This window comes from Crocodylus siamensis, chromosome 11 (assembly GCF_052110815.1).
Source record: "Crocodylus siamensis isolate JL-2025a chromosome 11, ASM5211081v1, whole genome shotgun sequence".
Taxonomy (NCBI): Eukaryota; Metazoa; Chordata; order Crocodylia; family Crocodylidae; genus Crocodylus; species Crocodylus siamensis.
Window position 1 is genome coordinate 50,526,880 of NC_143405.1, and position 288,358 is coordinate 50,815,237.

The 288,358-nt window shown below is 44.0% G+C and overlaps 2 protein-coding genes across 8 annotated transcripts; one reads left to right on the forward strand and one right to left on the reverse strand.

Moving 5' to 3' along the window:
• The first annotated feature begins 2,594 nt into the window (after positions 1 to 2,594).
• On the forward strand, positions 2,595 to 73,507 carry SLC6A6 (solute carrier family 6 member 6). 5 transcript variants are annotated; one of them, XM_090021905.1, is made up of 16 exons: positions 2,631 to 2,728; positions 8,934 to 8,969; positions 11,627 to 11,692; positions 32,208 to 32,447; positions 33,153 to 33,287; positions 36,526 to 36,760; positions 42,072 to 42,204; positions 48,707 to 48,841; positions 50,789 to 50,892; positions 51,005 to 51,129; positions 56,012 to 56,124; positions 59,289 to 59,426; positions 61,642 to 61,744; positions 63,108 to 63,208; positions 64,031 to 64,201; positions 66,519 to 73,507. In XM_090021905.1, exons 3-16 carry the CDS (start codon positions 11,638 to 11,640, stop codon positions 66,657 to 66,659), a joined length of 1,929 nt encoding a protein of 642 aa, XP_089878031.1. In that variant the 5' UTR covers positions 2,631 to 2,728; positions 8,934 to 8,969; positions 11,627 to 11,637; the 3' UTR covers positions 66,660 to 73,507. The 5 variants fall into 5 exon arrangements, with proteins under 5 accessions (XP_089878033.1, XP_089878032.1, XP_089878031.1 ...); XM_090021904.1 differs by having other exon boundaries at positions 2,641 to 2,728; positions 10,615 to 11,692; XM_090021906.1 differs by lacking the exon at positions 11,627 to 11,692 and having other exon boundaries at positions 2,625 to 2,728.
• Positions 73,508 to 77,454: 3,947 nt separating this feature from the next.
• On the reverse strand, positions 77,455 to 243,195 carry GRIP2 (glutamate receptor interacting protein 2). Of its 3 annotated transcripts, none has more exons than XM_090021476.1 (25): positions 242,823 to 243,195; positions 159,287 to 159,367; positions 151,823 to 151,958; positions 150,830 to 150,975; positions 149,641 to 149,727; positions 149,237 to 149,312; positions 148,595 to 148,740; positions 140,694 to 140,841; positions 139,999 to 140,168; positions 132,250 to 132,375; positions 130,688 to 130,840; positions 130,045 to 130,231; positions 121,013 to 121,158; positions 120,235 to 120,315; positions 112,638 to 112,704; positions 111,258 to 111,403; positions 110,828 to 110,972; positions 106,410 to 106,549; positions 103,485 to 103,661; positions 97,438 to 97,591; positions 93,737 to 93,857; positions 85,177 to 85,413; positions 83,407 to 83,553; positions 81,376 to 81,459; positions 77,455 to 79,847 (listed from the first exon to the last, which is right to left on the reverse strand). In XM_090021476.1, exons 1-25 carry the CDS (start codon positions 242,899 to 242,901, stop codon positions 79,650 to 79,652), a joined length of 3,378 nt encoding a protein of 1,125 aa, XP_089877602.1. In that variant the 5' UTR covers positions 242,902 to 243,195; the 3' UTR covers positions 77,455 to 79,649. The 3 variants fall into 3 exon arrangements, with proteins under 3 accessions (XP_089877602.1, XP_089877605.1, XP_089877606.1); XM_090021479.1 differs by lacking the exon at positions 242,823 to 243,195 and adding an exon at positions 190,629 to 191,503; XM_090021480.1 differs by lacking the exon at positions 81,376 to 81,459 and having other exon boundaries at positions 242,823 to 243,193.
• Positions 243,196 to 288,358: the final 45,163 nt, after the last annotated feature.

A 288,358-nucleotide genomic window follows, 5' to 3' on the forward strand; every position in this document is an offset into this window, starting at 1 on the left:
TTTGGTTAGTCCCAAATACTGTTTACATATTTGCCTTCAGAACACCTTTGTTTTCTCAAACATAAAGAGCAACCACGTGCTTTGTGTGATTGACTTTTATTTTAGACAGTGAGAAAAGAGGGAAGGTTGATTTGTTTAGGTCTATAGTCTGTCTGGCAGTGACGTTGTTAACAGGTTCTTCTATAGATGCAGATATTATATATCTATTGAAGTAATTGTCCACACTGAAAACCAACTAGATACTGTAAATTGGCAGTGCTGGTTTAGAGACAGACCTTGCATTGGTCTCTATTGCAAGGTACGTTCATGTTCTCTATTGTAATGGATGTTCAAAAGGGATATGATTCACCTATTTCTGCATGAACAAGCCAAGTAAGTAAACCTTCTAGGGAGAATCACTCTCAGAAATGTGGTGGGATGGTGCCTACCACAGAATTATAGAAAATGAGGGTTGGAAGGGACCCCAGAAGGTCACCTAGTCCAACCCCCTGCTCAAAGCAGGACCACCCCCAGCTAGATCATCCCAGCCAAAGTTTTGTCTAGCTGGATATTAAAAACCTCCAAGGATGGTTCCACCACTTCTCTCAATAACACGTTCCAGTGCTTCCCTGCAAGTGAGAAAGTTTTTCCTAACATCCCCAACTTAAACTTCCCTTCCTACAACTTGAGACTATTGCTCTTTGTATTGTTATCTGCTGCCAAGAAGAGCAGTTTAGCTCCTCCTCTTTGGAAACACCCTTCAGGTAGTTAAAAGCTGCTGTCAAATCCCTGCTCCCTTCTCTTCTCCTGATTGTTCTCCAACAACCTTCAAGCGAGAGTTGCAGCTTCCCTATGGCTGCTTTCCATTTTGGGGTTGGAAGAGAAGACAGTGTTTCTCTATATCCCAATATACAAGGGATCTGGAACGCTTGCTCCAGATAAAGTAGGATCCCACACTTTCTATACCAGTCCATTTCTCTCATTGTCCTCTGCACAAGTTTATTCCAGGCCAGCACAAGGGCCACCTCAGCAGGCTATTAGGCAGGCAGAAATGTCTCTGCTCTGCCCACACATACAAGCAAGCCTTTCATGGCACAGACCTCTTTCCACACCCTTTTCAGGGGATGCATTCTTCACTAAGCATCCATTAAAATGCCTCCCTGATTCTCTAAAGGCTTTCTACTCCTCCCTCAATTCAAGGGCCTGGAGATGAGGTTGTGGGACAAATAGCTTGTCCTCACTCTTACACCCTCCCTCTGTAACAAAAGGAGATGGCAAAAAAGTGGAGCTTGTGTAAAAGATTCTGCCATAGCCCCATCCCTTGCTGACTGGGTCCCCCTTCCTGGTGTGCTACACGGGGGGATGTTCCAGATCCCCTTCCTTGTGCCTTAGGCACGTGTGTGCATATCCCCCTTCCCCGTGTTATGCATGTTTGGCACTCCCCTTCCATGTGCCTTACCCCTTATGCACATGTGTTTGTATCCCCTTTCCTCATGTTATGCACATTTGGTATCCCCCATCCTTGTGCATTATGCACACGCGTCTTCAATATCCCCTTCCTCACTATGCATGTTTAATGTATCCCCTTTCCTTGTTATGCACATGCTTGATATCTCCTTTCTTTGTTATGCACATTTGACACCCCCTTCCTCGTGCATTATGGACATGTGTTCAATGCCCCTTCTTCATGTTATGCATGTTCAATACAAGCTTCATGTTACAGGCGTGTTTGTTATGCATGATACCCCCCTTCCTCATGTTACACGTTTGATACCCTTTCCTCATTTGATGCATGTCCAATACCCCGTTCGTGTTAGCATATTCAATACCCCCTCATGTTATGCATGCTCAACACCCCCTTCCTTGTGTTACACAGGTTTGTTTACCCCCTTTCCTTGTGTTAGGCGCATTCGATACTCCCCCCCTGGTTACACGTGCGTGTTCAATCCCCCTTTTCCTCATGGTATACATGGTCAAGACCCCTTTCCTCATGTCAGTGCATTCGATACCCCCCTTTCCTCATGCCATGAACACTGGCTCGTGTTACACGTGCAAGTTCAATACCCCTTTCCTCATGTTGCGCACGTTTAATACCCCCTTTCTTGTGCCAGCGTCCGATACCCCCTTTGCCAGGTTGATACGCCCGGTCGATACCCTCTTCGTTAGGCGTTCAACACCCTTTCCTCCTGTTACGCTCAGTTGATACCCGCTTCTCCGTGCGTTCGACACCTTTTGCTCGCGCTATGCCCATTCAGTGCCCACTTCCTGGTCGGCCCCCTTTCAGTCGCGCCCGCTCCAGAGCCCCTTTCTCCGCGTGGGCGCGTCCGCCACCCCCTCCCCGCGGTGCCCCCGCCCTCGGCGCGCGTTTCTGCCCCGTGCGCGCTCCCCCTTGGCGCGCGCTGCCTAGCGCGCTCCGGCCCGCACGTGTGTCCGCGCCGACCCCAGCGGCGCACGCGGCGGCCGGCGGCGGCAGCTGCGGCGGCCCCCGCCTCCCTCCTCCCCGCCGTCCTGGCCCCTCCTCCCGCACGCCCCCTTCCTCCACCCCCCAGAGCCGGTGTTTTTCCACTGCAGGAGGATGGGGGATGCTGGGCGCTCCCTCAGCCGGCGAGCACGGGAGGTCAGGGGAAAAAAGGGCTTATAAATCACCCCGCGCCGCCCGCCGGCCCCGCTAGTCGCGCCGCCGCCTCCCGCGCCGCCCGCCGGCTCCAGACCCCCGCGCCCGGCCCGGCCCGGCCCGGCCCGCACTCAGGTACCGCCCGCGCCGCGCCGCGCCCCGCGCCCATTGTCCCCGCGCCCGCTCCTCGCGGCGCCCCGCCGGGCCATTGTCCGCTCCGCCGGCGGAGAGGGGCGCGGAGGGGGAAGAGGCGTGCGGAGAAGGGAGAAGGCAGCAGGGGCAGGCGGAGAGAAAAGGGGAGAGAGAGGGGACAGAGAGAAAGAAAGGAAAGGCACAGATAGGAAGAGGGAGCAAGGAAAGGCAGATTAACAGGACGAAAGAGGGACAAGGGAAAAGAGGGGGAGAGAGAAAGGAAAGAGAGGTTAACGCGAAGAAAGACGGAGGGGCGCACACATGGACGGCAAGAAAGAGCCATCTGTCATCAGAGGCAGGCAGGGGCAGAGCGGTGGCTTAGGAAGAGCCCGGGGGGGAGGAGACCCCCGGGCACTACGTTGCTGCCCCAGGTGGATCGGGTTTAGCAGCTGCTGGAGCCCATTTTTCGGTTTTCTTGGGTTTTTTGCAGCCGGGGTTTTGTACATGTCTGGGGTGCAGCCTCCCCCGCCGGGGTGTCAGGCAGTGGTCCTGGTTCTTTTCACACCCTCCCTTTTATAGGGGTAGGTTGTAGCCGTGTTGGTCTAAGGACAGAGGCAGACAGGGTCCCTGGGTAAGTGTGACCTCGTTGATGAGACCAACTGAAAACTACAGTGTTTCCAACTATTTAGTTGGTCTCATCAACGAGGTCACATTTACCCCTCCTTTTCTAATCTCTTTTCCTCCTTCACCTCCATCTCAAGCTGAGCTACCCTGTGGTTTTTCTGGCAGTTATTTCCACCCATCCCCCGCCCCCAACCCTGCATTAACTTTTTGTCTTTTTTTTTTATTGAGATAACAGTTTGCAAAAGGAAATTCATTCCAGCTTCGTGAAGTGCTGTTTTTCTTTTTCTCTCTCCTTTTTTTGGTTCCCCCACCCCGACCCTTTGTAGCTGCTTCCAAAAGGCAGTATTTCTCCCCCACCCCCATTGTCTGACTGCAGTATGCAAACCTCTAGACAGGAGCACCAAAAAGCCCAGTACAAACAGTGTTACTATGGGATGCTACTGGATCTGACTGGAGTGTGTGATATTGCTGTTAATTAATTTTTCCCACCGCCGTCATCTTTTCCCTGGAGAGGGGTGGCAGTAGTAGTCAGGACGCTCACAGCAAAGACGCGTGGGTTAAAATTCGAACCTTGTTAACCTTGGTAAATAGTAATTCAGCAGTCACCTCTGTATAACTGATGTGAGAATTCAGCCCTGTGACTTTCAGATGATTAATATTCATTTGTGCAGGATAATAGAACAGCCTGGAGAGCAGCTTGGGAGTCAGCGCAGTCAAAGTTGCCGTATAAGAACAAAAGGGGGAGTTTATTTGCAATCACGTAGAAGATAAAATATGCATCAAGCAGGCATACTGTCTTCCTTCTACTTTATCTTTCGTGACAGAAGTAGCTCGCCTGTAGATGAACGTTTTCATGCACAGCAGTGACATTCACTAAATTTGGAAAACTCCTCCTTTTCCTTCATTAGACAAGAACAAGTGACAAAGGGTAGTGGGTAAAAAGTTAAGAACTTGAAATCCCATCCAGTCATTCAGTTTGTCAGGGAGCAGATTAAGGAGTTGGGGTTTTTTTTTGGTTAGTTCCCATTTTTTAACTGTATTGTGAAAGGTATTAAGAAAATGTGCGAAGAGGAAACAGTTGTGTTGATAGTGCTGTTTTGGTAGCGACGGTTATTTTTTGCTTGCACGTCAAAATGTTTCAAGTGTTGAAGGAGCAAAAAGCGAAGCAGCTTAGAGATATGTAATTGTCCCTTGTGCTTGGCTGCCAGGTGTTCCTGGAATACATTTTATGGCATTAGGTCTAAGTGAATCATCCCGTTAAAACTCGGTGGTCTGGAAGGTGGAGGAGTAACACTTACTTTCATCAGGAGATTTCGGATTTTTTACTTTGAGGTTTAGATTCAGGGAAAACTGAACAACTTTTTGGCATTCTTCATTTGCACTTAAAGGTGATGGGAACATTTTTTTTTCCTGGAGGCTGTTGGGTGTCCAGTAATGTCTGTATGTGTCTGCTGGGAGGACACCTTTTGTAAGTTAGGGTGCTTAACTTAGGACTTGTGAAAAACTGGGGGCTCTGGGGACAGCTACCCTTAATAGAGCTGGTCACTTTCTTTCCATTTGTGGCAATTGACCAGTGGTCTGTATAGCCCAGGATTCATTTGGGGTGGAGGGCGGCCGGCTGCACATGGAGGCTGAGTGCCCGGGCCACCTGCTTTTATGTGCCTGGGGCCTGGGGGCTCAGTGCGGCTTTTAAGGAGCTGGTCAGTTACTTTCCGCTGGTGGCAACGGAGTCCGTGGGCAGCCCCCTGGAGCCTCCACCTCCTGGTCAGCCTGGGATAAAAGAGTCTGATTAGTTTCCAGGAATTAAAGTAAATTGAGGACTGGCTTGGGGAGAAGCACTCTTCAAAAGCCACAAAAGCTCCGACAGCTCTGCAGTGTCCAGCTCCCTGAAGCCCAGGAGCAAGGGTCCAGACAGCCCCAAATCCTATAGACACACCTCAGCACCCCCACTCAGGGTGTGACCACACAGTAAGGTGTGGGAATGGGTCTTTACTGAATCATAAAATCAATAGAAAATTAGAGTTGAAGGGAGGTCATCTCTCTAGTTCAACCTTCTGCTCAAAGCAGGACCATCCCCCAGCTATATCAGTCCAGCCAAAGCTTTGTCTACCCGGGTCTTAAAAACCTCCAAAGATAAAGATTCCCCCAGCCAAGGCGTTGTCTACCCGGGTCTTAAAAACCTCCAAAGATAAAGGTTCCCCCAGCCAAGGCGTTGTCTACCCGGGTCTTAAAAACCTCCAGGGATAAAGATTCCCCCAGCCAAGGCGTTGTCTACCCGGGTCTTAAAAACCTCCAGGGATAAAGATTCCCCCAGCCAAGGCGTTGTCTACCCGGGTCTTAAAAACCTCCGAAGATAAAGGTTCCCCCAGCCAAGGCGTTGTCTACCCGGGTCTTAAAAACCTCCAAAGATAAAGGTTCCCCCAGCCAAGGCGTTGTCTACCCGGGTCTTAAAAACCTCCAGGGATAAAGATTCCCCCAGCCAAGGCGTTGTCTACCCGGGTCTTAAAAACCTCCAGGGATAAAGATTCCCCCAGCCAAGGCATTGTCTACCCGGGTCTTAAAAACCTCCGAAGATAAAGGTTCCCCCAGCCAAGGCGTTGTCTACCCGGGTCTTAAAAACCTCCAGGGATAAAGATTCCCCCAGCCAAGGCATTGTCTACCCGGGTCTTAAAAACCTCCAAAGATAAAGGTTCCCGTTGTCTACCCGGGTCTTAAAAACCTCCAAGGATGGAGATTCCACCACCTTTCTGGGTAGCCCGTTCCAGTGCTTTACTAACCTCCTCATCAGAAAGTTCTTCCTAATACCTATTCTAAATGTTTCACTTAAGACTGAACCGAATCTTAGGGAGAAGGGGGAGCAGAAAATTGCAGTTGGGCTAGGTATCCACTACCATGCCTTAGTGGTGGTTCAACAGCACTGCAGTGCCTAAAAAGTGATGGTTTTGGTAGCTGGAACTGTTAGCAGTGTGCGTGCGGAGACCTCTGACATGGGACAGTTGTGAACTGGTTTCCAGTCGGTGACATTCTTGGAACAGGTCAAGCACCCTTAGGATATTCTGCACCCTTAGGATAGTTTGCTGGAGCTTCGGGAAGTCTAGTGTGTCAGAATATGATTGTTTTAGTAAGGTTCTACAAAGTGACTTGTTTTATTACCTGAAATTTAGGGAGAAGTCCAAGGATGACTTCCTCAAACAGTCTGAATAGCCAAAACTGAGGTGCATCTTAGAGGTTTGTCCCTAATGCCTCTTTTCCAGTTGAGAGGTATTTTCAAAGAGTCTTGCAGCCTTTAACTGGGCAAGTACCATTGGTTTTAGTTAGAAAGGTCTGCACTTTCTGACCTTTTCTAGGAAAACAGAACTTGCTTTGTTTATTTCTGCTGACTGGGTGAGAGGAGGGAATGGGAGCACAAAATAGATCCAATGATTGCATCTTGTCAAGTGCAAGCTTATTGCCACACTGATCTGCCAGTGCTCCTCAGTTATCACCTGCTGCACCCCTTTATCCCATGCTTCTCTTTTTTCTTCCCATTCCCTGGTCCCTGGGTGTACCTCAGTGACATGAAACATCCCCACCAATCTCAGAGAGAAGCTTTATACAGGTGCTCCCTGCTCTCTCTTGTGTTTTTGGTTGTTAACAAGTGACTCCATAAAGACGAAGCTGTTTTCACTTCCTTAAGAGCGTACCTCCTGTTTTCTTTTAAATTGAAGCGATAGCCTATTATCACGAGTAATGACGAATGTGAAAGTTGGGGGAGTTAAGACTTCTTATGAGCCAGACCTTATCTGATTCATCACTCTAATAAACTGTAAATGCTTTAAAGAGCACAGCTTTTAATAGATTACTAAGTAAGATTAGTGCATTTGTCCTCTTTTCTTCACTGACTGCACTTACACTGTAACGATGGATCAAGGTTCTGCTTTTTAAAAGTAATTCCCGGGGCCCAATCTTGAGATCTTCTTTTAGCTCCAGTGGATCTTCTTTGTTCAACCCACTTCCAGGACTGGGTCCCCGGTGATTTGGAAGGAAAGTCTGAAAATGATGTTATAGTACAGGGATGGGCAATGTTTTTGGGCAGTGCCAAAAACATCTGCAAGCTCAAATAATGCCGGGGTAGATGATGGGGGAGTCATGAGGGGCCTGATAATAGTTGTGGTAGTGCAGCGCTGGCCCTTTCCCCACCATCTGGCCTGCCAGGCAGAATGCCTTTGTGTGCCACACTCTGGCACCTGTGCCGGGGGATGTTCCATTATAGCAATTGCCCACCCCGTTATAGTTGTTGAATTCCCCATAAATGCCTGCCATCCTAGCTTACATCAAGAGCTGTGTCCTCAGATGATGTACTTCTGCTGATATAATTAGTTTATCCCAGCTGAAGATCTCAAATTTACACTCCAAAGTGCAAGTATGCGTGCAGGTATATATAAGCAGGCTAGCATTCTGTGTATTGCTCATCCTAGCTGTGGTTGATGTTGGTATAGGATGCTCCAGTAGAAGTTTGGACATAGAGATGGATTAAAGTTGTCCATTGACATATTTTTTAACCTTACCTCCAGTGGTTGCCTTGCCAGTGGAGAGCCAACGTTTGCTGGGGTTGCCATGCAACAGGATCTGAGATACTAAAGACCAGGAAAGTTTCCTAATGCCTACCCTTGTATTAATCATTTTTTCTGCATGTTTTGTATATATTGCTAATTTTTTCTGAGTAAGTAGGCGTATGCCTGCAAAACAGAGATGAGAAGCTACCTTAATGACCGTGCTCCAATGAACATGCAAGATAGAGATCGACAAACAAGCAGAAAGAGAGCATGTAGCTTTTCATTCACTTGCAGCTGCTAGCATCTAGTACAGAAGCTTTGGCCAGACATAAAAGAGAGGGATGTCACGAGGTAGCAGGCTGCGGGGTGGTTATGTAAGGTCATTCATTGGTATGAAGACTAACAGGTGCACTATAGTTCTTGTTATGGGTTCCTCCCATAACGATCGCAGCCTTGGAGGAATTCAGTAACCTTCTTTGTCTGCAAGGCTTATGCTTCAGTACATCTGTGGTTTGAGCGTTGGGCGAAGGTTACTGATTGACTGTACAGCTCAGATGGAAGACAGTGCATGACTTATTGGGTCCTGCTGTTGAGTGTTGAGGTTTGCATACTAGCACTCAGAAGGGGAGCAACAGAGATCCAGTAGATAGTACAGGCAGCCATTAACGAAGATACTAGGAAGTGGTTAAAAAAAAAATCCTACCTTACTCTAGATTATAGGGCCTTGGTGTTTTATTTTCACTGATGTCTGGTGTAATCTACTTTCTCTTGAGACGCAGGTAGAATTTCTGAGATAATTTACATTTGAAAAATTGTAGTGGGCTGACAGATGAGAAACAATGGCCTATTTTTGCATTTGTTATTATATTCAGTATCCTGATGTACCACAAAAAAAATTAGTTCATGCATTTATTATTGGATTTCATCTGCATGATGATGTTTTGAGTCAAAAGTATCTCATTATGCTGATGGATTCATTTTTCCCTCGCTTTTATTTTATATATTTATTTTATTTTATTTTTTTGCTTTCTCTTTTTTTTCCAAAACAGGAAGAGAAAATCCATTCAGGACAAACTCTTCTTCATGTAAGTGTTATTTATGCTGATTTACAAAGTTACAGAAGGATTAAAAAATTATTAGGATGTTCAAATACTAAACACTTACCATCTGTTCATAGAAACCAAGTAAAGAGCATATAAAAAACAACTGTGATTGCACAATAATACTCTACTGTTATTTACATCTATCTAAGCAGTTCTGTTGTGCACATCAATGCAGTATCCATTACAAAGTACTTTGCAGACATTGAGGGGTTCATTTGCACAACATGCCTGTGAAGCAGGTATGTATTATCATTTCACTTAACAGATGAGGGGAAGCATAGTAATTAAGCGATCTGCCCCAGGCCAAAGATGAGTCAGTGTCAAAGCACACTCTAAAACTCAGGCTCCCTAGTTTCCAGTCCAATGCTTAAGAATAAGCTTCTCTTTCTTGGATTCTTCTACAGAATCCAAGGTCTGTCTGTAAAGTTGTTTGTGTATGTTTGTGTGTGTGTGGCCTCAAATAGCAAAGAGATATTTCAGGCCTTTTCTCCCTATGATGATACCTACTAAAATATGTAAGAGTAAATCCCACCAACCATTGGTGAATATTGTTGCAAATGTTTTGTGAAAACATTTGCCTCCAGACTAAATGCTCAGTCTCAGAGAGGCCAATGAGCCTTATGTAGTACTCTGCGTAGACCAAGTAAAGCTGCATGTCATGGAGTTCTGCAGTTCTGCACATCGCCTAGTGACTTGTTTTGCTTGCAGATTTTTGATTTTAAAACTCTTGGTAATAAAGTAAGCTCTGCTCAGTATCTCTTCCTCGGAAGTAAATGCCTCGATTAAAAATATTACTGCCTTAACAAGGAAAATGACTGCATTGTTCACAATGCAAGGCCCGCTTTGCCTAACTTGGAAGCATGCACTGTTGTCAAGCCGCATGGCAAACCCACGAGCATTGACATCAAGCCAATTACTCATGCATCAACATTTTTCTGAAAATAACAACATATCTCTGAATTACAACGTTACATTATCCTTGCTAGCAACTGCTGGTTAATATATAGCAAAATGCTGTGTGGTAACAAATGGTTTTTGCTATTGTTGGGCTGAAATGTTAGTTCAGCTTTTAGATAAAGAGCAGCTTGCGCATTGAGCCCTTGTAGATCATCATTTCTATGGCTAGTACAGTAGTTGTGTAGACAACTGTGTTCTGCTGTTCATTTTTCCTATGCTACCCTTCATTTTCCATTTTCCATTAGAGGTGGGTTCAGGTATATTCAGCGATGAGGGCCTCTTTGAACCCAGCAGAATATAAGTGCATGGGTTTAGATTATCTCTGTCATTAATCCAAAATTTATGGATTTTATTTTATTCCAGTTGTTTTTCTGTCAGAAATGTCATAATAATTTTATTTTGTGTCTTTGAATTCATTATTGGTTGGTGTTACGGAAATCAGTAGGGCTACCAGTTAGTGATGGGTTGTTGTTTTTTCCAATGGAAAAGATGATATATAAAACTTACTTACAGCAGTTAAAAAGAGTTGCCCCTCCCCATACAGATACGCTAAAAACTTAGACTAGAGTAGAGCTCGTACCTTTCAGGTGGTACATTGCCACTTTTAAAAGACAACAGCGACAGAAAAATTGAAGGTGTCATCTTGTTAGCCCATTTCTCATCATCACAGGCCTCCCTACTGTACAAATTCAGACCTCTTGAAAAGAGGACAAAGAACACGCATCTCCCCAGATTTTTAAAGAGGAAGCACCGTGGTAAGAAAAAATGCCTTTAAATAAAGAGGATTCAAAGAGGGGAGGAGGAAAAAATACATGATGGTGTGATGACCTTGAGTTGCAGCCTAGAATCTGGAGCCCATTGGAATGCAGATTTAAAGCTCTCTTTCTTAATTTTGACGCCATAAATGGATAATTGAAAGCTCCATAACTGCAATGTTTACTTTAAAATGGATCAGGAATATAAATTTATGGCCGGTGGGCCATATATTCATTACAGCCTTCCACCACCTGCCATAGGCAAGCTGCCGAAGGCAAGCTTTAAGCAACAGAGCCTCTTTCCTGGTTCTGTGTGTGAAGTATTCTCTCTCAGATTTGACGTCTACATCTCTGCCTGTCTGTAATTGCTATATGTGTGCCTCGGTGCATTGGCTCCCTTTGGCTTCTTCAACAGTATGAATTTCCAAAAGAGAGAGAAACTCCAGGGATGTGAATAGAAAGACTATTGTCAAGTGCCGGGATGGTGAGACTTGCGGATAGAAACCTCTCCCAGGCATTGTGAACTTTCAGAATGGTGTAAATTCCCATGGATATGAATTCTCAGATCGGGATTAATCCCCATGGATTGTGAATGATCAAAATGAGACTCTTCGGTAAAGTTAAACTTTCAGAACTTAAGACCCCCCCCTCAGAATGTGAACTTTCCAAAGGATATAAAAAGCTCAGGGATTTTGAACCTCAAGTGGTTCATCCCTCAAATATAAGTACATTCTCAGAAGTTCCTTCATCAGAATGGGTCTCCAGACACAGGAAATATATGAAGGGTCACGTGGCAGGAAGTGGCCATTTTGAAAAAGGACTCTTTGTGACAATAACCAGGCATTTGTATTATAATGATAAGAAAGGGACCATCTTATTCTTGTCACTTTGCGACAAATACTACCACGATTCATTACTTTCCATCAGTGCATCATCCTATGGAGGAATCACCACTGCCTATCCACATTGAGGAGGGGACAGAAGTCCCGATTGGTGAGTGCAGTTGGGACGGGTATATGTAAGGGGGGGGTTATGATGGTATATGGATGTATATGACTCACTTTTGTGTGTACCCATTTGTCACTGAATATTCTAGGAAGTATTACCAATGCTTTTTTAAAAATAATAATAATAATAATAAAGATCTAGTGTATTCTAGTGTTTATGTTACATGGCCAGTATTGGTTCTTGACTGATCCACAGAGAAGATGCTGCAGGCACAGTGGTTTAGTAAGCTTCCATCATACATTGTCCAAGTAGTATCTCTTAACACAGACCTGGAACAGCCACCAATAAGTGTTAAAAATAAGGATAGTTAAACTCTATGCCCTTTCAGCGTTTGGCCTCAGTACTGAGCCTCCCAGAACTGTGCCAACTGGAGCTGCCATTTTCTGTGATGTAGACACTGCCCCATCAGGAACCCAACAAACTCATTTTGCATTAGTCGCTGAGCAGCCAGCAGTGTCACAACTTTGTCATTATTATTCTCAGTTGGATTTCAGTTGAGGCCGAATGCTGTATATCCCAAACCCATGAGCTACCATGTTATGGACGTTTTTGGGATGACTAAAGAAAGGATGTGAAACGACCACTTGAGTTGTCTAAAATGACCTCTGTGGGTTTTAGAGGGCTATGTCAACATCCTTTCCCCTAGCCTCTTATTTAACTTATTTTTCAATGTCTTTGGCCACTGTGCCTAGGCTACCTCCTTTAGGAGTATGGCATTGTCTACATGCAGTGCTTTTAAAAACCTTTTCTTATTTTCCAATCTCAATTTTTCCATCCTTAATTTCAAGCCAGTTGCCCCCTGTCCTGCCATCTTTGAGGTGGAATAATAATTTTGCTTCACATGTATTAACTTCAAGGTATTTATAGTGGGATTATAGCCTATAGAGTCTTCTCATTTCCAGATGACATTAATTTAGTTCCCTTCAACACTCCTTGGATCATTTTTACTTCCCTTACTTGCATTTCCTGTAATTTTTCTATATTCATCATAATTCATGGAGACCAGAACAGCACATGATTCTCACTACAGTTGGCCTAGCATGGCATTGTGCTTTAGATTTCTATGAGCCCCTTATACACAGATCCAAAAACAATACTGGCTTTTGTTCCCCCACTCCCATTTCTCTCAGCAGCATCACACTGAGAATCTGTATTTCATGCCTGCAAACACGCCTAGGTCTTTCTCAGATTCACTGCTTTGCAGCTAGACACCCCCCCCCCATTTGTCTATGCTATTTATTTCCTCTCCCTAGAGGTAGAACTTTGCGCTTATTGGTAGCAAACCTCATCTTGTTGCATGCAGCCTTCCCATTTCACTAGGGCGTGATTTAAGATAGCCTGTCTTTGCACTTAACTTTAATGCACTCAGATTTATCCTATCTTTCATAATGCAGTCATTACTGGTTTACTATCCATAGTTCAAAGGACTGAGATACTTAACATTTTATATTTAGATACACCTACAATGCATTTCCTCTGCTTCTTATTTCAAACCCTATTCCTGGCCCCGTCGTTCTTGTCTACATACCTACCCTTAATTTGCTTTGTTAGTTAAAAATATACAAACTGGTAGGTTTAGCATTCTTCTTTTCTTCATGTTGTATTTTTTTTCCTGTATAATTACTATATTGTTGCTATACGCCTTACACCTACATGGTAAGTGGTAGCTCTTCATATGGCGGAGGTAATCATTCCTCAGTTCTATTGAGGGTCTACTCAGTGGAACAACTGAATGATGACAACCCACTCTGATAGAGCCATTTAATCTGAGCATTTCATATATATTTGGTATTTTCATCACATCTCTTCCGTTGCCCTGAGGAAGTATGGACTGCTGGGATGGTGGCATCTGAGCCAAGACTGAAATTTAAAAAGTTTGACACATGACACAAACCAGCCAAACAAAAAAAAACTGTGAGTGCAAGATTTTCATATGATGTTTGCTCAGTGCTGTCATGCGGTGCATTTCCTGGATGGTGCACTGAGTTGCAGTAGTAGCTATGAAACTTTCTGCTGGATCTGGACCTGGACCTGGATCGTGCCAGAACAGAGGTGATCATAAAACATTTTAATATTTGTCTGTATTGTCAACATAACAGCCTGTAGTAAGGAGGAAACAGCGGGAGTGTGAGGAGGATGGGGTGGGGGGGGGACAACAAACATCAATGATATCTGCAGAGTTGTAAAATTGAATATTTGAATACCCAAAGAATTGGATCTGGGGTTTTTGACTCATAACTTATTGTGCAGTGGTGTTACACCTACATCTGAGTCCAGATACTAATCCCACCCTTCTTTCAAAGGTGCTGGAATGATTCAGATTGAGGCTTGCATGTGAGAAAAATAACTTAGTGATTGATCGTATACACATGTATATATGCACATATATACACACTGTAGTCATGTGGTTGATAAAACAATTGATTGCAGTAGTCAGTTATTTTTAAAGTCATTTTGAGAATAATGTTATTTGCTAGTCTGGAATCTTATTTAAATTACACTTTAAAATTACACTGTTTATTGTGTCCCAAACCTGAGTGATGATGCCAAGTCACTTCGCAAGTCACATAATTTGATGCAAAGGAAATGCGAAAGTAATCAGTTGGTTCCTTTTTTCAGAAGCAAAATTTAACAAACTGGTTATTTAAAGTCAATAAAAAGGAACATAAATCTACAACAGTTACAAATAATGCAGCATAATGATACAGAAGTACAGTGGGAGCCAACGTCTTTGGTAGGCATACCAGAAATTAGCCCTGCACCTTTCTGGAGTGCCAGTCAGATCCCCTCTCACTGCCTGATCTGTTGCTCTGTTTTCTGCACCCTAACCTGTGCTCCCTGTCTGATTTTCCACTGTGCTTCATGCTTCCAACCCTGAGCTCCCTGCCCAATCTGCTGCTCTGCTTTCTGCTCCCTGCCTTCTCTGCCATTCTTCTTCCTGTCCCCTTCCTGATCTACTGTATTCCACACACAAAGGCTACCCATCCCTCGTGGTGGCATACGTGCCATGGCCACTTCAGCAGTAATAGCACATTATCAGGACCAAAACTCTGTGTCCTCAGTGGCATGCTATATAGGGCCTCTGAGTTGAGGAAAGGGAGGTTATTAATACAGAGTGTTTTCATCTTGATGAGAGATGTTGGCATTTTTGCATAGCTGAATTAAAAACTTTTGATCAAGAAAATGTCTGGTTCTACTCTTTCTTGATAAGCTTTTGAACTCTTTTTTTTTAATACATTCAAGGGAAAGGCAGCTGAGCTAAGTGTGAACAATCATGTTAAATCAAGGAACTAGATGGAAAGGTAGTAACTAAGAAAAATCAAAGGGAGGTGGTTTTACATAGCAGTACAACAGAAAGTATAGACTAATGGTAAAAGGAGCACATCCTGGCAGCCTTCGTGCAAGCGTACACACCAGCTGACTTCTGTTCTTGCCACGCTTAATCAGTTTAGTAAGCTCGGGGTAAAACAACAGAATTGGTTGTTATTTGTTCTTATTTATAATAAGGCCATGCCCAAATACCTGAGTCTGCATTTGGGGGTCTGTTATGCTAGACAAGCAAATAACAGCCACAGAAGATGGCACAGTCTCCTGAAGTGAGATTGCAATAATTAACTGCCATGATTGCAGTAAGGTTATTGGAGCTGTGCAGGGCTGGGGAACATCACTGGGGCCATCACTCTCCCATGCACTTGAAGAGCCATAGGGCTGTAGGAGAAGGTGTTTAGTTATAGTTCCACACTACATTTATGATGTTAATGCTCTAGAAGTTGTCAGAATTCCCTCCCAGAGAAACTCAAATTGAGCACGCAGCTCCCTGTTCGTGTTCACCTGTGAATCTTGATTTCGGTGGCACTGCTATCGTTTTACCTTTGTGTGAGGGAGATGAGTCAGGTCCTTGGTTTCCATTATAAACACAGGGCCCATCTTATAACCCGGACTTATGGATTACTTCTCCCATTGGTCCACATTCAGATTTCAGTGGCACAATTATAGAGCTGAAGTTACTGCTGTTTTTAGTGGACTCATTCCAAATATTAACTTCTGTCATTTAGGCCCTTCTTACATGGGATAGAAATACTTTTTTAGGTTTTTTTCTGTTTACTTACCTTAAAACGATTGAAGCTTCTGCCCAGACACAAAGTAACACGCTTCAGTTGTGTTAGCTGGTCCTGGTAGAGCTGAAGGCTCAGTTGACCTTCCTTGATTTAATGAAGCACCTTTCCCTCCCACCCAGGTACACAAGATTTTAAAGCAGAATTTTGCCCTAAACACATACATTTGTACCTGTTCTGTCTGACTATGCCAACAGGCATCTCTAGGCTCTTGTTAGCATTCGTTTGTCCCAGAGCTGTCTACCAGTGCTTATCAGGCAGAGCGGGTGTAGAGATATGTCATCTTCCCTCCCAAGTCTGTGCCCTGTATTTCTACACCAGGTTGTTTGGCTTCTGAAGGTAAGAGCACAACTTTTGTCACAAATTCTGAAGGATTAGCTCCTCCATGGTAATGCTGGCACACTGAGGGCTTGATCTTGCCATGTAGTAAAAGCCTTTTGCTAGAGGTGCACTGATTATATCAGCTGCCTATCAGATAGGCACCAATAAAACAGGAAATGACATTATTGGCTACTGGCTATTTTTGGCTGTTGAAACTGATAATATTTATTGATAATTATGCCTTCTGGCCAAGGCACTGGACATCTGGGTTCCCTGTCCCCTACAGGACCACAGCCCCCAGATGCCTGGGTTCCCTTGGGAAATGGTGAGCAGCATTCTAGCCTGCAAGGGGTCCTGCTTGGGGCTGCCCAGAGTGAGACTCGGGGGGCACCATGTGCATGTGCACAGCTGCACGCATGCACATGGCCAGGAGCACAGCCAGGCAGCATGGAGAGCAGCTCCCTGCAGGTAAGTCTATGGAGGAGAAGGGGCATGGGGGTTGCAGATTGAGGCCCCCCCATAGTGAGGGAGGGAGTGGGGTAGGGGCTGGGGGTGGTGCCCACCCAAGACAATTCAGGGGACCCGGGGCCAATGCAGGGTGTGGGACAAGAGCCAGAGGTGGCTCATCCAGAGGGCGTGGTGGGGCAGTTCCCAGCCACAGTGCACATCCCCCGGGGAGGCATAGGAGAGGCATGTGCCCCATAGATTTGTGCATGGGGCAGATGCAGTCTGCTTTCTGAGTTTTGGGGCTCTCTGCTCTACTGCCTTTTCCTTGGGAGCCCTGCACCAGCCGCCCACCCCCCACCCATCTGGCAGCAGTGGGGGCAGCCAGTTGTGCCCCCTGCTGCCAGGCGGGCAGGGGGCATTTGACTGGTGTGGGGCTCCTGGGGCAAAGGAAGCAGAGTGGAGAGCCCCAAGCCCATAGCGGGCAGCCCGCATCTACCTGCTCCCCACTCAGCTCTTCTTTGCTTAAAGCACCCCTGCATTTTAAAATGGTGGAAACAGCGCTTGTACCAAAGCTCATTTGATGAACTTTAGTTCAGGCGCCCCTGCTGCTAGGACTGATGCATGTAACTGCTGGAGTGTGCCAAAAAAAAGGTTTATTTATGTCAGTTAAATTGGTTATCTGACTGGCATCAGTTGATATGGTTGGTTAATAATTGGCTATTGGTATCAGCCAAGAAAATATTTATCCGTGCACCCCTACCTTTTGTAATGCACCCTTGTGCCTGCTAAAGAAAATACTCTTGGCACCAGGCAAGATTGGGCTTGGTAGGCCTGCAGGCATCACTTACAAGTTAGTTATATGTTTTGACAACCCAGAAGTTGCCTTGAGAGATTTCCACACAATGCAATATGTCCTGGGCATTTACAATGTTTCTCTGCCGCTAGAAACAGATCTTCATACACATGATTATTTTCTGATTATCTATCTGGGAAATTAATTGAAAACTTAAAAAAAAAATCTCCAAATAATGGAACCATCCAAAATGGTTCTTTAAAACTATCCAAAATTGTGTAGTGAGTTATATACCTGAACTAGCAATGTATGTCAAGTTAGTGTGGAAAGGGGGGCATAGGGCACGTTACGATCAGCAGTAATGATCATGTAGCATGCTTTGTTATGTTCAGTAGTTTTGGGTTTTTTTTTTAAAGGAACATGTTCCTTTGTTTTGACAGTTAAGTGAATATAATCTGATATGGCACCACCAATGGCAGTTGCTTGTTTTATATTAATCTCGGAGTCCAGTCATTTGCTACATACCAGTTTAACTCCCTCTATAAATTTTGCTTTCCAATTCTTTGTTTGAAATGTATGGAATTTCTGAGCATCAAGATTAGTTTTTCTTACAGTTTTAATTTCTCTTGGTTTTAACCTTCATCCCTCCTTTCCCCAACACCATTCCTCTGATGTTTTAAGAACTGATTCTCCATCCAGTTTTCTACCAATACATATATACTCCAGATGAGATCCCCATCTCATTTACCGCTCAGTAGTAATATCTCTGAGGGCAGCTGTTATACTAATGTAAGATACTTCCTGTTCATAATCTAACTTGTCAGCTCCTTGGGGAAGACCCCTCAGATGAAATTTTGGACCCAATGAAATCAGTAGGAGTTTTGGCTACTGAGGCCACCAATGCCAGAATTTCCATTCAGGTTTCCCTAAATCTCAGTGAAATGCCATGTGAAAAAGCACACAAGTTGTTAATAATTGAGCCATTTCAAACAGAAATACTTCCCTCCCCATTGATTCTAAATCCCCATTTCATATTAGTTAATACTTGAATAGTTTTTAAGAGAGTCACAGGACACTTGACTTTTACTTGCACACTGACTTCCTCGGCCTTTGCAGCTACGCAATGCTTTCCAGGGCAGGGCGTAGGGGCCACCAGAGGTAGTTAATACTGCACAGAACAACTGCTTCTCAGCTCGTCTCCAGTTCAGCAGTCCTACACTAGACAACCTTGTCTATGCAGAAAATCTTTAAGCTTCAAGATGCAGCATGTCACAGGCCAGCCAAGTTGCACCCTAACAGAAAACTGTCTTCATTAGAGTGGCTTTATTTTAATCTGTCCCAAAAGGGATGAAAACTGTTTTCCGTGTTATTCCAGATAGTTTCAAAGGCGTTCAAAGGTAGTTTCACCCCGAAGTAACCTGTAAAAAAAACTTCAATTACAAACAAAACAGGAAGAAGTTGCTTGCTCTTCCCAGCCAAACCTACCCAAAAAATTTGATTCCTTACAGGTCTCTCCTTTATCTGTAAGAAGGGTATGGTTTATATATATGCTCTTTATCTCCCGTCATGCCTTGTCAGAAGCAAAGCTTTCGGATAGGGCTGCCAGAGTAGTCTTCCCCAGATTTTAAAGAACTTGTCCTTTGTGTTTGAAGGAAGGTCCCTAAACCTAGGGTCAGTGGGATGGTCTTTTGGCCATGGACCTTGTACGGTTTCTATGCAGTCACTACTTTCCCCTCAGTGATAGCATCCCCCTTCCCTGTCATACAGAGGTGATGCCTCCCTCTCTCACATAGGAAGATGTGCAAGGTGAATGTGGAAAAGCCTGTTGCTCCCCTGTTTCTGTGAAGTTCAGGATCTCTTCTGCCCCATTTAGTCCCACTTTGCCACTCACTACAGTGCATGGTGAAGGGAGCATTGGTTACCTCAACTACAAATTATAAATGGAGCTAAATATATGGAACAGACGCATGCAAAGGAGGAACAGAAAGTCCTGTAGCTGAACTTGAATCACTTCTAATGTTCTGTCTGCATCAGGCCATCAGAAGATCACCTAGTCCTTGTACATATACCACCATTTTTTTAAACTATAATTTTTACATTTAGCCTGTTAGAAATTATCTTGCATGCTACCATTCGCTTTACATGTACCATATTTCTATGACAATCTCAGCTCAGTTTCACATACACATTTTATATTATGGGACTGCAAGTATTTCCCACCTGTGCATCCCTTTACCCCAAGTCAGTAAAACAACAAAAGCAGCCCAGGATGAAAACAGTATTTGGGTGTTCAGTTCAGGCTTAGTGTAACCCCCCGCCCCAATTTAGGTAAGATTGCACTAGGACTGAATCTGTTCCCAGCTGTTCTGTTTTATGAACTGTATCTTGGTAAAGTGAAAACAGTGGTTGATGGGGACAGGTGAAATTTAGAGAGCTGGGTTAGGACTATAAAAGCAGTATAATAGCTAAAACTATCAGCTGATGTCTGTCAGAAATTATTGAAAAGATAAAAGTTGAGGGAAAATGCTTGTGTTGCTCATGTTTTGTCTAGTTGTACCTGGACACACATTCACCTACAAAAACCAACAGAAGAACCACCAACATGTGCAATAGCTGAGTAGCACCAGTGTGAACAGACTACTGCCGTTCTCCACATCTCAGCCATTTCTGTCCTCCTCACTATTGCAGGCTCCCTCCAAAGTCAATGAAGCCAAGGTGAACTTCAGCGGGGCCTTTGTCTGAGTACAAAGCATAGGATCAGGCTCTTTGTTTGCACATGCGGCATGCGTTCCACTTCACAGTGTGGCATGCTGAAGTGGTTTATCTATTCAGGGTCCCTGGAGAAGTGAAATATTTGTTTTGTGCACTATCTGATTTTCATATCTCTTCACACAAAAAACAACCGTTCAACTTTTGAGAGCTGATGGGAAAGCTTATGTGGCTAAGCAGAACTGAAGATATACTTATGGTTTAAAAATTAACTGAAATCATGTGATATTTAAGAGACCTGGATGGCTCCTGGGATTAGTAATGCGATACGGAGCCTTTCACCTCCAACTTGGGTTTAAATCAGGTCAGTTTTGATCAAAAGTAACATCTGGTAGATAGCTGTTCAGCAGCCAGTATGAGATGTGTTAATGATGTCCCCTTAAAGCTGACCTTCTTGAAGGGAGACTCGGCAGAAAATGCAAGGAGCATTGAGCCAGGAAGACTGAAGCATGCTTGTCCTACTGGAAGCAATCTCTTCTGTATTATGGTGGATGCACAGTGATGGTGGCAGAGAAATGCAGGGGAAGCTGATGCTGAACAAGGCTATTCTTTACCCATTCAGTGCTTAAACAAAGGATTTCAGGAACCAGGCTGTCAAGCCAGCACCTTTCACCAGCTGCATGCAAACAGCAAGAGAGAGAGAACATGATATTATCTCACGGCTTTGTTAAAAGCTGAGCAAATTACACAGAGTGTCGCCATCTCTGCTGGCTTATTTAGCTAATTTATCACTTCTCCTTTTGGCATATCCTCTGTAGAAACTCCCTGGTCTCTATTTTACTTTGCATGTCAGAACGACTGTGAGAATTCATTTCCTGTGTGAAACTTGAGAAATGTATCCAGTTTCTGTCCATTTTTTTTTCTTGAAGCAAATAAAACATGAACAAACATTAACAAAAATCCAAAATCTAAAACACTTAGAAAATCCTTTTTTGTTCAAGGCCTGTGTCCAAAACTTTTCTTATAAAGCAGCCTGGAAACATCAGAGAGACAGGAATCAATTCTTATCGCACCAGCACCGACAGGCATGTGTCATTTTAGAAGTCTATGACCAATTCCTCGCCCTCCTACTTTTCTGGCTCACAGTTCCCTGAACAAGCATGGCTGACAAAAAAGAAAAATCCACATTCAATACCAACATTGCTGTTGGTCATTAGGTTAAAGGACCATAGACTCCACCTGCAGTGCTGTGTTTTCAGTGCCGCAGGGCTCCAGCACGTCCCACCACTAACACAGCTTGGGGCATTCCTACAGCAGCAGTTTCCCGACTGTATGTCAGCAATGCCTTTATCAGTGCAACCTGGGAAAGTCTGGGTGTGCAGATGCTGTGTTGACGGGATTCCCCACCAGGGTCAAAGAAGAATGGCCTATCAGCCGATTGTGCTGGAGCATGATTTTTTAACCTGGACTTCGGGATGTCTTCCTTCACAGAGAGGTTCACAGTTAGCCCCGTTGGTCTGAGGTCAGGCAGAAGGCAGGGCAGATTTGCACTTTCTAGATTTGCCACAGAGGCAAGACCTTCAAGGGAACTAGCTTAGCCAGGTACACAGACAGATTTAAAGGGACCAGCTTCCATATCCGAGGCTCCATGTTAGAAACTGGTTACAGTCTGATGTTTATGTTGCAGTACACAACACTTAAATTATGTCCCCTGTATAACACTGAAAGGGGATGGATAGATAACGTAGAAACCTGGTGACATCTGACTACCCTAAGGTATCCTAACCTTGTTTGAAGATACAAAGTCCGCGTGACATCCCTTTGGTTAAAAAGCTAGGCAAATTTGCAGTGTAGATGGATCCAATGATTTTGTGTATGTGATGCTGAAGCACCTTAATAGCTGCTCTTCTGCTTATTAAAATGTGTATTTATAAGAACTGCTGAATGCTCCTGATCTTTCCTTTTTCATCTTGCATATGGCCACTAGCATCAAATGTCATTGATGTGCAGCAAGAGCAGCCAAAAGATATGAATAGAGTTTAGTGACTGAATGTGTATTTTCCCCCAAACCATTTATTCTGATGCATTTCTTTCATTTGCTTGTTTAGAAGATACTATAAGAAACCTTTTTGACTAAGCTATGAATAAAGAACGTGCATAAATGTAGAACTAAATTTAAGATGTACTGCAAAAGTATTGATGGGCAGAATGACTTATTCCTAAGAAAAATAAAATCAGCTTTAAAAATAATGAATTTGTGCCACTCGTTGTACATCTGCTTTACTAAATGCTTAGCTGATTGTTTAATTCTGCACTCTGAAGCACCACACAGTTTGTAATTCTGGCCCTGCGGTAAATTTTGGCATTTAATGGTAGCACATATTCTATAAGCTATGTGGTTGCAGTACATAGATTCTTAATCATGTACAAAAAATTAAATAGTCACAGCCTAAAACACGGTGAATACTCAGGTTCAGAACCCCTTCCTGTTTTAAGAGGTTATATGGGTGCAGGGTCAATTAACTTTTCTACTTCATCTATGGAAAAAAACATTGCTGGTGGTTTATCAGAGGTTGTAGACATAGCTACTGCTCACTAATGGACTGTAATTTAATTGTACAATAAACCCTTGGAAGTGAAAAAAAGAGCACAAAGAATTCACTGGGTTTAGTAGGAAGCTGGATAATTACAGAGTGCAAACAAATGAGTCAGAGGAGGAACAGAAATAATTTTAAGACACAAGGTTCAAAGAGCCTCACCATTTTGCTATACAAATGACACCCCCCCCCCATACATCTCATGGACCCAGGCAAGGACCCTTTCTCAAAAAGATCAGTACCTACAGAGTTATGCATTGCAGATTAATGTCTTGCATCACAATGGGTGATCCAGTACAGTTGGAGGAGAGTAGCAGGGAAAGCAGGAGGAGGCTGCTGCTCCCCTCAAGCTTTTGATAATCTTTAGGTTTTAGCTAGCACACTTGGGGGGCATCAAATTAGCTGAGCAGCTGGCTTGATACGAACAAAAGCAACCTTTCAGCTGGATGTTCCCTTCCACATTTACCACTAGCACCTTAGGGTTCTTCTTACCTCTGTTCTTCCACAAACACGTACCACCCTTGCTTTGCTGCCTTCCTTTACCTGGAGCCTTGTGTGGAAGCAGCTCAGGGAATCAGCAAGGACAGTGGTGGAACAAGCCCAGCAGCAGGAGAAAACAATGGCTGAGATTTAGGTATAGGAGCATAGCAAATTAGGCCTGGAAGGCACCTCCTGAAGTCATCTAGGCCATCCTCCTGCTCAAGGCAGGGTCATCCCTGACTAAGCCATCCCCGTCAAGTGTCTGTCTAACTTGGTCTTGAAAATTTCCAAGGTTGGAGACTCTGGCTTTCCACAATTGTGGCTTTGTAAGGCAAAGTAACAGCGGTCATCCCCCACCAGGCAGGGAAAGTCTGTGCCCTGCATGTGTGTGCGCCAGTGGGAAGATTTTCCTAGCTCTTGGCTGGGGCTGGAGAGTGAGGTGGGCTAAGCAGTGACTGGTGTGCTGGAACAATACTGCATGCAGGAGACATCCATTACCCTTCCCCAAGGCTTGTACGAATGGCTATGGTGCAACTAAACAGGCCTCTTGGGCTGCACACTCCCTCCTCCTTCCTGGACAATAGTTTTCACAGAAAGCATGACCTTTTGCCTTAGTCCCAGGACTTGGACTTGGATGCTGCTCCCATTAAAATGAACATATTTTGGTGGTGATTTCAATGGGACTTAAATAGGTCTCCCCACATGGGAATCCTTACTGAGCTTTGGTGGTATATCCCTTTGGTGGTATATCAAGACACCTCCCTTCCTTTCCCCAAGTCTTTATCAAAGGATAACCTTTGACTGCAAAGCATTCGGCTTTTTAGGCTTTCTGTTTAATAACAATGCTGCATTAAAATACAATCCATTTTATTCTCTTTTGCAGTATGGAGAGACTTCAAGTTTCTTTCCACACCCTTATCCTCCCATTATAAAAGCCAAACATTTCCCATGTGCAAAGGGTTTTGTTTTTTTTTTAATTTTCTGCTATTCAGCTAATCATAGAGGTTTTAGTTGTGACTGCTTTATTCCTTCAAATAATAGGCACAATGGAACAAGAACATTACGTGATTGCTGTGTTCCTCAACAGCTCTGCGCTGAGACACAGTACCTATTTACAGCCTTTGAAGAATATGAACATACATAAGAAGGGCATCTGGAAAAATAGATGTTTTTTATCCAGTACACAATTGATTGAAGAGAAATAACATCAAGCCTTGGGCTTCTCTTTTGTACTTTATCTCAGTTAAATAAAGGGATATCTGTTGCTCCCAGTGCTTTCTGTAGCAATCCTTCAAGGTGTCAGGCATAGAAGGAAGAGAAAAAGACAGCATATAATACTGAAAATGGTACAAAAGTTGTGAAAGGAGGGTTCACAGAAAAACAAAAGGTGGGGGGATTAAAAGAAGAAAAATTAGGAAAAGAATTGATTGATCGATAATAGAAAGATGGATATTTATTCAGAAAGAAAGGAAATGAAGGGGGAAGATCAAAAGAATCTATAAAACATTAAAAAGGAAAGTAAGGAAGAAGAGATGAATGAGTGCTTAATAATAAGTTTTAATAATATCAAGAGAGACTGTAAGTTAATGAAAAGGTTATTACTTTGGAAAGACATCAGATATAAGTTAAGGACAGTAAATGAAGTCAGGTATACAGTGGACATTTGCATGCGCCTTTAACTCAGAGAAAGAAATGGATCAGGATTATTTTTTCCCACAGATTGGAAAGATCTGTAAGGAAGACAGAACTTTTATCAATGCATTAAATGTTTTACTGCTGTAGTGACTAGGCCAACAACTCTGCTCCATGAAGGAAGGATATCTGTCAAGACTAAGAGTTAAAAGTTTTAGTTTGGAGTGATCCTGGGAAATGAACCAAATGTAATCAGGATTTATCTGACCCTGCTGCTGTTAAAATCAATAGATGCTTTTCCGTTGCACTAAATCAGAGCAAGAACTGACTCTTGGAGAGGAATCACAATACTGTCCATTTTGATTAGAAAGACACGAGGGGGAAAGAGGCACAAGGACAGCTGCTCTCTAGGAAAGGACAGTTTTGAGAGAATAGGAAATTTCACTGGAAATCCTGTTGGTTTCTAAGATGAATAGAGAACAAACAGCAGACAAAGACAAGAAATGGCAACTGTTACACTTGGCCAGGGCACCACGTCTGCATAGGAGCATAAAACGAATTATAATGGAATAAACAGAAGGCTTTCAAAAGGTAACAGACTGTGACAAAGAGGAGCACTGAGATACCTGGAGGCCATAAATGCAGGGAAGTTCATAGGAGAAGAACCTGTAGAATAAAATTAACCACAAAATGTGACCTGCAGAGACGAGTCCAGTCAGCAGGAAAACGAGTGGTGCAGAGTGGTCTTTCTTCAGGCAAAATTCCCATGGAAATCCATGAGAATCTTGAGTCTTGGGTAACTCAACTTTTTTTTTGGACTTAACAGAAGAGTAGGAGAGTATCAAGCAGCTGAGGCAATTTCAGGGTCAGTTCATGTTCAAACATGAAGCTCTCGGGGTCCAAAGCTAGTCCCTATTCAGTTTGTATCCAGTCCTATAATGGATATAACATAAGCTGACTTAGTGCACATACCTTTAGAACAGGGGTTGGCAAAATGCAGCCTGTGGGGCCCCTAAAAATTAAGAAACTTAATATTTATCTGCCCCTGGCTGCCTGTTGTGTGGCCCTTGATGGCTTGCCAAAACTCGGTAAGTGGCCCTCCGCCCAAAATAATTGCCCACCCCACTTTAGAACGAGGTTTCTGCTCTGGGAAGGGAAGGATTAGCCAGTGTGCCGATTGCAAGGTACCATCGTTTCAAAATAGCCATAATCTAGCCACCACTTACATTTCTGCAGATATAATACCCTACATATTATAAAGAGAGGTTTTGCTTACTATGGGTTTTTAGAGTATGTTTTAGTCTTTTTAAAGATCAGTTCCTAACTTTTTAAAGGGATATCTGAGGGAGAGACTTAACATTCAGGAGATCAAGGGGCTTCTGATTGAACTTTTTAGTCTTTAAAGGCACACATAATTATGTGTGGGCTTTAGTATGTACTGTACATGTATGTACGTACTATGGTATGTACACAGCAGCCTATTAGGACAACAAACCTTGACTGGCATATATGCATCAGGCTATTTGCACATACTGGTTTTGAAGATTTGGCTCTTAAAGGTCACTGGACCAGGGATGAATATGACCTTATGGCGCTTACTGAAAACGATATTGTACTGGTCTCCTTTGTCTGGGAGACCAAGAGTTGTGGAACGGGTCATTATTTTTATTAAGAGCAGAAATTAAGTGACTGTCGATGTGTATGGACACCTTTAAACTGTCTGGCATTAGCTATGTGAGTGCTTTGTCAGTGGCCAGTATTTTTTGGCATTCTCCAAGTGTAAAGAGGTACCAGCAGTGGGAGAGCAGCAACTGAGTTTGAGTTAATGGCACAGCAAGAGATTCTGAGGTTGCCATTTTGTGCACCTGATTGAGAGAGAGGATTTGGGAGTCCGGCAGTTCATGGTTCTTCTTGTAGTTCAGAGCTGTGTTGCAGAGGTGAAGCACTCACATTGGGAGCATTACAGACCAATTATTCCCGGAGCCTGAGGGAAGGATGCAAATTGTCACATATTGCTGCTTTGCTATATACTTCTACACCACACCAGGATTAATCCAGATTAATTATGTAGTCTTCAGTTAAATTAATTTGGATTCACACCTATGGGCATGCCTACACATCACCGTACAGTGATGTCGTGATGCACTACATCACTGTGTGGTACGTTACAGTGATGTAGCAATCACATGTCTACACAATTGCCAACTACATCACTGTAGCAGCACACTCCAGTGTAGTGGCAAAAATTAACTATGCGCTGTGTGCACGGCATAGTAACCATCCGTGCTGCACTTCCAAGAAGTGCTAACCATCCGTACTGCACTTCCAAGAAGTACTAACCATCCATACTGCACTTCCAAGAAGAAGTAGTAAAGCACGGCGCCATAGCAGTGTTGCCGTATGGCGACATATAGACATGCCCTATGTGTACCAGAGCAGAATTTGACCCAGCCAAAATGAGATTCTTTCCTTCCTCCCCCATCCCCAACTAAGTTTCTAGCAATTTTGCTGTATGTGGTGAACACCCAGTCTGAAAATAGAAGGTTTGGCTGCTACTCATTGTTTATCCATCTTCATTTCAGCAGAGCAAGCCAGAGCTCCCTGGAACTATCCCAGGCTTCCTGGGGGGGGCTGCCCTTGAAGGCAGACATGTGTCTCCTGGAAAGCAGATTTGTGTCTCCTAGGAGGCAGATGTGTGCCTCTGAACTGGATCACTCATTTTGGACTCCATGATTTTAGGAGTATTTTCTTACAGGCTTTTCCCTCTGGGGGAATTAGCAGGGGCAGTATCCGAGATCTGACTCCCTCTAAGTGATACTATAAAAATAACCTATTATTCTCTTTTTCTGACCTGGGCGGCGACAAAGTATTGTTTTAGTGTCTCCATCAGACCATGAGATTGTTATCCCTCCAGAGTCCTTTTAACCTCACCCAGTGGGACATAACTGAAGGAAACGAAACTTTGACCTATTAATGATAAAGACAATGCCTTTCACTAAACAAACTCGGTTCTCTTGGCTTTTTCCTTCCAAAAAGAATTGCTTCCACACCCACCCTTACAGCCTTTGTACGCTTTTTCTGTACTTGGAAGTGGATGATTGGCCTACAGTGCTTGTTGGTAGCTAAGGGATAAAGTCCCACATTCCTTCAGCGTGACATGGGCTAGGATGACAGTTCCAAGCAAGTACTTAGTGTTGGTTTCTAGGGCGCTGACATGTAGTATATTCCTTCTAGCCATAACCTTCATGGGTAATAAAGACTTTCTCTATAAGAGATTCCAAGTAAACACAAAGCACTAAAATAAGGAACATAATCGAAGATCTAGAACTGCATACTATATAAATCTCAAGCATTTTGTACCGCAACACTGTGAAGCTGGCAAAATGCTGATAATCCTGATGATCCAAGCCCTGAGCTCTTTCTTCGGCAAAGCTCCCATTGGTGGACTAAAAACTGAGCATTGGCCTAGAGAGTTGTCCTTCCTAGAGAGCCGAAAGGTTAAGATGCATCATCATGGTCTAAGCTGAAGACCTAAAACTCAAGACCAAAATTTTCAAAAATATCCACTAGTTATGGATATCTAGACAAATTCGTGTCTGTTAGAAAATGCAGTCCCATTCAGTTACAAAACTTGAATAGGAAAAGACCGCATTTAGGACTTATGCTGTCGATCTGTATTTCCCTACTGGCTTTGTCATCTTTTTGGATTATAATTCTAAACATCTAATAAAATGCAATCTGTTCTAAGCATTGGGTGGTCACCTATCCGATAGGCTGCATTTACAACAAGCAGTGTACTGAATAGACTTGCACGGTTTCAGTGGGATTAAGTTGTGCTTTCACTGATGTAAATCAGAAGCCCTGGAGATTAGATTAGCTATTCAAACTAGTTAAAAAAAAAAAAAGAAAAAAAAAGATAAGAACTTTGCATAGGACCATATAGCTAGAACTAGATGGGATTTAGGTGCCTAAATCCCACCTAAGTTTCAGCTTTGATATCTGAGTTGAAGATTGAGAGTCTGGTAGCCTGTCTCTAAAAGTGGCTAGCATGGCATGCTTCAAAGGACGGTAGGAAAACACTCAAGCTGGACTACTCCTAGCCACCACCATCTTGTTAGTCTTTTTATCCTTCCCTGCACTCCCTCTACTGTTCATTTTTGTGGATTGCAGGTACTCATCTCAGTGCTTTCTCAGCGGCCTGAGCTGTATGCCTACTTTTCTCCTAATGTGGGAGAACGTCACGCTGAATGCCAAATGGAAAGTTGACTGTTCTTTCTTTGATCCTAAACTAGTAAGAAGTTGTTGATGTAGATGGCTGTCTAACAAGAAAGAACATTTGCCTTTTACGGGTCTAAGCCAGTGGGGCTAACACGTCTGTCATGGTTTGTCCCTGATTTGTCTGGCTTAGACGTAGTTATAGGGAAAAGGTTTTTATCTGTAGAAGTACCCTGATGCATATCTGCCTCAGAATCTTGCTCAGATTAAAACTTCCTGCAGCAAATGTCAAACCAGGTTTCAGATCACTGCCACAAGCTAAATCGGTTTACAGATCAGAAAGCAGCAAGTACTGGACTTGCAGCTATCAGCTGGGATGATCTGAAGCACAGCTTTTATGACTGTGCACACATAATGTGCAAGCAGGCAGTGGTTGTGACCAAGAATAAATTTGCTGGTTTGCATGGGTCTGATGAAAAATTTATATGCTTTCAGCATCATGCCACTCTGTCAAATGACAGTCCAGATTGGTTTGAAGTAAGTTAAGTTATATCAAGAAGGAACTTGCCTCAATGTCTGACTCTGGGTTTACTATAACAATACATATCATAAATTGTTGCATTAAAAACTCCTGGTTCTTGTATATAAAAGAATGTAACGCCTTGTTATGTTTAATGTCTTGTGCATTAAAATGAACTGGGCCACTATGGTTTAATTTACTCTTGGTTTTGCATCAGGTGAATTATGCTATCGGATAAGAAGTTAATGGAAATCTGAAGGTTTATTTATTTGCTTTTCTTGATTCCAGGTAAAAGTGGTTTAGTAGCAAAAATAGAATAAACTGAGAAAGTTCCTTGAGATACTACGGTCTGATCTGGAAAAATTATTTTCTAGTCTGGCTTCTGCAGAGTTCTTAGTTTCTCAAAGCTGGAGAGAGACAGATGCTTAGCTGTGTTAGTGAGAAGTCAGGCAGAAGACAGGACAGGGTAGCTGGTACCTTAGGGACTATCAGATGCATCTGATGAAGTAGGCTGTCGCCTATGAAAGCTCATGCCTCTTTGAATCAGTTAATCTCCTAGATACTGTGTAGTACTTTAACTACAGCCACAGTATTGTACGGTGTAAGCTGTGGGAAAGACTAGGGAACTGGGAGAGAAAGAATTGGAAGTTACCTCAATGATTATTGGACATCTCAGCAGAAGACATCATTGCCCTATATATATAATTCTTTTGGACCCAGTTGAAATTGCTCTTTGAAAAGCATGAAAGGGAATTGGACATGGATGTATCACCGAGTGAGCAGAAACAACCTGATGCTCCCTGACCATTGTAGCAGGCATAATCCCTTAATACAGGGTTGGGCAAAATACGGTCCATGGACTGGATACAACCTGCCACTTGATTGTATCTGCCCCATGGCTGCCCCCATGGTACTCTGCGTGGGACCAAGTCCTGCCTGCTCCGGGCCAAGGCAGCCTGAGCCACGCTCCCACCCACATCCGTCCCACACCTACCAGTGGCCCCAGCCTTGGTCCCAGCCAGCATGCAGCTTCCCGGCAGATCTGTTTCCACTGCTGCTGCAGCCATCGGGATACCGCTCAGCTCCCCCTGCCTCCAGTGGCCCCTCCTCCTCTTCCCCCTGCTGTGCTGCTCCAGGCAGCAGGTAGCATGGGGAGGTGGCAGCTGCCTTGGGGATGCCTGCCCAGACAGCTGGGGAGGAAGCTACAGGCAGGCAGTTCTGTGCCAGCTTGCAGGACTCCAGATCCATCTCTTGGCTGACTTCTACCCACTTGGCCAACCTGTGTGGTGAGCAGCTACCTGCAGGTGGCCAAGCTGGAGCCCTGTGCACTGGGGCTGCAGCTTCTTCCCCCACCTGGCTGGGCATGTGGTGCCTGGCATGTGTCATCACAGGCACCACTGCTTCCCTGCGCTACCTGCTGCCTGGGGCAGCACAGCAGGGACAGCAGGAGGAGGAGGCATTGGAGGACAGGAGGAGCCAAGCAATACCTGGGTTGGAGCAGCCCTGCTGGGATGCTGTGTGCTGTCTGGGGCCAGGGCTGGGGCAGTGCCATCAGTGGGCATGGGATGGGTGCAGGTGGAAGCAGGTAGGACTCAGCCCCATGCGAAACGAGGAGGCAGCCGCGGGTCCGATGTGGGGGGTGGATGGCACCTGCACCTAAACCATACCGCCTGGGTGAGCTGTGCTGCTTGTGCCTCCTGCCCCGCTCCCTCCATCCCCCTCCATCCTCCCACCCCTGGCCAGCTCCCAGGACCTAGCGTGCGGGCAACACCCCAACCTACACCCTCCCACCCATGCACACCACACTCCCCAACACCCACCCCACACACATCTCGCCTCCCCATACACACCCTCTGTGCACACACCCTTACCTCCCCCCACACACAATATACAAGAGTAAAACTTTATTTTGCGCTATTATGTAATCACCTCTAAGTACACTACTAAAAAAAAACTTAAATCAGGACAAAAATGATTTTTTGAAATAAAATTAAAACACATTATAGATGTTTGATTTTTAGTATATGATTTGGTTTTATCTATAATTTGTTATAGTGATATCTTCTGAAAGATTTTATATATGCAGCCCTTGACAGCTCACCAAAATTCCTTCAGTGGCCTGCCAGCTGAAATAATTGCCCACCCTTGCTTTAATGAGCACTGAGGCTCAGTGATATCACTTGCTGATGCAACATGTATTCTCTAAACGTAAGAGCCTGAGGCTAGCAGGTGAATAAGAACACCAAGCCTTTGACACCCCCTAAATTTGGCCAGACACACCAGCCAGGAGCAAATGCCCACATATGCAGTCCCTCATTTTTCAGGGGCCCAACCCAGGGCTCAGTGGGAATCTTTGCATTTACTTCACTGGGTGTTGGATCAGGTCTGCAAAGTGTTAGCATTGTATTTGGATTTGCAAAGATACCTGTGCAAGAGAAAAGGTGAAAGGCTTTTTCACATGTTTTAATTACCTGTTGGAGCTGTGCAGGACTGTCCAGAGTTTGGATATAGCTCAGTTAAGAATTTGGGTCTATCCATATCTCTCCTAGTCCAAGAAGCTTGATGAAAGGTGACCTAAGGAATGTAATTTGGTTAAGCAGGTCTTGCACTTCTAGAGTGTTACTGGTAAAAGCTGCTTTCTAAACCCCTGGCATTTTTTTTCTCCTTTTAGAGATCAGAGGTATGGCTACAAAGGAGAAGCTTCAGTGCTTGAAAGATTTCCACAAGGACATCCTCAAACCTTCCCCTGGCAAGAGCCCAGGGACACGTCCTGAGGATGAAGCAGAAGGAAAGCCGCCCCAGCGGGAGAAGTGGGCGAGTAAGATTGACTTTCTGCTCTCTGTCGCTGGTGGATTCATTGGTTTAGGCAACGTCTGGCGGTTTCCGTATCTCTGCTATAAAAATGGCGGAGGTAAGTATCTCTCTAGCTCCTTCGGATTTTATCTCTGTCTGTCTGTCAATCCATCTATCACTATTCCCCATGTCACAGTGAGATGTAAATGCTTCCCCTGTATTTAAAAATAAATAAATAAAATAACCATAAAAAATTCCTTCCTACTTCCCTAACTGTAGGAGAAGCTGCTTGATTAGTTTATATTCAAGGTTTGTTGCAGAAAATAACACTCTTAAATTGTACAACTATTGAATGTTGAACTTATTTTACTGGTACTACACTTGGACCTCATTTGTAACTTGGAAAATACATAAATTACACCACTGATACAGACTCGTGCACTGAGCCATGCCAGTATAAATCCCGAATGAATCAGATTAGGAAAGCAACCAATGTATATTGGGGCAGCTAAAACACAGACTTTGGCTGAATATTTCTGGTGTGTGTTAAAATAAAAATAGTACCGTGGGTTAAATGAAACAAAAGTGCATATGATTCTCATTGCACTTTAGAAAAGCCATGAAAGCATCCTTCTGCTTTCACTTTCTAACCAGTCAATTTTTGAGCATGAGCAATAATACTAGAAAAGTAGAAATGTTATATGCTGATGCAAAGGTGTTGAATTTGTTTCCTTGTTATGTATATTTACTGTTGTGGTGTTTTTCCATTTGAATATCACCATTCTCTTAATCTTTATCATATACCATTGTGTTTTCTCCATAGGTGCATTTCTTATACCTTATTTTATTTTCCTGTTTGGGGGAGGTCTTCCTGTATTTTTCCTGGAAGTGGCACTAGGACAGTATACCTCTGAAGGGGGAATTACGTGCTGGGAGAAGATCTGCCCTATTTTCACTGGTCAGTACTTTTCTCTTGTATCGTGACATGGGCACAGTAACCACATGCTAGAGCGGGGTGGAAAGTTTGTGATTTGCTTTGATAAATGTATTGCTTGGAAATTAATTGCTTAGAAATTAATCAGTAAATTCTGATTTCATGCCCAGTCCTGCAAAATACTAAGTCTTTGTCCATTCCTGTTGCTTAACATTGTGGTCCCATTTCATCAAAGCACTTAAACATAGGCTTAAAATTAACTGCATTGTGACGCAGGGCATGCATTCATCTGCTTTGCTGAATAAGGCTGGGATTACACATGCCCTTAAGGTTAAGCATGTTCTTAACTACTTTGCTGAATCAAGACCTAATACAATAACAAGGAAAGTTACCTCTTTGCAAAGGGCCAGCACAAGGCATATATATCAACTTACATCCTCAGATATTAGAGACTGATCCTAGAGAGTGGTTCCTGTTGACTTTAGTGGGTCAAACCTGCAAAGTGTATAGCTTGTTAGGATTTATTGCTTAAAAACCTGCCAGCAGGAGAAGAACAAGAATATTCCCTTCAAGTTCATCAGTTTGTATGTTGTACTGACTGACCATCCAATATCAGTTCCTGGAAAAGTAGAATTCCGGGAAACCATAGGACAAAAGTTATATTGATTTTGCTTGTATTATCCTGCTGGCAAAAGTTCCAATAAAACAAGGAAGAAATTGGACATTTCTCCCTAAAGAAGTTCACAGGGGGCATGTCTACATATGTGCATTTACTGTTCAGTAACCAAAATTATTGCACAGTATCTACATGTGCATGGCCATACTACATAGTAAATATGGTGACTTAAGTGAACTTGAGCATACATCTGATACCTGCATCATGTAGGTATCAGATTGATACCTGCAGCTTGTAGGTATCAAATTAATACCCGATTAGTGACTGCACAGTAGCTCACATGTGGATGCTTTACTGCATGCACAGTAACACCATGTGTGTGGTCTGACTTGGGACTAACTTTAGTCCCAAGTCAGTCCACACGCACTGTTAATGTGCTGTAATGTCTGCACGTGTAGATGCCAGCCTATTCCCACTTACTGTGCAGTAATGTACTCCGCAGTAAATGTAAACCAGCATAAATGCACATGTAGACATACCCAATAAGAGTCTGGCCAGCCTGTGAGAAAGTTGGAGGTAAATTCTCATTATGTTGACAAGGGTTGGAGAAGTTCAATGTTGTCTTGATCAGAGTCTTTTATTGTCATATCCTTTCGCAAAAATGCTTTTTCAAATATTATCCTGGACTGGAAACCAAATGCTTTTTGCCATGCAAAAGCTTATTGTTGGCATCACATCTGTATTGTCTGCATGGTTAAAACTTGAATGGCCTTCTGTGGAAACACGGAATAAAATTTTTGTAATAATGACACAGATGCTGAAAAACAGCCCTAGTTGTCCTGTATGATTACTAAGGAGAATTTGCCAATGAATAAAGAAAAGCTGTCAACATTCAAAGAATCATAGAAAATGAAGGTTTGAAGGGACCTCAGGGAGGTTATCTCATCCAACCCACTGCTCAAAGTAGGACTATCCCCACAAAATTCACACAAATCTCCACCAATCACATGTCACACATGGACTAATTTTAGACAAACCCTGGAAAATGGCTGATAATGCAGGTAGCCTCTGCTTATGAAGAGTGATTACACAGAAGGGAGATGCACTGCTCTCCTGTTTTAAAATTTAAGTAAGAATGGGTACCTTAAAATTACCTTGGCCTCAGTTCACATTACATTGAACAGAATCTTGTTCCTGGAAATCATGTAAATAAAGGCAATATCACTGAGCGGGCCAGATTCTCTGCCACTGGACTCATTCATAGATCTGTCCAAGTCAGTGGAATTAACCTGTTTTACCTCTGTTTTCTTTCTCGTCTCCCTCTTATTAGGCATTTTGAGTAGAGAGGGGAGAAGGGAATTCTTTTAATATTAAGTAAAAATGTCCAAGGTAACCCTAGAAAGAAAATGTGTGGTTTTCATAATATAACTGTTTGAACTTTCTGAAAGAAGTAGAGCTCTCCAAAATAAATAGTACACTGTGTGGGAGCTGGGAGCCCAGTGCAAAATTTTTTTTCTGGCCACAAAGACTCATGTTGCAATTCATCTTGAAGCTGCGAAATACAAAGCAGGTATTCCAGGTGCTGACACAGTGCACATTGGAGTAGCTTCAAAGTGGAACGTCTGTGACTTTTTCAGGCTATTTTTTGCAGCCTATTGTAAGTCTTTGAAGGGCATACAAAATCTCTCACACCTAGTCTCTTTGAGATCCCAGATTCTGGGAACCAGGAAGGTTTCAGAAGCAGCACTGCTTGGAGCTTCTTCATTTATTTTACAATTAGAGACTGGTTCTCCTTGACATAGTGGAATGAATCAGGCATGATGCCGGCATGGCCAGGTTACGCTGGTGGGAGAGAGGCATCGGGTCCAGAGAATAGCTGCAGTAGTAAAAGCCTTTCCCAGAGCTGCGTTCCATCAGCTTCCTGCACACCATTTTAAGCTGTGGAGGACATGTCCTTATCTGCCCATGACCCTGTGCTTAAAAAACAAACAGAGGAGATTTTTTTTATCTTCATGTATTGATAGCAGAGTTAAACATTGATCTAATGAGTAATAACAAGCACAAAGACTACAGCTTTCATCGCACTACCTTTAGGTTTTTTTCATTTAAATTGTTACACATTTTACTAATTTTTATGCACATTGAACCTTTTATCTGGGGCTGTATTTGCTTTGCACTGCAGCTGAGAGGTGTGACTGTAGTAGGGATGGGCAGATCTAAGGTAGCTGTAGTCTAGCCCACTTTGGTTATGACAGTGAAGATGCCACACTTGGGACATCAGCACATGCTACCTGTTCAAGTGATTACCCAGTGTACTCATGCAACTTGCATTGAAGTCCCTGGTGCTGTGGCTTCCCTGCTTTTGGTACCTGAGCTAACTAGATTAAAGCTAACCCAGGTACGTCTCCCTGTCCTGCAGTCTGACCTCTGATTTCAGTAAGACACAGCCCGAGGCTTCTACTAATACTGCTGTAACCGCGTGCACTGATTAGAGGCAGCAACAAGAGTGGATCTGTGCTTTAGCTGGGTGGTTATTTTTAAGGAGGTTTGGTTTCAAATTACAGTGGGTCTTGTACCAGGTTTTACATCCAGAGACTGAGGAATTTTCTAATGGTAAATGTTTGTGCTTTGCTTTCTTTCAATTAGGAATTGGTTATGCTTCCATAGTGATCGTGTCCCTTCTGAACGTGTACTACATTGTCATCCTGGCTTGGGGCCTGTACTATCTGTTCCAGTCATTTCAGAGCGTCCTACCCTGGGCTCATTGTCATCAGGAATGGAACACACCTACATGTGTAGAAGACACTCTCAGGAAGAACAAAACACTTTGGATGTCGCTGAATGCCACTAACTTCACTTCCCCCGTCACAGAGTTTTGGGAGTAAGAACCTTATTTCTTGGGGGTTTTTTTTTACAATACTTTAGCTAAAGGATAAGATGATGAGTGAGACTCCTGATCCAAACCCTGGGGAGAATTGCGGGTAGGGAGAATATATCTAGGTTGGGTTTCAGCCTGGTTTGGGATATTTGATCATTACAAACAAGTGGTGGCCAGCATTTGGATTAGGTATACTGGCCAAACTCATGGAGACAAAAGTCACAAAAGCAAAGTGCTGATTCAGGTATGGCCAAACACAGGTAAGGCCACAATGTCACCTTCTTAATTCCCTACAATTATGTGCAGTGTGAGCTTTTGAGAGCTTACTGAAAGCGGGTGCAGCTTCAACAATCCAACCTAAAATGGAAACAGAAATTTGGCTCCAGAAAACCGCTGTTAAAGTAATGCTGGCAGCATGACTTAATCCCACAAAAGTAAATGAGAGGTGAAAGTCTTGTTGGACATTATTGTTGGTCTTAATTCTTGTGGTACATGCACAGAACTGTCCAGACAAGCTTATATTGAGACTTTCTGCATGAGTGCACAGCACGGTGGATGTCACTAAATCTGTTGAGATGACACATGAGATGGCTTCTAATTCTCAGCACTGTGCAAAAACCAGGTAAAATGATCAGAGTGGATGCAGAAGGATCAATTTTCAGTCAGTCAGCTCTTGAGGCCTGCTTTGTTTTTGGAGAAAAGTGAACAAAATTCAATCTTAAACACCCTCTGTTTCATGAAAGGCTGTGGGAATAAAAGAGGAAGGTGTTACAAGTGTTGTAGGTAGTGTATACTAATATATAAAATTACCCTAGGGACCATTCTGGTTTGAAAGGATTTGGGTTCTGTTTTCGTATTTTGAAAAACACCCATTCATTTCCCTTAAGCCAAGCATCATTTTGGAACCATTCAGTTAGTTACCAGCACCCCGAGAACAGTTCATAGTGGAAACAATGAAAGACTATTAACTATGCTGCTGTATCTCACCCTCTTCCTTTCTTACAAACACATGTTCTCTATGAATAACAAATCTCTTAACCTGGCCAAGATGCCAGCAATTAAACCTGGCAAAGAAAACTGGAAAAGATATTAGACATTGCCCCATATTGCAGCTTTCAGAGATTTTTTTTCTTTCGCCAGCTTGCTGTACAGTGTCAAAGAAGAGCTTGTTTTTGCCAAAACCTGGAATTCATTAGGCTTATGGCTTCTCATTCCCATTTCTCATCCCCACATTTCATGTTACAAACTGTTTTTTGCACAACCTGGTTTCTGAAGGGACTGGCCTCTCTACCAACTGTGTGCTATGGTTGGACACCAAAAAAGTTCAGAAAAGCAGGCTGCAGAGGAGGTCTGGGGGGATATAAAATCCACAGGCGGGTTCAGAAGAGAGTAATTACTCACTTGGCTTTCACAGATGGTTAATTATTAAGTGTAGCCTTTGGTTCTGTCCCAGCTTGGCTTCTTCAGCCCACTTAAATTCCAGTTTGGCTCCTTGAATCAACTTGTACCTACTTCTGTGTTTTATAAATAAATGTAAGCCAATACCTCCCTCAGGAATGATATCAACACTAAAGATATCTGGCATGTGTTAAGTTTGGAAAAATAATCCTGGGAACAGTGCTGAGACTTGTAACCCAATGTCAATGCAATAACATAGGGCACATCTACATGTCACCCTACAGCGATTTGGTGACACTCTAGATTGCCATATAGCGACATAGCAATCACGTAGGTCTACATGTGATCACCAACGTAGTGGCACCCTCCCCTGAGATAGCCTTTTGGAAGTACTGTGCCATGCTTTTAGTACTCCGAAAGGAAGTACTAAAGCATGGTGCGATAGCAATGTCACTGTATGGTGACATGTAGACATGCCCATGGAGTAGATCTTGGGTGATCCAGTTATCTCAGTCCACTAATGACTGGGGTAACTGGTAGAGTGCTACCAGTGTGTTTTTCAAGTGCCATTTGCACTATTTTTTAAATGCTAAGAAACAGATGCTTTCCCAGTTTGGATTTCTGGGTGGTGAGCTGGCTTCTCCCAAGACAAAAGGGTGATAACGGGATTTGTTAGAAGGTATCTCTGGAAATTTCACATGATGTCAAAGAGATGGGACATCTGATTGGCAAGCCAATCAGACTAGAGCTGTCCTGAATGTGTCTGAAAGCCTCCCGGGGTCCTGACTCTGTGTGCACCTGCATCTTGGGCCTACAAGATGTTATTTTGAAAATCAGGCCCTTGACCTTAGCAAGCATCTGGCTAGGAAACTTCTGGTCTGAGCCACATTCATGTTTGCCTCGCAGTTGTCAAGCAGTTATAGTCAAACAGAAAGTCTGTGGTGCTCCAAGACTAGACTCGGTCCTGTGTTTGAAGGAAGCCATACTGTTTAGTGGCACCGCAGTTAATACCAATTTAATTGAGTTCTTTGTTTCTAAAACTAAATGCCCTTTATAATATGGCAAATGGAAGTGGCTCATCAGCACTGCCTGATAAAGCTGACATGGCACAGAGATAATCAGTCTTATGGGTACATTAACCACTCCAGGCTGAATGACATGTGTCTTTCCCAGTCCTAATGACTATGCAGCACAGCTGGGCATTTTCATTCACTCAAATGAGTGCTCTGTGCAAATCACATGCTTGACTAAGCAGCAGTAAAAGGACTTAAGCAGATCTGGCTCTGTCTGAGGGGAGTTGCCTTTGAGAGTCACATGTTTTACAGCTTATTTCTTAAGATTTTATTTTAAAGGATAACATTATGTAGTTGCTGGAAGACAAAGTGGCAGGATAAAAGACGTCTGACTGTCTGACGCTGACCCAGTGTTTATGAATGTTGGGTAATCAGCAGACCTTGTTCATCTAAATGTAAGAGAACCTGTCACATGCTCTGGCACATGAGCCGGTGGAAAGAAACCCCAAAACTAAACACAATCCAACTTAGTTTTGTCTGCCAAACATAAGTTTTAGAAAACGGCTTGCTCCATAATACTCCCTTTGGTAAGTTTCTTGTACAGCCAACTGCAGCATCGGTTACTATTGCCTATTAGTGTTACATTAAGCAGCACTTCATCTCTTTTGCTATGAAAGATCCTGTCTGCTTTCACATGATTAATTGACCTGGGACACCCGTCAAGGATTGCATAACTGCCCTCGTTTTATTTTTATTTACATTCTGGAGCCAGTTACAACCTCTGTTATGCCAGTTACATGATCTGCTTTACTACTCCATATTGGCTCTATTAATAAGGTCCAAGAGTGCTTGTTTATCACAGAAGCAAATTCCCAATTTGTTGTATTTGCTATCTCATAGTATTTGATATCGGTGGTACCCCACTGAATGCACGTATCAACTACAGTGAGAATAAATCATGCAGGAATGTGATTAAATTAGTTCAATGAGCTAAGTTGTCCTGAGTTTCAGGTGCAAGCAGGCTTAGGGGAAAGAAAAATGGAGATTTGTCCTGATCACCGAACTAAGGATCAGTACAGCACTTACTCCTCCCTCGCCTGGAATGTCAGGCGTGTTACAGATGCAGACGGAGGGGCTTCTGCTGCAGACATGTGGCTTTTGGTTTACAGCATAACATAATTTAACAGTAACAGTGATGAGTACTCAACTGGCTGTTTGAGGCATTCTGCCTTGGTAGAGCAGGATGAACCAGGACAGCAAGGGAGAAAGACAACTAAAAAAATATATCATATAGAGCCCTTCACTGCTACTAAATAAAGAGCAACTTCACTGCCTTAGTCAGGGAAGCATGTACACGTGTGCTTCTGTGGAGTAAAAAAACTCTGCAGCAGGATAGGACTTGTATTTCCAAGTACTACCCTGCTGCAGAGTTTATTAGTTTCCTTCAGCCTAGAAGGGGCGTACATGCAGACGCGTGACGTTTACTGCACAGCTAATCAGTCATCTGCACGGTAAACGTCTCGTGTAGATGTACCCAGCGGTTTCACTTTTTGGTCCATGACTTTATTTTTATTTCCTTTTGAAAAAAAAAATATTATTGGACGCGCAGGATAAAAAGAAAACATAGGGCTTCCTGTTGTGCACACTCCAAGTTTTGCAAATAGTTTGTTGGCAGTGAAGCCTCCCCCTGTGCACTAGCACGTTCTTTGCCCTTCAGCCCAGTCGGGAGAGGATGGCTTCTGACCCTCGTCGTTGGGTGAAGACAAAAACTCAGGAGCAGTCTTTCATGCAGCAAGTCAGTTTATCTTAGACCTTGAGTAACTTCCTACCATTCAAACTCGGTCAAAACTCTCTGTGACTATAGGGAAAGTTTTGCCTGAGTGAGTACAGTTTAGTCTGCCTGTTTTGACAGGAGCTCTGCCTAGGTAAATAGGTAGAAGGGGACTTGGTCTTTTGTGTAGACAATGAGCAGGGTAAATATCAGGTGTGACCGTTTCCAGTCAGTTTAGAAAATATTAACAGCATACCCTTTGAGTGTGTACATTGAAGGGGAAAACAAGAGAAGGAAATAAACTGCAGTTAAATATTTTCACCTACCTGTGGAAACTGCCGAAAGAAATGCAAAAGAAAATATTCCTGTGAACTTGTTATTTTGATGGCTGTGTTCTTACCTCCTTCACATCCACACTAGAGTAGACTTCTGTGTTTGTTTTTTAACCTGAATAACCAAGTAAACTTTACCAACTATCCTTGGGTTAGCAAAACAAGGTCTTACTTGTGATGACTTTGACCTCCCTTGGCAAGCATCACAAATGTTTTTGTGCACGTGAGCCAAGATAAATGGCAAGGGCAACAGAAACTGTAACAAAGCCAGGCTCTGCGCTGCAAATCACACGTCTTAAGGCATTCATTTCTCACCCTGGTGTTTCTGATCCTCACAAGGATAGCCACAGTAAGAAAAAAATAGTATAGCGTGGCCTTTTTCAATGAGTCTGTGTCAGACACTGAAGGTGATATAGACAGTTAAGTACCCAGTGACTTCAAGGCTTTTTTAATAGAGCTGCTGGCTCCCATCTCCATGGACAGCAATTCTAGTACATAACCTTCACATTTGTGACTTGTTTATATGATCATTAGCTTTCAGGAAGATCCCAGGTCAAGACGCTGTATTGTATTGCACATTGGCCAGGCAACAGCTAGGGCAAAATTCTGTACAGCTTTATTTATATGAGCACTGCTGACTTCAGTGCAGTAAATGAGTATTCATAAGATTGGGACATTACAGTGCAATCAGTCCAGCCACTGTAGTAAGTGAGACGCCTGTACTTTCAAAGAGCATGAAAAGAATGGTGACTAACTGGTTTCTTGTCTTTGTCTTCATTGTTTTCTTTGTGTGCATTAAGGCGCAACGTACTGAGCTTGTCCTCAGGAATTGAGGAAGTCGGTGTCGTCAAGTGGGATCTAGCACTGTGTCTCCTTCTTGTTTGGGTGATATGCTTCTTCTGCATTTGGAAAGGAGTCAAGTCGACCGGGAAAGTAAGTGCCCTGTGTCCTCCTATGTAATAATTACCCTAAATTATTGGCAGCGTAATGATTACTAGGCAGCTATTTCTTAAATAATGTGAAGGGCAAGGATTTCTTAGGGTGATAGCTTTTATTGGATGAACTATGTAGTTTGGATAAAATTTGACAATCTTTCACATGCAAGGCATTCTTCCTCAGGTTTCTCCTGCATAAATAACTAATGGCATCACTCCCCTGCAAAAATTGAAGAAGCTATAGATCTGACCAGCATTGGAAAGTAGTGGCTAGTTCCATACTTTGGTTGCCTCTGTGCCAAGTGACTATGTAAAATATGGCATTAAGAATCAGATAAATGCATCTTAAACACCCTTCTAAATGGATGCCAAACACTGCTACACATAGTGGTAGGGGTACCTTAGACCTCACGGGCAGCGTGTCCTACCAAAATCATAATTCTAAACCCCTGTGCTTTTCATGCATGCCCCCCATAAAATCCAAATGTAGTCTTGGTGAAATACTGTTGAAATCGGTGGACTCACATATAGAGATGCATTTAAGTAAATAGAAATTACTGTATGCTAAGCACTTTAAAAAAAAATCTATCCACTTGCTTAGGAGCTTAATAGAAGCCTAACTTCAAGGTCTTGCTATTTTAGCGGTACTTTTTTCTTAGCAAGGATCTCAGTGAAATGTGAGACGTCCTGGTCAACAAAAACTGTATCAATGTCAGTATTTTGGGTACCTGCTCAAGGTCACAGTGATTGAATGTACTCAGAATCTGCAGCTATGCATGCATCCATTTTTTGTAGAGTAAGAATCTCCTTTTGCTCTTCTTGCCCGCACCTGCATCTGTTCACTTTCCAAGATGACACCTTCCCAAATGGTAATAATGATGTGGTACCTTAACCATATGCTACATACAAGAAACAAAGTGCAGGAATTCCCACCTGGTTGCTTATAACCACGATGGATAGCATTTATTGCTTCTTTAAACTCATAGTAATTTTGAACCACCATTTCTGTCTCCCTTTGTGATGGAGCCTCATCACTAAAGTAAAGCTGGTGCATTATTCTTCTGGAGTCCTGCCAGTTTTAGCCTCAAAGAACAGCTTTCACACCTATAAGTCTGTGCTGACAGAAGGTGTTTGTATTCCCTATTCTCATCAATTGCCATGACCTATTGAGTTGTCTTGGCAAGTGCCAAAATGAAAGAGAACACAGTAATCTCTCCAGCAGAAGCAGAATGGAAATGTGCATTTCCTCAGTACATTTCGTGATCACAGTATCTGTTTGATTTACAAGTTAAGGTAGTACGAAAGGATTAACCAAGTTTCTTAATATATAAAAAAAGACAAACCCTTGCCTGTGATGAACGAACACAGTAGAATGAGTAAGGGCATCTGCAACACTTAAGTAGGTGAAAGGGACTCAGTGGGCATGTCTACATGTGCCCTGAAAATTACTGTGGAGTACAGTTGCATGTCTACACGTAGTTACTGTGCAGTAAGGCACATATAGATGCTTTACTGCACAGTAACCCTGTTTGTGTTGACTGACTTGGGAGTAACTTTACCCTCAAGTCGGTACACACACAGTGTTACAGCACTGTAATGCCTACCTGTGTGAATGCTAGTCTAAAAACTGCTTACTGTGCATTACTGCGCAGTAAGTTACTGCATAGTAAATGCATGTGTAGACACACCTAGTGACTTGAGGATTTGCACTGAACTGAGAAACCTCTGGGCTTTACCAGGAACTTACATAGATTTTTCAGGACAGAACTCAGTAGCTGAACATCTCCCTGGCAAGTACATTTTTTCAGCCATGATGGATAAAATGCCAGTGTTCCTTTTGACTTCCAAACTGCCATACACCTTCGGGGTAGAAGAGAGTGCAGGATCTTTCCTACTTCCTCTTATATTCCTCTGCTGTTCCTGTAAGTTAACCCTGAACTTCTTTAATTTAAAAAGACCAAAAAGGGAAATATTAAAGAAAAATCAAGTAACCAATAAGTTCTTTTTTTTCCTGAAAATTAGGTGTGTCTCTTGAAGATAATGATTTACAATCTGCTGCTCTGTCTTATTTGAAATTTCAGGGTGTGGTCCAAGCCCACTGAAGACAATTGAAAGACTCCTATTGTCTTAATTGGCCTTAGAGCAGGTTAAACTGAACTACAGTACTCAAATATATTTAATCAGTCTATTGTTTACTTTTATAGATTGTTGCTAGTAACACCTTTTTGCTCAATTGCCCACAAGAGAGAAAAGATCATTTAAAAAAAAAATTGCAGCACCATATTGAATAAACAGAAAAAACATGAAAAATAGGAGTTCTGTCTATTTTGTGTAGAACAGTGGAGTCTAAATGTTCCTCCAAGAACTGGATGGGATTTCCTGCCCTCTCGAGTGAGGTCCACATTGTACTACCGAATTCCTGTGAAGGCATACATACCCTGCTTGTTGAGCAGCAACAATTCTTATGGATCTATAGATAGATAGATAGATAGATATAGATATATATCAATCAAATATATATACATATATATATATATATATAGATTGTATATATATTTAGATTGATTGTGTATATATTTAATAAACCTTTCATAATATATATAAATAAATCCTGGTCCACGAGAATCACATCTGCTCTACAAGCAGGGTATGTATGCCTTCACAGGAATTCAGCATTACACTGTAGGCCTCTCTTTACAGGGTAGGAAATCCCATGCAGTACTAAAGCATCATACAAAGCAAAAAAAGTAAATGCCTTTTCCAAAGCTTTCATCTGAAACTGGGCTAAAGTTAAATTAGTTTTCTTGTCAGTGCAAAATATAGCCATGTTCCAAGAGGAAAAGGGAAAAACACATAGATGAAAAGGTTTCCTCTAAGTTTTATGAAATCAGACTGGCTGTGAGAGTTATTATGGTGATGCTGGCTTTGATTTCTCCTGGTTACCCTCAGAGGACACACTTAAAAAGCAGATGATGCCTCTCAGGAGCTTTGATGTGGTTAAACAAATTCTGATAAACAAAAATATCTTTCAAACAAAGCAGTGGAGCTGTCATGTAAAAATACCTGGTGGAAACATCTGACTGCATTTAAAGAAGAAAGAGTAAATCCCATTTTGGAAATCAGAGATTGACTGACAGGGTAATGTTAGAGCTCGTCTGCACAGGGGAAATTGGGCAGAGAGCCTACAAGAGTAGAGAAAAGCCTGATCAGCAGAGAAAGCGAAGTCTTAGAGCTCAGGAAGCCTGGGAATAAAGTGAAAATGGGCAGAAATCCATCTGAATTAGACTTTCAGAACCTAAAAAATATTGAAGAACAAAAGGTCTTCAGCCATAGTCATTAAAAGATAGCAAGGAAAGAGAAAGGTAGATCTTCTGTGACAGGAAATACAAGGAGAGGTTAAAGATAATTTAGATATGCCCCCCACCCTCAAATCAATACTTTTCCTCAGTTTTCTTTTACGGATTAGTGTGCTCAATATGGGGCAAAAAAGCAAGATGGCAAATGGCAATGACATTATGGAAATTGCTGTATTCGGGTTGGAAGGGGACTGGGTTGCCTAGCCCCAGTAATTCCTTAGGGATTGGCACATGAAATTTCAGGTCTGGAAGTACGAACTGTTAATAAATCCGTCAAGCCAGTGTTGCTGCTATTTGGCTGAAGAAAAGAAATGCAGTACCTATATTTAAGGGTGAGGGGAAAGTTATCAGGGCAATCAGGGCAGATTGTTAGTCTGACTTCAGGAGTAGCCAAAGCCAAATTTTGAATTAAAGAATAATTAAGGACATGCAGGTAATAATATTAACATGAATTTACTGAAGTATAGATTGTGTCAGAGTAACCAGCTGTCTCACTTGGATGAAGTAGCTGATTTTCCTGAAAAAGGAGATGCCACAGCTCTCATTTATTTGAGTATCAGTAAACTGTTGAATATGTGCTACATGGGAAATTATGTGTTAAGAGGAAGATGGAGGTTGATATAAGAATTACAGGGACACTACTGCAGTTCCTCAAAGATCAGGTATGGAAATAACAGAGGAAGAGAAAGGTGGGGGGAGGCAGTTACCTATGAGCCATCAGTGTGATGCAGCTGTGAAAAAAGTGATGCATTATCCTGTGATGAGTCTCATGAGGTATTTCTAAAAGTGATAGGAGAGTATTATAATCCCATTGCACAAGACCCTGCTGAGATCTCATCTGGAATAGTATGTACAGGTCTGGCCACTCATGTTAAAATAAGATGAATTAAAAATGGAGCAAGTATGGAGATGGCTGGGTTGTGCAAGCAGCCAAGCTCAGCCAGGGACAGCAGCAGGGGGCAAGGTTCCCCCCCAGATGTGCCCGCAGCCCAGGACTGGGCACAGGGACAGGGGAACCCACCTGCTGCTGCTGTCTGTGCTCTCTGTGCATCTGCTCCCTACAGCCCTGGGTCACCCTGGACCCCGAGACATAGGTAGAGAGGGTGAGTGGAGGAATGGGAGGGCAGGGAAGTGGGGGCGGGATTCTTATCTGCTTCAGGCATCTCATAAAAGTCCCTGGTTGCTGTTTTCACAGTGTGATTTGCCCGTCCTGATGGGGAAGGAGTGGCTGGGAGCAGGGATGCACCTAACCCTGCAGCACTTATTGCTGTGCCTGCACCCTCTTTTAAAAATCCTGGATCCACCTATTAACAAATGGGTATAAATTTAGGTTGGAAATTAGAATAAATTGTGATTACTTCATAAAAGCCCTAGCTATTTTTTTGATGGTCAGTCAACGTGCTTCACCTGGGGAGGAAGAACCAGCAGCATACAGGCTGGGGAACTCCCTACTTGTCAGTACAGAGGCAGAAAAGGATCTTGGAGCTGTCATTGATGCCAGGATGAACATGGGCTGGCAGTGTGGGGACGCAATCAGGAAGGCCAACCGTACTTTGTCATGCATCCCCAGATGCATCTCAGGCAGGTCCAAAGAGGTGATCCTCCCGCTCGATGCGGCACTGGTCAGGCCGCAGCTGGAGTACTGCATCCAGTTCTGGGCGCTGCACTTCAGGAGGGATGTGGACAGCATTGAGAGGGTCCAGAGGAGGCCACCCGCATGATCAGGGGGCAGCAGAGGAGGCCCTATGAGGAGAGGCTACGGGACCTGAACCTGTTCAGCCTCCACAAGAGAAGGCTGAGGGGGGATCTAGTGGCTTGTTATAAACTAGTCAGGGGGGACCAGCAGGCACTGGGGGAGTCACTGTTTCCCTGAGCACCGCCAGGAGTGACCAGGAATAACGGTCACAAACTGGCAGAGGGTAGATTCAGATTAAACATCAGGAGGCGCTACTTCACGGTCAGGGCAGCTAGGATCTGGAACCAACTTCCAAGAGAAGTGGTGCAGGCTCCTACCCTGGGGGTCTTTAAGACAAGGCTGGATGAACACCTTGCTGGGGTCGTTTGACCCCAGTACTCTTTCCTGCCATGGCAGGGGGTTGGACTTGATGATCTGCTCAGGTCCCTTCTGACCCTACTAACTATGAAACTATGAATTCATGAAAGGAATTATATGATCTGGTTTCCTGCAGAAGTTGGCGGCTAAAGTCAATGACACAGGAGTCCTGTGTGCCTGTGAGTGGCATAACTATTCTGGAGAAACTGTTCCACAGTTGCAATTTCTAAATAGCTCTCTGTTTGGACACCCTGTTCTGGAATTAACTCAGTTATTTCAGAACGGTGTGTTCACCAGAAAGGGAAGGGATGGGGGAGAGGAGTTTATTTGGGCATAGGTAGATTGTAACACGTGAGTTATTTCAGAGGAGCTATGCCAGTCTGGGTAAAGAAGCCTTTGACATTTGACGTTGTGAACCTCCTACCCTCAGCAGATTAAGTCTTCAGTGCTAAGCAGTTGCATCACACCAGGTGCATGTGGAGTTTGCTAGGTGTCATTCAGTACTTGAAATGGGCATAGATGTACATGGGAAAGGAAGGCATAGGTGTGGGCACCTCTGGTAGGTGTGGCATGGAGGCAGAACATGAGCAGACTCACATCCTCAGATGGAAGATTCAGAAAAGAAAAACAAAGTATATTGCAGGGAAAGCTTTAACTCATCATTGGCAAGGTTATTCTTGTAGTAAAAAGCAGGCAGCAAGAGGCAAAAGCAGGGGTGTGATGGGTAGCATGAATCAGAAGGAAGTCCTTTGTATTCTCCTTGCCTGGATACAAGTAGACACTTGAGGACAGATCAGGAGAGCCCCTTTATTTATCAAGATTTGGGGAAACAAAAACCCCAGTAACATACTGGAAGCTGAGAGAACAGGAGAGTGGGAGATAGCATTAGCTAGAAATGGGGAAAAACCAACCACAACTCTGAATCTGATCAGTTGTGTGGATATCAGTTGGATTTGAATTTGAATCCCAGGACTGCCTGCAGTTTGGGTTCTGGGTTGAAAGGATCCTATCCACCATTTAGCACTAGCGCATATCTTGTGCTTCTAAAGTAATCGGTAAACATTATACACGTTGTTGCTTTGTCTCGGCAGGTCGTGTACATCACCGCCACATTCCCATTTGTTATGCTTCTCGTGCTGTTAATCCGTGGTGTGACCCTGCCTGGCGCTGCAGAAGGCATCAAGTTTTATCTGTATCCCGATATCACACGATTGGCAGACCCACAGGTATGATAAGAATAGCTGGGACTGGGCTGACTCCACAACTCTGAAACAAGACGGGACGCAGGTGGTGGAGGGTGGTGGTGGTGCCAAAAGAGGAGTAGCTTTTTTTTCTCCCCACGATCTTTCTGGGTTCAGATCTGCCATAACCGTCCATGCTGAACTATATTTTTTTCCCATGTATCTGGTTGAGAAAGTTTATTGTTAAATATGTTAATGCCTCTTTCCATGCGTGTGTGTGTGTGTGTGTGTGCGTTTGTGTGTGCATATCTTTTTGTGTCAAAGGACGCTGAGGCTGTAGACTGTATCCAGTAATAGACTCTCAGCTTTCTTGTTAGGCTCTGGATAAGGTAAGGGAGATTTTTTTTTTTTTAAATGAGGATAGTTTTTAGTGTTGAAGGGAGACAAACTTGAGCTTCAGAAATGGAACAACAAGGAGCAACCGTGAGTATCCGTATCACTCAGCTCCCGCAACCTGAGAGGAGGCGAGTGGAGGGAAAAGGGAATAGAGTAATGGAAAAATGAAAACGCTTACGCAAGTAGAAGCCAACAACTTTCTCATGCAAAGACACAGGAGAACAGGTGGGAGACAATTGCTTAGCACTGAGTAATGGGAATTTTACAGGCTCTGACTAGAGAAAGAAGGGAATCTTCCTAGTCGTGCTGCTGCTGTGGCAACCTGTGCAGTTCTGCCCACTAGCTCTTCCCCGCACCGTGATCACATGCAGCCTGCAAAACTCTCCAAATAGAAAGGCAAATGAGGGGAGGAATCTTGGTCTGAGAAATGAGGGAGGTGGGGCTTTCTTTTCTGCTGTTTCTGTTTTAATGACTCTCTGATTTAAAGCACTAAAATGCTGGAGCCACAGAAATAACTAAGCAGACAAAGTGTCATTGAAAGAAAGAGAGTGAAAGTACACTCCAGTCTTGCCTTCTTTCCACCAGCTGTTCAGACATGCATTTATTTCTTTCCCTGGTACCATATAATTACAGTGATTTGTTAGCCCTAAGCCTTGTGCCCAGGGTGACGACTGACAGCACAGGAAGGATTTGGATTCAGATTAGCTCAGTAACTTCCTCTTCCATGGCAGCAGAGCTGGCTTCACGTGTAGGTCATCACGGACTCCCTATCAATAGGATTTCACCTTCTTCCCAAAGAGATCCTTGCGCATGTGTAGGTGGATGATGCTGGCGAGCTTGGGGGGAACAAACGGTAAACATGTTGGGATTGGAGTAGCAAGCAGAGGTATATGGCTCCACGTAGCCAGACAGAGATGGATCCAAACTTGAGATTTTCTTGCTATGATGATACTGAATTTTGTATGCATTTTTGTACCCATGTCATTAGGATGATGCTGAGGTTAGAAACAACATTGCTTATATATATTTTTTATTTTTTAAAAACTTGTCATATTATATTCGCGTCTTCTTAACCTCTGTGGTTTGAGTCTTTGCACTTGCATTGAAAGATGGGGTTGGGATCATTTGAAAAACTGTTCACATTGATCACATTTGCAGCTTAGTGACTCTATAGGCAGGTCCTAAATGAAGAGCATCAAATGGATGCCCATGTACATAGGACTTTTACTGTTGCCTCTACATGATCTTAGCCCTTTGGAAAGTCTTGATCGATTTATGTTGCATGGTGGAGAAAGCATCATTTGAGCAGCAGAAAGACTAGAACTATAAGCTGCCTTTTGGGAAGGGCTGTTTGCACTGTTGATAACATTTTCAGTTTTCTGGTGGGCTCTGTTACTAATATTTTTCTTTCCTTAAAAAATGGTCATTTTTCATGTGAGATGCTCTTTTCTTCCTCTCGTGCCCTATTATCTGTCTCAGTTGAAGCAATTTTTTTTTCTCCTTTTTTTTATGCATTTTTTAAATGACCGATTTCCTGTTTTGAAGGTTGCCATGGGGAAGTGCCTATATTAACAGTTCTTCCATTTTTTCCTTTAGGTCTGGATAGATGCAGGGACACAAATCTTCTTCTCGTATGCAATCTGCTTAGGAGCAATGACTTCCCTGGGAAGCTACAACAAGTACAAATACAACTGCTATAGGCAAGTGTCCATCCAAGGGGGTTTAGTGTCTTAGCTAAATGATGTAAATAAGTAGGGACAATGGGCTAATTTTTTTTTAATTAACTTGCTCCATGACATATGTGTGACTTAGGGACTGTTTGCTGCTGGGATGCCTGAACAGTGGTACCAGTTTTGTGTCTGGCTTCGCAATTTTTTCCGTCCTGGGCTTCATGGCACAAGAGCAAGGGGTGAACATTGCTGATGTGGCAGAGTCAGGTACGATGGTATTGGTGGCAGTGGTGGTGGGCACTGCCACCTAGTGTGTGAGCAAAGTGATGCAGACTAAATCAGCCAAAATCTAAGAAATAAGAACAAAGAGAAAACTATTTCCCGTAATCATCAGAAAAATAAGTACATTCACTTATTAATTTTTGCTTTTGTGTAGAACAGTAATAGCTACCTGGTGATTATATGGCTTTAAACTTTACTGTGATTAGTGTAGCAGTCAAACACAATCCTCCAAAGCGTACTAATAAACTGTAGTTTAGATTAGAGTTAAAATAACTGCACGCGTTGTCGTCTAGAACCAGAAATGTCAGTCAGTTTTGAAAAGCTACATCACTCCTCTTGTTGCTCTACCTTTATTTTGACAAAAATGCTACTAGCCATACGCTCTGTATTTTTCATTTCTTCTTCAGGCAAGCCTTGTAGTAGAAATAATGTCTGGGACTTTCAGAACAACAGAGGGAATTAGTTTTCCAAATTCCATTCAAAGGCAGTGGAAACTGGATAACCAACTCCCTTAGGTTCCTTGGAAAATCTCTGCCATCATGACTCCAGTTGTTGCAGGTCTATGCATTTTAGGGATCTCCAAGGTGAGGTTGATAGGGTTGTGAAAAGTCCCCTCTGAAATTGGTTATATTGCTTCCTCGGTGTCCATTAATATTCCATGTAATGTTCAGCTGAGCATAGCCCGTGACTAGACATGAGGCTAGATAGACTACATTTCATCTCTACAGCATGTGGGCAACTGTGATGCCCTGTATGTTGTCACAGTAATGGCAAACCAATGTGCCAGGTTAGATCAGGATTTCCAACCCCATGTGCTCCAAAATCAAAAGTCAGGCCCTCAAAATCATGTGATTAGCTTGAAAGGCATGAAACGTAAATAATGGTGATGACAATCATTTGCCATGCCTTTTCTTTCCTGTGTGATTTTTGAGCCTCTGGGGTTCGTTTTGATCAGGTTCTCAAATGTTCCTCCAGGCTAAAAGCTTTTTAAGTAAGTCAGCTGAGGTGACTTTCTAGTAATCGCACTGCTTCATCAGGAGTTTGATCTTTCAGAAGAAAACAAAAAAGTCATAAAAACGCATGATAAAATTATGAGGCTTGCTCTTTACTAGGTTCTTGGTGTAAATTACCATGGCTCTTGAAATCAGCTGCCCAGTGTGCAGCCCATAAAGATCATTTTTATTTACATAAAGGAAACAAGCTAAGGCAATAATCTTGAGGAATATGTCCTAACAAGTAGAGCGGTCACTGTATTAACAGGTCACTTCAAAGAATTTTTCAAACATTTGCCTACATGACTTTTTCCATTAGAAACAGTTCTCCAGGTCTCATTTAAAATGTATTCTAGATCACACAAATTCTAGATCACACATCCACTGTTAAACCCAGCACCTTTATCCTGGTGTTTGTCATTTTTAAAACTGCATCATTTCTGAAACAACAACAATAATTATAACAACAACAGGAACAATAATAAAAAAACAGCTAACAGCTAGTTCTTAGATAGTGTTTTTCACCAGTAGCGTCCAGCATCGTTATCCACATTTTATAGATGAGGAAACAACCTCAGCGTTTGATCAGCACTTTATTTTGGAGCGTGTTTCCTTGTGAACACCTTTAGGGTTTTGGTTTGATTGATAGTTTTCAGCCCAAGCCGGTAGAGGTCAGAAGTCATAACTGATGGCTGTTCATTGGACTACACAGCATAATTTTGTAGTTGGAGGCAAGCTTCTAATGAATATGCATCCATATCACAATAACCACTGTCAAAACTGCTTCTGATTATTACATTTGTTACCTTTCCAATCAGAGCAGCTAGGGGCTGAATAAGCCAGGAAGGCTAATCTACCCCTCTCACTCCTCCAAGATGTGATGACAGCAGCTGTCCTGTTCTGTGCCAAAAAGATGACTTCACTTTTCGAGTGAGGCTACCTGACACCAATTACCAGCACACAGAACTTTAATTAGATCTGGATTGTCCTCCTCAGAATAAATGTTGCCCTTATGTTAGCAGTATGCAAATCTAGGCCTATTCTTCCGGGTAGGAAAATGAGAGAGGACCAGTGAGCGTTGCAGTCTGTGAGGTGAGGAGCATCCCTCGATGAGCAACGTTGTGCGTTGACCAGTGAGATTATTCCTCCATTCTCTTTCCTCCTGGACAGTTAAATCCCACATTTGGCTTGCTCACACTTGTGGTTCTGTTGACTTCATTGTTGCTACTTTTGTGAGTAAGGTTAGCCCCAGGTATGTTCTTCGGAGCAAAACCTCATTATCACACTGCTGCATAGCAACTCCATCTGCCAGATTCATCCCTTGTGTAATATTCCTGAAGTGAATACTCTCCAGGTAGGATATGGGTAACTTTCTATATATGGTAGCTACTCCTATCCTTGAATGGGAGAGACACAGTGATTTCACTGAGTTACACTAGGGTTGAATTTAAACCCTTGTTGCAAGTGATGCCCAAGATCCTGCTTCTTTAAAAAAGTCCATTTTTCTCCTTTATTTTTTTCCAACAATGTGCTATTTTAAGAAATGGCTTAAAGCCAAAGAAATGCAATGGGAGAACAAGTGCAGCACAGGGACTGTGCTGGATTTGTCTGCATGTGTGGCTTTACTGCATCTGCAAATACATCCCAGTGATAGAGTAATGTCAAGCCTTCCTTATTTCAACGCCATTTGCAAACTGTTTTGGATTAATCAGGTCTGACTCTTAATGCCTATTAAGCTGACAGAGAAGCCTTGCCCTCCATATTGTATTATAGCAAACTGCCTACTATCCACAGTTGGGTCTGCCCACTGGGTATCTTTCCAGCTGTGATTTGGCATTTAGTCGGCACCCGCCCAACAAAAGGACTATGATTATTGTACTGCCATTCTAATAAGCTTTTAACAATAGCCATGAACGTAGTGCAGTTGATCAAGATAATTATTCAGTGGAACATAGCTCCAAATTAAATACATTTTTAAATGATTTACATTAAATCAAATGGATGCTAGAAATGTGTTATTTCACATGGACATTTCTTTTTATATTTCAATATTTGCTTTCAAAGGAAAATTAAAAATAGCTCAGAGCATAGGATGCTTGTCACTGGAAATTAACACTACACGGAAACACTTTCACTCAGCAATAATACACACGCATTCAGAGAGGGTAGCAGCTTTACATCTGTCTCATCATTTGCGCAACCTGATGACATATGTAATATAGTAGTAATTGTAATTGAGTATTCAGTTTCTACCAAGGGAAGACTGTCTCCTGGAATTGAGGGACACACAAAACCCTGGATATTTTAGAGACTCGGCTATTTTTTAATTTTTTTTTTTTTTGGTGCCTTTTGTCACATAAAACCTTAGATGTGTTTCATTTTAAAAAATTAACGCAATAAAATTAGTTACTCAATTGTTGGCTAATTTGTTTTTATTTCTATTTGAATATTTCAATGACTTAAATTCTTTTAATTAAAAAAAATCACCTCTCTCCTCTCTCTCTTTCTCTCTCTCTCTTTAAATTCTTTTCCTTGCTCCTTTTTCCATCTTCCTTGTTGGAAAGGAAAAGTGGGAGGTAGGAAGAGCATCAATAGAGATTCCCAGTGCAGGCTTGCGGAGAGAATTCTACCCCTGTTTTTCAACAGCTATAAAATGTCTGTTTCTTATTTTAAAAAGATAAAAAATGATGGTTTGAATTCATCCACCAATCCTGCAAGATGGTTGCCTTAAACACATGAACAAAAAAAATCAGACAATTTCCACAGTTCATGAAAGCTAGAAGATGGCAACAAGCCTCATGTTCCCAGTGTCCCTGTCTCCTGCCTGGAGATAGCATGCACTCTTTACAAAAGTTCTCATGAGTGATGGCTCACAGCCACCTGCAACCTGCCTGGCATCACATGGGACCTTCTGTGAAGCAAAACACGGGAGAGCGATGCAATGATGCTCTTGTGTGGATGAGTGAGATGTCAGCTGCTAGTGGCTGGCCAAGAGATGAGAAGGAACATACTCCATCAGTTAGCTATGGAAAGCCTCCTTCAGCTTAAGATAGGAACCTATGTTTTCAAAAGCAGACAGGCCAAGACAGTACTCCCATCTTTGTTGGTGTATGCAGCTTGTGTAGTCTGGCCAGCAATTTTTCCTGATTGGCAGGACACATATTTGTCATGGTTGGACTAGGAAAGACCAGCGGCATAGGGGAGCATGAGTGAAGTGGCTTGGCATTAAGAACTGGAAGTGTTTTTTCCCCCCAGCTCTTCCATTATTAGTAGCAGTATTATTTCCAAACAGTAAGCGACAGGTCCATAGCCGATGTAAACAGAAGTAGTTCTGTGGCATTCAACGCTGTGATGGTTTACAACAGCTCAAGAGCTCAAACCAACCCTCAGGTTGGTGTGTTTGGGTCCTGGTTTTCAGAAGGATAGGCCAAGCTGGCTCCAGTGTTGAAGGTCCCAGAGAATCCTAGAGGCAGCATCCTCTTTCGTTCCCTGCATACAAATGCCGCATGGGTATTGTGCATGCTAGAAATGGGATTCAGCCATTTTATTAGAGCAGTTGCCTCTATTACTGTTACGTTTTGTGACTGACAGTCGCAGGAAATGATCCACGATTGGCATGTTTGAGACAGGTGTTAAAACTGGCAGTCGGTTAGCAATGGTTTTTGGGTTTGCTTTTGGTTTCTGCTGTAGTCATGCGTGCTTCTTTGTCAGATAAAAGAGCCAAACTTTCACTTCTGGTATTTCCAGCTGCGTTTGGATTTATCTGAAGGGAACCAGGCATCCTTGCATTTGAGTGTGCCTACCCCTGTGAACGAGTTGATTACTTACTATGTCTATTCCCTTTTCCCCCATCCTATTTTCTCTTTCTCCTCTAGGTCCAGGCCTGGCCTTCATCGCCTATCCAAAAGCTGTGTCCATGATGCCGCTGCCCACCTTCTGGGCAATCCTTTTTTTTATTATGCTTCTGTTGCTTGGACTGGATAGCCAGGTTGGTAACTGTGACAGAAGATGTTTTTCTTATTGTTTCCTTTGTGCTGGCTGAGAAAGCTCATTAAATATGGGTGGATTAAAAAGAATATCTCTAAGGCTGCTTACACCAGCTTGCTTATATGCTGCAGAACTGCCAGGCATTTTAATGGGAGGCTGTTTTGCTCTGAGCAAAGAGACAGCGAATGAGTCAGCGGTGCTCAGTGTGTTCTTGCTGGGTAAGGTTTTGCTGTCAGGACCTAATGGTATCCAAGAGGTGAAGCAATACTCTGTGGCCCAAGTAACAGCCCGTTCCCTCCTATAACACCATCCTTTATGGTTGGTATGCAAAGTTATCCTTTTTGGGGGGGGGGAAGGAAAAATAATCACCACACTAATAAGAGACAACAGGGACCTGTTCCTCTATGGCACTGAGTGCCAATGAAATCAACTGGAGCTAAGATTTCTGAGTGCCAAAGTCAATACACAGTGCAGTCACTAACAGTTAATAGAAATGCAGGTTTTGGCAGTTGTCTTGTTGCAAGGAAATTCAAAGGTGCTGCCATATGTCTGTAGTAACATAGCCAGGGCAACTCTAACCGTGCAGAGAGAAAAGCAGCCATCCTTTTATGGCCTGTTGGGCAGAGGTGCTGACGTGGATGGTATCAGTGGGAGTTCAGCATCTCTAAGAAGCACGCTGCTCCCTCCTACGTGAAGAGAAACATGCCGATTCTTTCAAGTTTTATTAATTATATAGCACAGGCTGTTAATTATCTAGCAAAGAAGAATCAGATCACTCAAGCTAAGAACAGGGTGCTTCTTGTGGCTGGTCAGAGGACCGTTAGTTTACAGCAGTGGTTCTCAACCAGTTTTGTACATCAATGGCTAGTCCTGACCCAGTGCCCCTCACTCCCGACCCGCTGCCCTCCACCCCCCGGCCCCTACCCCCAGTGTGTGGGGCAGGAGCTGGGCGTGTGGGGCAGTGGGGGGGGGATAGGGCATGGGAGACTCCAAGCAGCCTGGAACTGCCACCCTGCAAGGGAAAATCCAGCTTCCCATGTTTTTATCCTTTAAAGGAGAATCCATCTTTTAAAAATTTGTTGATCCGTTGATCTATTTTTAAAGTTTGCTCGTGACCCTTTCATATATTCTTGCAACCCACTTCTGGGTCGCAACCCAGAGGTTGAGAAATGCTGGTTTAGAGGAACATTAGTGTAAATACCACAAAGGACTCTGTTAGTCATTTTTAAGATAGACTCTTCCAGATGTAACCAAGGATTACGCCGTAACTGAAAAAGCTGTGGTTGCCTGAGTTTCCTGAGCAAGAGGCACCACTTTCTACTCCCACAGGAAAGTAGCTCTGCAATTATCAAAATCCACTTGGTAAAAGCAGACTGTTGAGCTGAAATCCACTCTGCTATGAGGAGAGATTTATAAGTGGATTTTTCCCCCTGAGGTTTCCCACTTGATCTCTTAAAATGTGTAGTGTTGCCATTTGTTGTAAATCACTCTCTACTGCTGAGTCTTTGAGATCCAAGGAGTGACTTTCAGTCATTTCCAGCCTGAAATGACTGGAATGCCCAGTGCTGTGCTTATGCAAATTGAAAACCGTCTACAAATTTTAAAAAAGCTCCTCACTGTGTGGAATGATTAAAACTAATTGGAGCATTTAATTTCCGCCCCCCCTGCTTTTTGGAGTGCAGTCAAGCAGGGTTGTGGAATGGCAGAGCAGCTTAAGATCAAGTCAGACCAAAGGGAAGTGTTACTTTTAAAAAGAAAAACAATTTTAAATAAGGCTTTATACTAAGCTAGGAGTTCAAAAAAGCATTCTAGATTAACCACTGAAAGCTGTATAGTTGCACTATATAATCACTCCACCTGATGGGCGAAGGGTATGCTTTTTAATTTCTTTACAGTGTGCCATTGGATACCATAGGCGTAACAATGGAAAGAACAGGAAAATGTATATACTGTAGAGCATTACAAGTGCATGGCCACTCCATGTTGAAATACTAACTGTGGGACGAGCCGCTTATCCCTGGGCGCAGACTTTGCTCTCCATTCCATCAGAGCGTCTGTAACGGAACCAGCGGATTGCACCATTGCAAGGGCTGATTGAGTGCTCAAGGAGGGCAGGGGGATTTCTCCCACTAACTTTAATGGTGCTGCGATTAGCTGGGCCCAGGTCCTGTACAGCTTGGCTTCGTCCCTGGTTTCCTGCACCCAGTACTTATTAAGCTCAAAAAATTCGACACAGTGAGCATAACCAGAGAGCCTTTCATCACTGTGGGTCAGGCTGAGTGGCAGAGGGGAAGTGGGCAGCCTGGAGCCTGATAGAACAGCTGCATCTTTTGTATACTGGTTAACTATAGAAACCAAGCAGATTCCCAAGGACCACATAAGAAGACCAAGCACGAGTTACCACACAATTATCATTTGGGTGTACTCTATCTAACTACTTTGAGATGTGTAGTAATTACTTGGCTCCCTTCAAACCTCCCTATATCACTTATAATCTGCCAGGTGTGATCTGCAAAGGCCTGGAAATGCCCTGCTAATTACTTTTTTGGCAGTCCTACTGAGCTTGGTGTTGTCTGTGAGGAAAGGAGTGGGAAGGGCACCTGTGTCTTGATACGGGTCACAAGGCTACATACCAAACACCAAAGCCTTCATTCCACAGACTGGATATTCACCAGCAGGACCAGAAGGAGAATTAGGCCCTAACTGTGGGTTTAAACTAAGTGATGTGCAGACGGTTCTCCAGCACGTCAGAAGAAGAACAAATGAGAACTCTTTTCCTAGTCAGAAGATTTAGGCTTTAGGAATATTTTCCTCTTAGCTTTGTTTTTTTCCTAATTTACAGTCCCCATTCATCTGAAACAGCAACAGTAGGAAAGCCACATAAGTACTTTCCTGTCATCACATTTATTTCCTTTATCCTTGCTGGGTACATAGATAAAGAAACCTGCTTGAGTATTTTCATATGGGGAAAGTGGAATAAATGCTGAAGCCTTGTTCGAGGTTAAGCCCACCCACACATTTTAAGCTTGAGGTTACAAGGAAATGAATTGCAATTTGATTATGCAAAGTATTATATTTCCATAGAGTGTTGCTAGGGTGTCTTTATGGGAAGTTTAATTGTGACAGGAAAATGTAATGCATGCTGTGTGTTTCTTTCCCATCTAGTTTGTTGAAGTTGAAGGACAGATCACATCATTAGTTGATCTGTACCCATCCTTCCTAAGGAAGGGTTACCGACGGGAAATCTTCATCGCTATAGTGTGTTTCCTAAGCTATCTTCTGGGACTAACTATGGTGACTGAAGTAAGTAACATTGATAATGGAGAGCTTTTAAAAGCAATATATGTACATATTTGTATTGTGAATCAGCTGAGAAAGGTAAGTTGAACAAAATAACACTCCATAGCTCTTGCATAACTTTTTTACCATAAACTTCAAAATGTATTAAAAGGTACATATTATTATTGTATAGGTGGACTGTACAAGCAGGTAGAAATGAGAGACAGTGACATATCTGGAAAGAGACCCTGGGTCTTTTAACTCCTCATCACCTAGATCAAGGTTGCTCAGATTGTGGTTCAAGAGCAGTTATGTGGATGTACAACCAAGCATCCTTTCTTCGTGGCTACCTAGGATGACCCCAACATTTTTCTCTCTTTTAAAAGTGTGCCCGTGGTAGAGAGCTACTGGATTAAACTGATCTGGACCTTATCACAAGATAAAAACATAAGCACGTAGCATTTCCAAAACCATTCCTTTATTGATGTCATCTGGCAAGAGCAAAACCGTAAAGGAAAAAAATAGAAAATCTGAATGTCACCCTGAGTAACCCAGTTTATAACCTCTTCCTAATCAGATATGTGCAGAACAGTTAAAGCCTTTGGGAATGACAGTCATTTCAAAACAAAAGCCTGAAAATGAATTACAGTGTTCATAGTATGTAAAGATTGCTAGAAATTGGCTTAAACCAAAGATTATTTTAAAGAGCGCTGCAGCTTAGTTCATATTTAAAGACTTCAAAAATTCATGTATAATACTAATCACAGCCCTACTACACCCCTCAATTTATCTGCTGTATCATAACTAGTTCATTATGTAGTGCAGTTTTCTGTTCATGAATTGCAGTTTGGTTGGGCACCCCCACGCTATCCAGGTGTAACTGAATCTGGTGCAGTTCTTTACTTCTTGATCTAATCTATGGGCAGGCAGGTTTGTATTAAGTTAAACAATTCATGTTAAGTCGTTTCTGACTTTCGCCACTGTGGTACTTGAACTGCAGTGGTGACAGTGCATCGTGGGAATTAGCTAAGCACCAGGTTCTGGCCCATGAATTCATACACTCACTGATTTCAGTCCAGGCTTAAAGTACTATATTCAGTGTGGGAGAGATATCAGAGTCTGGCTTCAAATTAGAAAAAGCCACAGGAACCTTCTGTAAAAAGATTAATATTGCTAAACTCAAATTTGGCATGGCGTGTTAGTTGAAGCTCCATCTAGTGCAACCAGAGAACTTGATTTTTATATCAGTTACACAGATTTGAATCAGTGAAGGTATTCTGGGTTTAGACTAGTCTAAAAACCAACCAACTAATATAAAGACCTGTTCGAATAAGAGCACTATTGGGACACTTATTTTAGAAATAGTTTGTACCTCATTTAAAACATCAGAGTTTTTTAAAAAATCTGAGGGTGGGAGAGGGAATTACAATAACATCCATAAGTGATCTTTTGAACACTCAAAAAGGTTTGGATGTGACCAACATAAAGAGCGAGGAACATTTACATCTATATTGAAATTCAGCTCGTTCTGTTTGAAGCAGTTGCCAGAGCAATGAGTCTGGACAGTTCTATGTAATATTTAAAAATGAGAGAAAAGTGAGATACCTTCCTCCTGAGAAAATATCTTTCTACTAGATTCATAAATGAAGGCACCTCCTAGTGACCTGCCTTGCATTTTTCATCATATTAGAGTAGTTCATGTTGAAGACCAATTATTTCTTTCTATTATATGATTTCATAAAAGCTCACCCTAAAATACTTTTAAGAAGGAAAAACTGTCTCAATAGATTACATTAAGTGGCTTAATTTTGTTCAATTGCTGTCAAGTTTATAATTCTTTCTATAATAAACACGAACAGTGTGTGGGGAAATTAGTGCTAAGTACTTATTTTTACAGATGCAGCATAGAAGGAAGGTTACGGTGCTGGTTAGACACACATTTGTTTGGATAGTTTAGCTGGGGATGCTCCTGCCCTGAGCCAGGGGCTGGGCTGGATGACCTCTTGAGATCCCCGCTCCCCCCCCCCCCGCACCTCAACCCTATAGGTCTATGATTCTGTGGCATTTTTACATACTAAAAAGCAATCAGAAAAATATTTTTTGGTAGAATTTTACCTTTCATAAAGCATCTGTTAGAACTCCCAAGCAAAAACTGATTTTAGTCAGCCAGGTCCAGTACACACATTGTCTTAATGACTGAGCCTAACCTTTTATCTCTCTCTGTCTCTCTCGTCTATAGGGTGGCATGTATGTTTTTCAACTCTTTGACTACTATGCAGCTAGTGGTGTATGCCTTTTGTGGGTTGCATTCTTTGAATGTATTGCTGTAGCCTGGGTTTATGGTAAGTGGCCTACTACAAATCTTCCGTGAATAATAATGAAAATAATCAGCACTAGTAAGACACCATTCAGCAACCAGAACTATCGATTCCAGACTTTTCTTAGGAAGTGTTGATATTTTGCCTTCACTGTCAATTTACACTGACCCCTGAGCACCACATTTGAGCTGGGCTCAAGGCAACCTCCACATTTTTCAGGCAGACATGAGTATTTTTACATGCTAAATGATAGGTGCCCAATTAAACATTTGCATCTTCAAATTAAGAAGCCAGAGTTGAAATTTTGGCTGGCAGTGAAAAGCTCTGATGGCTTCTCAAAGACCTGCTTCCCAAAGCCCTTCACTTCTACATGGGTCAAGCCCTCCAAATAGAAAACTTGTAAAAAGTTGACAGATAATGTATTACAGTTCCATATTTTTAATTGATACTGATTTCCTAAGTTTGACAGTGGCCAAACTTGCTACATTGGCTGCTTAGGAATGGTTGATGCCATAATTCTTCATGTATCAGGTTTTATTTTAGTTTTTGTTTTATTATTTTTCATTTGGAATGACAGTCGCATTTACATTCAGATGGATAGTATCAGTTGCTGTATTTTCCTTTCTCACACACAACTCCTGCCACTCTCAGCAGACTCGCCAACGTTAGCATTCCACTGTACCTAGATAGGTATGGGATAGCTTATGAAGGCGAGGGAGGAGAAATATCCTTTAGCCTTCCAACGCTGCCAAGTAGGCTCTTCTAGAAGCCAGCCTTAGATTTCTAGACATGTATTTCACCCTTTTTGTATAATACTGGTGTATTATACAAAGTCCTGTAAAGTGACATTTCTTCTTCACCTTAGAAATTAACATCCCTGAAAAAGTAAATAGTGGGCACATCTACACATTCATTAATCTGCCTTAGGTACTATGCATTTAGCTTAGTACCTGTTTAATAAAGTGCCAACTAAATGCACAATAACTAGAGTTACTGCGCAGTAGCGCCAGCGCATGCTTTTTTCATGACGCTTACTGCGCATTAGCCTAATAACACTGCGCAGTAGGCTATCAGCACAGTTTTTAGCCATCACGCTACTGCGCAGTGTTATTAGGCTAACGCACAGTAAGCGTCTTGTGTAGCCTGTAGTCTTGTCCAGTACGTCTGGCACCCACAGCTAGATACAATCTTCTGTACGCATCAAGTCCCACTGACCCAGAACAAATCAGACTTTTTTCCCCTTTGCCTTCTCTCTCAGACCCGAGGGTGCAGATCTCCTACTGCAATATCCTTTGCTCAGTCATGTTTTATAACTATATTGCATAGCTGTTATATGCAGGCTCTGGATAAAATGTTCTTTTCTTCATGGATTAACTATATATTTCAGGCGCTGATAATATTTATGATGCCATTGAGGATATGATTGGATATAGACCTGGTCCCTGGATGAAATGGAGCTGGATTTTAATCACACCAGTTCTTTGTGTGGTGAGTACTGAATCATGCTGTTCCACAGCCTGTCCGTGGTTTTGTTTGTCATGTTGGTTTCCTTTGAGGGGAGTGGTGGATGGAGTCTCACCATGTTCACATCCCAACTTACAAGAGACATATAAATGGTCCATTTTCTTATTCAATATTATGTATCATGCACCAAAATATTGTTACATCTATTAAGATTGCGAAGCCAAGTGCATACACTTTAGGAAATGCCAGAATTAAGTTTGCCTGCGCAGGGTCTCTTTGTGCAGCAAGTCACAGTATTCCCCCTGGCCTCTCATCTAATCTAAACATTGCAGCCCTTCTCAACTGGCTCCCAGCCCCCCATGTCCTTCACCAGCTCCCAACCCCAATCTCTTTAGAGACCTAGTTCTAGTCCCTCCCTTTCAATTCAACCCCAGATCGCAGGTTCTTCTGCTCCCCAGGGCTTCAGTTTCCCCAGACTCCTTGTCTCAACCTGTTTCTTTTCTGGCTTCTTTGCACTTGGCATTTGATTCACATGGCTTCTTCCTCCATGCTGTCCCGTGGGGGTTACTCAGAGCATGAGACAGACTTTTTCACTGCTCCCAGTTTCAGTGCCTGGTTCTCTACTCAGTGCTTCTGTAGTTGGGTCACCTCTCAACTGTGTACATACATATAGGTGTAGAGCTCCCGCTAGGATGTCTTCCCCTTGGAAACACTCAGTAAAGTATACCAGCATTGTGTGATACTGCTTCCTTTTCCTGGGTTCAAGCAATACCATATTGTATTTAAGCTACAGTGGATCCATGATTTCAGCATCATTTCTCTAACCTTTCCTTCTGTCTCTCACAGGGGTGCTTTATCTTTTCCTTGGCCAAGTATAAACCTCTGACCTACAACAAGGTCTACACATATCCTGACTGGGCAATTGGCCTGGGCTGGGTTCTTGCCCTTTCCTCCATGATCTGCATCCCGATGGTGATGGTCATACGCATCATACAGTCAGATGGATCGCTCATTGAGGTATGAATGACCCTCTGAATTGGGAAGTAGGGGGGTGCTTGAGAGAAAGGGTTTGGGAAGAGGAGAGAAAGAGAAGTTTAGGCTTTCTGACATGATCTACAGGAAAGTTACTTCAATATGCAGCAGACAAAGTGAGGCCTAAATGGAGCCTCACAGAAGTTGCTTGCCCTTGCCTGCATGTTTAACAGGGGTCAGTTGCCCCTGCAGGGCCCAGGCCACGGCATGAGATCCTCCACTTTCTGCATCCTGATAAGGAAGCCTAACCATATCATGCTGCGCTGTGTGACCTTAGTGAAACTGCCTCTGGTGTGCTGAAACCTGCTGTATTTTATGCAAAATCAAACCAGTCCTTGGAAGCCTGCCACTGTGGCCCTTGCCAGCATGGGGTCAGATACTTCTGTTGCCAGGAGGATGAGAACTGCATAGATCACCACTTCTTTTAGCAAACAATATAATCCTGTTTAAAGAGAACGCGCACAACGTTCTCTGGCCTAAAGTAGTACTGGATTTTACCTGCTTTCTATTTCTGCAAACCAGCTAATTGTTCCCTCTGTGAGCACCTTGCGACTGAAATATACTTCCATGCAGAAGGTCTCAGTTCTCAAGCCATTTCAAATGGAAATCCATACACAGATCAGTGAGAAAAGGAAATATTCAGGATCAACCCAAATCTAAATCCTGTATCCACAAACTCGTTGCATTCAGCGAGATTTCGGTCCATATAAAAATGCCATCTCCCCAACAGGCTAAAACAAAAGCCTCACAGACATTAAGAAAGCTACCTGAGGGTTTTTTTTGACTGTTCTCTCCATAATGATTTTAATGGTCATTTCCAGTTCCTGCCAGGGCATTTTATTGGCTTCTCATTTTCTTGTCTGCATTATCACCATCTGTTAAGTGAGAGATCTAGAAGTAGCTAAAGCTGCCATATAAGACAAGATTAAGTAAAGAAGAGTGAATATATGTCAGCTGCCATCTAGTTCCTGCCTTCTGAAGTGAGAACTGGAACAAATGATGTAGCTTGGCTGCATTTTCAGCATGTAGAGAACATGTGGCCTGGAGGAGATCCTGCAGCACTGAGGGTCCACATTTAGATGGGGTTGAGGGACTGCTAGAACCCACAACTGCAAGTTGTTTCTCCACCAGCCCAACAGAGAGGCTCTGATTTTAGGTTTGCTTCCTGCCTTTGCAAAGGAATGGCTTTCAGAGGTGGGCTGGAGGACTAGGTGCAGGTGATAGATTACTTTTTAGGGAGGTATGCTGTGTGCACTCAGAACCCCATCTCTAAATCTAACCCACCAAGATAAGAGCCCTCAAATAAGACACCCTAGTCACAGAGAAAAATAGGACAACAGAGCTAATCTCATTCAATCTCTGCACTATTCCCTCACCTGCTCTGTTGCGGTAGTTGTAGATACACACTTCAAAAGCTATACAGAACTGCAGGGAACTGTTGTGCCATGCCAAGTCTCCATAATACTTTATAGATGGGGCAGGGCCATCTTTTTGTGAACTTGAACCTTTAAGATAACTTTGGTAACCACAGTGTTTGGTGATAATGGCAACAACAGTCTTTCCTGTGTGCTGAAAACTCAGGTGCCATAGGTTGAGAAACTCTGTTTACTTGGGTTACCCCAAATATGCTCCTTCAGATACACACGCACAAGTTATTAAACAACTCGTATGGGACTGTAGTTGGGGTTCAGGAAAGCTGTGTTCCCAAGCATCCTTGGGCTATCAGTTTCTTTTTCAGCACTCTTTTTCTTCTTGCTATTGGTCCTCCTTTCAGGAAGCCATCAACGTCCCATCCGTCCTGGGCAGTGTCTCATTGTTTGCTGCATTTGCCTTTTTGTCTTAAAGTAGAAACTCCATGAGGTATAGATACCATTCTTGTGTTGTGTGTTGGTAGATCTCATTGACTTGTAGGAAGATTTTGCTTCCCATGGTCTAAAAGTACAGCTAGGCCCAAGTAGATTAAGGACCGTTCTCCCGTTGGTTTCAGATTTACCTTCTGGACAAAAAGACAAAGGTGATTGTATTGAAGCTCTCTTGAAAAATACACATTCACTTGGTCTCAGACTGGTAATTTTGTCAATGTGTAGCCAGAGAGCCAAATTTCCTGATGGAGTTACTAGGTCTTCCTGTGGCACTAAGTGGCACTCATGGTGGTAAGCCCTTGCAAGTGCTAGCCCCGGGAGACAGCTGGAGATCGGGTCCTTCATTTGGAGAGAAGTATTTTACCGATGATAGATTTATCTGTCAGGACTGAGGCAGTGATTTTTCTAACCCTTGACTGTCTTTGCCATTCTCCTTTCAGAGGATAAAAGCAGTGGCTGCCCCCAAGGAAGTGAATCGGTGGGCCAAGGACAGAGGAAGCACCACTCCATTTTGCGCCAATGGAACTGCTAATGGCGGATTGATCAAGCCAACTCATATCATTGTGGAGACTATGATGTGAGCTCTCTCTATGAGAGGATAAACCTGCTTTAACTGCCGTTTACTAACCATAGATTCTCATAGGACCAGGTTTACAGAGCTTTATATTTGCACTAGGATTTATTTTTATTTCTCACAGAGAAGTTATTTTTTGTGTGTGTGGTTTGTTTTGTTTTGTTTTTTTTTAAATATTTTGTAAGGTAATCACAGCAGACACCTCTCTGGGGAGGCCGAGCTTTCATATCAGACTAGATATATTACAGGAATTTACTATTATTGGGTTTTTTAAGTATATATCTATCTCTAAATATTGTACTCCTTACCACTTGAATTGATTGTCTTGCCAGCAATATATTCAAGTCTCAGACAGCCAGGTTTAGGTGCTGGTGTGGTGGGGAACGGGGTCAACCCTAGAACACACAAATGAGCTCTCTTGAGAGGTCTTTTTTTTTTAAAGAAAAAGAGAATAACAGCTATTGCTCTGAGAGTTTGTTTTTCAAAGGTGTAGTACTTTTTTTTTCCTCTGGTTCAAATGAGGTGAACGACAGACGTCAGGTTCACGTCAGGAAAAGGGTACTGAACACTGTGACATTTGTCATGGTCCAAAAATGTACATATTTGCTCAAGGGGAGGTGAGAAGTTTAGAGTGGAGGAGAAGTGGTTAGAAACAAAAGAGCAGTCAGGATCATTGTCATTCCTGAGCACAGCGGAAGAGCTTCATCACTGTGGAAGGCAATGACCACAGAGGAGAGCAGGTTTGCCAACTCAGCCCTCTTTACTCTAGCAAAATGTTTACTGCCTGCAGCAAAAGGTTTGTGCAAGTCTGAAGTTCTGGACACAGCCCCTTCGTTTTCCTGCACGCTGTAGTTTAGCCGAGGGGGTACTTGAGTTCAACTTAAATTTTGCTGCAACAGAACACTAGGCTTTTCTGGAGAAAAGCATGCATGTGCCGAAGAGCTGAGTTAAGAGAAGGCAGCATTTGGTATCTGTGGAACTCCAAAAACAAAAAAGGGAAAGATGTTTGGGATTTTTTTTATTCAACTATTGGGCTTTGATATCAGAAGAAAAACACCTTGAGGATTCCAGTTAACCTAGCAGCTATTCACAGCAAGTGCATTTTCAGTAACAACAAAAAATGACACGAGTACTTAAGCACACAGGTGCTTTTCATCCATCTAGCCCCACATGCTCTACCAATGTAAGGATTATCCTTATTTGTTTGCTGTTTTTCTTACTATTGGGGAAGCAGGCAAAGGACAGGGGCCACGAAGTGGTTTACCCATGTTTCAGAAAGGCACTGGTAGAACTGGACCCTTGACCCCACCATTACCCTGTTCTGTCACTGGACCATGTTGCCATCATTTTTGCTCTTGTTGGTGAATGCATTTATGGGGGCTGGGACTCTGTCTGCTAGGAGATAGGGCGCTAGGGGTTTCAAGTGAAGAGTCAGAACGGTATGTGATTTTCTTTGGTTTTAAAGCATTACCTAGCATTCCAGTTTAAACAAATCTAAATAAGGCAGTGCTAAGCTTCTAACAAGCTGGACTGCTGTACCTGAGCTGAATATTGATCAGCTATTGATATCCCTAGGCCAAATTAAGAGTTATAGCAAGGGTTCAACTCCCTAAAGAATTCCCAACCTTCTGAGAGAAGAACCTTGTTTCATTAAAAGTCGTGTGTTTTGGCAGGGAGACTCTGCAGGAAACCAGCCCTTTCTAGTCGGGCATCATTCTTCAGAACGAATCCTCCCTTATGCGGTGCCACGGTTTGGCTATCCAAAGGGATGTAGAGAAAAGGCTTGATTCAATAGCAAAGTCATACCTGCTCACACTTTTGGCAGCGGAGTCCGTTAGCAGCAGATTCTGCCGTTTAAAGAGCAACATATCCAATTCTTAACATTCCTGCATTTACAGAAAAAAAGTCCCATGTGCTAGCTAGCCACTGCACCACACACACATGCTTTCTAGTCTTGTAGATACTTATGTCAAACAGACAGGGCAATTTAGAAGTACACAATGGACCAAAACCAAAACAATAATAATAAAAAGATAGCTTCTGTAGGTTGAGAGTTGTTTTAGGTTGAGTCTATCTGTGTTTTCAAATTGGGTGGGGGGGAGGGAGCCAAATTCCAGGAACAAGATCTGCCAATATGATATTGCTTTTGTTTGCTTTTCCAGTTACTGTAGTATGAAAGGAAACACTGCCACAATTTGTGACAGCAAATATGACATCTCACTAGGCTTGCCCATTGGCAGTAGGCATTTTTCAGGCCATTCCAGATGTCTTGGAAATCCCTCTGGGCTGCCCTAAGCCAGTATTATTCCAAATGGATTTTTTCAGAATTTTATGCAAGGGGAAAAAATACTGTATTAAAAAAATAACCTTTAATCAAGGAAAAGCAAGAGAGTTGAGTTAAAGCTAATGCTGTCTATAATTCATGCTATAAACAATTGAGGAAACAAGTAAAACATGATCCAAAGTGCATTCAAGTCAGTAAAAGAACTCACTGACTGTTGCAGGCTTTGGTATAGGCCTGTAATCTTGCACAGCATCTTGTCACACTTAGTGTACACACAACAAAAACATGAATTAATAGCAGAGCATCAGACTAATGGTTAAATCCCTTGCTTCTTTTGGGATACATTGAAATAACATTAATGCTTTGACATGGTATTTAGTTAAGCACACACCTGTTACCCCAGCATGCACCTGCATTAGGTGCTGCATATCTGAACGAAAAATTGTATGACATTTCCCTTGCACACTGAGAGTTCAAAAGTATCTGATGAGCCAGAGATGGAGATTTCACCGTGCATCACTCAATTTGGAGGGTGGCTTTGAATTATGAACCAGAGGATCAGTGCTACACCTTTAAAGGAGAACTGGAGCCCAGCCCCCTTTTTTAACCTATCTGTGCCATTCAAATCACTTGCTTCCATGTTCCAAATGAAAGCGTCATGCTCATACGCAGTGACTTCACTGAGGCTCTTTTGGGGCATGTTTCTGGCCCTGATGTGCTGTTTAGCCTGACTGCAAGGAAGGGCTGGACTGAGGAAGAGCAATTGCAACATCCTTTGCAAAAGCAAAACACTCACTCCAAAAGATTCATCTCCTGCTAAGTTTTGAGTTCCAATGAGCATGTTCATTTTGGTTTTTTCCATTTTTCCCTAAGAATTCTGAATTTTACTTGATGGTAGATTTGCGTTGCAACATTATATTCTGCCAAATTAAAAAAAAATAAATAAATAAACATTTGTATTTTTTACCTATTTATGATTGTAAACGTGACTAATTTTTCTAATTTACATTGTAGAAACATGACCTATTCTACCTGTCTTATGTAACTGAGAAATTAAATATTAAACTATTGCAAGTGTTTGTAGATTAACTGGTTTGGAGCCACAAGAGAAAGACCCCAACTTGTGGGCCAAACCTTGAAACAAAACCTATGCATTTCCAAAAAAAACAGCCCCCAAACCTGTTTGTTTTCTGTGACATTTAATGCACCTTTATACCTTGTAGTTTCTACTGGGTTTGGAAATAGCATTTTCAAGTTAGCTGAAGTCAGAAAGTATGGGGAAGATTTCTCCCAGAAGATTTTCAAATTAAGCTGTTCCAATTATTAGCTGAAATTTGGGATTCTTACCTAAAGCAAACCTTCCATGCTCTGTCGGTTCACCGCTCATTCGTCATGATCTCATTGGCTTAGCATCTATTACACTGACATAACCAGTAGTCCATCCTTTGATATTTATACCATGTTGTTTCATTCATAGTATTAGTTCTGGTACTCATTCACTTTCCTTTTCATCTGTGCATTGATGAATTTAGTCCAGTTAAATCCATAAGCCTCAAAAAACACTTTCTGAAGTGTAAGATACTGGATACAAAATGGGTCTGTTCCTGCGCAGCAGATATAATCACAGGAGCACAGCAGCTCTGTATACCATCTGAAAAATGCTAGTATTCAGCCTGCTTTGCTGGATTGGGATGTGGGTCAGCAATACTAATTTGCAGTCATGCACTTAGGAGGCAAAAGCAGCCCATAGCCTTCTAAATATAACAAGATAAACCATCAACAGGGCATGTTTATCATGCCATACCTCCAACATTACCTCTGGCTGATCTGAGCCCTGGCTTGCTGTCAGTGTAGTATGCACCCTACCTTCTTAGGTGCATGTGTATGTGGTTATTCAGTCTCTGTCCTGCATTTCTCTAGAGGATTTCATTAGGACACATGAAAACATCCAGCTGATACACCTTGGCCTGCTAGCATTTGTTGAGCACAACTATGCTTTTTACTTGTCACACCTGGGATAATATGGGTTCAGACCTTACAGCTGCAGGTATCAGTGTCTAAACCCCTTCAGTGGGAGAATTGAAGCCTGAGAGCAAATGGTTACAAACTCCATATCTTGAGCTCACTGAATGCCTGGGTGGACAGATATAGTGGCAAATAATAAGTTAAATAAGCTCTGTATTGAGTGGAGTGGACAGGGGCTAACAGCAATTCAAGTGCACTTGGGGAAAAAAATAGATGGCTAACATCACCTCCAGAAAATTCAGCATATTTTTCCTACTTCCTGTAGCAACGATAGTGATATTTCATTAGAATACCAAATGAGACCCACCACGAGAAGTGTACACACACACGATTAGGAGAGATGGTTTTTTACACATTACAGGTCTTGGGAGATGATCTGATTAGGTGCTCCTGGCAAAGCGTACTAGTCTTAAGAAGAAAAAAAAAGTCATTCTTCCTCCTCAGGAGTGTTTTATAGCATGAATGCCATGTCACCTCGCTTGAAGATGCACAGTGATGGACTGTAGAGGGAATGGGAAAAGTTTAGCCAGTTTTCACACACAAGAAGCCTACTGTTCAAGACAGCCTCTAGTGAATAGTGATGAGTTAAAACAAAAGCCTGAAATCCAACATGGGCAAACTTTTGGGTCAGGAATAAAAATAATAGTTACCCCTTCTTTCTGTAACAGGCTGCAGAGAAACCACAGAACAAAACATCCCCCAAGCTTTGGGAGAGTTCAGATATGTATCTGGCCATCACAGCTTGGGCTGATCTCTTCCAGAGTTACAAGCCTTGTGTTTAGGATTAAGAAAGGTTATTAAACCTTGGATTAGACGAGTCTGGGAACCATCAGGATATAATGTTTAATCTTTGATAATTAGTTTTAACCTAAGCTACAGGTGCCCTGGATGGCATACACTTGCTAACAAAGGAATTAGTATTAACTAGGGGACATCGGTTTTACACCTGTGTGAAGTATCACTAATATATTTTGAGATGCCTTAGGAAAGAAAAGCAGAGTCTCTCAACAACACCTTGCTCCCGACAAAGAAAGCATCCCTATAGCAGCTAGTGACACTTCACAGATGACAGAAAACCAATTAATGCCCCTGTTGGATCTTTTTCTGATGAAAAAAAATGGCCTATTTCTGCCCAAATTAAAATCTTCACATCAAATAGTTGTTTCATTTAACTGTTCACATCTTATTCCAATGAAAAACAAATTGGCACATTTTCAGTTTGGGATGGTTTTCAAGAACTAAAAAAAAAAAAATCTGAAGAAGGTTACCAAAGGACAACTTTAGGTTTGCTTTAAACTCAGAAAGAAGCAAATAGCGATAGCTGGCAAGGAAACAGGCAAAGCTGCTTAAAAAAATTAGATGGAAGATCCATGAGACATTCCATTTTCTCTTGCCATTTTTCACCAAAACTGAATTTTGGTGGAAAATGTTGCTGAAATAATTGAAACTCTCAGCTCCCAGATAATCCCATCATGGATGGAAACTGGTTGAAAAAACATTCAACAACATTGCTGTTAGCATGTCCACAAAAAAAGTCAGAATTGGAAATAAATCTTGCTGGGGCTAAACAAATTGCACTCCCTGAGCAGCGTGGAATTTAAAACAGCTCCCGTTAACTAGGTCTGGCCGAGAGCACTACAGGTGTGCAGAGCAAGACTGAAACCTTCATTCCAGTGCATTATCTTTGTCACCTGTCCTGGAGCACATGCAAACCATTTAAACAGCCTTAAGTGAATGAATAGCTAATGGTCCGAGGTGTGAGATTTGAGACCCAAACAAGAGTACTGGGAGAGCAGAAAGTGAAGCCTGATTGGGACTAGAGGACTTCCTTCTTTATTGTGGAACATATTGTCTATAGATTGCTGATCTCTGCTTCTGCATCTGAGATGTAAAAAAGGTTGTACAGTAGAAAAAGTGAGAGAACTCCAGTGTTGAGCTTTTGTGGAGAAGCCGAAACATCAAGGGCCTAGTAGAACTGGTTTATGATCGGCTTCTGTCCAAAAACCCAAGGATGTTCTCTCATTGGATTCAAAGTATTGCTCTGAAACATGTGCTGTTCTAATAGGATGTTGTTTTCTCAGTGTAATGTTGTGATTGTTACCTGATAGCTTTCCAGGGACTTCGCATTATAAGAGGTGGTCCATCTTGTTTGATGTATTTGGCTAAAAACAGTGGTGGTTTTTTAAAAAAATCATTTAAGTTCCTAAAAACTGTGACTGTAACATGTGATGAATAGTACATGGCAGACTGAGGACATATCCGTGTCCTCCTTAAAAAGTCATCTGAACTTTTTTAAAAACATTTTTAAAAACATTTTAAAAGTTTTTTGTTCCAGGAAGAAATATTTGTATTTGAATAAGATCCTGGAGTGTAACTTAATCCTAAAACTTAGCCTTTGTGTATATGGTAAATGTTTGTACTTTGCAGTTTCTGTTTTGCTTTTTAGAGAAATAAAATGTATATCGATATTTTTAAGTCATCTTTGCTTTTTTAGATGGGTTTGTAATCACCTTATAACAAAATAAAATGTTCCTTTATAAATTGAATGTGTTTTTCTTTTTCTTTTTTTTTCATTTCAAATGAACTGTGGGGGCTGTTCTGTCTTAAAGCTCAACACCTTCTTTGCAATAGCTTCTAAGAATAGGGTAGTTGGGAATAACAGTCTTTTCAGTGTGTTGGCCTCTCACTACATCTGTACCCAGCCCTGGGTGGATTTAAAAATATCATGTTTTCCTTGAGTTCAAAGGGTTGTGGGATTTTTTGCATGACCTTGCCCAATTTCGAACATTTGAATATTGCTCAAATTTTCTTTAAATGGCTGCCTCATTTTGCATTCCCCCTCCCCAACTCCTTTGAGTTAACTTTAGCCATTGGCCTTTGTCCAAATGCTGGTTGTGAATACCCTCTTGGGAGAGATGAGGAAGGTGCTGTTCATCTTTCACAGAGGAGGTGGAGCGGGATGGGGAGGGGGTGTTGTCTGTCTGGCACATTGCTTTCCTTAGCAACATCACAGAGATGCTGGAGGGCAGGGAAGTTTCCTGCTGTTCATAAAGACTCTCTAAATAGTGAGGCATCCAGTGATGGGCACTTTACAAGGACTGCAGATGGGTGTTTGGACCAACCTTGGGACCCACATTGGTATAATTCTTTGGGACCTGCATGGCTCCTACAGGTGTTTTCTTAATACTTGTAAAGGAAAACGTAATGGCGCTTCAGACTCTGTCCCCTTCACTTGCAGCTTGGCTGATCACATTGATCGGCTGCCTATCACTCATATCCACTCCTTGTTTTGACCTTGCTGGAGATCACTAGTTTCTTTTCCCCCCCACCATCCCTTTCACTGTCAGTGCCTCATGAGTTTTCTTCATCTCAGTGGCTTTCACCCTCAGGTCTGAGCCCCTGGTGTAGAATATGCCCCAGCAGATCTGGACTTCCACACGAGCTAGCATCCCCTCCTGCCGCAATACTGAACCCATTCAGTCAAATTCACCTTTTCTCTTAACTCCATTCATTTGCGCCCAATGGAGTTCAGTTTAGCTGAAAAGGGTTGACAGATGCTGTCCACCTGTAAAACATACATCCTACACAGCACCTCAATATTTAACTCAGGCATCAAAGCCGTCTCTGTTAATGAGAAATGGTGCGCTGTTTGTTGAGTCAGACAAGACTGAGGGATGCTATTCGCTCCTGACTAACAGTGGCTCCCAAGCCCCACAACATTTGTCCTAGGACCTTGTAAAGCCACAGCAATCAGCCCTGCAAACAACCCTGTGCCATGCATATTTTGTAACTGGGTAGGGCTCCTTAATGGGGAAGGCAGTCAAGTCCTACTTCTAAGCAAGCACTCTCAAGTGGGAACCTCTTACCTGGTGTGCCAGGAGGTTGGGTGAAGAGGCTACTGTTCTCTGAAATCACGTTACATTAGCAAGTATTTATACAACGTGCACACAGCTCTTGAACTTGCCCTGAGTTGTATTGGCAGTTGACTCTTACATACCAGGGGCCAGATGCCAGACATCCCAAACCTCTTTGTTCTAAAGAATGTGCCACTTCGAAAAAGTCAGAGAAGAGCAGCTCTCCACCCACCACCTGACCACAGGCATTTTAACACAAAGGGCAATCTCTGAATATTCCCAATTGACCTTGATCCTGCAAAGTAATAAGTCTCCTCACCCCAATCCAGCAAAACACAAAAGCGCATGTGTGATGAGCCCCGGCTAACTCCAAGTGAGTGGAAAGGAAGTGACGTGCTTTGCCGACCTGGAGTGAATGCGTTCCATGCCTTGCAGGACGGAGCTGTATAAGACCTCTGGTTTCAGAGATACTCACCACTGTCCACATCCCTCCCAACTACATAGTTGGTTCAATAAGAGGTACCCCCACAAAAACCTGTGCTTCATCACTGAAGCATTTTACAGAGTTGTCATATACAGCTGATTTCAGCAAATGTTTTGGATTCATCATGTTCCTCCCTTCTTATGGATTTTCTCCAAGAAAAGCTAGTTTGTAGCATGGGCAGCCAGTGCCTCCGATCATAATGCCAGTGGCAAGACCAGAAGTGCTGGCCAGGGCCAATCTCAGGAGGGGCACTGGCCAGCAATTCACCCAGCACCCCCATTCCCCAGCCAGTGAGGGCCAATCTTGCGGGGGGTATGCTCCCCCCCCCATTACTTATGGTTTGTAGGGTACAAAAAAATGATCAAATGGATGCACTCTGACGTTATACCATGCATACATGATAATGTAGGTTGTGAGGCAAGTGGCTGATTACCCAACTTGCTCCAGGTGTTACTTCCGTGATACAACTGAAAATGGATTATTGCAAGTGGATTCAAGCCTCAGCTCTATGCTATAATGAGCTTCAATGGCACTAACATATGTGAGACCACCCTAGTAGTGGAAACTACTGATTTGCATCATCATTGCATAACGTGGCAAAGGCTGGCCCTACAGCTACACTAGCAGCTGCAGCAAATTGAATAAGCCTTACCATTTTAGGCAGTATAATTTTACAGGCTCATTTTTATGCTGTTACATTCCCTGAGGTTTCAAGTCAAGAGTGTTTTACTTAAGCATATAGGAAACTCATCTGCCTCAAGTTCACTGGCAAAGTACGCACAAGATTAAGGGCTGCTTTAATCGATAGCAACGTGGAGCATTAAGTAGAAACCACATCTAAATTCACAAGGTTTCCCAGCAAGACTTACATCTGGATTGTGTCTGGGCCCAACACGCATGGGTGAAGGGAAAGGTATGGAAAGTTAAACCCCTGTGTAGGCACAGGAGACAGGGAGTTCAAGGATTACTCTAGCTGGGAAACTGTAGGATCTGAAGAGTAGAGCCCGTGGTCTTATATACCTCTGAATTCACCCCCTGGGCTGGGTTGCCCAATATATGTGCACAAATATGTTCATACATGGGCATGGGGGAACAGATAGCAGTACCTACCTGTAAGCACTTGCCATGGCAATGTCTCCGCCTCACCTTTCATCACTCCGGGGTGTAGGGGAGAGGGATCATACCATGTCTCTCCCTAAGTGCGCTGCCTGTAGAACGGCACTTAGCTATTAGCTCTGTGCCATCGCTCCTTGAAATTCCAGTTCTTTTCCCTATAATTGGCAACAAAAGCAGCAAACTGACTCATATTCAAAATGGAGTCTTGCAGTTTGACTGAGACCTGCAATTCCTGCTCAGCCCCAGACTGCAATGAGACCTTCCAGGGATTTAGAGGGTAAAATCTAAGAAGTCCCTACTGAGCATATACGAACTGCAATCTTTTCAAAGACTTATTATGACTTTGTCAAATATTGGCTGATTTGCACGGGGGTGGCAAAAAGAACATCCACGACATCCCAATCCTGCCAGATTTCATGGATCTGCAATTTAGGCAAAGCAGTCTCTTCCCTAACCCCCCTCTCAGAACCAGTTTGGCCAAATTTCACCCCCCATAAAAAAAAATTAAAAAGCAGCCTGTGGCAGACACCTGGCATGGAAAATTTCAACCCAAGCACTTCAAGCTATAAACAACTGAAAACAGGGGTACATAACAAAGAAGTGCCAGGCAACTTTAATCCTACCTTATAGATAAAGTATATGGCATCAGTAGATCTCAAAGTGCTTTAAAAGGTCAATATTATTATTTCCATTTTTTACAGATAGGGAAAATACAGCCTAAACAATGAGATGATTGGAGTGCTCATCCAAAGTCACTCAGCAAGTCACACAACTGGGGATAGACCATGTTGAGTTCCAGGCCAGGGCTTTAACCAATTAATCATGCTGAGGCAGGACTACCTCTAGTGACCCAAGCTGAAGTGCACATTTTGTCCTCCTTTGCATGCCATCTTGGTCTGGGGCTTACACCCTGCATACGCCTTGAGCACTGGGTTGAGTTTCAGAGTATGCAAAGAAAGTGAAACGCTGTTGGATGTGCTGCATGATCCAGATCCTGGCCTTTAGCAGAAAGGGATTTGAGAACAGGGAACAATGCATTTCATTTGTTTTTATTTAATTAAAAAAAAAATCAAAGTCATCGCAATCCCATTTAAATACAGAGATTTACAAATAGGTCCAAAACTGGACTAAAATATTCTTTGAAATGCTATACCCTTAAATATTGTGCTTTCATCGATACATAAGAAAATTAGCATATAAAAATACTTTACAAGGAATACACTCTAATATATGGATAAAAATACACATTTAAGTAATGCATTTCATTTTAGTATCATTCAAAATGCATAGGAAGGGATACAAGGACCAAGTTTCTTTAAAGCCTTTAATAAAAGTTTTCATTAAAAACCTATGAGAAGCCACAGCGAGCTTCTGCTGTTTAGAATATTGCATATAAAAAACACTTTTGGCTGCACTGTCAATGCTCCGCAGTATTGGTTATGGCACATTATCTAGTTATGGCAGCAATGGCATGGGATATTGCATACTTGAAGAGAATGGCTACAACTACACTTAGCTGGATGGGACTGGATGTATGTCTTGAAGAAACACCCTGACGCTTCGGGCTGTTGGAAGGGAACAGGCTAGAGTACAGACAAAGCAATCAGTCCTGGTGGGACAATGAACATTTCAAACCTACATCAATGTGGCATCCATAATACACAACAACAAGAATAAAAAAATAAATAAGGAACAGACCAATTCTGCTAAGTAGAGATCTTTAAATAACACCCCCCTCCCAAAAAACCCTCCCCTAAATCAGGCCCTTCTGACATCAGTTAAAATTAAAAATCAGAATAAAGTGCTAACACATGAGACAGGGAGCAGGCGCTCACTTTTGCCATGTGTAGAAATGCACAGGTGTTGGCGATCTAGCTCATGGACATGAGAAGGGATGAGATCGTAGCCTGGGTTGCATTCTCATGAGTTTGCTGCAGAGGATCATTAAACCAATGCAAACATCATGCCCGTATCTTCTATAGAAGGTGAGTGTGCAGTGTGAGAGGACAGGGACCGAAAAGGCATCCGGCTTACAAATCACAGAGATTAACAAGAGGCAACCAGAGGGCAGCTACAGCAGACAACAGGAAGAGTCTAAAACCCATCATCAGCATTAAAAATAAAAGGTACACATTTGAATTTGCACTAGGATGACCCCATACAGGACTGGCTTATAAAAACAGAAGAGACAACATCAATCTAGCAGAAGGCTTCTCATGCCAGTGTTTGCCAAGAGACTACAAGGTTCTATTTACTGAAAACAGGAGGGAATAAAACCCGGAATTTGGATCGAGATGAATGGCGTTCAGCTGTTTACTAGCCTGAACACTCCGGTTTTTTTAAAATGAGAGACATCTCCGGATGGCCTATGTGAACAAGAGGGCCAGTGACTTCGGACAACCGCACACTGGCTTTTTGTCCTGGATGCCACGTTCCTCTAAAAGTTCTGTACAGTTATATGCAGACAAATAAATCAATCATGTCTCGGAGTTGCCAAGTGGGCAAAGTGCTTCGTTGTTTTTCCAAAGGCGGTAAGCGTAGTGGGGTGGAGTCGTGATGGGGAGAGATATCCAAGCGTGAGATAAAGACACCAAACCATTCTCAGAAGGGATTTGGCTTCAAATTAAATGCATAAAAATGGCAGCTACCCACCGGCAAAAACGTCTGAGATGTTTTGAATGGATGTCAACATTGCCCAAGTGTTAGTGAGTGAAGGAAATTTCAAAGCCAGTTTAGCAATCATGGTTTAAAATGAAGCAGGGTTTCTGTTACTGGAGCACACAGGTCATGTTGATCTTGCTGTACATGATTAACAGGGCAAACAAGAAAAAAAAATAGCACCGAGCACATTTAAAGGATGGCCAAGCCCTTCAGGAGGAGGGTGGCAGAGGGCCTAGGGGCTGACCCTCTCTCCATGACCCCATGCAGGGTGAAAGCTCACCTCAGTGGAGGGATGACTGAAGGCTGCCCTGTCAATAGTCAGCAACCTTGGATATTGTTTTCTGCTACCAGCAGCCCATTTGACCATCTGCATTACCCAAAGCCTAAGCTGCCCATCCCACATAGCTCATACTGCTTGGTGGTCTCTGAATTAAGAGTTTTAGACACACCCCACTTTTGCAAGTCATGTTACATTACAAATACCAGTGCAAAACAGGAAAAACACAATGGATACCCAACAGTTTCTCTGCCCTGCCAGGGCCTGAAGGTACCTCCTGTTCGAATCCTCCCTTCTCAGAGTGTCTGTCTGCTCATCTTGGCCTCCATGCCCAAGGTCTGTTGGACTGGCAATTCCCCACTCTCTCCTAGTTGAGCATTGGTAGCAAGTGCCAGAGGATTTCGGCTAATGACCAGGTCCAGTTTCTCTCCTGCCTCAGAGATCAGAGGGACAGCCAGACAGCAGTCAAAGTCTCTTGTTCGGATGCGATTTACCTGCCAGGACAGGTTTGGGGTATGCAACAGGGAGGGAAAAACAAGAACACCACATTTTGTTAACTGGAAAACACATAAAAGCTGCTAGAACTGAGCCCTGGGACTGGAGCAAAGACAACAGAATGCGCGCTCCTAGAGCACTGTCATCCCTGCAGTCTGGCATGGGATTTGGCAGGATCGTAGGAATTGAACTAGTCAGTCTAATGCAGCATCTAAAACAGATTCATCTCCTGCACAACAATAGCTGAGAGGAAATAAAAGAACACACTCCAAAGTAGATGCAGCCCCTCGCTGCAAAGATCGCAGCCAGAGTCAAACTTTGGTATCTTGCGGGATTCAAAACTGCGGGCTCTTTTTCAGGCTGGTCTCTAAACTACACCTTAAGGAGATGGCAAGAGTGGCAGGGATACCAATCTCTTTCAGAATGTGTATTTTAAAATGACCGTCTACTTTCAGCAGACCATGATTCTGGGATCCAAAGGGAATCAGTGCTTTCACTGACACCCCAACACCACTGTGCTGCTGCCAAACCCACAGCTGATATGTCCCTTGTCTTTATCAACCAAGTAGATTAGCAGCAGGCTTCTGGAAAGCGTGCATGTGTGTGGATTCTAGGCACTGTATGTAGACTATAGTATGTGTGAAGTATAGTATAAGTGAAGTATGCTTCTTCACTCAGAGCACTCATGCATTGTTGGGACTGCTAGAAGCAAGGTCTTTTCACGAGCAGCGGAGACCTCCCAAGAATTCTGTAGAAATTGCAAAATAAATAAATAAATAAATCAGCTTTTCCAGTATCTTCAGTGGAAGTTAAAACACGTTCCAAAGCAAGCCTAAAAATTGCCTGAAGAATGTAAGATTTAGGAAAAACCCTCTCCCCGCCCCTGTGATTAGGCAGAGTTGGTGCAGTGATGTTTCTCCAGGTTTGGGGAATTGAATGTTCACCCCCATCCCAATCTCCTCACTGCTGAGGCAGCATCTGGATCCAAGATGTGCCTCCTTCACTGGCCAACAAATGGAAGATCCATATAGCCCTGTCCCCTAGGCTCTTCCTGAGCCCATGAAGCATCCAGGGCACAGTGCTCTGTGACACAAGTCTACTGTGTAGGGCTCCTACAGCTCCCCTGGCACCGATGTGGTACAACTGCACTGGTTCCAAGAAAAGCAGCACAGGGCAGACTGGTAAGGCCCGCTCTTGGCTGATATGTAGGATTGGCAGAATTTGATTTTTGTTTTTTCAAATAATTTTGATGGCTAAAATTGATGTTTATTTTCAAGCTTTTCTTTTGATTTCTTATCAATTTTCATTGGTTTTCGTCAATTTTGCTGACTTTTGGCAATAGTCTAGTTTTCTCTATATTTTTATTGGCTTTTCATTATTTTTATCAATTTTTATTGATTTAAATATTCAGGATGACATGAGATTAGGGGTGTGAAGGTGGACAATTTAGTAATGGCACTACACTGTTTAAAGCTTCATAAAAATCACATGTTAAATTATACAAAAGTAAATATCAATGCTGCATACCTGCTTTAAGTCATTCTGTTCGTTCATCAGGAAAGAGCCAGGTGTGCAGGGACCAGAAGAGGAGGGCAGTGGTGCGCTGGAGCTCTGGGAACACAGGGAGAGGCAGCGTGCTTGGGGCAGAGTCTGTGGGGGTACCCCCAGGGCCCAGCCACTGTCCCCATGCTATCCAGAGGGGTGGGAAGCTGTGACCATCAAGGGGTCAGGCTGCCCCTCTGCTCATGCCTGCCAGATAGAGCCATGGGGAGCTGCTTCTTGCCCTGAGCTAGGCAGCTGCTGCCTCTCCCCATGTTCCCAGCCTGGCCCATGTATGATTGGGGCAGGGGCTAAACTCCTGGTGAGCCCCAATCACACAGGGGCCAAGCCAGGCTCACCAGGAGCTTGGTGCCCGATTCCCGGCTAGGACCAGCACAGAGTGAGCAACCAGTGGCACTGGTCCCCCCGGCTGCCATTAGCCCTGCCCCTCCGACCCCCACTCTCAGCTCTCCCAGCTCCTGCAGTGGCTTCCTGGGCCACCCCATCTGCACTGGTGTGCGTGCATGTGTGCGTGCGTGTGAGTGTGTATGTGCACCGCACCCCCTGCCCGAGATTTCCTTACCCTCTTTCCAGATTTTTTTTTTTTTTTACATCCCCTTTCAATAATTTTGATGATTGCCAATGGAAATAGTTTTCCACTGGTCTGCGAGTGACAGGTGAAATCGATGTTTATGGATAAAGATTGAATCCTGTCAAGCCTACTGGTAAGAGAACCAAAGAAGACCTAGAGAATTTACACTACCATCAGGGGGAATCATCAGCAACTGTGCTTTTCTGTTGGATCCTCCCGTGGCACTTTTTCTGCAAACCCCTTGTTGAGCTCAAGACTTAGCGTCAAGACCGCAGCTACAGGCAAGAGACGATCTCATCTACTTGTAAGTAGTGCAAAGCAGATACCGAAGCTGGGGGTACTCAAAGGCTCTGCTTTCTTTAAGATTTCATACACACCAGCAGAACCCTTGGCATTTGTACAGCTACAACGTATCCAGCATTCAGCAAACATGGCTCAGAGCCCAATTACCTTCTTGTTCATTCTTGAACCATCTTTCATGAGATGCTGAGAAGGAACAGCTGTGGAGCAGATACTTGGCTATAGACCACAACGTGCTCCAACAAGATTCCCCACAATGCTGCCAAGTTTTTTAGTTACCTGAGGTACATAATACACAGGTGCTGATCAGCCCCCGAACCTTCCTCACCCCACAAGACTTTCCTAAAACTTAACATCCTCATGGTATTTCAGAGCTTCCAAGAGGGTGACAATACTTGTATTCCCAAGTGGCAGCATTTTTTTTTGGTTGATCATACTCTCCCTCTTGCTATCAGCCATGAACTTGTGTGTCACCTTTGCTAAATATTTTAAGGGTCTTTGACACCTATCTAAAATATCACAATCTCCCCTCAGAGATCAGGTATGCCCACCCGTATGTTTACTAGGGACTTCACTTTTGTCCAAATGTTGCTTTCTGTAGCAAATATTTGCTGGTTCAGGTGTTGTTAGAGGAAGAAAGGATAGGAGTATCGCTTCTTTTGAAGGATATTTCTCAGAAACTGCCTTGTACAAATTAAATGGGATATGTGAACACATTTAAAACCCTGTAGAACTGCATATACTATCTCATTTTGAGTGATGTTGCTAACTCCAGTTTTCCCAGGGGAAAAAAAACCCTGACGTGCACAAGGAAAAAGGGTTAAAGAAAAAGGCTGAAAAAGACTCTCAGCTGGTTTTAGCGAGGAACTGCATTAAGAAACGTGAATCTGGATGAAAATTCCCCCAAATAATGGGGAATTCAAATTCACACTTGATCTGTAGTGATTTCCCAGTATTAAAAACTAGCCCCAGGTATACCAGATCACCAAAGGCAGACAGCTGCCAACCAAACTGTCTAGCTACTGCCTTTTATAAAGTCAGTGTCACCACAATTCATTTTCACTTCTCTTTCTTGCATTCACTCACATCTTTCTCTTTCTAGTCCCAGAGCGGTTCACATTCCTTACCTGAAGGACTCTGTCATAAGGTTTGAGGCCACACTGATCAGCTGGCCCATTTGGACGGACCATATTTACATAGACACCTTTCTCCAAGAGACCATCGGACACACTGAATCCAAAGTCTTGGCTCTCAGGGTCCTTGTGGAGTGTCATCTACGGTCAAAGTCATTGGAGAGAAAGTTCTAATGAAGCATGAACAACTCACAACACAAGGGAGAAAGAGGTCAGGAGCTCTGGAGGTAACATGCATGGTACAGGATAGTGATTTTGGTCTGAGTAGACATAGATTGTCTATAGAAGCAAGCTTGGGCACAAATTGCCAGCTCTTCCATAGCTTACTTGTCCCTCACCCCCAAGGAATTTGGCATTCTGCCTTAGCTGTGGTTTAGGTTTCGACACCATCACTGCACCCTACCAACTGTCTAGCAAAGCCTCACAGATTGCAGATTCTTCAGGTATGCTCAGGACCCTCTTTTGCTCCAGAGCACCATGCTTTCAGAGAGTGCCCTTGGGAACAGGGAGCAGGAAATATTACATTGGTCCACTCACATAGGCCAGAATCTTATCTCCAAATGGGACAATGCCAGATGTTTCAGAGGAAGCATGAGCACTCTAGAGCATTTTACAAAACCTTCTGATGCAGGGTTGTGAAGGAACTTTTCTTCAGAACAGCAAACCATGCCCCAAAGGATAAGCACTAATAATGTTATCCCACTCAGCATAATTGCAAATTCTGTCATGTTAAAAATTCTTTGAAATCCATCATGCTATTTTCCTTCAGTAGCATTCTTCATTAGTAATTCTGACAAGTAATTATGCCTTTATAATATTACTCCTGCATCATCCTTAAGGGCCTTGATCCAGTACCCTTGAGTGTAAATGGAAATATCCCATTTTTAATACAAGCCTGAAATCCCACACCTATGATTCCATCTAAGGAAGTTTTGACTAGATGCTCTCCTCAGAGTAAAGGGTTTACTGGATTGCACTTGATACTACATAGAGCTAGGTGGGTGCTACTGAGTATACTATTAACATTTCAGCTCTGTTATGCATACCCTAAGCATTAGTTCATCCCTGGGGCCAGGGAATCTTGTGTTATGATAGCAAACCAGTGACTTGGCTGCTGCAGCGCCTTGGTTGAGAATCACTGAGCTACAGCCTGGGGCACCTTAAGATCCTCCCAGGGGTGCCACACAGAGTTAGCACTGGTAGGTATACAAACATGGTTCACAAGATGAACCCAAAGATTTCAGATAAAAAAAATCATAGTGTTAAAAAGATCTGACCTGTTGTGGTCTTTAGGAGGAGTTGTTGACAATAGAAAAATTGCTCTATTCTTTTTCCATAGTCAAAAATGAGCAGAAACTAAGAGCTGGCATTTTCTGATGGGTGCCTTGAATTTAGCAGGGCATGCCTTGAGTCTAAAAAGGTTGAGTACCACTGCTGTAGGCTGGTGTTTTCCACTGAACATGAACGACATAAGGGCCTTGCATCAAAATTCTCTTAAAGTTTGTTAAGAGCTGAGGTCTGCTCCAAAATGTGTCCCTGTGTGTATGAACAAACTTCCTACATACAAACAAACCCTTTCCATTCCCCTGACACCCTGGAAACGCAGAGATATACGTTGGTTGTGTCTGACTAGTGCTTTAAGACGGAGCAAGGGCATTTTTGTGACATCTTCTCAGTGAAGGCATGTTTGCACAATCCCCATTATCCCATTCGTCACCAGACCGCCTTCAGGTAGCAAGAAACCAGCTCTTTCGAAGCACGCACCTTGTGGAATTCGAGGGGGGTGGGAGACATGATTTCCTGCATCTCCTTCTCAATCTTCTTCACCTCCAGATTCCTCTCATTTTTCTTGGTGGGAGTGATGTTACCATCACTTTGTCCTTCATCATAACTGGAAGATCCTTTCCTCAATGGGCTCAATCCTGACTGGCTAACAGAGTCCATGAGCAATTTGCTTCCTTCCAAGCCCAGGCTGTGCACACTCCCTGTCATGATGGATGCCTGTGGATAAGGTGGTAAATTAGCTCAATAAGACCAGAGGAGGGGTTGAGTGGCAAGGACTCTAGACAAAAAAGAGGGACTTACAGTGAAGCAGAAAGATAATCTCTTAAGCATTAATCAGAGGGAATGCTATCTGTGTTCCTATACGTGAGTAAGCACAGGGTAGATACGCACCTTCATAGATTAACTAAATAAACTATAGAGAGAGAGCACAAGCTTTTGTGAACACAAATTCACTTCAACAGATGCCGTAGTCATTTCTGGCTGGCTATACACACCAGTTTCAGAAAGTACAAGCATGTTTTTCTAATTGTTCTCAAAGTTACTGGCCAGAAATCTTTAGTCAGGGTTTTGCTACCCCCGCCTCCAGAAAAATGAAAGGGCTTTTTTGAAATGAAAACATTTTGAAGGTTCTCCCCTCTTTTTTTCTTTTTTTGAATAACTCTCTCATCTGCTGTACTGCACAGCGTCAGTCATACAACGGAGGCACATGCTCCAGGCGTGGACGTAAAAAGAATTCCAAATTTTGTTGGCATCAAATCAACATCCCCTTGACACAACCTTCAAGGGGAATCCTTCATACACTGAGGATGGTCAACAGATAGTGTGACAAGCTCAGAATGAAACTACAATGAATCAAAGTCCTTCATTGCCAAAATAAATCAAAACAAGCAAAAAAGTTGCACTTCCAGCTACCGGCTTAGTGCAAAAGCTTGTTCTTTAAAAAGTGACTTCAGCCTGAGAGAAGATTCCACACACAGTCTGGTCTGTTTGAAGACATCACCCTTTTCTGCTTCTACATCTGGATTTGCTATTCTGCTACAAATTTTACTTACAAAACTACAGTATTATGCAGCACACGTCTTGGAAAAGATGTCACGAGGTTGGAAACATTAGTTTGATGGTGCCATTCTGCTTCATGGACAGACAGTTCCAGGGGGCAGCCCAATGGGAATGTTATTGTTGGCCAAAGTTGCACTACTCTACTATTAAGAAAAAGCATATTAAATCCCTCTTCAGCCTACCTGTACATGTGAAGAACATAATGCTCAAAAATCTGCAATTGCAATGACATAGATATTGTTGGAGCCTTTGTCTCACCTACCCTTCACTTACAGCACATGGTAGGCATTTTACATAGGGTGCTTTCCAGTGTGGTACATAAGAGAGTCTGGAATAGCTGTCTTTGTTAAAAATCTGGATAAATGATTGCATACAAACACAGGGTACTGGACTTTGTGCCTTGGGCGGTCCATTCCAGGCTTATTATTCCTAGATCAGTACGCCTTAAATGCAAAAGGACAAAACTCATCAACAAAAACCTACTAATAGTGCTAATATTCAAGAGGGAGCATGTCTAAGAGATTCAACCATGGACTCTGGAAGCACTAGCAATACGAGGCAATCCCTGCGTCAACACATGCTATATGCTTTTTGAAGGGCTAGCCAGGACTGTATGCAAGTCTACTCCTTTTGTACTGTGTCTTCAGTTCCCTGCCGTGGGATAATACATTCCCTCCCTACAACATTGCTCAAGGAGTTTGGCATGTTACTTTTGCCTTCCCAGCATATATTTCATGATGGCTCTTTAAGTAAAAGAAATTAGGATTTTTATCAGTTAGTACATGGGAGTCTCCAGTTAGCAAAGCTAAATCAAAACCAACTTAAAAGTATAAAATCAAATAGCATTTAGCACCGGTCACACTTGACAGAGGCATCTTTAAGTGGATGCTAAGTAGATTTCATTCTGTCGGGTGATGTTTTTCATTAAAGGGATTATATTGATCAAAGCTAAGGAATGAGTCAAGAATTCAATCTATAGGACCCCAGCTGGCTCCCAGTCATGTGGCCTATTTAAATTAGTAATGAAAACTTTAATTTCAGGGGTCAGGCTGTGAAGGTCAAACAGTTCACTCAAATGTCAAAAGACACAGGAAAGGAAATGAAAAAGGTAGAAAGCAGGGAGCAAAGCTCAGCAGTTGTTAAAGAAGGCAAGTCAAGGAGCAATCTGTCACACGCATGGCAAAAGTGTCATGTGATTAAACCTCTAATCAAAACCTGCCTGCTCAAGTATGCTTTGGTTTGGAAGAAGGGAGAATAAACTTGTGGATCCTAGTGACTATGTGAAATGTGTCTACAACACCCCCATTTTCTGAACTGGGTTGGACAATGGAGGCCTTATGTGTTTCAAATTCCTTAGCACCTTCACTGTCTGGTGTGTGAAGCATTCACCTGCAAGCAGCTAGGCAAAATGAAAAACCTGCTATCCATCGTGAAAGATCTTTGGTAATCAGTGACTTAGGAACCTAAATCCCATGGTCAAAAATGATTTCAGATGTGTGCCTTCACTGAGCACCTAGTGCTCACCAAGAGGACTCCTCTCCTGCTTCTACAAGTCATACACAGAAACGGGATCGCGAGGGCACTGTAAGGCCATCTCCTGCAGAGGGTTTCAAAGCATGCCAGAGACAGAGGTTTAAACAGTGGCCACAGAGGCATCTCTAGAGTAGCTTCACTGCCACATTTCTGGGTTTGATGCATGTGACTCAAGAGTAGGTCGGCAGTCTTTCCCCCTGAGAATGCCAGGAACAGTGTAGACATATTAGCAGGCATTTTGAAGCCAAGGGCAAGACCTTTCGAGGTGGGTAGGTATCTACACGCAGCTCATAAATCACACTGGAAGTCAATAGGCCTTTGGCTTCTAAATGCTGAAGCTGCTTCTGAAAAACAGGACTCTGACCCATTTGAAAATCTTACCCAGCTGACTTGCTCAAGGCAAGCAGAGGCAACCTGTGACAGAAAGGAGAGTTCAAGCTTGAGCCTCTTTCCTGATGTCACTACCAACGGGATATGAGTTGCATCATTTTAAGAGGCAGCAATAGGGGCCATCTCTTATTTGCTAGTAGACAATCCAAGTCCTTTTTGTTCAGTTTTATTTTAAATTGGCAAGGAACTTAGGGATGGCAGAAAGGAAACAGTGCTCTGCCTCATTACTAGGAGAAGCAAGTAACTTTTGCAAAGAGAGGAGCACAGGCTCAAATGAGGAGATGGTTATTTCACAAAATTGCTGATTAAATCCAACTTGGGAACAGAAGAGGCAATGCTGCTGAGCAAGAAAGGTGAAGAAACACCAATTCTCATTACCAAAGCAAAGAAACATCCTTCAAGTGGTGGAGCAAAGTTCAGTAGTAACCTGTTCAACTTGACCTGTTGAGAGGTACCAGAAGACACTGTTAATGAAATGCCACAAATATTCTAGTAGCAAGACAGCAAAGGAGAGGTTACTAGGGCATTTGAAGAGAGAATGCATTGGTGTCCTCATAGGCTTGGCTGTTCCACAGATGAAAAATAAGGGATTTTCTTGCACTACCAAAAAGCAGTGCTCTGGTGGTTCAGAATCATAAAACATGAATGAAATGTATTTTTAAGCAGCAGCCAATCTAGTGGATGGGGCCACAGACTGAGTGTTCGAGATAAGACTTCTAATCTTGGGTCAGCTGCCGACTTACTGTGTGATCTCAGACACCTGTTTTATCCATGCACCTGTTTCCTTTTTCAGTCTTTATCAGTCTCACCTAGCTAGGCTTTAAGCACCTTTGGCTCAGGGACCATCTTCCAAGCTCAGTATAACAGGGTTCTGGTCCTGGTTGGGACCGGTAGGTATTACTTTTATACCAGCACCAGTAATGTTCAGGGCTGACACCACAACCAAAGGGAAGGAATGCTGCAGTGTACAGACAGATGCAAAGCCACAAAGGCAAAAGGTACGACAGCTGAGCCTATGAAAGGATCATGAACTTGAGAAGGGAGATGGGCCTTGACCCTTAAGGGGGTTTTGCTGAGAGTTATATTTGAGTGGTTAAAGCACAAGACTGGAACTTAGGTCATCCAAATATTCCTGGACTAGCCACACACTCCTGTGGGATGTAACCTATGCCTCAGTTTACCCACTTGTAAAATGAAGACAGTATATTGACCTACAAAACCAGGCTTTCACAATTCTGTCTCACCAGAATAATCCTTCATTATTTTAGAGTGGTGTGTCCCAATGGCAGGCATTTAGCAAACTTTAAGGCTCTCTAAAAAAGGAGGGAACCCTGCAACTAAAGGGCAAGTTGATCTACATGGCCCAAAGCAGGCCTGTGCAAACACAAATGCACTAGCATAGACACTAGAAACAGTAACAGCTGCAGCCTGTCCAAAGCAAGCTCAGGCATCTCCGCACAACACTGCATTTCAAAAAAGGAAACTGTGGTTTCACAGAAACTTATGCAGAGGCAGGAGGCAAAAAGTGCCTAAGATGCTGTGTCAATACTTATGTGGCATAGCTGTGCTTCATGCTACTGTGGGCACACTGCTATCAGTACCCAAGGCAGCTACTTTAAAGCTGGCTGCTCGGATACGTTCTTGAGGACTGCAGTCACACCTTGACTGCAATGTGGACAAACAGAAAGGAGGAAAGAAGTGCTAGCAGAATTACCTTGCTACACGTAAGTTTACTATGGGGGATACAAACCAGATGATACTGTAGTTATTTTTAATTGTGCTTAAATACCTGCCATGTTGGTTACTAGGCTCTGCTGATACAGTACTGCTGTACAGGAAAATAATTGATGCCTGGAGCCATGTTTCCAGGTTGCTACTGAATATTAACAAGGCTATGGCAGTTGAGCTTCTGCATGGTCTAAAACAGGGGCATGCAAAGTCCGGCCCGTGGACCAGGTGGGGCCCATGGCGGACTCCATTTCCCAGCAGCCCCTGCCTATGTCACTGTGGTTGGCTACCATGGAGACCCCAGGATCAGTGGGCCATGACAGAGGGCCAGGGTTTCCATAGATACTAGCCGTAGCTGCGCTGGTGGGATGCGTGGCTGAGTGGGGAGCTGATCCAGGGCTGGGATCTTGCGGCAGTGACAGTGTGGTGGGGAGCTCCAATGCCCTGGGCAGGGGCGTTCAGGCAGTGGATCATAGCTCTGTCCCAGCTCCAGACCACAGTCATCACTGCACGATCCGAGCCCCAAAGCAGCTCCCCGCCCAGCCGCGTGCCCTGCCAGTGCTGCTGGGGCCAGTCTTCATGGAAGCCCTGGCTGTGCACTGTCACGGCACAACTGCTCCTAGGGTCTCCATGGAAACCTGCCACAGTGATGCCGGCAGGGGCTGCTGGGAAATGGAGTCTGGCCACCGGCTGGATCCACCATTTTGTCGTTCCCCCCTCTCCCTCCCAAACCCACCCATCCTGTCACTGGTCGAGTATTGGACCCAGTACTTTCAGCACCAAAACATATGTTCCTACATCAGGTATAACTGCTTTAACTGTGAGGCAACAGTAGGTCATCTGACAGTGAGGACAAACAAAAAACTCAAACAAAGTGTATCTACACATGCATATTACTGCAAAGCAATACACTCCAGAGTTTATTGCTCTGGGAGCACCATTTGCATGTGCACCTGGAACCACAGCATGCTGAGCTGGGTTGGAGCTGTTATGGCTTGCAGGAGACCCCAGGGTCATGCTGCCAGCCTGGGGCTGCTCTAAGCTAGCTCAGTGTGCTGCAAATACATTGAAGATATAAATATATCCCCTGCACAGACGTTCCTCACAAGCCAAATATGTTTGCATATTTATGGTAGCACATCAGCAGGGAGAAAATAACATTCATACTTTCAGCGACAATCATTTTGATTTTTTTTTAAAGTAGGTTATAATAGTTTTGAAAGGTTTACATTCCAGCTGCCTGCATTGCTAAAGTATGTTCATATCCAAGAGATCAATGATTGTAAAATTTATTTCCTTTAAAAAAAAATCTGCCTTTTAAAAAAAACAAACCCCAAAAACCAAAGCTACTTGATAAATGCACTGCAATTCTTGCTTGAGCACACCTAATTTCATCTATGTCTCCCACCCTTAACTGTTAAGGATCAAATTTGCCAAATATCTTTATAGCTAGAATAAAGGTAAACCAGCTCTTTTGCATCTGCTCCACTTGAGTGAGGTTTGAAATCATCTTTTATTTTAAAGCTCCAGCAAACTAACTGTTTAAAAGAACCTACAAGGAGAAGAAAGAAAGACATGGAAAGAGACAATGGAGAGATCTTGATACTGGGTTTGAGGCTGAAGCCTTTACAATGGGTATTTTACATGTTAAACAGTGTTAAAGTTAGAACGTGCTGGGAGCAATCACACATTAAGGATTAATATTGCTTCTTGTCTGCACAGCTCTGCACTGAAATTTAGGATGAAGTTACATGTTGCCCTCAGACCATACTAAGGGCACTTAAAACATGAGCATAACCACATTAAAGCTCATTAACTTATGCTTAGCGCTCTCCAAGCACCTCAAAATTATGCCACTTCAGGTGATGGTTAATTATGGGCCATACTACCTAGATCATGCTACGGTAACTTTAATCTGCTACATGGAGATAAAAATCTGCAGTTATACAGCATCCCAGGATGCACTGCTCCCAGCTTTTCTACCGCCCCACCCAGCAGGGACAGATTCCAGGGCTGGATCCAGACATGCAGGCACATGCATTTCCCTGAGGACAAACAGTAGCAGCATAACATGTGCCACTGCTACTTGTCCCCAGGGAGCACCTGTCCACGTGTGCTCTTGCACATGGCATGTTGCCCTGAGTAGGGTAGGGGAGGCTGGGGCCAGCACCTGGGCTGGCCCCTGCAGCCTTACCTGGGGTCCTGGAGACCTCCTGGGGCTCCAGCAGTGGCAGGGAGCCTGGCCAGCAACTGGAGCATGGCTCTGGTTGGCCAGGCTCCAGTTTTGGGAAGGGTACACTGCTGCCATGTGTGCCAACCTGCTCTTTCCTGCTGTAGGGTTTTTTTTGACACAGGCACCTTCTGGTATCAAAATCCATTCCCATGGTGCAAATTAGCAGCATGGGGAATGCCTGCATGTGTGGTGTATGACATGTGTGGTGCCACCTACTGCACATGCATGCTCGTGTGGACACACCCCAGGTGTCTTGGCTCCTAGCCATGCCCTTGCTCGCCAACCGTCTAGTGGCAAGTCAGAGCTGTGCAGGCAAGAAGCAATATTAATCCTTAATGTGTGATTGCTCCCAGCACGTTCTAACTTTAACACTGTTTAACACGCCACAGATTTAGTGTGGTCTAAGTACACCAGGGTGAAGATACACATTACATCTACGATGGAGATATGATCCTCAGATGAAGTCTGCCTTATTAAAACCCTATTGCACAAGAACACTTCTCCAGGACCTGCTTCTACGTTCAATGAAGTAAACAGGACTGTTTCTGCCACTTCCAGTGGGACTGAACATAAGCCACAAAAATCTCTTTATGATCTCCTTTGAGGAAATAGTGTGGTATTGTCCTGGAGCAGCCTGGGAAGAAAACTACAACTAAACTACAATTTGTCTCCTGCTTTCCCTATTGCTGTACTGCCTATTCAGCCCCGGGGTGGGGTATCAGACCCATGATCTATGCGCACCTTACTCCATGTGGTCCACCTGCACAAACTGGAATGAAGCCACCTCCGCTGCCAGGTAGAGGATGGGGAAGATGGCATGTCCCCTCTCGCAGCCTACTCAAACAGAAATGTTCCTTACTGTACATCAACTGTTTTGTGTCAGAAAGGGTTTCTGTAGAGTGTTTTTGTGCATCACTTCCAAGGCAAAGCTTTAAATTCCAAGCTGCCAAACCCCATAAACAAACCCAGTAGCATAACTTCCAAAGCATTGTGGAAAAAAGGAAAGAGAGGAGCTTGTGAGGAAAGGAAACACCTTTACTTCTCCATAACATGAATGTTTCCTCAGATTTTCCATGGGGAGGGGTGGATTGAAACCTTCCACTTATCCAACCTACTGAATGGGCATTAGGGATGGTGACATCTATGCAAAAGACGTGTGCTGGACCCAACAACAGCTAAAATAACCCAAATATTCTGTACCTAGGATTTTTGGACCCTTTTTAGGTACTTGATAGACCTCAAAAATCATAAGCAAACTGAATTCTCAAAAAATCATTTGCCATTTCATAGGGAAAATGTAAAAATAGTTCTGTGGAAGCAGTCTGGTCAGCTCTAAAGCTAGTCAGGTAGCAAAAAGAGAAAGAAAAGTTACTGTGAGTATTTGACACTGAGAGAAAACTTGAGTGTAGACTATTAGCCAGTGAACTTTACTCACCTCTTTGCACAAACAAACCAAAGGATCAAATGCTTAATTAAACAGAATCCCTTCCCAACACCACTGTCACAGGAGGATATAGCTGCCAATTCTGGGAGTAGGAAGCCAGTGACTTAAGACACCTAATGAGAATGAAACGGTTAGTGAGAAAGTCGATTTACCTCAATCTCCCTCAAAAGTTCAGACTGGCCGCATGTTTCCAAGTCCTCCAAAGCTTCTCCAAAAACACGCCAAAAACTATCCTCGTGTGTGGTCTCAAGGCCGTTTTGGCGGTTGGGATATCTGTTGTAACGTAGGAACCAAAAATGGTCAGCACTCTTCTGCAGCAGGATGAAAGCCGCAAGGCTAGAGCAAGTGGCTCACCAGTAAAAGCAGAGACTTGAAGAGTCTTCATATACAAACGCAAACAACATGAACTTTTCGGGCAAAGGAGTCCAAATATAAAACCTCCATGCACTTACTAACAGGGCAAGAGTCTTTCAAAGGAAGAATTAAGTTGGTGTAGTAATGTCAAGTTCAAAAGGGTAAATAAAAATGCCTGTAGGAAGATTGTAGGTTTAGGAAGACGTTTTGGTGAAATAGAGAAGTGAAAGAAAAAGGATGCATTATGGGTAAACCAGGAGCCTCAGAGACTGTTAGTACAAAGGCTGATGGGACAGAGTTCAGATCTGAGACACAGAACACCTGAGAAGAGAGAAAAACACAGAGGGTAACAGACATGGTGAGAAAATGAGAAATACATTAGGTTTCTGTGAGTGTAAATAATGTAAGAAGATGTATATAAAAATGATTGCCCTAGACTGGCCAAGTACATAACATTGCAATCAACTGTATAGTGAGCTTTAGAGTACAACCCCTATGAAACCCCAATTTCATTCTGTTAACTTTGATAGTAGAGAGGGTGGTGGTACAATTAGGACACTCCCACTCCTATGCAACAATCATTGGACTTATAGCAGCCCATTGAGTAGTTAGGCACCCATTTAGAAGATTATACCAGTTCTACCAGTATTGACTATTATGTATACACTGGATCTCCTCACAAATGCAGCGTTCGTGTCTCTAGGAGTAAGGCAGGAGGCTTAACTCTGATAGACCTGTGAGGCAACTGGCAATTAAATGCATGGATATCCTCCAAAATGACTTGGGAAATTAATGCCCAGGAAATTCTTGGTATTATTGTTTGGATTACAGTAGCACAAGGAGGCATTGTGTAAAACAGTGCCTATAACAAAGCGCTTGGTCTAGTGTTATGTGGTCTTTAAGGAAGTCTTCTGTAAGCCAACAATTCATTACAAAAATGCCTAAAGAAAGAGTCAGTACAACAGCCCCCAGGTCATCAGTGCCACTAGAGCTGTCCTAGAGCAGCTGCTACCCATATGATTAGTAAATACTTAAACATAAAGTTTTATCATTACAGTGTCTTGAAACAATGCATATGCTGGACTGAATATGTTTTAGCTGAGAAGAGAGGCCTGTCTCAGTGCTATTGAGCATAAGTTAAATATTATTTTATTTGAGCACAAATGAAAAAGTGGTTGCTTGTGTTCAACTGAGTGATTGAAAGAGCCCCTATCTTCATACGAATTCAGGCCCAGGTCCTACAAAGCTTTATGCACATGCATAATATGGCATACTTTGAGTAGGCCCACTGGGTTCAACAGGACTACTCACAGTACAGAAATTCAAGCACACAAGCAATTTTTTTGCACAATCAGGACTGCAGGGATTTTCAGCACATGCAGTTATTTGGGTATCAGCTTTCAACTCAAGCCTTTAGTTTATTGTGCTAGGCAGATAAAAATGGATGTTATCAACACAAAATCTCCTTTATATTAAGGTTACTTGCTATCACAATGCTCAAGACTCAAATTTTGCATTTCTTTCTTTCCTTCCATCCTTTCCTGTAAGGTGTCCAGTGAGAGAGATGTAGTCATTAAAGTTCCTTGTCTCTTGAATCAGGAAGTCAAACATCTCATTATTAAAAATGCATTCAGGACTCTATATGGATGAACATGGGGCTCTTACAACTGTAGCAGCAGAGTCTTCTATGAAAGTAACAGGGATGAGAGAATAATTTTTTCTCTTGTAATGAGAGGATCTGGTACAATCAGTCATGGCTTGAACATCATTGCCTGTTTTCCAAGGCTCTCAGTCAAAATACGCAGGGCTTTAAGAGCTCAGATTACAGCTGGCAAGAGGCTTCCTGTGGGAAGCCATTAACAATAGGTGACCTCTTTGAAGTTGGCTCTTCTTGATGGGGACCAAAAGGAGTATCAGTTTCCTTCCAGTTTTATTCCTTTTCAATAGGTGGAAATGGCCATGAGATGTTCTCATATTTTTGTTTTGACAAACAAAAATTAAAAAAAAAACAACCCAACAACACGACACACAGAACTATGGGGATTTTGGAGGATGTCAAGGGTAGGATTAGTCACAAAATAAACGCACCTCGCTGCTGGACATGCAAGGGGTCACCCCTGGGTCTCCCTCATAGAAGGGCTGTGAGGAACTTCCTAGCAACCTTGTGTGGGTAGAGGAACAAGTAGGAGTGATTTGCAGTGGTAGAAGTGAAGGATGGCTATAACCTTCCCCTCCACAGCCAACCCAGAATCCTTTATGTAAAAGCCTTTCTAAACTGACGGTTTCAGTTCAGCCCCACTAGGTCGCCTTGACTTTTGTTTCTGTTTTTTTTTTTGACAGTGGGGCTATGCAGTGGTAGAAGGCACAGATCAAGGTGAGCAAGAGAAAGCATCAGACCATAATTTCCAGCAGATGCAAGGTTGTAAGCGTACTACTTGGTTATCCTTTCATCAGCAAGTGCAGCGTGACCAGCAGTAAAGGTCACCTCTGACAAGTAACATGTTATCTTAGTTGCTTCAGTTGTTTGCAGCAAAAATTTGTTCAACTTATAATGAGGACCCACCTCTCAGGTATTTTATCTGTTCTTTACGATGGTTTCATTGTTTAATGCCACCCTAAAATTGCCTTGCGCTTAAGAGGCACTCTGCCAATGCCTGTCATAGGGGGAGATTTCATGGTACATAAACTTATTCAAAGCCTAGGTATTACATATGTCAGATAAATTACCAATATGCCACAGGTCTTTATAAAATGCCTAACTGAAATATAAGATGTGTTTGCAAACTGTTACAGACATCCCTCATCCTATTCCTAAACACACACAGACACACACACACAATGACAGACTCAATTTAGACAGTACATTTGAGGTAGTAGATAGGTTGGCATAAATAGGCTGAATTAAAACTGTAGGCTGTCACCATGGTACCCAAGTCAACACTGTACATGACTATGATGAGACAGTACAGGTATAGTAATAGAAAAGTGTATGTGTTTTGGGGAAATTACCACATTTCACACTGATCTGTCGTAACTGTATTGTGTGATCATCATGCTATGATAAGTGGAAACTAACCCTTTGTCATTTAGCAGCTGTTCATACCTGTGTTGGTTGTTCCCATTTGATCTCACTTAATGTAGGACAAGAGCAGACAAAATATATACAAGAGATCAACAGACATGAGATCACAAGTGAGAAGTCCCCCCTCACTTCTTAAAGTGGAATCACTGCTTTGTCTCTCCACAATTGCAATATAGTTGCCTATGCATTCAATCTGCACTCTTGATTATTACAATACAAATGAAGTGTCCATGTGAACTATCCTACTGTTGTAGTTGTAAATTGATGTTCTGCCCACTCCTCACCCCTGAGCAAATGGTTCCTCCTACTTGCATGCATCCCCCAACTTCTTGCAATTAATATACGATCAAAACCTGTCAGCATGCATGTGCACACACACGAACACTCACCTCCCTGCTTTCTTCAGCCCCTACATACCTGCTAGGTTTGTCCCAGTCATCTTCACCGAAGCTCCCATCCATATAGGGATAATTCTTCCTGGGATCCCCAGGAGGAGTGCTGTTCTTCTGCCTGCTATGTCTCCACTCATGTGGATGTAGGGCAATACCAGCTGCTTGTGGTATGTACGTACCTAGGAAATGGGGAAGGGTGGAAGAAAGAAGAATACATTACTTTCTCAGAAAACCATAATGATGTATTAGATCCAGAACAATGATTGCCTTTTTGTCCCAGAACTGAATTTGTTCTCAGAAGAATTTACCACACTACAGTTGTACTGAAACCAAGCCTTTCAGTAGTGACGCCATCAACTAAAAACCCACTAGCCAGGGGTAACGCATGCGAGATTCTAAGGTCTGATGAGGTCAAATAGCTAAAGGGAAGTCAAAGTATGACAAATTTGTGCTAAAATTAAACTACAATTTTATGAGGTTAATTAGCTATTAATACAACTCACCTAGAAGTATGGTGGTTTCTCAGTCATTTGAAGTCTTTAAATCAAGTTCAGATGTCTTTCAGCTCAAACAGAACACATTGGTTTAAATCCAAATCAAAGCCCAGTGAAGCCAGGAGTCTTTCTACTGAGTACAATGGGCTTTGCATCAGGCCTTTTATGCAGCAATCAGGCAATGAAACCTTTTTGCTTGTGTTCTGCAGCGGATCAAATGGATAACTGCAATGGTGGGAAGGGAGGGTTTCCCCTTCATTTCAATATACGTTTTTAGTACTTTTTTAGATACTAAGTAAACCAAACTAGTTGATATGGCCCCAGGAGAGCCTGCATGGTGGGGACACCCTGCCATTACCCTACCAATCAGCACTGCTCCTTTTTTGGAGCAAGCTCTTCTGGGGGTTAAACAGCAGTCACAGTGACTGACATTTTTGACTCTCTGGCTCATTTGCTAACTTTCAGTTCTCTTAGTAAAAAAATATATAGAACAAACCCAAGTGCCTTTGAACTATCAGATGGAAAATCATACAGATCAAAGCCAGACAAAGCAAAAAACCATTGGTCAAATTTCTGAATCCTACAGAGCCATCAAGTCTTTGCATATTTTGTAAAGTTTGCTGTTTCTAATGGGCATGGGTACGACTGACTTCCCCCCACAATTTCATAGATTTCATAGACATCAGGGATGGAAAGGACCTTGGGAGATCATCGAGTCCAGCCCCCTGCCCAAAGGGCAGGAAGTCAGCTGGGGTCATAGGATCCCAGCAAGATAAGCATCCAATTTACTCTTGAAGGTGTTCAATGTAGGTGCTTGAACCACCTCTGATGGCAGGCTGCTCCAGACCTTGGGGGCTCAGACAGTAAAGAAATTCTTCCTTATGTCCAGCCTGAAACGGTCTTGCAGGAGTTTGTGACTGTTCGACCTAGTCATCCCTTGGGGCGCTCTGGTGAACAAACGTTCCCCCAGATCCTGGTGGTCACCCCTGATAAACTTATAGGTGGCCATCAGATTACCCCTGAGCCTGCGCTTTTCCAGGCTAAAGAGTCCCATGGCTCTCAGCCTGTCATCGTAAGATCTGTTTTCCTGACCTCTGATCATGCGCGTGGCTCTCTCTGGACTCTCTCAAGCTTCTCCACATCCTTTTTGAATTGTGGAGCCCAAAACTGGACGCAGTACTCCAGCTGCGGCCTCACCAAGGCTGAGTACAAGGGGAGAATGACGTCCCAGGATTTGCTCGAGAAGCATCTATGGATGCAAGCCAACATTTTGGTCGCTTTACTAGCCGCAGCATCGCATTGCAGGCTCATGTTCATCTTGTGGTCAATGATGACCCCCAAGTCTCTTTCTTCTGTAGTGTTATCCAACGTATCCTGAAAGAAACCCCCCCTTCCTCCCCCATATCCATACAGCTTTGAAAACAAAGTGCATAGGGCTTCCCCTCAGAAGGGAAGTCCGCATGTCCAGTTGCAAAAACACATCAGTATAAACTTAAATGACTCCTGGGACTGATCCATGTACAGGATTGCTGATGTCAGCAAGATAAAAACTTTTAATAAGAGCCCATTTACTGTTCTGTAACAGACAGCAGCACACGCTGGACTTATGCCAGGTGACACTTTGTACTTGGCAGACACCGTTCTCAAAGACAGCAAATTCTGTATGGAAATTAGAGCTACGATATCCCTCTCTGCCTAAGAGATTTTAGCACACAATCCCCTCTTCAGTTTTAAAGGGATTTGGATGCTCAATTCTTGTTAGGCAGCTCTGGAAATTCTATCGTCTTAACTGTCCCAGTTTCCTGCAAGACAGCAGATAGAGGCTAAGAGACAAGAATTTGGAATAGCATCCCAATAACTTAAATTCCCTCGGTGCAAGTAGGGTAACAATCTGCAGGGAACCTGCAGGTTATAATGGGAGTTGTGGGAGGGTTCACCTGGAGCTTCTAGGACAATAGCATGGAGAGCAAGTACATGCATGACTAAAAGCAGTGCTCTGCAGGTCCGGATTAATCCATAGGAAAACTAGGCTCATGCCTAGGGCTATTCCTGCGGGGAGAATGGCCCCGTCCACCACCCTTCCCTTCCCCTCCGCTGGCCTCACTACCACAGCGGCTGCTTCCTAGCAGTGGCTCCAAGCCCCACTCCCTGCAGACGGCAGCACCAGGGTGGGACAGGGGGGTCTCAACTGGCCCAGAGCCCACAAGTTTGCCTAGAGCCCAACCAAAGGGTTAATCTGGCCCTGGTGCTCTGAATAAATATCCAGTTGCTATAGTCCAAATAGGGTTCCTTTCTTATTGAATAGGTCCCTGTACATGAAACAAGAGAATACTTTCCTACAGAGGAGTATAATCATGGTACCCTGGCTGGTACCAAGAAAATCTCCAAGCTCAGGGAAAATTTGTGGCAGAAATGTGAACCTTTCTGTGGAGAGACCAAACTCAGATCCAGCAACAAGTGCCACAGTTCTGCTCCTGCAAAGAGATCGTGGCAGGACTGGGACCCAAAGGTCAGGAGGCAGTCTAAGGAAATGTATTATATGATAACTGCCATACTGGGTTAGACTGAGGGTCCATATAGCCCAGGATCTTGTTTCTGACAATGGCAAGTACTAGGAGATATAGTGTATTACATATGACAATATATAATGTAATGGTGGACAGACACACACACACACACACGCACAGAGCAGTAAAAGTGCATTGTGCTAGCTCAAAGCGATCTGGTCTCATATGTACATAATAAGCATATATCCCACTTCCCTTCACATCATGAGAATGACAATAGAAGAATATCCCCTGTTCCTTTAACCAGGAACATTTATTTTGACACCACAGTACATTATTTCAGGTACACAGTTAGGATGCACCAGTAAGTATCAACACACCGCAGGTCTCAAATGGGCCAAAGTGGCACAGACAGATTTTTCCAAACACAGCATTACTTAGCAATTCAAATGCTGTCCACAATGAAATAAACAGATTTTGTATTCCCCACCCACCTCCTCTGCCCCCTGTCTATTCAATGTTTCAGGGAAAGCCTCAGAGCCTTTCCAAGAAAACTTGCACACTACAAGCCATACATGCTTTGCCAAGTGAACAGGAAGAGGTAGCAGAGAAACACATAATTAGAGGAGACTTGACCTCCCAAGCAGCCAAGAGCAATGGAAATACCCAGAGACAATGCCAGCATTTTCTAAGAAAATGCCATGGTCCATTATTTTCTGCAGCTGAGCGGTCTCCGTGTGCAGAAAGGTTAGGCTGTTCTGAAACAAGCTTGCCAGGGTCTTACAACAACTGAGAACATCACCGCGTCAGAACAACAGGGTCTTCCTACTCAAACCCCTATGCTGGTAGGGGGCTGCATTTCCCAGGGCTGTGGAGGGAAACACATGGATGTATCTGGCTCTCACGCAGGTGGCATCAACAGAGCCGTCTCCCTCTATTCAGCCCCACACACAAAAAGGTCTTTCTTTCAGCAGTGGTGCCCCCTTGTGATACGGTTGCAGCACAGTCGGCTGCCACCAGCTTGCCCATATGCTTCTCCCGGAGGATTTATTTTGTCCATTTAACAGCTTTGAATGGCATGTGGAGCTGAAACACACAGGATGTTTATTTGAATCTGCAGAGTGCGCCGTGCAGCTACCCCTCATAACATTACCCCAGCGCCCCGGGCATGAGCAAGCCTGCTCACCGCCTGCACTGTGTGCAAGGAGATGCTCTTTACTGTTACTAAATCCCATGCATCTGCCAACCAGACTGTTTAGCAAGCGCTTACTTCAAAGCATCCCTCTGCATCTCTCAGCGTTCCTCGCTCACTTCAGCCAGGTCAGTACCACACGATACAATGTATTATAAGCACACAAGGAGCACAAAAGCCTTGCAGCCAAGTTCCCTTTTAGGGGCACAGACATATGAGCAGAACTCCTTGTCCCTTGGTTTGCAGTTGCTTGGTTTTGCTTTACAGATAAAGTGCTAAGTTCCAATTTGACAGACGTATAAACTGCACTATTTTGGGGGCCAAGGGGCTCCTCTGAAGGCTGCCATCCTGGTTGTTTTCCTCATGCTCTCATAACAAACAAGAGCAATGGTTCAAACTAATGGAGCACAGACCCAGAATCAGTCCCTCCAGCATCAACATGTTGGTGTGGCTCTGTCCGGCTCCTTTCTCAGCTCATTGAGGTGGGAGGGAAGCTCACGCCTATAACATCCCATTACCCAACTGGCTGTTCTCAGGCTGTGTCTACTCTTACCATGCTCTGTTGCCAGAGCTTGAGGCAGCAGACAGTGGCTTTCACCACCAAAGCGACAGAGCACATACGTGCATAGGCCTTTTGGGTAGGTTCATGTGGCTCCATCCAGCCAAAGGGACCCCAGAGGCCACATGAAGCTTTGCTACACCCCGAGCAAAGCTGAAGTAACTGTGCTGGCAGGACAGAGTTCAGCTGGTGCACAGGGACTTTTGACACAGACATACTCACAGCTTTGCTGGAGCATAGGCTAGGCCAGGCCAGGCCTCATGCTACTCTGGCTTTCACTGTTTTTCTTCTGAGCCAATCCAACTTGGCTTCTATTTAATGGTTTTGAGACCATGTCAAATGCTTTACTGGCCATTAAAAATCTGTTACTATGACTCAAATCCCCTCACCAATGATTTTGGAGTTCTCTGTTTAAAACAGGAAAGCAGCCAAACTCAATAAGGCTCCTGCTTTACAACCCCAGTACTGATTTCTGCCCATGGTCCCTTGTGTCCTTCTCTCCTCTGATATCTGTTCCATTGTCTCACTGGTGGTGGTCAACTGCATTATGCGCTGGTTTAACTCTTTGGCCCAGTGTTTAAGGGGAAATTCTAATGTAGCTATATGGTTTTCCTTGATACAGAAAGAAACTGATGTATCTGTGAAGGGTAGAAAATTCAGAAGTTACAGTCATACTTCAGGGACTGAGTTATTCCTTGTGCAGAGAAGCAAAATGCTACTAGTTACATGAACAGCGTATGGATTTCAAATGTCTTGTTTACTACAGGCTATGGCAAATATTTAAACAGATGCAAAAACCCCATCCTCCGGTGCAAAAGCAGGATTCTATTTCCAACTCTGCCACTCATTTTCTGTTTTGACCCCAGGCAACTCATTTAAACTCTTTTCCTCAGTTTATCCATCTTGCGAATCAGAAGCAACATTAAGTCACCTTTGTAAAATGCTTTGAGGTTCTCAGGCAAGAGCAGAAATCATAGAAAATGAGGGTTGGAAGGGACCTCAGGTGGTCATCTGGTCCAACCCCCTGCTCAAAGCAGGACCATAAGTGCAACACAATACTAGAATTAGTACTGGGAATTCAGGACTGGCTTGGATACTCAACCAAATGCTGGCTAGTTATTGAACCCCTTAGTTCTACACATAGTTGTTAAGGAAAGTCCACATAAATGACCCATGGTAGTTCAACGCTTCAGTGCCCCCCAGGATGAACAAGTCATGTACATCTATTTAGAGCTCAGACTCTCTGTGAGTTCGAGGCAAGGCTAAGACAGCTCACCTTATACTTGGCTTGGCTCACACATCCATTGGACACAAACTCACCTTGGCTTCCATACCCGGCATCGATGCCCGAGCCGTCCCAGGATTCCATAGCACTGTCCACACTCGGGATCGTGGTGGAGTAGATCTCAGAGAGTTTGCTAGTTTTCTGAGAGTCGGTCAGTTCATCTTCTGGGTCACTCGCTTCATTTATGCTCCCTGACTTCTTGGGATAGGACTCTGGAACCAAAACACATTGCTTGTGCTTTCATATTTTTCCGAGTACAAGTGGGATACATTTTACTTGATGAAGATGATCAGAAACTGAAGATGTGTTCTGATAAACACATTTCCTTAGGTGATGGGCTACGGGGAGTTATGTTCAGACACTGGAGCAAGTCAAAGTGAAGATATCCCCTTCCTTATTCCTTGAAAACCAGGTCTCCTATGAAATAAATTTTCACTGAACTTCAAACTTCCTATCCCCCAAGGCACTAAACTTGGCACCAGCTAGTCACCTTTTACTATGGGTCTTACAGATCTTCTTAAGAGACTGTTTAGAGCATCAAGGCTTCCTGAGAAAGGAGTATATATACACATGCCCTTCTATATATGCATCTGCTTCAGTATAATGTTGAGCAGAAGAGCAAGACTCTGTAGCTAGGAACCTCTGCGTTTTTAATATCAGCAGGAGTTTTAGGGCACTTCAGTTAAAACGTCCCCAATCTTAGCTGTGATCAATGTCCCAGTGTCTCAGAGGAAGACCACAAAACCAGCCAACCAACATTTCCCACCCCACCCCCTAGCAAACCCAAAAGCCTGAGCAAACTCCTGAGGCTTACTATAGACCACCACTGACTGAAACCGCCTCCAGTGACATTACTGCAAAGCTGGAAGGGACAGCTAACTTTTTCCACTTCTTAGGAAACCTGTTTTCATATTACTCGGATTAGAACCATTTCCAGCAGCAAGTGTCTAACAGAGTTTGCTGACACAGACAGTGAATTTTTATGTTATTTTAGAAAGGTTCCCCTAAAACCTTTTAGCCAAATCTGCACAGCATGGTACAGACAAGGCCTTAAACCCCATGTATAATTTCACAATCCCCTGCTGACACTTGGTTACTTTCTGTAAATACAAAATTAATCCAACTATTTCCCCAGACCAGGGCTTGGAGACATGGAAACCTGGATTATGATCTGAATGCCCCAGCTCAGAGGCCTCTGTATTTCATTTTAGAGATAACAGGCCTTTTTATTAAGCATACTCTACTGATGGGATCAGTTTCTTAGCACAGCCATTTATCTGTAGCGAACATTTTAAGGCCTCATTAATTAGGCAGCCCGTCGGGCTTCATCACTCCCACCTCCCATTCTCAGGTTTCTACGGTCAGAGCTTCAGCAGGAATGGAGGCCCCTCTACAAGTGTGCAGTGCTCATCAAATGAGGACAAATTCTTTTGCCAAGCAAAGTTAAGCACCCTTAAGAAGTCCCCACTTCCCAAACTTTAATAGGATTGCTCACCATGCTTAACCTAAGATTACTTTGAAATTCCAATTACTCATGATTCATTCTTACTGGTTAATGAGAACTTCACTGATGCTTGCATCTCTTCAATCATGTTAGTGGTTTACAGAGAGCTTCCACCAAGTGGCAACAGGAAGCAATGCTTATTTTGGAGAAGGGCTACAAAATTGAGCATAGTGGACAATACACAGACATAAGACCAGTTTTCAGCTGGCCACAGTTTTGCCTTTCAGACAGGCACCTCCCTCTTCAAGCCTCAGATTCATCTGCAAATTGGGGGCAACAATACTAAATTTATTCGTACAACACTGAGATTTATGCATAACTAGTGCCATGTAAGACAGGGGTATCGTAATTATTTCTCCAGACAACTTGAACCTACAAATCCAGACATGACTTCCCACATGTGTAGACTTCCTTGGAGATTTGGGCACTTCCTACTTCCCAAAGAACTAGAAAGAAGGAAGAAGTAGAAGGTCTAGGAGGTGCCAAGGTTTAGTACAAAAATGAAAATTAACAGAGGGAGGAGGAGAAGAAGGATTGGAGATAGGTCATGAGACTTTGTGAAGGGTTGAGTTTGACTGAAAATTGGCAGGGGCATCTGGGAAGAAGTTTTATATGAATATATATAAAATTTAATCCTACCCTGATTGATTACCCCATGCCTAGGAACGATAAACCTTAAGTTATTTTTACAAGTGACCCACCTACCCTGGATGGGCCTCCTTTCCCTTCAGTGCTGCATCAGGATGCAAGACTGCCAAGCTGCAGGGAGGGGGTAGTTAGGAAAGACAGCCTGGGGAAGAGATCCTAAAACAAAAGCAGGTGGCTTTGAAGAGGATCTTAGGACCTTTAAACAGGACAACAGCCAGCATGAAACCTAGCTCATTTCCAAAAGCTGAATTAAGAAGCAGGCTTTTTCTCCCCAGGGACTGCCTGGCATTTCTTGCTAATTTGTATAGTTTTATTCAAAAAGAAAACCCACATGTTTCTATTTTTAAAGTGCTTCATTCTCCCTTTCTGCTGGGTGAAACACCTTCAGGGAAAACTGTGAAGTCACTGCTCTATAGTGCTGTTATGAAAAACATATTATAAATAAGTAGGAATTCTATCTAATTTCTTCCTGTTGTAGACTGGTACACACTCCTTTAAATGCCCATAGGTTGGTATTTGGAGAAAGAGAGGTGATTCTTAGACTGACTGTGTTTCCTCGTATTGTTTTATTTTAAATATATATTTTGTTATTAGTAATTTTTTTTTCCAACAAAACTAATATTTCCTCCCAACCTTTCCTTTGGAGGCCGGATATACAGTCTCTGCAGTACATTTTGACCTTAGATAACAGAGCACTACTGTGCAAATTAAACCTGCATACTAACATAGCAGCAGATACCATTACTTGCTTTCTATTCTGGTTCTAGTGTGTCCTTTCAATAGGGGTTGCGAAGTCTCTTGCACCTACTTTCAGTTTGTTTCTTGATCTTCAGTGTTACAGTTTCTCCAGCCATTTGGAGTAGATGGATGGCTTCACTCAGTGGCTTGCCCTTGAGGCTCACATTATTAATAGCTAATATCCGGTCACCTACATGAATGGCTCCAGTCCTAAAGAGAAAAGACATGGTCAGAAACTTAGAAACAGCAGTCTTCCTTCAAGATAAGGACCACTGAGAGCTCACTAGAAGTACTGGAGAAATGGTCACCAGACTTTAACGGAGTATGGACCACTGATTCTTTTGTGCACCGAGTGTGCTCAGCACATTGTAGTTGAACATCTAACATTACATGGAATTGAATGTCCTCTTTCAGACATTACATGCATGTATATCCCAGTCACCATGCCAAATGCAAATATATTGTGATGCCTGTCATTCAGCTTTCTGAACTGAAAGCTCCAAACAACCAAATCAAATTTGTATGACAACCACACAAGGATTCCTGGTATGCATGATTTAAGCAGGTATCTGTGCATACAATATTGACACTAGTTCACAGTAGTGTTTGTGCCAGATTCACAAAAAGAACTCAGAATTAGCAAAGAAAGTTGAGTCAACTTTAAGCATGGACTTAGCAACAAAGGGCAAGTACGTTACTGAATCCAGAGCACGTTGCTAAGCTTATACCAGAGAAAATTTAATTGTACTCCTTGTCAAAGTGATGTTTGCCATTATTAAATTCTGAGATCCAGAAAGCAATAGCTCCTGTTAATTTAAGCTTGTTGACTACATGCTACAGGCATGATAAGGGATCATACCAATTCTCACACTTCTTGCCTCAGTTATTCCATTACTCATTTACACCAGTGATGCACATTTGGTTCATGTCTGCCAACAACTTGCATTGGCTGGAAACCCTGGTAATTGTGGGTAATTCAGAACATACTTGTCACAAAACTGGCAGTTTAGCTGTAGCTGCTTGCTGGTTCTTGCTTCACGTAATAGCATTAAGGCTTCCTAATGGTAAAGAAGAAAGCGGAGGTTCTTCTTCCAGTAGCTTTACAATTTCACTTAGAAGGAATTTTCACATAATTGAATCTGAAAAAGCTGCAAGTCTGGGTCATCACATTGCCCAGTCAGAGCTGCAGTTCCTCTCAGCTAGGTCGCTTCCATTCATTGAGTAAATTATACTTGATCACAGTTACCGTAGAAACAAATATTTTTGCTTTCCTGCAGAAGAGAGCAGCTAATGGCCCCCCTCCCTAAAAGGTCCCATTCACAATGCAGGCATGCTTCCATAACTGGCCACTAGATGTCACTCGAACTCCATGAAAATCACACTGGAAAGCCCTCAGGAACAACATTTCTGTCATTCAAATAAATTATAGATCAAACTGGATCTGGAGATAAATGGCCTAAAAGTTTAATTTATATGGTTCATTTTTATTTTATATTAATGGTGGCATATTGTAGCCAATGCTTCCTTTTTGACAGTGGTTGCAATGTTTACAGACCACTTCTAGCAAGTATATCCATCACTGATTCGCAAATGAGAACAAATTTCCCCTTCCTCTTTCCCCCACAACAGGAGCAAGCCCAACTGGGAGAACATAACTACAGTACAATAATCACAAGGCTATGACTCAGTAGAGGAAAACAGTCACACACAGCAAGGTTTTTCTCTTTGAGACCTAGGAGGAGTTATTCAAAGTGATCAAGAAAGGTTTCCCTATGTGTGGGGCTGGGCCTGTCCAAAGGCTTCCCCCCTCCTGCCTCCCAAGAGGCTTCTGAAGTAGACTTTCTCTTGAGCATTTGTGCAAAGGAGGGGGATATCAAGCAGGAGCTAACCCACAACTATCAATTTCCTGCAGCCAGTATCAAACCTAATGTTGCAGATATACAAAACAGCCCAAAGAGCTTTTGTTCCTCGTCTCTCTCTAAATGGATGCGATTATTGCCAGAGCACGGGCCTGGTGGGTGCATTTGTGTAGGCAGGGGTCATGGATCTAGCAGTGCTCTGAAGTGGGCCTGTTCATTTGAGTGGAGAGTACCTGGAGCGCCTGCCTAAGAGTTTGCCAGCCGACGTGCAACTTCTGGCCTGGCTTGAAGTTGGCCACTGAGAAGCTCATGGAAACAGTGCTGCTGTACTATAAGATCTCACCACATGCATCTGTGTTTAGACAGGAGGCAAGCATCATGTTACCAAGAGAAAGTGGCCGCCCTTGGACAGGCCTGATAATGTGTACAAGGATTAATAATGGGAGAGAGCTGCTGCTTGACAGTGACCCCATTATCCTGAATCCTCTGTAGTTTTCTATCAGATCAGGTATCTGCAGCAACAAAAAAATGCTCAAGGTTGAGATAAAACTATTCACTAGAAGCTGGGGCTCTTTAAGCCCAGACAGCTCATCACCCAGCCTGACACACATGGCAGAGCTTGGAGGACACTGCATTCCCGGTTACCAAGAAATCAGCTGCAGTTGCAGTCTCGACTGCCTCCCAACTGCTCCACAAAGTGGTCACAATGTCTCTATTGTTACACGCACACGTGAGCTACGTGCTGTGCTCCTGCCAAAGCAGGTTTGGGTCTAATTTTGAGTTCTCTATAAATCTAAATGATATTTCCCAGAGCCTGGAAGCTTTCCAATGGCGCTGTGCTGAAGGGGAAGGTGAGATGGATTACTGGCTAGGCCAGGAGGTCAGAATACTTGGAATCCAGCACTCCTGTCCCGACTCCTCTCCCCAAAATGATGCAGCAGTGCCTCTCCTTGCTCATGACTTCACAGCACTTCTTATCAGGTCAGGACCAGAAGGGGGAACACAGGGCAGAACAACTCTGAACAAAAATTTCCACTTGATCTCCTGGAAAATTTCATTCTAATCCTTTCCTATACGGATCCAACATTACCCTGACAACTCTACATGGCATCTCTTATTCTGCACCTGTGCTGCTGCTCTGCATGGGCACCATTTGTAGAGTTTAGATGACGGTTTGTATGGGATGATTTGCGTAGGGATGATCCTGCCTCAGGCAGCAGGCGGAAGGGGGTTAGAGTAAGGTGACCTCTAGAGGTCCCTTCCAGCCCGACTTCTTTATGACTCTACAATTCATTTACTAGACTGCTACAGTGAAGGCATTACACGATTCCATTTCTCCTCTCAAAAGCTTTTATATCTTAAGACATGTCACTTTACTAGTGATCAAATTCACCATTGCAGCAGCCCTGGCCTGCCCTGTGCTATGGTCCTCTAACAACCAACCATCAGTGAACCTTTCTGGGTAAAAAATGAACAGCCAGAAATGCTGTACAGAGGAAAAGAAGGAAGCAGGGTCTGAGAGCAAAGAAAGGCTTACCCTGACAATGGGAGAAATACCAGAGCAGTCCACCAGGGACTTCGCTACTATTGTTTCAGAGAAGATACCACACGGATGGGCAGCAATAAAAAAAGCTTAAAATACGCAGTTAGAAATAACCATTGGAAGGCAGTTACTTTATCCTCTCACAAGTGATTTCTTACTGTAAAAAGGAAAGCATTTGCTGGAAACATTTAACGGAGGCCTGCAAAGTGGAAAAGGGAAGTCGGAGGTAAGCAGAAAATAATACATTGACTTCCTTTGAACACTTAACTGCAGAAGGAAAAAGCACTGAATAGATGCATGGATGTGTATCCCCTGATCCCTAGCACCTGTCCACTTTCCTTGCTCAGGAGCTTTGGGGACCTGTGCTTGCTTTTGCGGGAGCTCTGCAATTCAGGCGGTAGAGGGTGCTGTGTCCCACCAAGCAGTGGAGGCTGCCGAGCAGTGCATACTGAAAAGGGGCTTTCCTGCTCATCCGTAATAAGAAGAGATTAATTAAGATACAAGGTATGAGTCAACCCCACTGCATACGCTGAGTAATCTCGAAACATCCTAGTTATTTAAATCAGACACTCAGACCCACACACCCTATCTCATCTTACAAGCTAAAAATCAGCAGCGTTTGGTGAGAGACTACCTCATCTAACAGTGGCTGAATCCCAATTGAGCTTGATGTTGAAACCCCAATTCAGCCCCAGCACAACAGCCAAAATGCAACGTTATCCTCCTCATCTCCTGCCCAGCAACTCTGCGTGAGATTCTTTGTCCCCAAGCACACAAAATACTTCCCTTCACTGACTACTGGATCTAAAGGAGATTTCAGGGATGATATTCAAGCTAATAGGTCAGGTGCTAATGGTACAGTGACCCTGTACATAGGCCTAAGGTCTTCACTGCAGCCACTGCACTGACATAGCTGGTGTAGGGGTATGATAGTACTTGGACTGTATAGATCCAGCAAATGTTAAGGATACATTAAGACCAAAGAAAAACCTCCCCTCAATGCTTCTTTAAGTCTGGCAAAAGATCACAATCCCCTCCCAGTTTCACTATAAACCTCTGCCCTGCCGGGGTTCCCATGTACCTCACCTTTCCGCCAGCCCTCGTTTGGTCAGGCCTGAAATAACGATTGGATCAAAAGGTTCCTCTGTTCCAGAGATAGTGATTCCCAAGGGGCCACCATACCTCTTCAGTTCTACTGTGTAGATAATAGCACCTGTTGTCTCCTGTTCATCTGGAAGAGGAAACAGGGATGCGGAATGATTTTTTTTCTTTTAAATAGACAGGCAGTAGGGAAAGATGCCTTTTAGAGGCAAAATCCTGAGGTCACGTGCTGTGCTTGGACAGAATGGGATTTCTAATGTCCAGGCCACTTTAAAGAGAAGAACAGAAACAGTCCATAATCAACTGGAAGCCAGTCACCAGACAAGCTGTGCAGGCTATCTTTACTTGTTTGTGCTAGCTATAGGGAACTGCCATTAATGTGGTCAGACAGCAATTTGCATTGGGGTAACTATACCAGAGTTATCTTCATCTTTCCTAATCTTCAATTTGACCAGGTCTTCACACTGCTTCAAGATCTGCACGGCATCCTCCATTGAGCAGTTGTCAAGTCGGATGTTGTCGATGGCCAACAGCTTATCCCCTGGCTCCAAGGTTCCAGTTCTGCACAAGAAGGAAAGGAAGTGGGGGGAAGGGGAGGAAGGGGAAAGAAGAGGGAGAAGGAAAGAGAACATTTATAATAGCCTTTCAGATCTTGCTATTCATTCATTTCAGTAACAGAGGCAATAATATTGCCTTTACCACTCTGGATCTTCTCCTAGAAACCCACCCCCCACCAGGGGCAATAGAATTTGGGCAGCTGAGGATTAGAAAAAAAACATTTGCATGGTACCTGTATGCATCTAGAGTTGTGCAAATATATTCATATCAACTCAAAACAGGTAACTTGCACCCTACCTAAAGCACCAGAAGAGAACCTCATGCTCACTCTCTCCTGGAAATCAGATTTCATAGATTTCAGGGTCAGAAGGGACTTATTAGATCATTGAGCCTGACCCAGGAAAGAGCGCTGAGGATCTTTAAAAGGTCTCTCAGAAGGTGGACAACAAAGGGCCTGAGTCATTTTTGACAGTTTTGGGCTCCGTCCTCACAATTCATTGCATCAGTGGCTTCTTTCATTTCTCCCTTCCCCAGAAGACATCCCAAGTAAGGAGTTGGGCCACAGGGTTTGATGCAGGGCAAAAGCTGGAGTTTGAGGAGGTGAGCACTTAAGCCTTTTTGAAGCTGCGGGAAGTTGATTCAGCAGGGCTCAGCCGACAACCCCCTTTCAAAAATTGAACCCTGTTTGGTCTGGACGGCTCTAGTCATCCACACTGAAAACCTCTCCTACAAGAGTTTGAAATGAGGTGGTCATTTTGAAAAGAGCCATTCCTAGACCATATGCATATATTCTTTGTTGCGATCCTATTAAATGATTTCTATTTCTTCAGGGAATGGTGCTGTGTTCACGTATGCACTTTTTCACTCACAACTGAGCAGTTCACAGGAACCAACACTCATGGATTGGGTGTGAGAAATTCCCCTTGCTACCTGTTTTGCCTTTAAATAGAGAGAAATGAGGTAAACATCTCTGTACTTTTGGATCTTCTAAAAAGCCTTGGTTCTGGAGCTGGGACCAGCTTGTCTGCTGGCTGAGCACCACAGCCATCATCAGAGCTGGGTCATGAAAGAATCTGTAAACCTAGACTTTATCATGAACTGACAAACCTCTGGATCTGGCAGAGTTCAAAGCCACATCAAAGTTCAGACCTCAACTCTGTGGACCTCTCCCCACCCCTTCATGAAGGAATAGGATATTTTCTGATGGGTTTGTCAGACAGCAAAAGACTGTACCCACCTGTGTGCTACACTCCCCTTCTTGATATCAGAGATAATTAAAGGTTCACCAGGCTTTCTACTTGCAGCTGCAAAAGAGATTTAAGTCAATAAAACTCTGCATGTGTATAACATTTGGTATAGGCTCTATCACCCTGTAGCACTGAACAGGAAGAAAAGGAAGTTATAAGGAGAGGGAATTTGCCCTAGTTTGGCAACAGCAGAGTTTCACACAGAATTTATCGGATAAATCTGGAATAAAAGGGGCTAACCCCACTAGACATGTACTTCCTGCCTACACTACCCAGCTGGTTTCTTTCAGTCTCCTTTGGAGCAAGGGGTGGAACCAAGTGTAAAAGGGCACCAGCTTCTGATCTCTGCAAAGGTCTAACCAAGACGCATGCACCCTTCAGAAAGCATGATGGTTATTCAAGGTGAGCAACACAAGGGGGTGACCTGACTGCAGCAGCTGGCAGAAATGTGGGGCTTGTTTCCTGAGTATCTCATAGCACAGGATGATTTGGGAACTCTGAATAAATGAGCAGTCAACCTGGAAATCTGCTGGGTCTACCAGTAGCTTGTGGTGACATACGACTCATACCTCTGCAGTTAAACACTGGGTTTGACCTGCTTCTGTGAACTCTACATCTCAAAACTGTAGCCACTCTTAATATCCTTAACCTAACCTCAGCAGCAAATGTCAGAGAGACGTCTGTAGCTGCACTGCAGCATTGCTTTCATGAGCTTAAGCCCAGGTCTAATTCTCAATGGCATAACACTAGATTTACTTTCACATGACCCCACGCTCAGAACAAAGTGGAAGTTTTGGCCCTCAGTTTGTATATGGTGGTGACCAGGAATTACTTCCTCTGTCAAGATCTGCAATTCTATGTTCTCACTTAGTTCATAAGATAGCAATAGGAAGGAAAAGTGCACAGATCTAATGTAATCTATTAAAACAACAGTCAGCAACCTTTTAAGGCTGCGGGCCAGACTGGCCCTATTTGGGTCATTAAAAGATCACCATTTTCTCTGCACCATAAATTTACAAAACCAGCTATTCAGTTTGTCTTATCTTCATTTAATTCCCAACCTGCAAAACCTGTCTCAAGCATATGTTGTTCAGGACTTAACTGAGCCTCGTCTCTTTGTTTAGCGCCTGTAATTGAGTGTTAGTTAGTGGGGTTACACCGTGGTAAAGTTTCTGTCATGTTCAGGCAAATAGAAGTGTGACTATGGAAACCCTCCTTTCCTTTGGTTCAGCTTAATTAAATGCCATTTTTCTTACATATGTGGCCCAGAATATAATGTGCATCTTGTTTTTGAAAGGCAGAATGGAAAAAAAAAAAATCTTTCCTTGTAGTAACTGAGCAGCAGCAACCAGAGAGCAGAGCCTCTGCATTGTTCTCCTCCCTGTGGCTGGCTGCAGATTCTACTTTGGATTTTAGCAGGCAAGTGGCAGAACCTACTTTTGCCATATTTCTCACATAACAGACAGTCCAATTTCCACGAGCAGTTTTGTTGGTTTTTTGGGTTTTTTTCGCTGGGGGGGGGGGGCAAAAGGTGCATGTTGCATGCAAGAAAATATAGTATGTTAGATACACTTGTCTAATGTGGACCTGTACATTTCAAACTTTACAGCATATAGTATGCAGCTGCAGTGAGATCCATCCTCCATTCAAGTTAAAGGCTTTTGATTTCAGTGGGGCTGTGATTTCACTTATAGTGCTGAAGTCATCTATTAGACCCTGGTGGCATTTAAGCCATTTCCCCCAAGCTTCAGGTATTTGGAAGAATGGAAACAGCCACTGACAGCACAGGAAGGGATGGTTACAAATCCACCTGAGTAGCTAAACCCAGAGAAAAGACAACATTTTATTTAGACAAGGTAGGAACACATTCAATGCTATGACTTGAACTTCTGTTTTCTGACAAGACAGACAGGTGCTTCAGTGAAAGGTGAGCAGAACATCTTTTGCACATCTGAGACCTGGAGTCAAGGGAGACCCAATATCTCCCTCATTTTTGGAAAAGCCTGAAATTTTATGGTCAGTTATATTTTCAAAAACAGGCTGTGGTCCCTATTTAGAAAATCCCAGAAAGGGCTGATGAATCGCCCCTTTGTAACCTCATTGCTATTCATGTAGCAGCCTTTTGCCACAAGCATTCTTCTGTCACTTGGTCACACTCCATACTTATACCCTGCTATCCCGCCTTGGTTACAGCTGCTGGATGGCCTCAGCTGACATGATTAGTGCCTTGCAGCGAAGAGTGTGCATGGGAGGGCAGAAGTTGTACAGTCTACGAGCATCTCAGATTACAGCCAATGATTAACGTGCCCATAAGGTTTGTGATGTCACTATTTCACAGCAACTGAATTTGCATGAGCTTCTGAGATTAAAGAATCCAAAGCAAAATCCAAAGGAATAGGACAAAAAATCCCCAACATTATAATAAGTGTATTGTACGAGTTTAAAAACGTATGAACATATGTACTATTATGTGGGTTGCTGGGGGGGGGGACACCAAAAAACTTTGCTGGTCATCTTTAAGGAGGTACTTTCCCTGCCTGATCAAACCGTTCCATATTTCACTGTATAAAAGGTGGCCAAGCTGTGCTCAAGCCTCACTGGGTTGAGCATAATATTCAGGGCAGACGGGAAAGAATCAAACCTGATTGATCCGACAGCGCGGTAGCAGTGTTTCTGCTGAGTGCAGGAGAACCTAAGGGAGCTGTCCTCACAGCATCTCTTTGACAACGCATTGATGCACGTTTTTCATTTCATGCATCTTTTATCTGCAGATTGAGTGCTCTCTAGTTCAATTTACAGCTGGAAGTCAAACAAACTGAGAGGCTGTTTGGTTGTTCTAATTCACTGAGTGATAGAAAAGGTGAAGAGGAAAAACAGTTCATTTCTTGACTCGAGTAGTGACCTCTCTCCACCACGAAACCAACCATAACAGGGGACCTCTATTATGACCCTGTTATATCTCACTACTGTTAAATTTGGCCCCCTTTTCAATTCACAGTGTTTTGAGAGAGAGAAGAGAGAAAGGAGCCTATTCCAAGAAGGTTCTCAAGAACATGTTTTCATTTAACCAGACCTGCGATCCTGTTTTTGATGGCAACCTGAAAGATGAGGTGAGGGGGGTGTGGGAGGGAGGGGGATAGAAGGTAACATTGTATGGTAAGACACCCAAAGATGCATCTTAGGTGATCTGTGTCTTTGGAGGCTGTTCACAAAAACTGTGAGAGGAGCCTCCTGTGCACATCTACCAAGCCACATCATTGTCCCACTTAAAAGTCCCCCCTGCCAATGGCTGGCAAGCAGAGCTAACCAATATATCTCAATGCTTCCTCACGCCTCCCTATCAGTCTGTTCTCATCTTTTGTCTCGTATTTAGAAAGCTCTCAGAGGCAAGAATCATTTTAGGCATGCTTTGAGCCTGTCTGCCTGATCAGGATCCTAAGGGCACATAAGCACTGCTCTCCCTTGCTTTCTGGATCCCAGAGGGGCTTAGGCAGGAGCTAGGCCCGTGCATAGGCAGCAGAAGGAAACTATAAAGCCAAAAAAGGAAGCTTGATCACCAATTGCACTGATCCCCTTTCTGCTGCTCTGGTTGCTTCATTTGCTTTGTTAGCACCTATCAACTGGTAAAGTGGTGGCCAGGATCCTTTGTTGAACAAGCATTATTTTGCCTATGTAATAAAGCTGTCCTGATTTCACTGGATCAGCTGAAAAACTGGTCCAAAACCTGAGCCTCAAATCACCAAGGAATCCGTTTTGTTTTGTTTATTAAATAAAAGCCCTACCAGGGACAAATATAAGGTTCCTTTGCAATCTCTTCGTGCATGAGAATACCTGTACTAGTAACAGAGCACCTTTATATTGTTGTATATCTATTCCAGCTAGACGGCTGGCTTTCATGGGCTTTAACTATACTCTGCCAGCTCAGATAAAGCATTGCAGCTTTGTATTGTAGATAAAACCTTTCTGTGCCTCGGTTTCCTACTGCAAAAATGGGAGAAACAGTTCAGCTGCTCCAGAAACGAGGATCACAGAAAGCAACTAAAACAGATAGATCTACACAGAGAGATGCAAACTGATTTACTGAAAGGGGCACACTGGTCTGCTGCGGACTCTCTTATCTTGGTTTACGAATGCCGAGGCAAACTAATTTAGTTCAAACTGCACTATTTTCTCAGGTAGACAAGGCCCATATATTTTCAACTTTAAACTATACTTTTCAGTGCGTTTAGCAGCACAGAAGACATTTTAAGGGCTACTCTGGGGGCCAAGGGCAGGCTCCATAAATCAACAGTTGGTGAAGTGAGGAGGAGGATGTTGTGGGGGAAAGAACTCAAAATAAGACCAGCGTTTGGCTGTGGTGACTGGGCAGTGATAAAAAGGCGAGATGATCGATATCGTTATTTACTTTTTATAAATTGCTTTCGGTCTCTTGCCACCTCCGCTACGATTCTGGCTATCTCACTGTTTACAATATGATGGATGAAGAGGCTCAAAACACATGTCCGTTTTGTGTTTTTAATAGGATGCATAATGACTCGTATTGGTAAATTATTCCCCTTCTAGGAGCATGAGCACACAGTGCACGCATCAGCGCTTCCTCCGGTTATAAATGCCTTTCATTATTGATTGAGACAAAGCAATGTTTTGCCCATGTGTAATTAAACAAATTGTAATAATGCCATCAGAGTGCATTTATGAAAGCAAACATTCATAAAGAGGGGGGAAACCAAAAATGAAACAAAAAAGCCCAATAATCTAGGGATACCTATATGTGAAAGGAGAAAAAAAAAGTAAACCTGAATCAATGACAAGGAAGTAGCATTCAAAATAAAATACACAACACTGGCTTCTTCCTCTATCATTCATTAACTTTAATGGCAGGTTCATAAATTATAAATGCTTCTAGCAGGATATTTATGCCATCGCATATCTATTTATTTTCAAAGTCTTTAGACGCTGGACCATGACAGAATATTTTGCTTCCAGAAAAGTGCCAGAGTGGAACAGTTCCCAATTCATAATTAAAGCGGCAACTTTAACGGGGAAGGCAGACCAGACAGAAAATACGATTTGGCCAGTTCCGATTGGTCAATATATCCCTAGTGGACCTGTTATTAACATGAAAGATATTGTCTGTGCACAAGTTCTAACCCTGGCCTTGAGAACGGTCCCATTAGTAACCGTGGCCAGGGCACAATCTATGGCTCTGCTTCTGTCAGCTTCAAGTGAAACACAACATAGACTCATCTATGGTGCTCCAATAGGGGCACCGTGATGGATTGGTTAAAGTTCATAAAGTAGTTTCAAAATTATATGCTATATAAAGTGTTAATGTACTGTTAAAATGAATGACAGATTGAATACCCATTTAACAGCAACAAGAACAAAATTGCACCCTACAGTGAATCATACAAAGTTTTCCCTGGGGAAAACATTTTTCATAGGCTAAGAAAAATTTCCTTTGTCTAATCAACCAGAATTTTCCCGAGGCTAAAAACAAATGTTTAACTTCTTTTAAGAGGTCAGGATATCGAATACACATAAAACACAATCGTTAGGTTTTTTACTGCCATAGATTTTAATCTGGAGGAGATTTAAACAAAGTCTATAGGAGCCTAAGTATGTCATTAGGACTGAAAGTAGCCTGAAATGGATGCGGGTGCTTCATGGCACACATTCTGACAATCAAAATGCGGAGACAAGTCATTATGAGCCTGTTCTCTGAATTAGGGTGTCTAAAATCTCTTTCTGCAGTTACATTCACCAACACCTCTTTGAATACCTCAGAGGCTTTTGTAAACAATTAAGCTCCACAACCAACATATCCCTCCAAACCAGGGAGAAATAGAAGAGACTCTCTGTAATACTTTTCCACAGTAACAGCGGTCACAGAACTAATACGAACCCTTCCACTGCAGCACTCATGACCGGAAGGGTGAAGCTGACTTCTGTGACTTTCACATCTCCACAAAAGAAATCCGAATGATAGACAACGGGTACATCAGTACTGACTTGCTCCCAAGCCCAGGACCACCACTGAGGGAACAAGTGCCAGCCTCTCACTCCTGCTCAGTATGCAACAAACCCCATACAATTAAGCCACGCTTGTCTCCCTACCCAGTCTGGCACTGCCACCAATGCAGTAAGCCTCGTTTATTTGCACCCATTCAGTGACCAAGCTACAACTCAGTAGGGCAGCGTGAAATTTCGCCAAGTTGTTTGTTTCAAAGCTGTTTTGAAGCAGCCCAATGGCCCAGGCCAAGGGAGAGCCAGGGCTGTGCTCCAAGCGGGTCCGCAGCCCCATGGAGCTCAGCCCAGCGGCGAGAGGTAGAGCGCAGCCCTGGCTCTCCCCGCTTCCCGCTGCTGGGCTGAGCTCCATGGGGCCGCGGGCTCCCGCATCTGTGTGCTGGATGAGAGGAAGCTGCCCCTGCCACCTGGGACCAGTGGCAGCATCAATCCTCCCCTGCGCTGGGAGAGGTCTGCGCCCAGCACCAGTCCCAGGCAGCAGCAGCAGCCTCCTCTCATCTGGCGTGCAGATCCGGGGGTTCACACCCCTGGAAGGAGTCAGGCATGACCCCAGAGCCCTCAGATGAGGCTACCATCCCGGCAACGTTTATCTGAATCAGGCAAGAAATGACAAAAGTTTAAGGCATTTATATGATTCCCCATTATAGCCTATGGGCGAAACATCAAAATAACAGAACAGTTTTGAGGGGCGCTTAAGTACTTTAGGCAAATATTTACGTCCCATTGTAGGGGAAGTGCTGGTGATTTGGAGAATTTCTTTGGTTAACAACCACTTGAAAACACACGGGGGGCTGGAATGATGGTGTACGGGTCTCCTTCCAGCCCTATATACCTAGAGGTTGTAGAAAACCCACCAACAGAAGCATTTTATGCCATTTAAAATATTCGACTGAAATCTTTTGTTTAAAAATTAATGGTATTTCTTCCCTCAGATGTATCCAATGCCAAATAAGCCCCCCTGGCTCCCCCCCTCCATATAACACTTCAGGTTTTACATTTCTCTCTAGTAACATTCACTTTAGTTTCACTTTGTAATCTGCCTTACAATGCAATATCTAAAAAAGTATGAAGTAGTAAGAAGTGAAATCAAGGGGCATTTTGGTCACTGCCATCTAAAATGTGTGAGGATTTCATCCAAGACTTTTAATGCAAATCCAGCGAATGAGGAACTAGAACGGGAATCAGGTGCTACCTGTACCACAGCATCTTCAGTTATCTAGCTGAAAAGACACATAGCAGACTAATTATGAGCAGTCGATACATAAGGGAATGTTGTATTATCAAAATATATCATCTCTGATAGACTCATATCCTGCCTTGACCACTCCACTTGTGTCGTCTACCTTTCCCTCATCTGTCACATACCCTTTTCCTTCTTTTCAACTCCACACTCCTTGAAGCAAGGACCATTCAGTTTGATGCAAGCCTAAAGCCCTGTAGATGCCACTAAAAACTAAATAATTTTCTTGCACTGTACTGTGTCCTTCTGAAAAGCTAGATTGGAAGCCAGTGGTTCTTGCTACTGCCAGCTGCTGTAACGACTGTCTAAGCCATACTTACAGCTGATCGTAATTCCAAGCTCCACACCTCTTTTCTTGGGCAGTTTAACATGGAAGGTACCACTGCTCGGTATGACGGACTCTATAAAAAACAAACCACAGATGAGAGTAAGCGTAGGGAAGGACAGAGTTTTCATTTATGATGAAGGACTACTTTGAACCTAAGAGAAAATTAGCTTGAATGCGTTTTACTGGTCTTAAAAACTGTAACGCAGCATAGTATATCGTCTAGTCAGTGTACTCTTGTCACCAACAGCTTCAGGGATTTTAGGAAAAAGTTGACTTATTGAAATATGCAGATATTGTAGAGCCACAAATACAATTCAGGGCCACAGTATGGCTAGGTTCAAAGGGTCAAAGGCAGCTGTGCCAAAGCTGACATGAAATCTTTACATGTCAAATCCAAACCCTAGTAGCAGCTAATAGGATTGGTGACTCACTATTGTGAACCTATGAATTAAATGCATAGGCAAAAGGCAGGGCACAGTGGCACTTTATAGACTACCTCTCTCTACAATTAAATGCATAACTATCTGAAGAAAATATTATTATTCACTTACACAGCATGCATGCCCATGCAGAGGAGTTTGTTAAATAGATGCATGGATTTAACCTGCCAGTACATATCTCTGTTCCTAGCTCACGTTGATCTACCAGTTCCTCTTACCAAGGGCAGGGTGCATTTTTGGAACAGGCTTTCCCTGCACTGAGGCTAATGATAAACTAGCAGAACATTTGTTGAAGGCAACAAGAGAGTGACAAATTCATGAGTGACATACCTGCCACATCGAATTCGATTTCCAGCACAACTTTATTAGTAAGAGCTGCATCACGCAAGAGCTGATTGGCTTCCTCCATAGTCCCATCTTCAGTTGCAATGCCATTGATGGAAAGTACTCTATCTCCTACTTGTAACAGCCCACATCTGCCGTCCAGATTGGAACGGAGAGGGAGAGAGGAACAAAACAAAACAATAGACGATGATAAACTACCTCTACCAGGCACATCTCAAATCACTAAAGCTGTTGACAGCTTATAGGAATGGGACCAAAATATATGTGTGCGCGTGCGTGCACACACACAGAGAGTTCTAAAATGCACAAGATGGTGCAGGGAATCTAGTAACACCAGGAAAAATGTCAGAAATTCAGATGCGTCTTTTAATGGTTTGCCTACTCTTTAGCTCAGCCATGTTCTACTCTCAAGTAAGCAGTTCTTTTCAGTTTGCTGCAATTAACACAAAACTGTTCCCTGCCACCTCTAGAAATCATCATCCCAGCTGTGAAATGAGAGATAAAAGTGAGGATAAACTAGTTACCCTTTTTCTTTATCCATATCCAATAGTACGCTTCTGTCTATGCATGTGTCCGAGTCCATTCGTGCCCAAACTAATGGCATTGAGAATTACACAGTCCTCTGATTAATATGTGGTTAATATTGAAGCTACAATCCAATGAACTCACCGAAATGTCTCAGCAAATTGGATAATCATTTATCCCTTGTAATTGCATTTCTGGAAGCCAAATGTACATTGATACTGTTTAACTGCCTTGAAAAGGCCAATATTATTATGGTATGATATCCCTCCATTATAAAACTGTGATGTCGCTTATTTTATTTTTTGTAAGGAAAAAAAGCTTTACATTTGGAAGCACCCTATGAATTGCAAAGTTAGGTTGCAGTTGTACAGCTGTAGGAGAGAGGCTCTGTGCTGTGGGTTTCATCGGTGCATATCAGCAGAGCAGATTTTTTTCAAAGAGGAAGCAATGCATTCCCAAACAAGCCCCACGGCCGTAACAACAGAAAGGCCCTGAGCCATGTGACAGAGGTCATCTATCCCAGCATATGACTCTGCAGGACCATGAATGCAGTATTCTTTATGATTGTTGAGTGGATGATGGAAAACCTAAACCCTTCTCATAGCCACACCTAACTATTACTCAATGATTAGAGAGGACTCAGCACAAGCAGTATTTTACAATTGTTCTTTTCTCACCTTTCTGTTCAGTTATTGTGCTTGCCCTGAGGCAGAACTTCAGAATTTATAGTTGCCTCATTCAGGTAAGGGGACCCCAAATTTGTCTCAGTAGGAAGCACTGGGAGAAATGTACTGCTCCACTGGCACATTTTGAGCCCCTCAAAGCTCCTTATTGTAAATCTGACTCGAGACTCTTTACCTGCTATTGCATGACATCCAACCAACCCCTTCATCTGCCTGAGCTTCTATTGATGCATCACAAAAGACAGACCATATCTCAACTACCACAAAGCTCACTCCACACCACTTAAAGTAATATTTAATTGTAAGAGAACATGTTACCTACCCATAGCACCATGGTTTAAGACTATGATGGTGCCATAGTCAAGGGAGATGAGGAAATGACTACTACTTTAAACAAGCCATACATATACGGTAGAAAGCCACAGTGGCAAGAGAGCACACTTGGTAGTTGGGTGTGGAAAAATGCCCCTCTTTTTGCTCTGGCCTGTGCAAGTTGGGATATGGATGAGTTGGGAGAGGGAATCCAGAAGTGATTTTGTGGGTGAAGTGCATTAAGCTGATGTTGTATGCTCCTTGCTGTTTGACTTTGCATCATCCATGGTGAAATGTCTCTTCATGCTATAAAATGTACATTTAAAGAGTTTACCTGATTGGGATGAACACACCTGTGTCTTATGATTATGAATAAATACTGTATCAATCAGCTGTGCAATCAACTAGATGCTTAAGTGGTCTCATGCATGTGCATACATTTGAAAACTTTAGCCTTTAGGACTGAAGAGGGCTCCCCAGGGGGTAAGGGCTCCTGTATGTGTCACGGGGTTTAATCCTCATTAAATTAAATAGGTTTATGAAATTTAACTTTATTTTGGAGTGTTGCATCAGTGTTTGCATGCAGTAGGTTTTTGAACGAATTAAGCCCGGTCCTTGGCTGGCACCGCAGGAGAGCGAGAAGGTCCCATGCTATGCCCCCAGCCCAGGGTCCCCCATCCCATGCTGTGCCACACAGCTGTGGGAGCAGGGGGCTGGCATGTTGCATAAGAGGAAAAAAAAAAAAAAGCAGAAGCAATTTGAAAGCAGCAGCAATTCCAAGGGGTGAACTACAAAAAAGTCACAGAATCATTTGGTGGACAAAGAGGCTCATTACATGTCTTTGAGTGCCTTTGTGTTTGGACACAATGAATTCACGGATGTGACATTTACACTTGCAACAAGCCAAACTAAACTAAGTCCGAGGAGTTTTAGTTGAATGCACCAGAAAGACTTTTAAAGCATCCAGAAAACCCACTTGTGCAAATAGTTGCGCCATTGCAGTGCAAGAAAGGGCAAAAAACATGGCATGTACAAATGCTCTAAAACTTACAGTAGAGGCGACAGAGACACCGTTTTCCACATTGTGGGCTCTGCTGTTATTGCAATATGCTAGTCTCAGAAAGAAAGAATCAAAGAACTTCATGATCAAAAGATACTGCCTTATTATTACCCAGTGACACGAGACGAGCAATTGTGAAGCTGCAGTTCTTCTCATTGAGAAAGTAGCTTACATCTTTACCACTCACAGGAAGTGCAATTTTTCAGGTTTGTTTGCTCAACTTTAGATTTCTTTTTTTTCCCAGTGTGGCTGCAAAATAGCTGTGTCATGTCAGAAACATTTTATTTCTTTTAATACTAGACTGAGCCGATCATGGTATTTTACACTCTTATTTCACAGATTTATGAAACTTCATGAGGTGAAGCCATGACCTTCTGCCCCACTCAGTGAAGAAGCTGAAATGAGAAGTGCCTTGTTAATACTCTTACAAACATTTTCATGGACTTTGGCTTCTTATTGCATTTGGCTTCATGGTGGGAGCAGGCTATTGAGTCAACAGCCTTGTATTCTCCTGGCTGTAGCACTGACATGCTTCATTTCTTAGGAAATGCCGTCTCCATGGGGCTGATCCTGCCAACCACTGTCCATGCACACTGTACCCCTGGATCAAGGGGTGGGTACCTTGTTTGCTTCAGCAACACAGACTTTCCCAAGGCAGAGGAGAACAGGCATAGAGCAAAGGCAACATGAAAGCTGTACAGGGAGCCAGCCAAGAGGAAAACAGACTTATATCACTCCAGCTGCTGATGCAGGGTTCTGAATCAGTGTCCAGTTTTGAGTCCAAAGGCTTCAAATAGCCCCTAATAAGCAAAGTGACTGATGGAGAAGGTGAACCATTAGAGGCCATCAGCTATAAAACCAATGGTAGGGGCGCCTTTTCCTTGAAAACATTTGCCACCTAGTAACCTAAAGCAGACAATAAAGGAGAGCTGAGCTGAACTGCCTGAAAAAAGGAGAAGCTACTTTCTTCCCTGCACTAAGTGAAAGATGCTCTCTAAACACAGCCCTGTGCTGCTACCTGGTGTGAAGCACTGACCTGAGACAAAGTGCTCTGGCAGGGCTAGGAATCAAACCCTCTCCCCTTTGCTTGGATTCTCACTCATCCTTCCACAGCAGCCAGCTCCAGCAAGCAGCTCTCCAGAGCCAGCTGCTCTGAGCCTCACTCAGCAGCTATTCACAGCAAGACAGCTGCTTTCAAGAGAATAGCAGCCATCCCTGGAACTGACTCTGCTCACCTGAGCTGTACTGAGCCACATCCCATTATAGGAAGAAGGACCAAGAGGAGAGGGTTAAGTGAGACCAGCTGGGGAGAACAATGCCATGACCACATTAGGAAGAGGGCTCCCCAGGGGGTAAGGGAGGGAAAAACGAAAGCAGCGTCACAATCTGGAAAGGTTCAACGGCTGAGTGGTGTGCAAGAGCACCAACCTAGTATGCAAGAACACCACCTTAGCAACACAATCCTCATACAGCTCAGTGCCTGCACAGATGCCCACGCACTCTGCAAGGGGCAATGACAGCATGAAAATGAAACTGGAGGCTGGTCGTAGCTGAGAAACTGCCCCCGAGGGTGGAAGCACATGGCTCTGTTATCTTGGAGTTAGCAGGCAAAATACTGCCGCTGCCACCCCCCCCAGGAGGGGACAATAAAGTTCTTAGCTCAAGTGGTGGGAACAAGGAGCATCCTGTGCTGTGCATACGTAATACTGGCTTTTCACTTCATCTCGCCACAAAAGGCTCTTCACCCTGCCAGCCCCCAGCACTCCAATCCATTGTGAGGAGCAATTCCAGTGGGATTAAGGTGCTTTACTGTAGCTAACAGGCTAAGGAGAACCTGCTCCATTGAAGTTAGAAAGATGCTTCAGAAAGCGATTGCAAAAAAACGCCAGCATATTCCACACTGCAAAGCAAGGGAGCCCATTCCCTGTGATGGGTGTAACGGGGGGCTACCGGGGCCGATCTCCGCAAGGCCTACCCACCTGTTCTTGGGCTAACCACCCACCTTCTTGCCCACCACACCTTGGTCTTAATTGATTAATTACTAGATGTAATTAGGCAGAGGCTGCCCATTTTCTGCCCCGCTGCAAGGGGGCGCTATCTGCGGCTCCATTCCTCCCCTACACCACAACCCAAGCCTCGCTGATGACGTCATGATGTTCTCATACGCTCCAGTCCCCCACAATGGGGCCCAGAATCCTACTGTAGGACCCCACCTGGGTTCCTCTCTTCAGATGGACTCAGCCGCTGTCATACTGGGCCACATATCTCCCTGCCACCAGTTCCCCTTTGGGTGTGGTCCTCTCACTGGGACCTTTGGCTCACACTAGCCCTGGCCCACCTCCAGGCCTGTCGGGACCCCAGGCCATTGGCTCTTGGGCATCCCTCTTGGTGGGCCGCCTTGCCCTTCTGACCCTCCTGGTCCTGGCCCCTGCCTGGGCCAGTCAGGGGAAGCTCTGGCAGGCCTTGATATATGACCCATACTCTTATCCCTCTCTGGGTCCTCCTCCAGACATGGGGAGCTCGGGTTACCTCACACCACAACTGGTGCCTCAGGGTCTCACAGGAGACTCTCACTCCCCACACCGGGCAGCAGGTCGCGGTGCTACTACTGGTGTTATATTCGACCCAAATTCTGCCTCCCCACATTGGAGGACTTACTGGGGTCAGGACTCAGCTTCCTTTCTCTGGCTGAGCCCTCTCTCCTTTCACTGGGCTCCACATTGCCCTCTCTCTGGGGCTTCTGATCACTGCCCCCTCTCGCTGGGGGCTCCAGAGCGCTCATAATGCCCCCTTTACTCGGGGTCTTGGGGCTTCCCTCCACAGGTGGGCTCAGGTGGCCATAGCCATGCCTGGCCCCAACTCTCCTCCTCAGGATCTAGAAACCCCTGCAGGGCTCAGGCGGCCTTGGCCACACCTGGCCTCCAACTCTCCTCCTTAGGGTCTCAAACCCCCACAACTACCTCCGGTGTACTGCGACCCACTCTAAGGCAAGGGGTAGGGGTTAAGATGCCCTGACCCGCCTTTCACCGGGGTGATCACTGGCCTGGCATTTCCTGGGGGCTCCCGCACCACTGGGAGCCCCACCAGGCCACCCATTCCCGGCAGGGTGTAGTTTCCGGTCATACCCAGGACCAGGAGCCTCCTACCATCCCCTACAGCTCCTCCCTTATCTCCAGATGAAACTTGGCAGCCCTCAGGCCAGGCAATGTTGTTGCCTCTCCTTCAGCAGCCAAACTGCCTTGTTTATATAGGCAGCCCTGAGCCTAAAATGGCTGCCCTCATTAGGCACCCGGAGGCTGCCAGCTCCAGGGCCTCAGAGTGGCAGCACACACAGTGCCCTGCCACAATGGGAATGGAGGAAGGAGGCAGCTGGGGGAGTACGACTCCAGCTGAAAGGAAAAGGAACATGCATGATGCTTGCATCCAGGCAAGACTGTGCAGCAAGGGCTCTGCTCTCAGGCTTGGCAAGAGAATAAGAGAAGCCAGGCTGTTCTCAAGGCCCCCTGGGAGGGCAGGCTTTGTTAATGCCTGATTTATAAAGGGAGCTTGGAACTTCACAGTGTGCTCCAAGTCTGCTGTGTTAATAGGAAATGGAACAAAAAGCACCACTGCTTATACAAATTGGATTTAAAATTAAGCAAACGAGACATGGGAGGCATTAGTTTCCATCCCCATTGATGCTGCATGGGACAATGTTTTCTGAGGACCTCGTAGAACATCCTTTCTGGGCAGCCCTCCACCCCTTGTCTAACAGTGTGCGGTCTTCACGATGTACAAAAATATCTTTTGGGAAGAGGTGCCACACAAGCAGTCCCACAGCATAGCTATCACAAGGCAACAATTCAATAAGTGACATCCAATTCTGCTACAGACCTTTTCCCCAGCAACATAAAATGCCACTCAGCCTTCTCTGCGGGTCTGATCAATGTTTTATTTGCATGGCTCAGTCTGCAGAAGCTGAAACCTTGCCACGCCAATAAAACACTGATAAGGCTTGCAGAGATTTATCTCACTGAGGAAGGGTCTTGCTGTAGGTACCAACAATTATTTGTTACTTCCAGCATAGATAGCATTACACAGGCCAGATCATCAGTGTAAATCACAGGCAGTCTAAGAAAAATGTGTCTATGGGGTGGGCATGCGTGGCTGTTTGAAAGCTGCTGTACTTTGTCCAGTGAGGATTGAAAGTGCAGCTATAGTCAGAAAACGTGATGTAAAAGCCTCTTAGTCAAAACAGCCATCTTCTTATGCTTCAGTTTCACTCAGTCACTTCACCCCTCTAAAGCAGGCATTCGTTCTACTTAATCCGGCAAAGCCAAAATTACTCCAGAAATATGATTTGGATTCTAATCTGCTCTGTAAGAACTCACTGTTAATTATTCTGCCTCGCATCTGCCTGTGCTGCAGTGTTCTCTGCCTCCTGAATCACTACTAGTTAAAAGACACTTATAGCTCAAATTTAGCTGACATTAAGAGTTATAGATTATCATATTGAGATATCCATGCTAGCTTGGATACTGAAAACAGTTTAGCATGGAGTTCTGAATAGGTAGATTGACCCTGCTTCTTTGACCCGACAGACACCAGCCCATCCAGAGCTCTGTGCAGCTGTGGTTAGGCAACTTCTAGTACCCGAGCTATGCTGGATATCTCTACACTGCAGTCTGCAGCTAAGTTTGAGTGGTAAGAGTCTTCTACTGGTAACAAGATGAGACGCAGGAAGAACAGAGTGATTTTTCTGAGCTCATGAGTCAAGGGAAAAAAAGCCATCTGTGGAATCCAGTGGTTAGACCACCACACCTGGGTTCTAGCACCAGCTCTGCCACTGGCTTGCTACTGTGGGCAAAAAAAGTTGTCTTATCTCATGAAAATTTGAAATTCCCACATTTTTTCAATTCTGCATTAGGATGAAGGAAAGATCTTGTGACAGTGAAAAAGGAGACAAGCAAATATATCTACCCCCTTGCTCCAAACCAGCCAAGTCTGTTAGTTACAATTTTTATCTGGGACATGCAAAATTAAAGTACAGGTCCCTGCTTTACCAGGTAATCTAGGTTTCTTCTATCTCAGGAGCATGCTTTCACCATACCAGCTACTGACTACAATGGAATGGGTGAGAGAAAGTCTCGTGCCGATTCTTGTCAAATCTTGTTCAACGTGTTAAAATAGCTTCCCAAAAAAGTTTCAGGTGCATTTAATTGCCATTTTCTGTCAGAAAAAGCAGTAAGTTGGAAAATTACTGCAGCTCTAGGGCAAACCTCAGGTTCCCCATCTAAGATTGTGATCATGAGGCTTACCCACCTTTTTCAGGAGCTTGAGCACCCACAAATAGAAAGGGTGATAATGTTGCTCCATACATTTTGCTTTTCACTTGTGAACAAATAAACTCAGTGCTGATTCTCAATGATGTGCATGTGGAATCTGACACTGCTATTTTTTATGGTCATTTCTCACTACAACAACCATTTAAAAGTAGCCGTGAAGCATATAAGCAGGCTGATATCACAGCGACTAGCGCCACCCATATTTCACAGTGAAACACATTAAATCACTTATATGCAGCAAACCAAGTATTCAGTTTTCCAATGGAAAGAATCAGACAGCAGCTCACCTTCCCCTGCAAGACTCCACAGCATCAATGATAACTGGAAGAAGGAAATAAGACCCTGGGGAATCCAGGCACTTAAATTTGGGGCAGAGTGCAAAGCAGGTATGTTTTAAAGAGGCCGTGTGTTGGTTAAAATATGGATTTGATACAGTGGTTAATTTACATTGGGGTGTCAAACTCACTTCCTGCCCCCAACCAGACCTAGACCTCCAGCTCGAGCACAGGGTGGCTTGTGGTGGTGGTAACTGCTCCAGCATCGGGCAGCTGTGGGGCCATTGCAGAAGGAGGTAAGGCCGTGACAGTGTGGATGAGGCTAGCAGCCAAAGGATGGCTAGGGCTGTATCAGCTCCTGCTCACCCTCCTGCTGCCAATCCTTATGCCTGCTAAGCACCACATATTCTATGTCAACCCAATTCCCACGCCCAGCCATGCCCCCAACTTCTTGACAGAGCAGCTCAACAGGCCAGATCTGGCCCATAGGCCATGTGATACCCATGATTTAAATAGACTGGGGCTCATTTGTAGTATGCTGGCTTTCAGTGTGGTGAAACCTCTACATACTACTGTTCTCCTAGAGGAAAAAGGGATTAAAATTGTGTAATGCAAAGAAACACAGGAACTGATGTGACACACAGCCAGCAAGTAGGTCCTGCAATGTATATCATATGCTCCTGTACACACTTGGCTTTCCCCACAGGGAATGCCCTGGTGGGAACATGTGTTAATAAAAAGACAGCGATAAATACACAAATAATCCTCAATGGGGAAAGAAAACCCCTACGGAAACTGCCAAAATTGTCATTTAACAACCAGGGACAAGGTCTCTAACCTCTCTGCTGGGCTGTCAGGCTCAATAAAGCGGACAAGAGGTGGGGAAGACAGGGTTTCCGTAGCAAAGATCCCGCCCTGGAGCTGAAGTCCAAAGCCATTCAAGGGGTCTCCCCTTAGGACCACTTCAGTTGTCTCTGTATGAACGATCTGCCCACCGGGACCCACTGTGCTGGAGGCCAGCGACACTGTAACAAGAGAACAAACATGAGGCTGAGGCACAGGATAGCAATGTGCTTTGTGCAGTGTCTGCAGCAATGTGGCTGCCATGTTTCATGTTGCAAACACATGCAAACTGCCCACAAATGCCACTTGCCATTCTCTACAGCTCTATGGAGAAAGAAGACTGCCAGGGGAAGACTGCTATCCTGCAGGGAATACACACATGCAGCCTTCTACAGGAGCAACAAAGAGTGGGGGATTGCACCAATTTCCAAGGGTCAGTGTAGCATACAGACCCTTCCACTACTTTTGACCAAGGCTAGTCCTAGTTCACAGCTGAAAAGGAAGAGGAAGGAACTGATGGCATTGGGATCAGCAGGTTGCCTACACAGACTTTCTGCAGAGCAAATGAGAAAGGCGTACGTGCCTGAAAAGCCAGAGACCCAAGCAACACAGCCTTGCAGCCAGGCAGTTCTCCTTACGTGAACTCTTGTGCTCCTTCTTCTTCTGTCTCCTCCTCATCATGGTGGCCCGCGGGCTCATGGGGTGGGAGCTCCGAGGTAGAGTATTCGAATTCTGGCAGGGAAAGCCTTGTGCATTCATGGTTGGGGATGAAAAGTTGGCAGCCACCAGAGCTATATGTTGTAAATATACAATGTGTTACACACCCACACACAGAAAACCATTTCAGCACTAAGAAAACAAACTGATTCTTCCACAGCATTTAAACCAACACTTTGACTTGCTAGCTATAAAAGCAATTACTCAGAAGATTCAAACGGGAGTGTGTTTCCTGAAGGAAACACTGTCTAACCATATGGATGTGCATTGGTAGGTGTCTGCAGGGCTGCCTACACACACTGTTGTGTCTGTTGGGTGATCTCCCCATTAGCCAACACGCCCTCATTACTGTTACAGCTCTGCTTTCTTTGTTGCGGGCCACCTCTCATTGTAAGGCACTACTGCTTGTAAAGCACTGGAAAACACTACCTAGAGAGGTTTGTGGGATCTCCACCTCTACACATTTTCAAGAGCAGGTTAGACAAACACTAAACTGCGACGGCTGTGAGGGATGATCTTGCCCTGAGCAAGGGGTTAGAGTAGGTGACCTCAAGAGGTCCCATCCAGCCCTATTTTCCTAAGTTCCTGTGAAAATCCAGATTGTGGACATACCAAGCTGGGCATGCTGGTGCCTTATGTGGTGTACAGTCTTTATAGAGCTACCTCCTTCATGTTCCCCATGCATAGCAGGGGTAAGCCAATAGTGCAGCAGGGAAAGGGAAGGATAGTTAACCTCAGGCATGTGTATAGGCTCATAACAAAACCCCCCCTCAGCACTGGATGTATTTTTGGATGCCGATTTCAGTTTCTGAAGTACTAGGGCAGGGGTTGGCAATGCTTTTGGCAGAGTGCCAGAAACAGCTGGAAGATGTGGGTATGCCAGAGGTAGATGGTAGCAAAGCTGTGAAGGTCCCGATCCTTGTTGTGGCAGCGCAGCTCTGGTCCCATCCCTGCCATCTGCCTCGAGATGCATGCTCACCCACCACCAGCAACGAGCCAAGCCAGGACTCCACAGACCCTGGTACAGCTGCTTACCCCTCCTGGCTGCCTGCCACGGCCAGCCCAGGCTCTGGGCAGACTCCTGCCGCACACCACAGAGTCCAGGCTTCTCACAACAGGGGGTGGGGAGGCTGCAAACAGCTGCACCATGGCTGCAGAGCTCCAGCCTGGGTCATCACTAGCACTGGGTGCACGTGCATCTCTGGGTTGATGTCAGGGAAGGGATCCTTGCCACAACAAGGATCGGGCCCCTTGAAGGTCCCCTGCCATCCACCCCAAGGCACACATGCCAAGCAAAATGTCTTCAAGTGACATGCTCTGGTACATTTGTGGAGGGTTGCTAACCCCTGTAGTAGGGGTGGCATTGTGGGTCTAACCTGGATGGTATACTTCAAGCTAACTGGGAAGGCAGTTGTTAATAAGGATAGCAACAGAATAATTAGCTCTTGCAGAGACACACACGAATGCTAAGTGGATGGGTTACATTTGCAATAATCCTGGCTGGAGGTCTGGTTCCAGGTGGGCGTCTTGCAGTGTCCCGGGTGATGTGTGTGGCAGTAGTTGACACAGGGATCCCAGCAGTGGTGATGGTCGCTCTTCTGCACCTTGACTACAAGCAGCATGTGCGAGAAACACCAATGCAAAGAGAGGAAGCAGAAAATGATCAACAAGGAATAAAACACCTTTGAGGAAGCAATAACTGGGAAAGCTTTACAGGGGTTTACGGGGAAGTTATATATTATTTGATTGAGTCGGGCATTATCCAACCTTTCCCTGAACACAGGTCTGCCTACCACTGTTCTCCCCAATCCTGACAAGGCTGAAACTCATCCCCCCAACATCCTCTTACACAAACAGATCTATATTTGTATCTGGGCAAGAAAACCGTGTCAGGATGCACTGAAGGTGAGTCAGCATCATCGGAGGTGACGTGTCACCAATTCACATCACGACACTGTAAAAAACCTGTGAGTCAGAGGTCAGAAATTCAGCCTGCCCCACAGACAGCAGGTCCTCAATTCCCTTCTGGACCACTGGTCTGAATCTAAGCCATGTTGATAGCACCAACAGGTCATCAGCCTTCAAAGTCTGTAGTTCAATCACAGGAGTTGCTTATAGGCAAAAAGTTCCCACTGGTGCTGGCACTTCACCAACTGCATTGCAGGACCCTGAATGTTGAAAAGATTTCAGATGCTTCAGGGTCTTCTCTTCTCTTTTTTCTCCAGCTTATGCTACTACTGGTGTGAAAAAATTATGGGTGGGATTTTTAGCTAGGATTTCCCTAAGTACTTAGAGCCCATGCAAAGTGAATATGTGATCTCAGCAATCGTTAGGTATCTGCATTCAAAACCACCACCACAAAAGGCCAAAGACTCAAAGGTCTTAGTGACCAAACTCTTTTGTTTTCAGAGCAAGGCTGAACCACATTCACAGAAGCATGAGGGAAATCTGCAAAACGTTGGCTAATACCAAACATCTTGGGCAGCTATAAATGTGCAGCAAGGCCGCTCCAATGCAGTGTAATTACAGCGTGTCAGAGTAGACTCAATTAATCCGCACTCCAGCAGACTCCAACATCATGTGCATCAGCTTCCCCATGCTGTAAAATGGCAGCAGAGGCACTTTAACTAAAGCTCGCTCAACAAGCTTTAGTTAAAGCACCCCGCCACCATTTTTCAGTGCAGGGACACTGATACATGTGATGCTCCAGGTGCGTTAATTAGAGCAGTTCTCAGTCCCACTCTAATTAAAGTGCCCTTCCTGCCACCCCCAAAGCATGTGTATAAACACCCGTTATATGCATACCATAAGGATGCCAAGTCTTAGCACCTTTTACCAGTATTTAATTCACTAACAAGCTTAAAAACAATCTCTTAGAAATCCTGATTCTCACAGGATGCCTCCCAGAGACAGCCCAATCACTTTGTTTCCCAATTTGATGGCAGGATCACACTCTTGGATGGACCTGTCTTTGGACCAGGGATTGTGGTTTTGCCATACCAAATTACAGTGCCGAACACACTCTCTGAGGTATATACATACCAGCATGGGCATTTCAAGTTTGACTTGATGTAATATTTCAACTTTCTTAGCAAGGCTCAAGGAATACTCTGCTGTGCAGGGCTGGTTCTGTTTCCTATGCCCACAGTGCCCATAAACATTTTGCTGTCTATAGGCACTGTGCTGGCTATATTTAATTTTTTTCCTCTGTGGAGAATTATTGGCAAACAAGTCAATTTGCATCAGTCCTGCCTCCTCTTTTCAGCTGAGCTCAAGCTGCATCCTGCAGCAGGCAGTCACTGCAGCCGTGAGTTATACTGGAACTCCCAACTTTGCACACTCCTCCTTCACAGATGAGATAGTCCCTGTGAATCAGGCTCGCTCTCTCTCTGTGTGCAAATGGCTCGTAGCACAAGCAGTACCAGACCATCCTGAGGAACACATCTCTGACAGGGACACACCAGCTCAGCTAGTGATTTCACCATGCAGATTTGATCTCAAAAGTCACCCACCTCATTGACTGAAATGCTGGAAACAAATTCCGCTTACATGACGCCCATCACATCATAATCCTCAATGGGTAATTTTACAGGCACTGAGTCTTTTGGGACAGCTCTTTTTTCTTTGTGGTCCTGATTCTCTTGCAATTTATTTAGCAGTTTTTGTTATTATCTTTATGGCATTTTCGAATATAAGAGACACCGCCCTGGAGTTTAGATCCCAAAACACAAGTGCTTGTATTAAAAACTATTTTGCTAATAAACAACAATTCTTATTCTCTTAGGCTAAACACAGAAGTTACACATAAACCGGTTTAAGTGATCAGAAACTGGTTTAAACCTGTAACAGAACATAAGTTCAGTGCATATAAACCTGTTTCAAAATGGCCAAAACTGGCTTCAGATAAACCTGGTCGGATGTAGTATCAGACTTAAGTGATTTGGGTCAAACTGGTTTATGCAACTTCTGTCCCAGACCCCTTCCTGGTTTAAGTTAGATCAGAGTCTTCCAGCATCCCAGCATGCTCTGCAGCCCTGTGCTGGGCTGGCTGTGCTCTCTGCTCCATAGAGCAGGGCTGTCCCCACCCCTCTGCTCTCTAGCCAGGGGCTGGAGCATGGCCAGACACCAGCCAGCATGGCCCCCCAATGCAAAGGCAGAAGGGAAGGGGTTCCCCTCCCTTCTCCCACTGGGGAACTGCAGCTGAGGTCTGCCTGTCTGGGGTGTAGCAGCCTGCCAGGCATCTACCCCCTTCCCTGCTCCAGCAGCAGGGGCATGGCCAGTGCTAGCCACCATGGTACTGCCAGCTGCCTGTCTTGCCCACAGCTGCAGAGCTGGGGCTGTGGGTCTGAGCTGGCCAGCCCACAGGTGCTGCTGAGAGTGGACGCATAGGGGCTGGCCCAGACTGGTCCAGCTTTAGGTCAGTTGCTTCTGCTCAGAGCACTGAGATCCAGCTCCAGCTCCATCTGCTTTCCACCTGCTTCCACCACAGGGGCTGCTCATTGCACCAGGTGGGCGGACCAAGGTAGCTGGAGTTGGAGGCACAGCTCCATGCTCTGGGCTGAAGCAACCCCAGAGCAGGGGCAGTAGCTGCTGGAGACAAGGTGAAGCTGTGTGCTGGCTGGGTCCAGCAGGGCTGTTCTGCTCCTGTGCCACCGTGCAGCCCTGCTCGGGGTAGGGGAAGCTTCAGACCGGCAAGATGAGCAGCCCCTGCAGGGGAAGCAGGTGGAAAGCAGCGGAGCTGGAGCCGGAGCTCCATGCACTGGGCAGAAGCCGCCAACCTAAAGCTTCTACCTGACCACCCAAAACCCACATGGTGGCGGCAACAGCCTGCTGGAGGCGAGAGAGACAGAAGAGCCCCACTGGCCCCGGCCAGCCTGTGGTGTGGCTATAGCTGTGCTGCTGGGGCTTCAAGCCCCCACGGCAGGCGGCTGCTGGGCTCCGGGTCTGCTGGCACCTCCGAGCCAGCCCAGGCAGACTGCTGCTTGGCCAGCTACCACCCATGCCCCCCAGCCCAAGCCAGCCGTTGCGTATCCACCCTCAGCAGTGCCTGTGGGCCAGCCCAGCTCATCCCAGCAGCCCCAGACCTAGGCAGGTGGCAGGGCCATGACAGGCAGCTCTCGCCAGGCCCCCCCACCGTATGAGCAGAGAGCAGGGGGGAAAAGTCCAACAGACCCCAGCTGGGGTCCCCATGCCCAGGAGGGGACACAGGAGGGTTTAAATCACCCTCTGCCCCATTCACCTGAGGCACTGCCCAGCCTGAGGCATTGCTTTGTCTTGGGGACAAGCTTGGCAAGGGCTGCTTCTCCCCTCCACCTCCAGGCACAGCCTGGCTGGGGTCCCTGCAGGCCAGGGTAGGGTTTTAAACCCTTCCCCAATCATGCTCAGCCTGTCAGGGCCTGGCCATGCCCCCCTCCAACTCAACTTTCCTCCAGCCTTGTGGCTGCTGCAGAAAGGAAGGGAGGGCTTGCTCTAGCATCTCTTGGCTTCTAGCCTGAGCCACTGCAGGCATGTGCCTGCATTTCCAGAATTAAAAGTGAATGTTTGTTCACTTGCAAATCAGTTTAATCTACACAGGTTAGATTAACCTGCAAAGACAGAATCAGTTCAGGCTTGGGTTTTCTGATTGTCTGTCCCTAGCCTTTTTGTCCACAAACTATCCCCATATGTTTGCCCCTATTAAAAAGAGAAAGAGACCTATGAAAGCCAAGTGTGTGAGAAGTAAAGAAACCTGATTTTTTCCATTCCCTGATAGTGCTGCTAAAGCAAATGTGGTAGGTCACAAGAACCACTGTTCTGAATCAGAGTTGATAGTGCCTGACACTTGCAAGATCAGGTTTCTTCCTACTTAGCCGGTAACTGTATTTTGCTTGTAGGGCAAACTCTGAATGAATTTAACTATGTCCATGAGTGGATGGAGGGACTTGTTAATAAAAGTCCCCAGCAACCTTGGATTCAGTTCAAAACAGAGCTGACAGGGAGAGTGGGACTGCAGTGGTGTCTTAGGCTGCGTTGATATTGCCTCCCCGCTAAAATTGAGACCGCTATTGAGAAAGTAAGTGTTGTCCACTTGCTCCTGCTCAGGGCACGCTGCAGGCCAGCAAGCAGGCAGTGCAAAGTGCCTCAAGCAGCACTGAGTGTACATGCCTGCCCTGCTTCCTGAAGGGAGCCTGAGAGCTGTGGTGGGGCCCACGCTTAGGAGTCATCTATGCTGACTTGCAAAGCAGGGGGGACCGGGTAGGCTTATGTCCTCAGCAGGGGTCCTAGGCTCAGTATGGGCATGACCCTAGGAAACACCACCTCCTGTGCTCCAAGAGTTGATCCTCCAGACTTTAGACTTTGGCTGACACTTCCCTTCACCTGGCCCATTTCCCTCTCTAGTCTCTCCTGTTTTCAAGTACACAAAGAAAGCAGGAGGGGTCTATATGCAAGGAGGGAGGGAGAGTCTGAGATACAAATCCTGCTCTCCACATACAAGCCTCTACAATAGCAACTGCTTGAAGCTTCTTCTGCATTAACCACCAGAGGGAAATCCATTCAAGTGTTGATGCTGGCGCTGGTATGGGGAGAGACACCAGGTGGGCTTGCGTTTCCTTATGCAGGGCTGATAGCAGCCCCATCTCCAGCCTCCCCCAGCACTGGTAATGGCAGGAAGCAATACATCTGGAGGCAGGGCTGAAACTCTTTCACGCCAAGTGTATTCCTGGGCATGGAGGGTCGTGTCTGGTCTATAGCCCTTTGGTACAAAAGGGGATGTAAGACCATGGCTGTGTGAGCACAATCCCCCAGTAACATGCCCTTTGCACTGTGGTCAATGGGAGCAGAGGATGTGCAACTTCCAGCCTCTACATAAAAGAAGCAGGTAACAGGAGTCACTGAGGCCCTGCACATGATAGCTGGTTGCTCTACTACATGTGCAGCTCTCGGTTGCTCAACCCTTATCAGAATCGTGCAGCTAAAACCTGCCACCCTCCCCTCCTGCCATCTCTGTGAAGATGCAACCCTGAAGAACATGCACTGCCCTTGATCTGCAGCACTTCATATCAATAGCTGCTCAATGTGTAGATCAAGGATGTCCATTTGTTAAAGAGCTTAAAATAACAGGGGAGCTGTAGTCACTTTCATGACCTTACAGTGCCGTAATCATGCTAAAAAACTGTCCCTCTGAATTTCTACCATGCTTGGCTGATTTTATACATGAGGGTGAGGGAAAATGACTAGGCACACTCGAAGCCATCTCTTCTTTGAACGTGTCTCCTAAATGCATGGATTCGGAAAGGAGATCAGGATCAGGGAGCTAAAGCAGATAGGAGAATGGCACGTTTTTATAGCTACTGAAAAAGGATTAGCTTCCCATTTTTCCCGGGCACTGGGGTCAAGTCATTAGCTCCCTTCATTAAACTGCTTTAATTCTGAACAAATTAGTCTAGGCATCCAGGAGCTTTAAACTTCTAGAAATAGAGAAGTTATTAAACATTATGTTCCGCCACATCATGCTAAAGAAGATTACAGGAAAAAAAAATCTTAATCCCCTCCCCCACCCCTTTCCTAAATTATCCTGAAATAAAAAGGAAATGCCAAGTTTTGCCTAGGGCTACTGTATGACAACATTAGCAAAAATACGTGTTTTGGGAGAAATAGCTGACATTGCTCTGCTATGATGGGCTGGTGGACTGGTATGGAAAGTCATACTATTTAATCCCGAGCACCAAAGAAATGCTAGCACCAGTCACGACCTATAGGGTGCAGACAGAAGTTACATTTTCACGCAATCAGGCCCTGGCAAGCACCCTACGGCCATGCCATGACACACATGCACAGCTGCACAGCACTTTTAAAGTGTCCAATTGTGTGAAAAATTAACCCTCCTCAAATGAAGTATCAGATGAAGGCGCTCTATTTCAGTGCACCTTAGGGAACTTGTATTAACCCTAGGGTTAATTTTTCATGCCACTGGGGCTAGGCTTATGCAGCTCAGCCCTGCTCCACCCTGCCCCTGGGGCTGTCATCAGGGAGGGAGGGGCAAACCAGCAGCAGTGAGTTGCTCCGTTCACCCTAAACTGAAGCGGGGGAGGGGTGGGAGGAGTGTTGGGTCAGAGCCACCTTGTGGCCCCCCCCAAACCGCTCCCCAGCTGCGGCACTAGAGGGAGCTGGGCCAGGCTGGTGAGGCAAGGAGGCTTCAATTCATCTCCCCCAGCTCAGGCCAGGCAAACTACCGGCTCACGAGAGGAGCAGCCCACTGCTGCCGGCTTGCACCCCACCCCGCTGACGAAAGCCCCAGAGCTGGAAGGGGGGAGCTGGGGTGGCTCCTTGGATCTGAAGATGGGCTCCTTGGCAGGCTCAATGCCCCCCACACCACCCACCCGGCAGGCAAATGTCTGTTGGCTTGGGGGGAGGGGTAGGCACGCTACCTCATGGTGCTTTATGGAAAACACCATGAGTTACATCAGGGGTCTGAATGTCTGTCAGTGTCCATACAATTCCCAGAAAGACAACTGTAAAACAGTTTACATCAGAACAGCAGACCGACTCCTTCAAATGTAATGGCAATGGCCTTGCATTTAAGTTTAAGTGAGGATCCTACTCCCAGCTGTCTCCACACAGAAGGAAAGACTAAAACACCACCACCACCACTACTTTCCAGAGGGAAATCCTGGCTCCTTTGAAATCAATAGAAGTTCTGTCCACAATGTCACTGAAACCAGGATTTTACCCCAATATTTCTTTGGAGAACATTCCTCTTATGGATGTTTCTGCCATCATCATTTGTTCTGGCACACAATCAAGCAACGGTTAGGCCAATGCCGACCTGGAAGCACACTGCTCATAGGCTGTGATTTGTTTCCTCACCAGGCCAGCTTCCTGCTAGATTTCTCCATCTATGAGCATCCATTGAAAGGTATAAGCAGTCACAACAAAATGAAGGTTGACCATAGGAAAACTACAAGAGCACAAAGAGACTGGTAAATAAGGAATAAAGTATTTTACTTTTGAGGCCTCAAAGGAGGCCATCTTGTATAGGTTTCCATGTTTCTGAACAATGCATTCGTGTTTAGTGCTGGTTTTCGACTATTTATTTCCCTAAAGAATATCACCCAGTCTTAGGTATTTCAGTGCAATGTCTATTTTTCTCCCCACAGATCAGCATTTGAAAGCTAATAAAACCATGGAGCAGATATCACTTTAGCTTTCAGGACAATCAACCTTGCTTGATTCTTTTTTTATAAGGACATACCTGTTTCTGGAGGCTTCAGGGGAAGTCTGCTCTGGTGTACGGGCAGTATCTCTAACTTGACATTTTCTGAAGTGGCAGCTAAGAGCTGAGTTGCCTCTAATAAGGAACAGTGCTCTGTGCTGGTGCCATCGATGGAGAGGATGTGGTCGCCAACATGCAGGGCTCCACATCTGCAGAGAAACAACATATAAGCTATTACTTGTATATGCACATGTGTGACATACATGGCTGGAGAGCTGTGCAAAGTTCGGCAATTCTGATTCTTCTGAATATTTGCCTCCCAGTTTTCCATTCTTCCCCTTTGATTTCCAGCATGAGTGTTGGGTGACATGAAGCCAAAAACTCAAAGTGAGACAGTCAGGCTTGGTTCAAGTACAGCCAGATCAAAAGCCACCAAGTTTCCTATATTTTTGTACGACTTACCCGTTAGGGACTTTGGAACTAGATGTTCAGCACCTCAAGGCTTGAAAGCGTTCAGATCTGGGCTTTAGGTTCGTGTTCAGCTCTTATACACATAAACTCAAATTCATTCCTGATGGACAATGACCCAGACATTTTTAGCTTGTTAACATTTTACAAGGTCTGGGGACTTCACTATTTCAAATGGAGGAAACTTTAATATAACCAAGAAAGGAACAAAATAAACAATGGAAAAGGAAAGATATGCAGCCCTGCTATCCTGCTTAGCTTCGCACCTGTCCACCACACTGGCTGGCTTGATCTTGTCGATGACTATGACCTGCTTATTTCGGTGTGTGCTTGCTGTCAGAGTGATCCCCAGTGTAGACCCTGGAGTCTTGGCTATTTCCACTAGCAAAGGACCGGAAGCATTAGCTACAGTATCTGAAAAACAATAATAGTGTTTTAGGACATTTTCATTTCAGTCTTTCCATCTACACAACACAGGCGGAAGCCACCGTCTGCCAACCTTTTGCTATGATTCAGAAGAAAGATCAGGCCTGGCCATACTATAAGGCTATATATTATGAATAACATTAAAAACAAATCACAACCACCTTTACATCTTAGAAGGCTAGACAGTATTAGAAGGGGGAAAAGATATCATATTAAATCAGTGATTCCCAACCTTTTTTTGCCGTGACCTGCTGCTGGGAGCAGAGTACAGCGGCGGCCTGGGGGCAGGGGAGCTCCTGGCACGTGGCACAGCTCATCCTTTGTATGCGGCACTGCTGGCATTGTTCCCATGACCCTCATTTGGGTCATGACCCAAGGTTGGGAACCTCTTCCTAGAATGGCACAAAAAGCCCCAGGGAAAAACCCACATTACAGGGTATTCAAAGAAAGGTATGTAATCTGCCCAAATGATTGGAAAACAAAGACACTTGATTATCATGGCTCTAGCGCACTTCCTTTCTGGCCTTTGACAAATCACTTACCTTTTCTGCCTCTATTACCTATCTCTAAAGTGGGAATGAAGGCACACACCTACCTAGCTACCTACTGTTCCTTCCATTTCTTGTTTGCAAATGCATTTAGTCAGAATAGAAGAAAATGCACTGGGTAACAGAGGCCTGCGCAGACACACACTTTCAGGAGTATACAGAGAATATATATGAACTCCCATCATACCAATAAACCCTTTCAAGAAGAGGAAAGGAAAAAAAATCTGGAAACCTGTTTGCCAAGATAAAAGTACCCCCTGCCACAAGTGCCACATTTACTCCCCACATACCCAAGGCCATCATAAACAAGCAGGATTTATGAAGCAGATAAAACTTTATCTTCCTTGCACAGGTCCACAGGCAGCATGCCAGAGCCGCTGCCCTCCCCACTCAGCGATACATGGAGATTGGCAGCGTTATCCACACACCTGCTTCCAAAGCAACTAACAGAATTGGCTCCTAGAAGTCCTGCCTTCTGTGCCACCGAGGCCCCAGATCACTGGGGGCAAGGCTCCACTCTTCCACAGGGTGCACACGGTGACTCGACACACAAATGCTGACGTTATCTGGCTGCATCATTATATAAACATCTCACTCTGGCTCACAGGAAGATGCACAGATGCAGATCTTGGACGTCTGGCTCCACAGTGTAATTCCAGGTGCTTTTACATTCTTCCTTCAAGACATCACCCCTCTGCAAACAGTCCGGGGAACAGAAGTTTCCTTCATCTCGGCTTTTGCCAAGTGCTCAGTCAGGTCCTATTTTGAGGTCAGTCAGGTTACAGTGCCCTTTTACCCAGGCTAGGCACAGGGGTAACGTCTGTGTTCGAACAAGGTTCCAGCTAAACCAGCATTTAATAAACATTATGCTGAGAATTGCTAAGGGCTCTCATCAGGCAAGACTTTGATGCAAAGACAATTACAGACCTAGTTAACCTCAACAGATATGCTGAGTTCTCTTTTAGGCTTAACAGGAGGTGCTATTAAGGCCTCTTCTGTGAAAGAAGACAGCTGCAAGTAATGGAGAGACTACCCAAGGCACATAGCAGGTCAGGGCTAAGTGATGTAGGCTGAGGGATTTTCCCAACTGCAAACTAGAGAACTGGTTTTGGAATCAATGTCCTGAGGCAGAAAGCCAGCAGGCTTGCACTTGCTGCTGCAGTCTGGGAGGAAAGCAATCGCACAAAATACTTCTGCCCATCTTTGTCACTCAGGGAAGTGCTGCTGTGAAATGCATCCAGCCCACTTGCTGCTGCTCCACGCCTGCTCTGGGTGTACACCAGAATGCACTACCTGAAACAGGCGGCCTTAGAGCAGCCTCAAGCACAACCTCAGTGCTGCTGCCAGACAGCTACCTTGCCTCATCTGCAGGATTGGCACACAAGTAGTGGGAGCCAGCGGATGGGGTGCGTTTTATGACAGTATTCCTGGGGCAGTGCAGACATGCAATCTGCGGGTGCACTACACATGCAATTAGAGTGAAGAAATAAGCTCTAGCACAGTTCACACCAGAGTTTATTTCTCCTGGGTGGGATAGCAGCATGTTGAGCCAGGGCAGAGCAGTAGAGGACCTGGGGGATCAGCCCCAGGCTCTGGGGGGTGGCACTGGGCAACGGAGAGGCTAACTGGAGCACAAGGGAGCTAAAGTGTAGGGCTAGGTGGAAGGTGGCCCCGGCACTGTGCTCCCTTATGCTCCAGCCAGCTCCCGTCACCATCTACATGTGCGTTGTGGTGCTATATATTACTCTGCCATAGGACAGTACTGTACCCAACAGTACTATCCTATAGCAGACTGAATTAATTTAGTGTGCTCTAATATGGGTGCATGTGTAGATGGTGACACTTTACAGCAGAGTAAATTAGTCAACCCCACAGTAAAGTGCATGTGGTTCCTAGTGACCGAGCTGGCTTTGTAGTTTCTTGCCGAAGAAACTGCCTTCTTTGGTTGGCTTCTATTCTAACCTGGAAAATAGGAACACGGATTTTTTTTTTTTTGAAGAAGGATCATTCTTTGTGCATTTTTTAAACGCATAACCCAAAGAAAGACCAGCCGTTCAATGTTATGTAACTGGGTTGAGGAGGACTTCTCTCAAAACTAAGGTCAGTAACCAGGAATAGAGCCAAATTAACAAGCAGTGATTAGCATTGGGTTATTAAATCCAAAACTCATTAAAAAAAAAAAAGATGTTGAGAGAACCCAGCAGGCACCACAGATTGCTCACACTGTTGATTCAATTTCTGCTGTCTGCTTCAACCCTGGAGAAATCTTATTATGCATTGGGCATCCTCATCTAACATGGAAAGAAGGATGGCACCAGCAGGTGATAGTAAAGGAGCCCCAAAATTAGCCACCTGTGTATTTCAGGGAGTACCATTGCACAGATAAAACATGAGAGATCAGGAACTGGGAAGCATGCTTAGTTCACTGCAGACAGAGCAAGGCTCAACTCATTGTAAGATCCCATCCCACAAGCCAACAGAGTTTTAATCAACTGTTTGCAGGCTCGGCACTCGGGCAAGAGATTGTCTCAACATGTTCCGCATTTGCCAAGAACCACACATCTGTTACTGCTGAGTTAATGGACCAGGGACCAAGGCCACACAGTGAGTTTTATAATGTGTACAGGATTTGGTCCTGGAATGCAAGAACCAATTTTTGGCACGATCAATGGCACTTTGCATGATTAGACTGACTTCAGTATAGCAAGTGGAAACTGCTTTATAGACAACGAATTGCACTTGTCAACAGATCTGGGGCTGAGATATCATTACCCCCATTTTGCAGATATTAAGACTGAGGCACAAATTCCAAGCAACTTTTCCAGGTGTACGATTGGTCAGTGGGCAGCAAAGAAGGGACTAAAACAAGTCTTTCAATTCCCTACTCCAGAGAGGGAAGACAATTTGGGGGTTTTCAGGGTGCGGGACGGAATTATAATAAATCTATTTCTCTGTCACGTGGATCTAGTTCTCTGTGGATGAGAATGCTGTAAGGTCTCAATGCAGACAAGAGAAGACTGTCTAGATCCTGTGCAAATGCATCAATACAGCAGGCCTTTTGTTAAAATCTCCTCACAGATACTGTGGACTCAGCATGCTCTCCATGAAGGCCAATACCCTGATTTTAATGTTGTATAAGCAGGAGGAAAATTTGTCACCTAATCCAATCCCACAGGCCTGGGTTTTTTCAGCTGCTTTTTGAAGATCATTTTCTCAATCGCACCTTCAAGAGATGCTCCAGTTTTCCTTCTGTTTTATACGGAGCTTTCTTGGTTCCCTCCCAGTTTTTCAGCAGTTTTATGGATAGATGGGTTGGCAGCCACATGTTTTCAGTTGTTACCCTAAAGAGTGGAAAGGGTGGAAACCCATTTCTCCTGCCACAAATGCACCTCAGTGTCAGAGCTTCCTGCTTTCAGACATTATCAATCAGCTGTAAATCCTTTTGGTTGCAAGAGTTTGCTTACGTAGGCTTATGGTTTCCTATGCCACCCTTTCAGGCCAGATACTCTGCCACTACTCAGCTACTGTCGAGCAGTCAGCAGTTCATTTAATGCTGTGGGACATCACAATCCCTCTGCTTCCTCAGCAAGAGAGCCATGCAGAACTGTAGTCTCCAGCTAAAATCAATAGGCTGGTAGGCAGCCAAGGAAAGGGAAAGGAGGCTGGGACTGCAGCCCACTTTGTAACCCATTCATCATCTCCAGCAAGTAGCTTCCCCAAACAGCAAGTCAAGCCTAAAAGCCTTCAAGCCCAATGCCCCATGCCATGGCAAATCCAATAATTAAGCACTGTTTACACAGTCTCTGTTCAAATGCTGGCCACTGTCTTTAGAAGGGCCTATGTGGCATAGAAAAGCTGATGTTTGCTAAGCACATTATTAATTAAATGCTACATTAAATAAGAGGGCAGAACTTTTCAGTTGCCTATGGGACCTAGACACCCAATGCCTGTTCATCTGTTGGGAGCTCAGCTTAATTCCTAAGTGGGCCTTGAACATGTCAGCCAAGTTGATTAGTAAAAGACCAGTTTACAGACCATGAAAGCACAGTTAAAAGTGCCTGATTTCACCATGGAAACCCTGGTTTCCTCCTCACACTCCTGCTGTGCAAATCACTGCTCTGTTCCTCAGGTTTCCCCAGCTGTAAAATGGAGCAACGTAGGCACCTCTATGAAGCATGGAGACATTTACTTTAATCAAACACTTATAAGGAGTTTTCATTTCCTCAGATGGAAGACACAATCTGTACTAATTATTACCGTGACAACTCTGCCACCAGGGGCCCCGGGAGGTCTGTGTACCTGAATACAAGAGTGAATTCAGAAGGAATGAAGATGATTTAATCTCCCATGAACCTGAGGATGATCTGCGTATGTGATGGGCACATTATAAAAAGCCAAGCATCCATAAAAATCATATTAGGGAAAATAGAAGTCACGGCAAAGCCATTGTGCTCCTCTTTTTAAGCATATGTAACTTTGGATTCGCTCCATCTTGTAAGTACCTGCCAAACCAGGGCTGCGTGCTGCCAGCTCTATGGACAGAAGCATTTCAGTACGGCATTTATAAACGTGCATCTCCAGCGAGAGGACTCTCCTGTTCCTCGAATGCAGAGGGGACGGTTGCTTCTTTGCTCCATCTCAAAGACTCAGTCCACTCAGAAGTGACTTGATGGATGGTAATGTAGAGCCATGGCCTGTTCTTTGCTTAATAACGGGCATTATCTCATATTAAGGATCATGTCCAGGGTTGATCAGGAGTAAACAGAAAGGTTTAGATGTGAAGAGGTGGTTAGATCATATTTACATGCAAAGAGGTTTAACTATTAGGTGTGTCATGCCATCTCCCACCTCCAGTGTTAGTGGAAGGCTGGCAAAACTGTCCACGTCAGACTGTGATGGGATTAAAAGTCACATTTTTGCACACTTCCAAATGAACAAAAAAAAAAGCGGGGGAGCAGGGCAAGATAATTAAGACTTCTCACTAATGAGATAGGTAAAAAACTTCCTCTATGGAAGAACTGTCCTTTACAGATTTCCTTTAAGCATCCAGTAGTGGCCACGACACAAGAATACAGGATTAAACTGGGAATGGACCTACAATATCAAAGGTTATTCACTACCTCTTACAGCCCAACATTTGAGGTGTAAAGTCACTGAAGATGAGCCAGGCCTAATACAAAACTTAAAAAAACCCACTTCTCGCCCAGCATTAATTGTTTGCGTCTGCTCAGAAATTTGTCTAATTACGACAGCTGGCCACTGAAGTGGATCATCCCTATTGCTATTTCTGGAACTACTTGTATTCAGAAAGCCACACATTAGCTAGCCATAACACTGAAGAAACAGAGCACAGGGCTCAGGATTGTTACGATGTAGATGAACAATTATTATGCCGAGGAGAGATGGCTACTGTAACATGGCAAGCCACGCAGAGTGCAGGTAATGAGTGTGCAAGCTTCTTTCACTCAGCTCTGCCGATGCCTTGTTATCTGAATCTCTCTCTTCCAGTCCTGAAACCCTTGCAAGAAGAGACTGTAGACTGTATATGTTTGTGCAGGCACAGCAACGCTTAAAGCATCATGCTCCAGGCCCAAGGTTGTGAGTTCAAGCCAAAAGAACCCCACGTTTTGTCTTAGGTGTAACCTACTCCTGGCTTGGGACTCACAGGGGTCAGATGTGACCGCTAGTCCATTCACTCCATTGCATGCTGCTGGGACAGAAACCATTGCACCTTAACCACACCAGCCAGAGCGGGACCTTCAACTTATTTGTGTGGACATTGTGTTGGAAGGGAGAGAAACACAGCTGGGTGGAAAAGATGTTTCAAGGGGAAAAAAGTAAATCCCTGAAGCCTTTGTTGACTGAAATTGTGTTCATCTATGTCAGGAACAAATTATTCTGCAGTCATCTTCTTACATGGCCAAACTCACTATACAAAGCTCCCAAAATACTGCACAGTGGGGGTAGGAGCACAACTTTTAAGCCCTTTCTCCTTTACTCCCTTTCTCCTTGAAAAAATCATTAGTGCTCTCCGGACCACAGACTCCTTCGATTTCTTAACTTGCTGGCAAATCAGAAAGCGATCCAATCTCATTAGACCTCCTCTTTCCCTGGCTCCTGAGCTCAGATGTGCTGGCCTGGGTTGTGGGCTTGGCAGAAAAGGCTCCAGAAATAGCTGGTCCAGCTTGTGGCTCCAGTGGTGGTGGAAACCCGTCTGGAGACTGGTACATGGCATCGGAGTCTCAGAAACAGCTCAGTGAGTTTCCATAGCTAACACAGCTTCGTGTGGTAAACTTAAACTCATTAACTCTGCTCCCTGCAGCAACAGCTAGGCAGTCCAAAGTCAGCTCTAAACTGCTATACAGCAGCTAATAACCTCCCCACCTCTGGTTTCCAGATCAAAAATGTACCAATACTTTTGCGTCGAAAATTGTTTTAGAAATACTCTGCCCTCCGCTAACTTTTTTCCTGTCTAGTTGAGAGTTCCCTTGAAACAATTCTAGTTTAAATGGTACGCTCCCAGTAGAAGCAGACTTGTATATAGATCTCTGAAAGTCAACGTCCCCAAACAAGGCATGTTCAAAATCTAGCACCAAAAAAAATGTATGCCTGTGTCCAACTTTTTGTTGAAATCAACTCATCTGCCCCCTATACACTTACTACAGGCCTTGGCTGCCTTCCCAAGAAGTACACAACCCTGTTCTGCACCCCTTCGTCTCCAGCCTCTTGTGTGTCCTGTCCTTGTAACCTTGCCTAGCTAGCAATATCACCTCTTAAAATGGACCCCTGGTGCCATCAGAATCAATGGGGTTTTAACTATCTAATCATCTCAACCTTCTTTGAGCTTTTCCAATCACAAGTCAGATTTTGCTTTTTCTTAATACCTTCATAGTTGGCATCCTCTAAACCAGTTCACGCAGCTGTCACAAATAAGAGCACACACACTTCCACCCTGTACCTCCCCCTTTACTGCCTAGGAGAACTTTTACAACCTTTGAATTTTCCTCAGCGTGAGGTCAGATGTTTGAACCTGAAAGCCTGCAAAAAAAAGACATTTTTTCCCCTGTTATTTGGTTGGTCTAATAAAAGACATTGCCTCTGACCCAAGAGCTTTGTCTGACACCACTTTGCAAGCACCCAGAGAAGTTCCAGCCCAGAACTGCCTTTTCCACCCCCAGTTGACTGGTCCTTACCCATGATGGTGACGTCGTACTCAATCTGGAAGAGCGCCTCCTGGCTGCACTGACGCAGGATATTCAGTGCGTCAGCGTGAGTCACGCTATGAAGGGGAATCCCATCGACGCTCAGCAGCCTGTCCCCAATTTTCAAGGACCCCTCCCTGCAGGGAGCCACAAGCAAAATTCTGTAAAAATCTTGATTAAACATGATTTGAGTACTTCCCCAGACAGTCATTTAGGATATTTATAGTCTGAGGCCCGTCACTTTTAATTAGTAGTTTGAGATTAAAGATTTTGCCTCAGACCCCTTAATGTGTGACCTTCTAGCCTAACAATACTGGCCCTTGAGAGATCTGCATTCAATTAATTAAGCAATTGTTTCTGGAAGAGGAACTTCTAAGCATACTAGAAAATTCCCTACCTGGCTCCAAGGTTTATCAAGCTAGCCATCTCATGCACATATTGGTACAGGACTCATAACTTCACAGGTGTCTTCTCCCAAAAGACTTTACGTTGAAAGCTATAATTAAGTCCTTTGGAGATGCAGGCAAGAAGGGCCAGTGGATATTATATCTGAAATTTGCTTAATCAGAGCTGTGTGAACATTTTGTTAAATGCCATTGTTGAAGGACGTTAAAAAAAAAAAAAGAGTATTACCTGTCTGCTGGGCCACCTGGCCTCACATACGTGAGTACCAATGGCCTGGATTTGTGCCAGTCTTCATGGGCTCCCCCTATGATCAAACCAGGAAAGTCATGAGTAACTGCAGTCCTTGGATCTGCAAGTCCTTACTCTCTCATTGTGGGTGATGGAGGACCGGAGACAGTTTTTATGTAAGAGCTGACACAGCTTGCAAGCAAGTCTGCTCTGGATAGTCAGCCAGCCAGCAGTCCTTGAAGGTTGCTTAGTACATACATTAGGTCACAGTTCTGTTTCTCATCCAAGGTTTTCAACTCTCATTTTCTCTTATCTCTTTCCTCCCTCCACTCTGCTTTCAAATGTGCTCACACCAGCATTTTGTTTACCCGGTCTTTATCAATATCATCACAGGAGTTACTGACCTCTTAGAACAAAGCCAAAACTGTTGCCTTCCTTGTACAGAGACACCTCTATAGTCTTTGGAATAATGCCAGAGCTGCTTTCTGGTGCTACACAAGAAAAAAAGAGAAAGATGAATAAACATAAACCTTTTCTTCCCTTAACTCTTGGAAATAACATTAAGCTACAGCTACATGTAGTCTATATTTCCTCCAATTCGACTTGATTAATACTTTGACATTCAAATGAAACCCTGCCATTTCTCAAACACTTTTAATGTGATTAGTGTCAATCAAAAGCCAGCGGCCTCTCTCATAAATATGAGCTAAATTCAAATTTATTTAAAAAAATATTAAGTCAGAGATGGACTTTAAAGAATAAGGAAATCTAAAATCCTCAGTGTATAAAGTTGGGCTTTTCCCTCAATATATATTTTTTTTTACTTCAAGAAGGTTAAGCAAATGTTTTAAACTGATCCTAGGGAGAAATCAGTTGTGTTTAAGTTAAATATATTACACAGACTATATTCCCACCTCTTGGTTTAGGTTGAATTGTTGTTGAATATTTTTTCTTTGGTTTGGTTGCATTGGGCAGATGGGAGTATGTGTATGCTGAGCACCATTCGTATGGTGGAAAACCCTTAAGGAACAGATGCTCTGAAAGTGCCCCTCCTCCCACACTTTTTTCCCCCCATTTGCATTTTTTTGAGAAAAGTTCAGCCAAAACTCTCCAAAACATGAGAAGACAATCTTCGTTGTAGATGAAGTAGCTCATCTAATAACTAGAGAAAGTACATTTTCTCAGCCTACCTATGCAAAAAGCATAGTGCCCAAAACATTACACACAGTTTGAACAGAAAAAGCAGAGGTCTGGCAATGCATACTTAAGATTTTTAATAATACTTTGTACTACAGCCCCAATAAGGTGGCACTGGGATTCAGGTCAGGATTTACTGTCAAGTCACAGTAAAGCAACAGAAATCTAATCAGCGCTCTCCAGCTAGTGCGCACAAACGGGTACCCATTATGCTGGAAGAGGAGAGCTCTAACTGAACTTGAAGAACAGCACTTCCACCAAAGTTTCACAGACAGATGAAAATGGGATGTGCCCCATTAAACATTTGGGTGATGAAGGCCAGAACAATAAACAAAACTCATATGCATCCCGGAACAGATAGTCAAACACAAAAAGAAAGAAATGAGAGGCACCCACCAGCTGGGGGTAGTTCATACTCCACTTCTAGTACCACCCTTTCCCCGACATTTTTAAGCAGGCTTATAATCTCATCATGTCTCAGTTTAGTCAGGTTGATACCATTCACTGACTTGATATAGTCTCCAACGTTTAGCTGGTCGCTTCTGTAAAGAAACGAATGGTAACAAAAAAGTCTTCTCCATTATGTTCTCTCTGGATGGTCTGGTGCACCTTTTGCTACAGGACAGTGTTTTGAACACCCCATCAAAGATGGATTAGCCGTTTTATCCAACGGAATATAAAAATGACCCACCTGTGGCTGAGGGATGGTAAACCTGCCAGTCTACTGAATTTTCTAAGTGGCAAGCATTCAGATTCAGACAAATAAGAACAACTGAAAAAGAGGTGTTCACAACCTCTCTCCATGCCACTCACCTTTGTGAAAACTTTCACAGGCAAGCCAGAGGCAGATATCAAGTACATCATCTGAATAAAAACTGCAACTAGCAAGACAAATTCTGGGTTTTTCCCTGCCTGCTCTCTACAAAAAATGTTCAAATTTTCCTTTTCTCTTCTCCTTCACCCTTTTGTCTCTCACCCACTCTCCTAGTTGATCCAATATCGATAGTGTTAAGTCTTAGGGTCAAACCCACATTCAGCTGTCAAACTGGTTCAAGATTTAAACCACTATGCAGCCAGGATGTATTCAACTATGTAGGTGCAATCATGAAAAAAACCACTCCAATTGTGTAGAGCCACTTACCTTTATAACTGGCTGGATCAAAAGAAACCCTCCAAACCATTCTCATTAAACCATTCCAAAATGTGCTCTCAAACTGCTGGTTCATGCTCACTGCATAGGAAATAGCTCACAATGGAACAAACTCTACTCGCTAGAATAAAATGTTACATTCTCTAGCATCGTTCAAGCCCCAAGCTAACTCATTAGCCATTATCCAAAGCTACTTCTTTCCATGTCCATATGCCACGCTCTCCAAGCAGAGTTCTCACCTTGCTGCCAATCCTCCTGGCCTCAGATTGGAGACTCTTGGCTTTCCATCTTTGTCCGTGCCCCCTGATATGGTTAACCCGAGGGTGCTTCCTTCCTTCTTAATCAGCTCCACAATAGTAACTCCTCTGAATTCCTCTGAAGAGAAATATTGGAAAAGAAATCAAGCCAACACCATCACCATGAGTGTCTCAGTGGAACGGATGGTTTGGTCGAGCCAATGAAGTGCTATATCCCTATGAGTATTTGAGTCAGAGGAGCTGGGCTTATGCACAGCTTTGTTTCCTTTAAAATGAACAGAGCTGAGAGTGAGGTATCAGGAGCATGATGGATAAAGGGAAAAAATAAGACAGTGAACACTGGAGGGAGAGGAAAAATGAGGATGGGAGAAGGGTTTGTTTCCTTCAAGATAGTACTCCCATTTCCCACTTTTAACTTCTGAAGCAACATCCCTTTTCACAGAAACTCAGACAAAAGTATAACTTCTTCCACATCACTGCTATGTATTTGGGATCATGACAGGTATTTGTAGCTACTCCTTGGGCAAGGTGCACCCTGAGCAACACCATCACTAACGATGTAGACTAGACTTGCGCTCAGAAGCCGTGATCAGTCAGGATTCACTTATGCCACTCCCCACTGCAAAGAGTTGACGTTGTAAGGGGACAAGTGACAGAGAGAGATGGAAGTGGGATACTATTAAAAAGTACATATTCAATTGCTTTTCTACATAATTCTTAAAAATATTGCATCAGGTCACCCTACCTGCCCATAGGTGCATCATTAAGTCAGCTGCTTTCTCAAAGACCTTGAAATAGAAAAAGATCCATGGATGGATTTGAAGGAGGGGACCTTCAACATCAGTTGAGGAAGACTGGTCTGTGCGTAAGGACAGAAGATACTGTGGGGAGGTTTGCAAAAAAGACTGACAGATTTGCAGGTGGAGCAGAATAAGCAGACATAACAGACAAGAGTAGACTCTTAGGGAGACAGAGTTGTGAAAGGCATGGATGAAAAGGACAAGATGATGCTTGACAAAGTGAAGCAGAGGGGCCCAGAGGAAGGATTCGCATCTGATGCTGTGGCCAAAGCAATGACCCAGGAAAACTGCTTCAGCAGCTAAATTGTCTAGATCAGCAAGGGGGAGCGCACATATGTTAGCAGGGCTGGACATTGAGGGGTGACAGTAATTACGATGGAGCTGTTGTGGGCCTAGACTAACACTTTAGCCACCTCAAGAGACAGAACAGGGTGGATCTCAGAACCTCGTGGAGGAAAAAGGAGCAGGATTTAGACAAAGCCCAAACAAGTGACATAAAAAAATGCAGAGTACAAAACGGAAAAGAATCAGATTTTATCGGCACGATGGCATCCAGACATGCTGCTAGGGAGATGAGATTTTTCTGCTCTACCTCAGCTTTCCCATTTAAGTCATGATGTTTTCTTATTTCCCATAAAATACCCAACTGGAGTCAAAAAGACAGTCACTGGTAAGACATGCCTGCTTACATCCATTGCAAGACAAGCTGGTTATAAATATTTACAACAGGATCAGTTCTGTGGTACTTAAATCCCTTATCATCCTGTTATTTTATGAGCACATTCTCATTTCTTTGCAACTGTTAAGTGATACTGCCCTTCCTCCATCAGCAAAACAAATAATCACTAGATTGGTGCCAATTATCAGGTTAAACCAATCTTTTCACCTTTTAAAGCAAGCAAGTGGTTTGTATTTCTGAATGGAAAAACTGGAAGTGGTTGGAAGACAAAGGTCATGGGGGGTGGGATTTGGAAGCAGTCAGCACTGGTTGAGGGGAAGAGCTAGGGCAATGCATTCACCAGTCATCTCTGACACCAGGATTCAAAGTTCAGCTGAGCTGCAAGCAACAGAAAGTTTGCTTAACAAGTAGCCCCTGGTGTTTGTCCATAGCCAGAGGCAGGCTAGGACTAGAAAAGCAGGGTAGCAACTCAAAGTATTTTGGGGCCCTAACAGAGCTTCGTGTAGCACATTTGCACAGAACCTGCCTACATTTTGAGTTGTTGGTCTCCAGTTTCTGAGTGACTAAATGTTCATGCAGATTTTAAAGAACAAAATCTTCCGCGCGATATAGGCATTGATGGCCATCTGCAATGCACTACTCTAGATCTGGACTTCAGAGGACACAAGTTAAAAGTCTTGCAGCTTTACAGTGAACAGTCAAGAGTGAGTTTATCAGGATAGACTAATGCCTCTGTCTCAAATCAGATTTTCTCCACAGAGAGGGAACATTTATAGTGTTTGCACTTTCCAGGCATGGCAACAAGGCGTCTCTTAAATAATTTATTACTACAGTAGCTCTTTTCATTTGCAGGGTTTGGGAGCTCCCCTCTCCCCCTTCATTCAAAAATTAGACTTTGTCCTTTGGCACCACAAAGCATCAAACAATTGCCCTGCAAAATCCGACTGGCACTTTGCTGTTTGCACAGTGCCACAGTAATACAAGAAATTGCACCTTGCCGTAAGTCACTCTACATGCTGCTGCTTTGTAAAGCATATCCCCACAAGGGGTCTCTGCACTTGATTAATGCGAGTCGGGGACCTCTTTGTAAGCTGGGGCTGGTTTGGAAGGTGTTCAATCACTGCTGTGCCTCCATTTAACATGGCAGGGATGACGCATTGTAACGTGTCATGTCCACAATGCTCCTGCTCTTTAAATGCAAACACATTTGATTCATGCCCAGTACAGTAACTTTGTTTTCGATTCACTGATCCAAGATTGCAGTAACTGCCAAAGACTTCCTCGCTGTTCCCTGCTGTTCTAAATGGAGTGCCATCCGGCACTATCTCACAAATCTGCTTTCAACCGAAGAGATGACTGATCAACACAGATGGTACCGTAAGGGGAGATTATTAGCTGTTCAATAGGGCTTAATTTGGGTCCTTGACAAGTGTTTAAAATGAGGACTCCCATAGTCCAATTATCCATCTTCCAGGTTCAAGGAGAAACTTGCCACTTAAAATGACCACAGAGAATCACTTGTCTTTATTTCAAGGTAAGCAATGGCAGTCGCTGACCAACACCAGTCCACACTCCTGCAAATCTCTCTTACCCACACAGGCACATGCACCCCAAGCATAAATGAGCTGGCTACGGGGGCCTCTTTCATTCCAAGACCCTTAAGAAAAGGCAAGTCAGCTATATTGTTTATTGGCAAACAGCTCAACATCCACCCCAAAACCCCTGGAATGAAACAGCTGACCAGTAGCTTATATGAAATTAGTCTGGGATTTCAATCACGACCCATTACAAAACACATTGCAGTTGGCGCCTTTATGTTTTATTGATCGCAAAGAAACCAGTGATTGGCTGGGCTTGGCACATTAACTACCTCCTCGCCCCTAGTAAGGCTCCTTTAGGGTCAGTGTTTTGGTATATTTACAAGATTTTCAAGTATTTTTTTCTCCCTGTATACTGGGGACAGAAAGATAACAGTTTAGTTTCCAGGATGATTTATGGATTAGACCACGGTCTGTTCCAACAGACCAGATGCGTAAAACTACAGGAAACTCTGAGCATACACCCTCCTACCCTAGTGCCCCAGAGAGGCCATGAGCTGAGGATCCCCAGCTGCTCTGTTTCCTGATGCCAATGTGACCCAGATGCCTTGAGTGATGCAAAGGCAGCAGAGCAGGGGTAGATATTTGTCCATTTCCCACTCTCCCCAATATACCCAAATCCAATGTCTTTTTCCCCCTACTACTCCTACTTGAACAGCTGGGTGTAAGTCTTCAGATACCATTCTTTGTCAGGAAGTGTGTTTGTCATCCCAAATATTCCATCTGACACTGCTCAAAGGCAATGGATCACAACCACGGGCTACAGAAGATCTCTGGGACTAGCACTAATAGTGAAAACTTCTCCCTTTTTCCTTCACCTGCTTGGATCTCTAAGGACTGGATTACACTAGAAACAATTATGTCATGCTGGAACATAACTGAGGAGTCATGGTAATTAACCCAATGTCAAACAGCTTAGTACTTGACATAATCAGGCATTGTCATGTTTAATTTTGTGTCTAGTCATTGTGAAGCCTAATGGATACTGTTCAGAACAAGGGCTGTGCAGATTTTTTCAATTCAGTGGTTAAATAAGGAGAGGGAAAGAAAGAAAGAAAAATTGTAACATATTTTTATTTGTCTGAAGTTTCTTGGTTCCATCTCAGCAAAAGAAAGCTGCTAGTATTTGTGCTGGTTTTTCCAAAATACATTTACCTAATTTTTTAAGCAGACAAATTTGAAATGGAAAACTGAAGTATAACATTCACTTCCTACTCAGGGTTTTTTCTTGCATTTTGTTTTTAGTTCTGGCCAAAATGATTCTTCAATTTCAGCCTAAATTCAACAAGCAAATCAATGCCAACATGAATTTTTACTGAAAACTACAAAGCTATCAATCAAGACGACATCATACATAATAGTCCAAGTCAACTCTGTTTAACTGTGTTTGTTAGCATGAGTCCTCAAGAAGCTAATTCTGGTTAAATATTTTTCCAGTTTTTCAAGCCTTTCCTAAATTTTTCTTGATTTTTTTGCACCACATTGCATTCCCAACTGAAGCCATTCCTGATACTTTCCATTACTGAAAACCCAAGTGTTTAAAAAACATTTACTGAAGCCAATATGTCAAGCTGCATTTTGATTATGGTTACAATTTAAAAATTCGATGTAAAAAGTGTCATGAGAAATTTATAAGCAAACACAAATGGGTCTGTTTGGAATCTGTGGAAATAAAAAAGTTGATATATCAATGTTTTCTCATATATTTTTTAAAATTTGTTTCAATTTATCAGCTATGTATAGGAAATTTTTAGTGGGCTTGGGCCCCATGATTGGCCCAATTTTAAAAGTGAAATTTTCTCAAGTTTGAGGCTCATTCGTATCTCCAGCTTCTAGCTGTCTTATTTAAAGGGTGTCAATTGTAGGCACTTATAGATGTGCAGCTCTCTAGTTTAACTCATAGTGCTTTACAGAAAGCACTAGGAGTTAGTCTGACCCTCTTGGCTCAACAGATGTTCGCTGTTGGGTTGGGGGATCAAGCTTCAATTTGGAAGCAATCCAACTGAGGAGCTGCAGACATGCAGTTTCTCTCCCCTAGCCCTACTCCCTCCCTCCCAGTCCAGTGCTCTCTGCACAATGGGAAGGGGAGAGAAGGAAAGGGAGAGAGCTCAGGTTGGGCTTTGCCCAGCAAGCGCTGGACTGGAGGCTGGTGGATTGAAGCCCCCCTGTGTACTCCTGTTTGGGAATGGCTATAGAGCGCTTTCAAGGGGACAGCCACACAACAAAAATAACTTCTGTCTACACCTTGTAAGACACACACTTGCCTATTCAGAACTGGCCCTACACCACAACTTCTTTTCACTGAGTTCTGTGCCTTGAACAGAGTGAGTGGTTATTTTTGATTATTCATGTGGAAGAAGACCCTTAGAAGTAGCTGAGCGAAGTGAGAGGAGTCATGCTACTCATGGGAAAGCTAGTAGAGCAGGAAGAGAGATGAGTGGAAGGGGAAGCTTTTCGAAGACAATAACCTCAGTTACTGGACAAAATAGGCAAGTGCTAAACACCAAGTAAATGGTTAATAGCAGCAGCTAAGAGAACTAAAATTACCATGGACAGAGACAGGTGAAGGTAGTTATGTATATAAGATAACATAACTACTGTACCAGGCAGCACAGTCTGGGGAGAAGGTGAGCAGCCAAAGTGGTAAAAGAACAGGTTAGGGACTACTTAGAAAAATTTGACATCAAAGTTCATGGGGCTGGATGGGATGCATGTGAGGGTGCTGAGGAAATTGGCTGATGTGACTGCAGAGCCACTGGCCATCGTCTTTGAAAATTCACAGCGACTGGGGGAGGTCCCCCACATCTGAAAAAAGGGCAAATACAGTACCTATCCTTAAGAAAGTGAAGAAGGATGATCTGGGAAACAACAGAAAAGAAAGCTTCATCTCAGTTCCCAGACAAAATCATGGAGCAGGTCCTCAAAGAATCCATTTCTAAGCACTTAGTGGAGAAAAAAGTGATCAGGCACAGTCAGCATGGATTTATCCAGAGCAAGTTATGCCTGACAAATCTGATTGCCTTCTATGATGAGATGACTGGCTCTGTGGATACAGGGATAGCAGTGGATGGTGATCTACCTTGACTTTAGCAAGGGTTTTCACATGGTCTCCCACAGCATTCTTGCAAGCAAGCTAAGGAAGTATGGGTTAGATGAATAGACTGTAAGGTGGATACAAATCAGCTGCATCGTCGGGCTGATCACGTAGTGATCAATGGCTCAGTGACTAGTCGGCAGCAGGTATCAAGTGGAGTACCGCAGGGGTTGGTCCTGTGGCCAGTTTTGTTCAGTATCTTCATTAACTATCTAGAAGATGGGCTGGTGTGCACCCTCAGCAAGTTTGTGGATGTCACCAAGTTGAGGGAAGTAGTAGATACACTGGAAAGTAGGGCTAGGATTCAGCGTGACCTAGACAAATTGAAGGACTGGACCAGAAGAAATCTCATGAGGTTCAATAAGGACAAGTGCAAAGTCCAGCACATAGGAAAAAAGAATCCTATGCACCAGTATAGGCTTGGGACCAACTGGTCAAGCAGCAATTCTGTAGAAAAGAACATGGGTGTTACAATGGGTAATGAACTGGATATGAGCCAACAGTGTGCCCCTGTTGTCAGGGTGGTTAACAGCATGCTGGGCTGCATTTGTAGGAACACTGCCAGCAGATCAAAGAAAATAATGATTCCCCTCTACTGTGCACTTATGAGGCACCTTATCTGAAGGGTGGTTTGGAAGAGGATGGAGCTGGACTGCTCTCGGTGGTGGCAGATGACAGAACAAGGAGCAATGGTCTCAAGTTGCAGCAAGGGAAGTTTAGGTTGGATATTAGGAAAAACTCTCTCGTTAGGGGAGTGGTGAAGCACTGGAACAGGTAACCTAGAGAGACAGTTGAATCTCCATCCTTGGAGGTTTTTAAGGACTGGCTCACCAAAGCCCTGGCTGGGATGATCTAGTGGGGGATGGTCCTGCTTTGAGCAGAGGGTTGTCCTGAGGTCCCTTCCAATCCTCATTTTCTATGATTCTATGATTCACCCTTTTGTATATGGTAGCTCTTCCTTCCTCCAGCCTTTATCTTTTTTCCCTTTCTTTCTTTCTTTCTTTCTTTCTTTCTTTCTTTCTTTCTTTCTTTCCAGGTTTTAAGCTATTCAGAGCAATGACTAGTTCTCTCCATTTCTCTGTTTAGCATTCAGGACATTTTAACCACTACAAATCAGAATATAACTGTACACTAACTACCTGCTACATCCCACCCATGCCAAGACTACCAATACTTATTTCTTCTGCACTCTGTTGCTCTTTGATTTTTGATACACCAACAGTGGGCGAGGATACGTGCAAGAGAGTGGGAACAAGAACTAGTCATTTCATTTACCTGGAATGCTTTGCCTTCTGGAGACCAAGGCTGCTTCCATTCCACTCGAGTCCTTGCTGCCCTTTGAGTAAGGCCCATCATCTAACAGTGAAAGAAAAGAAAAACAAATGCTAAGATTATATTGAAAGCCACAGCTACTTTTAAAAACTCATCAATCAACATTTCTATAGACTGTACCAAGCCAGTCACTGGCATGAGGTGAAAAAGAATTTAATCCCTATTTAAGTTTGCAACACTGTCCTGTAGAGGTGGGAAGAAAGAAACAAGAAGAAAGTGATGTGATAATATTATCTGATTTATTTCTCTGGGAACTAATCCTCTAAGAAAGAGAGCAAATTCCCTTACTTCTGTAATTATGTGGAACAGCTGAGATGAGGAAAAGCCGTAACATTAGTCTCACAAGTTTTAAGCCTGTCATTATGCTTGTGAAGAAACTTACCGTCTTTGGAAATGGAGTAATACGTCAGGACACTAACAGGGTACTAAATCACCATACTTGAATTAAATTGCTCATTCTTATAGATCCTATTATTTCAAAGTCAAATTTCTTTGCTGCAGCTTCAGTTACAGTACAGAAAGCACCTTTTCTTAAGAGACTTTTTAAAAAGGCAGTAATAGAAAAGAACGCTATGAAAAAGACCGTGGCCCAATACTGGCTTAAATACAAAGACTGACAGTGGAGTGAGGGAGAGGAAATGGTTAGGGTGCTGAAGGGGAAATCCCAGAATCACCCCTTCCACCTTTCCTCAAATATAACCAAATCACCAATCATGACATCTTCAGAACTGGTTAAGCACGCAGTGCAATTGTTGGAAACTGATATACATTAATCTGGTATCTCTACTCCAACTACAGAGAAAGCTTTACTAGCAGCTTTCTCAAATACAGGTCATTAGGATGGTCTAAATCCTGCAGCATCCTTTAGTTAGCATAAGTCTTAAACCATATAGGGAAGCAAGACTAGGCTGAGAGGAAGAATCAACCTGAAATATGGCTCAAAAGTCTAGGGCAGTGATTCTCAGCTAGGATGCTAAGGCACCCTGGAGTGCCTTAAGATCCTTTCAAAGGTGCCCCTGGGTGCCATGCAATGTTAGCACTGTTAGATGTATGAATACAATTCACAATAACAACCCAGAGTCTTTGACTAGAAATTCAATGTTGTGATCTTCCTCAGTTATTTGAGAATTGTTCTATTATTTTTCTATAGTCAAGGACTTTTTCTATAGTCAGGATTTTACAACATCCTGGCTCCTACCCTGGGGGTCTTTAAGAGGAGGCTAGATGTACACCTTGCTGGGGTCGTTTGACCCCAGTACTCTTTCCTGCCATGGCAGGGGGTTGGACTCGATGATCTGCTCAGGTCCCTTCCAACCCTAGAAACTATGAAAACTATGAAACAAGTGGTGCTTTAAGTCTAATTGTGGGGGTTGCCTTGAGTTAAAAAAGTTGAGAACCACTAGTCCAGGGATTAAGGTTTCAGGCATCTGCCACATTTTAAATGACTAAATGCTCCTACTGATTTCACTGTCACTCATGTAGAAAGCCTGCTCAGAGGCCCTTCAGAAAAGTTGAATATTGTAGATCAATAATTTTTAGAAACTATGAAATCAGTATCATGTAAACCTGATTCCCAATCACTGTATTCCTGGAGTGCCTTCGAACTCTTGGCTTCATTAGCTGTGAAGATTTCAAAAATTGCCAATTTGGTTTAAATAAAAGTTACCTGAAAAATCTTCCCTTCCCTCCCCATAAATTATGTATGAGTCAGATACAATAAGTGTTTTGATTCACTAAGGACAAAGAACACCGAGAACAACCCACTCCATTTAAGCTCAAGAAAAAATGATGAGATTTTACTGAGAGCAGAACTAATAGATTTTTCAGTTCACTGGCTGTCCCAAAATAAAAAAAAATGTTGCTTTCGTTGAACAAAGTGATGCATTTGACCCAAAACATTTCATCTGAGACACTTAATTTTCTTCATACTATTGAAGTTCACTGAGACTATAATAGAATTTACAATAAAACTTAAAAAAAAAAATTTTGAAAATAGCTAAATGAAATGAAACTTCCATTTTTTCAAAATATAATTTCAGATCTTTTCCATGTGAAACAGTTTGCCACCACTGACATGGATTTGTGGAAATGCTTAGGTTGGCCTCAGTCTACAGTATTTGGGGTTTGGTTTTGTTGAGGGTGGGGGGGGGGGGTTGTGGAGGTTTTGTATTTGAACAAAAAATTTGAGCCTGAAATCTTTGTCTAGTTTTACTTTTAGCATACTGAAAGCCATGGATATGTGTAGAGATCGTCCATGTAAATTGTGGAAGATCTTTGGTCCAATTAAGAATTTTAAAATTTTGCTCCAAACGAGTAAAGACAACAGTAGAATTAACTTCTATAAATGTAAGTCTATGAACTTCTTACCTGATCCATGCCAAACCTTTGCAATAAAAGGGAATTCTTGAATTTTTAAGTGCAATTTCTGCCTATCAAGGAGAATCCCTTAAAAAAATTATAATAATTTTGAGGTTTGCCTATGAACATTGAAAGGAAGATTTCTGATGGCCAAAAGATTTCTCTCTGTCTCAGAACTAGACCTGAGGTCAACCTGCCCCCTTGGTCAATCTATAAATTTGCCATTAGCCTGTGTTGTAATGATGAGTGCTGCAAAATAGAGTGAGGCAGTTCCTTTCAAAAAAAGGAATGAATGAAACAGGTAATATCTCTGCTGAATAATACCGGGCTGACAGTTACATCCCTTTTTAAAAGATCTGGCAGCACGGCTCATGCTGTTTATACTGACATTGAAACAGGCTGCACTTGTGTAGATAATTAAAACAAGCATGAGGCCAAGCCATTGATTTCTGATAAGAGCTTGCATAGCATGGCCCCAATTCTAAGAGCAAAATGCTTCAAAGTTAATTTGCATTTATAGCAAAAATGCTCCCCGAAGTGATCAGAGGCAGGGGACAGAGCTATGGCTGGGCTTTACAACTCCTGACATAGTTTAATTTATTAGTGGCAGTTCAGCTTCAGCAACCTAGTTTTAAGAAGTAAAATTGTCCAGCGTCTCCTTATCAGTAGGTCCTTGATGATGAAGCCAAAGGCAGCCAAAGGCCTGGCACTGCGGTAATCTAAGCCAGAGGTCAGCAAGGGCTTGTCTCTGGCAAGTCGTTTCATACTTCTACTCACCGACTCACAGAACACAATGAGAAGAGACAACTAATGAAGGGAATTCAGCTTCTCACAACGGACCTCGAACTGTGATGCAAGTCCAAACTGCCCCTTTGGATTTCAGTCCCTTGGTCACTAATCTGGGCACTGTCAACTTGTATTGGCCATGCAGCCAGGCCACTTTACACACAGGGCTCTCATACCTGAGCTCAGGCTAGGCCTGTTGTGACCTCTGCAGGAGTACATGCCTTCTGAGCCCTACAGCGTCTCTTCCCACATGGCATCTGTTCTCTCCAGTGGAAGCAAACTAACAGCAGAAGTAGGGTTCCAACTCCTCTTGTTTACCCACCCCCTAAATCAGTCAGGGTCCAAGCCAGTCTTTACCATACTGATACTGGTGCAGGGTGAGAGCTTCACACCACTGACTGGCATGAATCTCAGATTCTTTGTGCCTTGTCTTCCCCTCCATTTCCTGAGTGCTTCAGGGAGTGAGTATGCTGAGCAGCTGGAAAAGTTTCTCACAGCCCCCTCCTTTCTTCCCAGCAGCAGTGACTAAGTACGTGGGAAGAAGACAAGAGGTTCATGCATTCGCAGCGTGTACATTAGCCAGAAGTTTACTAACCCAGAACACAGTGAAAGAAGAGAATGCTGCTTTGACCCTATGAGCACTCTGCCTTCTGATGAAAACACCTAATGAGAGTGATGTGTAAGGCTTGAGATATTTCCCTTTTCTGGTGCTATCAAGCCATCAAACTAACCTTGTCCTACAGTGAGTATGCAGATGGCTTCTCAGGCAGCATTTCTGCTCCAGCAATTGCTGTTGATACAGTTAGCTCATCAAAGCTCTGCCATTCTTGGACCACAAGAGATCCAGATTGTGCCATTAAGAAACGGCACACTTGGGTTTTGTGGCTACTGATTAGTTTAGGATGGCATTGAGCCACTTGGATTATGAACTTGTAAAGAGGAAAGGAAACCATTTTTTTCCTCTAAATGAGAGACATTATTGCCTGCTATAACACAAGGTGCCGCACTGAAGGCAACATACCACAGAGCAAATGGGAGCCCTATATTACTGGGAAACCACAAAAGACAATCTGAAGCCAGCTCAATAATCTGCTAGCAAAGTAAGGCAGCCAGCCATCTGTTTCTCATCAATACGCCACTGCAGACTAGTCAGCCACCAGAGTGCTTCTCTACTGAATTTCCCTGTGGTAACCCCAATAGATAACGATATGAAATTTCACATCAGTAACAATTATTCTCCCCACTCCAAAAAGTGCTATACCTGTTGACAAACCACTTTAGAAAGTAATGCATGGTAACCGTATTGCCCTCCCATTAATAAGCAGCCTCCGTAACAGCTAAGAGCAAGGTAGTTGCATTCACTGCTTATAATTAGACATACAACAGGGAAGCTGGTCAATGAATTCCCTTGTTATTCCATTGCCAGTTGGATCAGCTGGCAAATAATTAGCACAAAGGTTCCCCTTTCTCTTCCACTTCTTCTTTCCAAACACGGCTGATTATGCTAAAACTGTTTGGCTTTTGCTCATTATCTGGCTAAAATGTTTGAACAGTCAGGGAAGCTGTCACAGGCTGCCTGTCGAAGTGTGAATTGGCATTCACTTGTGTTAGATTCCCTGCCGAGCAGCTCTTTGTTCATTTTCAGCTGATTTCCTGCTCTGCCAATCAAAGTGGTTTTAATGGAGTTGTTATACATATATATATATATATATATATATGTAAAGTTCTAATGCTGAGAGCCCAGAAATCTCTAGTCTTGTTTCTATCTGCTTACACAAAAACATATTTCTAGGAGACCCCAGCAAAGAGGAGAATCGGTTCACTGGCCAGACAGCACTGTATCATTGTACCATGTGGCTAACTATAATGGTACAAAATTCATAAGTTCTTGCCCTTGTTCTAGACAGTTATTAAATTTATTTTAAATATAACCACTCTTAAAAAGAAAACCAAATAATACATTGAAGTATTTAGAATCAGAGAAATGAGGACTGGAAGGAACCTCAGTAGGTCATCTAGTCCAACCCTGAACTCAAAACAACACCAACCCCAACCACGTCATGCAAGCCAAGGCCTTGTCTAGCTGGGTCTTAAAAACCTCCAAGGACGGAGATTTCCTTGTGGAGGTCTGCTACTTCATCTACTTTGAGAATTCGTACTTCTTAATGAAAGTTTCTAGTTGACCTGCTTAAATTCCACCCTCCCCGCCAATACAGGCAAGCAGCCTAGAAACTTTGATTAAGAAAAAAGCAGGAATTCTCAAAGCAGTCAAATGAATTCCAGAGCTGGAGTTTTAAGGGGAAAAAAAAACACACAATAGAAACACTCAGGAACCCAACTGAACATCTAGAGATGTGCAATGGGAACACAAAAACTTAACATTGTTTAGAAGTTATGGACAGCTGACTCAAATTTAATCTTTTCCTTGACAAGAGGCACTACATTTGTTTGTCTGGAGATGAAAAAAAATGAAATCTATTCATTAACCTCAGCCTCATTTAACCTCGTCACATCGTCCAGCCTTCGTTCAGCAGGGTGTTTATATAGACCCACCGGTTTCAGCAGGCACACTGTTCCATTAGATTTGGTGAGACAACTTGCAGGCTGGTGAAGAAAGAGTGAAGTGCCCTTCTGATATGAAATGCAAGTCACTATTTCAAATGTCCATAAGAGGGACAAACAGATATCCCATGAAAAAAGAGGTGGCCTGTGTGAAAGAAACTGGTAGTTTTGGTTGTTTTTAGTGACTATACAGTAATATTGTACAAGAACTTAAACATCAACTTCTCCTTCAGAATTCATCACAGCTCATCGGTGGCAGAGAGTCCAGAGACTGAGTGGGCAAGAAAAAACTCATCCCGGGTAAAGAGGATCTCTTGTTGTGAACTTGGGTATGCTGCAGATGTCAAAAATGTAGTGCATACAGTTCAAAAAGTGTTCCCCTTCCCGGTCCCTCAAAAGAGAGAGTTAAGGGGAGCAGGTAGGTCAGTAACTATTCAAGTCTGTAGATAACCATCTCCAGTGTCTGTGGGGACAGAGTATCTGACACTTATGGCGGTTATTCCCACTTCTCCTCACTATCTTCTATAGCAACAGAGACCAAACTACTCTACAGCAGTCATGTCAACAGATAAGCATGAACCCCAAACAGCAAGAGCCCATTTAGGAAAGACAATAATTGAAAGAACGTATTGCACAGAACACAGGAGTTCATTCCCCTCCAAGCAGGTGTCTTAAAATCTCATTGGAAAATGAACCGTCTTCCAAAAAAGCCCTGTGGAGAACAGCTGTGAATGGCAGAGAGTCCAATGGAGCAGCAAGTCAAAATAGGCAGTACAGTTAAATTGTTCAGTGTCTCCTCCTTCTTAACTGAAGTCCGTACTTTCCCACGGAATGGAAATACTGCTCTTCTGCATCTTCCAGATAATTTACTGCTGAGGAAACCTGGTCTACTACCCCTCCTCCTCTACTCCCTCTTATAAATGGGCAGAAAATATTGCAGGAGGCTTCTGTGGAAAGTCCCTTGCCTACGTGTTGCCAGGTTGTTGCAAAGGAGGGCAGCTTATGGTTGCCTGGAACACCCATTACTCTATTAACAATTCTTGGAAATACAGTACCAGAACTGAATCACTTACTGTACAAACACCATTTGTTACCTTAACACTTGCAAAAATGTCAAGGATGCAATAAAAATGTACCGCCACCTGCTCTCTAACTACCCAGTATGTCTCCTCTCTGCTTCTTCAGCATATCAGCCAAGGGTGTTTTACTTTGCAATATGTTGCCTGAGGATAACAATTACAAATCCAAAGAACAGGGAGCCAATCTAATGATCTAGTGCATAGGGCAAAAATGGAGCTGCCTTCTGAAGGCCTCCTTGCTGGCCTCTGTCTTCAAGTTCAATGGTTTATCATTCTGAGAGCTGCATACCAGCAGCAGACCATCTCTAAACCTTTTCAAAGGATAAGAGTCAGGGAGTGATTTAAATCTCTCATCACTTACTTGAGCAGATGCACACTCACACCCATACTCACACTCCACAACTAGGTTGATAATGATTATGCTACACAATATGAAACACAAAAGTTATGTATTGGAGAAGACCAGGTAGGGTACTGGCTTCAGCTGCAAGAAACCCTGTTCAGTTCTTTACTCTGCATCACACCTGGACAAATTACTTTAAAAAAAATCACTTTGCATCTCTGCACCTCACCTGTATTATACTTCCCTACCACCAGGCTGGATTAACCCTTTAGTGGGCCCTAGACAAACAAACTCTTGGGCACCTACTTAATGCTGTATATTTATATGACTTTTTTCACTCAATAATTATAATATGCATAATACGCACAACTGGGCCCCTTCTTCACTTAGGGCCCTAGGCGTTAATCCAGTCCTGCCTTCTGCACAGGTGGTATTGTCTGACCAAGGATATTAAAGATTATAAAATGCTCAGATACTACGACAGTGAGTACCATAACAAGTTGAAACATACAGGCGCAGACGATGCAGTCCATCACACTCTACAGGACATTTTCTATTACCTTGCCCAACCTTAATTTAATCTGCATCTTAAGCAAATGAAAAATTGTGAAGATCCCTAAAGAAACTATTGCTTGTCCAAAAAGATCTGCACATAAATAGGAGTCATTTGACTTTCTGAAAAAAAAAAATTGATGTTTTCTCTCAAACAATTTTGGCTGTTCTAAAAATGGTAGGCTTTTCTTGGGAAACATTTCAAATGAAGCGTGTGTGGGAGAGCTGTTTTTGGTTTTGTTTTCGATACTTTGCAGAAATTTTCTAATTGTAAACAAAAAACGAGCCACACGACTACAGTTGGTTGGTTAAAAAGAGAGAAGGACATTTTCAAAAGAACCAATACTCTCATTTTGAAAAGAAGCCTTTTTCATTAGCCCTGCCCAAAAAGAAAAAAGTCCATCGTCTCTAAACCCCACCAACACATAAAGCATTCACATCTCACACTGCCAGCTGACTCAGTCACCATCAGATTTGGCAAAATTCTCAGTAGTCCTATTGCACTCAATGCCATAATAAGATTTATGGATGATAAAAAAAAAAAGGATTAACTGGTACTAAAATCACTGAGCACCCCATTCTCTCTCTATTCCAGCATAAAGCCCAGCTTTGATAAGACGACAGCCAAGGCTAGCAAAGGAGCTAGAAGTTCTTGGAAAAATCCTATCTTCAGTGAAATCAATTACCACTTCCCCCAGCAACCTGTTGTCTTACACTAAGTTTTTGGATAAACCAGAGTTAAGGTAAAGGAAGCTTATTCTGGAAGAGCACTAATTTAGAGGTTTGTTAACTGTGAAATAACAAAGAAAACTCCTGTTAATTTGGAAGAGTTGTGTTACATTGTTAACTGAAAACGCCTTTTAAAGAAGCCCAAGAAACAAAACTGAATTTAGTAGCAGGTAAATTTACTTACTGTAAATTGTTAATGTCCTAGAATTAGTGTAAAACAACTCCTGTAGAGAAAGTGCATTAATGCTGTAGGGGGAAAGGGGAGTTTAAAGTTTCCATTTGCTTAATGGAATAAAGGACAGTTGGAGGCAGCTGTTTTCTTGAAGAATAATTGCATGTTTGTTTAGAGAAATGAACACTAAAATGGTGTTAAAGACTGTAAACTGTGTGGTAACACACATTGCAAATTGGTGCCTTTTGCTGGAAGGGAAGGGGGGGGGGTTTGTTTGGTTGGTTGGTTTGGCTTTTTTTTTTTGCTAAATAGGAGCTGCTAAGAGTGAATATGATTTGATCCAATTTTAAGAGTTATTTTTAAAACCTAAAGATGTGTTAATCTGCAGCTCAGAGATATACTTGTATATATATAAGTTGGGATGTATGTGAGTGGGTGCTCAATAGGCAACTCTTGTGGCCAGGTGTCAGTGATCATTCAAAAACCGTAAGTCCTTATATACTAGTTCCTAGGAGACAGATATTTAAAAGGTGTTAGGCCACATCTATATGGTAAAGGTACTGTGTTAGGCTGTGATGCCCACAAGCCCACCCATACCACAACTACAATGCCTCCTGCTTAGGTGGTACCCTACCTGCAGTGGTGCAGCATGCTTGATGATCATGGTAAGTTCACCTTGTAGATATGGCTTCAGATGCCTGCAGGCACAGATGGATGAGTGGCTGGAATTTCTAAAATTGTCTACCTTTACATTTCTGGCTCTAACTAACACCATGGTAAATTGTGATACGGCCAGTAAAGTGAATTGTGAAATAATGTCACCATTTTTATCGTCTCTGGGAGTCAGTGCAGGATTACACACTATAGTGTGACACGAAAGCCTTTTAAGGGTGCGGTGCGGTGTTGCTCAATATTAGTAGTGAGGTATACAAATGCCTACATAATTCACAAAATAAATCCAGGGGTTTCAAATAGGAGTCCATAGTGTCAAAAACATTCTGACCCACAGTAATCTTGTTAAGTTCTCCGCACCAGAAGACTTGCTCTTTTCTGTTGTCAGAATGAGTGAAAGCTAAGAGCTGGCCTTTTCCAAGGGATGCCTTGCGTTTAATAAGGGATGCCTTGAATCTAACAAATCTAATGTAATCAAGAATCACGACCATACAGTAAGTGCACTGGCACTTTGTCCACCACACTTTCAAAGTTACAGTGACCAAACTCGCAGCTCACCATTTTGGGGACCTATTGCTTGTATTACCATAGCACTAACGGCAGATCCAGAAGGGGATGCAGTAGATGCCCCTTTCCTACTTTGATTCCTGGTCCACTCAAAGTTTACAGCCAACAAACTGGTCGTGGCAGCAGTGAGGGAGTCACTTCATAATTTACCTTATTCCTTCTAAACTCTTCATTCAGGGTGTTAATGACCCTCTCCTTTCTAATGATCCTGATATTTCACTAATGAAGCTAGCCTTTAGTTTACAATTCTGGTGTCTGTGAGCTGGTCTTCTTAATGTAGCTCCTATTTCAAAGCCCTGTAAACAGTTTTTAACTCTAGCTAAAAACATTAATTCAAGTATGGAAACATTAACTCAAGTGAACTTCAACTCAGGTGTGGAAATACATTTCAGCGAAGTACTGAATGCCCTGTGAAGATGCTCGAGAAGGCTGAAAGAGACTTATGTTTCATTCTAATCACAACAGGGCAAAAGAAACATCTTTTGATTATTTTTGCCTAGTTTGTTGTATTTTATACATAATATAGGATACAGCCAATTCATACAGATTCTAATAAAGTTGTATTCATTTTTGCTTTGAGCTTAAGCTGCATAACATAGCCCTAGGCCCCTAGCATATTAGTAAAGCTTCTAGTTTTGTTTTACCTGGAGGAAAATGTGGTGTGTTATATGCACCCATCGATAGCACCTAGGAACTTAATGCAAAGACCACTGGTCCATTTTGATAAACTCTGTACAAACAGAACAATGAAGTAGTCTCTTCCCCAGAGAACAGACAATGTTGGGCAGGAGACAAAAGATGCACGTATACAGTGAAGTACATCAAAACAAAGGCGTCCAAAGAGGCCAGTCTGCTAGGCAGTGGTGTCAGCACCTCAAGAGCAACCCCAAAGGTCTGGTTCAAAAGCCTCAGAGATCAACAGGAGTATTTCCCTGCCATGAAATAATATCTATTCATAGCCCTTTGGGCCGCTTAAAAAAAGTCCTCTCCTCTTTGCACCCTTCAAAGATATGTCCATGTACAAACATCCCATTAGTTAAACTAAATCTGTACATTCAGTTCTTTTACTGATCCCATAAATCCATTCCTTCAGCCTATTGAATTTCTGCCATGTTTCTTATAACTTGGTTTTGCTTGAGTGGTTCCAAGTTCTTGTTTCTGGAAAATTACAGAAGTTTAATTAGAGTTTATGGTTTTGCCATACATAAAAATAAAACACAATGCATATATAACGTTCTTACACAAAATATCCCAGCCTCCTGCAGAAGTTTTAAATGAAAACCTTTGGGCTACTGCAACACAATTTTGTTTATTGCACAAGAAAACTTAAACTTTAAGATCATTTTAAAAAAAAATTTGTTTTGCATTCTTATTCTCCAGGAGACAGGCTGGAGGCATTTGGAATTATATTGGGTTATCACAATCTCCAGCATAGGTTAACAGCACAAATTGCACTTTCTAGGACATCATGGTAGTACCTACACTTTCAGAGCTGACTTTATCAGCATGCTTCTCCCACTGGAAGACATTCAGATCTAAATAGGGTCTTGAAAGAGTTTTTCTTCCCCTCCTTTGCATCAGAAAGACTTTTTCATATGCCATCCGATCAATTGGAACTGCTCAAGCTGAAATGCACAAAGTTATTTCTAAGTTGAATGACTATTATATTCACTGACCGATGCAGAGGAAGGTCAATGACAGACTGCCAATATTTTAACACAAGGTCAAAATTCCCCCCTTTAGCCTGTGATAAACCTCTTTGTCCTAAGTATTCAGGAGCTTGCAGAGAAGATAAGTGAGGGCTCAGGCAATTAGCACAAATGTTATATGAATACAGCTGAATAAGGAGGCAGTATCTTATACTAAATGGTGCTGCTGAAAAGCCTACTACTTAGCTGCTGAGATAAATGCTGAAGATATGAACATGTTCCAAAGTTCAATTTATATAGAGTTTGCAGCAGGGTGTGTGTCTGTCTGTCTTTAGGAAAGCTCCAGAGCTACCCTTCCCTAGGAAAACGTCTGGAAAATATTTAAACTAACATTTGGTGCACTGCAAGAGAGTCTCAAAGCATTTGGTCTTCACGAGTGTTTTTGAAGCCTAGAAATGAGTAGATCCCAGGATGACAAGGTCAGAATAGATTGCTGATCATCTGGTCCGACCTACTCTCCACTATTCAGCAGGGTCTCCTAAAAAAATTAAAATCAGTTTGAATTGCTTTTTTTTTTTTTTTTTTGCCATACATCCAGGTCTTGAGTTTAAAAAGATTTTAGCAAGGCAGAATCCACCCTAACCCTGGGTAAATTGCTACAAAACTAAAAAGTTTTAACTTAATTTACTGTCCAAGTATGTTTAGTTTTAGTTTTCAGTCATTGATGTTATAATTGTGTTGGCTAGATTGAAAAGCCCTCTATCATCACATTTCTGTTCCCTCTGGAGGTGTTTATAGACTGATCAGATCACCCCGTAACCTTCTCTTTAATAATCTGAATCAATCTGGTTCCTCAATTCATGCTATCCAACTCTCTAATCACTTTCTTGGCTTTTCTCTGAGCCCAATCCAATTTTTTCAACAGCCTTTTTGAACTGTTGGCATGAGAACAGGACACAGCGTTCCAGCGGTGTCCATACCAGTGCCAGATGTCTGCCTAAGAGAACCTCCCTATTCTGCTTTGATTACCTCTGGCAGAAGAGATCCAGCAGAACCCAGACAGGGGCAACTCCAGAGGCTGAGGAAAATCTCCCCCACCAACTCCGCAAAAAATTAGCAATGGGGCTTGAATCAGTGGCTCTTACAAGGGGACTCCAGAACAATCCTGAGACCACCTCTAAAGGGGTTTAATCTTCTCTGGACCAGATAAGCAACACCATTCAGTACATAGCCAGGCTGTTTTCTATATTCATAGTTTCATAATTGTTAGGGCCTGGAAGCGACCTTACAGATCATCAGGTCCAGCCCCCCTGTACGTGGGCAGGAAAGACTTCTGGGATTAGATGACCCCAGCAAGATGGGCATCAAAACACTTTTTGAAGATTGCCAGGGTAGTTGGTTGTACCATCTCTGGGGGGAGCCTGTTCCAGACCCTTGGCACTCAACTTGTAAAGAAGTTTTTCCTTCTGTCTAGTGTGAAGCGATCTTCAATCAGTTTGTGCTCATTATTTCTTGTCCTCCCCAAGGTGCCCTTGGTGAATAGATGCTTCTCCAAGCCCTGATGTACGCCCTTGATGTACTTACTTATAGGGTGCCACCAAGTCCCCTCTGAGTCTTCTTTTCTCCAGGCTGAACAGGCCCAAGTCTTTCAGCCTCTCCTTGTATGACCTGTTCTCTAGGCCTTTAATCATGAACGTGGCCCTCCTTTGGACTCTATCGAAGTTCTCCACATACTTCTTAAAGTGCAGCGCCCAGAACTGGATGCAGAACTCCAGCTGCAGTCTCACCAAGGTTGAATAGAGCGGGAGGATGACATCCTCTGCCCTGCATCGGTAGATGCACGCCAGTGTTTGATTAGCTCTGCCAGCTATGGCATCACATTGGTGGCTCATGTTCATTTTGTTGTCAATCATGAAACCCAAGTCTCGTTCAGTTATGGTGCTGGCAAGCATAGCACTGCCGAGACTGTAAGTGTGTTGTGGATTATTTCTCCCCAGATGGAGCACTTTACATTTCTCTGTGTTAAACGACATCAGGTTGAGGTCCATCCACTTCACGAGCCTGTCCGGTTTGACCTGTATTGCCAGCCTGTCTTTGAGTTTGACCATGCTCCTCCAAAGTTTGATGTTGTCAATGAACTTTGCCAGTTTGCTTATAATACCTGAATCCAAATTGTTGATGAACATGTTGAAGAGCACTGGTCTGAGTACTGATCCCTGAAGGATGCCTCTGGTCACCTTCCATTGTGATGACTTTGTTCCATCAATCAATATCCTTTGGGTCCTACCACAAAGCCAGTTGCCTAGCCACCAGACTGTAAAGTAGTCGAGGCCACATTCTCCAAATTTAACCACGAGGACATCATGGGAGACAAGGTCAAAGACCTTTTTTAAGTCCAAGTATATGACATCAACCTCATTTTCCTTATCCAGGTGGTGAGCTACATGATCGTAGAAGGAAATGAGGTTGGTCTAGCATAAGCTGCCTGTAACAAAGCCATGTTGGCTATCCTTCCAAATACTGCCCATCAGTTAGCCTGTGTAAGGGATTCTTTGATAATTCTCTCCAGCATTTTACCAGGGATTGAAGTCAAATTGATTGGCCTGTAGTTTTCTGGGTCCTCCCTTGTCCCTTTCTTAAGGATAAATACCACACCAGCCTTTTTCCAGTCTTCTGGGACCTCTCCTGAGTGCCATGAGTCTTCAAATAACTCTGCCATCAGTCGCACAATGACATCGGCCAGTTCTTTTAGCCATCTCAGGTGTAATTCATCTGGCCCTGCTGACTTGTAGATATTTAGCCTTTGTAGGTGCTTCCCCACAAGATCTATGTCAACCGGGGGAGTGTGGTCACCCCCACCGTGATGATCCTGTATCCTGTCAAGCAGGCTAACATCCTTCGACTGGTGGAATACTGATGTGAAATATTCATTTAGGAGTTCGGTTTTGTCCTGAGTGTCAGTTATCAGCTGTCCCATTTCATTCATCAGGAGCCCTATGCTTCCCATGTTCTTTTTTCAACTTCCTACATATCTAAAAACTGACTTTTTGTTGTCCTTGATTGCAGTTGCCAATCTGTGTTCAGTTTGTGCTTCTGCTGCCCTGATCTGCTCCCTACAAGTGTGGGCTGTTGCTGAATACTCTGCTTTGGTAGTTATACCTGATTTCCACCCCTTGTAGACTTCTTGTTTTAATTTCAGGAGGTCCATGACGTCCCTGTTGAGCCAAGGGGGTCTGCCAGCTCTTTTGCTGCCTTTCTTCTGAAAGGGAATGGACTTTCTTTGGTCTCTTAAGATTGTTTCCTTAAGGACTTAGCACTCCTCTTGTACTCCCTTCTTCATCAGACTGTGGTCCTGGGCCTCACCAAACAACCTCCTGAGTTTGTGGAAATCAGCTTTCTTCAAATCATGGATTTCTACCCTACTGGCTGATTTATTTCAACTTATGGTGGATGGAGAAAATGATTATTTCATGGTCAGTGTCTCCCAGTTTCCCTTCAATCCTCAGGTTGCTCACTAGATTGTCCCCTTTGGCCAGAACCAAATCTAGGAGCACCTTGCTTATATTTGATGGCCCCTTCCTATTTCTGTCTGTTCAAACAGTCCATACCCTGAGTATCCTTTCTCAACACCCAGCCTCCTGTGACCAGGAACCACTTAAGCCTAGTCTGCCCTTCTACCCTCTGACACTTCTGAAAACTAAACAAACTCTAACAGTCCTAGCAAAAAGGAGAGACCTATACATTGCCAAATAAATCACAACATACAACAAATAGAACATGGTCCAAACAGGACTTCTCAAACATTTGCCATTTTTGCCACTCTTCAGAACAGAAACACGACCTTTTTGCCTGTCGGGCCCTCCTTTTGTTCCTACATAACCACGCTACAGAGGACAGTTGTCAAAGTCTCCAGTCAGCCACCCCTCAAAGACCATGGTGCAATGACTTCTCCTCTTTCAAATACAGAAAAACTCCTGAGTTGCTGCTAGTATCTTCATCTATTTGAACAATCACCCTCCTATGCATCTGAGACTGAGAGTTATAGTCTAAGAGCCCCTATGCATTCCAGAAGGACAGTATGTTTCTTCTTCATTCCCCTTCCTCAAAACATATAGCACACGTTTAATTTTCCCCCTTCCTCCTTCTAATGCTTTTATCCATTTGCCTATAAGCCCCACTGAGGCATGAACATTTCAAAGCCACTAGCTGTGTTAGTCATAGGAAATAAGTCTATAAAAGACATAATTATCTATTGTTCACCTACAAACTACATACTTTTGTTTTCAGTGAAGAAATATGAAGGAAGGAAAGTGGACTATTAAAGAACATTTCCCTGGATAGTACACAAAGCAGCCATTTTAAATCAGGTAGGAGGCTATAACTTTGGAAATTATTATCTATATAGCACTAGGCCTTCTGAGTTACATTCTGAGGGGCAGGGCCTTTCACAGGCATATAAAACTAGTGGCCAATGGGTGCTAGCAGTACCGTGGCAAGGTGGAGGGGGCGGAGCCTAGTGGGATGACCGTCCTTGGTGCCAAAGTGAAGGAGTGCCAACAGGTGCTGCCCAGCTGGGGTGGGGCATGGGATGGAACCACGAGCAGCTCATTTGGGGGGTCCGGGAATGGGGGGAAAGTGGCTCCAGACACCGCATGCACTCCTGAGCAAGCATGGGGGGGGTGTCCCCCGGATCTGTGTGTGGAGCAAGGGTGGGCTGCCACTGCAGGCTTTACTCTGGGCACCAAACTTCATTGCTATGGCACTGGGTGTTGGATCAGGCTCCAGATGCATGGGTCTGATGCTACCCTTATATTTGTTCTGCAGACATTGTATTCCATAAGAAGGAAAAGGATGGGACAGGGAAAGGAAAAACAGAAGATACGACTTGAGAATTTGGAGTAATTCTACCATTAGCCCCATGGTTTAAAACCACCCAAGTACTGGAACAAGTCATAATCATCCAGAAATGCATTTCTGCTTATCAGTTATTCCTTTGGACACACTAGACAAATGTTCTTTATCTAATCAGTGCATCTGATGGAATGTATTATGACGTCTCTAGAAATAGTTATTAATTTTTACTCAAGTTATACTAAAAGGGAGAAAAAGATATCATTCAAAAACCGACCACAACTAATTATACTAAGTTGAACTTATAACCATTTTGGTTCTTTTCAACAGGGATTTTTTTTTTCCTGCTTGAGTGTATATCTGTGTTTGCATGTACATGTGTGTGTCAGGAATGCAAGCACAACTGTTCCCTGGCTCTTGTGGGGTCCCAAAACGTATTTATTAAGAACTCTCACACCTAGATTGAGGTATGCTGGATTTCTAATCAGAAACATCCTTTCTCCAAAATATTCACTGTTCATTGTAATTAGACAAGTAATAAAACAAAAAAGCACACTCCTCTCCCTCAGAGTGTGCATGTAAAACTCCTTCCCTGTGTAGAACTTACAATTTACTCTCGAAGTCTGTGAATTTATAGTATTAAACAAGTCTCACACACACACACACACAATCTCCCCTTCTCATATTTTCAGAAAACTCTCCAAAGCAGTATTTATGACAGTGGGTTGGGGGACAGTAAGTGAAAACCACAATTTTCTCTCCATTTATATACAGAAATTATAAGCAATAGGCTGTGCACAAGAAACAAAGGATAGTGCAGAAGCAAACACCACAAGATTAGTATTTTCTCATACTTCAAGTACATACAGTAATGTTATTACAGTTACATTTTCCAGTCAATCTGGCAATTTCTCTTATTAAGCAGTGCAGACTGTAATGGGCAGAATCCAACAATAAACTAGACAATGAAATATTACTGATATACTGGCTACGTTATCAGAAGATAACTGCATTTCAAATTAAGAAGATAGGAAAATCAATAAGTTACATTTTAAGACAGGTCCTTCAAGAAAGTTATCCAACTGAGAGACCATAATATGGTAAGAAATGACCAATAACATCTACAAGTGTTTCACAGGAGGAATGCTTCTCTAGGTACAACCAGGCCTATTATCAGTGAAATTCTCAAAAAGCAAGTGAATATACTCCTTTTTATTCAATTGAAAATTCATCTTGAATATGGAGATAAATCAGAAATGGGGCACTGGATCCAAATGTTTTTGGTTTGAAGCGAGTGGGAGGGTGTTTGTGTTTTGGAAATGGCAAATGCTAACCTTGGTAGTGTTAATATTTCTTGAAAATGAATTTAAATAACAATGGTTCTTATGAGGCTTTCAGATTGAACGAGATTACATACGTGAACTTTACTGCAGACTGGATCCTTCAGGTGACTGGGACTCATGCTTTGGAGGCTTTACATCTTACATGCCTAAAATGCCTCACACTAGAGTTACTTGAAAAATAAAAAGAAGTTTTCATGAAAAATGTCAACGTTGTTTTTGATTCAGAGGACTGGAGATAAAGCCATGTTTTGGTGAAAGTGATTTAAAAAAATAAATTGCTTTTTAGAAATGGTTTACCAAAAATGAGATTTTCAGCAAATGAAAAATGTTCACTTCTAGCTGGACAGACATTTCAGTATTATTTTCAGTTTGAAAAAAAATGTGTTGATGACAACTGTCTGAAAAGTGTCATTTTTTAAAAATAGGTCATATTGTGGAAAAAACAACCAAAATAACCCCCCCAAACCCTTTTGATCTCCTCTACCTCACACCATATCAGCTCTAGGAAAATTATCACTAATTATAATCAGGATGCTGCTGCAGGATACCTTCAAATTGTGGGAATGCAAATGAAACAGTGAGTGGCAAAGAGCTGGATTGTGTGGCACTGTGGCAGGCAATGCTTGTAATGGGTGATGGGTGGACACTGCGACACAGTACTCAGCTTGTGAAATGGAGATGCAAGTGCCACAGGACTACCAGCAATATATTCTTTCATCTATTTTGTGATCTCACTTTCAGTCCATGCGTGGGTTGTATAAGGCTCTATTTATTAAAAGCCACCTATTGTCTTATGTCCTCTCAGATCAATCAATTAAAAAAAATAAAGCAACTGCCTCTGAATTCTTGGAAAACAGGACACATAGAGATTCATTTAAAACGCTTAATCTATTTAGTTTGTTGAAGAAAAGATTAGCAGGTGGTGATTCCAGCTCACAAATGGAAGAGAGATTTCTGGTAGTATGCAGATTTCTCATTGCAGGAAAAAATAAAACCTAATGAGATCCTGTGGTTGAAAGCCAACATCCTGTTGGAAATGGGAGATTTTTTTTCTCCCCAGGAGGGTACATACACTTTGGACCACTGATGGACACTCTGGTAGTTGGAATCATTAAACCATACTTGACATGACCTGCTTGGTAAAAGACAGACTTAAGCTCAACCAAAAGTTATGTGCTTGATTCAGAAATAACTAGGCTACAGTCTTTGGGCTATACTGAGTAGGAACTATGACTAGGTTATAACAGCCCCTTCCAGCAACCTCATGGCTTATTTGAAAAATGAGCTATGAGCACAAGAAAGGCATTCTTAGTGGTGCTAGTTGAAAAGGTGACGGAACAAAATACCTGCCGCCAGTTTCAATTAAAATATGTATATTCATAATTCAAAATATGTATATTCATAAATTTGTGCTCCAATTAGTAGTTGCTTTAACATCTGTCTGGTGTTGCCAATCATTAGAGAACACACTGAAGTGGTACCTAAAGCTCTCTGCTATTCTTCTGACAAAGTACTTCTGGAAAACTAGAACATGCACTCACTCACATACACATACATACCCCTCCCCCCCCCCAAAAAAAAAAAAAGGAAAAGAAAGATGTAGAGCATGAAACAACATCAGCAACAAGGTGCATTCAGTAGATACCTAAAACTATGCTGAAGACCCAATTTGGATCTGAAGTACACCTAAGTAACTTCATCAAGCTGAGTACAGCTGCAGGGGAGGGTTGGAGAAAGCTGAATTAAGCCCATCTTTCATTCTCATATATAAAGCAGTGGCAAGTGCTGAGAGAAGAGTTAGAGAATTCTGGGGAGAGGAAAGTTGAGACATTTACAGCAAACAATATACACTTGCAGCTTGGTAATTTATTTTTAAGACGGACATTCAAATCATAATACAGTTTTCTTGTTTTACTCCTATAGTATGTCTCAGAGTGAGCATGCTACCCACATAATATAAGTGTTCCCAAGAGCATACATAAAGTTTTAGTTCCTGTGCTAAATTTACTGCATGCTATCTGGGGTTTAACCAAGTGTGGTAAACCAATCTCAGGAAAACCTGAATTCATGGAGTGTTAGAAATAGTAACTTTCAGTTAAGGAGGAAGGTAAAAACAGCATACTTTAGTGACTTTCACCCCAGTTCTCCCATTGGCCTCTGCTCACCCCTTACCCATTAACAAACACTGTGTGGCAACAAAACAGTTTGATATACCTTATGGCATAAACTCCAGAAAAATCCAACGATACAGCAGAGCTCTAGTGTGGAAGGTTATATTACCACTGACTATGCTATGCCTGGCTTAGTGCAGCCTTACAGCACTTTTCAAAACACTGGGTTTACCCCAAAATTAAGAGAGCAAGTAGGCTGGAGACAAACGTTCTGAAAATGAAATGTAGACTGAAATCAGAGATCAGATTGGGTCAGGTCCATGGAGTTTAAGATTCATGCTGGGCCCTGAGTCATCTGACACAATCTCAATGCTAAGAGGAAAAATACGTGACAAACGAGAAACAGAAATTGCACTTAAATGCAAAGCCATTTAATAAAAGTGTGGGTGAGGGACTGGGGGAGGAGGGAAATGAGAGAACAGATATGTATAAAAACTTTTAAAATAATGAATGCCATCAGCCCTGGGATGAAAAAGAAAAATCAAATGAATGATGAGAAGCGGATATCAAAGCAGCCCGACACACCACTTGTTATTGGACTGATCTTATCAGCACAGCTAGACTGTCTTCAGTAATGAAAAATCACAGCACTTGGGCTATTGTTGGGTAGGGTCGTCTTGGTACACATAAAGCCAGGTGCACAAGTATTAGTGCCCATGTGGACAATGTTACTGGAAGGATTTTTGAGCAACTGGCAGAAGGCAGAAGCAGGCAGAAGGATGCTATTTCTGGACGGAGAGGAAATGACAATAGTGGAAAACAAAACCAAGCCAAACTGGGGGATTTACCATTCCCTGCAGAAAAGGTCTCTCTGCAGGCTGACAACCTACTGCAGTACCCACTGCTTTGATCTGTTTTTAGCTATGTTAAAATTGGTTCATAGGCTAGATGAGAATAGAGCAATCCCCAGCTTTACACTTCACTCCAATTACAAACAAAAAGGCTTGGGAAATATTAAGATTACATGTGCCTGGAAAGACAGTCACTTGATACTGTAACTTGCATCACACGGAAGAAATTTAATGCAATAGGTTGAAATTCAGGTGCTTTAAATAAGCTTTAGACTGGATTTTGATGCCATGAGCTTAAAAGCCAGCAGGAGGTGAGAAATGGGGAAGAGGTTGCAGAAAGGTATTAACTTCAAAGGTAAAAAGTTCTTGTGCTCTGTTTAGGTCTGCTTCTAACTTGTCTCTGAAGCTCTAGTAAATCTTACTAAGATTTAATTCTCAGTGTTAAGTAAATACTGAATCGTGGGAGATGGATTATTCATTCATGTGGTAAAAGCCTCTGCGTAGGAATATATGCAGATGTTACTGCTTCACGCCTGTTCTGAACATACGTAGATTTTAGACTTTGGCATACAAACTATCCATTATGCAATGGTCCATGGATATATCTGGGATCCTTTCATCTTCATGCTGCATCAACAGGATTCCCAGGAGCTGTTTGATAGATGGAATACGCTTCTTGTTGAGCAAGTGAAGAACACTCAAACAAGTGGCCACCCTAAATGAAGGGGTGTGCCAGGTGGAATTAAAAGCATCTGGGAATGCTAGATTTTAAAAGGCACAGAAAAATGAAATGCAAGCTGAGTTTCAAAGCTTACATTTGTGTGACATGTGCATGATTTTGCTCAGCACTGTACAGGACAGGAATGTGGCCTTCTGAGCTCACAACAGGCTTAGAGTTGCCAATATGCTCTAGTTGCTTACATCCCATGATACCAGGGAGCGGTAAGCCTAGCATAATTGACTCACTGCTCTGGACTTAGTAGCTTTGTATTGCCACGGTAAGGTAAAGCAATCAGAGGCAATGATGAAGCCAGCCCCAAGTAAGGCCTGCAAAAAATACTCCCAACCAAGCAAATCAAAGCATTCTGGTTAGAGTCCGGGCATGCTATTTAAAGCAGCGCCCTATTGTTTGGGACCCTTGCAGCAAACGTAGACAGGCTTATGGCTTTGCACCGAAATACTGCAATTTGTGGGACTCAGGCACCATGTTGGTCAAGTTTTCTTTTGAGATTTTCTCTGTTTTAAATCTGCAGCTTCCACTGCACAAAATGCAGGCTGGAGGAAACCCAGCTTTTCCACTTCTTCTGGAAAAAATGAAACTAAGAAACCTCAGCCAAGACATCCATAAGGCAAGCATGAAGCTTATGCGATAGCCCCTTTGTTTCTACCAATATCCCCCCCTATACTACCCATCAAAAAATAGCAAACCAGATAAACCTGCTGGAAGCACTCCTTGTTTTCATACCACTACTAACTTGCTGACAGCTCGTCTCCCACGTACTATGACAGGGGTTCTCAACCACGGTGCTGCAGGTCTCCACAGTGTTGCAGCAAAGGTGGCCAGGTGGCACTGCCCTGGGTGCCTTGGACCCAGCCCAGCTGTCTAAAGCTGCCAGGCACACCTGTTCTGGCTGCAGCCCACCCTGGTCCAACCTGCCAGGCTCCTCCTGGAAACAGCTGCGTGGTAGGGGGGCTTTCACCTGGCTATGGCAGTATCACTCTCACTGAAAACCACTGAGATCAGCTGAGGCAGTGGTTCTCAGCTGGCACAGTGCTAAATTAAAGGGAGTTATGAAGAGGTGTCTTAAATCCAGAAAGGTTGAGAAGCACTGCTGTAAAGTTTTTTTTTAGGATCAGCAAGAGCCCTGTGGCCCTACTTGTGGCCTGACGGGGGAGAAGGATCTGAAGCAGGGGCAATCTGGTTCAGAAAGGTGCCCACAGGAAGAAGGCAGAGAGCAGTCTTTCTTCCATGTGACAGAGACTGTCCAGGTCCCTCCAAAAACATTTTTTTTTGCATATGGCTCCAGCCAGATCCATCTAAAACAAACTCCTTCTGAAGAACACTTCACGCAGCCCTAGTACAGAATAAGGGTGAGTGTTATTTTGTTGCACGTGTGCCACCAAACCTTCACTGAACCGGTCAGATTAGCTGCTTCTTCATACAGAAACATCCTCACTCAGCTGCACCAGCTCCTTACCTACTGAAAATGAAGACTTCGAGAAACTTTCTTTGATGCCTTTTTGGTCTGGTGCTTTTGAAAATACCTTATTTGTTTCTGAAATGATGGGTTTGGGGGGGCTTATGGACTTCGACAAGGTAATGGCTGGGGATGAATTCAAGGGAAACTTAGCTGCCAGAGTTTTGAAGACAGGAAAGTCCCACGATATTCTACAACACACACCATCAAGTGTAATGCTCCAGATGGTGGATCCCAAAAATGTACTTAATTTCGATTCAACAAGATACTTACACGTTAATAAAAATTAAAAACACTGAGTTCCATCAAGTGTATAATAGATGCATGTTTGTCTAGTATAGTATGCGCAGGTAACTGACTTCTAATATTAAATGGCTCAATTACATCCAAAATTCAAAACATCCTAGGAAAGGCTGCGTAAATCCTCCCCAGACTCTTGATACCCATATGGGGCAGAGCTATGAAGACAAATCGCAGTGATGTGGGGTTATGTAGGCACACGTATGTAGAGCATCTCCCAAACAGAAAAAGAGAGAGCCACTAAAAGTTTCCTTTGCTCACATTATCCCAGCTTTTCAATGGGCTCTGGGGGCATCAGAGAGCTATCACTGCTAAGGACCTGTGGGACTTTGCATCCCTCCATCTATAGTAAACCTAGATCTGCTGTCAAATGCTTCACTCCCGCTGATTTTACACTGGTGCAGTTCCATTGATTTCACTGGTGTAACCCGAGAGCAAGGAGGAGGGGGAGAGAACAGCCCCCATGAACATTAGATACAGCAGATCCATTTAATGATTAAACACATGATTGTTTGCTCATGAAATGCAACGTCACATAAATCTGCTACGAGCTAATTGCCTATTATGGTTTGTGGTACTGCTACAGGCAGGTGCTGAATGATAAAGTGACACTTAAAAGGAGAGAAAGCTGGTGTGGCAAATGCCTGAGCTTGCAGACTTTGGAAAAGCTTGGCTTCCACAATTTCTGAGGACAGCACTTACTGCCCCTTCAGTGAATTGGCCGGATCCCTCTGCCCAGCACACTTGAATGTTAAGGGAAGATCGCAGAGGCAAGTTAGGAGAGGGATTTTATTCAAAAATAATTCACTCAGTCTAATTCCTTCCCATTCCCTCCCCCATCCATTACTGCAGCTGCTTAGTTTGCAAACCCTGGCAGCAGTCAGAGCCCTAGAGTGAATGCCTTGATGCTATGGCCCTGATGACAGTGATAGACATACTCAGCAGGACCACTTCAATGTAGAGAAAGGGGAGCTTAAGTGCAGGAAGACAGAACTGGCTGGTGCCTGCAGCTTGAGAGGTTACTTTTAAACACTCATTCAGTTAATTGGCCAGAGTGGCTTGGAAAGTGATGGATCACAAGATTAACATGGGATTTACATTAAATAGAAGGCAAGAGTTCTCCTGTCACGTGTCTTCCTTAGTACATTTTCCCAGATGTTGGCTTTGCAAATGCATTACTTGGAAGCAGAGGAAACTCCCCGACACATTGGTTCCCTGGATGGACTATGGGACTGGGTAGGCATCTCCCGCACTTTGCATGGGCAGGGAACCCAAAAAGTCCATATGAACGTCTACTCGCATCCCTCTCATACACCGTGATCCCTGAGATACCCTGTAAAAAATACCTACCGAAGTGTCAACCAGTAAAGAGCAGGAGACACAAGGCCACAACCACAGCCTTGCTACTGCAATGGCAGAACATTAGTCAGGATAAAATATGCTCAAATTATCCTGGCAAGAGGGCCATGCCTCACCCTACTGAGAAAGGCAATATTCATGTCAGTCTGACCTGAGGAAAAAATCCTTCTTGACCCTGGATTTGGCAACTGGTTTCACTCTGAGTGTATGAGCAAGAGCCACCAGAGAGACATTTGAGAGGTTTTAAAATTATCCTTCAGAGGTTCAGTGCATCCAGCCAAGTTCCCACATCTAGCTGGGGCCAATGTCCAACACCTTAGAAAAAGATAAAAAAAGTCAGAAACTTGTAATATTTTCAGAATGGAGAAGGAATTTCTTCCTAGCCCTTAAAAGCAACCAGACCTGAAGCAAGAGCTATCTAGCAGTGGTCACACAGAAATCAAGGTCTTGCCAATGTTGTTGCAGCAGCAGGGCATTAGCAGTGTCCTTCTCGGTGTTTCGGGTATTGTTCCTTGTGTTGGGGGAGAGGGCTCAAAGTGGAGATTTTGGAGATTTTTTTGGTTAACGATCACCTGCAAATGAAGAGGACTGGACTCACTGGCTCAGGTGGTCCCTTCCACCTCTGTGTTCCTAGAACGCTAGAAGGGTGGAGAGGTCTCTATGAATTGTTACTAGTGGAAGGGCACAGCCACCTATCTCAGCCCATGATCATCAATGAGATCCAAAAAATGTAATATAATGACAGTTTTTCACTCCCAGTGCCCTGTGGTACAATGTACTGCTCCCCTCTGGGCTAGGAATCTTTTAACTTACTTTTTTCTGTCCCTATGCAGTCTGACCTTAACTCCAGTATTTCCCTCACCAAAACGGCTCTTAACTGACAGTCTCATTTGGATTTCTAGAGATGGTAACAATTATTAATTTAAGGTGGGAAGCCACAGTCCCTACTGTGCAGAAAATAACAATTCGTTTCACCTTTCTTGCATCATTTCATGAACTTGCACAATAAGAAGCAGATCTGTTGCAAGGCATGATTAAGTGGGATCATCTCCTCACATCTTGATGATGCTAAATAGCTTTTGTGAGGCCATTTTGGGAAGGGATATGCAAAGCAAATTAACAGTGATTTATGAAAAAAAAAATTATATCCTATCCTTTCATGGTTTCCAGGTGTAGGCACAATTTGTTTCACAGCAATTTTCATTTCTGGTCTCTTTTTGCAAAATCCTGCAGCTGCCAACTATGTTGGCATCTACAGCATCTAGGAAACGAATTTCCCTGTGAAGCAAATTATTCCAGGATGAATTGAGTGAAGGCACAGCTCCTCACTGCACATTACTGAAAACATTTCTGATAAAAACTGGGGAGATATTTTTATCCACATCTCCAGCTGAAAATTGCTGGGAAAGATGCTTTTCAAAAGCCTTCATCCCCAAGCATATAATTACCAGATCCTTGAACAAAAAACACATGGCCAAAAAAATAAAGATTCTGATTAAAATAATAATAAAAAAATTGGAGGTAGTAGTTGATGGGAACAGAAAGAAAGGGTATTTCACTCCTGTATTATTTTTATTATGTCTCTAAAGTTATCAAAGTGAATTCAAAATCACAAGTTATTAATTAGGAAGTTAAGAACATTCAGAATAATTCATAAAAATGCTATTTTACTATCAGGAAGGGAATAATAAAAGAACATACTAATCAGAATCAGACTGTCAAGTGTCTTCAGGTCAGGTATCTTCAAGAGGTGGTTCTCGGTATACAACCAGGATTTCTCAACGTCCTACATGAACAGTCTGCTCCTGAGCAACTGAACCACTGCCCTGGGCAGAGACACACAAATTAGGAAGCCTAGGGATCTCCAAACTATAAAGACTTAATCTGACATATAAACCAATGGGATAATTTAAATACTTTATGCATCTGCTGAAGCATTTACAGAGCAGGGCCTTAACTACTAAGTGATTTTTTGCATTGCAGCCATCACTGGCTCCTTTACTACCAAATTAACTGGCTCCTTCTGGCCTAACAGAGAGTAGTACATAGTACTGGATTTCCTCAGATGTCTTAGTCAAAAGAATACCACAGTGCACCTATTCCATTTGTAGGTAAAACATTTATTTTACTGCCTGGACAGGAAAGTGAACTTTGGGATGTAGAAATTGGACCCTGGATATGTGTTGCTGGCATTCCAACAACATAATGCTGCCACTAGTAATGCTAAAGAGTGCTAAGGGAATTCTAACTATAATGATCCTGATACAGGGACAGTGTCCCTCTCCCAGCGGACTTGGAACAGGGCTGAGCTCCAAAAGTTTACCAGGGCCCGCTATGTACATTAAGTAAAGGAGGAGAAAGGAAGAAAACTAGGCCAACCTATCTGGAAAGCCTGTGGTAAAGGGTGGGAAAGGAATCTAATTGCTGTGCATATTTTGTACGATAAACAGCAATTTCGAACTGAAATGCGCCATCTCTGCAACAAAGCTATAACTCAATTCCACTTTATATGCTAACAGGAATGAGCTTGTCTACAATGAATGGCTGACATTTGGCAAAGCAAAACCTCTTCTTTTGGGTCCAGAAAATCCCAAATAAAAGACCACCTTGCTTAGCATAGAACCCCAAATGACGTGGTGAAGATGTCTGTAATCTCTTAAATGAAAGAGTTTTGCATCTCATCTTTCTCTTCTGTCACTTATGCAAAACCAACCTGCATTTTAAGAAGCTTGAGGGATATCAAAAGAATAGGAGCTACATTCAATAATACCACTGTGAAAAAAAAATCAAGCAAGATAAAATTACTCCGTCTAGAAACTATAAGAATTTCCTCATGTCCCCTTACGGACATCTCATAAAACCCACAGAATGTTACAACGTATTTTACATTAGAACCACCAGTTTCTTAGTTGCAAAGGATCAGAGGTTTCCTGTTTAATGGTCCTAAACAATCTTGTTTTTCATGGCTGATTTTATATATTCAATGCAGCACTCTGTTGTTACACAGCTGTAAAGTTAGTCATGAACTACAAGATAACATGCAGGGGGAAAAAAGAGGATTAGGGTCCAAATAATTTAGGAGATTTCTAACAGAATGCAGAGCTCATGATGAATGCTTGGCACGAGCTAGAAGAGACCCCAAAGTCATTGCTACCTGCTGGTTGTTTAGTGCATGCAGCAACTTGGTCATCTCAAAGTTTCCATATGAAAATCCACCACCTCTGGGGAACCAGGGTTGGCAACTCAAGCAGGGAAGTCAAAGACTTATTAGAAAAACAGTCTTGATGGCCAACACTGCCGCAGACATCCCTACAGATGGGGACTGAAGCTGACTGTTTGGAAATTGTGAAGGGATGGGAAGGTTGCCATCATTCCTGTATGTGGAGGATTTTAGTATGAAGGACATCAACCCAATACTTTTCACCAGTACTACAAATAGGATCTCCAATGACAGAAAGAATGGAGACAGACACACTAACGAGCATCATGCCTTCTAGATTTTCTTCTCTACATCATTCCTCAGTAAATTACCATGTCCACACAAGATTTTATCTAATTGCCAGTGTTGCAAACAGTCCTAATGAGGCTTTCCTAAGTTGGATCTCCTCTCTTACTGGTCAAGTCTGCAATCAGGTTGTAGCTAGGAATTCTGACTGGCATTAAAGCTTATTCTCCTTCTGTCATGCCAATTCTGCTATGGGACTTGCAGTCCAGAAACACAGCAGCAGGACCCTGCAGGCTTTCTGATCACTTCCTTTTCCTCATCAAAACTAAAAGCAGAACAAACTGGTGATGCATTAGGCTACTGGCTGTGTATGGTGCAAATAGCTACGGCTTTTCTCTCCCATCTTACACCTCCTAAATGACGGAACCTTGGAAATAGTCCATTATGCTTCTTTGATGTGATGGGGGAGGAGATGGTGAGTTGGTTCTGATAAATAAGCAACCCTAAACCTTCCTCTTGAAGGTGGGTTTGGTTCCTGTGCTGCTATGCATTTCCTGGTCCTGACTAGAATAGCATTTTCAAGAAAAATACCATTACATGAAAACAACCTACTGAGACCCTTTCTAAAATAACCAGGGAGCAGACAGGAGGGTTGGCCTGAGAGTTCTGGAAACTCATGTGGTCCAGACCGAACCACCTGTCATTGAGGTTTGCTCATTGGCTTTATAATGTCAAGTCAAGTCACTTTAAAAACTGGATATATAAAGACATGTGTTTTCTTCTCAGATGCCCTCCACATAAGGACAAGGAATTTGTCAGAAAGTCAAATTAAAAATATTTTTAATAGGGGAAAATCTTATTAAAAACACATTTGAATGACCAAAAAGTTATGTTAACTACCATATCTAATTTATCATTAAAATAGTGTGGAGACATAAAAATCCTCCACGTGCTACTCAGGCTTAAGTAGGGTAGCTAAAAAGGCTGGAAGAAAGGAATGTAGGCAACAAGACAGTCCCACTTCTCCTCTGCTGACAGTTAATTTAGTCATAGCAAAAGAAAGCCATAATTTTCTAGGGAATCATGAAAGAGATGCTTCCTCCAAGTCTAAGGTTGATCCAAGACACCCAGCCACGGTGTGCTGCTAGGTGCAACCCGGAAGAAACTTGCTGAGCATGATAGAAGTTTAATTTTTATTTCTCAGTTAAGAAAGCTTCAGGAACCCACGCTCTGTGATATACTGCCTCCGTATAAAGATGGCAGGGCTACACACAGGTTGATTAGCCCCTTGCAGCTTTGTCTAACAGAGTCTGGTTTTTAGTGCAGGCAGTACTATTCCATTGTTTAAGAAACAAGGATCTAACATTCACTTCCCACAATGTGATGTCACGTTGCACCAGCAGTTAGTGCATTAGTGCCAACTGTCATAGGCGACTCAATTGAGTTCCTCACAGGCAACTTTTCTTGTATCCTACACAACACTCGCAGAAGTTTAGGGCTGGAAGGAACCTCATGAGATCTTCGTGTCCAGCCCCGCTGCTCTGGGCAGGAAAGACTGCTGGGGTCAAATAACCCCAGCAAGATGTGCATTCAGTCTCCTTTGGAAGATCTCCAGGGTAGGTGCCTGCACCACCACCGCTGGGAGTCTATTCCAGAGTCTAATCACACGAACTGTGAAGAAATGTTTCCTTATATCCCATCTGAAACCTTCTTCTAGGAGTTTATGACCATTGCTTCTGGTTTTCCCCTGGGGCGCTTCAGTGAAGGGTTGTTTGCCTAGCGTCTGATGCACACCCCGATATATTTGTAAGCTGCCACCAAATCCCCCCCAAAGTCATCTCTTTTCTAAGCTGAAGAGTCCCGTATCCCACTCAGCCTCTCCTCATATGGCTTGTTCTTCAGGCCTCTAATCACACAAGTGGCTCTTCTCTGGACTCTCTCAAGCTTCTCCACATCCTTCTTGAAGTGCGGCGCCCAGAACTGGACGCAGTACTCCCCCATGGGCAGCCTCTGCAGATCACTAGATCACAATCAGGAACAGAGGTAGCATGCCCTCTACCTCGTTACCAGCTCCGAGAGCCAATGGGGGTCCTGCCAAGTTGTCTTTTGAAATCTTTTCTCTGAATGCCTACATTCTTGCAGCATTAGATCACCCGCTCAGAAGCTCCCTGCTGCACGAGACACCTCAGTCCACTTGAAAAACTGTACCAGCACAATAAGGTAGACATCTGTGCCTAAGCAAACATCTCCGTCATTAATTAAACATTGCTTAAACAAGCTATACTGACTTGTTTTTCCCATTAGGAAGAGCCAGTTCAAGTATCTGGTTCAGATTGGTTGGAGATCGCACATTTTTGGACTGTCTCTCCCTGGGTCTGGTTTGCTCAGGCACTGGCAGGGCAAGGTGAAGGACAAAGCATATTCCACTAATCAGCTTCAAGCCATGTCAATTGATTCAGAAACCACTGTGATCTCTTTCTTTTCAGAGAAGGGAGCTTCCATCAAATAGGAAAGCAAACTTCCTGCAGTATATGCTCCAAGTGAAAGCTGCAATAAGCAGAACTGTAACACGCAACAGCCAAAGAGGGCTCTCATATTTTACTCTGGTTATATTTCTAATACCATTTGTCCTAAAAGGGCCTGTGGCAGGCTTTTTGTGTCCATAACCTCCCTCAAAGGTGCCCTTAAACCTTTTCTCAGCACACAGGAATACTGGGAATAAAGGAACTGTGTCTGATCCACATTCATAGTTTAGAGCTCAGTCCTGCATCTCCACACAGTCTACCTTCTTGTCATGCTGGCTGTTTTCTAGTGCGAGCCAAGACCTTTGTGGTATACCATGTAATAGTGGATTAAACTTGTGCTGGGGAACAATGTCAGAAGTCTAGCAGCGTTTGGCCGATTTGTTTCCTAGAACACATCCACGTGCACCCCCAAGCTTCCCCCCACTCCCACCGACTAGTCAGTCTTTTTATACACTGATCTTCAAAACAGACTTTCAAAAAAAGGTGCACGTAAGCTTTCAGGAAACATTAGAAGGTCTTCTGTAGTATTCTGGGTGACTTGCAAGCAGACCCTCCACCACGCTGCCTGCAGGCAGCTATAAGGTGAAAGAGGAGAGGCAAAGCATTATGAAGGGGGCTCTCCAGTGGAAATTCTTTCCATGGGAGTAAAGGCACATTTTACAAAAGCAATTCAAACATAGCATAGACACCAAGGTTTGGATTTGAACACACGCGTGAGCTTAGCACACAAACATGCTACTTGGATTTATAGTGACCAAAAGAAAGAAAACTGAAAACAATGAAGAGTAAAAAAGGAAGTACACTAATAGAGGGGAAAATACAGGCTCACTCACCAAAGTCTGACTGTAAATCCTTTTTCAGTCCACAAAGCATGTCGGCTATTATCTATCAAAGCATTCAGCTAATTGCAATACCAGCTCCTTTCTCTCTCTCCCCTGGCTGCACTGGAATCACTTTACAGCCAGCTCACTTTCAGGCTGTCTCCCACAACAGAGCAGGGTTACAAAGCACTCTGTGCTCCTCCACTTAAAAGGAAAATAAGTCCAATTGACACCACTCTGCGACGATCCCAAAATGCTGCACTGCCTTTAAAAAATAATAATAAATGACACACTCAGATATTTGAGAAACCAGATTCTCAAGATCTGCTCTGGTTTGAAAATGAGAGAATGCCCGAGGCTACAAGATCTTTAGCTGTTCTTAAAAATCCAGCATCAGATCTGCCAGACTGACCAGCCAGCAGGCAATGCGGGGCAAAAGTTGTAAATGTAATGATTAAAAGGAGCAGCTGGTTAAGGAGCAGTGGCAACTTAAACCCTGACTCTCTGGCAGATGCAGCAAATATGAAGCAGGCACTTCATTCCCAGTGATACTCCAACTTGTACCACATTGGAGTGCAGCCATCATCCCGTTCAGGCAGCTTATTTGCCCTTTTGTTCCTTGACATGGGAATTCATGAAAAAGAAAAAAAGAAAAGCGAGCAGCTTGCGACACTCCAGCTGCAGTGGGGGGTTCCCTCCTGTGCCTCCGAGTCCTTTCTCTGCACAATCCCCAGTTGCAAAGTTGGAGGGCAGCTAAGCCTGACGGAAATCTCCAAGTTGCAGCAGCCTTTCCAAGCAGGAGAACGGGCTGTGACTGCAGTATTGCTTGACACGCTTTCCTCTCCCCCACCCCCTTTGGCAAATGCTTGTAGAGCTTCCAGCACCTTTCAAGGCAATGTCAAGCTGCTGTCAAAGCATTATACTCCCTCCCAAACACATGCACACATACAGAGTGTAAGGGAGTAATAAGCTGCAGTCTCGTGTCCTGCCTACAGCATTTTCTGAAAACTCAGTTTAACCCCTTCTTGGAAAGGCAGACTAGCAATCACTGCATGCTTCTCTTACTCAGTTTAACTCTGTGGAGAAGAGAATGAGCAGGAGACATTTTTTGCTTTGTTTTAAAATAGATGGGACAAATCCTAAGAATTCTGTATTTTGCTCACACCTTGGATACACACCAGAAACTAGGAAAGCACAAAAGGAATGAGGTATTTGTAGGAGACCAAAGTATCGGTACAAGCATGATCAACTGATCCCCAGCTAATTTGGTTTCCTGGCATAGGCTGCTGCATGTGTTACACTGCAGCATCTGGTACTGCTCTTTACAGGACAGAGGTTATTGGACTAGAGAGTCATCATACCAACCCAATGTTTACTTTGCTATAAAACTAAAACCACATACTCTGCTACAGAAAAAACAGAAAAAGACAGCCTAAGTACAGACAGTCAAAAAGCCTGAGGCTGAATCAATTCAGTCTTTGCAGGTTAGTCTAAGATGCACAGATTAAAACTGAGAACAACTGGACAGGCGTTCACTTTTGATGCATGAAATGCATCCACATGCCTGCAGTGGCTTAGGTCAGAAGCCAGGGTGTGCTAGAGCACAGCTCTTTGGCACAGCCAGAATGGGCTGTGTGTTCACTTCCTCTTCCTGCTGCCCCTGAGGTCTCTGGGATTTGCAGTCCAGAATCACAACAACAGGACTCTGCAGGGTTGCTCATCAGTTTCTTTTCCTGCTTCCAGGTGCCTCTGGGATTTGTAGCTTACAGTTGCAGCCAGCAGCAAAGTTTTAGCAGGGCAGGGCAGGGCAGCTCTGTACTCAGGAGAAGGAAAGTTTAACCCCCCTCCCCAGCCTCAGACTCCAACTGGGCTTTGTCTAGTGCGGGCAGTCCCTGCTTCCCCCCACCAACCCTTCTCCACTGGAGCAGACAGCACAGCCCAGCCCAGGGCTGCAAAGCATGCTGGGAGACTCTGATTTAACTTGAACCAGGACATGGCCTGGGACAGAAATTTCACATACTGGTTTGACCCAAATCAGTTAAGTCTGATACTACATTCAACCAGGTTTATCTTAAGCCAGTTTCAGCCATTTTGAAACTGGTTTATGTACACTGAACTTCTGTTCTGTTGCATGTTTAAACCACTTTCTGATCACTTAAACTGGTTTATGTGTGTGTAACTTCTGTCCCTAGTCTTAGGGTCCACTCCAACCCGTCCATTTGCCTGAACACAGGATCAAATACCCCCAAACTAACCTTGACAGACAGTTGTCTAACCTACTGTATAAAGACTTTGGTGATGGAGATTCCATACCACAGTGGGGTGGAGTTCCAGTGTTTAACTATCTTTACAGTTAGCTCTTCCTAACATCTAACCTAAATCACCCTTGCTACATTTAAGCCAACTATGCCTTGCTCTATGCTCAATGGACATGGAAAACACTTTCTTACTTTCCCCTTTGCGGTACCTTTTACATATTTGAAGACTGCTGTCAGGTCTCTCCTCAATTCCTTTCTTCCTGAGATGATGCAAACCCACCTGTCCTATACTCTGATGATTTTTGTTGCTTTCTTTTGGAGTCTCTCTGAGAGCACAATGAAGTGTGGTGTCCAAGAACTGGACCCAGTACTCTAGCTGAGGTCTAACCACTGCTGAGCAAGAGTGCAAGGATGTTGATATACAGCATTTCTGTTTATAAGTCCCAGTCTGATGCTGCCTTTCTCTGCAACAGCATGCAACAAAGGTGAAGGATCACAGCAAGTCACTTTTGGCAACACTGAAGGATTGTGCTGTGAACTTAGAACCGCTTCCATTCCATATCCTGCCCAGAGTCTATTTACACTAGAAAAGCTTTACTAGTTGAACTGTACAAGTAAATTCTCTTATTGTAGACATTGTTTATATCCACCACTGAGAACCTCTGCAGGTATTATTTCTAGCCATTCCAGAAATTTAATAAGCTATAATGGTGAAAAGGACAAGCATAACTGCAGCTACATTATGGATTTTGCTGGTAACAGCATACAGACAACAAAAGTTTCCCTAACAAAACTTTATGTAGACTGGCCAAAGTACAAGACCTTTCGGGGTTTGATAATTGAGTGACGACACCTGCATTTCAGAGGAGGCCTAAGCTTTCTGCTAAGATAGAAGTGCAGTAATATCTTTGCCTCCATTTGAACTCAACTGTTTCAGGCTCAGATGACTTACACACAATAGATAAAATTAGTAAAACAAACACACTCGTGGGAGAGATATTTTAGTCCATGATTTGTTTGTAAAAAAAAAGAGTAGTTCTGTCTGACAATAGACTTAATTAGTAATTGAGTCAAAATTTGTAATTAGAAATCTTTTCGCACTGCTATTAATGTTTCTGCAGAGGAGAAATTGAATCTTAAAAATTACATTGGCTTCACTTGGAGATTTTCTTCTTAGGGAACAAATGCAATCAGAAACCTCTAATTTGAGGATTATGTACTGTTCTGCTAGCAAAAAAAGACATCACTATCTACAGTTCATAGCTTTTTATTTTTGTTAAAGGTGTAAGCACAATGATATGTTTAAAAGGTGCCATCGTTAAAATAAAAAAGGCAGTCATGAGAGGATGTGGGGAAAGGAGGAAAATGACAGAGTGAGGAGGTCTGACTTATGGATACTAGCCAAAGCACAAAAGCACTATGCTTGCTTGAAATTTCTGGTAGCAATATTTTTCCAGGTGAAGTCAACAGCTTGACTCTCTCATGATGAGGTGGGGAGGGGAAAGGTGGACTGTGCACATGAGGACACATCAGGCAGCCAAAATGATACAGTGTGACACAAAAAATATACAGTTACCATAAAACATTAGAAGAAGGCATCAATCTGAACTGTGGCAGGGTAAACCAGTTCAACAGTAAGCAGAGATTTGGCTTGAGGCAACAATCTATCCATCCTCTTTCACCTCTTGACATTAATGTTGTGATTGAACGCCATGAATTAATAGCTGTCCAACAACACTCCTGCTTTCAAATATGTGCTAAAAGGCCTCACTTAAAAATTGACTGGTTCTTGCTGCTGCTTGGTGCCCATTGGAATCCTTTAGCTAAATGGAAGTCAGTCACCTAGGACTAATAGAAATTAAAAAACCCCCAAACAAACAGAAAAAAAACCCTTTCATAGGAGAAAAACGTAAGCCCAGTCCAGAATTCTTTGCCCCCCAAAATTTCCGATTCCTGTGGGAGTTTCAGATATGCGAAGAATATTAGATCAGGTGTATACAGACAGACAGATGCACACCAAAGTCTGGCTTATGTCGTTTCTCATGGTCTTTCCTCCTTCTCTACAAAGTGGCATCCTTTACCAGTGCACCCTTTAGTTACATTTAAAGCTCGCAAAAACTTAAGACAAGGGAGACAGTACAAGTTTAGCAGGACCTAGATTAGCTTGGCACTGTACATTTACAGGATGTAATTTATACAAACCACCAGGCTGGGGAAAGAATGGGTCATTCGGAAAGTGATGGACAGGGTCCGGCTGAATTGAAGTTCAGTGCCCCATCCGGAGACAATACTTGTTTAACAGAATGCAGAAGCCCATAGTAAATGATCCAACACACCATGGGACATTACATCAGAGTATTTTAATGGTCTCTCTTGGACCATTCAGTATGCTTGTAAGAATATAAAAAGACTCTTATGCCACTTCATAGCAGCAATTCCCAGGAAACACTAGTAAAGGCAGCTGAATTGCTGCTATTCAATGAATGACTAGCCAGAAAAAATGGCAAAAGGAAAACACAGAAGTTCTAACCATGTATGAATACCTTTGCAACAATCCATGTTGCTTTGGGTTAGGGATGACTTAGAACAGGGGTGGCCACAGTTACTCACCCTGGGAGCTACATCTGGTCCTCCACCGAAGCCGGAGAACGGTGGGGAACGGGCAGCGCTGAGCAACCTGGAGTGGAGGTGACCACTGCTCCCCACCCCCTGGTACCGTAATCAGCCCTGCCTCAGGGAGAAGTAGGTATGGCTTCAGCAAAGAAGTCCTGGAGAGCTGCAAAAACCGTGCTGGCAAGCCTCATGCAGCTTGCAAGCCGCAATTTGGCCACCATTGGTTTAGAAGAAAAAGCTCAAGGACTTTCAATTTTATTCTGTGTTTCAATGAAGATATAATTTCCTTCTCCCCTCCTCTTCATTTCTCCAATCACAGTCTGTGCCTCTACAGTCCCAGCTGGGAGCATGAAGTGGAAACACCACTTTTTGTTATCTCTTCTACGGTGACAGAGCAGATAAAACAGCTTCGATAAGACTGCAACCCTCATGCTGCCTTTATGGGAATGGAAGCTTTACACATCACTCTCTAGTTTATTAAGAAGAAGAAGTCAGCTGGTTCACTCTCTCATCTAGCCACAACCTACCGTATTTGCTCCACTTTGCTGTGACACAACACTTATTTATTAATAAGCACCTTCAACTCTAAAAGTCAGACCTAGGCTTCCTAGAGGGCTTGTCCCTACAGTAAACAAATCCAGAATTTGGGGCATTTAGGGCAAAAAGTGCAGTGCACTTAATTCAGTTTCTTACACGGAGAAGAAAAAGCCCAGATTTTTACAGAAGTCTTGTATCCAAGTAATTTAAACATAGAGCAGGAGAACAAGAACTCCTTGATCACTCTATCCATTAAGAGCAAATTCCACCAGCCAGCTTTAAAAGCTAATTTATTATCAATAATGGACACTGCAAGATAAATTGACCCATCCAAGAGGCAATTAGGGCCCTTGGTTCACACACATGCACAAGATCTTATAGCACCAAGACGGAGACTATTTTTGAAGGGTTTTTCAAGACCCTCATCTATTTCCTTTATCATTAGAGCAGAATAAAACTCCAGCTGCACATTTGTTCTGCTTAACCATTTCAGAAAGAAAACCACCATGAGATCCCCATCTGTCACTGCCCAATAGCAATGGCTGCATCTGCGGGTAGGGGGAAAGAGGCCAGCGAGCATAGGATGCCTCCAAGGGACTAATAGGAGAAGAGGGAGCTGCAGTGGCCCTTGCATCTGACACCAGCTAGTCGAAGTTCTAGGATTATGCATTTCATTCAGAATCGGGCTGGAATGCACTTTAAGGTAATAGACGCTTATTCAACCCACAAAAACTAAATTAGAGTATCTGAGGTTTTTTTCTCTTTTAAAAAAAGTCACTAGTCATAGTCTACCCACAATTAGTGTCCACTGTGAATTTCACCAGGGTTGCTTACCACACTCCAAAATTGAGACAGAAATTTCTTTTCTGTTACCTAAATGGTATGCATACATAGGCACCCGATTTCCATTGCTAAAATATACATGATATGTTTACACCCAAATGAGATAAAATTCAATCTGGGATGAACACCACTACACTCATGATGGAATTGGCTTACAACCATCAACGTCAGCCTACCCTCCCCTACTTCCTCTTCATTCAAGCCATAACACTGAATTTGTGTTGGCTTGATCCTTTCCTCCTGGCATGAGACCGATGTGTAAACTTCGCTAGCAGGTCAAGATAAATGAAGGAGAGAAAATGGCTGGTTTAAAGGTTTGTAAAGAGACTTTCAAAATGACGTGAACCAATAAAATAGATCGTATTTTTAGCCGCATATCTTAATTGCACAATACCTTTATATTTTTAATACATTTTAGGGTTTTTTTATGTTGTTTTTTTCCTGCTTCCCAGCTGAAGTTCAGAAACACTTTTTGGGTGATCAAAGGGCACTGCTTATCCACATGCTGAGACTCATCTTTCAACCCTTTTCCCCCCCTGTCTTCACATATGCTATGCCTTCACAGCTTCTTATGTCTACTTCTGCAAAACATGGAGAAGAACATGCCTGAGAACCCCATCCAGAATAGTATGCAAGCAGGAAGTCATCAGGTTAGTGAATAAGACAGGAAATGCACCTGATAACTAACATAAGAAATGGGGCAGGATGGTATGAAATGGTCAAATGCAGGGGGTGGGGAGGGAAGGGAATATAACAGAAAAATTACTAACAGCTAGTTTTAATAGTAGTGGGCACAACATTTGAAAGGCAGAAAATACAATTCAGGTTGATGGTGTCCCTTTAAACAAAGATCAGGGGTCATAAAATAGGCAAGACAGAGAGGCGCTTTTGTTCATGATGCTTTTTATTCTAATTCCCCTACCCATGCATGTCCCTGTATCAGAGGGGAATAAAAGCCCTTGGGGTCTTTGCATTGCAGCACAATCTGTCAGACAATTTCATAAAACTTGGCAAAATGTTTGTTTCAAAGATGAGCCAAGGATCACAAATTATAGGAGATAACTCTTGTAATAGAGTTGCAGACACAGCAAAACCTGCATGGAGGACCATATCACCACCAGTTTTAAAATAATCTGAAAGCCCTTCTCTCGGGGTTTCTGGATGCTTTCATCTTCAGTTACAGGAACAACTTCTCCAGTAATATCTTTTTATCTGAATAATGGGTGATTACTTAAGTCAAGGATCAATAACTATAAAGAATAGGCTCCAAACCTGATCACACTCTAGATCTCTTAAACCCATCTCCCCCCAGGATTAGAACACAGTAGGAAGGCACTGGTTCCAGGAAACATCTGCAGTTTTTAAACCCTTTATTTAAAGCTTTTCTTCTACGACAACAGATAACCCTTGCTAAAGGACACCCTGTGGATTTACTAGCTGCTCTGGTGTGCAAACTGCATTTGGTACAGTGTGTCAGAGGTAATTATTCAGGGTACACATGGGATTCAGCAGAGGCTGGGTTGTGTAATTTCTGATTGTTCATAGAGATACCCAATGGGGAGTCCACTGTTTACACTGAGCTCTTGGGTTTCCGTCATTGGACAGCAGTAGAAACCAGCATTTCCTCTAAGCTGTGTGGCATGTGTGGCCCCCCAGGCGCGCTTATGCTGCAGTGCCAGGTGTACTTGCACACCTGTGAGGCCGTGCACGCTGCAGTTTGGAGGGAAGAACGCTGGTGGAAACTACTGAGTGGCCGCATTTACATGAGACGCTGACCATGCAGTAGCTAGTTACTACTACGCAATAGCATCGCACGGCACAAAATGTGACACAGTGCTACTGCGTAGTCGGTGTCACCAAGAAGCTGTGCATGGATGGTAACTGGTGATACTGTGCAGTACTGCACAGTCATTTATTAACTTGTGGATGCAAGTATTAAATGATTGCACAGCAACAACTGTGCAGTCAGCACCTCGTGTGGATGTGGCCAGTGGGTACTAGTGCATTTGCCAGCGTGTAGCTTAATCGAGCTTCTGGGTAGTACTGTAAAAGGAGGAACAACACAACAGAAGTAAGCTGCAGTGAAATACATGTGCTTTTGTTCCTGGGACATTGCAAATGGACCTGAAGAGCTGACACTGGACTCCTGTTAGCAGAGTTAGGCTTTGGTCCCAGTAAAAGTGTACCTCAGCTTTCTCTTTATAAAAGAGAAGTTGAAATGGAGATAGCTACTGAAAGTGCCCAATGGAAGGGAATAAAACATCCAGGTTCCACTTCAGCAAGAGATTTGTGATCCAACACCAATCCCCAAGCGGACTGCCAGGGTAAGACGCTCACAAACACTTGGCCTTCACCTAAATGCTTTCTGCTTAAAGTCAATACAAAACTCCCCATGGCTTCAATAGAAAACTTATTGAAAACCCCACTCACAAAGTATAGAATGAGTCAGAAGTTTGGGCGACACTTTAATTTACACAGAACACAGAGTAATAGGTGAGACAGGACGGACAGAATCACTCACTTTCGCTGGTTTTCAGTAGCAAAATTTTGTACTTTTGCTAATGGTAGGAAGAATAGATGGAACTGGCTCAGTGCCTGCCAGGGAAGATATAAGGCTCCCCTCATCAATGGTTTTCTTAGTGAGACTTTATGGGCATTTTACAGGCCTTTTATGCTGATGTATCTGGCAGAAAAAAAGGCCTCAGGCCGTAGATGAGATCAGCTTCCTAGTGCCCAAGCTGAAACAACTCTGCAGACAGAGAGAGAGAGATCAGTATAAGCACTGGCAATGTGTAGGGGGTGCACATGCACCCCCTGAGCTTGTCCGTGCACCCCCTGCAAAAACCGCTGCTGACGATGCCAGAGGCACCCTCGGGCGGTCACTACTCACCACCCCGCCACCGCACCGCCAACACTGCTGGCGGCGTCTGTGGGTAGTCGCCAACAGCTGGTTGGTGTTGCCATCCCCTCGCCCCCGACACCACCGCGACTGCTTGCAGGAGCTCCTCGCTCGCCGCTACCATGCCTATTCTGTGCTGCCGCCTGCGGGCGGTCGCGGTGACCCCCCAGCCTCCGGGGGCACGCGGTGTTCATGAGTATAAGCATGCAAATGCTAGAGAACGTAGAGATTAAAAGCCTTGCTATGAGACAGATGAAAAATAAAGTGTATGATAAGGGGGTGGTAGAGCTAGGAAATTTGGGTGGGCCCCAACTCATGGTAGGCAAGCAGTGTCCGACCTTGCAGCAAATCATTCATATTGGAAATAAGGTAAAAAAAAAAAGCCATACAAAACCTAGGCCCCAAATATATAAATATTGTTCTTGTGCATCTTGCCATCACGGTGCATGATTAAAACAATTATTAATGGATTCACTTAAAATCTATGTAGGCTTAGTGTGGATGGGCCTGGATTCTAAACTCTTCACTTCACAGGTGTTAATGACCTTCTTTTCTTTTTAATGGTTTTGATGTTCCACCAATCTGCAATTCTGCTGTCTGTTAGCTGCTCCTAGCAAGGAAGGTCCTATTTCACAATCCTGCAGATTGTTTTTAACTCATGCCAATGAAGTTACATTAGTCTCTGCTTCCATCTTAAGCTGAATAATGAAGCCCTAGGCTCCTAGCATATTAGTACAGCTTTTGGGGTTTTTGTTTTACCTGAAGAAAAATGTGCTGTTTTATACATGAGGATACACCTCACCATCTGCAACCCTCTTTTCAAAAGTCTAGATCTGCCCATGGGGAGGAGTGAGTGTGCGGGGTGTCTGAGCTACTCATTTAAATATCTTTTCTTTTCAAGATTGTTTCCTGTAGCCTTTTTCTGCATTCTGTTCTTCCACGCCCGGTGTCTGTGCTTGCTTTAAGTGAAAATAATGCAAGTTTTCTTCATGTTCAAAAGCACTCTGTGTCAAAGCAACTGAACACTGTCCAGTATATTACGTGTATTGCAAAGACGGAATCTCATACCCCATGCTAGGTACAATTCGCCATTCTGCCGTCTCCTATTTTCAGTGGGGAAGAGCCCATTTGTTTCTGGGTGGTTTATTTCTCAGTGCCCAAGCTTTCATTTCATTACTGCTTTGAAACAAGGGTTAACTGGCACCTTCTTAAATAAGCGTTACATCCTCTTTTAGTTAGCTCTGCACTAAGTATAAGGACACTGCAGAGTCTGTATGAACAGTGAATCATTATTGGGTCCCCTGCCCCACTTCAGAAGGATGATTTAGAAGAAGAAAGACCTCACACACAAAGTACATTTATTGGAGTGAGGAAAACAGCTCAGCACAGACATCTCTAAAATGAAGGGAAATTTGAGGGCTGAACCCCTGGACAGCTGACAGCTTAACACCTTTTATTCAAGTAGTCTCCCCTCTTGGCTCCGCCAACTGTAACTTGCGTGCACCTCCTCTTTGAGTGGGGCTATTTCATATCATTTGGCTTTTATTACAGCCTGAGGAGTCAACCGAATTACTGTAACAGGGTCATCTGACACTCACTCAGTTCTGCTGGAATTAGATCTGTTTGTATGAAGCCAAAATTCCTGTTCAGCCTCCCATCTGTGACCTGTTTGAGCTGTCAGCAGTAAAGATAATAAACCTTGACTGCAGCTACCCACAAAGAACAAGCTGATGGGGAAAGCGCTACATTGGGGCTGTTATTCATTCATAAAAAACAGGATCATTTGCATAGTCTAGTGGTGCTCAACCTTTTGGGGTTCAATGCATCTCTCATTAGACTTGAGTCACCCCTACATAACTTTTGTGAACTGAGTAGCACCCTGTTTTAAAAGCTAATTAATATATTACAATGCTTACCTCCTTGCAGAGGGGCCAGGCACGGACAAGCCTGAGCTGACACTGATCTGCTTAGTTTATTTGCTTATCTCCTCACACATTACAGCACCCTTCAAAGGATTTGGTAGCACCCCAGGGTGCCCAGGCCTCCCCACTTGAGAATCACTGGCCTAGACCTTTGGGAAGACATTATCACACTTCCTGTCTCTTAATTGATGGGCTCTATTCTGAAGAATTTTTAATTTTGCTGAAGAAGTTGAGGGGTTTTTTTTATTTTGGAAAGATGAAAATATTTCACTTTGGGTCCGCTTAGTCTAACCGGGAATGCTGCAGTTTCTTGAACAGGCTTGAAATATTTCCTGCCAGTTCAGGAAAGTAGTCAGCTGTATTTCCCTTGTTGGGTATCATATTATGGAACATGCAGCTCAGGCTCCCAGTCTCTTATAGGCCTGACTCCCTGGAAGTGCCTTCTTAAAGCACTATATTTTTGTCCTCTGACTGATGAGATTCATGGTCTGTTATGATCGGGGCTTACGGGAGATGTAGTACAACTGGGAAGTATGGGTTATATGCAAAACTAGGGTATCAGGCTTCTAAATTACAGGTCCCAAAAGTCAGCGTGCTGCTGGAAAACACTATTTAATGTCAAACTGATTCAAAATGAAGTAACCTGGGACATGTCACAAAGGAAGCAGCGGGTTTCATTTTGATTGAAAATGTCAAAGCACTTCATTTTGACAGTTCCAAGCTGAAGCTTTTTAGAACTTTTGCTCCATGAACTTTTATCCCAATTTGGGGATAAAGTCAAAATATTGGCATTTCCCCTTGGAGGGAAGCTTTAAATTCTCCTGTCCTGGCTATGTAGCAGCATTGTGGCCCCTGAAATCTCACACTGGTCCCCTGTGTTGAACACCATTGGAATTTGGGACTTAAAAGCTGCAACAGAAAACCCTCCTTTTGAAGGAGCACAAGTCCCTGCTACTCGAGCCAAGTAGCATCTCCTTTAGCTATGTGCAGCACTGTGCCTGTGACCCAAGTAGAGACAGTTTAATTACATCCAGTAGAAAACAATAGTTTAGGCACAGCCCTACACTCACACCCACACATAGTTTATTAGTTTTCTGGACAAGTATCATCATTAGGCAGAGTCCAAGTTCAGCCCTCCTTTGGATTTACATAATAAAAACCCCATATCTTCCAAACGTAAGATTTCTCTTGGTTCCACTATCTTCAAACAAACACATTCCTAAACCAAATGGAGAAAATAAGAGAGTAGGTCATCGGTCTTATTAGGTGTCACATAGTTTCTTCCCAATGAGTAAGAGTGTAACAATGCATTAACGAGAAATGAAACGCCATGTTAACATTAATTTGCATAGCATTAAGCCAGGATGCTTTGCTTTCCTAGTCTCCTTCCAAACCTTCCTGACCTGCATACGAATAAAGATGAAATTTAATTGCCAGGGTATTCAGCAGAATTATTGACTTTCTGCTTAATGAGGCTTTATTTGTACTTTGGTTCACCAGACACCTTCTCTCCAAGGTGCTATATTAACTAGTTCAGATGTAAAATATTTTTTCAGGGCTTGTTTTTAATAAACATTTCAACATACAAAAAAAAGGGGGGGGATGGGGGGAATGCTGATTGCAAAGTTTTGCAAAAGAGCTTCAGGAAGAAGGAACAAGTGTATGTATGATAATAAGGCTGGCAAAAGCTCAGTAGGAGAAAAGCAATATTTCTTACACAAAGCAGCTTAAGCAACCATTAGACATCAGTTTACACTTAGTATAGGCATTGCTTTCCCTCCTCTGAAAGGACTGCACAACTAGGTGAGACTTGGTCAGTTTTTGTATCAAACATAATCAAGAAAGAAAAAAAAAAAAATCAATGATGCCACATGATTTGATGCTGGCAGTGCTGTCTGTTATGTGAGCGCAATGCTGATTCAAATCCTAACCATAAGATACCTGAAGGCCCAAATGCTCCTGACTCTATTTTAGGTACTCCTAACAATGCTGTGTGATTTTTCCATACACTTTTAAGCTTTCTTCCCGTTCTCCCCTTAATTAAATAGCACATAGCAAAGCTATATAAACAGCTGATATATTCTACCACAAGCATTGCTGCATTTCAGTGCTAGAAGAAAGTGATCCTGTCTGAAGTATCATCCGAGCCAAGGCACTGAAGAATATAATGTTTGCTATTTCTGTGGCTAGTATGGGAATGATGGCTTGGTGCAATGGAGATAGGGGTGCAAAGCCTGGTGTTAAAAAATCTAGAGGTAAACTGATCAAAGCTACTTGCCATGCTTCAATGAGCGCATTTGCATTGATTGTATCATCATGGTTCTTTTATTTGTCTCATGCAATCAAATGGTCAAAACGCTCAATCTTTTCATTCCGTTCTGGTCAAGGGTCATTTTCTCTATCTTCCCCCTTTCTCCATCTGTCCCCATGTGAAACTAGATATCGTTTATGGAATAAGATGCATCAGCATGCCCTTAAGAACTTGCTGCCTACAAACAGGGCACTGGCATCTCTGGCAAAACTCTTCAGAGTAAAACAAATGTTGATTTGACTCAAAAGCATGCTGCCAAGAACACAGCACCCCATTCAGCAGGCAGGACCCAGGCTTTCCAATGGACACGTGAATCTAACCAGGGGTGAGCAAAATGGCAGATCCGGCCAGTGGCTGGAGTCCGTTTCCCAGAAGCCCCTGCTTGCGCGGTTCCTGGGGTCTCAATGGAGACCAGCCAGGCAGGAGCCATGTGGGCAGGGTGTGCAGCTGAGTGTGGCCAGGATCTTGGGGTGGCGATAGCATGGGGCTGTGGCAGAGCTGCGATCTGCACGGCTCTGCCCACGAAACCCGTCCTTGTTACAGGGGTGTGCGGGCAGTGGATTGCAGCTCTGACCCGGCCCTAACTTGCCCAGATACCAGGGTATAACTGGCCCTGGTATCATGCTCCCAGTCATGGCCCCATTCCAGTTGTCTGGCTGCATGTCCTGCCTGCGTGGATCCCGACCCTGGCAGCGGGTGTGGGGTGGACAGGCCGGCGCGCCCGGGCAGCGGGGCTGGGGCTGGCGGTGGCAGCCAGAAGAAGCTGCTGGGAAAGAGAGTCCGCTGCAGGCCTGATCCGGCCTGTGGACCAGACTTTGCCCACCCCATCCTGTTACAACTCCACGTTCGTTCTCTCTGGGAGGCAGCCTATGCTTGCTGGGCTTGCGGGAAAGCTTCCTCTTCTGTTGTCTGTGCTCTGTCTCAGGGATACAGACACAAGTGCAATCAGTCTTCAGGGCTGTCAACCCAATCCCTTTCATGTGTGCTAATTCCAAGTGATTTTTTAAAGAGAATCTGAAATTTCCATCCCTGGTTAGTTATTTATGAGAACTTGCTACTGGCTCAAATCTATGCAAATCCAGCCAAGCAAATATTTTAGAGCCAAGCCATGATTCATGAAGATACATCAAAACATTTTTTCCTATACCAAAGTCCCTATAGCTCTTGAAGCATTTCCTAGGAAGTTAAACGTGCACACACACTGGGTGTGTACGGGTATGTACGACTCAGGAGATGAGCCAAGGCCACAGGTTTTGGGGCCACAGGACCTGAAGCACAGGGCCTTGGGGGAATCGGGGGAACCAGGATGTAGTTTGGATTTGGCTCCTTTATGTATTAAAAATGGTATTTGATGGCTAAAAATAATGACTGAAAAAATATTAAGCTCTGATCCTATAAGCCAGTATTCCCCAAAACCTTCTGGGTTTACATCCCACCATGGGAAAGCTGGGCACTTTCATGCTTTATGTTAGGGTTACCATATTTCCAGTTCCAAAAAAGAGGACACCTGTTGTGCAGGGGGAGGGTGAGCATATGGCTTGGCGGGGGGGAGGCAGTGATATGGCCATTCTGTTGTCCCTCACCCCAAGCCACAGCTCCCCCCAGCCTTCCTCCGTGCCCTTCACTCCAAAGCCACAGCCCCCCGGCCCTGCCGGAGCCCCTCACTCCCGACCCGCAGTCTGCTGGTCCCCCAAGCCCTGCCTCTGTAATTACAGCCACCAGCTCCAGTGCTAGTGGGACAGCCACACAGCTCCCTCCTAACCCCAGAAGGCCCCCCCTGCCCCTTTCCCCTGCTGGAAGGGGTAAGTGCCTGGGGCATGTGTTTCCCCTGCCCTGTTACAGCTCCGGACCTGCCCCCCCACCATATACATGCACACATCCCCTCCGCAAGTAAGTATCCAGCCGCCAAACTGCTCCCACCCTGTGCCTGACTACATGCTGGCCACGTGTGCATGTCCAATCACCCTGTCCCCAACCCCAAGTAGCTCCTTGCTGGGACAAGCTGGGAGCAGAGAAAATCCCAGACATTTGATAGCATTTTATAAAACTGCCTGGACCGAGATGGGAGGATCTAAAAAGAGGACATGCCCAGGAAAACCCAGATGTATGGTAACCCTACTCTATGTACTTTAGCCACTGTTATCCTCCCTGCTGTTTCTCACCCCCACTACAGCCACTGCCACTACTTCAGCTGTTGCTGCCATCCGCGCCACCACTTTTTGCTGGCGATGCCTCTGGCCAGGGGAACTGGGGAAGAAAAATCAGTAGTGGTGGAAGCATGTGCTTGCAGCTTTAGCAGCAGGGGCACCAGGGGTTGCTGCTGCAATTCACATGCATGCCTCACAGCTGGGGGAAAAAAAGCACATAAACATAGCTAAAACCATGCTTGGAGCCCCATGTGGGCACTGCAGGGGTTTGTTTGAATATGTGAGCTTGTACAATAGCATGCCCCTCCAAACCCTCAGCAGAGCACTTTTAAGACAGAGTAATAAACAGCACATAAACCCATCTAAATTCACCATTTTCTGGCTGGGTACAGTATATGGGAACCTATAAACTATTTGGGTCCTTATTGCTGATGTGCAGTGCGAATGGTGGCAATGAATTTGCATGAGTCGTAATAGCCCAGAACATGGTCCAGTGAGTCGCCCTGCATTTGTTTTCCAGAGAAAGGGGAAAAGAGAGGAGCGGGGTGGAGAGTAATTCAGCCCTAATCATCCCAGGGTAGCTAGTTAGAAGAATGTAAACTGCTAGGAATAAAAACCATGCGGTCAATAATAGTATTAAAAAGAATCTGGAAATTTTAGGCCATTATCTTTCCAGCTGAAAAGCTTTAATTGAAAATGACTAATCTTTCAGTGGGTTCATGAAGGGTTTACAAGCTAATTGCTCTCTCGCTTTTCTTGGGGATTTCTACTGTGTTTGGCAAATGGGGGTGGAGGGCAACAGATGCGCAGCCTTAGCCTGCTGTAATCCAAACGTCTGCGCTGCCACAGATGCTCCCGATGATGTGCAGTAGCATAATGGAATCCCTCGCGTGCGCATAAAGCAGAGCCTCCGCAAGGAAATTGCAACCATCCTAATACGAAGGGAACAATAAATCCTCTGATGGGAGGTGCTGATGAGACGGACACATGGTGTTAGCTTATTAAAAAGGCCCTGGGAAGAGTAAATCTTGTGGGAGGAGGCATACACTGCCCAGTCTCCTTTCTTCTCTTCAGCTGTAGCCGGCATTGTCCAGGGATAGGCATGAAAGGAAATGGTTCTATCAAAGAAAAAAGCCTCCATCAACTCCATTGTGATCGCCCCTGGCTGCTGTGGTCCGAGTTGGTGGACATAACACACCACACACCTTTGCTTTCCGCACAGGCTGAACGAGGGAACTATTCAATGCTTCATTCAGCTACCCCTAAATAAATAAATAAAAGCCGACGTGTAACGCCACTCATGAATCTGAGATGCAGCCTGGCCTGAGGTAGGAAGGCGGGGGAAAAGCCACTGAGGCTGCTACATGGGGGTGGATTAGTGGCATGGAAATACAGCCACTTCTGGGGTTGGGCAGTTTGAAATATATGGGCAGTGGGGTTTTGCAGTGGGTGGAATGTAAATGCAAGGGCAGGGGATTGATTTGACAGTGTCAGTCTGTGGGATGGACAGGACAGATGCACCACATGTGCACATAAGAGGAGAAAGGCTGCCAAAGCCAGGGAAATCCTGGTATCATGACCCCAAGAAGCAAAGAGCTTCTGAGCAGAGAGAATTGGCAGAAAGAGGCTTAGAAGTGGGAGCAAAGAAACTCCAGTTGTCTGATGTCTGCTGTGTCCCAGGAAACGGGGCTTTGGGTACATGTCATGTAAACAAGCAGGACTGGGACCAGCGGGAACCTGCCAAATCACCAATTTCTCTTCACAAACTGTGAGACCCTTCCTGCAATAAAAAGACGGAGGTTACAGTGGCCTCAAAGGACCAATGCAGGAAAGAAGGCCAAGTCACCACTATATATTCCCTTTTTCAGGACTGAAAAAGAGAAAGGGGATAATGGTGGACACAAGGCAGCGTTGCTCCCCCCTGAACACAACAAGACACCCGTTAGAGCTGAGTAGACTTTTTAGAAAATGCCAGATACAAAGGCTAGGGACAGACATTACACATAAACCAGTTTAAGTGATCAGAAACTGGTTTAAATCTGTAACAGAACAGGTGTTCAGTGCACATAAACCAATTTGAGAAGGGCTGAAACTGGGCTGAGATAAACCTGGTTGAATGTCGTACCAGACTCAACTGATTTGGCTCAAACCAGTTTATGCAACATCTGTCCCAGACCCCTTGCTAGTTTAAGATGAACCAGATACCCCCAGCATCCCTGCATGTTCTCTGGGCTGGGCTGGGCAGGGCTCTCTGCTCCACAGCAGGGCTGGCCCCACCCCTCCCTGGCTGCAGCTTGTCAAAGACTTGCAGGCAAAGCAGCGTCTGCCTGGTTTCTCCCTGCTAAGCAGGGATTATTCTCCCTCCTCTATGCCTTACGCAGACACCTCCGCATTAGCCAGCAGACCACATGCTGGCTATAGTGCATGCTGTGGGAGATGACCAAGGCAGACAGGCTTTTTGGAGCTAATCATAGGTAGCTTAATGTCCTTCCTTGGAAAAACTGTTTAAGAAGAGCTGTTTGCTTCCCATCTCCCCTGCACCACTCCCTACTAAGCAGGAACTCCCCCCTCCCCTCTGCCTTGCAGAGGTATCTGTATATTAGCTAGCAGGCCACATGCTGGCTACCGTCCATGCTGAATCAACAGGCAGAATCAACAGGTAGCTGGTAATGTTCGTCTGTTGTTTTCTTAATGTGGTTATAAACACTGAGTTAGAGGGTGATAAAAACTGTTATCAATTCCCTGCTGGGCTAATCAGAGTGTCCTGCTGGGACCTGAGCATGGTCCCCAAGCATGGTCCTCCTCAGATCAGTTCTGTGCAAGGGAAGGGAGGGCTACTCTAGCGCCCCCCAGCTTCTAGTCCAAACCACTGCAGGCATGTGCCTACCTGTCTGGGACATCTGTACAGTTACAAAGTGATTTAACCTAGCCAGGTTAAACTAACCTGAAAAGATCGAATCAATTTGGGCTCAGGCTTTCTGAATGTCTGTCCCTAGCCTAAGGGGATGAAGGTGTCAGCCAAGTGAATATGTAGATGGGAAAGGGAGCCAGAGACCATCTTTGGTCCCAAATTTGGGTTCTGAGGTTGACACAGTTATAAAATTTGAAGAGGGCCACCAGCAAATGAACACTCACCCCCTGTGGCACCAGCTAGTCAAGCCACAGCGTGGTGGCAGGAGCTGCTTCTCTTCTACAACAATCACTCAAACAGGTTGTATTAAATGTCACTTTGCAGAAATGCCCTCCCACCTCAGACTGGTGGGACTGGAACTGAAAGTGATGCCCTGTGCTAGTGCAGTGGCAGAGGGAATAAGACAATTGGGAAGAATTGCAGTAAGAAATGAGAAGTGTCCAGCTCCTGGTACAGGACCAACTCACTTTGTACTTGCCACAACTGCATTTTTCATGAATATACTAAAAAAAAAAAATTGCATACCAACACAGAGAGGGTAAGGCCCTGTGCAAAAACTAGCTCCTTCTGCACCGCCCCAAAATATGCTTTATTATCTATTGGTTTAACCAGTACCCCCCACATTACAAATAGATTGATGAAATACAGTAGTACGTGGATAACTCACAAGTTTAGGTTCCGTTAACGCTTGCAAAGGTGGAAGTTGGCACATATACATCGGGGCACATATACATCCACCACAAACAACTATGTGGAACTACTGAAAGGAGAAGAAGCTTCATTTAAACAGCTCATTCTTGACTCACCAGTCCACTGAAAATTAGGTGGATTGTGAACCACATGGATACAAATGACCCAGATCCTACTGGATATTGAAACCCGGCAAGGAAAGTTTCGTGTACTTTAACTTACTGCAGATAACCCCCATAAAAGAATGTGCAATTATTCTCAGAGAAAAGGAGCAAAGAGTCCTTGGTTAGACTGCAAACTGCTGGCAGAAGATGCGCAGCACTGCGTGGTAGACGTCAGAGAGAGCATTCTCAGGAGCTCAAAGTAGTTCTATATCTAGAAGGAAAAATAACTAAATTGGAGCTAATCATCTCTTTTAAACAGCTGCCTGAAACAAATAGCCACTCTGGCCCAAACCTATTGTGACCTTATATCAAGCTGTCAGCTAGAAAGAGGAAATGTTACATTCAAATGAAGGGGAAAAAAACCCTTTGCGGCTGGGTTAAATGTCATGCCTCATCCATTTGAAAACTTATCAAAGCATCTGGAGAGAGAAATGTCCCTGGCTGTTGCTAGAATATCCCTCCCTCTCCTTCCACAGTATAAAAACAAAACACTTGAGTTAGCAAAGATGAAAGGCATTCATATCACACACTTATGTATGACCTTACATAAGTTTAGCTGATGTTGTTCTCTCAAAAAGACAGGAGGATACTTTGAAAAAGCCCTCTTAGCTCAGTAGCTTCATGTTTTTTCAGAAATGCCTGAGCATTTATGCCTTGGTCATACATAACAACATTGGCACTTTAGATATGCTTTTTGGGTATTTGCATGCCAATGCACCCAGTTCTCAACTTTCCACCTGTGCACATTTTTGCAAAGGTTGCTGTGCTCCAAAGCTTAGAGCATGTACATGACAGCAATTTCCTTACATCTCCTTTCCTGTGCTCTCTGTCATGACTTCCAAGTGGCTCTTGTCCCCACGTCTAAGTTTTATCTCCTATTTCATACTCAGTGGATTGGTAGGGCTTTCTCTGCATAAGATGTCATGCTGTGAAGGTCATATGTAAACCATATCAGAGCTCATATACTTGGTGAGCAAAAACTTGTCATAGTCCAAACACATTAATGTGAATTACTCCTCCAGACAACAGCACACAATCAAGGTAAGAGACACAGATGTTGTGAGGTTTTCTTGCAAATTCAAAACTCTGACTGGGGTACCTAGAAAAGTAGCATTAATCCCATTTTGCAGAAAGGAAAAAGTTAGAGCAAGAGAGGATACAGTCACTTGGAGAACCACATCTGGGTCTGGATTGTACTTGTGGAGTCTGGTAAGCAAGGCATGCTGAAGCCCACAGTGCCAGGACTCTCTGCTGCAGTGATATAGATAAGTCTTAAGGGCTAGGGACAGAAGTTACATGTAAGTTGGTTTAAGTGAACAGAAACTGCTTCAAACCTGTAACAAAGTAGAAGTTCAGTGCGTATAAAACAATTTAAAAATGGCTGAAATTGGTTTGACATAAACCTGGCTGAATGTAGTATATTAGACTTAACTGCTTTAGGTCAAACTGGTTTATGAAACTTCTGTCCCAGACCCCTTCCTGGTTCAGGTTAAATCACAGTCCCCCAGCATCCCAGCATGCTTTCCAGCCCTGGACTGGGCTGTGCTGTGTGCTCCAGAAAGCAGGGCTGGCCCCACCCCTCTGCTCCCTGGCTGGAGCAGTGAGGGCTGGCTCACTGCCCCCTGCCCCCTTCCCCAGGCAAACCCTAGCTGGGGTCTGAGGTCTGGGGCCAGGGAGGGAGGTTAAACTCACCTTCCCCCCAAGTCCAGACCTGCCCTGCCCTGCTGGCTTACTTAGTGCTGGCTGCGACTGTGGACTACAAATCCCAGAGGTACCTGGAAGCAGGAAGAGGAAGTGGTAAGCAGAGATCCTGGTTTTCTCTGATACAGTTTTCAAATTAAAAAAGTAAACACCATGTAAATTAGTGGTATTTCATTTAAAATCATAGAAAAATGTGGATTTTGGGATACTTTTTTAAATCTGAAAATTGAGGATTTTTTTAATCAGAGAAAACCAGGATCCCTGGTGATGAGTAACCCTGCAGAGTCTTGCTTCTGTGATTATGGACTGCAAATCCCAGATACCTTGGGGGCAGTGGGAAGAGGAAGTGAACACACAGTCCATGCTGGCTACATGCCAGAAAGCCATGCTCTAGCACCCCCTGGCTTCTGGCCTAAGTGAATGTCTGTCCAATTGTTTCTCAGTTTAATCTGTGCATTTTAGACTAACCTGCAAAGACTGAATCGATTCAACCTCAGGCTTTTTGATTGTCTGTACTTAGCTAATAGGTTCTGAGTCTCAAGTCTCCTAGACCTACAGCTGAAATAACTGCTATGCTACACAGGTGACCATAAGTCGGCTGTAGAATTGTGGACAAAGTTGACATTTTTTAAAACACCCCTCAAAGATGATGCATTGCAAAACACAATAGATTAAAAATATTTATCTACCATGATGTAGTATGAAAGACTAATGCAGTTTCAGTGACACAGGACCTCATTCTGTTATTAATTTGTCACTAGGGTATGCAGAATCAGAGTAAGAATGATGAGGTTTCACTGTTTATGGATGATGGCTGACTGGAAGTGTCTTGATCACAATTAATATACAGACTAACAAAGCTTACAGATGTGCTGAACTAACAAGCGAACACTAAGCTCTGGGTGGGAAGTGTGGGTAGGATGGGAATATTAATATTTCCTTATAAGATTTCAGGTGCACACTGAGATTATTAGCACACTTTTCTGGAGAGGATTGAGCACTAAACAGATGGTGTCCCAGGCATAATTAACTTTGGTAATTACAGTACATTTTCCCATATTTTTCAATTGAAATTAATGGCTCTTGTAGTTTTTTTTAATACTGTTGGTGCTAAGTGTACACATTTAGATTTCTTTCTTCTTTTTTTTTTTGGTAGCAACAGTTATGTTTCCTAAAATGGTATCTGCAACGTAATCACAGACACATTAAAAAACCTTCATTACTTTAAGAATAACTTATTGAAAAGGGACCCTTCTTTCACAAGGTCTCCCAACCATCAATTCGGCAGAGTCTACAGATGGGTGGAAGTTTTATACCTACATGTTTCTGCAACACTCTAAATGATTACTCTTAATAATATAGACATTTTGGGGGAGAAGGGAGTTTTCTCAACCAGCTCTGATAAAAAAACATTTGGACTCCCCAAAACACTGCCTATTCCCACACTGAGACCCAGCCTTTTCTCTGTCTAGGCTCTATCGTGGGGCCTAGTATCAGTTTCCCATACAGGCGCTTGTACACAACAAGTAACAGCAAGTTTAAAACAGAAACAGTCTCCTTTCCCACCAAGTTCTAAAATTTTCAAAAGCCACGAAGATAACTATTCTTGCAATGTTTTTGGCTTGATCATGGATAGGAGTGATGGAAAAAGCAATCCGTTTCAAAATTCTTGGTCACATTTTACAGACTGAAATGGTTCAGATGAGCAGTCAAACTCAACACCAACCCTTTGGATGAAACTTCCCTTAAAAGATGGAACATCACATACTAGCTTTCCCTAAAGAAGGGATTCATTTTAAAAGGTTTTTCCTTGAACTTGTTCCAGTTTACCCACCGGATGACAAAGCTTTTGTTAACTTATCCTTAATCCTTCACATGGTTGTACCATGGCCTTCTCTGTAACTCCAGGTCTCAACAGAAATCTTCTCCTTTCCTCATAAAGATATCCTTGCCCATAAATACCCCTCTTTGTCTCTCTAACTATTGATTTTCTGAAGAATACCAACTCTACTAAAACTGGTATTTCTGTTAAATCATTTAGACTTGTGTCTAAGGCTAGGGACAGACATTCAAAAAGCCCGAGCCTGAATTGATTCAGTCTTTCCAGTTAGCCTAACCTGCAGAAATCGATGCAGTTTGCAAGTGGATAGACATTCCCTTTTCATTCCAGAAATGCAGGCAGTGGCTCAGGCCAGAAGCCACAGGGAAGCTGAACTTGGAGGTGGGGGGTGGGGAATGTGGCCAGGGCTAGGCAGGCCTGAGTATGACTGAGGAGGGGTTTAAACCCCAACCTTGGCCTGCAGGGTTTGGAGGGTGGGGGAAGAAGAATGGTGGCCAGACTGCTGTGGTGATGGAGGAGGAGGAGGAGGAGGAGGGGAGAGCTGCCTGCTCCCTGACAGCTGGGAGCAATCCTGGCACAGTGTGGCCTGGCCCCAGAAGGAAACTCTTCCCCCTCTCTCCAGTTGCTGCGGGGCAACAGACCCCCCACCTCGCGGCTGTAAGGGGAGGGGGAGGATGGGGAAGTGTGTCCCCCCCCCAGCACTGAACAGAGCCCCCATGGGGGCAGGCTCACAGAGCACCCCCTCCCACAGCGGCAGGGGGACGGGGAGAAGGGAGCAGAGTCCCTCCCAGCACGGAACAGCGCCCCAGCATGGCCCCGTTAAGGCGAAGGGGGTAGGGAAAAGGGTTCATTCATCCCTTCATTCCCTCCATCCCTTCTCCCCTGCAGCCAGGGTCTGCCAGCCCCGGAGTCCGCAGCCCCCTCCCCTCTTCTCCCTGGCAAACAGGCAGACACCAACTGCAGTTGGGGAGGAAGGAAGAATTAACCCCCTCCCTGTCCACTTTGCCTTAACGGGACCATGCCGGCTTGTGTCTCACCATGTCGCGTCCCTGCTTGAGCTAGAGAGCAGAGGGGCAGGACCAGCCCTGCTCTAAAACAGAGAGCACAGCCGAGCCCAGAGAGTATGCTGGAGGACTCTGGTTTAACTTAAATCAGGAAGCGTCTGGGACAGACGTATAAACTGGTTTGAGCTCAATCAGTTAAATCTGATATTACATTCGACCAGATTTGTCTGAAACCAGTTTCAGCCATTTTGAAACTGGTTTGTGTGCACTGAATGTCTATTCTATTACAGGTTTAAACTAGTTTCAGATCACTTAAATTGGTTTGTGTGTAATGTCTGTCCCTAGCCTAAAATGTTAAATCATTGTAGGATCATTTAGATAAGCATTTTCAGAAGGATCAAACTAAAGAGCAGGTGGACCTTTTACACCAAACTTAGGCGCATGAAACCACTGCACAGCCATCTGTATTTTGCACATGTTCGCAAGGTCAGTAAATGCTGTATTTTGAGCATTTAGAGAGTCTAAACTGGGCACAAATCCTTAAAAAAAATGTGGTCTATTATACCACAATGGCATTAGTATGCATAATCTAGATCATACAGCGTGGAGGACTCCACATCTGTTTTGAGAGTCATCTGCAAAATGGAGATGCACTGTATTACTCAGGGGAAAACAAACTAGGTTCTAACCTAGGGAGTAAATATTTCATATTTATGCAAGATACTTTCTTCCAATTCCTGAAAAACATTATACCCTTGAACCTTCACTCCCTTTACATATCAACTCCCTAAGGATTTTAGATACTTAGCCTTTCCCATACCACCTTCTACTAGGTCTTTAAGCTTCTGGAAAAAAAAATCACTTCCTGTCTCAGCTGGAAAACTTGGTGACAAGCTCTTCTGCTTTCTCCGAACTCAGGAGTTCTGAGACCACACAGCATTTTTAGGCATTTCAGCTGGAACAATTCCAAGTCCTTCTTAAAAACTCTAGTTAGAGCAGTGCCGTAGCAACGAAGTTTGGTGCCTACAGCGGCAGCCTGCCCTCACCCCATGCACGGATCCAGGGTGCCCATGTCCTCCCCCCCATGCTTGCCCAGGAAGCCACATAGCGGTGGGGGTCCCCTTCCCCCAGCCCCATGCCTCCCCCCCATCCTGTGCCTGGCCCCAGCTGGGAAGCACCTGTTGGTACCCCCTCATTTCGGTGCCCTGCCCCTTGCTATGGCACTGAGTTAAGAGTTCATGACTGCCTAAAGGATTGCATCCCTTTCCCATGCGGTATCGAAGCAGCAGTGGTTACACACGCCATAGAAATGGTACACATTTCTGCCACAAGCATTCTTGGTTTTTTTAAGTGCACTCTCACAATCTAATTGGGGGGGGGGGCGGATTTTTGTGCCATTAAGAGCATAATGCCCCCAAGCAGCCCTAGTCAGTGAAGGGAAGAGCACGTGGCATAGGCCTCATCCTCATTGTAAGAGAGCAAGGTGTCCCAAGCACTAATCCCATTTATTTATGGGATGAGGAAAGCAAGTCACAAGACTTGCCAGACACACAGCAGATTCCTTTAACCAGATTTTCTCCAGGTTAGAAGCATCAGATGTTCCCAGAGCAGCAAGATGATTTTTGTGTATTTACCCAGGGCTTCCAGTGAAGTTACCATAGCAACATAATGCAAATGTAATCTAAGTGTTTACACAGCATAGCTGATTTATGCCAGCCCTGCCTTCCTAAGCAGCTGAGAAAGGGGGTGGGAGTGACAGCACTTTGTTCTGAAGGACTCTTCACAGGTCACCTATCTGGGTAGTTTTGCCTTCCCCCACTCTTATACTCATCCTCTGTCTCAGCCTTTCCACCCACCAGAGATCTCCTATATCGTGTCCCCCAGGTCCCTGGAACAGAGTTGTGCATTCACTCAGCCAACCAGAGGGAACGGGGGTTTCGTCTGAGCTATAGTGGCTGTGATACTATAAACAAATAAATCATCTTGGCTCCCCAAGCTTTTGCAAGCATGTACTCCAGCCAGCACCACCATGCCTTCCATATCAAGAAGTGGGAAAACATTTTGAATAAAAGGATAAAATGATAGAGGATCACTGAAAAAAAGGACAGGTCTGCCCGCAGTCTCCAAGCAGCCTTGCAGAATTCCTTGAAAATCCCCACAAAGTAGCAGACGTGTTTATTATCATGGATACGGCCATAGAGTTGCAAAGCTGCAACTCTGCTCTAGGCTTAGGGTGCCGTAGGAAATGTATTGAACTGATGTAGGATGATTACTTGGTGGAAGCAGACACCAGCAACATCTAAAGGAGTAGCTAGAAACAAACAGAGCTTCGTATTTCATTTTGGAGATAAGAGTGCACCTCTGCTCGTGAGAAAAGCTATCATAGCTGATCCTGCTGGTAGTAAACTTTGCTGAGTTGGGTATGGATCGTCATCAGCTTTAATATCACAACCTCCCACTGACCTCCCATTTCACATGGAAGCAACAAGCATTTCATTACATACCAAATCAAGTCTATCCCCTGGGCTGAGCTCTTGGGATGACTACCCCATCAGCCGACAAGGAATTGAAAGAGGAACTCCTGGAATGAACAGCATGTGTTGTTGGCTCAACCTCAGACCAACCATGACCTCTCCATTCAACAATGGGCAAATTTATTGATAAACAGTGATAACAGAAAAAAGCAATACAATCAAGCAATTCTATACATCTACTAAATCCTAGGCGATTTGTATCATCTGAAGTTTACTGTCATCGGAGTTAAAGTACATCCAGCCAGGATGCAGTCTTCACTCTGACGCTCTTTCTTAAATGTCACATATCAGCATGTCAGTGGCCTGGAGGTGGGATGCTGAGGCCCACATCGACCCCTCCCCCTCCAGTGGGGCAGATGAGATGGGCTGGTGGTGTGCCCTCTGTCCATGGTGGCCTCAGATGGGCAGGAATAGGGACCCTTTGTTACTCTCAAGTCTCTGCTTTTGTAGTCTCCTTCCCTCCTGAAGGCTCCTCATCCATGGCTATCACTGGGTGGTCCTCATACGTCCACGTACTGTGTCAACACATTGCAAGCCCATCACATGCACACATGCTAAGTTGGTCTTTCCAGGCTCTCTCTTAATTTGGTCTGTTCCCCCAAAACCGGGACCCAGACCTCCCTGCTCGGGGCCTTGTAAGCTGGTGTTATGGGCAGTATAGTACATACGCCCTCCGTTTTCCACGCTGTTTCCAGACTCTATGTCCTTGTTGGCCTTCTTGTGTTAGACAGTCTGTCTGCTTCCAAGGCTGGAGAAACTGTGTGACTGTATGACCCAGACTCTCAGAAATCAGTTGATCCCTGCTGCCGATCCTGACGTATTCTAATCCATATACATACACTTACAAGCTAATTCCAAAAAAGCAAACCTTTAAATACCATTTTCTAAGCCAACAGTGTCTCTGCAGATTTGGCCAAAGTTGCAATCTGCATAGACACATAACACATACTGATCAGCAGGTTCCATCTCAAATTGATCAAGAAAAGCATTCACTGCCCTCACTTCACAGATGATTTGGAGATGTTCCTTTAATTTTTCTAGAGCTTTTTATCTGCTCTTCTCACTCGCCTGCCCGCTCCTGCACCTTTCCAATATTCATATCTAGAGCTTGGGTCTCACTTCTCCATACATAGAGGACCTCAAACATGAGTATTCCCTCCAAAGTCAGTTTCTTTGTCCATAGCCACTATAAGAGAAAGAAAACATCCAGCATCTCAACTGCTTTCTCACTAAAAACAGAACAGATTTGGTTGAAGATGAAGTCTGCGCTGAGTGAATGAACAAACAGATTTGGAGAAAATAAAAGTTTAGATATCTAGAGCAATTTTGATTAACATTGTTTTGATCTTTGACTTCTGGCGCAGAATAGCCATTGTGCTCTAGCTCCCTTGGTGGGAAATCTTATTCCCCAAAATCCATGCCTGAGTATTGTTTATCTGAGTCTGCTTTAGAAGTGGATTAAGCTGCACTGTAAAAAGTAGTCTTAGCAAGAAATGAGTCTTCACTAGGAAGCTAATACCCAACATGCTATAAATTCACACCTATGTTATTTTGCAATATCTTCCTGCTGTAGACAGGCACTTATATATGTTACTTTGCCTTTCCTGCTTTTATCCAACTTTAGAGGTAAACCACTTCAAGACTGTCCTTATATTCTTTTGCTGGAGAAAGATTCAGCAGCTCCTACGTGTTTGCAGAACACCTTAACTTTGGGCCAAAAAGGGCTCCACAGAGGCATTTCAAACATTGAGTTACTTCTCCAGGTCTTAATGCTGAAATGTGTTTGAATGTACAATTGTGAAGATTCACCAGTTCAGGGATTTAGGGACCAGAAGGAACCATTCACGCTCATTTAATCTGAGCTGCATAACACAGGCCAGAAAACTCCCCAGATCATGCAAAATGCATAAAAATGGCAAAGAGCACAAACTACCTTGTTCCTGACAAGTAGGGCCTAGTACTGACCAATGTCCATTGTGCGTGCCATGACAAGCCAGACAGACACGTAAATCATGCTAGGACCAAAATTACCCAAGACAAATTTGTATCGTCTGAAGTTTATTGTGCTTTAAATGATTCCTCCTCGTGCCTCCACCCCTTTCATTTCTCATCCCATTTTCCTTCCCTTGGGCTATGTAAAACATTCTGCTGATGCAGATAGCATTAGCCCATCTTAGTCAGGGCTGCCAAAACAGAGCACACCTGCACATGAGGCACCTCATGGGGTTAAAAATCAAAGGGTTTATTTGCATTCATGGCTGTGATTCTACATGTTTCAACCCCACCCTGTCCCCCATGGTACCACCCATATTTAGAGCCCTGGGCATAGGGAGGATATTGCATTTTGCATCAAGCCAACAAAAGTTAGGCAGCTACACTCATATTGTATCATCAAGAACTCAGCATTTTTCCATCTGTTCCTTACTAAGGCTTAAGGCACGAAACCAATTTGTGATCCTTCCCTTTCTGTACTATCTCTGCTGCTACCAAACAGCCTCCTCACAGGCAAAACTTAATTTGGCTTCAGTGATCAGGCAACTGGATGGTGCTTCCTCCTATTTCAGAGAGGGAGCTAAAACCTCAAAGCAAAACCAAGAGACATCTAACAGCTCATGGGAGGTCTCTGCTCTTTTCCTTGGCTTTATGCATTTCAGCTTCTCAAAAAAAAATATCACCTCCTTCCCCCCCATATTCTCTCCTGTGAGAACGTGGCTGGAAGGCAGTTTATAATCTAATGTCTGATGGTGCAAGGGGTGGGCTAAGAGAGAGAAGTGTGGGAACTGAGGAGACAGTGGATTAATAGCCTTGCATTTATGACAGTTTAATAATAGAGCTGTCACAATAGGAGAGATTTACTAATTGCAGAGTCATTTTCTATGGGTTCCCATCACGCTGCCATTTAAAAATTGCTGTGCAGGGTTGGGTTTTTTTCTTTCTTTCTTTAAAAAAAAAAAAAGAGATGGGTTTAGAAAGAAGAAAAACACCCCCTCACAATCTGTATTTAGGTTAATTTAGGAACAATTGAGATTTATTACAGATGAGTGAGTATATGAGGGCTCCAAGGCAGGCCTTGTACTTCAACTGACGATGTGCCAAGATGGACTGGAGAGCAGAATTCAGTTGCCATCATTAAGGCCACCACACACAAGAAACTCGACTGGCCTTAGGTTTCAGGACAAGCTCTGAACTCAGGATAGCATCTACAAGCCTGACAATGTGAACTTGGGCAAGTTGCACAAAGCCTGACTGGGCACTAACTGGCTCCTTCAGACTTCCCTCTAGCATGGATCCACAGCGCAAATCTACATGTGTGCAAATCTACATTTGCTCTCCTAACAAGTGTGAGTTTGGGGAACGAAGCAGGAGCTTTAAAATGATTCATATGGCATAGTGGTGCTGAAACAGAACACAGAGTAAATGCCGTCCCTGTGAGCCATTAGAAACCAAAGTAATCCTCTAAAAAAGCCGAGCACTTCTGAACCAGGCTGGGTTGTCTTCAGCCAGTGATAAGCTCCTAATTCCTGCATGTGCTCATGACAGCACAGAAGGAGAGATCTCATAGGAATCTCCTCTACTCCAACTCCCTCTAAATGGCATTTTTGTAATACAGGCAACAGTTCTGAGCGCTTATGGCTCAGATGGCACTAGAATAAAGCTGGTTGGGGGATCTGTCAACAAAAATAGTGTTTTCCCCCATTGCAATGTGTCACATTTATGAAAACAAAAACAAAAAGCCACCCCTTCCAAATTTTTAATGGAAACATACCAGTTCCAATGAACTGGAAAGGTTTCTTGGATCCACAATAGACATTCTGGATCAAACCAGAGTGAACAAAAGCCCATCCCAAAGAGCCAATATACTAGCAATCAAGGGCACTCATGGGTTTTAAGAAACCAATGTTCAAACCTCCTGGGGCTCCCGTGTCCCTAGTGTACGTCTCAACCACCAGCCCTGACTTGACCAATCTGCCTTTCCTGGGACTGGTCTTCTCTTTTAACGAAGAGGCAACACTTGCACCCATAAAATCTTTAGCTTCATCCTGATATGGATGGAGCAGGACAGTTTCCTAAATCTTGAAAAAAAAAATTCACACAACAGGAAAACTTTTCCTTCCAACTACAATCTTCATGCACTGATCAGCAACCCACAAGGCACTAGCAGTTTTGGTGAGATTTTTAAATAGGAACCTCTGAATCCGATTCAAACCTTGGGAGCTAAAAAGGAAAAAAAAAAAAAACCCACTTAAAGTGGATGTGAACCACACCAAACTGGTAAGGATGGGGCCTCAAAAGATTTCTAGCTATGCATAAATGGTACATCATTCTGGGAAAAGAACCAAACTGACCCTCTGGAATTGCTGGAAATGTAACTGTCTTCCATTCTCAACCCCATCCCTCATCAGCATCAAGTGCACAGTCATCATTAACAAATCACAGTGCTCAGCAATAACTGCACTGGATCATTAACAAAATTCATAGTCCCATCATAGCCTGGAGCCAACTACAGGTGAGAGAAACAAAAGAAGAGGACTGATACAGCTCCCTCCTGAACTGGAAGCATTATAGCCACATTTGCTCAGTGCCAGGCAGCATTGCACTGCATCCTTTCACCAAACGCAGTAGGATGCTGCCTGGCGCCAAGGGAATCTTGGGATATTGAGGGTGGGTCTGCCTCTTTGGAAGAAGGGTCTAATTTCAGGGTCTACCAGAAAAATCAGGATGGTCTGTCACATTTGATAGGCTTTAATTACAAACGTATTTGACTGCAGAGTGGAAAGAGGTCTTGAGAGCCTATACTCAATCCTTCTGACGGGACTTTGTTCTGCTCCAGCAGTGCAAGAGGAACATAAGGTAGATTTAGGAAAGTAAGGGTGGTTATTTAAATTTTGCAATGGCTGGCACATATGTACAAGACTTCCACCCTCCTGGATAGCATCTGAGGCCTCACACAGCTAGAAGATTTTTTTTGTTGTTCAAGTGGAAGAAGCCCAGGTCTGTGGAAGAGAATCAAAGTACTGGTCCTGCTGTTGCCAAGATCTTCTGAAGCTTCTTGTTGTGCAGCATAGGGACAACTGTGAAGGCTTAGGTGGCAATGAATTTGTTAGTTTAGACTAGCAGTTTCCAATTTTTTTTTTGGTTATGTACCCCTTCGCTTGCAAAATGTTGCTGCTTATGCACCCTACACCTAATGCCTCTCTGTGTATATTCACTGCTCATCGACAACATCAGTGCAGAGTAATGCCATCACTCACAGTCAGAGCTCTATTGCCATTGTTGAAATCTAGGCATGTGCTCCTTGGCAAAGCACGAGGTCCCCCCTCCAGGAGTACATATACCCTAGTTAGAAAAAAAATCACTGGTTTAGACCACCTCAAATGATGGCCTGCTGTAATGTGACAGCGCTTATGGTTCAAGGGTATAATGTAAGTATACCGTTTGACTTTGAAAGGAAGCTGTGCCAATTACAAGACAACAGAGCTCTCATAGTTCGGTTAAGAGAGAGACTGGTCCACTTAACAGATGACCGGGAGTTAAAGCAACTCATTTAACTGGCAGAATCTCCCTTGCGAGTCAAATCAGGATTTTGGATTGACAGTGCATCAACAAAGAGGCCCCAGCATGGTTGCTACCTTTATGTACTTCCACAGTGCTGGCCACCCCTGCCAACCAGCGACTCGGAGGCTGCCGGTCACACACAAATTAAAGTTCTGGGCCACAGTGTATTTTCATGTCCAGTCCTCTTCCAACCCAGTGCTCTGGGAAAAACAAAATCTCTATTGACAGGGCCGTTTCAGAATTAGGAACTCACGAGGTCCCTTCCACCCCCAAACTTCTGTGAACCTGCGAATTACTTCTAAACCTCATCTGATATAGCAACTTGGATATTTGATCACATTTAGGCTGCTGAAAGACATGAAAAAACAAAATAAAACAGCACAAAAAAACCCACACTTTTACCAGAAGAGGCAGCATGTTAATTCAAACTGGCTCCCCAGCATCTGTATAGATCGTGCGCTTCAGCAGGGCTTTTTGGTGCTTTTATCTAACAGGTGACTCAATCAGCTGTTAGATAAAAGTGCCAAAAAAAGCCCTCCTAAAGTGCCCAGTCTACACAGATGTTGGGCAAGCCAGGTCAAACTAATGCAATGGTTCTTCTGGGTGTGCACCGGGCTCAGCATGGGGGTGCGCTGAGTTTACCCTAAAGCACCATTTTGTTTTATTATTTTACATCTGTAACAAGCCATAATGTTCACTGTAGTTCCAGATCATTGCTAGAAAAACATGGCAAAGATGTGGATCACAGTGCTATAGAGAGAACCACAATCTTCTTCAAAGATGGGAGTGGACAGAATTAGCCCAGATCTGACCACAACACACCTCAGCTTTGGAAGAACTCAAGTCAGAGGTTTCAAGACGGTTTCAAATGCCGTAGTCCTGAAGGATCAAGATCTAGATATGGAAAAGACTGGTTACATCCCCTGTTCTCAGATGCAGGATTAATTCCTATTTTACACTTATTAGTTAATCTTCTTGTTTAATGTCAGAATTGATTCTAGTATACCCCATGGCAAAGAAGAAACATAGCTTTCCTGTAATGAGTACAACAAAAGCTGCTCTTGCCTAGGGGAAACTATAGACTGAAGCAACTTCACAGGTGTTAGCTTGCATCTTCATGGTGCTTTTCAATCAGACTAAAATAATCCAACTGAATACATGCTCTCCTCCTCACCATCAAGACAGAACCCTAGTTGTTCTCTCTTTTTCCCAGAAAAATCACTGCACCTACTCCTGCCACACTGGATCTCTGTAAAACCGCATCATAAGGACACCTCTACCACCACGACATGCAAAGTGCTGTTGTGTTATATTAGTGTAGCATAATATGTGTCATATGGTCTCCTTTGTGGCACCGCTGGGATCTTTATTCTGCTCTAGATTGGGCTTTTATACTGAAACATGGAGATAAAAGCCAGTGATCATATAATAGGGCTTTGTTCAGTACATACTGTACACAGGTAAGAACACAAGCAGAATCTGCATCCTTGGCCTATAACGTATAAAACCAAGCATTTCATTTTGAGTCCAGGTGGCAACGACTATTTGCTATCCCTGACTATCCACAGCAAACAGCAGCACTGCATCTGGGAACTCCTGCCTGGCCAGTGGTTCCAGGGATTTTTTGTGATCATCTAGACCAGAAGCATAGCCCTTGGTATCCTGCAAGGAGTGTTACTCCGGCTGAATTTGTCAATTGAATCCTCCCATCATAAATGTCAAAGAGGGGTTAATTACCAGGTCTTACAGGCAGAGAGCCGGATAATATTTGAACTGCTGACAAGTGTAGTAAAAAAGCAAACACTTCGAGAACTCCTATCTTCATGAAACTGGCAAGGTTTGAGGAAAGAGGATTAAAAGTACAATTACCAGTTACACAAACACGGCCCGAAAGCAGTGGCAGAGTCATAAATTTTCCTTGGCCAATAGCTTCACATTAATATTTCCTTGTTATAAAGGCTCCCATTCCATCATCAGGTTTATGTAAAATGATAAGTTTACAAGACGTTCCTAAGGGGCTAAGGCTTCTAAGTCCTGTAAAATTTCAATGGGACTTCATAACATTTTCAAAACTGCCCATCAGTCTTTCTGTCCTTATTCTGCCTGTTACAACACGTTCACAGTCTCCAGCATATTCCTCCTTACTTGTGACCCCACTGTTCTTCCTTTTTAATGCATGGGGCTGACTGATCAGAAACCGAGTACCATAATTACAGCAAGGCAGAAAGGTTAATAGCAAGATCCAGCCAGTGCTATATCATTAAAAGAAGAGTCTGAATGTTAGTGCATGTATTACACCAATTAACATAGACATACTAGAGACTAAGTGACAGCTTGATTAGTTTTAGCGTGACTATCTGCAAGTCTTACTAAAAATGGTATAGAAGTGCTAAACCCTCTCCAGTGTAGGAACTGAACCACAATTAGTTAACTAGTGTCATTTGGACTGCAGCGAGGATAAGGCTTCACATCAGAGCCTTTACTGTTGTTGTAGAGGGTGTTGAGGATGCTGGGTTATTTCACTTTGCTCAGGCTAGTTTTTGTAAAGTGAATCAATTTCCCATTGACGGGCTTTCATGCCATCAGCTGGACCAGAAAAGGTCCAGTGAAGGTCACATGTCATTATTTAAACCATGCTGCTTGCAATTATGACTTTGCACTGAACGACAACGATAGTTTTGCATGAAATAAATTTTGCCCTTAAACTGCCATTATGGGGATGATTGCAAAGTAAAATTTTAATGGCAAAAAAGCTTTGTTTTGTAAGATTATACCTTGCTCAATGAGTCAATGTTTCTATTGAGGGTGGTGGCAGGGGGAGGTAGGAAATAATACAGTGGAGAACGACTGTTAAGATATTGTGTGTAGGTTTAAACAAACAGCACATCTTCAAGGGCCCCAGGCCAAACCTGACAACAGTTCTAGCAGACTGGTGAGAGAAAGTGAGGCAGCAAAAAGATGGATGCGCCCAAGCTACTTTTTTTGGTCTGAAAACATGAGCATGCTCCAAAATTGAAAAAGAGGCAGTCAAAGAGCAACTAAATTTTAAATAAAAATCTATAAAGGCTGTAAACACATGGGTAACCACTAGGATTTATCATCTCAAAGTAGCATCAAGTCCAAGACTTGGAGAAATTTATAAAAAAAAAAAAAAAAAAAGATTAAATGTTTGTATGGATGCACAATGAAACTAGACAGAAATCCTCATTTTCCAAGACATGACGCTCCCATTTTTCCTCTCCACATCAACCTGGGACACAGAGGTAAGCGGAAAGAAACTCCTCTGTGGAAAGGTTATTCCATCACACTTTCTTAGGATGTCTCTTGCACCTTAACTATGTGGTAATGATCATTACCACAGCCAGGGTACCTGCTCAATGGACTTAAATGATATGGCTTGTTTTACATGCCCAGGAGCAAGAGCAATGCTACCAAGTACACTGTCTGTTCACAATGCTTCATGCCCAGCTTGGATGCTCAGTATTAGCAAATGGTAAGATTACAATTGGTCTAGTTCAATAGAACCTAAAGATCCCTCCTTGCATGGCCCTCCCTTTTTCTACACAGGCGTATTACTTAGACAGTCTGTGGTATCCCTCCCCTTATCACTGAGCTCCTCACTTTGCCCAGACACCACATGTGTGGAAGAAGGGTCAGGGTAGGTCAACATTCACATTATTCCTTCCCATACTGAGATACACGTGGAAAATAATCAAAGCATGACACTCCCTTGTGGATCTCTCTAAGATTATGAGGCCCATATTAGCCCAGAAGAAGTCCCTTGTAGACTTGTCTCAAACGAACAAGATGGTGGGGTCAATGCCAAGAATTTTCACATGGATTAAGTTTTCTGTAACCCAGACTGTTGGCTCCAGATTTAGGACCCAGATGCCTTGTTGTGGCATGACCTGTCCATTTGATAATGGACACATTTATTGATATGCAATGATAACAGAAAAGAAGCAATACAAACAATCAAGCAATTCTTTACAACTACCAAATCCCAGGGCTGTCATCAGACTCAAAGTACACCATCTTCACCCTGAGGCTCTCTCTTAGGTGTCAGAAGTCAGCAGCCTGGAGGTGGGATGCCGAGTCCCTCCCCCAGGTGGATGAGACAGACTGTCCGTGGTGGCCTTGGGGATCCTTCCAGGGGATGGGAACCCCTCTCCGGGAGGAGGAAGACCCAGGCAGGATGGGGAGGGACCCTTTGTTACTCTCAAGTTTCTGCTGTTGTATTCTCCTTCCCTCCTGCTGACTCTTGATCCATGGCTGTCACTTGCTGGTCTCTCTGTGCTCAGTTAAAAAATTAAGTTGAAAACAATGAATTTCAGTAGGGGAAAAAAAAATCAACCCCAAAGCCGGAGAGACAGCACAACCTAGTGACTAAGGCCCCAAACCTGGGGGCAAAAGACCACAGCTCTATTCCTTCCTCTATGAACAACCTGTTGCATAACTTGTAGGTAGTTCCTTCACCCATGCCTAGTTTCTGCCTTCTCAACTAAGTCTATTCAAAGTTGCAAGATTTGTGGGGCAGGGATTTTCTTCCTTGTGTGTCTGTCCAGGTCCTAGCATAAAAAGTCTCAATAACCAACAGTACCCATTATACCCACCCAGTACACATGCAAGTACAGTTATCCCGTAAGAGCAGGAATAAAACTGGAATCCATGGAGCTGCTCTTAATTGAAAACATTTTAACAAGACCTCTGGAATGGCAATGCATGTAGCTTCCCATTCCTCTTTTGCACAAGGGTTCATTTGTTGGTAGTCTCTCAACTTTATGCATCTCAGCTGGTAAGTGCTTAGAAGCGTGACAGATTTAAAATGGCAGTCACCATAGCATTTAGATACTTCGGGCAGAATATTGTACACAGAACTCAAAGGCTATGATAAAGTTAACAGCTCAGAGTAGTTAGTAAATGAAAGATGATATCCCCGTGTTTTTCCATGCTAGCTTGGTCACAGCAGTATTGCAACTCTTGGCATATCTTGGCATATCATCAACTATAGATGTTTGCTTTGGTATTACAACTTGCTCCAAGTCACCCAACAGAGTCCAGAGTAGGTGTTGAGCTACAACAACCAACATGGGTTTGTTGTGTATGGTGGAACTCTCTCAACACAGACCAAGTTATACAAGTCAAAAACTGGCCTTTCACTGGTTTAACTGAGTAACTAGAGAACTAGAGAAGCATGTTGCCAGAATTCATCACACTGAGAAAAGAGACCACAGCAGAGAAACACATACAGAGGAGAAATAAGGTCCCAGAAGCAGCTTTCAGAAAACTTCTTAATGAGCATCTGTGTTTAGAGAACTTCAGCAATAAAGAGCAAGCATTTCTTCTATATGACCTACCCCATTCCACTGTTATGTACCTGTAGTACTGTACATATCGATGCCCCGAAGACATAGGTAAGAGCAGTACCGTAGCAAGGCAGGGACGAGCAGGGTGACCACAACGGATGCCAAAGCAAAGGGGCGCCAACAGGTGCTGCCCAGCCAGGTCAGGGTGCAGGACGGAGCCATGAGCGGCTCATCTGGGGGGGGGGGGGGGGGGGGGGCATGGGGATGGGGGAGGGCAGCTTCTGCCTCTGTGTGTACTCCCAGGTAAGTGGGGGTCATGTGCACAGGATAAGGGTGGGCTGCCATTGGGGGTTTTGCCCAAGTGCCAAACTTCCTTGCTCTGGCACTGAGTAAAAGTGGGATTTTTGCCAGCCATCCTACAAAACCCAACACACACCACAGATAATGTCTAGCATATAAAAATATATGACTCCTGGAGAATTTGGACTAGAATGAGCTTCTTTAAACTTGAAGAAAAAAATAGATCCCACTTGTTCAGCAATATGAGCTTCCCTTTAGCAGACCCTAAAAGTAGATATCTTAATCTCTGCAAACAAGCTAAGGTAAAGCAACAGCAAACTGTCTTAGCATCCAACGAGTCCAACTGGGGCTGGTTTCCAGTGTTCTCTGGGGCATAGGACACTTTATTACATTAACATGATTGCAAAGTACCCTCTTACAATGCTACAGGTATAACAAGTTCAAACCTGCATTAAAATCCTTTGCTTAAGGTGCAAGAAGGAAGACGTACCATGGAAAAGCCCATCCCTTTTTAGCATTCCCTTTGCAGAATCAGGTTCTGCCTTTTTAACTCCTGTGGCATAGTACTTAGCAGACTTGACAGAAACCAGCCCTATACAATTTGCATATACCAAAGCATGATTAAGCTTGATATGAAGGATCAGCTTTCAAACAGAAGTTCCATTTATCCAGGCCCATCCAGACACTCTGGCAGGAAAACAGTACTTTAGACACACAGAGCACTTGCAGTCATTTCCACAAAGTTTTTGTGCTAGATCAACTGGAGGCATTTTTTTCATTCGTGGAAAGAATGGGCAGTGTAATGGATACAATTATAGCAATGTGAGGTGCCTTCTACTTACCTAATTTAACCCCAGTCTTATACAGGAATAAACTATATCATACTAGTATTAGTATCGCTGTGATAGGATTGCAGTGGCAACACTAAGAAGTTATTCTGCCTAAATTGTGAGCTCAGACAAGGTCTTAACGAAATAAAAAAAAAAGAGGTGTTCTGCATCACATCCCCAACGTGGGATTCACAAGTACTGAGCTATGTTGCATTGTAACAATGTTAAGGACTGTGGACAAACAAACAAACAAACTAAGCAGCAAACATTTTATCCATCCTGACATACAGGATTATATCAGTATTTAGAAATGACAATGGACATCGGAGTCCATTGTGCTAGACATCCTGCTGCCACACCGAGACAATACTTCATTGCCCTTTCCCTCCTAAAACATTATGCAAAGTCCATGGAAAATCTGCAACAAGGCGCAACTTGCCAAAGTTCACTGAGCACGTCAGTGGCAGAGCCAGGAGTCATACCCAAGTAGCGAAGTCCCAAGCCGGCGCCTTGTCTCCTAAACCATGCTGCCTCTTTTGTAAGTCAGAAGCTTGGTTTTTTGGTTGAAGATCTCTGGGTGCCTGCCTTCCTCAGAGGACAGTTTGTTGCAAAGATATTTAAGTATATTAAGTAGGATGCTAAAACTAGCCCCGGAACAAGTTCAGTCAATCCCCCTTTACTGAAATTTGGGTGCGAGAGGGGTGGGGAAAAGGAGGAGCAGCAAGCTGGAGCCAAAGCTAAAACCGACATACAGACTACGCAGACAACATGACAATACACCACGTTTGCAGAAGCAAAACAAGTTGGCAAGGGCTGATCGTCCCAAAGCCCTTTTGTTTGCCCCTTCTCTTTGCCCGCAACAGGCCAGACAACGTTCTCTGACCCGGAACTATTCAGAACGCCCTACTGCTGTTAATCCAACAGGCTTCTGCTAATGGACATATTCATCAGCGAGAGCACCTCTGCTATTTTAAATTGAGTTTGGTTTTTATTTATGCCACTCATCTGGTCAAGGACAAAATGTTGTGGTAAACCTACCAATGCATAACATTAACTGTACCATTGGAGCCCTCCTTCAGCTGTTAATGAGGTAGCAATTTATGTTTTCACATCTGACATCAACATTAATATGAGGCTGCAGTGACATCCCCATAGCCAAGCGCCCAGAGGGATTCCATGGCTACGCAGCCGACCTTTCAAAGTTACCAAGAACGTTCTTTGGTCACAGAAGACATTTTACCTTTATTTATTTAATTTTACCCCCTGACAATATCAGCACTGCAACCCACGGTCTGAACGATGGAGTCACATTTCTGTCAACAACACAGTGGCTGCTGCTGGTCCTGCTGCGATCAATGCCAAGGCTATAGCCTGCTTCAATTAACAGTTGGCAGGTCCATGAGAATGTGAAAACCATACGACAACTCTGCCCTCTTGTGATACAAAAAGGCTTCAAAGAAAAAAAGTCCACTAACATTGCTGTCACTGAGCTGGAAAGATGATAAATGATCCAAACGTCAGTCAGCCACTAGCAGCCTCCAAACTCTCTGACCTATTGGAAACCTTTAAAAAGGATCCCAAAAGCTTGCAAACAAAGACTTTTTTTTTGCAAACATCTAGTTGTCTAAATGACCTCTACCACAAGTTCTGAATCCTTCAGATAAAGGATGGCCTTTTCCCCTTAAGACTACATGAATATTAGCTATAACAGACAAGCTAATAAAGAGGTTACCAGACAACAACTATTAATGTGTCGATGAGTTCACGAGGACAGCTAGTAAGAAAATAAGAGGTTTTGCCGTCCTGTTGCTTTCTACCTGCCAGCAAAGCAATTGGCAGTCTCATGCCCATCTCCTTTCCAAGGTCAAGATATCATTGTCTCATAAGTGAAGGCTTCGATCTCTCCACCCAACTTCAGTTTGCAAGTCAGACTAGAAACACTTACTAGTCTCTTACTTTGCAGCAGCAGTGCATTAAGAGACCACCCTATTCTGTTAACTGAAGAGTAGTTGCCCATCTCCTATTATACTTGTTATTGCACAAAGTTCTTCTAAATCACAAGACTGCTTCTTTAGCTTCATGGTCCCACATGGTTAGGTATTGAGGTTATTATTATTTTTATTTTGGTCCTTGGATTCAACCTACTAAGTTCCAAGCATCTACAGTGGAAGACCCCAGAGGACCCCCCGCCTAGATCAGCTAAGAGATCTTCTTTTACCCATAGCTTCAAACATGCAGAAGCTGAACTGCAGTATTTGACTGATGCAATGTCACGTACTATGGACAGTTGAGGTGAAACAATTCCTGTGTCTCAGATCAACCAATTGTTTTGATGGGCACACACATTAAGAGAGATTCCCTAGTCCTTTCTGCTTGAAGTAACTATACCTCATAGGGTGTAAGTGGCACCTGAGAGAGCGCAAACTTACTGCTCATTTAAAAATGAGCAGAATCTCACTTTACTCAAACACTGAAGACTGGCAGCTTTATGCTACCTCTGTGTTTTATAAACCCAAACAGGATGCTCACTCATGTACACTAACTTTCCTCCTCCACCCCAGAAGAGCGGTATCTTCTATTCACGTATTATAGGAAGCATAACTATCCATTTTTAAAAACCCAAATCCTATCTTAAACCATTTCTGAACAGTTAAGGACAACAGCTGGCTGAAGAACAAAGAAATTAAAAACCCATTTCACCATCTGCAAGACATTTTCCCCTTAAGACAATGCATGGAACTTAGCTTTACCTTTCTTCATTTATTCACATCCCTGGGCAAATCAGTGCAATATTAAAGACTCTGGTCTAGTGATATATGAAAGAATTTAAGTATTGCTGCATTTTTCCACAAGCCTGAATTCACTTGCAATACGCAAGGATCCACTAGGGAGCAGTAAGGCCCTTCAGTTGAGAGAGAATCAATTTATAGAATCTCGTTTAAAATGGCTAACTATACTATAGAAGAGATTTGCACCGACTCTCTGCATATGGTGTATGGTATATTAGGTTGCAGTATTTCTCGACTATGCTAAGTACAAGGGGTTCTACTGCACTGCACATTATGTGCAATTGTATAGACACGGAGGCAGCAAATATTTTGCCCTACCAGTTCAAAGCAGCCACTGGACAATGTTATTCAAGAAGGAACACACAAGAAAAACCCAGTCATTAGCAAGAATCAGACCTCTCAGAATATATTCAGCAACAACACCAACCCTTTAAAAGGTGGGGGAAAAAAACCACGCTCCTAGGACATCATCGAAAAATCACAGAATTGACTTGAGGTGTGATGAGATTTGGATGGAAAATGACAGTAAGTGGTATTCCTCATCTTTCTTTTGATTTTTGAGTGTTTAGTGCATGCTGAAATCATGTTTTCAAGGCTGTCTCCAAAGTCACAAGGCTAGAAAATTACATTAAGAATCTCAGATGAGAGTAAGTTGACATGACTCCAGGAGTTGAGGCTTCCAGGAGAGGGCAGGGAAAAAACAGCAATTGAGATAACTTGCAACTTTGACTGAGGGACCTCTTGTGTTTAGCAGCAGGGGAATAGAATTACACAGAAGTAAACAGGACTAGCAAACCAAATCCCTTTGTATCTGATGGGAGAGATTAATACCACACCAATCTACAGCAATTGCATCTTTTAATAATTGGCAACATGGAGTGGAGCATTATCACCCTCTCCTCTATATCTGAACCAATGAGGCAGTCTCAAGGGCCATAAATTTGACAGCTATTCTTCACAATGTGGCCACAGAGACAGAGAAACGTATCCACATGGGAAGCTTGCTGCTGAGAGAGTACTTCTCCAAGGCAGACACTGAGTCTGCAGCATTCAAAAGCTCTCTATAAATTAGCTCCCTGAAGTTTCACAGCCAAAGTTAAGTCTCTATCTTAAGCAATTTGGGCCTGGTCCAAAGCTCTGTTAAGTCCATGGGAGCCTGCCCACTGAACTCAATTTCAGGATCTTAACTAAGAGCAAGAGAAGAACAACATTTCTTTTTAATTCTTATTTACATGCACTCTCCTGCAAGATTGATTTGGCTATTGGCTAGCACACCTCTTTCCTCCACTCTATTGTTTTGATAGCTAAAGCCTGCGCATTTTCTGTGACAGGGATTAATTTTGCACAGAACTTTCCTTTTTTAGAGCCCTCAAATTGCAAGTCACCTTTCCCTCCCTAACCCTATATTTATTGGTTTGAATTCACTTTCATATAGCTGCCTGACAGCTGTCTTGGCCCCTTCAGGAAACACAGAGGGGGGAAAAAGAGCACACCAAGCAACTTCGTGAATTAGCAAGCAACTTTATAAATTAGCATAGCCTTAGGTCTGTCAAACCCAATAAGTGTTGACTGCTGTAGCACTCTAATTAATGGCTTTTGTCAGGAAAAAGGAGGCAAATCATAACACTGTCCAAACAGCCGGAACATGTAGCGTAGCCTGGAGAGGTAGCTTTTCCCAAAGCTTCTAATCACCGATTATGGTTCCTTCTTCTGACTGGTTACTACTTCCTACAGATCTCAAAATACTCCATCTTGCTCCATCAAAACCTCTCTCCCACAGCAATCAATGGAAAGTCTGACTGGCATTTAAGGAAGAGTCCTTAAGATCAAAGTGCCCATAACCTTTTAAACTATCCTAGTCAATAGTGGCTTAGAGGAGGTAGACTGGAAAGTGAAAAGACATTGATGTCAGGGCTCCCGAGTTCCTTACCTGGTTCTGCTCTGTAGAGCTGGGATTCTCACCACGCCAGGCATGCTACAGGTTTGTTACGCCCCAAATGTTTACAATACTAAAGTGTTGTCATACATGTCAAAGTGACTGAGTGCCTGGCAACGTGTACCAGGCATTCAGTCACTTTGACATGTTGACCATATTGTCATCCAAAAGGTATTCAGCACACTGGTTGGTGTGCTGGGTACCAACTAGTTCTTAAACGCAGAGGACACAGACTAGCCCCAGAGAAAACAAGTATCGATTAGGTCACTGAATGGCATTACCTGTCACTTTGACTTTTTTAGGGCAGGATTGAGGAAAGGTATTGAAGTTAATGCCATCACTGCCAATACTGTTGAGTAGGTTTTCCACAAGAATATAACCCATCCTGGAACCTTTAATCAGTATGTAATAAAACATATTTACACCCATTTAAACCTGAGGGGGATTATGTAACAGTCTTCAAATACCTGAAGGGCGATTCGGGGCACAATTGGGATGGGCTTTTCTCTGTGGCTATAGGGGACAGGACAAGAAGCAATGGACTCAAACTGTAGCAGAGGAAATGTAAATTGGGAGATTAGGAGGAACTTTCCGACTATGAGGGTGGTCAAGCATTGGAACAGGGTACCCAGAGAAGCTGTGCAATCTGCACCCTTGGAAATTTTCAAGAGCAGGTTGGACACTTAGCTGGGATGGTTTAGTCAAGGGTGATCCTGCCTTGAGCAGGGGGTTGGTCTAGATGACCTTGTGAGGTCCTTTCCAGACCAACTTTCCTATGATCCATGAGGAAGCAATGGCTGCTAATCTCACTTCTACTGTACGGTAGTAACAGTAGTTCTCTAAACAGAGCAAGCAGGGCTGTTTAACTAAAATCCCATTTCCTGCTAAAGAGTTGAAAGTCCTTTCCCCATCCCTGTTCTGGACTTAATGTGCATCAAATCACAAGTAGCCCTAGCAAAGTCACCCAGAAAACCAAGAGCAGAGAAATTAATTCCTTCAGCATCAGCTGTTTCTATAATTAGTTTGGCATTTCTAACATAGAAATAAAGAGGACTGGAAGTAGCCTCCTGAGCTATCAAATCTAGTCCCCTACAAATCACAGGCAAGCATTAACCAACGGAGCCCCCAGAATGGCCACGTTGAGCCCTTACCCACAACTACAAGGAACAACACTCGAAACACTGAGGACACCCTACAGCTTGCCAGTGCAATGACAGGGAAGTGAAGTAGTTGGTTAATATATGCTCAGAGGAGACAAAATGGAGTCCTCGAACAAACTAACAAGTACAACCTCACTGGGAACTGTCAAGCAACACAGGGTATGTGCTGTATCCTGCTCGTCGCTCTACAACCGATTAGAATAGAGGCACTAACCAAACCTCACTTGGCAGAGACCCCCCAGCAGCCATGGAGCCCCCCGCCGACCCCCAGCCCAGCTGGAGGTAAGCAGAGCCCATGGTGGGAGGGGGTTAACTCCTTAGTGAGTGGGAGAAGGCGACTGAGTGGAGCAGGGCCGGGTCTCACCCTGCCCAGGCCCCTACTTCACCCGGCCCCCCAGGGAGCCATGCGAACATGCTGCGCAAACAGGCACGGTTGTCTGCCGGCGCGTGAGTTAGCGTGGAGTTCATGCAGGAGGGCCTGAGGTCCTGCCTGCAAGCCCCCCAGGGTAGACAGTCCCAGTCGTAGCCAACCTACTAGAGCCATGACATGGATGGGCATGCGCTGCACCCCGAGGGTCCCCTCGGGCTCTGCTGCCCTCCCAGCACCTCAGAGAAGGCCACCCCGATGGAGCCCATGGTCCCAGGCTCCACGCAGATGGAGCCCCTGGGTCTCGGCTGTGGGGGCTTCCTGTCGCTTTTTCAGGCTCTGGGGCCCGGGAGCATGGCCACCTCCCCTTGTGGGGTCTGCTCCTTTTTGGGGTCTCTGGTGTAGCAGCTGGAGGAGCTCCAGGCCACAGTCCAGAGACTGCGTGCCATCAGGGACTGCGAGCAGGAGATCGATTCCTACTGCCAGGCCCTTCTCCCCCGGGAGCCGGAGGGTAGACCATGGTCTCCCTCCAGGACAAAGGAGGACTCCGGGATCTCCCGCTCTGTCCGCTCAGTGGCATGGATCAAGCTGGTCAAGGGCCCTAAGGCCCACCGCACCAAGGCCCCTGCCCTGCCAGAGCTTAGCAACAGGTACACACCTCTTGCTGCTCCAGCAGAGCCTGCTGAGTTGCCAGCTCCCGCAGGCAACGCAGGCTCAACTGCAGCTGCGAGCCCCTGCTCTCCCCAAGACAAAATGTAAGGTGTTTGTTGTAGGAGACTCCATCCTGAGGGGGACTGAGGGGGCAATCTGCCGCCCCGACCCCTTAGCCCAAGAAGTCTTCTCCTACCCGGGGGCCCACACCCGGGACATTGTGGAGAGGATCCCTAAGCTCCTCCAGCCCACAGACTTATGCTCCTTATTCACGTGGGCACCAATGACACAGCTCAGAGCGCTCCCAGCCAGGTCATGAGGCGCTACAGGGATTCAGGAGCGCAGCTAAAGGGTCTGGGGGCACAGGTGGTGTTCTCGTCGATCCTCCCAGTCTCAGCTGAGGAGGGAGAGGAGAATCCAGGTAGTGAACCAAAGACTGCGGCACTGGTCTCATAGGGGAGGCTTTGACTTCCATGACTACAGCCCACTCTTTGGCGAGAGACGAAGTGAGCTGCTGGGAAGAGATGCCCTCCACCTCTCTCCGCTGGGGAGGAGGCTCTTCTCGGCCAGACTGGCTGGCCTGCTCCACCAGGCTTTAAACTAAGCCCGTTGGGGGATGGGGGACTACTGCCACTGCTGGCCCGCTGAGCAACCTTTGCAAAGCCAGCAGGCCAAGGCACTTAAGGCAGCCCACCCCTGCCCCAGCCCTGGTACAATCTGTGGGCAAGGCAAGAGCCCCCAAGGGGACACTTGCCTGCCTGTACACAAATGCCAGCAGCTTGGGGAATACGCAGGAGGAGCTTGTCCTCCTGCTCAGTGCAAATAATTATGATGTCACAGGGATAACAGAGACCTGGTGGGACTCCACCCATGACTGGACCACGAGTATAGACGACTATACCCTGGACAGGAGAGATTGAGGAGATAAAAGGGGTGGGGGGTGTAGCTATATACGTTACATGTCCCTGCAAGCTGATCTTGGCGACCAGGGTGGACGACTGGAGACACTCTGGGTTAAAATCCGTGAGGAACATGGCACAGGGGACACAACGGTGGGAGGCTACTACAGACCTCCCACCCAAAGCCAAGAGCTTGACCAGGAGTTCACCTGGGAACTGGCTGAGGCCGCATGCTCCAGGACCTTGGTTGTCATGGGTGACTTCAATTACCTGGACATCTCTTAGGAGGATCACGCAGCAAAAACTGAGTGGTCGCAAAGCTCCCTCTCGTGCGTGGATGACCTCTACCTGACTCAAGAAGTCTATGGGCCAATGAGAGGTAAAGCGTTGCTCGACCTGGTACTGGCTACAGGGGATGACCTAATCAGTGACCTAGTGATCAATAGGAAGCTGAGTGACAGCGACCACGAGCTGATTAACTTCACCATTTGCCGTAAAGCTGGGAAGTCAGTCAGCAACATGGAAGTCCTTGACTTCAGGAAAGCCAATTTTAACAAGCTCAGGAGGCTTGTCAGTGAGGCCCTAAGGGACCATAACCCCAGGAGAGGGACATTCAAGAAGAGTGGTTGCTCCTCAAGGGAGCAATCCTCAATGCACAAGCTAAGTCTATTCCATCTCACAGGAAAGGCAGCAAGAGGGCACAGCAGCCCCGCTGGCTCTCCAGGGACCTAGCAGACCTCCTGAGGCTAACAAGAAAGGCCTACAAAGGATGGAGGATGGGATTCACCTCCAAGGAGGATTATTCTGCGCTGGTCCAGTCCTGCAGGGAGCAAACCAGGAAAGCCAAGGCTGCAACTGAACTCCAACTAGCTTCGAGCATCAAGGACAATAAAAAGTCCTTTTTCAGATATATGTGGGGAACTGGAGGAAAAACAAAGGGCAACATTGGACCCATGCTGAACTAGATGGGGCAACTGACGCCCAGGAAAAAGCCAACCTATTAAATGGGTACTTTGCGGTCTTTCATCAGTCCCATGGGGCGCCCATGCCCACTACAGGACAGGGAGGTCCAGGTGAGGGAGATCCCCTGCCCTCCATTAATGCTGACCTCGTGAAGGAACATCTTGAGAAGCTGGATACCTTCAAGTCAGCCGGCCCTGACAATCTACACCTCAGGGTACTCAAGGAGCTGGTGAGCATCATAGCCCAGCCCCTGGCACAGATCTTCGAGAGCTCCTAGCGCTCTGGTGAAGTGCCCAAAGACTGGAAGAAGGCCAATGTGGTGCCTATCTTCAAGAAAGGGAGGAAAGTGGATCTGGCAAATGATAGGCCCATCAGCCTGACTTCCATCGCAGGGAAGATCTTAGAAAAGTGTATTAAAGAGGCCATCCTTAATGGACTGGCCAACGCCAACATCCTAAGGGATAGCCAGCATGGGTTTGTTGTGGGTAGGTCTTGCTTGACCAATCTCATTTCCTTCTGTGACCAGGTGACCTATCACCTGGACAAGGAGAAGAGATTGACGCCATATGTCTTGACTTCAAAAAAGCCTTCAATCTGGTATCCCATGATCACCTCTTGGCAAAACTGGCCAATTGTGGCCTTGGATCCACCATGATCCGCTGGCTGGTAAATTGGCTCCATGGTCGGACCCAGAGGGTAGTAACTGATGGCAATCACTCATCATGGTGTCCTCTGACCAGTGGGGCTCTGTCCTTGGACCCATATTGTTCAACATCTTCATTAACGATGTGGACACTGGAGTCAGGAGCGGACTGACTAAGTTTGGTGTCATCGGCAAACTTTGGGGCAAAGCATCCACACCAGAAGACAGGAGGGCAATCCAGGCTGACCTGGACAGGCTCAGCAAATGGGCGGGCGAGAACCTGATGGTGTTTAACACCGAAAAATGCAAGGTTCTCCACCTTGGGAAGAAAAACCTGCAGCATCCTTATAGGCTCGGCAGTGCTACACTGGCTAGCACTACAGAAGAATGAGACTTGGGGGTCATCATTGACCACAAGATGAACATGAGCCTGCAATGCGATGCTGCAGCTAGTAGAGCAACCAAAATGCTGGCTTGCATCCATAGATGCTTCTCGAGCAAATCCCGGGATGTCATTCTCCCCTTGTACTTGGTCTTGGCAAGGCTGCAGCTGGAGAGACCGTTTCAGGCTGGACATAAGGAAGAATTTCTTTACTGTCCGAGCCCCCAAGGTCTGGAACAGCCTGCCATCGGAGGTGGTTCAAGCACCTACATTAAACACCTTCAAGAGTACATTGGATGCTTATCTTGCCGGGATCCTATGACCCCAGCTGGCTTCCTGCCCTTTGGGCAGAGGGCTGGACCCGATGAACTTCCGAGGTCCCTTCCAGCCCTAACATCTATGAAATTATTTTTCAGCTCCCTTACAGACAAGGTAAGACAGTCTTCCTTCCACCTACCCAAATCCCTTTACCCTTTAACCTCAGCCAAAGCAAGATACATGGAAACTTGGGTGATTTTTGGAGACTGCAAGAGTAGCTGCTCTTTGGGGCATGGAACTAAATAAGGCGTATAGACAGCACTTGAGAACAGAACTGCCCCTCTCCCCGTCCCATCTCTCTTATGCCCACATACCAGAATCCTGGCACTTTATAGCATTTTGGTTGGGTTTTGCACATCATTTGCTATACAAGAGCACTCATAGCTTATCTCTAATGGGTCATATCTAGATTAAAGAGCTGGTACAATTAGGTCTGTCTAGCTTACAATAGGGTTTTCTTCTGCAGTGGGACAGCTGGACCAATATTCTCCTTCAGACAACGGGCAATACATAATGCTGCAGAGAAACAAAACAATTTGTTCCTACTTCTGCTGCATCTAACAGGAGAAATCCTGATTCTAGCAGACATTTTACATGCTGCAGAGACGCAATGATTGACACTAAGGGTGCTGACAGATGCGCAGCTCCCCACTGTAACTCATGACGCTTCGCAGGAATTGCCACGAGTTACAGCGTACCCCCTGACCCAGAAGATGTTCACTGTTGAGTCCAGGGGGGTTGAAGGATCGAGCTCCGGTTTGGAGCAGCTATGTGTCTGCAGCCACTCTCCCCTAGCCCCACCTTCCTGCCCCCAGCTCCTGTGCTGTCTTCAGGGTGGAAGGGGGGGAAAAGAGGGAAGGGAACTCGGTCTGGGGTTTGCTTAGCCTGTGCTAGAGGGTCAGATGGGTGGACCTGGAAATCTCCCTCCCCATCTGAAGATAGCAATGGGGGTGGGGGTGGGCTACTCCCAGTTTGCACTGGTAGACATTAATGAAGGTGCTCATTGGGCACAGCATGAGATGCACAACAGCTGCCATCTTGGCTGATGTATGGGCCCTCCAGGGCTGCCTCCACTTTGGAGTGCCTTCATCTGAACCCTCATGTGAAAGTTCAGGTTGTTGCACAATTGGGTACTTTTAAAGAGCCCTGCAGCTGTACTCTTCTGTAAGGACAGAGCTGCAGAGCACTTTCAAGGGCTCTATCACATGAGAAATGTACTAAATGAGGGTGAAGAGCTCAGCTATGCAACTTTGGCTCTGTGGCCGGTTCTGGCAGGAGATAAATTCATAAGTCAATGTAATTGCTCCACACAAAAGCCCAGCCCCAGAGAAGCAGCAAAGGTTTGAGTAAGCAGTCAGGTGCTCCTCCAGCACAATGGGACCTTGCTGAAGCGGCATGCAAGTCATCAGGGAACGGAACAGTGTTCTTTACTAGCAGAGCCGAATTCAGGAGCTGTGTGTTACAACCCGCGCGTTAGGAAACTCTGTAGAAGAGCAGCAGTCACCTGCTCCCCAGAAAGCTGGCTAGATATTACAAATGTTTGACGAGGACAAAAAAGGACCCCTGGAATAAATGTGAATTCAGCAGCTAGATGCCTCTGAGAACCCGGGCCTGCGTGCCGGACAACTACCGGATTACTTAGACAGAACCCCTTTCGCCACTGTACCCAGCCATCCCACTGTAGGACCCAGTTGCCAGAATGAAGCAGCTGTCCTTTCTCAGTTTCCAGCTGAGAGCAGACCCGGACACAGGTATGGGCAAACTGGGTGGCTACCCAGGGTCTGGACAGAAAGGGGACCCAAAAATGGGGGCGGGGAGTTACAATTGCAAAAAACTGTTTCATTAGCAAATAGTTTGTGGCACTGGCAATGTTATCAATTGAGAATTAAGTATTTAAAGACCTCAGTGCCACGGATGTGATAAAGACTGCTGCAAAAAAAAAGAGAGGCTACAGTAGCGGAGGGGGGCCTGATTCTAAAAGTTTGTCCAGGGCCTCCAGGAGTCTAGGTACGGCACAGGTTGAGTGCACACAGCTCCTTCCTGAGCAAGCTTGTTTTGCTCAGAGTGAAGCTTCCTCCAAGAACTGAACTCTACAGACTGTTTTAGAGCTACGCAGTGAACAAATACCATTATCCAGATTCAGGCCAGCGCCACAGCACTGGGGAAAACAGAGAACCTTCCACAATTGGACATACATGCACTTGTTAGGCACCCTGGTAGGACTCACGGTAAGCTATGCTTCATCTAGGATGTTCAAAGATAAATGGCCAGTACCTGAGAGGAAGGCTAATTAGAGAATGCGGTGCTGCCCCACACTGGATCCAGGTTTCTGCTGTACTTGCAAGCCCCCTGCTCCACTTCCTTGTAATTCTTTTACTTCTCCCACGGCCACCTGCTCAGGTTGCAGGAGCAAACTAGGGTCTCAGAAGCAGCTTCTGCTGGCCCCTACCTCACAGCACATAAATCTGTGTCTGCTAGAAAGACAATGCCTGCATATAACTGAAGTAAGTAACAAAACATCCAGATGAAGAGATTATACAGTACATTAAAACTAATTATGGCCACTCACTCCAGAACTCGGACATTAAAGCAATGAGCGTAATAATTTGAAGTCTCAAGAGAGGAGAACATGCTTTCACTTTGTTCTGCTCCTAAAAATTGATGTGTGTAGCATCTTGGAAGGAGGTGGAAGAAAGATCTATATGGAAGATTTTGTTATGGGTGGGAAATTCTATTAAGGCATCTTGCAATTCACTGCAAGTTTAGGACTTAACAGCTATAAGGTCCGATCCTCAAGGCCGTTCTTCTACCTCTCCATAAAGTGACAACTGTATTGCCAAAGGCACAGGGAGCACACCGAACGCACGGAGCAGTTGTTAAAGTGGTTCATGAATTGGAATGTGCCGACTGCCGAGTATTTTAGTAGCACAGCTCGCTCGGCATGCAAACACAGCCGCCTATGCGCCCGAGCCACCAAGTGCAGCAATCTGCCACAGCTGCCAACCAGGGGACTTAGTCCTGCCGCTCAATCCACAGAGGCTCATGCATTAGCTCTGGCTCAATCCCCAGTGACAATTAAGAGGACAGTCACTTTAGAAAGAGTCAATGTGTGCCTTCACGCTCACTAGTAGGAAGTTTATGCCGCAATTGTTGTCTCAAGAGCAGGTCTAGGCATGTTTGGAAAGGACAGCTTACAATTGCCCTGACAAATTTCTACGTGCTGGAAAAGCTTCTTCCAACTGATTTACATCTTGGGCAACACATAACCTTTTACTACACTGGTGCCTTCAAGGGGCTAATCAACAATTCTTCACAAGCAAATACCCCCTTATCATTAATAAATAAAACCTGCCTCTGTTTGCACACTACCCTGGATTCTGTTTATAAGAAAGATCTTTGCAAGAAAAAGGGCTTGTTACCACACACCTAAAAGCCCACAAGATGGACACCAGCACTGCCCAGCAGAGACAACATACACTGTACCCCTCCCACCAATTAACTCGAACAGCAGGCCTTTACCCAGGCAGTCAAAAGAGCATAGAAGTTCCCAGCAATTTAACACAGCATCAGTCACCTAATACTGTACTAGGCACAAACACCTCCAGCAGGCATCAGCAGGACAATTTAAATACAAACCTTGGACTAGCCTCCAAAAACCCACCCAGGTCTCACATAAGGGGGGTCTAGTTAAGCCACTGAACAAATAACAACTCCCACCAAGCGTTCAATTACCTCGGAGTACCCTCCGTCGGAGCAAGGTTTGCAAAAAGTGCATGTTCTTTTTTTTCCGTCCCAGAGGAGGTAGCAGCATTAGCCAGACCTGAGACCTTCAGCCACTGGGTTACAGCTACTCCAAAATCATCAGACTTCTTCCACCCCCTAGAGCTACTCAGTCCAGCCTTAATGAAGTGCACCTGGTCTGATCTGCTGATCACAGAGGAGGCGGCTGGGGCTTCTCTCTCTCATTCTCTCTCCCTTTCCAAATAAGCAATTAGCATGAATAATTACAGCTCTGATGATAATACCCAGCCACCTTTGAGCAAGAGGGAAAAGACTATAATTAACTCTTTCTTGGGGAACAGCATGAGGTTGAAATACTGCAGGCCTATTTATCTGCTTCTGGGGAGGCCTCCCAGCTGCCACAAGACTTCTTCCAGAGAGGGTGGGTGGGAAAAGGTCAGGTAGCATCCAGCTGGCAACTTGTCCGTCAAACTAGATTTCACGTGTCAGCATCAAGCCCCTTATTAGAAGGGCAGGCTTACTCCAGATGCCTGTGCACTTAGTTGGGAATGTCTGGAGCAAGGACTGGGCTCCAGAGATGGAGCAAACTGCCCAGAGCCCGATACCCTGACAAATTGGGGGCCGCTGAGGATTGCACAGCTGTTGCTACATCGCACAATGGGACCAGCTGGAATTCCACCACAGCTATATGCTGGTCCTCATACTGGAAAAGCATTCGCCTGACCCATGTGACCTAAAAGAGAATTGCTGTTAACAGTGCAGGGTCCAAGACGCTCATCCGAGCCACCCCAACTCTGCAGCAGAAGCAGTATTTTACACGTGCCAATTAATTCCAGTGTATTGTGTTACATAGACAAGTTACAAACCTGTAGGTATTCTTGTCACAAACCTTTCTCTATGTGCAATTTTTTCCAGTGTCTCAAATGTGTGGTGTATGTACATGCAGCTTCTCTTTGGGAAGCTGAACACAGGATAAATCACAACATGGAGAGGCTATTCAGCAGATTTGTACAGCTTCCTACACAGATGCTCTTGCCACACGCTCTTTCTGTCCTCTCACCGTGTGTCCTATGCTGGGAGAAAAGGTGATGCAGAACTTGGAGGGGGATTCCTTCCACACACAGGCTCACAGACAGACACCTTTGTGTCTATGTTCAACATATCAGCTCTGCAAGAAGCTAAGCAGGCTACAGCCCCAAGACAAGTCAGTGGGCTTGATGCCATGCTTGTCAAGAATAATTGCCCCAGTCAGTTCTGATATTTCTCTAGATTTTAAAATGCTTTTACAAAAATGCTGCAGTTTTCTAATGCTAACACAGTGATCAGGGAGTTACCATGGGAGGACGCTGTCGTATGTGAATGTTAAAATATTTGTGCTTTACTACCATGTAGTGTGACTAGAGTGTTTGAGGCAGTTACCTCCGAATGCCATAGTCGTTTAATAAGAGAAGCTATTTTCTATAAAATTTCCCTCCGCAGACTGTTGACCTATAATGCCTAATAGCTGAAATATCTGTGCATTTATGAACATCTATCACTAGATTAGAAAAACTGTTGAAATTTTTATAAGTCCCTGAGCATCTAAGTATTAATTTTCATATTGCAACGTTTCTCAACATAATAATAATAATAATTTTATTTATGAAGTGAAGGTGCTCAGGGCACTGTACAACATAACACAGCAAATTAAAATGCAGTAAAATGTTTATTCAGATGATAATTTGGGAGCTTTAACAGTTTTCTAAGTAGAGCTTTACCAAGAAGTTAGACATAATGTGTATTTTAAACCTTGCATTAGTTTACATGTTCTTCTGTTAGAGAGCTGTATTTTCTCTCCCGTTTTCTTTAAGGAAAAAAAAGAGTGGATCAGGCTAGTCATATCCACTAGGCCTGTGCGAAGCTTCAGGTGGCGATTCGATTCAGAGGAGATTTGGCCCTATACAGTGGCCAAATCTCTGAATCAAAACAGGGGACCAAATTTAAAGGTCTGAATCACTTCAAAGCTCTCCGAATCTTTTTCAAAGATTCGGAGAGCTTTCATGATTCGGGCAGTGCCTGGGCAGCCCCCAGACTTTGAGCTGGTAAGTTCTAGGGATGAAGGGAGGGGTTGGGGGAGGAGACCATGGGGGGGACCCCTGCCAGCCCCCCCACCCCTCCCCCACCCCTTCCATGGCTACCCCTGCCCGGCCCAGCTCGGTACTTAAAAAAAAACAAAACAAAAAACATGCCCCAGTGCACCAGGCAGCAGGGGGTCAATCCCCACTGCCCCCCCACTGCCCCACGTTGCACTAGGGGCTCTCCTACATGGTGTGAAGCAGTGGGGGGGCAGCAGGGATCGCCCCCCCACTGGCAGGAGCGGTGAGACGGAGGGTTTTTTTTTTTTTCTTAAAGGGCCAGAGCTGGCCCAGGCAGGGCACTCATGGGGGGGGGCAGGGGGCTTGTGTAGAGCCCCCCATGCAGCATGGGGCAGCGGGGGACAGCAGAGATCGCCCCCCACCTGGCAGTACCCAGTGAGCTGGCGCTTTTTTTTTTTTTTAACAAGTGCCAGGAGCTGGGGCAGCCATTGCCGGGCTGGGAAAGGGGTAGGGGATGGGCTTGGCCTACCTGTTTCAGAGATTCGGCAGCAGCCAAATCTCTGAATCAAATCTGGCTGAATTGAATTGAGACAGTGATTCGAATCACCGAATCAAAATCACTGTCCCCTGAATTGGCAGAATCCGAAACGAATGCTAGCCGCTTCGCGCAGGCCTAATATCCACAGACATTTTGCATCCTGTGAACGCTTGTCCACATGAGCATTTTTCCACACAAATACTGCTACAATCATCACTGGGACTGACTGTAGGTGTAAAGTTAAACATTTATGTAAAGTCCTGATCCTTCAAATATCTACATATGAGCTTATTCTTAACACAGTAAGTTATACCATGGATGTTGATTAACAGCATCTAAAACCTCAAAGTGTAACTCTGCTCTGAAATGTGAATGGGGGGGGGTCCAGTTTATTGCCTCTCCCTGACTTATCCAGTTTGCAAGTAAAAAGATATCCTTGGGGAGGTAATGAATCTGCCAGGGCTGCAAACTCAGGCTGGAATCTAGTAGGGCTGTACAAAATTTTACTGGTTTTTTTCATTTCAACACTCTTTCGACTCATTTCAAGCTCAAAACAGTGAAATCAAAACAAAACAAAGGACTTCAAAACAGCCTCAAAACAAAGTGAAAACAGTCAAAACATTTTGAAATGTTTGGCGTTTCAAAACAACATGGCCGAGTTCTGTTCCCCAGCCTGATGGATTGCAGTGCAGGGACCTGAACGATCGGGCTGGGGAAGGGAACTGAGCCCAATCGCAGTCCCCACAGCCCTCCTGGGGTTGCGGCTTCTGATCTGCCTGCTGAATGAGAGAAGAAGGGTGCTGCTGCCTGCTGCTGCTCCCTCATCTGGCAGGCAGATTGGGGTCCTGGAACCCCAGGAGGACTGGCACAGCCCCTGCAGCTCTCCCGGGGTTGCGGGCCTCCGATCTGCCTGCCAGATCAGAGAGGCTGTTTCGAGCTTCCCCATTATAGCCAACGTGCAACACATGAAAACAGTGCTGAAACAGCATCGCTGTTTTGACTAAACGAAATGGAACAGCGGTTTCAAATCGAAACGAAACACCGTTCCATTGAAATGTTGAAACGCAAGTCGAAACAGAACGGTGCCATTTCACACAGCCCTACAATCTAGCTAGATTCTCTCTCTCTCTCATGTATCACCATCAACATTGATTCAATAAAACCATTCCTGGGTTAATGTACGCTTCACTGCACAGAGTGGAGACCTCCGTGTACCATGACAACTGTTCTGCATTTAGAAGTGAAGACCTAACGATACAATCTCTTCTGTTGGGGCAGAGGCACCTACCAGTGTGGACCTCTATTTGCAGTGTGGACCTCCATTTGCAGGTCTCACAGAATCATAAAACCATAGAAAGTCAGGGTTGGAAGGGACCTCAGGAGGTCACCCAGTCCAAACCCCTGCTCAAAGCAGGACTATCCCCAACTAGATTATCCCAGCCAAAAACTTTGTCTAGCTGGGTTTTGAAAACCTCCAAGGATGGAGCTTCTACCACCTCTCTGAGAAAACTGTTCCAGCATTTTGCTACCCTCCTAGTAAGAAAATTCTTCCTAATATCTAACCTAAACTTCCCTTGCTGCAATCTGAGACCATTGCTCCTTGTTCTGTCATCTGCCCCCACTGGGAACAGTCCAGCTCCATCCTCTTTTGAACCTTGTTTCAAGTAGTTGAAGTTTGCTATTAAATCCCCTCTCAGTCTTCTCTTCTCTAGACTAAATACACCCAGTTTTATCAGTCTTTCCTCATAAGTCATGTCCCCCAGCCCCCTCACTGTTTTTATTGCCCTACACTGGACTCTCCCCAATTTGTCCAAATCCTTTCTGTAGTGGAGACCCAAAACTAGACACAGTACTCCAGATGTGTCCTCATCAGTACCAAATAAAAGGGAAGAATCACTTTCCTTGATCTGCTGGCAACACTCCCACCAATGCAGCCCAGTATGCCATCAGCCTTCTTGGCAACACAGGACACTGCTAGCTCATATTCAGCTTATTGTCCACTGTAATCCCCAGGTCCTTTTCTGTAGAGCTGCTGCTTAGCCAGTCAGCCCCTAGTTTGTCCCGGTCCAGGGGATTGTTCCATCCTAAGTGCAGGACTTTGCCTTTGTCTTTGTTGAACCTCATCAGATTCCTTTTGGCCCAATCCTCCAATGTGTCTAGATCACTCTGAATCCTAGCCCTACCCTCCAGCATATGTACTACTCCCCCCAACTTGGTGTCTTCTGCAAACTTGCTGAGGGTGCACTCTATGCCAGCTTCCAGGTTGTTGATGAAGACATTCAACAAAACCAGCCACAGTACTGACCCCTCAGGTACTGCACTTGATACCAGCTGCCAACTTTATATGGAGCCATTGATTATTACTCTCTGCCTAACGCTCCAGCCAGTTTTCTGTTCACCTCACAGTCTATTCATCTAGCCCATACTTTCTTAGCTCACCTGTGAGAACGCTGTAGGAGACCGTATCAGAAGCATTGCTAAAATCAAGGTGTACCACATCCACCAGTCTCCCTGCATCCACAGAGCCAGTCACCTTGTTACATAAGGCAATCAGGTTGGTCAGGCATCACATACCCCTGCCAAATCCATGCTGATTGTTCCTAATCACCTTTTTCTCCTCCAAGTGCTTAGAAATGGATTCCTTGAGGATCTACCCCATGATTTTTTCCAGGGGCTGAGGTGAGGCTGACTGGTCCTTGGATCCTTCTTTTTCCATTTCTTAAATATGGGTACTATGTTTGCCCTTTTCCAATCATCCAGGACCTCTCCTGATTGCCATGGGTTTTCAAAGATGATGGCCCACGGCTCTGCAGTCACATCAGCCAATTCCTTCAGCACCCTCGGGTGCATCTCATTTGGCCCCATGGACTTGTAAACATCCAGCTTTTCTAAGTACTTCCTAACCTGTTCTTTCACCACTGAGCGCTGCTCACCTCCTCCCCAAACTGTGCTGCCCGGTGCAGGAGTCTGGGAGCTGACCTTGCCTGTGAAGACTGAGGTGAAGAAGGCATTAAGTACTTCAGCCTCTTCTGCATCCTCTGTCACAAGGTTGACTCTCCCATTTAGTAAAGGACCCGCGCTTTCCCTGATCCTCCTCTTGCTACCGACCCTTCTTGTTCCCTGTCACATCCCTTGCTAGCTGCAACTCCAATTGCATTTTGGCCTTCCTGACTTCACCTCTGCATGGTAAAGCAATGCTCTTATATTCTTCCCTAGTTATTTGTCCAAGTTTCTGCTTCTTATAAGCTTTCTTTTTGTGATTTAGTTTACTGAAGAGTTCCCAGCTAAGCCAAGCTGATCTTCTGCCGTACTTGCTCATCTTCCTGCACATTGGGATGGTTTGTTTCTGCACACTCAGTAAGGCTTCTTTCAAGTAGAACCAGTTCTCCTGGACTCCTCTCCCCCTCAGACCGGCTTCCCAGGGGATCCTGCCCATGACTTCCCCGAAAGAGTCGAAGTCTGCTTTTCTGAAATCCAGGGTCCTTACTCTGCTGCCCTCCATCCTTCCTTTCCTCATGCAAAGAAACTCACAAGAGCAGGACTTTAAGTCAGGGTTACCTGTGAAGACAATTCATGAGAAAAGCCACTTGAGACTTAAGTTTAAGTACCTTTAAAAAAAGCCTCTTAGATTTTGGGATGGGCTTATAGAGCAACAAGGTAGGAAAAAACAGTGACTTCTATTGTTAGCCTACAAATATATCAATGACTTTAAGAGGCAGTAAAAACACAGAGTCCCTCCAAAAAGCCACTTAAATAGTTACTTCTCCAAACTCCAATTTCATTTTACAAACCCAAAACTCAAGAAGTGTAATTTAGTCACCTACTTTGACAGGGACACACCAGCCCAGAAGGAGTCAGGCCACTTTCATGTTATCACAAGGTACAATGAAATTAAAAACACCATCACCCATCTCTCAGAAGGGAACCTTAATATAGCACACAGGGGCAAAAAGCAGAATTAACATGCCGTTCCTTTTATGGCTTTGCACTAACTAGCTGATTGATCATGCCTTTATTCTACCAAGTTATCTGGGCATCCCCATTACAGGCCTGGAATCAATATGTAATACTGTAACTTTTTGATTACCGCTATGTAATAATTCTATGAATATTGGATATGACTTGCTGAGTGCAGGGAACTTATTACATATTGGGGTAGCAGTAGCAAAGTACCTATCATGCGTCTCTAATATATGAATTCAGCGCAGCCTGTGTAATACAAAAGCTTCCTGGACAAGAAACATCCAAGTGTATGTGACAGACAATGAGGTGAGATTTTTCTTCTTCAAGAGGCCTCTCTTCAGTCTGTAAGAAGTTGGAAGCCTTATTCTGACAAATCTTGGAGCCTAGAAATTAAAAGAGCACTAAAGAGTCTAAAAACACTTCTCAATAGGGGAGTGAGAGGAAATCACCTGTCAAGATGTCAAAGAGGCAGGCTGACACAGAGAGGGAATGGTAAGCCTAGAGTAAAGCTAAATGTGTGTCTCATTCTTTTTAAGACAGATTTTCTCTGAAAGCCTTTGGTTAGAAATGCACAATATTTTGCTTTAAGGAGGCTGTTTGGTCACTAGCTACCACTGTCATCGCCCCAATGGGAACACAGCGGCAGGGTCTGGACATAAATCAGACGTGCCGAGGTAAATCACTGTTGCTAAACAAAAGACCATAGCCCTGGACCTTGTCTGAGCGTAGGAGAATTTCATGAACCCCTCCCTAGTAGCAGATGAAGACTAAAGGCCTAGCAAGGAGAAGGGGACACACATGGAGAGCCCAAAAGAGGGCTTAGGTGCAGTTCATCCAGTAAGCACGGCTGTCCCAAATCACAGGAAAACAAACCCTATTTTACACCTTTTTTATAGCAAACAGCACAGACTCTACAATCCAAGCACTGGTAACTGCAGTCCCTGCCAGGAGTCCTGAATGCCCGACCCTTCCTGAATGCTCAGTCCCAAACTGGCCACATTCTTTTGAAACACTGAAGTGTTTGAGTTGACTATTTTTTCAGTAGCAAAGAACTACCGCATGACTTGGGGCATGTTGGTATTAGGCTCGTAAGGAGAAGCAGAAAAGGTGGCATTCAGCTGAAAAGACTCACTGCCACAGACGCCAACTTCTACATCCACTGCGGTCGTCTCTCATTCCTTCTTCGAGCTGGCCTCAGCTTCTCCTCCCACTGTGCTTAGCTAGTGGACAGTCTTCCCAACACCATCAAATCCAGCGTGCATGTCTTTTACTTTGTAAAGGTGTTCATCCATTCAGAAAGAGCAGCAAACTGGCCTCAGAGGGAAGGGCCCGGGGGGTACAGAATACTCCTAGGCACATTGTGTCTGCTTAAAAGCCCCCAGATATGAAGGTTTTACGTAGATTTACACTGAAATACAGGCCTGGAGGTCAAGCAGTGCATCTACAATGGATCTGACAGGAATGAGCTATTCATACAAAATCATAACCCACGGGAAGCCATTGTGCTCATGGGCCTTGGAGAGAATGAACAGGTCTAGAGCCCGGAGGAAGTTTTAAAAACAAAGACAATTTTTGGAGGAGGAAGGCCTCACAATTTAGTACTCCTGATCAAGATCTAAAGGATGTTATTTGGTTTGCACTGAGTTACTGCTGAACTTCTCAAGGGATGAGCTTGGGAGCGAAGAAGTATTTTACTATGTATGCTCAGAACAGGTCTCTGTGGACGGCGGTTCTTTTGCTAAACCTTCCAGTGCTCTCAGCTAATCTCCAGTGAAAACATCAGTCATGATGTTCTCTTGACTAATAATCACTCTAGTTCCTTTTCTAATCACATGAGTTTCCCTGTGATTTATGGATATTAATAAGCAGACAGATTAAGACTTCAGCCATTTTACAGACATTCGGAGATTAACTCCTGCAACGCCTGTCAGAGGGAGACGAGCACTCTCTCCATGTCACGGATACAGAGAGCAATGACTTGTCCACGAACATATAGAGAATGTAGAAACCGAACCAGGTTTCCTGACTTCCAGACCCTGTGTTGTAGCTACAAGACTGTGCTTTCACTTCCACACAGCTGCATCTTTAACAATGGTATTCAGATTTTCTCTTGAAGCAATGGTCTTGATAGACATGATGCACAGGCTACAAGGAAGATGAAAGATGAACAACAGAGGGCAGAGAGTAAGGAGAATTACTTCTTTAAAAAGATATGCCCAATAAATGTCTAATAACTGGGATATGCTCTGACATGTGTAAACTCATGCTCCAACAGAGTGACCGACAAACTCGCTGTACGAAACATAAACGAAACAAAAGCCCTCAAAAAACCCCAACCAAGCCACTGAAGAAGCTACAAGGAAAAGGTTACAAAAATGTATGCTGAAAACTGTTCAAAACGCATCGGAAACAGAATATGAAAGGGAGCTGCTACATCCGACTTGTGGAATAAAGTCTCTTCCCCGACAAGTTATCCTTTGCTCCGTGATCCTGACTGCAATTGGAGTCAGGGCAGCCAAAATCTAATGTCTCTGCCACATGCAACTCCACCTAGCAGTGAAAGGCTGGAAATGAACATTGGTACTGACAGAGGACCTGGGAACAGTGCTCTCCAGCGCTTGCCGCAAACTTTATTATGTGCATTCCTCGCAGCTGATTGACACCTTCAGCTGCCTGGGAGAAACGAGAGATTATGTGAGCCAACACAATCACCACACTGAGCATTGCAACGAAACCAGGCCAGACATGGGTTGGGAGGGGAGTGGGGAAAGGAATCCGCTGTCTCTTTAAGAGCCTGGATACAGAACTCATCGTTTTGCATTTCAACCTGGTACGAAAGGCTCACAGGAAAACTGGAAGAACTGTGAATCTCAGCAGAAATGGGGGTTGCTATTATACCCTGGTGTCAAGGGAGAGGATTAAATAATTAATCACAAAAGCAACTGAGTGTTAACAAGCCGAGCTGGATCAAACTGCATGAAAGATGCAAGAGCCCCTGAACCCTCATCAATATGCTGACAAGGATCATTTTCATAACTCTCCTCTGAGTCAAGAGGCGACGCCACAAATAAATAAATAAAGTCCAGGGTGATTTAAAATCTCTAACCAGCAATGCTACTGAAAGCAATCGCTCCATCCTATTGGGCCAGCATCTATTATTAGCATTAGGGGGAGACAAAACAGAGCGGGACAATGGGCAAAATCTCAAGGGTAAAACACTGGTATTGCAAAAGCAGGGATTGCAAAATCCAACCAACCCTCAAGCAATGGGGATGACACCATGGTTAGGAAGAAAGGAAAGAAAAACACCTTCCTTCGCTCTCATAGATGCGTCCACTGACTCAGCCCATGATAAAAATGGGGAATTACTTTCATCATGATTGTGCATTCCTCGTAGACCAGCGCACACGTGGTTACCACATACATTCCCAAATCCTGGTGCAACAATGGTATTTACAACATAAACACTATGAAGTCACTCAACTGGACAATTCATTTTCTGAGCCCACAACGTTGGTCAAAAATCTAAGCAATAAATTAGCCATCTTGTCTTGCCTTCTCACCGTGGATTGATGGTTTCTTATCTATAGACATTCTTATTACATGTATTTGACCTATTTCTGTCAGGTTTTTCCCATCCTATAATAATATGGCTATGCCTACTAGGGAAAATAAGATCAGTTGGGCTCCACTCAGTCAGTAATGGAAAAATCTCCAAATAATATCATCTCTCTATACAGCACCTTTATCTCAAAGGATTCCCAAGGGCAAATGGATAGACAGACTATAGACAGAGATAACTTTATCCGTCTCTAAAACAGCTGCTGTCTGAAGGGGAATGGAGCTCCTGTTTAACAGCACACAAAAAAGTGGAAACACAGTATTACATACCTTTGTAAATACAAAAATATGTACACACAGACCACTCAGAGGCTCCTCTGAATGAGTTTGTTTTGGGGTTTTTGCATCTTTATCCTTCGGAGGTGGATAGATGGAGTTCAGTACAGTGGAGCGTGTGATGTTTTTTTCCAATTAGACTCCAGGACCGGATTTTCAAAAGCATCACTGACTTCAGAGCACAAGTCTCGTAGGAAGTTGTGTACTCAAATCATTTAGGTGCTTTCAGAAACTTTTCCTGTAAACTGAGGCCCTGTCTTCTCTGCTTGCACATTAAGAAAGGTCCGTAACGTTGTTAACCTAAGGCTGCTCAAGCATAATTTCTTTCAATCACATATGCGCTAAATAGTAAATGAAGTCATAAGCTCAGACAACATGCAGAGCTACGGCAACCCTAAACTTCCTGCATTAACCTCATACTCCCTTGACATTTCCTCTCCCCAAACTGGAATGAGAAAGTGCACTTTGTGTGGCTAAGCCTGATGGGCATGGAAACTTGCCCTACAAGACACAGAAGCAAAGAATGCTATTGCTGGAAAATAAGACCCTTGGCACACAGCTTAGGTTTCAGGTCAGCTTCTGGCAGGATTATGTCTACCTGTCAAACGCTGATCAACAGACTTTCAGGTTGCAAGCGGGGAAGGTAGTCTGGTGCTTAGGTCAGGAGACCATGCTCTATTTCCGGCTCATTTATATGTCCTTCTTTGGTTGAACCCAATGGTCTCCATTTCCCGGATTAAAATCCAAAACAAATCTATGATCGTGGAATATTAAGGCTGCCCTTTCAATCAAGTAGGACAGAAGTGGTGAAGGAGAAGCATGCAACCCTCAGTGAGTGCATGCACTGCTTGTTAGTATTTCCATTCACAGCCACATATCACTTTAGACATTATGTTCCTCTAACTTTGGGGAAAATAAGATTTATGTAGCTCTTGAGTCACGATACGATCCTATTGCATGTTGCAGTCATGTTGCAGAAGGGTGAGTTATGGCTGCAGATTCGACTCTATTCTTCCATTTCCCTTTTTTGTGACTCCTTGTTGCGGAACTTCACTGATGCATTAACAGAATATTGTGCATTTTTGTACACAAAACGCCTTTCATCTGGAATGAGGTCATGTCTCCTGTGGTATAGCATTTACATTTAAAACTCCCCCGCTTCTCCAAATTACTTTCATGTCCTCCATTTCATTTAGATAATTGAGGCATGTAAGTGTGTGCGTCTAGAAAGGAGTGGAAGTATACGTATCATTCACAAGCATTCATTTAGCTGGCACTGTGGAAAAATGCCACTGTACAAAGGCTTCAGCTGATACGTACCTGCAGTGTGTCTTTTGAAATTGCAGAATCAAGCACCAAAACAGGTTCAGTGTGGTTAAACTGGTCCCCAAAGTGCTAGTGGTAACTGAAACTTTCAGCCCCAGTAAGACCTAGCCAGTATTCGATACTTCTGTGCTGAGGGAAGGTGCATGTGCAAAAAACGGAGCTCTCATGTTACCTGGAGCCAATATAAAAGAGGCAGAAAATCTGGTAGTTTGCAAATATGCTGCATACTAAAGAGTTCCTGATGCCTGCATCCATACCAGTGGTGTCCTCCAGGAACTGATCAGACAAAACAATGCAGGGATTAGATCACATGAGGAGGCTTTTTCCTAGGGAGGTGTCTTCTGGGGATCTTTGCTTTTCTACCCCATTTGTTCCTCAAATCCCATAGCATGGCAACCCTCTCTCCTGTATAGAGTGGCCATCCTGGAATCAATCTGGGTCCCAAAGTTGTTCTAAGTACTGTCGGGGGGTGGGGCCTACAATAGCCCTCCTCCCCGACCCCCTCCCCAAAGACCCAGCTGTGCAGGACGGGGAAAAGAAGGCTGGAATGCAGGATCCAGATTTGGTCTACCCATATATAGCAGCAAAACAAGGACAAGGACAAGCCCTCCCCAGGACTGCCTCTGAAGACTGATTATTTCTGAAGAGTGAACTTTTCCTTCAGCTGCAAAAGGATTTCAACAATTCTCTTAAGACAATTTTGTGTCAGTGAAAGGTCAGCGAAAGGGGTTGGACTGACAACCCAGGAGGCAGAGGCAACATTTTCAAACCCTTAAACGTGTCTAAAGTAGAGCTCTAAAAAAATCAATAGGTAGTCACTAGGGGTGTGCAAAATGGACCGTATTCGATTTGAATTCGACTCAAATCGGGGACAGTGATTTGATTTGTTGATTCAATTCACTGTCCCTGCTCTGATTCGACCAAATCTGAAGATTAGATGCTGACTTGGAGAATCAGCGAGTCGGACATAGACACAGCTTTAAATATTTTTTCTACATACCTCGAGGTAGCAGGCGTGGTTCGTGGATGCTGCGATGCCAGGGTGGATGGAGCGTCCCATAGGAAAGTGGGGACCCCCCCCTACATGCTCAGCAGCAAACCCGGAAGTGAACTGGAAGCACTTCTGGTCCACTTCTGGGTCCTCCGGGGAGTGCACTGGGGCTCCTCCCCTGGCTGGGTGATCAGCCACAGCGGGATCCCGGATGCCCCCCCAGACCCAGGAGGCACCAGTCACCACGCTGGAGGGGTGCAAGGGGGGGCCCCCAGCATGGTCTCCAGTGGATCTGGAAGTGGACTGGAAGTGCTTCTGGTCCACTTCCAGGTCTGCTGCCAAGAGCACTAGGGAGCCCCCACGCTCCCGTGGGACACTCTGTGCGCCCCAGCCCCACAGCATTCACGAGCCGCCTGGGCCGTCGAGGTATGTAGAAAAAACATTTAAAGCTGTGTCTGTGCGAATCAGTGAATCTTTCCAAATCTCTCTAAATCGATTTGAAAGGTTCCGATTCATTTCAGAGAGATTAAAAGGTCTCCTGATTGGGTGGCCAAATCTCCGCCAAATCGAATCAGGGACCGAAGCTTCGCACAGCCCTAGTAGTCACCAAATTAAAAGTGGCTGTACGACAGATCCTCGGCTGCATTTAGCTTAGCTCCACTGACTTAATGAAGCTATGACAATATACATAAACTGAGGATGAGCCACATGGTTTTTAAAGGAGTTGTAGCTCCCACTGACCTCCATGAGATCTGAAAATGCTCAGTCCTTCTAAATACTGAGGTACTTAAAATGTACAGAAGTGCCTAAGTGTATGGCTTTAGTGCCTGGCTTCAAAATCCATCTTCAAAATCCTGGCCTTAGGCTCTCTGCTTCTCCACAGCAGATGTAACCCCCAATTTCTCATTGAGCTACAGCGTAATTTAATCTATAGTGTAACAATACATTGCGTGTGTGTACATTAGCCTTGCCTGCTGACGCTGGACTGCCACAATCAACGTGCTTTACATACGCTACCAACCAGCCTTCACATCGAAACGTTATTCCGTCACTCCTGACTTTTGGGTGGATTTGATCTCATGACCTAAGGGCAAAAGGTCGTAGATAGCATTGTGAACTTCAAAAGCTTTATCTATTGAAATGTTCTTTACAATACTTATGACCTGAAGCCAGTAACACTTCCAGTAAAACAAGCTCATTTAAATAAACAGACAGAGGCAGGCCTGCTCTAACAATCCCAAATTATTCAGCATGACGAAACCCCGGATCCTTAGCTACTTTCCAATGAATGCCCTCATAAGAATATTTGAAACTCTCCAATCATTTTAATTAGCTATTCTCTCAACATGCAGTTGGAATTGTTTTTTTTAACTTCTGACCAGTCTATGCAGCATTAGGCTACGAGTCAATATTAATCAAGGAAAGGATTTTACACCACTCCTTTATTTTTTGTTCCTGTCTGGAAAGAATGAGAATGCAGAGTACATAAGTACCTGGATTTCTCAAGTCAGAGTTGGCTTTTTGTTATTATTATTATTATCATTATCATTGCTGGAAAACTCAAGGGTAAGCAGTAGATGTTTTCAGGGCATGAAGGGAATTCATTCAGAAAGCAGATGAGGAAATTCAAAGAAAGAAAATGCATAAGAAATAAGCGGTTCTCAGAAGCATCTCTCACTTTACAGAAGGAATATGAATATAACATTGATATTTAAATTACGTGCATTCTGAACTTGCTTCAATTTTATGGATACTCTCAATGATCACCTTCAGATCACAGGAAACAGACAGGAATTATTTTTCTATCCTTTACCATTCTGGAGTGATTTTTTTTTAAGCAGTTCTGACAATAATTCTGGGATTTTAAATTATGTGGTCATTTTGGTATATGAGGACAGTAGTTAACAGGTTTGCTAATTTGCCCCATACTGCATTTTCTAATCAGAATCACTAAAGAGACGCTGGATATTTTGAGTATCAGTCCTGAAACTGCTCAGATAGAAAGGGTGACTGGTGAGAAGAGGCTCAACTCCTGGATCTGCATCTTGTGCCTGTGTTTCTTTTTGCACTGGCAGTAGAGTTGAGCAGGAAACAAGTTTCCTGTCCTGTGAAAACTGCAGGGTTTTTTGTGCAGAGAAATGGAGACACGCATACGCATGGTGCGCCCCAGAATGTGGGAGACTGAAGTTCAATTCCTAGTTCTAAATTGGGTAATGAGAAAGTAGGCTTGAAGCTAGTTGCTTAGGTTGTCCCCCACCCTAAGCAACTAGCCCCCCAGGGCTGCACTAGCTATTGGCTCCTAGAGTCCCCAAACTATTTTAATAGGCAGATTAGAAGAAAGCAACAACAACAACAAAAAGAAGTCACAAGAAATGAGAGCGTTCTGAATTATTTAGGAACTTTGGACTGACAAAGAATATTACTTGTTCTCCATTATATTGTGATCATCAGGGAAAAGAAAGAAGCTGATAACAGTTACTTTACACAGGGAGTTGAAGTGACGTCCAAACATTCAATGGAAAATGCATTGCTAACCACACGGTTAAATGTCGAGTTCCATGGTGTGCAGCATGGTACGCAGACCCTAACTGGTTTAACCCTTTCGTGGGTCCTAAGCAAACAAACTCATTGGCCCTGGAGACCCAGCCTCCTGCCCACCCTGGCATTGCCGCCTGCAGAGAGCAGGGCTTGGAGCCTCTGCTAGGAAGCAGCTGCTATGGCAGTGAGGCCAGCAGAAAGGAAGGGAAGTGAGGGGAGGCAGACAGGGCCATTCGCACCGCCACTGCAGAGGGAAGGACCAGGCCCCCACGCAGCTCAGGACCCTAGACATGTGTTTAGTTTGCCTATGCGTTAATCTGGCCCTGACAAAGACCTAGATCTTTTGGCCTCATGGACCAAATGAATGGCAGGAGCCAGTCTACAGGCTGGATCCTGTGTGGGGGTCAGTGCCTGGATTGGGCCCTACATCCCTAGATCCGGCCCCAGGCGCCTGTATCGTGCCCCATGTCTTCTTGGACCTACCTGCTTTCTGTGGCCAGATAAGGTGAAAATTGTAACTTCCGTCTATGTGCCCAAATTGGGTCCTGCGCTGGATTGGCCAAGCCCTGAACATGTAGGCCTGTCATGCTACCCAGGCCCTGCATGCCTGATCTAGTACTCAGGGCCCCTTCACTCCCATGCTGCCAAATCTTCAGGCCTGTGGGGAGCCCCTGCTCCAAGGGTCGAGCATCTCTGATCTAGATAATTAGCACATACTGACTTTTGATGGCTTCCATTCTCTTACCACGTAATGGCACAATACCTAGAACAATAGGCCGTTACAGTCTGGACTTCCCAACGTTGCTGGAATAGATACAGATCATGACTAAAGATGACAATCACAGAAATTTTTTTTGTCCCAGAGTTACAAAACCTTTTTTTTCTGACTAATTGTAGAAACTGAAAGCTCTTGAAAATAAGCCATGTTTTGAAAATATACATTGTATGAAGGTTCTTCCTTCAAATATCCTTTAAATCATTACAAACATCCTGGGGTTTGGACAAAAGGGCAGCAATCTTTTTTTTTTTTTTTTAAAAGGAATGGAGTCCATCTATACCAGTAATTCAGCCCTGCATTATAAAATCCTGAAGAATTCTCTGCCTTCATATAATTAATCTGACTACATTCTGCAAAAAGGGAGGGGGGAGAAGGCAATCACACACAAAAAACTAGGTTAAAATAACCCTCAGGGTCTGGGTGAAACCAAGAAGAGGAAGAAAGTTCAGTATTAAGGTCTGTAATGCAATCCTAAGTACAGAGCACTCAACCTGCTGAAGCTCAGATACAAGGCATGAGATTTTAACTTTTGTGACAATGACACAAGATGACAGACAAAGCCAAGGAAGCATGAACTGATGTGAAGACCATTTATTTAAAGGAATGGCATCAATTAATTTAGATCCCAATATCTGATTTGATTAGGAGAAAGGTTTGGGGTTTTTTTAAATCTAAAAAACACCCCAAGGAAGCAGCTTTTTTTCTTCTCCTCCTGCTTTTGAAATTACATATTTGCCTCTAGTGTTGGAAAACTCAAAGACTGCAATATTATTAGAATTCATCGAAAAATAAAATTTCTGCCCTGGGGGAAATATCAGTGTTTTGACATTTTGTTTTGCTCTAAATGTGACAGAAAGCCAAAAGAGCAAAACTTTTCCCAGAATGAAAAGAATGTGATGATGTTTGTTGGCAGCACCAGCAGAGACTGAAGTCCAGCTCAGGTGGTGGGTTTAAATTGAGAAATGGGCATATGAGGGAGCAGAGGGCACCAAAACAGCTCTAGCAGGCACAGAAATTCATGTGCCCCTTTACATACATTATATTATATGCCAAGGGATAATTGCACAAAAGAAATCAGTGGTTTCCCATGGGACAATTTTAGTTTCAAATGCAACCCTATTTCCTGCAAGAAAGGGTTGAGTTTGAAATTTTCAAGGTAGAAGTCAGGGTAGATTTGCACGTTATAGACTAAATCAGAGATGCATAAGCTTTCATAAGCAGCAGCTTGCTTCTTCAGATGCTGAGAAGGGACTGCAGGAAGCAGAGCTTCTAAATAGAAAGCAGTGATTAGAATACAAAGGGTAGAGAAGTGGAGAATGGAGGGGACACAGCTGGGAGAGGCAAAGTGCTTACGTGAGATAAAAACAAAGCAGGTAACCCACTGAGGGGCATAGGAGTTATTAAAAGCTAATGCTGGCAATGGGATAAGAATCCATAGTCTTGGTTTAAACCATACTTCACACAATCCAGTGTGTAGACAATTTGTTGTTCAGCAATTTCCAATTCAAGTTGGTTTTAAAGTTCTGTAGTCTAAAAATGGCCACTCTGAGGTGGGCCATAAAATGTCCAGAAGGTTAAAGTATTCTGCCATAGCCTTGTGTGTCTCTCCAGAACCAATGTCAAATCAGGTGTCCCCTCTTTCTTTCATATTGCCCCATCTGTCCAGTGTAGATAGCAGAGCAATAATGTAAGCAGTAGGGCTGTGCGAAGCTTTGGTACCCAATTCGATTCAGCAGAGATTCAGCCTGATTTGGTGGCCCAATCTCTGAATCCGAATCAAAAATCGGAGGACCCTTTAATCTCTCCGAATTGAATTGGACCCCTCTGAATTGATCTGGAGAGATTTGGAATTTTTGACGATTTGGACATGGACACAGCTTTAAATGTTTTTTCTGCATACCTCTAGGCAGCAGGCGGCTCATAAATGCTGCAATGCTGGGACGCATGGAGCATCCCACAGCAGTGCGAGGGGCTCCCCAGCACACTCGGCAACAGACCCAGAAGCGGACCAGAAGCACTTCTGGTCCACTTCCAGGTCCACTGGGAGTACGCAGGGGGCCCCCCTGCCCCCCACCGGCTAAGCAAACGGTGCCTACTGGGTCTGAGGAGTGGTGCCCAGGGTTCCCCATGGCCGACTGCCAAGCCAGGGGACAGTACTTCCGGTCCACTTGGGGGTTTGCCACCAAGCATGTCCCCTGCACTCCTGTGGGACACTCCACCCACCCCAGCACCGCAGCATTCACAAGCCGTGTTGGTGCCTCAAGGTATGTAGAAAAACATTTAAAGCTGTGTCTATGGCCAAATTGCTGATTCTCTGAATTAGCATCAAATCTTTAGATTCAGATTCAGCCAAATCGAATCAGGGACAGTGATCCGAATCAACAAATTGAATTGCTGCCCCTGATTTGGGCCGAATCTGAATCAAATGGGGCCCACTTTGTACACCCCTAGCAAGCAGGTGAAAGCATGTATGTTGGTACAGGAGCAGGTGAATGAACTGTGGATTTTTAGTGGGCCTTAAACTGTGCTACTGCATGTCAACTAGGAGGCATAGCAGAATGGGGAAGTTTCATTGTCCAAACTGAGAAAAGTGTAAAAAAACAAATCCCACATTTTCAATGCAAAGTAGGTTTGATTGGGAAGTTATTTGAGTTGTAATAATTTAAGCTATTTATATTAATACAGGGAAGGGCAATTCTGTAAGTATCATACGTGCCTCTAAAAAAGACGTATTTCCTATAATCTTGATTACAAATAGGTAGCAGGAGGTTATGATAATTACAGCAGCATTATTAAAACACTGATATTATACGTTATTGACAGTCATTAGCAGTATTGGGGCTTTGCACGTGTGGCAAGTTAAGCTAATTACTTTCAAATGGTAAACAGCAGCTTTTTTGTAGCAACCACTTTCATACTTCCCCTTGAGCTGGCCAAAATTGACATATTTGGGATTTTTTTTGCTATGTTAAATATCCCCCCCATGTTGCTATATCTCTTCTGGGCAGTTTTGCAAATTTGGAAGTACCGTGCCCTTTCTGCTATGCAATTTTCTCCCTCCTGTGAATAACTGAAACTGAAAAAAAAATTCTTGCTCAACTACCGTCTTTGTAAAGCTGGAGAAAGTCTTAGGATTTGGCTGATGGATCTGCAGACTTGAAAGCACTCCGTCCTGTTCTCAAGCCACACATCACATTTGTGGTTGGCAGAACATAGTTGCGCGTCTTATCCAAACCTCCTTCTACCCTAAGCGGTAGATATATTGGTGTTATTACTTATTGAGCCTTCCATACCCAGAAAGGCCTGTTGGGGGGTTAAAATAGATACACTGAGAATGGCCCTTTAACTATTTCTAATTGGGGCTGAATTTGAATGAGTAATATGGAATCTGATCCAATTCTCATTGAATATAATGAGAGCTTCAGCACCAATTTCAATGAGAAATGGGTCTGAATTCATCATTTCTACCTTCCACTGCCAATCCCAAGGTATCTTATGTGGTTTCCAGATCCCACCACAGAAAGTGCGGGGGAAAAGAGTAGTAGTTTTAGTAAGGCATTCCATGTATTGCATCTGGCAGAGGAAGAGAAAGGTAAGAGAATCTCTCTTATTATTAGTCAATTTTTGTAACGGCAGTGCTGCCAGCATTGCAACCTATTAGAAAATGCCCCTAATTTTAACCTAACACTAGAGTTAATGAACTTGTTCAACTCTATGCTTGTACCTATAACTTGCAGCCACATCTCCCTTGCCAGATTATAAAAAGATAAAATATAGAGCTCAGTACTTATGCCATAGCCTTATTATTAAATTCAGATTTCCATCAGCTTAAATATCTTTCTAAGAGACAGGTTCATTTCAGCTGAATGCTAGAGTTTCATCTAATACTATTGACTTGTCCTATCTCTGACACTTAATAGAAACAGTAAAGGTAATTTTTTTTTTCATAATTAAAAGCATTTTATTATATCCACTGATGCTCATAACTCCTTGAAACCATAAATGAAAATCCACTTCCTCCTTGTGTATTTTACCTCGGCATAGGATAGGATGCCTCAATCTACCACAATGGCAGTAAAACATACCAAATTATCAATGATTAAGGACCTACTTAATACAAGGTTCATAGATTCATAGATGTTAGGGTTGGAAGGGGCTTCAATAGATCTTCGAGGCCGACCCCCTGCATAGGCAGGAAGGTGTGCTGGGTTCAGATGACCCCAGCCAGATGCCTATCTAACCTTCTCTTGAAGACCCCCAGGGTAGGGGAGAGCACCACCTCCCTTGGGAGCCCATTCCAGATTTTGGCCACTCTAACTGTGAAGAAGTTCTTCCTAATGTCCAGTCTAAATCTGCTCTCTGTTAGCTTATGGCCATTATTTCTTGTGACTCCCAGGGGTGCCTTGGTGAGCAGAGCCTCACCAATTCCCTTCGGACCCCATCACGAATTTATAGGCAGCCACAAGGTCACCTCTCAACCTTCTCTTGCAGAGGCTGAAGAGGCCCAGGTGCCCTAGTCTCTCCTCATAGGGCTTGGCCTGCAAGCCCTTAATCATATGAGCGGCCCTTCTCTGGACCCTCTCCAGGTTATCCACATCCCTCTTGAAGTGCGGTGCCCAAAACAGGATGCAGTACTCCAGCTGCGGCCTGACCAGCACCCGATAGAGGGGAAGTATCACCTCCTTCGTTCTGTTTGCCATGCATCTGCTGATGCACGATAAAGTGCCGTTAGCTTTTCTGTTGACTTCATCACGCTGATGACTCATGTTCATCTTGAAGTCCACTAGGACTCGGAGATCCCTTTCCGCTCCTGTGCTGCTGAGCAGGTCATTTCCTAGGCAGTAGGTGTGCTGGACACTTTTCCTCCCTAGGTGCAGCACATTGCATTTCTGCTTGTTAAATTGCATTCTATTGTTTTCTGCTCATTTGTCCACCCTGTCCAGGTCTGCCTCTAGTTGTTCCCTGCCCTCCGGTGCATCCACTTCTCCCCACAGTTTTGTATCATCCGCAAACTTGTACAGAGTACAATCCACTCCCTTGTCCAAGTCACTGATGAAGACATTGAAGAGTATCGGTCCAAGGACCAAGCCCGGTGGGACCCCACTGCCCACGTCCTTCCAGGTCAATACCGACCCATTCACCACCACTCTCTGGGTACGACTCTCTAGCCAATTTGCCACCCACCGGACTGTGTAATCATCCAAGTCACAGCCTCTTAACTTGTTCACCAGTATGGGGTGGGATACTGTGTCGAAGGCCTTCCTGAAGTCTAAGTAAACGATATCTACCCCTACTCCTGCATCCAGGTGTTTTGTAACCAGGTCATAAAAAGAGACTAGATTAGTCAGGCATGATCTACCTGCTACGAACCTGTGCTAGTTTTCCCTTGGCATAATTTTTCATGCTGGGCTCTCACATATATGAGCCTTAATAATCTTTTCAAAGACTTCATCAAAGATGGAGGTGAGACTGACTGGCCTATAGCTGCCTGGACCCTCCTTCCTCCCCTTCTTGAAAATAGGGACCGCGTTGGCCCTTTTCCAGTCCTCTGGGACCTGGCCCATGCGCCATGAGTGCTCAAATATTCTTGCCAGTGGCTGTGCCTTATTGGCCTTGGATGGAGCTCATCTGGGCCTGCCGACTTAAATGCATCCAGTCTTTCCAAGTGACTCTGCAACATCTCAGGGTCAACGCTTGGTAGTCTGGTGCCTAGCTGTTGTCTCTCTACAATCCCATTGTGAGACTTGTCTTGCCCCTCATTTAGGAACACTGAGGCAAAGAACTCATTGAGGAGTTCAGCCTTGTCCCCCCCTATCTGTCACCAATTGCTTTTGCCCATTCAGTAGTGGTCCTATACTGCCCTGGGCCTTCCTTTTACTCTCTATGTATCTGAAAAACAATTTTTTGTTATCCTTAACTTGGGATGCCATCCTCAGCTCCATGGTAGCTTTGGCCTTTCTAACTGCCTCCCTACAACTGTAAGCTGAGGAGATATACTCCTCTTTAGTAATCTCTCCCTATTTCTACTGCTTATATGCCCTCCTTTTTGCCCTTAGGCTGCTCTGGATTTCTCTGGTCAGCCAAGGAAGCCTGTTGGCTCCTTTCCCTCTTTTCTCCCACATCAGGATTGTCTCCCTCTGTGCCCGAAGGATTGCTTCCTTAAGATCATCAAGTCCAACCCCCTGCCCTGGGCAGGAATGAATACTGGGCTAATAGGACACCCACTAATTTAAGCTCATCTGACCCCAGCAAGGTAGTTATCAAGCCTCCTTTTGAAGACCCCCAGGGTAGGAGCCAGCACCACTTCCCTTGGAAGCTGGTTCCAGCTCCTAAGCACCCTGACAGTGAAGTAGTGTCTCCTGATGTCTAGTCTGAATCTACTCTCAGTCAACTTGTGGCCATTATTCCTTGTTACTCCGGGAGGTGCTCAGGGGAACAGGGACTCACCCAATCCCTTCTGGTCCCCCCGATAAGTTTATAGACATTCACCAAGTCCCCCCTCAGCCTTCTGTTCTGGAGGCTGAACAGGTTCAGGTCCCGTTGCCTCTCCTCGTAGGGCCCGCCCTGCTGCCCCCGATCATGCTAGTGGCCCTCCTCTGGACCTTCTCCATGCTGTCCACATCCCTCCTGAAGTGCAGCGCCCAGAACTGGATGCCTGACCAGTGCCGCATAGAGGGGGAGGATCACCTCCCTGGATCTGCTCAAGATGCACCTGTGGATGCATGACAGGGTGTGGTTGGCCTTCCTGACTGCATCCCCACACTGCCAGCCCATGTTCATTTTGACCTCAATAATGACTCCAAGATCCTTTTCTGCCTCTGCCCTGATGAGAAGGGAGTTCCCCAGCCTGTACGTATGGTGCTGGTTCTTCCTCCCCAGGTGCAGCACCTTGCACTTGTCAGTACTGAATCCCATCCTAGTCACATTTGCCCACCCCTGTAACCTATCCAGGTCCAGCTGTATCCCATCCCTCCCTTCTAGCGTGCCCACATCCCCCCACATCTTAGCGTCGTCTGCGAATTTGAACAGGGTGCTTTTTACCCCCTCGTCCAAGTCACTGATGAAGATGTTGAACAGTGCAGGCCCGAGGACCGAGCCCTGGGGGACCCCACTGCCCACATCCCTCCAGGTCGAAAATGACCCATCCACCACCACTCTCTGGGTGCAGCCCTCCGGCCAGTTAGTGACCCATCTGACTGCGTAGGTGTTGATGCCACATTAAAAAAAACTGGGGGACTAAGGATGGGGTGGGAGACAGTGTCGAAGGCCTTCTGAAAGTCCAGAAAGACTATGTCCACCACGACACCTGCATCCGATGATTTTGTGACCTGATCGTAGAAGGCCACCAGGTTGGTCTGACAGGACCCGCCCCTAATGAACCCATGCTGGTTGCCCTTGAGCATCCTTCCTCCTGCTTGCCCCTCACAGATGTGACCTGAATAATTTTCTCAAAGAGCTTCCCCAGGACTGAAGTAAGACTAACAGGCCTATAGTTGCCCGGGTCCTCCTTCCTCCCTTTTTTGAAGATGGGGACCACATTGGCCTTTTTCCAGTTTTCTGGCACCACACCAGAGCACCAGAGCACCACGAGGGCTTGTAAAACTGTGCCAGGGACCGGCCCCGTGATAACCCCTGCCAATGGTGAGACAAAGGAATTTTCACAACTTGGTCAAGGCACAAATAGCAGATTTCAAGGAGCAGAGTGTGGGGCTAGGCCAGTGATGCTGGCCTCACCCTCTGGCTCCGGCCCATCCCCACTGTTACGGTGGCGCTATGGACAAGGTGTGAATAAAACATTATGGACAGACAGACTAAAGCTTTTATAAAATTAGAATTTTCATGGGAAAAGCAAAAAGGGTTTTATTACACACAGAATTTCCCCCTGCCCAAAGTTAAAGTCCTAGTCAGATCTGCCAGAGACTCAATTTATATAATAAGCATTTTAATATTGAGCATATACATACAATATATATAATAACAATTATAAGTAAAATCTTAGGCATGTGTGCACATGCATACTAGGGCTGTGTGAAATTTTGCTGGCCGTTTTGTTCTGACACTGTTTCGACCAATTTTGAGGTCAAAACAGCAAAATCAGAATGAAACGAAGGCCCTTGAAATAGCCTGGAAAGAAAACGAAGATGGTCAAAACTTTTTGACCATAGGCTGGGCATGGGAAGGCAGTCCAGGTGGGCTGACTTCCCATCCCCAGTGTAAGATCTGGCAGGGGGTAGCAAGGCAGCCCAGCTGAGCTGCTTCCCAATCCCCCCCACTACATCATACCAGGGGCGGAAGTCTGCCAAGTTGGGCTGCTTCCCCCTCCCCTGTGTTACATTGCTAGATAGATGTAGCATGGGGGACCAGGAAGCAGCCCAGCTGGGCTGCCCCAGGCTCGATGTAGCGCAGGGGACCGGGAAGCAGTGCGGCCGGGCTGACTCCCCATCTCCAGTGAAACTGGAAACAGGGTCAAAACAGCCCTTCTGTTTCGACAGAACAGAACAGAACAGAACAAAACAGAACAGCTGTTTAGACTTGAAATTAAATTTGAAATGAAACACTGTTCCATCGAATTGGAATTATGCCGTTTCTCACAGCCCTAATAGGTGCGCATGTGCGCGCGCACTCACACACACACACACACACACACACACACACACACACACACACACTCTAGTACTTCTTTTAGGCAAAATATGCATATAAAGAATTAGGCACTGTGAGAGAGGCTAGGTACGTCTTTGGCCGCCACCGGCCCAACCTCTCCACTAGGGACCGCTCCTGGGAAGACAAAGAGTGACTCACCCCGGTTTGGACAAACGTACGTGTCTGCCTCTTTTGCCACGACTTGGATGTTGATCTGTACCGGTCCAGTTGGCTTGGCGCATAGTCCAAAAATGAGACTCTCCACTTCTCTGGGGTCCCTGGGTTCTGAGGGCTCCTCCACCCCTCGCCCGATCCACTGGGTAGGACCGTCCAACCGGATCGGTCATCTGCTTATGATGCTCCAGGATAGCACCAAAATAAAGCACAGTGAAGTCAACGGAAAGAAAATCACGGCTGAGGGCACCTAGGGTGTACCACTGGCTTCAAATCTCAACCGCTGGCCCCACTGCTACCTCGTCTGCCGAAGGGTGGGGAAATCACCCCGTTTACTCTGCGACGGGCTGCTTTACCCACATCACCCGAAGATAAAAGAAAAAATGTACCGGCGACTCCTTCGTCCCCGGCATCCACCCTGTTGCCATCCGCCATGGTTCCGGCCCGTACAGGGTCCCTGCTGCTCCCCGCGGCGTTTAGCCCTCTTCGGCCTTGCTGGGCCTGCTTCCCTGGGTTTTGAGCCCTGCTGGGGAGTCCTGCTAACCCCAGAAGGTCCAACCGCACCTCCAAACGGCTTGGATCCACCAGAGAGCACTCCCACCGGCATCGGCTCCAGCACCTGCTGCTTCCGGATCCGCCGCACCACTGTGCTGCTCTGATGCTCTTCTTATGCCGGTCCAAGTCGCTCCGGCACCTGCTGCTTCCGGGTCTCTGCAGGAGGTAAGTTTCCGCCGCCCGCAATAAGCCGCAGCGCGCAAGCTGCGCCGGGTCACGTCGGCTCAAGGGTCCCCCGAGCCCAGCGCCTTCTTCACCCCCTTATAGGCGCCCACTAAAGTAGCCAAGAAGTAAAAAATTATTTTCCTTTTTTTTTTACCAGGGCCTCATCCTGTGAGGTGCTGAGTGGCCTTTTTTGCACTGAGTTCTTTAAGTGTTGATGGTGCTCTATATGTGTACGTTTTTAAAGCATATGTTTCTTGATATGGAAGCATCACTTCTGGTAACATGGTAATACCACTATCAAGCCATCAGCATACAGTAAGCATACTCATTTTCATGGTTTCTGGGATGCTATCCGTCCACATCAAACCATGTATCTTTGGTCAGCTTCAACATAACATATTTAGCAATGTCACTCTATAAAGCTTATAAACCATATTTGAACCACTGAACCATTTTGGTCACATTTGGCAAAAAAAAAAGTGACTTGGTATATTGTTTAAAAAATATGCCAAGGTGTGTGTGTGATTGAGTGAGGGAGGGAGATGGGTATGGGCAGTGGATACAGGGAGGGAGGAAGGGACAGGAGGAAGGAAAGAGACTGATAAGAAGTTCTACAGATATCAAAGAAATAGTAAATCAAGATACTTCCTTGACTTCAATGATGGTTCCTATATTATTGATGGATTTAAGATAATGAGGCAAAGTTATATGGAACAGCATATAAAGTGTGCAATCAGTGACACAGTACTACAATCATTAGTCACTGAAAAAATATTTTTCTTCAGGTCAAGTGCTTTAACAGGTAACACATGATCAGGTTCCTGGCAGTCCATGTGCAATAGACAAGCTTGGCTTGTGGTTGTAAAGAGAAAGAAGATATGTATTTAAATACTGTCCCCTAAATGAATGTCTAGGTTGATCCTTGGGGTTCTGGCACCTAGAAACTTCGTGGAATTATTATTATTTTTTATTTAAGTGAAACTGAAAGGTCTCTATCAGGCAATATTACTGAAATGTGTCAGTCTGGGTGTTTTTAATAGTTCATACGTCTAGTGAGTGTAACCACTACAGCTTGAGACATTCAAGGCATGATGTTTTATTAATTAAATGTAATTCATGCTGAGAAAATGGATGTACATGTTTTTTTAGCCTCCAACAGGTGATTGACTAAGCTTGCAAAACTTTACATACAACTGAATAGTATTTATCTAACTATCTACCTTGCTTGCCTGTAACACACTAACCTCTGAAGGTCACATCCCATCCATTCAAAGAATGCTGTAGGCACTGAAGGACCAAACCCCATTGATTTTAATGAAAATCAGCAAACCAGGAAGGGAGAGATGAGGGACAAGCAGAGCATCTTGCATCTGGTTAGTGAGGCCATCAGTTTCAACTGGTTAAGTCTTGATCAGCAAAATAGTTTTAACACTCTGAATGTTGATCTCCCCTGCATCTGGTGAAATAAGCTTCAGTCCAGGTTGTGCTATAAATACATATGTATACATACATACGTGTGTGTGTGTATACGTGTGTATACGTGTGTGTATACACACACATATACATATATACACCCACATCTATATCTATATCTATTACACAAACACACGCACACTTTGGTTAGCCTCTAAGTACAACTCTACCCTGAGCTCTCCCCCAGTCAGAGAGAAAAAAAACAGAAATGTTAGGTTGAGCAGGGAAGGAACATCAGATGGAAGGAGGTTTAGGGAGCTGACAGCTCCTGACATAGTCCTCTTGATTAGATATTACCCCAGTTCTAGATATGTATATCGTCTATATTGGATGCCACGTTTGCCCTGGCATTTTGTAGATCTCACTAGCCCTAGAGATAGCATATTTATGGAAAAAATCTGTTCTTAATAAACTTCTCCCCTTTTATACCACTCACTTCCAAGAAATAAAATACTTCCTACTCAGCCAACTGGGGAAGCTTTATAGAGTGACATTGCCAACACACAACTAAGACTTCACCTGTAAGGGGTATTTTCTTGGTAACCTCCCAGGAAACTTGTTGGGCATCGAATCGTAGAGAAGTAAGGCTGGAATGCCAGCTTTAGCTGATGATTTTTTTCCTTTTTGTGAAAAGAGGTGAAAAGAGGAGGAGAAAACACTTTGAAATATTCTGCCAGGTTAGCATTGCCAAGGCATCTCAAATCCTGACCTGCAAGTAGACTACTGCTATTCTAGTCTCAGGGTCTTCTAAAACTCTGCCAGCAGCATTAGGTTTGACAAGTGACATCTCTAGCTATTTAGTCCTGAGCCTTTCCTGAAATAAGAATCCTTAGTTTGGTCCAATGGTGTAGTGGTTTTACAAAGAACATAAAATCCATTCAAATGCTCCGTTTTTACCTCAGAAGTCATTGAACCCAGAGCTCCCAAGATGAATAGGTTTTGCATTAATCAAATGAGACATCTAGCACTGCATTCAGATTTATCTGTGAAGAGAACACTGCCCTTTTCTGGGCTAACTTGCTGTGGGAGACGTTAAAGAGCAACTTTTTCAAAAATGGATTCTAAAATAACATGAGCAGCTTCTGATACAAGCTGCTTTATGCAAACCATTTTCACATCTAAATGCACCTGAAGCCAAATTTCAGCACACAAATGTGGCAAACAGCTATGGAGTGAAGTCTGCACCTGCATTCTGTTTAAATACTTGAGGTCTCAATTTTCATTTCCTTTCATTTTGCATTAGGGATATTTGCCCCTATTTGTATATCCAAATACAGCTTGCATGTACAATCCTATATTTTTGTCCACCCAAACACTTAGACTTGCCAGCTTTTTCAAGAGGCAGGCAGAGGCCCCTAAGAGATGTTCTGATTCCCAAGAACAATGTGAGCTAGCTTTCTGCATGCGTTTCCATCACCCTTAGGGTGGTATATATGTTGCAGTGCAAAAACAGCCCTGGCAGGGGCTGTCAATACAGGGAAGTTAATAGAAAACAAGCTAAGGTATGGATGTACAGCATGTTAGCTACTCCCCTCTGTAAACACTGTGAAGTCATGAGCATACGAACAAGTTATGCGAGGTTATGAACAAAGGCAAGCATTTACAGTGCACCTATATGCATTCTTCTACCTACAGTAAATGAAAGCTAACCCATAGCAGCTTGTCCCCAGTGAGGGAGCTAAGTTACCACAGACCTGCTTCCGCTTATCATAGAGTACGAACTGTGTCATAACTGATGTACTATAAATCCCTGTCTTCGCTAATCTCATGGTAATGTTATCATGTGTTTCTGCCATTAGAGTACACAGAGGCACTTTTTTGCTGCCTACTCTACAGGCGCTGCTGCTGCTCTAATGACAGCAGCAGTGCTATGGAGACTGGTCCCCATCACGTCTGCAAGTAGAAGTTAGACCAGTTGAAGTTGCCCACAGAGCTGTGTGGGGGGAATTTGCTGGCACAGCTACATCAGCTATGGTCATTTCCTAGCTATGTTGTACAACTTTGTAACGCAAATGAGGGTTTAACAAGCATTAAGAGAGCCCATGAGTTGTGAGTGGGGAATAAATCACTGCACTGTAGATTCGCAGCCTAATTTATTTCTCAATGTAATTTCCCTGTGTAGATAAATCATATACTGTTATGCCTGACAGGATATGTCCACATATAATGAAGGTATGATAGTAGGAGAAGCTAGCACAGGTAATCTAGCTAGCATAGGTAATGATAGCAATGATGCAGCAGCCCGGGCTTTAGCGTGTGCTAGCAACCAGAGTATGAGTATGTATACTGGGACCCTTCAGGGTTATCTTTTGATTAAGCTAGTGCAGGTATGCTAGCGTATGCTACACTAGCCTTCATTTTGCTCTACATACCCCCCACAGCCATGCACAGTTTCTTCCTTTACTCCCCAAGCTGGCAGGAGCTAGCAGCAAATTATACTGAGCTGACTCATCTTCAGTGACTGGCGTGCTGGAAGGAGTGGTGTCACAGCTGACCCACTGCCCAGCCATCCTCCCGGCTCTGGAGTTAAGGGATAGCACACTCACTCATTCCTGAGCATATGGACCCAAAATCCAGGTACCCGTACAGGGGTGTCTGAAGGGTTACCAATAATACCCTGCTGCTTAGGCATTGCAATGCACATCACCACGTAGCCCAAGGAAATTTCAATGCAGTAGCCTGCATATGTCTTCCCATTTAACTTCAGGAAGAATTAATCTCCCAGCTCCATTCTGCAATAGTGCTTTTTATGATTACCATCCTAATAAAGTAATATCCTCTTCGCCACTGCAGCCCAGAGGAAGGCAAGGAATGACTATGAGGCAAAAGGAGCTGTGGAGAGTATAGAGTAGGTGCTATTCACCTGGGATGCCACTCCATCAGTCTGAAAAATGGGCTTCATTAGTAGACATAAATAAAACATACCTGGCCATGAGTTATTAATGAAGTATTGAAAATGCTGAAGCATAGCCATGCTTACAAGAGCTGAATCAAAAGAGAACAGCTACCTGGCTCACTGACTCCTGGCTTGGATTACAGAGCTTTCACTGGCCCCATTCACTGACTTAAAGATGTCCTCTGGCCTTTGCTATGATGTTGGAAAGATCTCATACATATTAACCACAGCAGGTTTGGAGAGACCTTCCACTACGTTTTGAGGCCAAATCATCAGAGGTGATGAGCATCTTAAAAAAGAGTGTAGGTAAGAGGAAGGCTGGGTAAGGCCCAAGCTTACAACTTGAATGACTTGTTTCAAGCATTTGCTGTGCCCAGACTCCCTGTGAAACATGATTCAACTGTAAATTTGTACCTGATTATTCTGACTGTCAGATGTGATGATGGCCTCAATATTCCCTTGTGTGTTCCTGGTTATAGATGCATGTGCCTTAACCATGCTGGCACAATGGGCTTCTAACCTTGGAAACATCTTTGACTTCCTAGGTATCTTGATGCCTCTATTAATTCAAACATTAAGTGTAAGCATTTGATTCTAGACAACAGCAGAGGACAAATCAGGCATTTGTAGTATTGCAGCTGGTCCCTTATCACGGCAAGATCCTGGTTATTTCATGTTCTTCTGCAGTGAGAAAATTTTACAGTGACAGAATACCAATACTGATTTAAAAAACCACACCCAGCTGCATAACACTGTCATTGTGCTTATTATCACATCACAAATAAAACAATGCATCATGGGGGCTCGTTACTTATTCTCAAGGAAATGTTCAGGGACAATGTTGGCATCAGTAACATCCATGTCAAATCTAACATTTTTGTGTTGAAGGGAACAGTAACAGCTAAGGGAAACCAAGAAAGCACAGACTTTTGGTCAGGCACAGGGGTTGACCGAATGTCAAACAAGGTCCAATGGAGATGCCAGCCAGAGGGATATAGGGAAATAGCACTGATACAGTATACTCTATCACTACTGTTGCAATGGGAAAAGCCACCACTACTAATGAGAAAAGTGTATTATTTTGATTTCAGTTTTCTATATAGCAGCTTTGACACCAGATCGACCTAAGAATCTTGATTCTTTGTGATCTGGGCTCCACTGTTAAAGAGCGGCTGAGCAGAAAGAAGGCAGAGTAGGAAGAAGGCGGCTGAGCAGGAAGAAGAGAGGGTTGTCTGTCTAAAGCAAGCAAGTGACAGTTACTGGTAGGTGCAGTTGGTGGTTCTACCAGCCCATCTCCCAATACAATGCAGTTTTATTTTTGCAGAATCTGACCTGGGTCACTGCTGAGGACTATGCCCCAGAAGTCCATAGTGAAAACATAATCCTCTACCATTTGAGTTGAAGGAATAATACTTCTAAGATACCAGCAATAGCAGACTCTCAGGCAGAGTGGATCAGTCACTACAGCACAACAACCAAGGAAGAGTGGTGGGTTAGGTGAACATCTGGATTAGACAGATGTGATGGGGCTGAAGTGGGATATTCACTGCTCTTGCTTACACATTCTTTTCTGAAAACATTTGGTATGTCTTCCTCTTTACAGAGACTTTGTTCTTTAAAGCACAGACTGATTGAGTTGTTGGTTTGGGGAGGTTGCTTTTTTGTGCCAAACTGACAGATGTTTCTTGTCGGCTTGGGATGCAATGGAGAGTTAGGAAGTATACAAAAACCAGAGTACTTTTGGTTGGAAAAAACAGCATAGCTCATAGTACAGTGCATATCTATAACTAGTCTTCAGATGCTTCTCATTAATGATTCATTGGTTTTGGTTGGATGATTAAACTTTCTTTTATTATTCTATTAATTGCATTATTTTGTATCATAAAAAAAGCAGGATCCCCAATATACAGAAGAGAGGACACAGAAACTTACTGCCTATTCATTAAAAGTCTTGAGCCCTGAAAGCCAATTCTAGCTCAATTTAATCCTTGATCAAAGCGGCACAATTTAGAATTGCATTAGTGATTCTTATATTTAAATATGTCACTTAGAAATGCACGCAGTTCAAACCAACTCCAAATATTTTAATCAAAAGGCAAGGAAATTTGTGCCAGGCAACGTCAAAGTTGCATTTCTTTTTACTTCTATTGGTTCAGTTATAATCTTAATACAGAACACTTTGGTTCAGCTATCCGTAATTAGGAGTTGTTCATAATATGCCTAGAAATACACCTAAAAAGAAACTGTATCGACGGGGCTCATTCTCACATGACAACTTTCACTTATTATTTAGGAACAAAACTTACGCTTTTCTTGATAAAGGGGTGGGAGAGAACTAATGGAAGGAAAATGCAAAAACAAAGGGATCCAATTTTCCTCTGGCATCACACTAATACACAGGACATAATGGATGTCTTTGATCCAGTGATTTCTAAACATCCCTTCTGCAGTGCTGGAACTCCACATACAGTAAGTAGCTTTGGGTTAGTGTGCTGGGGGCCAACTTTTTTATCAGGCATGCCACAAATTAACCAACTGCCAATCTGACCCTTTCCCCTGCCTTATCTTCTGCTCTGCTATCTGCTTCATGCCGTGATCTGCTGTGTGCCGCACACAGAGACTGCCAGTGCCACTTGTGGCAGTTATGCCACAGGTTGGCCACCCTTGGCTAGTGCGCGAGACTAGGAATACAAAACTGACCAGGTGCACAAAGTACAACTGACCAGGCTGGTTATATTGAGATACATAGAAGTATAAACTGTACAAAAACCACTGGATTAAAATATAACTTACACATTTTTAATAACCTCAGAGCTGCCTCGGGTGACTCAAAAGCTATCACAACTGACTATGGGAGAATAAATCTGGAGTAAAAGAACCCTGTTTTGAGTAAGGCCTGGCTAATGCCCCATGCCGTTCCCCTTTTTGCAGCTGGCGGTTAGTCCAAATCTGGTAGGTAGGTACCAGAGGATGAAACAATGTATCCAGACAATCCCTGGGTATTGTAAGAGATCCTCAAGAGCAGCAGTAGCCAGCATTAATTAAAGCAGGCTTCAGGCTTCTCTGATCTAAACCAGGTACCATCCCAGAATACAGAAGCTAAAGATCTGAGGCCTTTACCTTTATGTGGACAAGCCCCTTTAACTCAGTGAACAAGCCATACATAGGGGTTAGCTTTGCTCTGATCTGGTTCATGGACCTGCCTGAAATAATTTGTAGGCCCTGTCTCCTGCTTATAAAGTTCAGAGCTGCTTGGTGCCCTGACGGAGTTCCAAGTGCCTGGGATGCATCGAAACTGCGCCAGGAAATACGGTGCTTTCGACATGAGAAAAAAAAAGCTGAGTTTCCCTCTTCCAGGATGCCTAAAAATCAATAATACCCAAGTTATACTGAGTCTGTAAAAGCTATTGTTCTTTAAAGGTCCCTGCAAAAATGCAGGTAATTTTCCTTTATGTATAGTAGACTTTGATCAACGGCAGGTCATTTCTGATCACCTCAAAGGCTCAGAGGGTGAAATATAAGCCTCTCAGCCACATAATCAACGCTTCAGGCTCTGCTAACATATTAGACATTAAAAAAAAAATCAAAGACACAATCCCAAAATGAGCCAGATGCCAGCTGCAAAGCACAGGAGCAAGCAGGGACTTTGCACTGGTCGGGGAGCTTCAGCAGCGAAGTTCTGAAATCAACTGAACATGATGGAAGTGAAAAGGCTCGCGATCAGCATGAGGATTCACCTGCCCAGCAAATGTAACTTGGCTAATTTATCTACTGGGATATCATGGGTAGTAGGAAGAGAACCGCTCTGGTGCCAGGAAACAGCTTTGCCTAAGATTTCCTTATCATCTCACTTGCTCCTCCTAGCCCAAATTTTCTAGGAGATTTTCCCTGTACTTTATTTACCTGTCTTTGCCTCAGCACCTTCCCTTCGGCCCCCTCCTCCCAGCCTGCGTTTCAGGAGTGGATTAGCTATCAGACTGATAAACAACATGGCAGAGCCCAGAAAACACACAACTGCCCCTACAAGCGACAAACTCTCATGGGGAGAAGGGGAATTCTTGTAAGGGTCTAAGCCGCGTCTAATTCTACTTCACTGCAATAACCACCGTGCCACAAATAAAATAAATCCAGAGCCAGATGAAAATACCCCTGAAAATATCTGGCAGGCAGGCAAGTAAAACAACACCCCCCCCAGCCCACCCTGATAGGGAAGATCAGTCACAGGCTAGGCATCATTTGCTCTCCTGAGCAACTAAGGTAAAGGAAACATTCAAACTGGTGCCTGCTGCTGCTCTCTTTCAGCCAGGAGTGAGCTGCTCCCCAAGCCCCGCTGTACCTTTATTCCTCCGTCTCACCACCCCTAGCCGGCACTTCAGCGAAACAGCGAACATCTTCCCGGTTGCAGCCTCCAGTGCTCCACTCACATGGCTCTGTGCAGCGTCTCCCTCAACACCTCTGCCTCGCTGTGCGAGGGGCTGCTGGCTCTAAATTAATTTATGATTACTGTGAAATGGAGTTGTGCTTCATGTTGTGGCAGAAGGAGAGAGACAGTGAGGGGAAGTTGCGGGGGGGGGAAGAAAGAAGAGAAACAGAAATAGATGGGGGCATAGTCCTTCCTTTGCACTCTTTCCAGGTTTTGTGTTTTGTTTTTTTTTGTTTTTTTTTTTGGGGGGTGGGGGGGCTTCTTCTCCCCCCTCAGTCATCCTGTCTAGCTGGACATGCAATCACCAATCAATATTTATAAGCCTATATCCAGATCTCTGGTCATAAATGCATAAGTACATTAACATATTCATTTGTAAAGCAACATATTCTGTTCCTTTCTGTGCGTGCATGTGCCTGTTTCTTCATGAAGATAATCCTTACACGCTTACTAGAGAGCAAAGAAGATTCAATGCTTTTCATTTTCTAGGCGCGAGGCAGGTCATCAGCAAATAAAACGATGTTGCAGCCCCGGGTTCTGTTGGCAGTGGTCCCACATAGTGAAAATCCCACCAAGGAGCTGCTGGTGTTAGTGAAAACCACTGGTGACCTCCCCTTGGTTAGGGGGATAGCATGCTTCAGCCTGCAGCTGATGAGAACAGGGGCTCAGCTGGGACAAATGGGACAGACGGGTGCTGCTGTTAAGGAGTTAGCAGGATCCCAGGTGAACTCTAATCATGATGTAAAGCTGCTCCCCGCTCTCATCACATGGATAACACTGGCAGAAGATGGCAATGGTTTAATTGTCTGCCTGCCCGTTGGATGAATCCTGCACAGGGCAAGGAGACAAGTTAATATAGGTATATTATTTTTTTCTTCCACTGCCATTTTCTGTGAACCTGGTCCAGGTCCATAAAAATATATCGACTTTCTCCTCCCCCGCAAGGGCTGAAAGCGATTCATTTCTGGTGGAGGGCAGATGTTTCTGTAGAGAGCAGGGAAAGGACAGATTCCCAATTTGACATTGGCTCAGAACAGTGTTTCTGCCTTTCTTCTCAGGGCAGTGCACCCACTGTTCCTCGCCAGCCACCCAAGCTGTAGCATTTGAGAGTCCCGTGTCGGGATCTGGCTGCAGCAGACCTGCCTGCTGCACTTGACTTGGACTCCTCGCTTCGAAAGAGAGATGTGCAGTTCTACGACCTGGCCTGCAGCCTGTGTGAAAATAGATATAAACACAGCATCACTGGTGTGAAGCTACGATCCTGCGGTGGGAATCAGATTCTGTGTTTTAGCAACTAATGCAGACTTTTTTTTTTTCCTTAAGCCACTGCAAAGAATTTGGACAAGGAGCTCCAGGGATTATTTCAGTGTACTGCAAAGTGTATGGCTGGCTTTAGGCAGGACTCCAGGGATTTCAGTGTCATAGAGGATGCAAAGCTCGTTTTGGGTAGAATTCCCAAAGGCTTTTGGTGAATGGAAAATGTGGAGCAAGTTTTGGGTAGTGGCCCTGGGCATTTCAGCAGCTCACAGCGCATAATTCTAACAAATCCATGACTGTCACTGTTAACTTCTCCATGACTCAGTTGCTCAAGAAGCAAAATGGAACCGTGAGATTTACCGGTACGGATTAAGTGCAGATGGCAAGAGTAGTAAACAGACAGAGAAGAGACTCTATACGTTTTACTGACAATGGTTTCATGACAGAGACTCTCCCCTGTGGAAGCATAAAGCCTTGCCTCTGAGCAAGAGTATTTTTGTAGATGGAAGGGGGATTAGCAAAGCTGATCTGAGCTAATTGAGCTAGCTTTTTTCTCAGTTAACAAAGAACCAAGGAGGAACTTTTTGCTGTGTTCATTCACTACAAACATGATCCTCATTCTCAAGTATACTGCAATGAACAATGATCTCTGGTGCTGGGCCTTGGCAAACTATACATGTTTCTTTGCAGATAAATCACTGTGAACAACTAGGTGGGAGCTGGGTATTAGTGAGAACCTCACTGCATGGAAGGAACTCTTTTTGCTCAGTAGGTCTAAGCTTGGGCAGGTAGAGGAAGGCACTTGAGAGACAAAAACTAAAAAAACCATGTATACATACATGGATTCAAAAGTACCAATTTGAGTAGATTTATTACACAAAAAAAATAAAATAAAAAGGGGAACGAAAGATGCAGCTTTGGATTTGTGCAGTGGAAAAGATCTAAGTCACATATGTTATCCAAACATGCTGGCTAGTGTCAGAGATGTTTTATAAGGCTGTAGTCCAGTTCAGTGGGATATGTGCAATAACCTTTTGTAAGCTTCCTTCTTCAAACCCTTACACTCAACAATCCACTTTCCAGGCCAGATTTTTTATAAGTAGTCTCTTAATCATGGTAATGACATGCACTCAATTACTTGAGCTCATGTGAAAATGAATGCATGTAAATCCAGCACCTGAGTGGAAACAGAAAGTGCGAAGAAGTTGGCAATTTTCAAGTCAAATGGTGCCATAACCTCAAGGATAAATATGAAACTGAAGCAAAATTTAATCACAAAAAGTCTTCTAGCAGGGAGAGGGCCAAAGGCAGACTACTTTGAACTTCAGACAGAGTTGGCAGGACAGCACAATCTTCCTCAAAGGAGGCAAGTGGAAGTTCAGATCCAGTTACAGGGCTACAAAAGCTAAAATCGACCTTTTCTGTTTTTAAGATCAATTTTTATGTACAAGAGAAACTCTTCTTTAGTTTGTCTTTTTTTTTTTTCTTAAAAATAAAGGATGCTTTAAACTGCTGCCTATTTCTTATCTATATAAAAAGTATATATATGTAAAAGCACTCACACATGAAAGATTAGTCTACCTAGAAGCTGCTAGACACAGATCTCAAGGATGAGCATATTCTCTGCACACGAGACTCAAAGCATTGGACACTTTGATCCCAAGTTAGAGATGGCATCTGAAGCAGGTAGGCAGTTATTTGGTGGCAGCTACAGCAAGAGGCAATTCTGTGGAGGGGGCCCTGGACCAGGAAGCATGAGCTCTGTCTCTTCCTGGCTCCACTATTAAGCTACATTAAGTGCAACAAGTTGCTTTACCTTTCTGGCCCTTTGTTTCACTCCTGCTGATCATCTGTCCAGTCCACTTAAACTAGAAGCACTTCAGGAAGGGACTTGCTCGCTGTGCATCTGAAGTACCGGCACATCAGGAGTCTAGTTTTGGTTGAGTGGTCTAAGCCTTGCTTTAATGTCGTCTCCTTACATAGTGCTGTGTCCAGGGCACTGCCCACCTATATGGAGATTCTGGACAGTGAATCTGGAAATTCACTGACCATTATCTACAAACCTTCCCTTGCCCTCAGCCCCTTCTGTACTCTGCTGACAAACTGGGCCAGAGTACAGAAGCTCTGGTAGCTGCGCTGCTCATTCAGGTTTATAGACCACTACTGGGGCAGGATTTGTCCTCACAATTCTTTCACATCCATTTCTACTTCACAAATAAACCAGCTGAGGTTTTGCCTCTAGGAGCTCTTAAAAGTGATTCTGTAGCATTCAAAAGCCCCCAACATTATAGCTGCTATTTAACCCTCAGCAAGTGGTTTCAAGTGCTCCACTTTCTGAAGTGCAAAGTTTCTCTCCCGTTTTTATTTGTAGGACATGTTGGCCCTGGTGAGTAGAATTTGTCGGCATTTTATCCCCAGTTACACTAAAATAGGATTTCAATTCATTTTTTTCCCCCCTTTGGACTTGAGTACTTGCCCTGAAAGACTCCTGTCTTGTCTTTGCAACCAGCTTGCAAGAAGCCTGACCAAGGAGATAAAAAGCCCCAGTAGCTCATCCAGTCAGCCCTCCATCTGCAATGCAAGATGATTCCCTAAAGAGCATTTTCTAGTACTTTGGCCAATCTAGTGTGTAATGTTGCTAGTGACAGATTTTTCTTGGGAGACTATTCTACAGCCTAACAGACCTCACTGTCTCCGTCATTTTTTTTCCTTTCCTTAATTCACCTCCCCACCTGCTGTTCCTAATATGCCTAAAATGGTGTTCACAGCTTTGAAATACTTGTAGACAAAGACATCCACTGTCCCCCTCCTTAGTTATTACTATCCAATTTAATTATTCATCAGGTCATGGAAGTCATTCCCTTTCCAGAGGCATGTCTGTTGCAACTGCATGAGCTCCAGCCCCTTTTGCCAATATCTTTGTGGCTCCACAGCTGGTATTTCAGGTGCAATGGCCCTGAACTGAGCATTGGGAGACCCTCCTCGCAATCCCTTGACACCAGATATCAGACACATTCCCACCTCCACTTAGGGGTGAATGTCCCCACCACAGGGACTTTACATGATCTCCACAGCACCTTCCCACACCCCCAACTTCTGCTTGTCCCCACTTCTCCATCATCACCTGCTCAATACTGTTCCTGCACCACTTTATCTCTGCCCTTACCCTCACTCCAGCTCCCAACCCCTATCACATAACCTCCAGGACACCTCTCCCTACTCTACTCCACACAGCACTGCATTCAAAGCAGATTGGATTCCCCCTCCCCTCCTATGATGCCCGCATGCCAGCAAGGGAGTTAGTGCCTGCTGTAAGTGTCCCTACCCCAGCCACCTTCAACAGATGGGAGGAAGGGCACAGGTTAAGTCCTCCTGTGGCCCTAGGCTGAAGCAGGCTCAGTTGCCTTGTGGGGATGATGCATACAGCTAGGCCAGCAATTATGTGCATGCTCAATAGATAAGGAATCTGAAGATTAATATGCTGAATCCACTGGTGAAGACTTCTGAACCTCTTGTTTAGCTTTCTTTTTCAAACTAGGGAACCACCAAGATGTCTCAATTTATATGCCCCTCCCTAACACAATTCCAGTTGCAAAGGGAAGAAGGGCACTTCTTTCACTACTAAAAATCAGTGCATTTCAAATAGTCAAGCCTATTTATCTAGCCCTCCTTTCAGCTAATAGAAGGGTGTTGACAACACTGAAACTGTTCAAGACAAGGAGAGAGCATTGCAGATAGAACTAGGAGGATACAAAAGGGATTTTCCAAGGCAAAACATCTATTAAGTTGATCATGTCTGGTATTGGACATGTCTCCACCAAACAACAGCATTAATCCCATATAACGCAAAGGGATAATGAAACAACATGCATTCACAGAGTACAATAGGAACACTGAAAAATTCTGTATGTTTAACACATATTCAATACCCAGAAATACATAAACAATGCTGCACAGTTGTGAACAGGTTTATAGTCATTTACTAAACCAATAAACTGTAAAACAATGAAACCTTAGAAGGTAGCCTTTTCCTAGCAATGGATCCCATTTGAATAATATACCTCAATGAAATAAGAGAAACACAAAACAGTAATCAAGTCAGTCAGATTGAATTTTGTGTAAATGCACAAGCTTATTTAATCCAGGTTTTGGAAATTTCCCAACAGTCTGCTGTTATTCCCATGAATAATATAAAACATTGAATTTTACATAATTTGATAAAAATCGCATATTCAATTTCAAAGTAGAACAAAAAGCGATATTCCTCCTACAAATGGGTGCAATAATACATTACTAAATTAATGACTTGGATAAATCTGACAATATCTCCTTTGTGAACATGTTCAGATTATTTTCACTTACTCTTTATTAGTTTCGAAGATATCACATTTTACTGCACATCTGCTAGGTTATAGAACCTATCTATAAAAACGCACTGAATTTTGAAAATGACTTTTAAACAAATTTTTTTTTAAAATACATACAGAGGTTTTTCCCTCTTTATTTGTATTTAATCGTTTGCCTGAAGAAGTGCTTGCAGAAAGTAAAAACAGGTTACAAAACAAATATAGCTTGGATACTAAGATAACAGACATTTTACGAATCGTATAGATCAGACTGGTTTATCAACATTCATTTCCCAAATGAAATAAATATTCAACCAGTGCATAATAATGTGCACAAATGGGAAGTGGTGATCAACCAATAACACTTTAAATATTCCTTTAATTTGAACAATCTCAGATATTACTAGTAAAATAGATGAGCTGGTCTGTTTTAATGGCATGCTTTTTAAGTTGCTAGGATCACTTTGGTAATATAGCAGTTATTATCTTCAAAGCACATAGTTAAAATACTTTGCCAGCATGATAGACTTGGCTCTATAACTCAGTTCCTTAATAATTTGTAAAATGGATTAGCAAGTGAAAAACTAAAGGAGATCTTTCAAACGTTGTCATCTAACAGTACATCTTAAAGTCAAATAAACAAAACAGGGAGGTATGGAGATGCCAATTCTTCACAGGAGAGTTTTGCAGATCTGTTGGAGCCTGTTCAAACAACAATATTGATCAAAAATTGGCATTAGAAAGGAACTCGGAGACAGAAAAAAACAAGAAACTCGGATCAATAAGGAAAAGAACAAATCCAATATAATGTTTTGAAGCAAATTCAGTATGTCCTAGTCTTTAAAGTTCATGTACCTTCACAGACTGATGGAGATCACTGAACGGTATGTTGGCAACCCTGGGCACATCTACATGAGACTTTCACTGTGGAACTGCCTAATTAGCTCTGCAGTAAAGTCTCCATGTCTACATGTGTGGCCCTATTAGATTACAGTAAACTAATTTTCTCTGTCATGTCCTGTGACAGAGTTTTTTACTGTGCAGCAACGCATGTGTAGACACCGATAGGGCTGGCTGGGGCACAAGGGCGCTTTGGTGCAGGGGCTACCTGCTGGCTAGCTCCTGCACTAGAGCACCCTCATGTCCCAGCCAGCCCCTCTGCAACATGCTTTGCCAGATCGGAGCAGCATTATGCACCACAGTTTATTGCATTGCATTCATTTCACATGTCGATGTTCTCCCTGAAATTCTTCCTCCTGCATACAACCATACTGAAAATATGTATATCGTATCATTATAAAAAAGCAGTAACATAAAGCTAGCAATTTGGCTTGCAGTTTACTATCTCCGTCCACCCTGAGAAATGATCCTAGACACACGATATCAAGAGGCTCCTAATTTATTGCTACGTGATGAATTCTGTACCACATGTGCTCCCTACCCAAAACAATTTTCTTCAGATCACCGGCCCTGCAAAATCAAAGTGGCTCTTTCCTCCTCGTGCATCATCATCCTCAGTAAGCAAGACTCCAGAAAACAAATTATACCTAGAGTAACACCTGTGTACACACTTTGCTTTTAAATGGGTTTAAGAAGTGCAACCAATTGAAACTCAGTAAATAAGTCGGTCAATGGTATGAACAGCGAACGATTTCATGGAAACGATGCTCCTTTAGCAGACAATTCCCAACAGGAAACGTGGGCTAAATTAACCTTCACAAATAAATTGCTCAGCTCTAATTTACATGGCTAAAATTCATTCCCTGTGCCATTTCAATGTTTTCAGTGGGGAAATAGGCATAAAGATGTCCCTGTATTACTAGGTTTAATTTTGATGATACTAATATAAGGCGGCAAGGGTCTGCTACAAAAACATTGAACTGAATAGGCAGTTTCCTCCTAACCATCTTAAAAGCTACTCTTGTTTTGCTCACCCCCACAAGGCTTAACAAAACAATGCTTCATATACTCTCCGCATAGCTTTTTACATTGGCCAGCTTCAGACATTGCTGTCACGGTGAAAACAAAGTTTCATAGCAGTCTTTCAGCCAGTTGATTGTATATGGTCATTTGCTCCTATCAAAAGGAAGAACGTTATACCAATAGTCCATCCTCTAAACCAGTGATTCTCAATCTTTTAGGCTCAAAACAGCCCTCTATAACTTTTGGGAACTGAGCCGCACCCTATTTCAAAGCTAATTTATTTATTACAGTGCTCATCTCGTCACGCAGGGGCCAGGCAAGCGCGAGTGGGGGGAGGAGGCGAAGGGATAGCCGAACAAGGAAGAGCATCTGCTTACCTCCTTGCAGAGGGGCCTGGAGGTGGATGCACGGAGGCCTGAACCTGTGTTTATCCGCTTTTCTCCTCATTCCTCACTTCTCTCGTTACCCCTCACAGGACCGTTCAAAAGATCGCGCTGCACCCTGGTTGAGAATTGCTGCACTAACCTTTAGGCTGGAAGACAGAAGTGACTGGCTTCCATGAAGAATGGCCCAATTTATAGTACTGGATCCAGTCATCTGGTTTTCACCTTTTTCTAGTCACAGGTCCAGACTTTCATGAGAAACACACTCAGTGATATGCACATAGACCTAAAGTCTTCACTGATCATGCAGTAGGCCAAGGGAGAAATATCCAGGGGCACATGAGTTAACACTAAAATTCAGTAATCAAGCAGACTATCATCTTCCAAGTCATCCTCCCAAGATTTCAAAATGCAAGTGATAGATAAAGCCTATATGAACAGCTGCACTGGGAGGTCTTGTGTAATTGAAAATGGAGAGCAGACCTCCACAAGAGTCCCCTTGAGCAGGGGCCTGGATTAGATGACCCCATGAGGTCTCTTCCAGCCCTACTTTCCTTAAGATTTAGCTCAGCCCACAGGCTCATTTGGAGACTTCTCTCTCAGGACCATTATTGAAATTCCAGATTGTGCCCTATCAGTATTTGAGATCTAGTCTTTGTCATCAGCAAATAAATATTCTTTCAGCAACTGGCAAGGGAATGATGTTTGAGGCAAATATTTGTGCACTGAGATGTTACTTCGTGTCTTTGCTTCGGTTGCAGAGATGACTGCAGCATGCGCACTGGAGCATTACTGATAAAACTTACACCATACGCTTTTTGGAACAGGGGCTGTCTTCACATCCAGTTCTGTACAGCTCCTAACACAACAGCATTCTGGGGCTACCACGGTCCAAGTAATAAAAGCCACCACCACCCTCTTGCAGTCATAGAAGACTCTTGCAAAGGTTGAAAATGGGTCATGAAAAGCTGCATTTTTGCTAGAATAGTAATCTGGGTGTTGCTGAATATGTTCTGCATTGTAAGGAAAGTGTCCTTGTAGGTAGAACATTGCTGGCTGAATTCAGTCTAAGAACATATTTTATTTTGCCAGGAGAGAGGAGGAAATGCTGAAGTTGTTCTTCTTTAATAATTAAACGGTACAGTATGTTTGCTCAATCCACAAATCCATGGACAAGGCATCAATCTTCCCAAGAAGACAGCTGAACCTCCTGAAGCAAGAAATTGAAAGAGTCTTATCTCCATGTGCGGGACCTGCCACTTATGCGCTGACTGCCAATTTAGTAAGAAGAAAGGAAACCTTCTATTGCTAATGCTGACTGCAGATGCTGCTCCTGTCTGCAGCCATGCTGCCTCTTCATGTATTATCCCTAATAGACTTCTTATTGCATTTCACCTTAGTGCTACGTTAATGAAGCAATTAGTTAGCAACAACCCACCGAGACAAGTTAGTAGGCCAAAGGCTGAAAGACATTTACATTTACCTCATAATCAAGTCCTCATTACCCACTACAAACACACTCTGCAGTGTTTTACTGTGATTGTTAGTTAAAAGATAATACACAAGTCTAACTATTATTTATGGAGAACCACCAGTGCTCTGTACAGGATAATAAGAAAGAAATCGTCACTGCCACAAGATGTTTGCCTTTGAAATTAGATCATTTCAGTTCAGACACACAACTCTAAAATAACTAAGGGCTGTCAGTATTGTGTTTATAAGGTAGCATAATGTACTTATTTCATTGGTGGTATTGAATATAAGTGCTATTGATAGGTTTGATTTAACAAGTACATGTTGCATATCATTTGGCTTTTAAGCCATAAAACCCCCCCAACAAGTTATATGGTTAGAAAACAATCGCCGTAGTCAGAAATTCTTAGTGACCAGTCAAAACTAAAATCACCATCATCCTTCAGTACCTCTTACTGGTATTCTGGTAGTTCTTAGGTGGGGCAGGCAATTATTTTGGGGCAGAGGGCAACTTACTGAGTTTTGGCAAGCCATTGGGGGCTGCGTGACAGGCAGCTGGGGACAGATAAATATTAATTTTCTCAATTTTTTAGGGACCCCACAGGCTGGAGAGAATGGCCTGGCGGGCCAGATCTGGGCCGTGGGCTGCATTTTGCCCACCCCGTCTTAGAGACTCCTTCTACTAGGACTTGTACAAAAACACACAGCAAGTGACAGTTCCCATATTAAAAAGCCTACAGCTCTAATGGACCAGACAGGCAACAAATGCAGGGGGGAAGGTATTACCCTGATTTCACAGGTGGAGAAAGGTGTTTCATTGAAATGAATTTTCCAAAAATTAAAAGAGTGATAGGGATAAACTTTTAAAACAACCTACCAAGGGAAGGGCTCTCCATATTTTGATCGCTTGAAATCAAGGATGGATGCTTTTCTGGATGATACGCTTTAGGGCTGGGAGAGATTCAGCAGTTCATGGTTTCCTTTACCTGGGGTATACTTGGGTATCAGTTAAAGACAAACTGGCTGCATGGACGTTTGGTTGCCCGGGGACAGCTTGTGGTAAGACACCTTGTGCCATGCACGCCTGTGCCATGCACGCTCTGGCTCACAGCAAGTTATCCCGGGTGCGGTAAGGAAGGCTGGGGCCAGCACTGGGGTGGCCCCAGCAGCACTGGGGGTCCTGGGGGCCTTGTGGGGCTGCAGCAGCAGCAGCGATTCTGCTGTGCAGAGCCTGGCTGGCAGAGGAGTATGGCTTCAGCCAGCCAGGCTCCAGCTTTGGGCAGCGCATACTGCCGCCGCTACTCTGCTTTATTTTTCCAGGGGTCAAAAACCCCACTCCGCGCTACTCCCTTGCAGCGTGAATAACAACAGAACGTGCAGTAGGCGGTGCTGCAGACGTGTCTGCAGTGCCCCATACCGCACAGCCACGCTCGTTTGGACACGGCCACAGGCTGTTGCTTGCCCCCCCACCATCTAGCAGCCAGGTGCTGCTATAGCACTTAATGTAAGCAGCTCCTTCAGGATAGCTGCTTGCCTGTCTGCTTGGAGACCTGGTATATCAGCATACAAAGCCAATATCATCCATCCTTAGTCAAAACGTTAGGTTTATTGGTTTAAAGGGGTGAAAATTGGCTTGTATTATATTGGACAAACTTTCCCATGGCACAGAGAAGTCTTGAACTGTTGGTTTGGCTTTGGTAGCTTAGTGGC

Bases quoted from the DNA above. Each gene is read 5' to 3' on its own strand.
- SLC6A6 (XM_090021904.1), top strand. From the start codon at position 11,554: ATGATAAGAAAGGGACCATCTTATTCTTGTCACTTTGCGACAAATACT. The intron at 48,842-50,788 runs GTATGATAAGAA...TTTTTCCTTTAG, and splicing joins CACGATTGGCAGACCCACAG to GTCTGGATAGATGCAGGGAC. The intron at 50,893-51,004 runs GCAAGTGTCCAT...TGTGTGACTTAG, and splicing joins TACAAATACAACTGCTATAG to GGACTGTTTGCTGCTGGGAT.
- GRIP2 (XM_090021476.1), bottom strand. From the start codon at position 242,901: ATGCTGCTACCTCCTCTGGGACGGAAAAAAAAGAACATGCACTTTTTG. The intron at 110,973-111,257 runs GTATAGTTACCC...TTCCTCTTCCAG, and splicing joins GAAAGATGAAGATAACTCTG to ATGAACAGGAGACAACAGGT. The intron at 81,460-83,406 runs GTAAGGAATGTG...CTGTGTTCCCAG, and splicing joins CTTATGACAGAGTCCTTCAG to AGCTCCAGCGCACCACTGCC.